General features: G+C 40.2%; 8 protein-coding genes and 1 long non-coding RNA gene across 13 annotated transcripts in view; 5 read left to right on the top strand and 4 right to left on the bottom strand.

The window, feature by feature from the left end:
• The window catches only part of LOC139759583 (transmembrane protein 151B-like), a 189,747-nt gene extending 128,154 nt beyond the window's left edge, over window positions 1-61,593 (top strand). For both annotated transcript variants that reach the window (XM_071681869.1, XM_071681870.1), the window contains 8 exons: window positions 13,650-15,017; window positions 36,663-36,785; window positions 38,510-38,668; window positions 39,974-40,132; window positions 40,745-40,866; window positions 42,178-42,253; window positions 49,277-49,486; window positions 51,774-61,593. In XM_071681869.1, the coding sequence (XP_071537970.1) occupies window positions 14,979-15,017; window positions 36,663-36,785; window positions 38,510-38,668; window positions 39,974-40,132; window positions 40,745-40,866; window positions 42,178-42,253; window positions 49,277-49,486; window positions 51,774-52,346 (1,461 nt within the window). In that variant the 5' untranslated portion in view covers window positions 13,650-14,978 and the 3' untranslated portion in view covers window positions 52,347-61,593. The remainder of the gene's footprint in view (window positions 1-13,649; window positions 15,018-36,662; window positions 36,786-38,509; window positions 38,669-39,973; window positions 40,133-40,744; window positions 40,867-42,177; window positions 42,254-49,276; window positions 49,487-51,773) is intronic.
• Window positions 61,594-62,240: 647 nt separating this feature from the next.
• On the bottom strand, window positions 62,241-66,982 carry LOC139759582 (heme-binding protein 2-like). The gene is made up of 7 exons (XM_071681868.1): window positions 66,932-66,982; window positions 65,089-65,155; window positions 64,853-64,906; window positions 64,050-64,182; window positions 63,300-63,474; window positions 62,973-63,086; window positions 62,241-62,714 (listed from the first exon to the last, which is right to left on the bottom strand). Exons 2-7 carry the CDS (start codon window positions 65,143-65,145, stop codon window positions 62,639-62,641), a joined length of 609 nt encoding a protein of 202 aa, XP_071537969.1. The 5' UTR covers window positions 65,146-65,155; window positions 66,932-66,982; the 3' UTR covers window positions 62,241-62,638.
• On the top strand, window positions 65,590-92,372 carry LOC139759581 (CLIP domain-containing serine protease HP8-like). The gene is made up of 9 exons (XM_071681867.1): window positions 65,590-65,699; window positions 81,729-81,824; window positions 83,356-83,513; window positions 84,443-84,689; window positions 85,422-85,533; window positions 86,926-87,125; window positions 88,831-89,027; window positions 90,423-90,521; window positions 91,552-92,372. The coding sequence occupies exons 2-9, from the start codon at window positions 81,737-81,739 to the stop codon at window positions 91,660-91,662; spliced, it is 1,212 nt and encodes a 403-aa protein (XP_071537968.1). The 5' UTR covers window positions 65,590-65,699; window positions 81,729-81,736; the 3' UTR covers window positions 91,663-92,372.
• A 5,829-nt stretch (window positions 92,373-98,201) lies between these two features.
• LOC139759579 (uncharacterized) lies at window positions 98,202-115,324 on the top strand. 2 transcript variants are annotated; one of them, XM_071681862.1, is made up of 12 exons: window positions 98,202-98,330; window positions 99,813-99,887; window positions 100,584-100,696; window positions 101,499-102,658; window positions 103,383-104,021; window positions 105,429-105,524; window positions 106,489-106,617; window positions 107,006-107,087; window positions 108,505-109,615; window positions 111,423-111,602; window positions 112,478-114,174; window positions 115,124-115,324. In XM_071681862.1, exons 2-12 carry the CDS (start codon window positions 99,843-99,845, stop codon window positions 115,176-115,178), a joined length of 5,307 nt encoding a protein of 1,768 aa, XP_071537963.1. In that variant the 5' UTR covers window positions 98,202-98,330; window positions 99,813-99,842; the 3' UTR covers window positions 115,179-115,324. The 2 variants fall into 2 exon arrangements, with proteins under 2 accessions (XP_071537963.1, XP_071537964.1); XM_071681863.1 differs by having other exon boundaries at window positions 112,478-115,324.
• A 2,492-nt stretch (window positions 115,325-117,816) lies between these two features.
• On the bottom strand, window positions 117,817-129,244 carry LOC139759580 (26S proteasome non-ATPase regulatory subunit 14). Of its 2 annotated transcripts, none has more exons than XM_071681864.1 (8): window positions 129,110-129,244; window positions 127,447-127,545; window positions 124,925-125,074; window positions 122,412-122,628; window positions 121,019-121,131; window positions 120,742-120,806; window positions 120,411-120,546; window positions 117,817-118,471 (listed from the first exon to the last, which is right to left on the bottom strand). In XM_071681864.1, the coding sequence occupies exons 2-8, from the start codon at window positions 127,537-127,539 to the stop codon at window positions 118,310-118,312; spliced, it is 936 nt and encodes a 311-aa protein (XP_071537965.1). In that variant the 5' UTR covers window positions 127,540-127,545; window positions 129,110-129,244; the 3' UTR covers window positions 117,817-118,309. The 2 variants fall into 2 exon arrangements, with proteins under 2 accessions (XP_071537965.1, XP_071537966.1); XM_071681865.1 differs by having other exon boundaries at window positions 129,039-129,213.
• A 697-nt stretch (window positions 129,245-129,941) lies between these two features.
• Window positions 129,942-193,798, top strand: l(3)80Fj (lethal (3) 80Fj). Its single transcript, XM_071681860.1, has 44 exons — window positions 129,942-130,077; window positions 130,175-130,277; window positions 132,802-132,997; window positions 136,835-137,069; window positions 137,758-137,913; window positions 138,816-139,017; window positions 140,047-140,225; window positions 140,464-140,661; window positions 142,151-142,306; window positions 143,755-143,920; window positions 147,482-147,720; window positions 148,614-148,779; window positions 149,618-149,754; window positions 151,077-151,243; window positions 152,563-152,760; window positions 154,519-154,727; window positions 155,292-155,427; window positions 157,797-158,035; window positions 158,182-158,348; window positions 160,768-160,920; window positions 162,264-162,428; window positions 162,878-163,111; window positions 165,463-165,657; window positions 166,629-166,847; window positions 168,104-168,368; window positions 168,587-168,766; window positions 169,407-169,570; window positions 170,173-170,298; window positions 172,114-172,263; window positions 173,036-173,221; window positions 173,485-173,633; window positions 174,258-174,369; window positions 175,382-175,597; window positions 176,714-176,916; window positions 177,775-177,994; window positions 178,682-178,914; window positions 179,606-179,786; window positions 180,663-180,777; window positions 183,441-183,670; window positions 187,174-187,367; window positions 189,345-189,556; window positions 190,092-190,345; window positions 190,972-191,202; window positions 192,111-193,798. The coding sequence occupies exons 1-44, from the start codon at window positions 130,063-130,065 to the stop codon at window positions 192,234-192,236; spliced, it is 7,977 nt and encodes a 2,658-aa protein (XP_071537961.1). The 5' UTR covers window positions 129,942-130,062; the 3' UTR covers window positions 192,237-193,798.
• A 9,305-nt stretch (window positions 193,799-203,103) lies between these two features.
• LOC139759576 (uncharacterized) lies at window positions 203,104-206,140 on the top strand. Its single transcript, XM_071681861.1, has 4 exons — window positions 203,104-203,454; window positions 203,717-203,809; window positions 204,621-204,835; window positions 205,739-206,140. The coding sequence occupies exons 1-4, from the start codon at window positions 203,218-203,220 to the stop codon at window positions 205,923-205,925; spliced, it is 732 nt and encodes a 243-aa protein (XP_071537962.1). The 5' UTR covers window positions 203,104-203,217; the 3' UTR covers window positions 205,926-206,140.
• A 9,872-nt stretch (window positions 206,141-216,012) lies between these two features.
• On the bottom strand, window positions 216,013-227,770 carry LOC139759577 (uncharacterized). Its single transcript, XR_011715103.1, has 3 exons — window positions 227,681-227,770; window positions 216,958-217,074; window positions 216,013-216,145 (listed from the first exon to the last, which is right to left on the bottom strand). It is a non-coding gene; the product is annotated as an uncharacterized lncRNA (long non-coding RNA).
• Window positions 227,771-270,398: 42,628 nt separating this feature from the next.
• LOC139759574 (peroxisomal sarcosine oxidase-like) lies at window positions 270,399-283,673 on the bottom strand. Of its 2 annotated transcripts, none has more exons than XM_071681859.1 (8): window positions 283,524-283,673; window positions 278,413-278,519; window positions 274,862-275,013; window positions 273,943-274,071; window positions 272,457-272,541; window positions 271,679-271,866; window positions 271,162-271,291; window positions 270,399-270,592 (listed from the first exon to the last, which is right to left on the bottom strand). In XM_071681859.1, the coding sequence occupies exons 1-8, from the start codon at window positions 283,531-283,533 to the stop codon at window positions 270,419-270,421; spliced, it is 975 nt and encodes a 324-aa protein (XP_071537960.1). In that variant the 5' UTR covers window positions 283,534-283,673; the 3' UTR covers window positions 270,399-270,418. The 2 variants fall into 2 exon arrangements, with proteins under 2 accessions (XP_071537960.1, XP_071537959.1); XM_071681858.1 differs by lacking the exon at window positions 283,524-283,673 and adding an exon at window positions 281,423-281,565 and having other exon boundaries at window positions 270,404-270,592.
• Between the last annotated feature and the right edge of the window lie 4,685 nt (window positions 283,674-288,358).

Genomic DNA, 288,358 nt, shown 5'->3' with positions numbered 1-288,358 from the left:
TCGTCGCAGGAGCTGTGTCGTTGTTTGAGATGTAGCTCTCTACCTGTGTGTATGCCAGAAGCGCTGTGGAGGAATGGAGTCAGGATGCCGACAGTGGACTGCTTGCGAGGGCTGCATACGCTGAGTGAGGATAGAGCTGATGACAGCACTGGTGTCACACCTGAGAACAACCTCGGATTGGTATTGGCTGACAACACTACGGTAGGGTGTCATGGGACTGTTGGCATTCAGGTGGCAGGAGTTTGCCTTCTTTACAGCACTGGTATAAACATTTTAGCCTCGAGATAACCCAAACATTCACAGAGGAAAATATCTTCTGCTTCAAGGAGAGGCTCAAGTCATACTCTGTAAAGTATGGAGACACATTAGGAATTTATGAATATATATGAAGAGGTCCCAAGAGGGTTTACGAGTGGAATTTTTCTTTATAAATTTCCCGACTTTACCGCCGCGAGCTTTTTTAGATGGTAATACGTTTTTGTGCAAAAGACTCGGAAACTAATGTATGGTGCGGTTGCCATCCTCTCTCCAGGAAACTTTGTACTAACAGTTATTCAGAAAGCAAGGACGGGATGTGCGCCTCCTCTCCCTCTCTGTTTCTTTGTCCTTTAGTCACATCTTAAACATGTATATACATATACACACACCCAGACACACCCAAATATACACAATAATGCTCTGAATTTACCTCAGTACAGACAACTCCTCTTATAAATATCTATTGAGCAAATGCGTAATCTCTCTTGATGATGAAGGTGTCTCTTATACTGAACACTTCTGGGGAACAGACCCATATCTTGAGGCAGGAAAGACATAAAGATGTAGATTTATTCATGGAAGGAGTCTGGAAATGTGTGTAAGATTGAAGATATCTAAATAACAGCTGAGAAATTCAATGTCACTGCACAGTGCCTGTTGCTTAAAACGCGGTGTTACTTAAGTATGCTAAAAGAGTTTAGCAATAACGAGGAGAGATATACCACTGGCTTTGAAAAGTCTTGAAAAAGAACGCAGTTTTGTCTGAGAAGTTTCCAACATATGACAGCGCTTAAAGATAATTATATTTTGTCTTTTGTCGCATTCTTTTTGTTTCAATGATTTACTACTGCCTCTACCACCACCACTATTACTTCTACTACTTCTACAACTACTGCTTTTACTCGCTCTACTACTACTACTACTACCACTACTGCTACTACTAATACTTTCATTGTTTTATCTAATTTTTCATCACTATCACGACTATATTCCATTTTATTACTTTTTTCTTTCCCTTTTTTTTCTTTTCCTCTCTCGACAAGAGTCATCCACAGTCATCCAGAATTTTTCCTCTGCCTTCTTTCCTTCTTTTACGGCCATTTACCCGGAAAGAAGTCCGCCATTACACAGCCTACTTAGCCTGTCGTCCCTCCGGTCCCATCTTGCCGCCTCCACCGCACTCTCCTCTTCCTCCAGGTTCATTATCCAGGCGTGAGATGGCGCCCTGCACTCTACTTGGTAGGTTCCCACTCTTTGTAATAAAGTCGTGAGATGGTTCTCTATCCGGCGTTAGATGGTACCCTGCACTCTACCTGCTAAGTTTTTGGTCTTGGTAGTGTATTTCGCAAGATGATTCACTATCCAGGCGTGAGATAGCTCCCTGTTCTGTACTGGGTAAGTCCCTACTCTTGGTATTGTAGGAAGGAGATGGCGCCTAGCACTCTACTTGGAAAGTTTCTGCTCTTAATAGTGTAGACATGAGATGGCCTACTGTCCAGCTGTTATGTGGCCACCCCTTTGCACTCTTCCCGGCATGATCCTGGCCTTGATGATGCTTTCTATAGATAGTTCGCTATCCAGTCGTTAGATGACACCTGCAATCTTCCAAGCGAGCTCTTGGTCTAGGGGATACCGTGGTAAGATGGTTCACTATCCTGGTGACAGATAGCACCCTGAATTACATCTAGCGAACTACCGGGTCTTCCACGTCGGTTGAATGGTTCACCAATCAGGCTCGGAATGGCGCAACACATTACCTTGGGCTATGCACGTGTAAGGCCGTCATGTCTCCTTCTGGTATGTTGCTGGTTATTGTAATTCTGCATGTTTATGCGGCGTCTTACACAAGACCCGAGAAGTTACTCGTCATGGTAATTTAAGTATCCTTGTAGCGTCTGATGAACTGTTGTGTAACAATGGAAGAATTGATCTCCTGGGTGGGTTGTAAAAGGAAACGTCATCCTCGCCACGAACGATGAATGGCCTCCAGTGGCCTCTGGACTGACTGAGTTGTGGACCAGCCCAGCTGATGCCTCAAACATGGCGAACTCCGATGCTATGGATAAGGAAGTAGATGACACCGTCTGGCGGAATATGGGAGCTGGACGCACTAAGGAGACACACTACCTCGCGGTGACCTCATGACAGTGATTTTCTAAGATACCGATCGCAGAGGCCTGTGATGCTTTCTGTTCTACCATGTACTTCTGAAGAACAATCCGGACGGTACGTGAAGAGTAAGGACAGTAAGATTGTTGAGAAGGTCTTAAGAGGTCATACTTGAGGTACTGTAAGCTAAGGTGCCTCACTTTACTAGTGAAGTTTACTTTCGTGAATGTAAACCGTAACATTCCATACAGCAGCACGGCTCAGTATTATGCTGCTCACTGTAGTAGAACCAGATGAATATTGTTGATGTTTCCAGCCTCTACAGAAGCCACTATGATTTTGACCGAGGCAACAAGACATAGTTAGGGCGGCGCTTGCAGCCGGAGACGGAGAATATGAGAATGTCTGTTTCAAAAGACATTTTGGTAGTGTAGAGCCCAGTCACTGGTTGTTATGCCTCACACTACAGCGGAATCTTTGAAGAAAAGGAACGATAACTTGTTTGTGTAATAACTCTTACGGAGATAATTATTTTGTATGATAACTAGAAGTTAATGTTGCATGCTCTCTCTCTCTCTCTCTCTCTCTCTCTCTCTCTCTCTCTCTCTCTCTCTCTCTCTCTCTCTCTCTCTCTCTCTCTCTCTCTCTCTGTAGTACGTGGTAGAGAACCACCAACCAGGGGAGTACTACCGTCTGGATATTGAAAAAGGTTAGTAGTGAATACCACGCAGTGACTCTCTCTCAACACAGGAGCCTTTCAGTGACTGTCAAGTTCTCCTCCTTGACCTAGGTTATTGTCTCCCCTCTCTGCCTCACCCTCACGTGGGATGCTGACATTCAGTTCACAATACACACACTCTCACTCCAGCTCACTCAGAAGACTCAGCAACATGTAGCTCACACCACACTTTATTCTTACCTTAAAATTTTTCTTGCGATGAACGCTACGCGTTAACCCCCCCCCCTTTTTTTTTTTGGCAGAATTTCGTGATAGGCGCTCGTAGATAGATTGCGAAGCCCATTATTTCTCTCTCTCTTTCTCTCTTTGTCTCTCTTTTTTCTGTCCGTTTTTCTCTCTTGATTCTCTGCTTTCTGTTTCTCACTGAAGATGATCTTGGCGGCATCTTGCAGGAGCCAGTGAAGGTCTCCAGCTACTCGAGTATATCCCCTTTAGCCCTGTACCCGGATAGTAAATATGGTCCTGCCTGTGTGTAGACTTGCATGTGTACGTCCTTTCTCACTGCGTATCTGTGTATGTGTGTGTGTGTGTGTGTGTGTGTGTGTGTGTGTGTGTGTGTGTGTGTGCATGCGAGTGTATGTGTTGATCACGTGTATGAATGTATATCTTTTTGATTTTTGGTTTTTGCTTACTTTTTCTTATTTGCGTATTACGGAGAAAGTTTAACGATCATGGCACCCCGTCTCTTATGTGCTGTCTTTATTCCTGTATGTGTATGAGCTCACACACACACACACACACACACACACACACACACACACACCACCCAAAGCCAGGTACCCGTGTATCGACCAATCTCGAGGGAGAATAAACACCTAGGATGGGTGTGGACCGACTGTCGCTCTCAGGATTCAAACCCACGCGGGCCCGACCCCGGGTGGGCCCGTGCTGACTCATGGTCACTAACGCTAACCACTTCACCATGGAAACCCATGTATGAGAGAGAGAGAGAGAGAGAGAGAGAGAGAGAGAGAGAGAGAGAGAGAGAGAGAGAGAGAGAGAGAGAGAGTGGCGGAAGGGGAGTGAACTAGGTCGATCAGGGTGGATCATATGACCTTCACCCCTGACATTTAATCCCCGGTTTCCGAGGTCAAGCATGACGCCTTTGATCAAGAGCTCACAATGGGTCACAGGTCATACTCGCTGGTGAGTAAGAATACTTCTCATTCACCATTCATAAGTAACTTACTCACGTTAGCTAATTTTACCTGGAAATACAAAATATAACCGTTGTTCTGCATACTAAAACTATCACTGTATGGTTTGTAACCCTGTGTTGTTAATATATGCCGATAAAAAAAAAATACTGGGTAAGGTAGCAGATCACAAGGAAACATAATATTTTTACGGTTGGTAGGAAAACAATTCAACATGAAATTGATTTAGCTAATATATTTTTTTGTCATTCTGGACACATGAAATTAATTGATTGGTATGTGTGTCATCCAGTACATTTTTGTTATTAATGTTTCGTTTTCTATTTACCCTCCTCTGTTAGTGCACTTTTATGCCTGAATTTTCGATGAGAGTTGCTCGAAACGCTAAAGAAAGAGTAAATCTGATTAATTCCTGAAACGCTATGAATCTTGAGGTGCGCACACAAAGGGCTTCATAAAACCCAGTGAAGTTAGAGTGTTGTGACTGTAAGAGAAAGTAAAGTGGATGATTGATGACAGATATACGTGAAATGCCTTAAGACAGAAGACAGAGTGAATGATACTAATTCTCTCTGTTTGCTTACTGTCTGACTGTCCATTTGGCGAGCTTTCTCGCCATAGGTTATGTACTGTCTCTCTCTCTCTTCTCTCCCTCCCACTCCTTATCTTAATCTGTTACACAACACTGAAGTATAAATTTTGTTCTCTTGTGATATCCCTCTTAGGTAATTTACCTTCACTGATATTTTGGGGAAAGAAAGGTACTACTACTTCAATCCTACATTTAGAACGAATATACCTTTCTTGTTTTCTCTTTCTCGTAGGATATTGCTGGAAGCAGGATGATAAAAAATGGGATCGTTCCCAGGAGGATCTTCTCACATGATGGTATCAGATCCTAGAGCGGCCAACTGACTTGATTCACACTTATCTTTATCGAGTATTAGGGATACAGGACCGGGTGCTACTGTAACTCTCGTATTGACGTTATCAGCATGTGTTGAAAAATAACACATTTCTAAGTGGCGTCACACCGGCAGTTCAACTGTTAATGTAGAGGAAAGATACCAGTCTATGTTCATCTGACGACGACACTTTTGTAAATCTTATCTCAAGGACGATGGAGGTGTCTGGTCCCAGGGAATGTTTACCTCGTAATCTTACACAGAAACTCACTTAGGCGTTGATGCCGCCCACGTATGGCTTTTTAACATATTTTTTAATGCATAGTTTGTAAATTGTGGAAACCCGTCGCCCTCACACACACACACACACACACACACACACACACACACACACACACACACACACACACACACACACACACACACACACTTTTCGTGAGGCAATGTAGCTGTCTTTTATTAAAAGCGTATTAACTGGTTATCACTTTTTTGTGTATGACTCGTGTCACCTGTATATTAACATTTTTCAGTAAATCGCAGCTACAAAGTTAATCGATATTAATGAGAGCCATATGAAGTATTATGTGTTTTAGTCTCAACATTTTACAGGCATCACGCCCCCAGCAAATCAATCTTCCCTCACTACCCACCATGTTCAGAGGCACAGCATCAGGAATATTATTTCCTGGACCCGGAAACGCGTTAATAGCTTTTGTGCTCACATCTATATTTAATTCATGCTCACAATATGGAGTGACGCTGTCGTCTTTGAACTGCCTGGTATCAAGAGGATGAGGAAATCGAAACGTTTTTTTTCCAGCTCCCATTTCACCAATGACTGCTGATGACGGGAGGAGGAGGAGGGGAAATTAAGCTTGCATTTCATTTGCCTTTAAAAAGATTACGCTGACTTTTTCGTCGGTTCGTATGTGTAGCTGTGAATTTCTGTGAAACTGCGTTGATGATTTTAATCCTAGTGTCTACCGTACAGGGTTCAGGAACAGGGAAGAAGAGGGAGAACATCAGGTCTACCTTAGTGGACGCTGATGGGGGAACATCAGTGGATATGCTCCTTTCGTATGAGTGATGAACACGCGGAGAAATCCCTGGGTCAGCAACTGGGCCGAGCTCTAGGATGCGCCATGTGGAGCTGACAGCCAGAGGGGAGGAATGATCTACGAGGGAGAATGACACTGGTGACCGCTGTCTTGACTAGTTGGTAAACTGGGAAGGAGAGGATCCAGATGGCTCTCCTTACACCAACTTTCGCCACCATCCTCTTGGATGGTTTTGGAACTGTGAATCAACACGACACTGCTAGGTACCACTGGACACCATCCTGGTTGGTTGTCTGGTATAGCATGGAGATGAGAACCCACACTGGTCTATCTGGCACCAATATCCACCATGCTGGATGGATGTATTGTGCAAACAGCCAACCTCTGCTCTTGCGTGCCAATATTTCTGTCAGCTAGCCTTTCCTTTACGATAGAATCCTAATGTCCTCTTTTTTCTTCTTCATGGTTTTCTGTTCTGAGCGGCAACTACCATCTGCTGAATACTGAGGCGAGAGGAGCATTAAGAGAGCGACTTCTCGTCTCGGAGAGTGAAGCGGGCGACTCCATGGGGAAATCAAACAAGGATGTGAGTCAGACGACGGCCCATGTTACTCCTGTGGGAGGGTGTTGTGCTGAGTCCCGTGTGAAGTTTCTTTCTCAAGGAATAGAGACACTCTCCTCAGGGAGGTACAGCAGGCTTAATGGTCAAGGTTGGCTAGGGAGATATAATTGGCTTAATGGTCGGCTGGTTAGGGAGATATTAGTAAGCTTAATGATCGGCTGGCTAGGGAGATATAGCAGTTATACTGGTCAGCTAGCCAGGATGCTCCAGTCAACGGATGTGCCTCTACCGTGGAATGGAAATTTGTTCAAATTGCAGGACGGCACGAGCGAGCACAGGTCTTCATCCTGTGGTAATACTGGGCTAATCTCAGCTCCATACGGATATCACTTCGTGGAAAAGACAATACTTGACGGACAAATAACGGAAATTAGACGGTTATGCCAGTGTTTTGTAACAGTGTTTGCTCATACTGCCTTTCAAGTTATTTTAAGTATAAAGGAACGATTTCTCTTGACGCCACGACCCTCGAGTGTTTGGATGACCTCACCCTCTAAGTGCTAGGACGACCTCACCCTCACTGCCTGGACGACTTCGCCCTCTGGGTGCCAGGACGACCTCTTGAGCAAAACGACATGAAGTTGCACTGAGCGTCTCCTCTAGAGGTCAGACACCCTCGTGAAACATGTATGACTCAGCCGACCCATCCCAGCACCGAGGACCGAACATAGGAGCTAGGGTAGTGACGCTCATCAGTGTCACCAATGTGGCTGTGCTACGAACCGCCATTATCTCTGGCTTATCTTTAATAACAGTATCCAACAGACAGTATAAGAATCTCCTGAGCCTCTTGAACACGAAGGTACTACCCTTGAATACGACGATGGGACCCTTAGGTAGTATTCCACGACCTTTGAGGGTCGTACCCTCGTGGGTGAGGGGATGCGGTGTACCAGCAGTGAAATTATTTACCAAACAACGACAATCACACAAAAAAAATACACAAACATTTCCTCTTCTCTCTCTCTCTCTCTCTCTCTCTCTCTCTCTCTCTCTCTCTCTCTCTCTCTCTCTCTCTCTCTCTCTCTCTCTCTCTTTTTACCAAGATTGAACATTTGGAAAATATAGCCAGACATGTTTGCTGGCAACTAAGTGAAGTCTTCTCGTATTTTCTTTTCCAGTCGAGGGCTTGGCAGTGTATTTATAGTGCCATTCAGACCCGGTGTGGAGGTCCTGCAGACTTTATTCTTGTTTTTCTTGGTGTTCTTAAGGACGGAGCTGAGGCTGTGGGAATGTTAGTACACGGAATAGGGCAAATCTTGGAATGTCGCTACCTACTGCGCTCTGACCTGGATTGAACTGTTCGTATGCTGGTATGACGGATGACGCCGATAATTGGGTGGTTTATGATTCTTGCAATGAGTCATCCATCCTATTTGTAATGGAGGATTTATAAGAAATATATACTTTTTGTTTCTGAAGTCTTGACATAAGTGATTCTAGTCGATACCAGTTGTCATTCATGGAATCTTTCGTCATCGAACAATACCTTTGCTGAACTTCTGTTTCTCGTATAGAAAAGTTAGCGTAATTCTGAGTCTGTCTTTACTACGGTGTTCAGGGAGAAATTTCTTCACTCCATGACTACGAGGTTTCGACCCGTGGATGTGATGGTTTGACCTTTGACCTAACCTGTAATGCCTTCGTGTTTCGTGGATTTGTATACAAATAATTCGCTTTGTCGGTTTGCTGGTACTGTGATTTGTTTCGTTGCTGCCCTGGCTTTATACGTTGTGTCGTAGTTGTACGTTCTGTTGCTCTGTACGTTGCAATACAATTAATCTCTCTCTCTCTCTCTCTCTCTCTCTCTCTCTCTCTCTCTCTCTCTCTCTCTCTCTCTCTCTCTCTCTCTCTCTCTCTCTCTCTCTCCAACACAACTCCTGTATCAGGAGTCTCCATCAATTTGCTTTACTCCCAACTTCTCTCCGGAACTTCAATTACGTTCTTGTGGCCAGGGACCTGAGACCTTAGACGCTGGTCGCTTTCTTTGACTCGCTCATTTATCGTCATGTACCTTAACTTTCGTATGTTTGATTCACTCATTTATCTTTATGCTCCTTTGCTGCCTCTTGCCTCTTCTGGGCTTCATCTTCTTTTTTATCTGTTGACCTTTTCGATCATTTGTCTTAGTTTCTGTAGTTAGGATTTTTCGCTTTTTCTTTTATTTTGAATGTTCCAAATTTGTTCCTGTATTTGTCATGCTTTGTTATCCCTTTACTCATTTCCCTTCCATACCTGGACAGAACCATCTGTATTGCTTGCATTATCGTCTGTATTTCCTGTATCAAAATTTCCCGAACATATTGCATTTCCAATTCCATACTGAAGTTTACTATACATTTTTCATTATCTTACTTCATATATCATGCTCTTTATTTTCTTTGTCTATCTTTTTGTGTATCTGTGTGTCTGTCTGTCTGTCTGACTCTGCAGAAAAAGCAAGGCACCCCCTCTTACCCATAGGCCCGCACCCTGACGATGAGGGCCATGTCATTGGAAATAGACACCCCTGGGAACACTCAAGCTGATAAACAAGTTGCCAGCTGGCTCGACCTGTCTCGCAGCTGTAATACTTTACGACAGCCCATGGTCGTACCCATTTATCGACTAACCAGAGGAAGGGTGAACAGCTGGGGGGAGCCGTGTGGCATCTCCTTTTTTCTTTTTTTCTCTCAAACCTTAGAAACCAACGCTCAAGATGTAAATGAAACTCTCCAGTCCATCAGTCATCATACAGTTGTTATCCTTTGGTCAAAACTGCGTAGCTTGACCAGCTCCTACACTGGCTATATCTCGTCGTGCCGAGGTCTTCTTGGACTTATATTTAACTAAGTTAGTTCTTGGCTAGACCGGTTCCTAGTCCTACTAGTTCCTAGTTAGACGGGTTTTCAGCCTCGTTAGGACAGTTCCTACCATGAACACCTCATGTTTAGACATATTCCTAGCCTGCCCAGTTCTAAGCTTGACCGGTCTTAGCTTCCGCAGTGTCCAGCTCTGTCTGCTTTAATTCAAGGTCACATTACAGTCGAGCAAACTGGTGAATTCCGGCCATATTGAGACTTGATATTCCGAACCCACCAGCATAAAAAGAATGAAAGTCTTTTATGAAATCTGATACATAATCTATTTTCATGGAACTGTGTCAGCTACAGAACCTATAAGCTTGACGCAGATATTGGGCTTTATTTTGACATTCGTGCATTTGAACAATGTACGTTATAGGTGTTTTTATAATTCATAGTTTCAAGAGGGAGTTAGGTATGCTAATGCAAATGAAACTGGATACCGTAACGAGAATGATTATAGCAGTAAATGCTTGTTAAAGAATTAGGTTTAATGTCGAACAACTTTGGGGAGAGGGGTTCTGACGACAAGACTGGAAGAATGATATAGACAAAATGCAATGACTGGAGAGTCACATAGAAATAGTATCAGTGACAAACAATCAAACAATGAAGATCAATAGTGAAAAAAGCGAGTAAATATGTGTCTGTTTACTGTGCCGGTTATTGTGTTTTGACATGAGGAGCAGAACACTGGAGGACCTGGTCTGCTGGGGTGGGATGCTGCTGCTCATGCTGGGGTGGAGATGTTGGGGCGCTAAGATAGTAAAGAAGAGTTGAGTTTGCTGTGGTGAGGATGCCTGTGCTGAATGGGTATGTTGATAGTTCTTGGGTTCACCGCTAGGATGTTGCTGCAGAGGTACTAGGATGAGATTAAAGTCAGTTTAATCCGCCGTTTCTGTGTCTTTAACCACCCGTCCTTGTTTATTCACCTCTAGAGCATGATGGTGTTTCGCCATGGGTGTGAGAACCCGAGACTTGATACCCAAGGATCGGACCATCGTGCTCAAGGATCTAGCCTTTCTCTTTAAGGGGTTAACTACCATTATTTGTCACTGGGTAGTAGTAGTTAATAAGTCTTCAGACAGCCAATTTTAGTGATATGACGATGATTGATTTCGTTATTAAGACCAAACAGTCTCGTGTGGTACGTCCAATACTCGGCAGTTTCACTTGAACCTACGCTCATTATTGTGCAAACAAACTACTTGGGAATATTAATCTTATAATAGCAGCAGCACACGTAATGATTTCTACAGATTACGTTGATCAAAGAAAATGTCTCACATAAAGTATTCATACCCAGATACCATTTGATTATCTTCATATATTATTCACAAATAACAATTACTTTTACATAAGTTTTCGTATATTAGAACGTTGTTTATTGATGGGAAATTATAACTACACAGCAATTTACGTAATGAATGACATTTACTGTCAGAATTTGTTTTTGTAAACTCTCCAGTAAATCTTAATCCTAAGAAACTCACTGTACACAGCTGTTTCTAAGTCCTTTGTGGGGTGTTTACACCCCACTGGGCTAAATTCTAATTTCCTCTGTAATTGAAATATACTGGAGTTAATGCAGTTACGACTGAAAGCGTAATTAATTTGAAATTAAACTCCTTCAGACCATCTCAATCCTGTCTCCTGTGTGATGTTCGTTGGAAATCTGTAACATATCAACCAATTGCATGACTTTCTTGGAGGCTTCCAATTTTCCACTCAAGGATGGATGTTCTGGATACTCGAGTCACATATGATGAAGATGGTTGACTGGTGGTGTGGTTGGCAGCGTGGATCCTGGCGTGATTGTTTACAATGACTAGTGAGATATGACTTATGCTTTAGTACCGGGTGTATATTGGTGTTAAGGATGACTCTGGTAAAATGGTTGATGGTGGTGGTTGACAGCATGGTTTTGGGTGTACTTGGTAGTGTTTTTATATAATGGGGTTAACAGTGAGGTTTGGTTGATGGTATGGTTGATGCTATGGTGAGTGATTATTTCATTGGGATGATATGGTTGATGATGTAATTCATGGTTTGTCAGTGACATGCTTAGTTTCGTGAATTGTTGTATGAGCTGGTTTTTGGTTGCGGTGGGAATGAATGCCTTCCGTCTTCAAAATCTGCTGTAAAACCAAATCATTCTTGTAAACTTTGCATCGTGATTTATAACACATTTCGTACAGCTGGTCTAGAAGTATCTTAAACACACAAATTATCACCCATTGGTCATTCAATAGTCCCCTATGTCTCCTCTAGTCTCATGTCAGACCAAAATGTTTATGTTGTATTTCAGCGGAATTGTTTCTCCAGTCACATTTTTCAATACACATCCGGCCGAAAAATTTTGGTATATAATTAGACCGAGTAATATTTGTCACCAGCAGCTGGAATCATAATATGAATTTTTAACACGATTCCAAAACTAATTTGTTTTGCCGAATTATATGTAGACCATTGCGTTACATTTTACTTGCAGTTTTTCAGGTCAAATATCCGTATAAATGTTGTGCACCTCTTACACACACACACACACACACACACACACACACACACACACACACACACACACACACACACAGAAGAACTACAGTTTGCCTTTACTAACATGAAGAGATTCATGATGAGAACAGTTACGTGTTTAGTTGAACATGCAACACACGAAGTGTTATTCATCATTTGACGCCGTGTTGATGAAAACTTTACACGGGTGAAATATCATTATTCACTGACCTCACTGTCAAAGTTAGCAAATATATTCTGGTCACGTCTCCCAGCCCTTCACGTCCAGGCCACCTCTCCACTACATGCTGCCAAAATTTACAGCACTTTGGTACAGAAATACACCGAGGTGTGTGTAGAATTACATTATATATATATATATATATATATATATATATATATATATATATATATATATATATATATATATATATATATTATAACGTAGATATCTCTGTATATGTTTGACGGCAATTGCATATTCTATACAATATGTATTCCCGTGGTTCCATATTTTAGCAGCCTCCGAGCACATTGTTGTATTAATGATATGATCGCGGTCTGTGAAGAGTTACGGCATCTGTTGCAAGTGGCAGCAGACACACTTGCGTTCTGTATGCACGACCTCTGTTATGTAAAGGCTACGGACACTACCCGTAACGTTTCAGTAGCTTGAACTCTACGGATCTGTCCCGTTATGTTTAACTTACATCCTACAGGCATGTTAAATTGTTCGACTCATATCCTTCAAGTATTTCCAAGTTGTTTCACTCACATTCTTCTGAAATATCAATTTGTTTTACTCTCATACTAAATGCATATTAGGTACATTTCTCAAGCATACAATATACAGATCCTGTCGAGTGTTGTGCTTACATTCTACAGACCTGTCAAATTATGTTTCCCTTACTTGATTATAGGAATGTGATTCGTAATTACTTATTTACAGAGCTGTGACAGAATATATATTGTGTTTAGTTACTAGATAATGGCTAGCTCAAAATGCATCTCTCATGTGTTTTAGATATTACTTGAATGTGGGAACATTAGTTTGAGAGGTCTCATCATCGATTTAAATGATATGCTGGCAGGAGGGTATACAGTTCTTCCATCCTCATGCCTATCTAACTTCCTCTTACAGCCGCATTTGTGTGCCGGTTTGCCTTCAGTAACACACCTTATATAGTAGATTATAACGTTTGATAAGATGATTTCTATGTATATCATTGTAACTGTACGGTATCTTACAGTTTATGACAGAACATTGCCTTTATAGTGAAAGTTGTTAATAGCGCTAATAGATAGACATCGCATTTATGAAAATGAAAGTTATCAGCAAAGATAGTTAATAGAATATCACATTTATATAATAATTGAAATTTGTCAGGAGTACTGACACATTTTCTTGGTAAATACTTAAACAATCACTTCTATATTCTTTCAGAGATGGTGTCTTGAGGAGCAGGGGAAACACGCAAAGATCACTTGTAGGCAGGCCTTAAGATGACCCACATGTGGCTGTGTTGGCTATAGTCAAGTCCAGGACGTGGTTGAAGATAGAAGTTCTCCAGACAATAAGTGAAGTTTCCCTGTAAGCTGTCGTACTCAAGAGAATCACTTCCTTCCACTGCAGAGATTAAGTAAATTTGTGACTCGAACTTTCCTGTTATTTTCCCCATCAAGGTATCAGAGAAGAACGTTTGTGAGTCGCAGCGTCCTTACGCAGCAAAATACATCTGACTCATGCTGTTACAGCTGGTTACATCCTCCGAATCAAGCTATTCAACTGAAACACTTCAGGTCCTTTATCATTTGATAGACTCCTAAAGAATAGATAAAAGAAAAGCCAAACTAAGACGAGGAATATTATGAAAATGTTTAGAAGAGATTATTAAGGCATTATGATACAGGAAATAATGTTATTCATAAAGTTCCTACTTAAAATGTGAAGAAGGAGCTTTTCCCCTGACTATCGTAGCGAAAAAAACAAACTGGTAAGGAGGGACCCCACACGTGTAATGAGATCATGTGCCAGGCATTAACTAAACTTGTTATCAACATGAGAATCTTCAAATAGCACACAGGAGACTTTTAACTCAGGAAGATCCTCTTATATGATATGGTAAAATTCAGGTGAAACTTTTATTCCAAATTATGAGGTGAAACAAATTTATGTGCTTTAATGATCCTTGTCTTTTCTAGGTATGAAAGATACCATCATCTCAAGAAACATGGAGTACCTTGTGTCTCTAAATGCATTATCTATTGATTCGAGGAGGCACAGGCTCCACAGATGCGTGAAACTCTGAAATTTGTATGTTTTTTTTTTTTATCTGTGAATTGTATAAGGGCCTCTGAAAAATAGCTGGAGTGAAGTGAATCTGAGAGTTTCACATGAAGGTACGGAAGGTCAAGAGGGATCGTGGCCCTACCGATGGTTGAACAAAGGAAAACACCAGTTCTGGAGAAGCGTATAGAAGTAGAGCCTAGTAGTGGTGAGAAATAGAAGGCCTCCTTTGTATCACGTTCCCGAAGAAGGCCCCTTACTTTTGTCGAAGTTTATTGGGTTTCTTTAAGCCTGGTAATGAGAGGCCCTTGGACTTGCTGAAGTATTGGAGGTCTTCTTCTACTGGTGAAGAGGGAGTCCTAGTCTTTGGTGAAGCTTTGGAGGTCCCTCTCAGCTGGTGAAGAGGGGGAGGTCCTGATCTTTGGTGAAGTTTGGAGGTCCTCGTCGACTGGTGAAGAGGGAGGCCCTAATGAGCGCCCCCCCAGGATGAGTCTCACTCCACTCGACGAGGACGCGTCGGAGGAGGTAAGTGGCCCTCTGCTCACGCATCCCCACACTCCATTATTATGTTGTGAGTAGTGTTCATTGTCACTCCAATTTTCTAGAGCGTATAATGACATTAATTCGACCACTCCGCTAATGATAGCGCAAGTATAATAGCGGTAATTCCGGCACTGTCCCATTTTTATCGATGAATAATTGCGTGAATTATAACTGTGACCTACTTGTATTCAGATATATGAAGAAATTCCCTAATTAAAGGTTTGTGCCTTCGTTATTGTGGTACATGTACATCGATTGTAATTAAAGGTGCGCTATCCAGCTATTCTTCAAAACTGTGTATACTGGCCTAAGTTAAAGACCTGCAACTGAGTTATTATGAGGCTGATATACTGTAGCAGCTTACAGGACTCTGGCTGGCATCAGCAAATTATATTTGTTGTTTTATGAACGAGATGAAATGATAATGAATGGAGGTCACGATTACTAGATGCTTATATATATATATATATATATATATATATATATATATATATATATATATATATATATATATATATATATATATATATCCCTGGGGACATGGGAGAAAGAATACTTCCCACGTATTCCCTGCGTGTCGTACAAGGCGACTAAAAGGGGAGAGAGCGGGGGGCTGGAAATCCTCCCCTCTCGGTTTTTTTTTTTTTTTTAATTTTCCAAAAGAAGGAACAGAGAACGAGGCCAGGTGAGGATATTCCCTCAGAAGCCCAGTAATCTGTTCTTAACGCTACCTTGCTAACGCGGGAAATGGCGAATAGTATGAAAGAAAAGAAAGATATATGTATGTATATATATGTAGGGTCTCAGACCAGCGGTGTGATTTAAAACAAAGCGTACAAAACATGCTTGTTAAATGATCTCTCACAGATGAATTATTTATGCGTATCCCTTGAAGCGTTCGGAGTAAACTATGGAAAGGTATGTTGGGTCTGGTTTGTGTACAGGGAGTAGTGGTTTCGGTGCGTTACACATGACAGTTAGAGAATGAGTGTGAGCTGATGTAGCCATTACTTCGTTTATTCCAGGTGCTACCTCGCTGACACAGAACACGGTTCAAATATGAAAAAAAAGAAAAGAAGCAGAAGAATATATATATATATATATATATATATATATATATATATATATATATATATATATATATATATATATATATATATATAGAGAGAGAGAGAGAGAGAGAGAGAGAGAGAGAGAGAGATTGAGAGATTAATTCATTAATTATTTATTAAACCAGCAGATGAAGAGTGTAAGGTAAACAATAAGTCTTGCTCTGCTGCTACGCTCGTTACAGAGAGAGAGAGAGAGAGAGAGAGAGAGAGAGAGAGAGAGAGAGAGAGAGAGAGAGAGAGAGAGAGAGAGAGCAGATGGCAGGTAAGACACGCCATGCATCACTCCAAAGTCATGGATCTGACGGCTTAAAATATAAAATTTATACTGCCATGAGGGAAGCTCGTAAACTGTGTATTTATTATTTTTCCCTACCGGGTAGAAAGGTCTGTATGAATATTAAGGCGCTAATGTGACGAGATGATAACCCGGGCAGGGAAAAGGTAACATGAATGTTCTGGTATAAACTGGAAGTGTAAGTTTTAGTTTACTGTATTATATCATCTATTCCTACACATTTTTTTTTCTTCTTCTTCTTCTTCTTCTTCTTCTTCTTCTTCTTCTTCTTCTTCTTCTTCTACTTCTTCTTCTTCTTCTTCTTCCTCTTCATTTTCTTCTTCATTTTCTTCTTCTTCTTCTTCTTCTTCTTCTTCTTCTTCTTCTTCTTCTTCTTCTTTTTCTTCTACAGCTGGTATCTGTCAAGCCCAGATGGTTTCAGAATTTCAGCAGGTTTGCGACCGCTGGAGTTCTTTCCTCCAAGACGGCACTCAGATTCCAGCCTCCTTCAAACCGCTCCAAGAATTGCAATACTGTAAATCTCCCACGGATCTAAAGTAAAGACAAAAATTTAGTTTTACTTACAGGCGTTTGTTGAGTAATTTCATCCCGTTCCGAGAGATATGCTCTTACCTACTTTTAATGAGATTTGGACTACCTAATATTGTTTCATGAGGATTACATGTTTTTAAGTATTATTTACGTTAGTAAGAGGATTTGATTCATTTGTTTTAGTGTTGATACAGATGGCACTGTCTGGGGTTTCCCAGGGTTGTATTAGGGTGGCTAAAATGTCTCGTTTAAAAATGGTGACTCATGTTTGATGCCATTTTTTTCACCTCTTTTCTTTCTTAACTTTTTTTTTTATATATACATGTATATTTTTCAAAGTTCTGTTGTTTCTCATGTTTGTGTCGGAGTAACAGACTGCTGCTTGTGCACAGAAATGTTTAGTTTCGTTTGTGTTTTTTTATTTTTTTAAACTCTTTCCACCTTTTCCATCTCTCGTAGTCTCTTCCTCTTTTCCTTCTCCGGTCCTCTCCTCCCGTTCCTCTCTCCCCTTCTCCTCTTTTTATCTCTTATATCTCTGTTCGATTTTCCACTCGCTCCCCGCCCCTCCCGCTAACCAATCCGGCCTTGTCAAAAGTTTAATTAAAAGCAAGTAATCAGAGCTATAACGGAATTTTTAAGAGGATTCGCCGGAGATTAGCAAAGATACGTGTTTTCCTCCCTCGGAACACGAGAGAAAAATACAGAAATGCATTAACTGACTCCTACACTTGTTGAAGAAGTGAGAGAGGAAAAGAGAATAAGTGGGAAAAGATAAGTAAGAAAATTGAACAAAAGAAGATGTAGAAAACACACAGGTTGCATATGACTATTTATATAATTGCCTTTCTCGCCTGAGCATTAGGAACAAACGACCATTGGTGTCATTTGCATCCATCCAATCTCTAGTTATCATGCACATTGTACTAGAACCAGAGGCTACCATCCACAACTAAGCCCAACATACCACAGCACATTTGACGTCGTTCGCTTCGTGTACTTTGGCTCAGCCCATGAACAGTACGTCACCCTCCCCCCACCTATATATACCACATTATTCTAACTCATTTTATTCAGTGAAGCCTTTTGCCCTTCTGAATGTTTAGTCCACGTTGCCCCAGAGCCCCTTTAACCCCATCTTTGCCATGGTCTTCCTTTCCCTCTTGACTCCACCATAACTGACAGATAGAGCCTCTATGTCAGTTTCGCTTCTTTCATCCCCTCCACTGCGTCGGGACATAAGGGCAAACATCGCTATGGAAACTAATTTCTTCCTAAATCCTGGTTAAGATTGAAGATTGTGATCATTAAAGTAAACGAGATCATTAACATGTTTCTGGTAATTATACCATAAAATTAGGAAAATGCGTAAATGCTGGTGATGGCTTTGTTAACTAGAACGATAAACTAGGAAGCTGTTGCCTTTTAAGTTGATCGTTCAACGTGGATTTTTATGTCCAGCGAAATATTCAAGTTTTCCATTATTAACCTCGACCGCTCTGACCACCAGCATGGTCACAAAAAGAAAATAAAAATCGGGGAAATTTTGATAATTTTACAGCAGTAATTTTGATGGAGTTGTCAATGTTCTGGTCGCCTTTGATGAGTCGGCCTCATGAGTTGGTTGTTGTGTATATATATATATATATATATATATATATATATATATATATATATATATATATATATATATATATACATGATTACATATGTGTGTGCATATGTATGTTTCTGCGTGCTTGTTTCAGTATTAATACTTCCTGTAAGTTTATAAATCACATGGTTCACTACATCAACTTCTTGTTTTCATTTGATAGCTGACGTAATTCATCAGTATGCAGGAATGCAGTCATGATTGCACCGATAATGTTGTTTAATGCAGAAATTCCACTGAAAGCCGGTTATTAGGAGACTTTTTATTCGGTTGGAAATTTCCCTCAACTTCGGAAGGATCTAAGGAATTCAATTTCCTAAACCAGAAGGAATGCAGGACAGGGAGGAAACAGAGCCCACATACTTGCACAGGATCCAAACTTAACTTCATTTACACATACTGGAAAGTGGATTGTCCTCTCTCTCTCTCTCTCTCTCTCTCTCTCTCTCTCTCTCTCTCTCTCTCTCTCTCTCTCTCTCTCTCTACACACACACACACACACACACATACATATATATATATATATATATATATATATATATATATGAATATAAAACCCAAGAAATTTGATAAAGGTTTTTGTGCCTGCGGTTTCGTAAGCTGTCTTAGTGAATTCAAAAAGAGGCACATCATCAAGATGATACTTACTGCTGTCCAGCCACTGTAGTGTACTATAAGCTTTTGTAATACGCTCTTATTCACCTTTACCTCCATATCTAATCTCACGCACAGGAAGATCCTTAAGTCTGAAACACTGCCAAGCACTTGCAAGTGAATGTGTCGTCTCTTTTTATACCTGAGAGTGTTAAGCGCAGCCTCCTGGCCCGTTTCTAATTATCTAATCCACAGGGAAAGATTTTTTTTTTAATTACTTTGAGTAAGATTATCTTAAACAGGAGGGCAGATTTAGAAGCTGTGTCTTGCCCTGTAATTTTCTTGTCGTAATGATCTGTTTGTATGTCATAGGCCGGGAGTTCTACACTCTTTTGCTCCCCCTCCTCCATCTCTTGAACAATCTCTGTTATCATACAACTTTGTCAAACTTTTTTTTTCATAAGATTTCTATATTTTCATTACAATTTAGTCATTCATCACTTTCGTGTTGTAATTTTTTTTTCACATCTTTTTCTTACAACGTTTTTACTTAATTTCATGTTATAGCTTCTGGTTGTTCTGGTCTTGCATTTTTCGATGAACTGGTTTCTGTTGACATCATCAAGCTTGCTTTAAATCTTAAAGGCTGTGATCAGATCAACCCTTACTCCTCTCTCTTCTTTGTTGAACAAATTTATGGTCGCTAATCTCTTACAATAGCTTAACCCTCTCAGGTGCGCGCGCGCGCGTGTGTGTGTGTGTCTGTGTGTGTGTGTGTGTGTGTGTGATAGGAAATACTTAGAAATATGATTTATAACTTAGAAGGATGAAATCTTCAGGGACCAAATCCTACTGAGTCTTAAGCTATCTATATTCAAACAGAAATGAACCAAAATCTAGAGTCTAGAACATGGAAACTTTGCCCGTCTTAGGACGTAGCTCAGAGCAAAATCCCACAGCCAGCAGCAAAGTTCCACAAGTGATTCCGGGCAAAAGTCCCAGAAATCGGAAATGACTCCAGGGAATGGGGGTCAGGTTTCCTGGTTTTACGGGTATCCACGTTCGATCCCGAGATCCGGGCGTAGAGGAAGATGAGGGGGGGAGAGAAAATACGTACAGACACTCATTAAGGAAGATATGACGTTAGCAGAGCTATATAGCGGTGTAACACAGTGATCAGCTTAAAGTAACTGCTGTGCGAGACGCAGCACTCTGAGAAGGAGCGAGCTGGCAACTCCGCTCCTGTTGTCTTGTCATCATCATCCGCTTGAGCACTACCCTAGGGTGTGATGGTCTGTCCTTTGGCCTAACCCTTGAGGGTAAGGGTAACCTTTACGACTCTATGATTCAGCGTCGTACCTGTCGTGCTCGAGAGGATGACGTGTAAAGGGTCTGGTCAGGTGCACCTGCGTCACGTTCTCATATCTGTGATCACACACCTCTGAGCAGACGATCATGCTGGAGCTGGTGCTACTTTTTGACGCATTTTTTTTGTGAGCGAGGGAAAGTGCTATCTGTCAGTCATGAATACACATGATATCTAAAATCACACTTTGATATGTAGCTTCAGGGATAAAAAATGGGACAAGACCTTTTTAACGCACAATGGCGGCGGTGGATTATATGAATGACCTTAAGCCCGAATGGCGGCGAAAGTGGCGTCGCGATCATTGTGCCAGGGACGTGCGATAGGGAAAGCTCATACCATTATCGCGAGAGATCGCATGACTATTTTTACAGATATTGCCTTAAAGTTTAACCGATTTGAACACCCCAATTCACACAGAGAGAGAGAGACGACTAACAAACAGGTCACCTTTAACGAACCCAGTTTGAGCCAGGTTGCGAAGCGTTGCACAAATATCCCCGGCTGTAAAGTTCACTAGAGTCGGAGACTGCGAGTGTTGAGACCAGAATATCGCCAACTGCTTCGTTTGAAGATCCCGTCTCTAATTAGCTCCAACTTTCCTCGTTAGCGGTCGGACCTACGGACATAGCCAGAACTTGATGCCAATGGCCTGACTCCCGAGTACCCACTACATTCAACACTGGGAACGAGAGAATACATTATTGAGCTGACGATGATATTGTTCTGTGACATGGGTGATATGCAAACTATAGTGGCACATCTATACAGACAAGTAATGTTGATACTAAAAGTTGTATTGACTGGAAGATTCACCAGTCATCACAATACCTTATGACTAAGTTCCTCTCATAATATTGTTTTCAGAACATTATATTGGCCTTAGTAAACTAAAATAAAGACCTCAGTAATTTCGACGGAGAATATATTGTGTCATAAAGTCAATACGTTCCTATAAATACAACGTTTTTTTTTCCGGACTGAATTGATATTTATATTTAGAAATAGACTTGACAGTGCAACTACCACAATATTCATACCACTCCAGCTAACTTCTTATTCCCTACGTCTCTCTCAAAAGCTCAAATATATTGAAGCAATCTTTCCAGAAGCAAGCAGTGTACGTAATAGACTGTTACTGGAACAGTACATGTGAACGGTACTTCTTCCCACATCTATTAGTATGTGTTCTACACATGAAGTTTGTATGCAACACATACAATATGTGTGTAAATACTACACTAGGAGTATGTGGATTTTGACTGCATAGCAAGAGATAATGTGGATCTTGAAATTTACTTGTGTGATTTTCAAGCCTTGATCTTCTCACTGCACGAACAGCGGGAAATAAGATTTTTCAGCGTCTGACAGAGGGGCGTGAAGTCTTATCAAACCATCAAACCACCGTTATATTTCTGCAGTACGTTCACAATAACCAGGATAAGTGAGAGCATGAGTGCTGGCTGTTTTGTAGACTGAATGGCACCTTACTTGACGAATACCACGAGCTGAAAAGCTTCAAAGTTTCCATCTGTTACGAAGAACTGGCAGTAATTCTTCTCAACTCCTTGAGCACGTATGGTATGACCCCCTGGGTATAATGACCACCTAGCCATTGACCTAACCGTTGAGGATCATGAAACCCAATAGTCGTACAGTCGTTCTCAAGGGGTTAAGATGAACATTCCTCTCGATTATTATGTTCAGTTCCGTTCACTGTAATTGGAAAAAAGATAGAGCATAGCATCTCCAAGCTACCAAGATGATTCCCGGCCTGAGAATCAAATCCTGTTAGAGCCGACTAAACGGCTTGAATCTATTTAGCATAGACAAGAGAGGATTTGAATTTAAGGTCATCCAGTACAAATATATAGGATCATCAAAGGCTTTGATTATTATCATTTTCGTCTAATAAGGTGCTTAAGACTTGATTCGTCTGATTTCCGATGTAGTAATGGATACAACTCGTGGGTAGACTTTACCTCGAATGAGGCGAATTGTTTTTCCTTCAACGTGATTGTTTACATAAGGAATAATTTTCCAGTTAGAGTAGATAAAAGCAGTGCTGTAGATGCTATTGAGAATAGACTTGATCAATCTTTCGCTTCAGGACCACGACTTTATATTGTTTGCGCCTCTTTAGTCATACTGTCAGTTTGTAGATCTGTCTCTCATAATCATATCTGTATGCCTTCCAACTCTTACCACACTTCCAACTCTAACCACACTTCCAACTCTTACCACACTTCTTACTCTCACCACACTGATCTATGACTCAGTGATGTCTACCACTATCACAAACAGCCTCGACGGCACTCAGTGGTCTGTTGCTTGGTGTATATCTTTGTATTCGTATCAGATGTAGCACCCTTTCTAACAGATAGCGAACCAGCATCACCTACCACCACAACCATCATCGTCTACCACCTCAACCAGCATCGTCTATCACCACAACCATCACCTACCACCACAACCAGCATCGCCTACCACCACAACCAGCATCGCCTATCACCACAACCTGCATCACTTACCACCACAACCAGCATCCACCTACCACCAACACAGTGTCCACCCCTTACCACCTACCACAGTCCATTACAGCAATGCCACGCTCCGCTATCTTCTGCCTAAACATCACCATCCTGTACCCATCCACAGCACACGTCCGTTCACCGTTCACCAGCGTCCTATCCACCTCCAACCGACCAGCCACACACACACACACACACACACACACACACACACACACACACACACACACACACACACACACACACACACACACACACACACACACACACACACACAAACAAACAAACATAAAGAAGATCCAGCTCAGTCCAGTGAGAGAACGACTCCCGGGTTTTGGCCAGGGGGAACCAAGGTTTGGGGGCTATTGACCCGGCCCGGCCTCAGCCTCGGGTTGGGCCAGCACCACGTTGGGTATGACTGCGTCTGGCTCTTACCCCACCACCACCACCACCACCACTCCAGCACACCCACACACCACACTGACTGTAGAGCTTTCATACGCTCGAACGCTAGGGGCGTGTCTGATGCTTGTGTGTGTGTGTGTGTGTGTGTGTGTGTGTGTGTGTGTGTGTGTGTGTGTGTGTGTGTGTGAGTCATTCTGTAGACTGGGTGGAAGGGTTTTGGTGGGCGTATGCGAGCGTTGGTCTATAAAACCGAAGGGTTGCTCTAGTAACGTGTGTTCGTCAAGGTTTATGGGTCTTTACGTGTGTTAGGTCTCGTCCATATTGCTGGTGGGTTGGTTTTTAGTTGAGCTGAAGAATCGCAGTATTATTCCCGTCTCTTCCTCTGTCCCTCGACTTTTCCTCTCTTTCAGAAAGGGAAAAACATGCGATGAGCACTACGAACTAGCTCTGTTGCATGTCAAAGTCTCGTTTATTTTGTCCTCGTATGTAAGCAGGTATTCTAATTCACATATTCTGTAATGTTTGCTAGAGGAAGATTTGATATCTGACTATTATTATTGAGACATAGAATTCCTGATCCAAAAATAAACGACTTTTGTACTATCCCATGAAAAATGGTACACACACACATTATATATATATATATATATATATATATATATATATATATATATATATATATATATATATATATATATATATATATATATATAATTTACGAGTCAGGAGAGAATAAAGCCATCTCATCAACATCTCTCTCTCTCTCTCTCTCTCTCTCTCTCTCTCTCTCTCTCTCTCTCTCTCTCTCTCTCTCTCTCTCTCTCTCTCTCTCTCTCTCTCTCTCTCTCTCTCTCTTTCTCTACCTTGCCGAATGATTCGCAACGCCTCAGTGATCTCCTGAGTTCGGCTCCTTAAGCCAAATATATGCTTGAAATCGCCTTCAATTCATAGTCATTATCATTCAGAACATGGCAAGTCACTGGGGCGTAGAATTAGAAGATAAGTTTTGGGTTCCAGTTATTGTCTCCCGCAGGGTTCCGAATTTATCTTTATGGTTTCCATGTTTTAGAATTCATGGTTTCTCACGTTTTAAAAATACTAATAAAAAAAGTGTTTTGGTAATTATAGAGATGTGAATCACGGTAGAGGGTTGGATGCTTTCTAGTAAGTGGATTTAGTTGACTTTGATGTAGAGATATTACACAGTGGTCAGTTCAGTACCTGCAGTGGACTAACTCATGAGTTTGACACAAGACTCGAACAGGGATCTGAGATCTGGACTGTTGAAAGCAGACGTCTTCCCTATTGAGATTCTCTTTCACTCAGTTAACTTTGTCGATTTGCTGTTTATTTTGTTTTTATTTATTTGTTAGATTCATAAGCCACATTATATTGCATCTCTCTCTCTCTCTCTCTCTCTCTCTCTCTCTCTCTCTCTCTCTCTCTCTCTCTCTCTCTCTCTCTCTCTCTCTCATGCGGTGGACGCTACACAGTTGCCCATCTGTCGAGCATAATCTCGTCGTGGATACCTCTCTCTTGTCTCCAGTGGAAATGATTTTCAAAAACTGTCATTTTGTGCAAAATCTACTGCGTTAGGATCCGCTGTGCCTGTGTGAAATAAAATTTCTTATCTAAAGGACATCTTCAATGCTCCATGCTCCCACACCCGTTCCCCTCACACACACACACACACACACACACACACACACACACACACACACACACACACAAAACAATAAAGATAAAGCGTGAGATATGTACATGGCCAAGAGGAACTCTCTAGACTCACATATAAACGAAGGGAAGTTCGCTGTGTCCCTTGGTTATAGATGAGAGAGGCGCCTGAGATGTATTGCATCACAGGCGGCAGACTGATACCAACTAATATATATATATATATATATATATATATATATATATATATATATATATATATATATATATATATATATATATATATATATATATATATATATATATATTAGTAGTTCTGAAAAGTACCATCTCACTAAAGGCAAGAATACCAAATGCGTTTCTTATACACAAACATTTTCATGGATCTGTAGATGTTTCTATATTCAAGATGGACATGAGTTTTACACAGTACTCTTCTGAGTAGAAAAATATCTTGCGCTTCTGCGACCCAGTGTGGTGGGAGCTTGATATATTTGCCTTTGTGATGGACAACAAATTGCTGTGTTCTTGTTAGGACGAGGCGCTGCATGGAACAACTGATGGGTCGAATAGCTACAGAAATAAATGAATTTACCGTGTTTTAAACTTAATCCGCTGGCGAGGCTTGTTGTGTTCTGGATTTAGAACACTGGACGGCTTTTCCGTTATAAATGTACAACTTTAAGAGGTTTACCTCGTCTAAATTTACTACATAGAGTCTCGTAAAGAAAACAGTGAGGGGATTTTGGTGTTTGTCAGGCTCATGACACTGCTAGGGTATGATATACTCTGAGCCTGTAACACGAAAGTGTTTTACTTCTTATGTATCTACAACCCTTAGAGAGTTTGCTCTATTATGAAATTACAACAGGGAAGGTGTTTAGCTATGAGGTAGATTTCTCTCGCTTATTGGTTTGTATTCTTGTAGACTTACAACCATGGGAAGGTTGTTCTCCTCTGTAAACAGAACGATGGAGAAGTTGACTGGGCAGTAGAGGAATATATTGTTTGAAACGTACTTGACTGGAAGAGTTACTGTACCCTTGACTAAAAGAGTTAGACAAATTGTCGGGCTCCAGTGCTCTTGAATGACCTCCGAGAATGAGTTAACATTGATACGAGTTTTCCCATGCAAAGTTTGCTTCTGTATCCCCAGCACTGTACGCTCCTCCGGTGAACGCTGCCTTTGTAGTAATAACGCTGTATATCTGATTCATGGCATTGGTTATTTGTCTACTGTCATACTCTTGCAATGGATGATGTGTTTGTCGTGCTCTTATCACAGTATTCGTATAAGTTTAAAAACGTGAACGGATATCGCTGTCCACCATACCAGATGGGGAAATGTCAACTTTGAACTATCGCCTCCCCAGCACATGGGAGGTCCTAGGACTGTCATAGTGTTCCCAGGTTTACGTCTTTGTACCTTTTGTACCTTTGCTCTTTAGCTGGTTCACAAGCCTGTGCTATAGCCCACCCAACTCCCTCGAGAGTTTTCAACCCTTACCTTGGTCCTAACCAGCCCCACCCCATTCCCTCCCACTTATTTCTTCAGGCGTATCTTAGCTTCCTCAGTCCGGGGAGTTTCTAGACTTGTACCATTGTACCACAGCTCTCTGGGTAGTTCTCAATGCCTGAACTAGTTCTCAGGCGTGTACCAATGTACCTCCACTTTCTGGAGGTTCTCAGGCCTGTACCAATGTACTACAGCTCTCTAGGGGTTCAGGCCTGTACCATTGTACCTCAGCTTTCTAAGCAGTTCTCGTGCCTGTACCACTGTACCCCCAGCTCTGGATGTCTTAGCCTTGCGCTGCACTGCTCCCAGCTCTCAGCTTCAGACAGTGCTATAAATCACCGGAATGGACCAGACTTTTGGGTTTTCCAATTTTCCAAGAACACAGCAGGAGTTGCCTCCCCGTCGGGAGATAAAGAGAGAGAGAGAGAGAGAGAGAGAGAGAGAGAGAGAGAGAGAGAGAGAGAGAGAGAGAGAGAGAGAGAGAGAGAGAGTTTCATTATCATGACATATGTCCATTAATAACCATAACACAGCTGCCTCCCTCATCCCCAATATTTCCACCTAAGTTCTCAGTCCAGCTCCTCCAGTTCCCCCTCACCGTATTCTTCGTACGCTTCATGTACCTCCATCTATATTCCTCTCATGTATTCCTATAAGCAAAAACTCGATACGTTTTATATTCATCGTTCGGATTTTCCGTTCCGAGTGAAGTATAGCCATACCTCCAGGAACCCTTCAGGTTGTATTAGAACTTATAACGATGATTGATCGTGGATTTTATGGATTTGTGATGTGTATATCCAGAGTAAGATGTGTGTGTCATCTCCCTGTTGAACTACATCATCCTCGTCTAACAGCACGATGTCAGTGTTGTATATATATATATATATATATATATATATATATATATATATATATATATATATATATATATATATATATATAGATATATATATATATGAGCACAGTACCTTGTCTTAGTCTGTACTGCAAAATTAAAAAATCTGTGCATCTTCCCCAACATGTAAGTTCGAAGCATCAGTTTCTGTTTACCTGTAATTAAAGTTATCCATCACAGGAGCTTCGCCGCCGCTTTGTAAGGCCGTTCTCGCCGTCTTGCCTGGATCTTCTCTGTTAACTTTGTAAATTTACCTTGGCTGCCGCTGACATCCTCGGCAGGAGGAAGGCTATTAGTACAATTAGGTAAACATTTACTATCTTGACTTTCCTGTGATATATGGCTTTAAGAGTCTCCTAACAAGATCTTTTGACAGGACTGTTGGATGAAGACTTATTTTACAATGTTCGAGGAAAACGAGGAAAAACTGACATGATTTACAAATGTTTCCCTGTCTCATTTTTTCATGATTATCTTGAAGTCCCTTGCCGAATCTCCTTCACTGTCATACAGTAATGTCTTACTGATTTTCTATAAGTTACTATACCTTTTTTTCGAGCATTTCTCATATTCTGTCATTTGTTAGTATCACGGCGTCTCCCGTTCCTCTTGACTCCCTCCAAGACGTGCTGCAGTTAGCTGGCTGGCTGGATGGCTGGACGCCTCAGTCTCCGAAAATACCAGAAGAAAAAAAAAAAAAGAAATCTTTACTCCGCCACTGACAGTGTAACCAAGTTTTCTTTTTTTTTTTTTTCCAGCGTTACTGGACACACTGATTCAGTCCTTCCTCATCTTCATCCTCATCATTACTACTTCATCGTCATCACTATACCATGATCGTTGCTACCCCATGATGTTCAGTGCATGTTTATATTCACAGTACTGGCCATGGCAGAACTCGGGTCTTACCCATGCACTGGATACTATATACCGTACGTCCTTTGCATTCATCAAATCTCTGCAGCTGTTGGGCTGTTAGTGCAGGCGTATCTCAGCGTTACAGCCCTGCGTAAAAATCTGTTTGAGTGTGTGTGGTGTGTTTGTGTGTGTGTGTGTGTGTGTGTGTTTAACGCAGAAAAATACTTGGCATGTAATAGCGTCATTAACAACAAGGAACAATAAATCCAATCAAGGGAACAGATATATCACATTGTAGAAGTAAAGTAACACATTCTATCATTAAACCTAAATACCATCCGAGTCTGCAGGATATGTTTCTATTCGTAAACGCCAAGGAAGAGATGTGGTTAGAACGTCGCCATAAACGCTGCAGTTGTAACTGTCATAGTCTGAATGTATGACCAAATGGGACAGGTTGATGACTGTGAACCTTGGGAAGTCATCCACTGGGGTCGTTCCCTTGGGAAATCTCCCGAATTCTAACAATGGAACTTCTCGTCTGGTGAGCTGTCGTCTTGAGAAGCCTCTCATTTTGTGATGGTCTCCCCTTCCCCCCCCTCCCCCACGTGTCGTGCACCTTAATGTTGAAGTCTGGGAGAGGATTCTCTACTAATATACCTAGCTATTATAGGGGTCTAGGCTATTTAGATTATATATATATATATATATATATATATATATATATATATATATATATATATACTATCTATGTGCGCTCTCTCTCTCTCTCTCTCTCTCTCTCTCTCTCTCTCTCTCTCTCTCTCTCTCTCTCTCTCTCTCTCTCTCTCTCTCTCTCTCTCTCTCTCTCTCATCACGAAATTCGTTTCTATAGCTCCATGGGTTGGAACAGGTTCAATACAGTTTCTCCACTCATTCATACACATCCTTTACCCACACTGATTTTAATCATTATTCTTTTTTCTTCTGCAAACCTAAACACATAAGAAATATCCCTTAGTGTTAAAGCTGTTCGTATTCAGGTTTACGGCTCGTAAATCAGTCCAGTATTGTAATACTTTGGGAGCGACGGAATGACCATTGAGAACGATGTTGAGGACGTGTGGTATAATGGACTGGACCTTTTCCGGGTCAGACAAAGACGAGTTTATCATATCCAAGGAACGTACTGTCGTGCTCATGGGGTTAGATAAAGACACCAAGCGTCTATAGAGATATCAAAATATCTACGTATGATTGCTGTCTAATATTTTTCTATATGAATATTAACGTTTTTAAGGAAGACAAATGGGAAAATGTCCCATAATTGTTCCGGACACATTTCCTTGATATAAAGCAGTTGTTTGATTACTACCTTGAACACATTAGTATAATTTGAGCTAAATTTCATGTTTATATGATTGAGAATCTCTCGAATGAATAGAGTTGCAAGAGAGAAAGTGAGGTGCAGAGGAGAGTTTGAGGGAAGAAAAGGACAAAATGTTGAGAGTAACGCAAGCGGAGAATTATGAGAGAGAGAGAGAGAGAGAGAGAGAGAGAGAGAGAGAGAGAGAGAGAGAGAGAGAGAGAGAGAGAGAGAGAGAGAGAGAGAGAGAAACTTGGGCTACGATGGAAGGCGGGTGCTGTGGTCGAGGGCTGAAGCCATCCAACATTTATCCTGCAGCCAGATATGTATCTCCTACCGTTAATGTTTAGTTTTATATATTTGTAAATATTTGTTGACGTGTATACTAAACTTGGCTATTATTGATTTTTAAATCTACCGGAACATATATATATATATATATATATATATATATATATATATATATATATATATATATATATATATATATATATATATATTCACATTATTGTAGTTTATACATTACTGGCAAACATAACATTAGTAGCAAGGTTCGTTGATGAAAGGTTGTTAAAGAAAATATATACCTAGTGTGTTAGGCCAAACCTTGATTAGGATTTATCACTTTTAAATCCTGTTTGATAAAAAAAAAGAGAAAAGACAAGTTGAAAAGAGCAAAAATGTGTGTTTAGAATGGTGGCCAAATTGGCTGGTCTGGGCTATGAAGAGAGGTTGAAATACAGCAATTATCTTCCCTCAAAAATTGGAGGGAAAGAGGGGATCCTATAATGACTAACAAGATCCTGAATAAACCAACTGATTTGGATAAGGGTAGATTCTTTTCCAAGCTGGGTTGGAGGGGACCAGGGAACATTAGTCGAAAATACAGAGGGAAGTAATGAAGAGTGATGTACGAATATAACTCTTTTTGAGTAACAGAATAACTGACAGTTGCAACTGAATCAGTGAAAATGTAATTTGTGCAAGGAATTTGATTATCTAAAAAAAGAATATGATTGGAACAGTATATGTTTGACGAACGGAGTAAATATGATTATTTTCTCACTATAGGAATAGCAGGTAATTACAAACGTACACAGATAGACAAAGACAAGCAAACACACACAAATACAGATAATTACAATATAACAATAACATATTACAGATAACTTTTCAGTTTTTAACTGTGTCGGATATGGTCCATTAATTGGCATGTACTATTATTTGGTGTATTTTTGATATCACATGATATTTGTCCCCACAGTGTAGAGAAAGATTTCCCTTCCTGATTTAGACAGGAAATTCCTCGAAGGGTTGTGGGGTTTCTGCCAAAGTTTGACCTTAGCAATATCCTTATTCCGGCGTTCTTGGCCAATTTGTGACCAGGTTAGTGTGTATGTGTGTGTGTGTGTGTGTGTGTGTGTGTGTGTGTGTGTGTGTGTGTGTGTGTGTGTGTGTGTGTCTGTGTGTCACAGCGTATAATATCGGACAATCAAGAGAGTTCTGATCCAAGTCCAGTAGAACTACGGATCCGTTTTTATGAAAAAGAGGCACCATTAATCTGACCGTAATGATATTTATTCATGTAACGTACCTTTTATTTACAGTGTCTTGCTCGATAGAGATTTTTTTCGGAAGACTTGAAAGTAATAACGAAATAAAGATAATTTTATTTTTCGTATATGTAAAGATGAGTGTGCCTTTTTCATGAAAAAAGTGGACTGTGGAACAATTAATAGGATTTCACGAATGAGGAGGTTGAAATAAGCCCTTTTCCATGATCAAATGCCAGGCAAATAGCCGTATGTATATGCTAGTGAAATATCTATTTGGGAATCATCAAATGGAAAATTAAAACCTAATTCAAGTCATGAATAGAAGAAGCCGTACTTCATCATCTTAGTGAGGCTCTAGACACTTGAGCCTCTCCCACATTATGTGGTTGACGGTTTTGACTCCAGTTTCTCCCACATCATGTGGGTAAAGGTCCTGAGTCCAGATCCTTCTCCTCCCACATCATGTGGGTGAAGGTTTGAGCCCAGGCTCCTCCCCTACATCATCCTCTCCTACGGAAGATGTCTCATTTCCTTGGGAAGGACGTTTAAGTCCAACTTTATATCAGTGTATCTATTTATTGTGTGTGTGTGTGTGTGTGTAAAGACTCGTTAGGTCCTCGCCTTGCACGGGCTGGCTCTTGTCATTGACAGCCCCTTCTCTGCTGCGTCATTACTGGCCTGGGTCGGGCGTGTGTCATAACCGGCAGAGGGCAGCCCATAACTGTTGTGTAGCGGACGCTTGGGCGGAGATGTGTGTGTGTGTGTGTGTGTGTGTGTATGTGTGTGTGTGTGTGTGTGTGTAAACTGTGAACGCTTTGCTGAACGTAATTTAGTCTTAATCCGATATTTCGTGATTTACACTTCCCTTTGTAACTACATGTTATATTGAAACCTTTTTACTCTCCATCATTACATGCAATGGACTTTTTTCAGTTTCTTATCGAAATTGTTTCCTCCTCAGAGACCTTTGTTGTGATGTGATCTTAATGCAGAGAACCTCTCCTCATGTTTCTGTTTTGATTTTTGTAAGTGCGAAGACAAAATATTTATTATGGTTTACGTATTTTAATTCATCATTGATGAGTTTAATCTTTTTTAAGCAGTACCATTTATTACTCCTATATTTTCTTAGACCTTATTTTATTAGTTGGTTCTTTTACAAGATACAGACGTCTTATTAGAACAAAAATATATCCAAAAAAAAGTTATACAGAAGAATACAGACAAGGTCTGTAGAATTGTGAGTCAAAACATAGCATCTACTCTTCGACACACGTAAAGTCCAGGAAAAGCAAGAGAGACGGAAGTGACGGAGAGGCAGAACAAAGAGACAAGAGGGAAGTAGGAGGCACAATGATACGAACTACTGGCTACGGTAGCGGAGGTCCTTAGTTGGGTCACCGGTTCAGCAATGGTCGTGGCTGAGGAGGCCACCAAACATTGATCCTACAGCCAGATATATCGCCTCCCCAGCCAACCCGAGCGATTAATACCTCTCTCCCTCCCTCCTTGCTATGCCTCGTACCTCTCTCCTCCCCCTGTGTCTCTCTTCCTCCCCATGTATCCGCTCGTTCATTCCCGAATCTCCTCAGCCGTTATTCCCTCCATTCCTTTAATTTTGTTTTTCATTTTCCTTACCTTTGGTCTTCAATCCTCTCAGGAATATGTAAAAGCTTTATCTAGGAGAGTCAGGTGTGTGTGTGTGTGTGTGTGTGTGTGTGTGTGTGTGTGTGTGTGTGTGTGTGTGTGTGTGTGTGTATGTGTGTGACTTTCATGATTATCACGTCAACACAAACATATGAGACAACACACACACACACACATACACACACACACACACACACACACACACACACACACACACACACACACACACACACACACACACACACACACATATATATATATATATATATATATATATATATATATATATATATATATATATATATATATATATATACACCGTAACCGTTGATAGAATGAAAAACGTAGCGTATATCAGTGTAACATGTCTTGATATGATTACATCGTGAGGTAAATGAGACAAGTGACGGATGCTGCTTCCCTCCTCGAGGGGACGTGATGCCGCAGGAGATAATTCCTCGCCAGGAAATGAACGTACGGTGAGCAGCGGCGGAGGTGGCTGTGGTGGCGTGACGCAGCATTGCTAAGTGGTGGTGATGGTGGTAGTGACTACGTGCGGATGTCAACCAAACGTCTGGGATTCATGGGTTCGTAGGAGGGTAGAGAGGGAGAGCGGTGTGTGACTCCCTTGGAAAAGCAAGTAATGGCGTTGGAGGGAGGCATTGTGATGCCCGCATGGTATTGACAGCGAGACGTAGCGAGGATTGAAACTATTAAGCACTGACGCTGAGAGAATATGTACATAGACATCTAAGAACGTGGGTGAGAGATATACCTGTCGAGATTAACAAAAGGACATATGATATTAGAGTTTCTGTTATAGAAAATAACACCTGGCAAGATGAAGCATTTCAAGGAAGATGTAGGAAGACATACTATGTTTTCGTTCCTCTGGAAAGTCCATCGAGTAACATACCATAAGTGTTTATGGCGTATAGTAATACCTTGCGAACTTGTCAGAGTTATATAGAATGGCGGTGATGACGGAAGACAGTGCTGGATGGGAAGAAGCGAAAAGGCAGTCGAGATAAGAATGATCTTTAGCAAGGGTCAGCTTGATTTCTTTTGGTCATGGTTACTACAGTGAAGGAGTGTCAAGGGTGTAGACTTGGAGGGTTTTGTTATCAGGCGTAAGAGGAAGAACAGATGAAGGTATTCAGGTTACCAAGACGTCGTGAAACTCCATCAAAAGATATCTGGAAGTGAACGGAGACGAAATCAGATGGAAAGAGGAATGAGAGACTGTGGTCAGAGGAGATATATGACGAGATGCAAGTGTCTCGTCTCGTTCTCACTGTGTGTGAGGAGGGTGCGTCTGCAGGTGTCGAGAAGAGTGGAGGCAGGAAACCAAGAACGGACCGATGCTACAGGGATCCTTCCCTAACAACAAGATTCAAACGGACGTAAAGCGTAGATTTCTGAACCAAAAGATGTGACCAGAAGTGTTTCACAAAACGGAAACCCAACCGAGCGACATGGGAAATTGATTAGCGAAAATAGATAAGAAAATGTTAGCATGGACGCCTGGTGTGTCGTCGTGAGCAGAGGGAAGGAATAACCTTGAATTCACTAGAATTTAAGGACACTGAGAAGTCAGGTGTGACCTAGATGAGATATAGTGTATATTTTCAGATATAGCGAATAGAAGTGATGAGGGGAGAGATAGATAGATAGATAGATAGATAGATAGAGAGAGAGAGAGAGAGAGAGAGAGAGAGAGAGAGAGAGAGAGAGAGAGAGAGAGAGAGAGAGAGAGAGAGAGAGAACTACGAAGGCAAGAGCTAAGTTACAGAATAACCAAAGCGAAGAATGTGAAGACTAAATTAAATAAATAAGAAGAATGGGACTTTCCTGGAGAGGTAATCTGCATGCATGGCTGATCCACGACACAGGAAGTAATATAGGAAAAAGAAAGGAATTCTTTGTCGCGACTACATTTATTCCCATATATAAAAAAGGAATTATATCAGTGAGAACACTTTCATCACTGCGACGAAAATGTTTTCCAGAATGCACACGATGTTGGGGGACGATTATTTCAGCATTTTCTCCAGCTGTGATGCCCGGGAGCGGTTATTTCCAGGTGTGAGGTGAAGCTTTGTCTGCTGGACCGTGCTGCTGCTCCTGAGTGCGATGATTACTTTGATGAAATCGTTGTTATCAGGAATCTAGGATACCGTAACTCGTGATTCCTTTGTACCTCACAAAGCGTTAAGTTAATTACAGTATTTTCAAAGGGGGAGTTTAGATGAAATGACATATTTATGGGTCATAGAAAATAATGGTTTTATATTTAGATCTGAAAGTAAATACGCAAGTCTTTGATGCGAGTGTAACGATGATATAATACAACAAATTGAGAGACTAACCCTCAGACCTCATCAGCCTAACGAAAGATTTTGTACTCAGGAAGTTCATTTCTCGTCGCCCTAATCGTTAAGTCGTTCGTACTCAAGGGGATAACTTGTTATGGTCAAAGTCGTTGTACTCAGTGGGTCAACATATGCCCAAAGGGTTGAGTCATCTTGCTCAAGGGGTTAACTTTATGTCATCGTGCTCAAAGGGTTAAAGTTGCTTTACCACCATCCGTCCTTCTCGGGAACTGGAATGATATGCATAAACAAGTCAAAAGAGAGAAAAAGGAATAATCTTTACAGAGATCAGTATCAAGCGTTACGTGTTAGATTAGATTCAATCAAACCCTTCGAATTTTAACCAAAAGAAGGCTTAATGGATTTTGGACTTTTAATCTGCGAGAATTTATAGCTTTTTGCATATTTACACAAACTTGCCTTTGATAATCACCCACCTGATTTCCAGACTTGTTTTTAGCACATATGTATTTCATGCTATGTGACGGTAGGAGATTGATACGACCCACGTATTTCCTGCGTGGTGTGAAAGGTGTTTAAGAGGGACGGGTGTGGGGCTGTAATTTCTCTCTCCTGCATCATTACTTTTGGGTATTGAAAAGACATGTCTGCTTTAGTGGTTATTGGATTTATACAATGCTTTGTTATGGATTTATTGGACAGATATTGCCATATATTGCCACAGTCTTGGTGTGATGAAATCCAAAGCATCAGTTGCTAATATCAAGAAAAGGCAATTAGTAAAGGAAGAATTTTGATATCAAAATATGCTCATTTGGTATCTAAAGACAAGTTTGAGGTATGTTGACCTGGTTGATGATGTAGGGTCAAAGTGTGTTGACCTTGTGTATAAGAAAAGGTTGGAGTATGTTGAACTGGTGCGTAAAACAGTGTCAAAGTACGTTGATATATGATATACAGTCGAATTATCTTAGGCTGTTATATATATTGCGATCGAGATATATTCTTAAGGTATACTTTCCTTGTGTTTAAGGCGCAGTAAGTGTATGTTGAGGAACTCTACTGATAAGTCTGATATACAACTAAAGCATGAGGGTGAAATATATATATATATATATATATATATATATATATATATATATATATATATATATATATATATATATACAAACACACACATTCTGGTTTTCCATAAGAAGGAACGAAATTTTCTGGATGACACGCTGCGTGCGCCATCATCGGAACACCAGAATTATTTCCAGCAGTACCTCCTGGAAGGTGTTCAGCTAACCCTTGTCCTGTCGTATGCCCACAGCAACAACCAGAACGCCAGACGATATGTGAGACACTTCGCCACGGAGCCAACTGGAAGTGCTTCATACTCACCTTACTCATTGTCTCATGCCTGGCTGCCATCACCTGGTGCAGACTCACGCAGGTACTGTACTCCCCTGTGAAGGTAGGGTAAGCACTAGCTAGAGCATATGGTAGATGGTGACAAGTGGGAGGTGTCGGATATGTTCGTCAGGGAAACATGTCGCTGACTGTAGACTGTCAGATGTTGTCGCCGTGAAGTTGTTCGTGTCAAAGGACGTGTTGTTACTGTATGAGTTGGATGTACGTCTTCTGTCTGAGGTTGATGATGTGTGCCAGGCTGCTCTAAAAGTGTATTACCTTGTGAATCGCTTACGAAATTGATTGTGTAGAATATTGTGCCAAAAGCAGGTGTAAAAGCAGGTGTGTGTGTGTGTGTGTGTGTGTGTGTGTGTGTATTCACCAAGGTTACATCGAACTGGAAAGTCATCTTTGGTGAGGTTGTATCGTCGTCAATTGACGATATAAAGAAATCGAGTATAATTCCGTCAAGGAAGATCTCACTGCAAAGGAATCCGTCATTTCCCTGTTACTGGAAGTAGCGTAGCCTTGCGCTGCAGGAAGCCTATGTATCATATGCACCCAGGAAACGCCAATCCCTTATCTCAGCAGAAAGTGTCCTGGGGCAATTATAGATGAATTATGAATAAGTATGCCAGTCCGGATCTGAGATGACCATGATTAGGGCATATAACTGCCAATACCATGTCGAACATCGTATAGAACAGGGACGCTGATATGGGCCAAGGGTCTGTACAGTATACATAGAAATATAGATATAAAGAGAATTGATCAGGAGAGAGAGAGAGAGAGAGAGAGAGAGAGAGAGAGAGAGAGAGAGAGAGAGAGAGAGAGAGAGAGAGAGAGAGAGAGAGAGAGAGTTCTGGGAGCTAAATCTGAACTGGGGTCATTTCCATTTGCAATATTTCCTCCATCCCTCGTGACATCGCTTCCTTGCTCGGTTAACCATGAAATCATGGTAGAATGAAGAGTTCCCATATCTTCCCCTCTCTCCTGACTCAATAACTGAGTCCTAACTCAGGGAGGGCAATGGCCAACAAATCACTTATTCATGTCATTATCACTACCTTCTCCTCCTCCTCCTCCTTCTGTTGATAAAAACCCGACTTTTACTTCAGGGGAAGGAAATGGATGGAAATTTTTGTAGCCCTTGTCTTTGGATGTGGGAGGATAATACATATATAGTGTGTAATGTATGACATGTAATATACACACGATGTATACATCTCTTTCAATATACTTTTCATAAGGTATATCTAACTCATACATAATGAAGGTTGTGCTGTGAGTAACTAAATATCATACACGATATATTATACTTGCCATGTATGATAAATGAATAATACTAACTTTCTATGATATAAAAGATATATGAACTAATATTCTCACGTCCTTGCGTGACCAACCAGAAGCAGCCTGTATTATGTATCATTTCCCCGCAACAAAGGCAACAGTGGAACATTTGTGTTGGCACATTGAAGATTATGAAGAATTTATAATACTTATGCTGGTGCAAAGGATATTTATGGAACATATGAAGCTTGCATTAGGCGTGAGAAACTACTATTCAACTCGTGTATATATATATATATATATATATATATATATATATATATATATATATATATATATATATATATATATATATATATATATAGATAGATAGATAGATAGATAGATAGATATATAGATAGATAGTGTGTATATGTCTGCATGGAATGTTTCCAATGTTGTAGTCTCTTTTAACGATGCTGGTAATCACTGCAGGTGACGAAGGTGATCGTGAACTTCGATACGTTCCCCATCACTATGACAAGGCACCTTAGCCCTTGTGAAGACGGCTACCTCTACATCCCCGTGGCCTTCTTGGCCATGTTGTACTTGGTCTACCTGGTGGAGTGCTTCCACTGTCCCACCAGGATCCAGGTAAGAGGCCGTCGGGTCGAAGCAGTGGTGAGAATCTGGTAGATTACTTATACGTACCTAGGTAGAGTTCATATGTTATTTCCTAACTACCAGATGGAGACGTCCCACACACTCTGTGATAAAGCTTTCAAAGGCCTGTTGCCAGTGAACTTCGTAAGCTGACTTCTTGCGAAGATGTGGTGTTATGGGATCTCTCTCATTTGATGCCTCACCGAGGATTAATGATAAGAGTCGTGAAGGCGATCTCACAGGACACCTACTAATGTGTCCCAGGTGTTGCTCGTTCGAGTGGAAGATCCTCAGTAGAGATGAGACCAGGGCATCTGGAGTCTGATCAAGTGGCTCTACCGATACAGAAGTACAGGGCTGAATGATTCCAGCTAACTGCTTCGTAGTCCTGGGTATCTAAGAAGACGCCACGTGATGTCTGGCTAATTATCATCAGTGCTTGGGTATTGCTGAAGTAGTTTGATAATACTTAATGCTCAATATTATGATGATCGGACGATTTACTTCATTTACTGCCTCCGACATCATACTGGAACGATGGTTTGATAAGTTCCATTACCGTACCTTCTTGACGTCAAACCCTTGGACTGTTTGGCTGTATGATAACCCTGAGGCGCCATTCGAGGGAATAGTCAGTGCTCTGCTTCTTACTGCCTACGTCTTAGGTGACAGAGCTGTTGTCGGCTGACGTCTTGATCATGGGTGTGGTTATTAGCTAAAATCTTCAACAAGTATCGACAAGATAACTAAGATAAGAAACACCCGTTATTCTACTGTAAGTTGACATTGGTATAATCCAACTGACAGATCAAACTGTTGGCTTTGTAGGATATTATCATCAGTGAATCAGGGAAACGAACGTGGTAGATATAGCTTCTTCCAAGGGGTCGAATTTCCTGCTTATTTACCTTGAAATAATTTTTGTCTTCCAGAATATCTTAATATACCTACCAACAGTTATTACTTTTCAGTATAGCTTGATAATTCCACTTAAACTTGACCGAGTTAGACCGTATTGCGTAGTTTTTTTTATATTTTCGTCCACATCTACTGACGTACATGAGAGAATTCCTGTACACATATATTTCGCTTTGTAACGACCCTTACCGCCTGACCGTGTACGTCACAGCACCTCTACCCTGCAGAGCAGCTGTTACCTGATATAGCATTATTGATTCGTCATCTTTCAGCGGTGATTAAGGAATCTCTCTCTCTCTCTCTCTCTCTCTCTCTCTCTCTCTCTCTCTCTCTCTCTCTCTCTCCCCGTCTCACGCTTACTCTCCCCTCTCCCTCCAGCTGACGCACACCACGCCCGCCTCCCACGTGGCGGCTATGGTGGAGTCCATGCGCTCGGCTCAGCCCGTCATCTGGTGGAAGGCTCTCTGCTACCACTACGTCCGCCGCTCGCGCCACATCACCAGGTACCGCAACGGCGACGCCTACACCAGCACGCAGGTACGTATGTGTTGAGGTCCTCCTCCTCGACCTTATACCGAGGCATCTCCGGTGAGGCACATACATCCCTCATCCATGATCACCCCTTCTCTCTAGGGAGGATATCTTGCCTCTCTCTGAGTTTTTTTTTTTTTATTTTTACCCCAGAGTGAGACACATTCTCATCACCCTTACATAGATTCATCCCCCCTTACATAGAACCATTATCCCTCACATAAATTTTTCACCTCTTACATAGGTACCCCAACTCCTCACATAGATACCTCACACCCTTATGGGTTCCTCACCCGTCAACGTACGCACCTCACCCCTCATACATATATATCTCATCCTTGCTAATGCGTTTTTAGCGCTTTAAGTGAAGACTTTACTCATCCTCACCTCATGTTTCTCCTCACGTCCAACCATTTTCATGACTCGCCCACTCTTTTTCACCTCTCACCTTATTACACATTATTTACTGTGTTTACTTTCTTGCATTGTTATTTTTACGTATGTGTGTGTGTGTGTGTGTGTGTGTGTGTGTGTGTGTGTGTGTGTGTGTGTGTGTGTGTCATACGAGCGTCTAGCTATTCCTGGAGGCACTCATCCCTGCCCTCTGCTTGTCCCCAGGTGTACTATGAGAGGGTCAACTCCCACGCGGCTGGTACCTGCTTCCTTTTCTCCAACTGCGGCGTCAAGGACATCTCCAAGAAGCTGGTCAACCTCTCCAGGTACTCCTGTACCAAGATCAGGTGCGTTTGACCCCCCCCCCTCTTTCTCTCTCTCCACACACACACACACACACACACACACACACACGCACACACGTTTGAACCCAGTGATAAATGTAAAACTCGACAATATTCCTGCCGCAACTTGAAACTAATCAAATCCTTGGATGCAGTAATGGAAAATATTTACATAATCAAGTTATGAATCAACTGGGTGACGACGGTGAATATCTAGTTAAGTCTTTGGTCATGTAGTGCATTTTTCTCTCGCCGTCTGAATCAGACTGAATCGCTACCGTAATATTCTCTGATATTTTGTTGTATAAGTTTCATTTTGTTTTTGGCAGGGAACATATTTGATTCTCTTTTATTTGTCGTACAGCGTTGGAAAGAAAACTCGTTTTTGCACACTTCAGCACAGTATATCTGATTATATATATTTCCAACAGTCAGTGAAGAACCCCCTTCTCATTTTTCCCCCCAGCATCGTTACCTAACTTCAAAAAACGGTTTACCATTAAGCAAAATTATTCTCAAGATTTTTAGATTTCATCACTGAATGTCATGTTTATATTGACTTGGTCGAAATGCTTTGAAGGCTCGAGACATGACCTTTTCATCTTTCAGACTCTACTTGTGTTCCTGTATAACACCTGTCTGTGTAGGTTATTTACTCTTAAATTTGACTTGCTGTTTTCTAGATTCTTAAAGTGTTCTTTGTCTTGTTTTTTATATGATTTTCTCTTCTCTTCTCTTCTCTTCTCTTCTCTTCTCTTCTCTTCTCTTCTCTTCTTTTCTCTTCTCTTCTCTTCTCTTCTCTTCTCTTCTCTTCTCTTCTCTTCTCTTCTCTTCTCTTCTCTTTTCTTTCCTCTCCTCTCCTCTTCTCTGTGTGTCTGTCTGTCTGTCTGTCTGTCTGTCTGTCTGTCTGTCTGTCTCTCTCTCTCTCTCTCTCTCTCTCTCTCTCTCTCTCTCTCTCTCTCTCTCTCTCTCTCTCTCTCTCTCTCTCTCTCTCTCTCTCACACACACACACACACACACACTCACACCAACAGTTTGTATATATTTGTCTCGCAGATTCGACAAAGGTTTGCATCAACAATTGTGTGTTTTCCAGATTCTTCACTGGTTTGAGCAAACACTCGCTTATCCTACAGTCTCCAAGCTTATAGATGAACATTTGCTTACTTTCCAGATTCTCTATAAAAGTTTGTGCAAACACTTGTTGATCTTCCAAGGCAGTATATCAAGTATTTATATCGATGGTTCTCTTGAGTACCTTTGCTTGCCGTTTCTTCAAAGATTTGTATATATAAAGATTTTTTTGTCTTCCAGAGTCTCCAAGGGCTTTGCCTTCGCCAACTTGGAGACAGCTAACGAGTTCGAGGAACAGAGAGCTCGGTTCTTTCAGGTTGGTTCTCTAAGATATGCAAATGTCCTGTGTCCTGTTTTGTGGTTCTGTCATCTTTATGCATATATGACTGACCTCGTCTCTTCTCATAGTGGCCTGTTTCCCTGATATTCAGAGCTAACATTTCGACACTGATGACTTTGTTTTCAAACAGTATATTACATATGTAAAAACGGGACAAATAAACATTGTTCCCGATTGTGCTTTGAAGTCAGGTGATGAATTTCGTCAATTTTAGCAGCATCCTGAAACCCTTCGAAGAGATTCAACCTCTTGAGTACGACTCGTCTTTATGCATGATGACATGACCTTTAGCCAGACCCTAAGGGTCACACCGTCGTGCTCAGTGTTCAAAGTTTTGATGAATATTGATGACTGCCGTCATGAAGCAAAATTTAGTGTGTATGTCTAGTGACCAGAGTAAAATCCTAGTTGTTATTGCTTACGAATTGAAGGTATCCATCACCAGGCATCCATACACAAGCAAGAAAAGTGATTCATTCCAATATCAAGTTCATTGGTGAAGTAATATGAGAATATCGCAAACAGACGGGGTCATGATCCGTACTAATTAATATTAATGAACCTTTAGGAAATTTTAAGTCTATTTACGTTGGCTTAATGAGCCCAGGTCAACCACACTCTGTCATTTTGTGATCACATACTATCCATTATATCACCATAAAAAAAGGCAGGCATGATTGAAATTATATGTATACCAAGGGTCGGATTCGAACCTTTGGAGTTGCGTCCGGTACCTCGGCCACAGGGACGTTGAAAGACAGACATAACCGTACGCTGCTCCCAGGGTTCGAATCCTATTAGTAGTGTATGTATATATGTTTGTCTTTCTACGGATATAAGATTGTGATCACTGAGCTAGGTTCCATCGTCGCAGTGGCGCTCAGACAGAATCACACATAAACTAAGGCTCAGATTTAGTCCATGGTGTCGTATGATTCACGAGTCTTCATTAACACACTGTTACGTAACGCAATACAGTCTTACACGCACTTCCGAGATGTTTTCGAAATCCACGCAAATAAGAAGCTTCTAATCGAGAGATTTGTACAACTGATTATATATCAAATCTGCTGGTATGATCCTTTCATTTTGTGAGGAAAGTTAATGTAGACTTTGTTAATACATGTATCAGTGATAACTGTGGCTCAGTAGTTAACAGGAATATGACGCGACCCCAGTTGACCACAGCAGTAATCAGGGTAGCTGGGTAGAACAAGAAATCATTTACAAGTATACATTAGACAACAGCAATAATTGAATTATTCTCCCAGACCTTCCAAGAAATTATTGACATACACATTTAAGATAAAGATTGATTGGCTGGTTTGGTTGTTTCTTCCTTAGGTCTGTTGACCTCCAGGGTCACTGATGGTCATCGACACCCGCGCTGTCATTGCACGTGTGATCAATGCTGTTGACGTACATAACAGGATCACAGTCAGCCACAGATGGAACTGACGAGCTGCTTGAGTGACCATCGAAAATTTACTGTCAGTCGAGACACAGTTTCATCAGGAAGGAGTGCGCATGCACTACAAGTCCCGAGGAATTAAGATACTAATTGACGCTCGCAAATTACTCCTACTTTATTGATACATGGTTTATCATGACGACTGATTATTAGAACTTCGACTTTTAATCCGTCATATTTTGATATTCTGATTACGAAAAAAAGTCCAGAACGCATTTTCCCCTCTCAAAACTAACGTAATGAAGAGATTAACTTCAATTTTAACCAGTTTCCTGATAAGAGAATATCAAGGATTAATATGATTTAAAAAAGAAATCAATCAACACATTATTCACCATTCCTATTTACTCCACGACTAAAGAAATTAATTTCAGTCTTTATACTTCAGATGCTTTATTCATAATGATGAAATTTCAAACAAAACCTTAGTTAAAAACAAACAAAAGAGAAAATAACAAAACAAAAAGTAAATCATGATATCCCATAGTTTGTTTTGGACCAAGAATCTGAAATGAAATTTCAGATTTGAAAAAAAAAGAGTTAACTTGGTGAAGAAGTTTTCCTCGTTTGGTTCTCTTAATATCATAGAATATGATACTCTGGATTAACAGTAAGTCACTAATTAATAAAGAAACTAATTCTTAATTACATGTCACAGTAGCTAGCTACAAGGGTTAATAACAGGACTATTAAGCAAACGTTCAACCTTAAAGCTGCAGATTTTCATTCAGCACGACGCCTGCCTGGTGCCAATCATGGAATTTTAAATGTAAATCAAAATGCCAAAATAAGATATTACATTGAATTTTCATCTTTTTCGGACCAAAAACTTTTTTCTCTTCAGATTTAGAAATTAACTGAGGAAGAGGTTATTACCTCTCCTCTTATCCCTATACCTTAAAAAAAAAAATTTGCTGCGCTTGATCACCAGGTCGCGACTAATTAAGAAATTAATTAAAACGTAATTTCCTGCTCTAAATCCTCCAGTGAATAAGAAGGGGAACTAAGACGGAAAAGAATATGGTGAAATAAAAGTGTCTGAGGACAAGAGGAAAGATAATAGAGGATAGATATATCTATCTAGTGTATGCAAGGTAAAGATACGGGTAATTTAATCTTCATGAGAGAGAAGGTGAGTTGTATACATATCGCTGTATTCTGAAGCGCACTACGCGATAGAGTCTATAGGGCAGCTGGCTATTAAATCCTACATCTTTCCCAAGTAGAATATCATCTTTCCCGGGGTTGAGTGAAAGTCATTTAAGTCTTTTTGCCTTCCCTTAGTCTGCTACATCCGGGAGGCTGTTGTTATACACTTCGCTGTTTTGTTGTTTCACCAAACTATGGCACGGTTGACTGCGTGGGAACATCACTGCCAAACGTGTGCCTCCCACGCGAGTTTATCTGACTACAAATGATTGATGAATAGCTTCATTAATTATCCTCTATTCTAACATTAACAACGAGTAGGAGGCATCAGTTATGGTTCATCTGGAACGACCAGTAAAAATGATTTCAGAGATGTATACGAATCACCAGTTTATAAGGAAAGTATTGTCATATTCTTGAGGAAGAAGCAGTGCTGGGTTAAGCCACTCACAGCGGTTTATGCTCGATAGAGGTCGTGAAACGTGTAGATTAATTTAGCAAAGTTATGTATGCTCGACTTGTAGATTAAGATCAGTCATCATACGCAGGCACATTATCATTGGTGTCCAGCCCGAATATTGTAAGCTTATCATTAAGACAATTTATTGGAGTACAATGTGACTTGGTATTTAAACAACGACAAATTACTTAAGATATTACAGTGTACAATGTAATCTATTGTCTTGAGAAGCATCTTAACCAGTTTATATAAATATATATATATATATATATATATATATATATATATATATATATATATATATATATATATATATATATATATATATATATATATATATATATGTATATATGTATACATATATATATATATATATTGCGAATTTAAATGTATCTATGAGTGTGTATGACTTTTTGTGTTTTGGGGAGAGAGAGAGAGAGAGAGAGAGAGAGAGAGAGAGAGAGAGAGAGAGAGAGAGAGAGAGAGAGAGAGAGAGAGAGAGAGAGAGAGAGGTGGGGAAGGAGAGAGAACTAGAAACCTGAAACTGGCTTAATTCCCGTGAGATCAATTTGCTGGTTTTCGGTGCATCAAATTTGGTCTCCCACTGCGGCTGTTCCTCCACCTCCCTTGCTCGTAACGAGGCCATGCAAGGCCACGAGACTCCGTTAATGAGCACTCACGGCTGTATTCCTCACCAACCACCTTGTTAGCGGCAGAACAAGTTTTACCACGTCATTCTGTGCTGCTGCTGTTGCAGCTAGTGATATATTGAAGGAAAGAGACCGTAAATGGAAGTGATGAAGTTCTTGTGTTGTGTACAATATTGTTCATCATCAGATATCTTGTGGTGATCAACCAGTTACCCAGCAGTTTTGTTTGAATGTTTGTCAATTATAGACTTTGCTGATGATGTGTTTTACTCTTGTAGTTTTCAGGGAATTTCATTTGTTGATACATTGTTTGTTCGGTTAGTTTTATAACAAAATTCTTCAGCATTTGTTCTTGTTGACAGAGATCATAATAAAGTCGTGGTGTTTCAACCTTGATCGTCCTAACCTTTTTGAGCACGACGACAAGATCATATAGGTGTGAGGGTCTGTTCTTTTCACCTAAAACTCCCGGGTCAGGTCAAAGGGTTATGCCATCGTATCTCTGGGTCGCACCTTCGTGTTGAAGGGGTTAAGCACTTTAAGACAACGTAGATGATTTCAAGGAACCGCTCGTGTAAAACCCATTCCAGGTAACTAAACGGAGAGTAAAGATGAAAAGAACAAACTCTGATAAAAGTCCAACTGAATGTCACCAGAGAGATACAATGAATAATTCATCTGTATTGTTAACTGCTACACCCAGCCGTGTTGGCGTGACTGGCTCTCGCAACTGACACGATGATATAGTGTAATCAACCCTCTGAGCACAGGGGAACGACCTTTGAGCACGACGGTAGGAACCCTCGGTGTATGATGGGGGAACCTTTAACCTTACGCTTAAGGGTCAGGTTCAACGGCCTTGGCCATCATACTCACCAGAGAGTTTTTTATGTTCAACATAGATTTATGATAAATATTCATTTATGATAAAAAGTCCCTGTATATTTTAATATGAATAGCAAGCGGCGTTTAGTAGATTACTCTCTCTCTCTCTCTCTCTCTCTCTCTCTCTCTCTCTCTCTCTCTCTCTCTCTCTCTCTCTCTCTCTCTCTCTCTCTCTCTCCCCCCTATCCTTCGTAGCCGCTAGGATCCCCCACCCTCTGCCCCCCTTCTCCTCAGCCGGCCTTTATTTATCCCTAGAGTAGGTCCCTCTGAGCACACTCCACCTCTTTACTATCAATAGTGAGAGTGCAGGTAAAAGACAGAAGATCCTGCGTCTATATCCTCTGAACCTGACGAGAGGAGCCGCCGAGAGAGCACTCCGGACCATAGCAACGACAGACATTGTCAGAAGATCCTCCTTATATCGCTTTTGAACCCACAAGAGCAAACCTGAGAGGGCACTCCAGCCTAGAGCGAATGAAGAGAGAGTGAATACAGAAGATCCCCTTCAAGCTGCCACCACACACATTCCTCATCACACGTCTGTCGACAGCCTCTTGCAAGATGCCTTCCTCATCTTATTAGAAATCTTCGTGTGTCTCCTTTTGGTCACTGCGTTCTTGCAGATAAGTTCTGCGCAGATCTTATCATCTTTCATAGTTTCCCCGCTACTTTTTCCAGTGATCAGGTGCGCTAAAGTTTCTTCGAATTTGACTTAGAAATATATATCTATAGATCCTCTCTATCTAGATGAACAAGATCCACCTCTATCTAGATGAACAAGGGTGTTATGCTTCTATGACCTGTATCTGCCCAGTGTTAAAGTGTTGGAACATAGACAACCATTGTTTCTATCGAACGAAGATTATAATCCTCAGACCCAAAATGCATTAGATTTCTTTTGAACAAATTGATATTTAGCAGCTTTTGAAGTCAGTCATATCACATTCACGTCATTGGTCGGTGGTAAGTGTTTCAACGTGATTGGTAGACTCTCTCTCTCTCTCTCTCTCTCTCTCTCTCTCTCTCTCTCTCTCTCTCTCTCTCTCTCTCTCTCTCTCTCTCTCTCTCTCTCTCTCTCCTGTTCATGTGTTTTTAGGGTGTGATACAGTCCTGCTGTATTTTCTTTGCCAATTTTCGTCAAACAAATCAAGATGGTTTGGTATGAATTTAGTAATTCTTTATTGACTTTTTTTTCTTATATATATTTATATATATATATATATATATATATATATATATATATATATATATATATATATATATATATATATATATATATATATATATATGTATATATATATATATACATATATATAGACAGATGCTGAGAAAAGTAACATCATATATAGAGAAGGTTGGTCATAGCAACAGCTGGAGTGTCGTGTAGAAATGTCTAATTACATAACTCCTTTGTGGAATTCCGTGGAGAGTAATTATGCAAATGTAATTACAGGCGAGGAGAATAAACTGTACTTGTCTCCGTAAGTGACTTAGAGCCAAGACATGACATAAATACCAAAACGAAAGGGTAAATGCGCTTGCATTCCACATTATCGTCTAAGGAACATTTGTATTATTTACACAAAACCTACAAATTAAAGCCCAAAATACATTTACAAAAAATTTTGTATGTAATTCTTAAGTCTGATTTCCTCAATCTATTTGGGTTTCACTTTTATCATTTAAATCGATTGATTGCACACACAAGAAGAAAGTATAAGTGTAAAAATTTCACCTATGTATCGCACATATTTAAAAGGAGTAATGGATTCTCACTAACGTGTGGATCTCTGAGGGAACCAGAGAGGGATTTGATTATATCAAAGTTCAATAAGCAAACTCATTTATGAGTTTCCAGGTTGATGAACCTGTCCGCTATTTTCCTCATATTTCCTCGCCACTCGCCGAGAGCGTGCACGATGCTGAACACTTCCTCGCGTCTCCTAAGATGTTCTTCCATCTAGTAGTAGTGGTGACAACCTCTGCCTATCAGAAGGAATATTGATTTTACCTCACGAGCCCTCCTCTTCATCTTGTCTCACGAGCCCTCCTCTTCATCTTGCCTCACGAGCCCTCCTCTTCATCTTGCCTCACGAGCCCTCCTCTTCATCTTGCCTCAGAGCCCTCCTCTTCATCTTGCCTCACGAGCCCTCCTCTTCATCTTGCCTCACGAGCCCTCCTCTTCATCTTGCCTCAGAGCCCTCCTCTTCATCTTGCCTCACGAGCCCTCTTCTTCATCTTCCCTCACGAGCTCTCCCCACTTTGTATCATGAGCTCTCTTCCTCACAGTGTCTCACGAGCTGTCCTCCTCCCCTTGGCACATGAGCTATCCTCCTCACTTTGCATCACGTGTCATCTTCACCTTGCCTCCCTCGCCCCACCAGGAGAACGAGCGGCGGGATGACTACATGGAGATGCGTGAGGGACTCGACCTCACGAATGTTAACTTTAAGGAGTTTGTGATCGCAAGACGGGACACGAAACGTCCGCCTTGGTACAGTCGGCACGGTGTCTTCTGGGCCGCTTCCCTCCTGCTGTTATCCTGGCCCCTACGCCTTGTCATAGAGTACAACACTGCCTACGTACATTACCAGGTACGGCCTACGTTTACCAGGTACGTTCACTAATCGTGTATGTAGCGTATTGAACGTTCTCTCCCAGGATCGTACAGTCACATACACAAGATCTGCCCCCCTAGATCAACAACGTATACAGACCTCCCTATAGGTTTTCCACCTTCACCCTTGAAGTAATATCCACTAACAGCGAATTATTTCTCCCCACCGCCACGTAGATCCACTCTACGTGAGACATCCATTGCTATATACATCCAACCACATCTACTGGTCATCCACCATCAGGGATACTTACATTTTGCGCCTCCAACAGTCGGTAGTGTACCGAGTCACACAGATTTATCCAGTCACATAACCCATTTGCACACGAAGGTATGACCCTTGGATTTGGTAACTTGGCCTTTGCTCTGACCCTTAAGGGTCAGGTCATACGGGTCAAGCCTTCGCGCCACAGGGATTGATGCACTCACACACGCTCAGCAACAGAGAGTTCTCAAAGACACACTTATCTATCGTAAAGACACACTTATCCATCGTGAAGACACACTTATCTATCGTAAAGAAGTAAATAACGTGTATAAAGCGAGTGAAGCTGCTTATTACGCAGCCATGCAAACACGCGACATTAAAAATTTATTCAGCAACAAACAAATGGAAAAAAGAAAAAAAAAGGCAAAATAGTCTTGACATAGAGAGAAAGAAACAAACATCATCGTTCTGCAGGGAAAAGGTATGTAGATGGACAAAAACAAACACAAACGAAGACAAGGACAAACGGAGACAAACAGAGACACAAAGGATGACAAAAACGAGCAAAAACAGACAGAAGGAAAGTGTTTGAGGAAAACAGAAGCCCAAACAAAGTCAGACAGACAGGCAGACAATTAGACAGACAAACATTAATAGTCAACGAAAGATATTAAATGAAGAAAACAAGCACAGATAGGTACACACAGGGGACGTATTTGTCAAACGAGAGACGACCAGATGACCCGATCGAGGAGACGTACACAGACGCATGGAAAGAGGCAGACAAAGACAGGCGTATCGAGGGTCAGAGAGACAGACAGACAGACAGACAGAGCAACACCTGCAGGGCGCCAGTGAGCCTGGGCTGGGAGTGAAGATCGATGGTACACTACCCTGGTAGCCCCTCACTCTCCCTCGCTCTCTTACAAGGTCACACTCACTCTCTCTCACTCTCTCACTAGGTCACACACAGTCTCCTTCACTCTCTCACTGTCACTCTCTCCCTCACTCTCTCACTAGGTCACACTCTCCCTCCTCTGTCACTAGTTCACACTCTTCCTCGCTCTCTCATTAGGTCACACTCTCCCTCCTCTCTCAGTAGGTCACACTCTCTCTCGCTCTCTCATTAGGTCACACTCACTCTCCCTCTCTTTCTCATCAGGTCACACTCACTCACTCTCACTTTTTCATTAGGTCACATTCTCCGTCACTCTCTCACAAGGTCACACTCTCCCTCCCTCTCTCACTAGGTCACATTCTCTCTCTCTCTCTCTCTCTCTCTCTCTCTCTCTCTCTCTCTCTCTCTCTCTCTCTCTCTCTCTCTCTCTCTCTCTCTCTCTCTCTCTCTCACAGGGTCTGTTCCTTGCCCTCCCTCATCCTTCCTTTGTTCTCTCCTCCTGACTCTGGACACAAGACATATTTTGGTTAAAGTAAACTTAAAATGACGAAAGTTCTTCACATATAAAACCACAGGTTTACAGCATATAAAGTTGCAGGGACATGACGCATGTGGCTACAAGACCGTTAAACAAATAAGATTCCCAATACATCAAGTCTCAAAATCACCAGACGCGACATATATAGGTACCTACTAGTCGACAGTACGTGGAACAACACGTCTCCTACATATACAAGTAGAAGTCTGTAAAACACTAGGTATAAGCTCACTAGGTTTAAATCCACCTTATATATCGTGGACACCTTCAGTTATGTTATTTAAACATTTTGATATTGCAAAAAAAGAAATACAGAAATGTCGTACACGGGGAGGATCTAGTGAGCGTCAGGAATACCTCTACTACTTGACCGTTCGTGGCCACTCGACCGTCTTTGGCCACTCGACCGTCCTTGGCTACTCGCCCGTCCTTAGCAATTCAACCCAGAAACGTCTGAAGGTCGAAGAAGACTCGTAAACCTAAGGTTCCGGGCCACAGCCTTGTTTTGCGTAAGAGAGAGAGAGAGAGAGAGAGAGAGAGAGAGAGAGAGAGAGAGAGAGAGAGAGAGAGAGAGAGAGAGAGAGAGAGAGAGAGAGACTGATTCACTTTTGTGTTGGCAGGTGACCAAGCTGTTCGGGGTTAACTACACGACGCCAGTCAGCGGAGGTCGGGCGTCGCGAGGCTCGGCCACCACCGACAGCCACGACCTCGAACTGACCATCGCCAACAACTGCACCCTCATCCCCTCGTACAGCGAGGCCCTTCTTATGGAAGTCGGAGCCACGCCCGCCGCTATCCTTACGCCATCCGTCGACGCCAACGGCAACATTCAGAACGGAGGAGGAGGTCTCCCGGCGACGGCGTCTTCGGCCAGCGTCGGGTCGGAACTTGCGCCGGGATCGTCTAGCGGAGCAGCGGCATCAAGGACGTCCCTACACAATGGTTACGTCCTGTACCATCCTTCGCCACTAGTACCCTGCGTCCCCGCCGACCCATTCCAGGGGCGGCTAAGGACTACTCCGACAGAGGCTCCCCCAACTTACGACGATGCCCTTAGGGTTTCCGCCCCTCTCCTGGGGATGATGTCGCCCTCACCGATGAGGAGATCCCACACGGAGAGGGATATCCCCTCCACCCCACGCCTGGCACTGCCTCGACACTCTTGTCACTATGACATGGAGACACAGCTATGACCGCCGCTTGCTGCTGCTGCTGCTGCGGAGCCTCTGTGTTGTCCGCTGTGGTCGTTTAAAGTCGAGTCCTCTGCCTGCACACATGTTCATACTCACACACACTCGTACATGTGCTTACAGACGCAAAGTCGTTTTGAAAGTTGAGTAGTTTAACAGATGCTCAGACACACGCTGATATCCAATTCGTCAGTTTCCTAACACATGAAACTCCTATGCGTACATACATACACATAAACACATGGGTGTATTTTCACACCCTAAAAGAGTACATCAGGAGCTTACACGAGACTTAAGAGGTAACGTGGTCTATCTTTGCGTCGCCATTGTAGGGGTAAAGCTATCCAGAAGAGAGCAGTCATTGACCTTACAAATGTTTGTCGTCCCATCACTAGTCTTTTCTCTAATTAGAAGTCACTCTTTCGCCGCCGCTGTCAGGAAGGACCCCATTAGATTCATCCGGAAGTTGATGTAAGAGCCAGCAGTGTTGGAGCTCAGGAAGTATATGAACACCAGATCCAGGTTTCAGGAGGACTCTAAAGGCGAAACAGGTAACATCATCAGGGTGGTTTCTACCGCCGTCATAAAGTGAGAATTAATTCTCAGTTCCACTTGAGGCTGTTTTAGAATCTTGCATCAGTGTGTGGTATAATTTACTTGTTATATTAATATGAATTCTCTCTCTCTCCCTCTTTCTGTGATTTGTTTTTAGAACAACACCAACCAGAACGAACGATTTGTTGCAACCCCCTGAAAAAGTAAACATCTATTGGTTTATGTACACACATTATGTACCCTATGAAATTTAGACGTGGAATCAACGTTTAACGAAACAATAAGGACAATAATTGTACAGTATCATTGGAAAATACTGATGTACGATCATGCCACGCAAAATAATGGTCTTTCTGGTTACTGGTCGGCCATTTGGTCTCCCTCTTGGGGCGACCCGGGCCATGACGTGTGGGGCTTCCGGTGCTTTCTACGATCTTTCTCTTGGTACTTCCCATTTACAGATTTAAAATCGCAGAATCAAAATCCGCGCGGTCGAAACCACACTGACCCATGGCCAAGTGCACGTTTATGGAGTTCCTTGTGTTTCAGGGGAACTGAAAACTGATGTGAAGACTTTGATGTGTACATTTCTGTCCTGCTGTGAATATTTTAACCTCCCTTGGATCAACCATTGCCGTCCAGAAAGAAATCAAAGTGTGACGGACGGTGAGATAGGTGGAGAGGCAAAGCGGATTTTATAGATTATATGGTTAGCTCGTTCACAGCCTCTGGGTGTCGCTTAGGTCCTCCCTCCTCCCTCCCTAGGTGAGTGGCCACCTTTGGCGCCACGTTTTCTGCCTGTGGTCAGGTCTTGTACTGCGTCACTTGGCTGTGAACAGCGACGCGGAACTTCTTTAACGGGTCTGGCTTCCGCGTAACAACCACTCACGACTGAACACATGGACCAGCGTTTTATGAAATCACGAAGCACTCAGCCCAGGGCAGTCTCAAGCCACTGTTCAGGAGAGTCTTAAACCATCGCGAGAAATCTCGACCATATTGTAAAGAAATGCCTAAAAGCTACTGTCAAGTGAACCTTTGGACTTGCCGTCAAACACTTACAATCAAACATTGGAACACTGGGCGATTGATTTCCTGCTGGATGCACGCGATTTGGATTCGGTTGTTTCCCGGGACAAAAGTGATAGGAAGACATTCATGGGAGTTTCTTGGGGTCAGCAAAACTGAAGCCTGAAAGGAAGTCTCTGATGCACAAAGTTCCAATATGCTCGCTCCGATGGTATTATCCTCCCCAAGGAAACAAGAGAGCTAAAGATGAAGAGTTCGATGCACGCTTCCAATGTGTTTTAGAAAATTTCAGCTCCTCAGGTCAAGCTGCTTGGGGTTCAAAATGAAGTAAAGCGCTTCAATATGGTTTAAAGAACGAGACGAAATTGATAAGTATAGATTTAAGGATGTTCACCATTTTTATTTTCCGCAAGGCCAACACCTCGTAGCACCTCAGTCTCCCGTTTGTAATGCTATGCCTAAATAAGCATCGGAAAATGTTGACGGCGTCCTGAGTCAGTGAATGATCTTTATCGGATCCTAAAATTGAAGTCGGAGATCATAGTATAGTGGGTTGGTACCCGTCTCGCCCAGACGCCGCCGCCAGAAGGACATTTCTCTCCTATGGGCTATGAGAAGTCGATAAACTGACAGCTACAGTAGCCTGTGTTTATGATCATGACATCATCCAGCCATACAAGTGAATACCATCGTTCATAATCCAGGAAGTTTGACAGACTACAGCAAGCTCCGACCCCAAAGATGGTCCAGTAAACCAATGACCACAAGTCTTTCTAAAGGATATAAAAAAACCTTGTATAAACAAGATTCATTTACTATACACGCATGAACACTCGTGTCACATGTGCTGTTTACTTGCATAAACAGTCACATATATACATCAGGTGTACGTGCACAGCTATGTACACCTGATAGCTCAACATGAATGTATTTTCATGGGGTCGTCTGCTGTGCGCCGTCATCCACCAACGAATCTAATCCTGAAGACTGTTTGTCTCACCCCTTGAGCACAACTCTACGATACTTGAGCACGATGCTACGATCCTTAAGCACAACTCTGCCATCCCTGAGCACAACTGCAGGATACTTAAGCACGACTATACGATCCTTGAGTACGACCCTACGATCCTTGAGCACGACTATGATCCTGGAGCACGACAGTACAACCTTTGAGCATGACAGATCGATTTTTGAACACTCCGGTACGACTCATTATTGTGATAGAATGCCCGCGGGCCATCGTACCCAAGAATCGTACCGTCATGCCGAAGGATCGCACCGTCGTGCTCAAAAGCCGCACAGTCGTGCTCAAAAGTCGTACTATCGTGCTCAAAGGACACTGAAGTAACAACTTACTAAAAAGAAGAAAAAAAAAACTTAAAGGAAACAAATTTCAGTAAAACGTTTTCACGGAGAGAGGATTCAAAGCGACTCAAGTTTACGTGAGTTATGGAATCCTGCTTCAGATTTACGTCTTTCGAAAAAGAAAAAAAGGAATGGAGTAAAAAGATTCTAAAAAGATTCGATGTATTGAAAGAAATTGATTTACATGTTGAAGCGACATCCTGAATACGGAGAGGAAAGGGGGGAAGAGAGAGTATTTATTACGAAAAAAAAAAAGTAATTTGAAAAAAAACCGGGAAAAATTTATATTTGTGACAGACGCCATCAAAATATTGAGTGGAGAAAAATAAAGACAAATATACATTCCCTGGAAACACTGGTTTATCGGCATGGCTTCGCCCTGTAAATATTCAAATGAAATACAGAAGCGTCCTGTTGCTCTGGCTGAGAGAGTTGCGAAGAGGCCGTGGAGTTGGGAGTTGCGACGGGGGCCGTGGAGCTGGGAGTTGCTACGGGGGCCATGGAGCTGGGAGTTGCTGCGGGGGCCGTGGAGGGAGGCGATATACGGTGAATGATGATGACTTGGGGAACCAGTGAAGCCGACCGACACAAACTGTATAAGATTATATAAATCTCACTGTCCGGAAGTCGCTGAACAGCATCGTATTTTTTTTTTCTTTTTTTTATTCTAACATTTGGGTTATGCTCAGGGAGGCCCTACGAGCGGATGCCGTCGGGAGCCAAGTGCGTCTTCGAACCCAAGTACCGAGGTTTAGGTGCAGAGTTGCCCTCTGCCCCGGCTTTACGTCTATCATTGGAGTCATGAAGGGTGCCAGTAGTCTCCTCCCCTGGCCAGAGGTACTGTCCTAAATTTTGCAGTTAAACTCGGTAAAAATGGATCATATAATTACCTTCATGAGTCGCGTATCATATATATTACCTTCAAGAGTTGCTGTGTGTGATAAACGTAGCGTTGCTGTCATTAGTGTAATGACAGCTGTACTTATGTTTATATAGACGACCTTTTGTCAATGAATAACGTAATGATTCATAAATCACGAAAGCAGTGTATTATCTTTATGTTTATTTATACATTGTATTTATCCGTTTGTGTGTCCGTTTGTGATGCTTCTAAGCCCTTTAAGAAATGATATTCACATATTGCTGTGAGACTATGATTCAATTAAGTAAATAAGTATACTTTGTTTAGAATGAATATATATATATATATATATATATATATATATATATATATATATATATATATATATATATATATATATATATATATATATATATATATATAATCACACGTGCCATGTTTGTATGTGCGTATGTACGTTCAAGTTAGGGAAGTAGGTCACCTCCAGATTACTTAATGTAAAAAAAAAAACATTTTTGAAAGCTATTCAGAGACGGAAGAATTTGAGACCGCCTCAGAAAACTGTCTCAGCTTACATCTTGTGAAGTGTCTCGGCTTCAACCACCGTCTGGTTGGTAAAAAAAAAAAGCTTAAGCTTTTACCAGCTTTTACTTCTAATTATTCTCAGCCTCGTAAACACGATTCCAAGGTCCTTGAACACGACATGGCCACCCTCAGGCACAGCCCGTGAGTATGACGACACTAAGGTATGAGAGCGTGACCTTTGACTTGGCCCTTGCAAGGGTCAAGTTAAACGTCACGGCATCACTGGGGTCATACTGCTGAGGGTATAGTAATTGACCTGACAATATAATTACTGACGTGGGAGGTACAGTTACAGCTCGAAGAGGTATAATTAGTTACTGTGAGACAAAATTACTTGCCTGCTAGTTATAATTACTTTTTTGGAGGGATATTCACTTGCCTGGAGGTATATTTACTTAACCTAAAGTAATTACTTACGTATGAATAGAGATAATTTTTGGTAATAGTAATTACATGGATATAGTTGCTTACCTGAAAGTATGATTACTTAATTGGAACTCATGTTTACGTACAATGATATATGATAAAAGTCTAATTACTTGCTAGGTAAATGTGATTATATACTAGGAAATATGATTAATCTGTAAGAAGAGAATCTGAACATTTCTTTATGATAGGTCCTGCGATGAGTAAAATCAAACTTTGTTCCTTTAGACTAAACTGAAATATTGAACTGTGCAGGAGTGAAGCTGAAATTTGAATGTAAATCAAATATAAGACTGGGAGACTTGCGCGTCATACTCACAATTTCTAAATCTAAATCTATTGCAGCTTTATGGATAGAAATAGATTACAGTGCGTTCAGTTCAAGACATTTCAGTTAAAGTGTTATGATAAGTATTTTCTTCAAATTTTCAAAGACATTGTTAACAGTAAGTCTGACGGGAGACCGTGGTTGGAGGAGGCAAGAGCTGTATAAAGGAAAAACCTTTTTCACTGTGTGTAGGAATTTCCCAACCCGTTTTTGAAACACTGAAAAAGGATTAAATGCTTTAGGCTTAAGGGGCGCAGGTGTGGAGCCCTTCTATATATATATATATATATATTACTTTCCTAAAAGCAAAAATCAGTCCTGATTATTGTCGAAACCGTTGTGTACCACCATCTTCCATAGCATATGGTGAGAGGGTTCAGAAGAAACGTGAATAGACTCACAGACGAATAAGGAAACATAAAGAACATAATCTGAATTGATATAATTTCTTAGATGACGAAGAATTATGCGCACCATATCGGTATAAAAGATTCAACCTTTGCCGAGTGCTGAATTAAACCTTTTTCATAATAAGATTACTCTAAAATATATAAACGTACCAAGACTATGATATTGAAATGTAAAAAGTGAAGTTTATAACGACGTTTCCAACTCACCACTTTGCCCGTGTGTGAATCCTTGTTAGTATCAATAAATAATGGTTCAGAACATAAGCTTTATGACTCGTTGAGCGCAGTGCATGGCGTCATGCAGTCAGCCAACCTCGATATAGGTCACAGCTAGGGCATTAACTGCTAGTCCATTCATATAGGGTAGGTGGCCTTACTCAGGTTAACCTAGGAGAGACCCTTTTTCGGTGACCTTACCAAGGCTGACTGTGTCTCTCAGTGACCTTACCCTGGTCTGACCTCGACTCGTAGCCACACCTGTCTTGGCTTACAATAATCAAAAGCGACTTTGCTCATACAGACTATTGCTAAGTCACACCCGCTCAACTTTCTGACCATGACCCAAATGTTAGATATATTGCTGTGTTAATGATTCATATATATATATATATATATATATATATATATATATATATATATATATATATATATATATATATATATATATATATATACAAATCTTTTCAAAAAACAAACGGTGATCTCATTATATGTGTAACTTTGGAAACAGAAACACAATCCCCTGCCACTCTATTCCCGTCAGAGAAATGTAACCCACGTGAATTCCTGAACAGGATTTTATTTGCAGTTTATGCGCCCATTACGACTACGTCATCCGTGTGAATCGACAGAAACACAATACCTATAGAACCAACAAGCAATCGACCTCTTTGTAAGGTTATATTCCAAGTTTCGTGATGAACAGTGTCATCCATGTTTTCCTGACCGATGCAGCAATTATGTACTAGTGATATGATGGAACGTGGTCATTTGAACCTCGAGGTCATGTCTCTGCAAGGAACACTTGTTAGAAAAAGATCCTCTCCCATGTGAAAATTGAGAGATATTCGCACACAGATACGAAATTCACTCCTCGTCAGCGGAATACATTTGCGTATAAGAAACTAAAACTCTATATCATAAAGAATTCTAACCCAAAGAACATAAAACACGCACGGTAATGCTAAATCAGTAAAAGCTACGGAGTACTTTGGCTTCTGCACACGCTTATTTTGCACAAACAAACATAACCCATTATTTTTTTCCTACAGTCACAAAACAAGAGTTCAGCTCAAGACTCAACACTTTGTTATGTACAGTCGCGTCAGTAACCTGTCATACGGCAAAGATTTTTTTTTCAGACAGTCTCCGTCGAGGATCTGTTTGTAGCATTAAATTTTCTTTGTTAGAAAGCATAGTTCCTCATTGTATATGGTGCTGTGTGAGGCGCTTCACGTTGGTGCTGCGGACACACGAGTGACGCTTCCTGCCTCCTATAGTGTCACCAGTTACATAGGGCGAGTTTCGCCTCTTGGTTCATCGTGCTGTTTTGTATGTTGTTGACTTGTGGTGTTTTCTAGAAGAAGTTAGTCTCGGCAATCTATTTACGTTTTACACAGACTTGTTACATTTTTATTATGTTTGCCTACAAATTATAGAGTTGAAAAAGGTGTGTGCGTCTGTAGAATAGGCCAGTCAGGAAGTCTAGACGACAGAGGATGGACTGATCCTTGATGTCGATGGAATGAGCTATAGAGACGAGAAGTTTGTTCCCCCAAGTCAGCCCCAGAATGCGACAAACTTTGTGGGATTACTTTAATGAACTACAATGACCTCGTCGACAGAAACTTGGGAGATGGCAACTGTGTGACCTTTCTAATTCAGGAAGGCATTGTCTTTGTAACGATATATTCGTCATATCTATGTGAGTTACACTGTGAGACTTTGTGATGTTGTCAGGGCTACTTTGTAAGTTCTTTTCTTGTGAGTATTAACCCTCAGGTTATGTGAATTTGGAATTGTTACATGTAAAGGAATATGGAACGTGTGTATTTGATGTTAAGTGATATAAGAAAATGGTGGACTATGAATAGTTATATTTAGAATATGGTAAATTGTGCGGGAAGGCACAGAAGTCAAATTAGTTGTGAGAATAGGAGGTGAAAACTTGCGAGGTTTTGAGTTTCAACGGCTCAGAAATTGATAAACTAACGCAACGAAACCAAGAGAGAAGGATTTTGAGCAAAAAAGAGTTAGTTTGATTACTGCAGCTGTGAACATGTTATATGCCTGACAAAGGACGCCAACACGACACTAATAAGAGTAATCGAATTTTGGAAAAGTGATTTAGAAAGGAGCTCAGAATCCTATGAGTGCCCTGTAAGGGAGGTAAAAGCCCGTTGCTCACCGAGTCTACCTCAAGCAGACGACTGCGACACGAGCTCTCCACAACACACGAATATAGAAGGAAGAACTCTTGCTGAAACCACCACTTCATATATGTATATATATGAGAAGAAATCGTCAATTATATCCGTATATGTGTGAACGGTTTCCCAGCTCCAGGAGTTACTCCAAGATAGTTTGTATCAAAACCTTCCAAACGCACAATGTTTTCTCAATATTTGCCATTGTTTGTTCTGGCCAGTCAGTTGGACCTGTAGCCGAATCCCCCTGAGGAACCTTGAATTTTTCAGACGGGCCCCATGGTAATAGAGGGAAACTAGGGGTGTTAGAAGGCATTAAGAGTATCTGAAGGTACCTAAGTATACCTAAAGGTACTTTGAAAACTCCCAAGGGTTTCTAAGGGTACCCGGACGTAATTAGACATCCCATGAGATGCGAAGGAATTTTTCCGAGGAGAGATATGGCGGGGAAGGTCCACCTGACTACCAGAGACGTGCATACCGCCATGTCCCAGTCTGAGAGTCCCGCTAGCCCAGACAACGCTCACCTACACCTGCCTGGAGATTCGCATTTGTACACCTGCTAGGGCCGATCATCTATACGCGTTAGAGGAATCTTACCTACACTTGCTAGGAGACTGTTAACCACTTCATCCAGAAGATTATCAGCTTCTTCCGCTTAGAGAGTCATTTACGAGCTGAGTAAAGGAATGACATTCTATGTTTCCACGGGACTGTTACTTTAACTTTTTAAGGGTACGTTTAGCTCCACCTACCTGGAAAGTATTGTCATACTTTGCCACGGAACTTAGCCTCCTAAATTTTGCGGCACCAGAGGAGTTTGCTGTGTTGTGAAGTCACCGGACTATACTAAGGTGATGTGAGTTCAAACAAGTAGAGCTACTTACCTTCATTTGTCATGAACTGAGAGTACTGTACTGGGTTCTGAAGATCGTAACTCGCGACGGTAAAGGTTGTCTAAACCTAATTTGCTGTGCCGTGATTTCGCAAGACTAGTGAGGTTTCTACATTTAAATTGCTGTGTTGAGAGCCCAAGAGTACTGCATGAGTTTCTAAGTCTATTTTTTACATTGTTGTCAGCTCATGTATTGTGAGAACGTGGCTGTGGAACGGCTTCCTGGATTAGTCTTGTTAGTATAAAAAGGAAGGCAATGAGTTCCTCTGGCGTGTCTCCAGGGGAGGAGAGGGTAGTCTTGGCCGGCTCTCAGGCGCTGACGGCAGCAACAAAGTTGATCTGTGATTAGAAAGAGATCTAATGCACTGAGATCTTGTTTTATTCTCCCTTCTGCATCATGCCATTGCTTTTATGAATGGATTTTCTTCTTTTTTATGCTTATCAACGTAACATTTTCTTCCAGGTTTAAGTTTTCGTCAGACACACAACTACCCAGGTGAGTCTTTGGTTTCTGATGTGATTTAAAGTAGAAATATAAGTAATGAGAGAAGTGCCATTCCTTAACTCTTGAGCATAACGGTATGACCGTCAGGTGCGTGACGGTACGATCATCGAGTCCATAATTAAACGGCCATTGGGTGCTTAACGGTGCAACCATTGCGTGTGTGACTTGTACAACCACTTGGTGCACCAGTTTGACCTATGATCTGCCACGTACCGATGTCCTCAAAGGGTAAAGGAACGTCGATGTGGTACATTATAATAGTACTCGAACAGACTCGGAGGTATTCCTTCCTGTTCATCGATCTGCTTTACTAACATCTCCTCACTAAGCTTAGTGTTTACCATCTACGTCGTTAACGCAAACAGCTTTCAAGGAACTCAGCGATTCCTTGATGTTTGTTATTCCTTCGTCAGTAATTGTGATACATATATCTTTCTCGTGTCAGCAGTCGTGACATGTATAGCAGGTAGATATAAGATTAAGGAATGAAAATGAGGTCAGTGCTCTCAAAGGCTCTAATGCTTTATTGATTAGGAGTCATAACATAGCTATAAGAAATAGATCAACATAGAGGAAACAGAGTGTTCTTGCAGGCTTTGTCAGCAATTTTACCACAGCTTTAACAAACTCTCAAACTGTTATATATATATATATATATATATATATATATATATATATATATATATATATATATATATACAGTAGCTATGTCAGCGGGAGCAGCAGTGACTGCACTACCATCAGTAACAGTAACAACGGGAGTGCCAACAACTGGATAACCATCTTCAGTAACGAAAACATCCATCATTACAGCAGCAGCAGCAGGAAGTGGAGGAGGAGGAGGAGGTCTTATGGAGTCGTCGTTGCCAGTGATCATGTAGTACGTATGACGGCCTCTGCCGATTACCCTTAACGTCCGTCTTTCATCATGAACCACACCTCATTACGTCGGTTTTCGAACTTCATCGGGGAATTGTACCCGGCACTGGTGAGGGAAGGGGAGAACCTTAATTGTAAGGAAACACTTGAACGATGTTCTGACTTACTTATAAATAGATAAATGCAAGATATTCCCACAGATATGATGGGATAATAGATATTCAAGCAAGTGTGATCAGGACCCTTGACGTTTCTTTTTGAATCGTGAGATATACAAGCTTATCTAAAAGACAAGATATGATCACGTATACGGGTGATAAAGAAGTCATATCACTGTACCAGTAGTGGTAACGACCAGCCTCACCTGTAGAAGGAGGAGAAGTCGACGTTGGCTTCGCCAGCTTTCAAAAGGACGTTCTGAAGTTGCTTCGCCTCGTTCTCCCAGACGCTTTTACGCCTGGCAAACCCTCCGAAGGTTCTGACAAAAGTTTGGAAAGCTAAAAGTTTTTCTTCTTCTACAAAGGAATTAAACTATAAAATGAAAAAAAGTAAATGTATTTTTCATACTACATCGAAATGGCTGTGATTCGTGTTCGAATCAACAAGCAACAACAACAGAAAATGTGAAGACTAACATAAATAGAGAGTAAGTGAGAGCATTGGTCTGCCCACCATGGTATTCAGCACCCACCTGGTGAAGACGGTCATGGAAGGCCGATCTTCTATGTAGACTTCAGCGTTGGTGGGTAACGGGGGTGAAACCTGATGGGCCTCCGGCAGATAGAAGCACATCTGGAAACGTTTCATGCCGGAGGATTCCTTCTTCAACAACATAGTCACTGGGGCCGTCATGGGGATCTCAAGATCTGAACCAGCAAAAAAAAAAAAAAAAAGGAAAAAGAAAATACTGCTTTATCAGTAACTACATAACTTATGAAGTTCATGAGTACTGTAGTTGAGAATTCGAAGACAGTGCAAAAATAACTTCCGAACTTTGTCTACGTTTCCTTTCACAACTAAAGGAACGTGTCAATGTTTAATCCCAAAAGGATGTTCCGTCAAGATGGTTTAGTTCATCCTGAAGTTAAAACACACGCTTCACATATGAGGCAAAGTTTTCGAAACTGTTCATTCAACAGTTTCGATCATTTGAAGCTTTTACCATACCTACACATCCCGCACGTAATTTCTACGCATTTATTTATGCTATCTGATCATCTTTGAAATTATGTTGTTTGATGATAAAGTAGGATATCTCTCTTTGGTATCTCATCCCTTGAGAATTAGCGTATGTGAGAATCAGAAAAATATATAGAGTCCTCACCACTTCATACGTCTCATGATAACATACCCCAAAATATAAATAGAAATATCCTAAAATCCTACGAGGGAGGAGGTGGGGTCATGTTCCAGGTAAATATGGAAATTCCATGACACGTACCTTGCTCGTTGCTGCCGGTGATGTACCTGAAGAGAGCGAAGAAGGACTTCTTCTGTTTCCTGGGACTAAAATTGGCTTGGTCGTAGTGGTGACAAACCCACTTTGTTTGTGGGTACATCCTCACCTCATACCCCTGTTAGGCAGAGGCAAGGGAGCTCGTCTTAGCAACAGCACAGAAGTTAAGAATACAATTTGTAATTTTTTTCCTCCCTTGTTATGAGTGACGACAATAGCGGAATGAAACGCTTTCATTTCAGAAGAGCTAATTAAATTCCTAGTTATAAGGGGTAGGTTCAAGACTTGGCTATGGGTACTCATACACATGAAAAGATAAACTGAAATTCTATTCCGTGAAGTGCATACAAGTAAACAGTCTTGCTATGAAAGGATTCTGTTGAAACACGAGGGCATCTCTGAGTAGCTTACGGTGCAAGTATCTTAAATGCTTTAGTATGGTACATTTGAAAGATTGGTACAAATAATTGAAGAAATGAAGTATCCAGTTTAGATAACAAACAGTATATACAGGATGGATACAAATGTACAAGCAAATTCAAAAGCGATTAGAAATTGGTACTTTTCATCTTCCTTTAAACTATCAGGATAAAGTTAAGTCTTAATCTTAAATACATGTGTAATGCTATCATCTACAAGCAGTACAAGTCACAGGAAAGTGTGTGTGTGTATGTGTGTGTGTGTGTGTGTGTGTGTGTGTGTGTGTGTGTGTGTGTGTGTGTGTGTGTGAAAACTCTGTGGGAATAAAAATGAAAATAAGATAGATTGTAAAATTGAGGAATACTTACATCACCAGTTCTGATGGATTCATAGGGAGCTAACTCGTCCGGTTCTTCCTCGTACTGTCGAGTCAATAGTAGTAAAATTAGTGTAGGCATCAAAACATGACATTCAAAACCTCGTTAAATAGAAAAAAAATAATGTACTGATCAGCAATGGAAACCAAACTGTCATGTATACATTAGAGTAACATATTTAACTTACCTGTAAATCTAAATTAAAGAACTATTTATTCAGGCCTTACCTGCGCAGTGGCAAGCTGCGCTAGCAGAAGTGAGCAAACGACAACGACCACCTTCATTGTTCACAACCTGGAGGAGTAGAACACAGGAGCCACATATCAGACACCGTCAAATATATTTCTTATATGTTTCTTGTTAGGTTAATTCCTAAGAGGAGAATGATAACATTACTCACATCAGGAATGGTAAAAGTTATAAGTCATACAGACCCCGTGGATGTTTAGGATGACAGACGCTAATACTGTAACGCGGTTCGATGCAAGATGGTTCGATGTTGCTGTTTCGTTAGACGAATTTATGTGATATTTACACGCTCTATTATAAGTGTTTCTCTTAAGTTCTGTTAATGAAGATTCTCGCTTACATTATATGATCGTTAAGTGAATGCTTATGGGCTAGTCCATAAGCACTTTCGCATTCTCAGCGACTTATTTAGCGATATTTGGGAAATGAATCTGCTTACATTGACAAATATAAGTTGGCAACAAAGTCTTGTTTGGGCCGCTCAACTGACCTGAGGCAGTCTCCTGATGGCCGTGGTTAAGTGTAGTGTTCGTTATCACACGTATAGGTCTTCGTGGATTCGTGTCATCGTGCGCAGCTAGACGTATGTGTAAGTATATAAGCATAACATATAGGGGTAGATCATGGTCCACTCTTTCTAGAATATTGTCTTTGCTGCTTTGTATGAAACCCTCAACTTTCACTTACACCTCCCGTTTGCGGGATCTTCCAATTTGGTACATCTTCGTCAGACAGAGCTGTAGGAAGGAAGTGACTAAAGCGTTTTCCTGTTTTACATACACTGGTATTCATGGCATCACACGGGGCTTCATTCCCGGCAAAATATGATCATAATTTCGCTCGGTTTTTCTTCCTGTAAATCTAGTCCCTCTCTCAGCCGTGCTTTTTGGCAAAATCTCGTCGTAAAATTGCTCGTAAACTCTCCCCCTCTCTCTTTCTCTCTCTCGGGAGCAGACGGCAGGCAACCATCGACCAGAGAGGTACTACCGCCTGGGTTATCGGGAGGGTTGGTAACGGCGGAACGCTGACACGGCACTGCGGTGGCTGTTAAATTTCTCTCCTTGGCTCAGGTTACTTTTTTTTTTTCCCTCACCTCACGCACACACGGGTTACTGGCATTATTCCATAAACGCACACTTTCTTCGCCTCACTTAAACACTTGACAACACGAAACTCACACTATTATTTTTAATGCTGCATGTGAGCTCTTTCATACTAATCTATACATTTTGGCAAATTAGCATCACAGATACATAAGTTGTCTCACTTGACCTCACCTTGACTGGGTAAGTCTAGCATTGTTCACCTGTAGCTCTCAACGTGACACAAGACAGATTTATGGTTGTATTAGAGCCAGTGTAATATTTTGACACTAAACTCCGAGATGTATGTATCAAAGAAAACCTCTGCTTCACAACAGGGATCAGATTCCATGCACTAAAATCTTTAAATTGTTCTTCTAATGTACATACATATGTGCGCATAGGAAAAGATCTCGTAACGTAACTAAAGTATTTCATAAACTTCACAATGAAAAAGAAAAATCGTCGAGATTCAAAATAAACTTTTCGTTTTGCGTTTAGAAAGACTTTACAGTTACACAATACATTCTTAATCATTACAGTTCTCCACACTATTGCCGTCTCAAGAATAATTGCTAATATGCTTACACACAGCTCGCCATATAACAACACTAATTTTACCTATTATAATTTCACATTCTATGTAATATCCTCAGCTTGTTTAAAGTCCCATTTCATCTAGGCACAAGTAACCTCTCCCTAATCTAGCGAACAACCTGAGGTAGACTTAGACACGTACCTTTTTTTAGGGTGATCTCACGAATGATGGTCAATGAAGCTCCAGCCGACTTTATATATGGTCCTGCGGTTCCCCGTGCATCCCTGCTTGTATAACGTCTGGTTTTCATGTTACCTCACCATGAGCCAGCACTTTTCTGTGATTATTTCTTTTTATAACTCTTCACACGCGTAAAGGATTAGACTCAGCCTCATTTTTCATTCATAGAGACGGGACATAAAGATATGTGCTTGTATCTTTTTGCCTTAGAAGTAACAAATACGCGCATTTACTATACGTTTCCAGCGGTTTCCAGCAACGAATCGAGCGGTTTACGTAAAGAAAAATCCGTTGACCCACTTGATGGCAACAGTGCAGGAAACTGAGCATGTCTCCGGTCATAACACAGCTGTCAGCCTCCCCAGCGATCCTTGCGGTTTCTTCCCTAAGATGATCTATAGGTAATACCATCTGCCACTTAAAGGTAGCGGAATGGTTAACCCCAACTTAAAACCCTTAAGGTCAAGACCAAACCATCATACCTAGGGGTCATTCCGTCGTGCTTAAGAAGGTCGTACTTTCGTCGAAGCTAAGGTGTATGGAATTAGGCTATTAAAGGTTAAAACATAAGACACAGTGGATATACAAGGCTATAATTCTCATTAACTGGCATCTTGTGTGTCTGATAAGTCAGGCTTATTTGTATGTCTGGCACGATCTAGACACATGGGCTGTCACAGCTCTTGTTAGTCCTAGGATAAATCATTCATTCATCATTGTCTGTGAAGGTCACTGAGGTTAGTCAGGTCTGCCTGCTTCTACTCCCATTCGTCCCATTTTGTCTCTCTGCATAGGAAAGGAGTGTTATTGTTTGATTTGTTTTTCCTTATGCTCTTTGATTTTCTCTTTCCAACAATCTGTACAACACAACGCCATATCTTCCTTTTTGAGCCAATTCGATTGAAGCTTTGTGATCATACACCTTTGTTCAATATCCCCAGACACTTGTCCTGATATTTAACGTCAAAGGGAAGAAAAAAATTGTTGAACGTTATTAGTTCATATTTCAACCAGAGTACAGGATGCTTAGCACAAAGATGTCTGTCCACCTTTCCCACATAATACTGATGACAAATTTGCGATGACCATATATATATATATATATATATATATATATATATATATATATATATATATGTATATATATATGTATATATATATGTATATATATATGTATATATATATATATATATATATATATATATATATATATATATATATATATATATATATATGGACATAAAGGGAGAATGAGTAAGGAGAGATTGACAGAGGTTACATGAATCAGAAGTAGAGGGGACAATAAGAAGGGGAGACTAAATTGAAGATGAAAGGAAGGAGTGAAAAAATATTTGAAGTGGGTAGGGCCTGAACATGCAGTACAGTGAATATTGTGCTCAGGATAAAGTGAATCGGAGCTATGTGTTATACAGGGGTCAACGTATTGTCAAAGGGCTGAACCAGAATAAGTGAAGCGTTCGGAGTAAACCATGGAAGGGTCTGTGGGGTTTGGATGTGGATAGGGAGATGTGGTTTCGGTGCATTACACATGACAGCTAGAGAATGGATGTGAGTGGATGTAACCTTTTTGAGATAGCATGTTCTAGTCTAAGTTTATTGAAGCTGCGTCAGTACGAAATGCAGATCAAGTGATAGAAGAGGGAGCAAAATTGAAGGATGTAGATGAATGCAGTGTTGAGTCGTCAGCGTATGAGTGCATTGGATTATTTGTGGAGGACAGGAAGTCGTTGAAAAAAAGGATAATGAAAAGTGTAGGGGACAGCAAAACCTTGAGGAACACCGCTGTTGATGGAGAAAAGGGGAAGGCTGATCTATCAATAATCACAGAGATAGATCGGCCGGAGAGGAGCAAAGTTAGGGAGGGAAGCCAAAAGAGGGGAGCTTAGAGATGAGACCCCGCTGCCACACCCTGTCAATAGCCTTAGATCTGTCAAGGGCAACTACACATGACTCCCCAAAATCTCTCAAGGATAATGACCTGACATTAGTAAGATAGGAAATGTTAGACGTCAGAGCAATATGACGATAGTTAGAGGGGTCAGAACGGTCACCCTTGTTAGGAATGGGATGTATCAATACATGCTTCTACGGAGAAGAAAAAAGTTTTGGTTGTTAAACAAACGGAACAGACGAGCAAGCACAGGTGCAAATTCAGATGCCATTAGGACCATAAGCCTTGCTTGTGCCCAGAGAAAGAAGCGCTTTTCGGATAGTCCGAAAAGGGATTACGGGATCGGGTATAGGCTTGGTAAGAGAAGCATCAGGGGTGAAGGATTGTTAGAGTCATCCAAGGTGGAGTTAGAGGAGAAACGGGAACCAAAGGGAGTTGCTTTGTCTCCGGGATAGACAGCTATAGAACGGAAAAGTTGAAGGGAAAGTAGAATAACAGGTGTTAGAGATGCCCTTATCTAAAGACCAGAAAGGCATATCATTGGATGACGAGAAGAGGTTATCGCACTTCCTTTGGGTAAAGGAACGCTTAGTCTGACGGATAACGTGCTTGCAGTGATTACGGGCAGTGATAAAAGCTGAATGGGAGCCAGAGGAAGGAGAGTTTTTCAAGCCCGATATTCCTGTTCCCTTGCCTGAATGGCCTCAGAACAAGAACGGTTGAACCATGGATTGGATGAAGAGGTCGTCTTGGAGGAAGAGGGGATAAATGCTTCCTTTCCCGCAAAAATAACCTCTGCTATGCGTTTGGCGGAGACAGAAGCATCCCTACATTATGATCACTAGTTCCAGTAATCCTAAATTAGTTACTGAATTCTTTATACTGTTTTCTTTTCTTTTGTGAAATGATAAAAGATAATTGGAGGTTTCAATGATGCACGAAATGATGCAGTAAAGTTTTCATTACTGTTTTATTCTCAAACTTGGATCTTGTATTCATGTTTCAGAGACTGAACTCAAGCCAAAATGTTTGCTTAATAGATTTGATTACCCTAAAACTGCGAGAGAAAACGGAGTGACTAAGAGAATATGAAGGCTGTTATTTTAAGGGAGACCAATTCAAATATGTCAACCCACCCCCTCCCCCCCCTCCCCCCGAGAAGAATAGTCTATTACGTTTGCATATATCCATGAAAAGAAAGTAGCTTTGGCATTTACAGCAGGGACTTGATTAAATTGAAATTAGCTAACTTCTATTTGAGTGATAGCTATTGCTAACTCAAACAAATATTTTTATCACTTAAACCTGTTCTTGAGAAGCTCAGTAAATTCTGATCGGTTTCATAGTTACCAGTTTCTTTGACTGACATCTAGCAGTTGTGAAATCATTGCAGACAACCAACGATATATAAGCTTAAGAGAACTTTAGTACAAACTGATTGCGTCTATAGCTTAAACAACCATCGACAAATACGTCCAGGCCGGACCTCCTCCTTGCAACTTCTTGGTTACCCCTCGTGATGGACTTAACTTACTTCCTCAGCACTCAGAAAGTCAGCCACGTCCACCGGGTGAGACCATAGGTCATAAAATGTATTGATGTCGCGTGTGTATTTTCCTGTGCAGAGTGTGGGGGGCTTTGTCTACTCTTCGCTTATGAGTATTAGTCTGAAGTAAAGTCATTAAACCTTTATTACTGTTATCACCGTTGTAGAAAACCCCTCTTCACTCCAGTAGCTACGGTGAAGAGCTAGGTAACTGTAGAAAGGATACATTGAAGTTACAGTGGTTACAGTGCTTCGAGGGTCGTACCGTCGTGCTTCGAGGGGTTAAGATGTAGTGATGGTAGTATGAACAACTACGGGACCCGGGATGTAACAGGTAGAAGGAGGTCGTTGTACCCACGAGATGGTACCAGCTTAGAAGTTGTAAACAACACTTGGAACGGAAACGGAAATAGGTCTCTCTCTCTCTCTCTCTCTCTCTCTCTCTCTCTCTCTCTCTCTCTCTCTCTCTCTCTCTCTCTCTCTCTCTCTCTCTCTCTCTCTCAGCGACGAGCCTTACGGAGCTAGAACTGCCTCATGGCAAAACCCCGTCTTAGGTGCTTGTAAATAGGTACTTTCTTCCTTTTATACTCTCTCGAAGCAAAGACCCTGGACAGAGGAACTTTCAGTGTGTAGCACAGTGTCTGATACGTTAGGATTTTCCGACAGAAAACGAGATCCTGAAAAGACTTTAGAAAAGACTAAATACAGACAGACAAACAGACAGACGTACTGTCGAGTCATGGGGAAGTGTACATGAGCTTCTCCTTGAGGAGACAATAGAGGATGTCAAGTGGAACACGCCCAAAGTAGTGCAAGAATTATATGAGGGTTGAAGTACGCGATGAAAAGTGAAGACCTGGATCCATCCACGCCTGAGGAAATTAGAGTATGGGAAGACATGATGATCACCTTTGAAATCCACGGGCGTCATGATGATGTCAGCACAAACCATTTCATTCAATTCGAAAGGAAATGTGAATCAGAGGTGACACTGGGAAACTACTGAGCCATAAACAATGTCTCAGGAAGGATGAACGGAAACATTTCTTAACCAAAATATTTATGAACATCTGGAACAAAGTAAGAAAAGAGGAAGTACTTGCTAATGGCGATAGGAAATTCAAAGTCTACACGGCAGAAATGTGAGATTAAGACATGGGGCCCTACGGATGTGCAATTCCTTCCACATATAGCCAAATAGGCTATATCAGTTAGTTAATCACACACGCACGGTGTACTAACACATTTGGTATGCCAAAGGTTATGAATAATGGCTGTCTCACGTTTGTATAGTAATTTCGAAACCCATAAGACTACAGAAAAGAAAACATGTTCATTTATTGTTGCATGACGAGGAACACCAGGAGATGGCGTCGTAGTTTGAACTTCAGGAGGTGTGACAGTCATCTTTTCGTGTTATGGAGGAACGTTACTCTAGCACAATAGGGATCTCGTCACGCGTGGACAAACACTTCATGAAGATATACTTGAGAGCTTGAAAGTATACGAGTAAAATATCAAGAGAGGTAAACCTGCTGGACAAGATGTAGATGAAGTATGTCCCACACCAGCTTGCTGTAAACAGCATGGACCCGATCAGGGGGAAGAAATGATATCAGTATCCTCGGGACGCAACCCACCTGCTGGGATTACGTTTGGGGTCCGACAGTGGTTGTTGGCGGTTGACGCGGAATCGCGAGATCTCAAGGTTTTATTCAGTTTCCGAACTTCCGATCAGTCTCCTAACCACTACTTTCCTTCCTTCCCTTCCTCATGGCTTCCCCTGAACCGTTTACCTCCCCTCCCGCCCCGCCCAAGCGTCAGGCTATCAGACCGTGATGGAGGCCTGACAGGGGAGGCGGTCACACCGAGGACATACCCATCCAACCTAAAATAATGTCGCCAGATCTCGCCACCTCCCGAGATACTTGGCTGGATATTGGCGGAAGGGACTGGGGAGAGTGGGTGCTGAGCACGCTTGCGGAGCGAACTGGCAGCAAGCCACCTCCGCAAGACGATCGAAGGTGTGGTTTTCACCATACGGTGACGAGGCCCTGAACTTTACCTCGCGTGTAAGTCTCCAGCGAGGATTCTACACTAACGTGTGATAACAGCAGTGTGATGATCATGGGGGAAAAAATGACTGAGTCATTAACATCACGAGACAGAAGACCGCTCACAGAACCCCCTTACTCTGATAGAGCCATCTAACTTCCGTGACGCCAGTTCACTTTCATATCCCAAATACACATTGCTCACCAATGCGAAAGTTGGTAAACCTTGAGAGCATCGATTTCCTTCTCAAAGCAAGTTGTTTCCGACGTTCAGAGGAATACAGACATATCTGTGGGGCCAGGCCTTTGAAGAGAGATTTTAAGAAAATCGTTTTGAGGTTCAATCTCACACTGCCAGCGCGAGGAAGGCCGCCTCATTCATGTCAACAGTACCTCCGAGGCTCCTCGATATCAATCACACATCACATCTACCGTGTTCGTCTCAGACACTGTCATATACGTCACTTAAGTAGGAAGTACACTGAGGATTTACGTGTGATATGATGTGTGTCGAACCGTAAGACCCTGTTTGTGATTCCCGTTATGACTTGGTTCTTGTCATTTCGCGATCTTATCAGATACACTCGGACAAGGCCGCTGTGTGGGTCTCATTCAGTCTTAGACGCTATCAGCACTGCCCATACTATGGCTACATAGCATAACTCTTAGCTGCACTGACCTCTGGTGACTCTTAGATGTTCACACACACACACACACACACACACACACACACACACACACACACACACACACACACCGTAGGATATTCTTGCAGCGGCACGATCAACTTCCATTACTGCTGACATGGTTATGATTTTGTGACAGAGATTCGAGCGAAATGTCGAAATGATAGAAGGTCGAACGTGGAGACATTTGGCGCGAAAAAGTCTCTCTCTAAAACCAGTATGATAAAATTGTATCGTCGTCAGCTTTTCGCTGTTTGGTATACATGACTGTAGATGATGCAGTCAAAAGTTATCACAAAAGATATATATATATATATATATATATATATATATATATATATATATATATATATATATATATATATATATATATATATATATATATATTGGCTTATTAGTATGATTTCATGTTTCCCTTCGTGAACAAAGGTAAAATTTCTTGTGTGCATTTGCATAATTTATGTGTGTATGTGTATGTATGTATGTGTGTGTGTGTGTGTGTGTGTGTGTGTGTGTGTGTGTATGTGTATGTGTGTGTGTGTGTGTGTGTGTGTGTAATGACAATGATAGAAGTGTTTAATTACAATTGAAAATCCTACACCACCATTTTTTTTCATCGATACGTCAATGAGCATAGTGACGCCACTTCAGGCAGACCTGAAACGCCTGCCTTGGTAAACCTCCGAAACTTCCCATAAATCTAGGAAAAAGTAGAAACCTTTAAGGAGCCGCTACGAGATTCATAATGACTCATGCGAGTGTTGGAAGTGGGTTTATATAACAGTATTTATGGACGATCGCTTATGATCGTATACATATTATGCTTACTGACGAATTTGCATTATACTAGCACATTTGTTAGCACTTATATAGAAACTGTTATGATAGTATGATAAAGTTTGCCTCTCTTGAGTTAACACTTCACTACGTCTCGGGGGATTCAACTTTTTGAGATACCTGAGACGCCTCGAGAAATAGTGCCTCAAGAATTCTAGTACCGAGTCATTTCCAGGGTCAAGAGGCAGCAGATCGTCATGAAAAACCCTCACTCATATGCTGCCTGAAAATCTAAAGTCTAGTCATACAGGAAATTATTTAGGGTATGATTAATGAACTTGCTCATGAGGGTTCAGTTCATTCGTTAGGCTCGAAGAAAGTGAAGGGACCAAAATGGTGCTCTTGCTGAAATTGCGACCTTTAGAAGTCCCTTTTTATGGGCTTAGAAGGTTGAGGACACTGTAGACAATGACTCAGGTCTGTGAACAAACCCATATCAGTACGTAATATCCTGCGTAGCCAGAGTTGGGTTGGGCCTCTTCCTCGCCTGGGTGTGTATGGGTCCAGACTTTGTCCAAGTGATAGAATCGTAGTACTGGTTCAGTGACTCAGTGGAAGGCCACAGTTAAAGCCCTGAGAGGAGGGAAACCCCGGCTAGTGGCCTTAAATAGATCCACATACAAATAGGAAATAACACACATACACACACACACACACACACACACACACACACACACACACACACACACACACACACACACACACACACACACACACACACACACACACACACACATCTAAAGTACAACGGAGTTGCATCCTGGCGACTCCCACTGTCACTGTTTACTCGGAAAGTGTTAATTACACACGAGCCACATCCGATGTTCCTCCAATAAAGTCATTCAAAGCGAGCAGGAAGCTGGGGATACGAGGTGTCATTACGACAAGGTGAAGTATGGCAATGGGGTAGTGAAGTGTACCAAGTTTCCTGTAGAGCAGTGGAGTGTTGGAGTGTACCTACGCCACCTACGTGTTATAATAACCTCCCGAAGAACAACTATGATATAAAAAAGTGAAGGAAATGGTTGGTTATCAGGACGCTGGGTACATCCTGAAACCCGTGACCTTCACTCATCTTTGTCCCTGAGGAGGTATTGCTTGTCCTCTGTACACTTGAGGGAGTTGATAGATAATAGGAAGTTGATAGACGTTCGCGGGATTGCCCACCTTACTTAATGCACAGGAGACTTGCATCCTGGATTATAGCACATCTATATCTTTGTCTTTCTATCTATCCTGACCCTGTTGACGTCACGCTGGACAAGCACGTGTGCCATATGGGTCATAAACCATGAAGCATTTTACTTTGGTTGTTCTTGGCCTGTTGGACAGGCTAGCTGGCTGGGTGGGGAGGCCCTTGGCCCGGGGCTCAGGTTCAGGGTCAGGAGAGTCGTCTTCAGAACTCCTAAATATGCTAACATAGCACCTCCTCGTCCTTACCCCCTCCCACCCACCTACCAATAACATAGCACAGTCCTAGTGTGTGCCTCCTCCCTCCTTTTCCCTCTACCAATATAATATCTCTAGTTTCTTCCAACAAACCTATAACAAAGCTCCCCAACATTTCCCTTCCCACCCCAGCCACCCCCAACATAACACCCCGCTCTCAACATAGCACCCCATCACCGCCCTGCCTCCACCCACAGCATAGGAACTACAAGCCTCTTCTCCACTACCCCAAGTCGTCCCCCACCATCCACAACAACGCAGTCCCTCCTTCCCCACCCATGATACACACGCGACACTCCTGCCTCCTCCACTCCTTTCCACTCCCATTTTCTCTCCCCCCCACACCACTCTTTTCTCCCACACTCCCCCCCCCCCCCCACCACCCCACTTTCCCGCTCTGCTTCACCTTCATTTGCATTCTACTGCATCCTTCATAGGCCCCTTCTCTTTTGTCTTCCATTCAGCAGAAACCCCTCACAGGCCACGTCTCCCTCTGCACCACCTCAACCATTCGTAAAGATGGAATCATCTACTCCATCTCACCTCCCTTCCCCTTCTCGAATCATCATCTTTGCCTCGGGTTCGCCGACCTGCTCCTCCCCAGTACTGATGCTCACTGTAATTCATCATATATTCACTTTAGTTTCACTTTCATTGGATTCCCCGCATATCCACGTACTCCAGGAAACAACATATCATTTTCTTGTCGTAAAATCGTGAGCGTTCAGGGATGGTGTGTGTGTAATGATTGGAACGTGTAGAATAGGCAGTGTGGAATAGGCAGGAAGAACAAGACAAGAAAGTAACAGAATGGAGAATGTAAAGAGCTATTGAGGCGAGTGACCTCAACTAACTGGCAAAAACAGCAAGATAGAATGCTACAGAAATTATAAGAGAGAGTTTATCAACTGAGGGAGAGCCTTGTCTGAGCTAGTCTGGCCTGCTGTACACGACCAGTAAATAACAACCATGCGCTCAGCAAGGTCGATCTTCCACTTGATCTTTTTTTGTTTGTTTGCAGTAAGTCTTTCTAAGCTCTAGGGAAGATCTTGTATTTCACGGACGAGTATAAGCAATTGCTTCGTCTGTAGGGTGGGGATGAAATAAGGGCGTGTGCCTGGTCACGGTTGGTAAAATGCATACAGTCACCGCTGCACTAGATGGTGTTTGGGCAGCAGTGAACATAGAGAGAGAGAGAGAGAGAGAGAGAGAGAGAGAGAGAGAGAGAGAGAGAGAGAGAGAGAGAGAGAGAGAGAGAGAGTATAGCTAGTAATGAACGGACAGAGAGGGAGTGGTGTATGGCCAGCAGTGAAGAAACAGACGAAGAATAAAGGAAATGATAAAAAGAGACATAGTCACGTTGCCATTACCGTGAGATATACTGAAAAAAGACTGACAGAGTCTTATAAAGGGTAAGCAGTGTGTAGACCATGGCTAGATGGGTCGAAGATTCATAGGTCAGAGTTTTGTTGTATTCGGAAGAACCTTCAGAGGTAATCATGGACTGAGAGCTTAAGCATCATTGCTGAAAGGTGAGAGGCATGTTGCCGGGGCTCTGAGGCTAGTCATGAAAAGATGAACAAAAATGTTTCAGATTTCTTCCTCCTTGACGTTTTAGTGTCACTCCCTCTCTTAGATCTGACCTCAGTCATTACGCAGTTGGGAAGTTTTAATCCTGCCTCGTCAAATGAGGAGAATCTCAAGCGCTAACTATTTCTCTCAAGCATTGGATTTTCAGAAAAAAGCGACTTTAACTTTTCGTAGCGACTCCTCTCCATTCCATCTTTTTAATCACATCAGCGCCATCGGGGCAACCGTAACCCTGATCTAATCTGGAAATAACATAACTTGAAGTTGATTTACAAGCCTCTTGGAAAGCGACTTTAACTTTTGTAGCGACTCCTCTCTTAATTCTCTCGCTTACCATAATTGTCGAAGACAAAGTTATTCATATACATGGTAAATTGTTGCTGCATTTGGAGAGGAGCTTGCATCAGAACCCTCACAGTTCCCTCTTGATAGAATATAGTTCAAGGTTAGTGACCGTCTTATCAGTGTACCAGATCTCACTTTCAGCCTCCCCCTTCTTCATCAACATTTTCCTGCCTCCTTATTTTACTTGTTTTATCCCTTCTCTCATGCTTAGGGATCTGATGGGATGTAGTCCATTTATACGAATTTTGTAAACCCATACGCATTACTCACACGTGTAAAACCAAAAGCATTTCTCACTCATGGACATCTAAAACGTACTACTCACACAAATGAACCCAAATACAGGTGTTGTACACCCGAAGCCAGTACCCACTCATTGTCCCAACTCACGTTACAGGTTTACCGGCCGTACCGCACTATCTGGGAGTCATCTTCTGGCCATCTTATCTTCTATTCATCGCAGCTCCCACCCACCTGTGGCATTTCCTGGCGGAATGTTTTGTGTCCTTTGTCAGTTTGTTTTACATCTTGACAGGCAAAGAATTTGCAGACAGGTATTGTTCTAGATCCAATGCAGTACAGGGCGATCTTCACTCCTACATAAACTGCAAGGTCAGTGCGAGAATCTGAATGCCTTGCCTTAGTCATTCGTATTTTCCCCATCAACTCTGTGGCAGAAATAATGGCAGAGATTGATCGACGATAATGATAATAATCTCACTCGAAAGACAGGAGAGGTGTGAGGCTTGGGTTCTAAGGTGTGGGGAAACCCGTCGCGATAATGTAAACACAGTCGTAAGGAGCCATGAGTAGGGTATGAAGGGGACGCGGCTGAGCATGGAGATGAGGGCGGACCAGTCAGTCGGCCAGGGTTCAAGGGTGGTCCGAGGTGACTTGAGGTTATCATATATCTGGATGACACCCACTGGAGCGTAGAGACCTCCAGCTTCAGGCTGGCAATAGTCGTTTCCAGGCACTAGATGCCTTTCTTTCTTTGTTTATGTGTGTGTGTGTGTGTGTGTGTGTGTGTGTGTGTGTGTGTGTGTGTGTGTGTGTGTGTGTGTGTGTGTAAGATGGCTGTTGCTGAGTCCTGGAACTTTCAAAAGTTGCAGGTGTGCCGAAGAATTCTCCCAGGCGCATGGCAAGATCTTATACATGCTGCCATCAGAATGTACCGAAGGCGTCCGGTCACACAGGTGTTTGGTAGGTTCCTGTCGCTCGGGTTCTCCAGGCGTTGCGACAGCCGAGGCTGCTGACATCCTTACGCTACATAGGCCGTGGAAATACCAGCAACTGCTTCTCCCCGTAATGTCTTCATAAACTTTCCCAACTGTGATGATTCTACACAGATCGCACCTTCATGAAATGTCTTTTTTGATCTTTTATGGATTTTCCTGTGGTGAAACCTGAGAACAATGTGACGGAAACACTCACAAAAATAAATCTGTATATAGTAACGTGCGCTTCAGAAGGTGTCAAAGTGATGTACACTTGCTTGCAAGAACTTACAATATTTTAGCGAAAACTTGCGTTATCTAGCGAACAGAGCGTCGGTAGCCTGACAACACTTCCTTTCAGTAACGTCCCGGAGAAACCACCAAAATCTTTTCAATGTTAGCATTATTGTTAACATCACCGGAATCAAATATTAACCAAGTGAGAACTAAACGCTGGTATGGTTTCTTAAATCTACTTTTCGTATGGAGGTTACGCGTAATCGGAAGTGCTTTATGAAAAAAGAATCAACAGCATTATAGTCTCAGTTTCTTGCAGTACCTGGAAACTCTTTACGAGCTCTTGACTCGCGTATATAAAGCGAGCCACAAGGTTCTGATGTTCATTTACACTTTAGTAAACATCAGGTAACGTTTTCTCGTGCTTTCAGACCAAAGTGTAGAGTGTTGGTGTGTGTATGGGGAGCTGCAGAAGTGTTAGCAAGTGACCGTGAGGACATAGTAAAGCTGGCAAGTTGTACCTGGAAGAAGCTGGCGAGTAAAAGGTTTAAGGTGTGGTGCAGGTGTGCTACTGCGTGGGGCTGGGAGACTAGAGGTAGCCGGCTGTGCCGACGGTGTAGTGGGCAGTCCGAACTATATACACCCCTGAACAAGGGTCAGTGTATGCTCATGAGAGTGCTGGGGGGTGTGTGGCTACACAGGGGAAGCGAAGGTGCCGAGGGGATCAAGTGTGTGCTCGTGGGGGTATGATGTGTTTATGGAGGTATATAAGGCCGAGTGAAACGCCCGCTCGCTCGGGATGATGAGGATGCCAGGTACTGCGGGCAAGAGCAAGGTACCCAGCAGCCTGCGTGCATGGCGAGAATGACTACGAGAAACCAGAGGGTTTACGGGGGTCTCATGACGATGCACACTCTTCCATATTTATATTTTTACAAGTTTATGGCCACAAATCTGAACCCAGCAAACAGAGACTTGTCCTTCTGTTACATGGATTTGTTATGATAATTTGCTGACGTCTAAGTATAATGTACAAAGTCCATGTGGAAGATCTTCAACTGCATAGAGGTTTGAGTGCTTTTTTGTTCCCATTGTTATTCGTTCATGGCTGCCACATGACATTCAGCCAAGGAGGAGGACATGAGTGTTGCCACAGTGGTCAAACTGGAAAATCAACGTGAAACTTTCTACATATTAATCTCAACCACGTTCATATGAATACCACATTTTTGTGATATTAGATAAAGAGATGATGTGTCAACGTAGACGACTTATAGCAATGGTGGTCGAGGTCAGAGCCTGAAATGATGTTACTAATAGTGTGTTGATCAGTGCGGTCAAGCGAGTCCACAGCGCTCAAGGATAACCAGGTGAAAATACAATTGACTGATGTATCGTTTTTACTGACGTAAGATTCATATGGTGAGGAAGAACGTATCTTCGGATTTACATATGACTGTGATTTGCAATTCAAAACAGACAAGTGATGTGCTATAAGAGACTCTGTAGAGGGAAAAGGAATCCTTCGGGTGTAAGTCGCTTTTTCTTGCTGATTTCATTTTATATCTTTATGTCTTTAAAGTTGTCTGATGAAGTCATGTGCAAAGCGTGCGTTTCAGTACCTTTCTCAGATAAGACCACGTGCACATTCCCTGGCCTGCTGCACCTATACACTTTATTACACTCTCTGATTCAGGTATCAGTAGTGGGGAATGCGTAACTACGATTAGTAGCAGAGTGTTAGACATAGTACAGGATGAGCTTTCGATGGACTTTGGCTCATAAAAAATATGAACTTCTTTGGAAAATCATTACGTTTTGGTCTTCAACTGGAAGACCACCGGGTCGTCCACTATTGTCGTCAGCCAGGCAGGTTTTGCTCAGCGTCTTGAACACGGCGATACGACCCTTCGACGCAGGGTACGACCCATATCTATTGCGGCTTGGTCTTTGACGGCCAGTCCATCATATCCAAAGGTCGTACCGTCGTGTTCAAAGGTCGTACCGTCATGTACAAAGGTCGTACTGTCATGTTCAAAGGTCGTACTGTCATGTTCAAAGGTCGTAACGTCATGTTCAAAGCCGTACCGTCATGTTCAAAGGTCGTACCGTCCTGTTCAAAGGTCGTGCGGTCATGTTCAAGGTCGTCCCGTCGTGTTCGACACGTTAATGATTCCAGTGTCAGCAGTCAAAGATACAGCGACTTTAGTAACATTATCAGAGAGAGAGAGAGAGAGAGAGAGAGAGAGAGAGAGAGAGAGAGAGAGAGAGAGAGAGAGAGAGAGTTGCTCATCTTAACCTCTCTTATTCTCTCTCTCTCTCTCTCTCTCTCTCTCTCTCTCTCTCTCTCTCTCTCTCTCTCTCTCTCTCTCTCTCGCGGATTGCCACAAATTTGTTTGCTCTACCTGGCTAAGGAAGTTCTAAGCCCTTTTTGATGTAGGGAATACATATGGGCATCTATTGCATCAACGTGAATAGGGTATGTGTGAATGAATGCATGTATATGTACGTATATATATATATATATATATATATATATATATATATATATATATATATATATATATATATATATATATATATATATATATATATATATATATGTCTGTCTGTGTATTTGATATTTATCCTTGTACGTTTACTAAGTACATATGGACACGTGAGTGTTGATATATATTTGTATGTATTTGTCTTCATTTTTTGTGATCTCTTGCAATATATATATATATATATATATATATATATATATATATATATATATATATATATATATATATATATATATATATATATATATATATATTCTGAAATCTGCAGAATGCATGTAACCTGCTCACGGCGCCTGAGAATGGAAATTTTAAAGGAAAAACCCATCTTTTTCGTAGGTTGAGCCATGCAGTTGGGAGGGAGATGTGTGGTGCTTTTGGCCATAGTGGTGGTGACTGGATGTCAAGACCAGAGCCACAGACACGTCAGACAACGTAAGTATAAAGACAGGATTCTCTCTGTACATTGTTGTATCCTGAATATCTAATGTCTTTTAGATAGATTTGTCCTGAAGGATTTCATCTTCACATTTCATCCAACCGTTGGTCTCTGACGGTTTACCCCTGATTCTGATTTTGTTTTTCTTTTGTCTGTTCACGTACCTTATACAATAGAACCCGACTCAGCAATCCCCGTTATCTCAGAGGAAACGTTATTATATTACAGTCTATTTCATTAACTTTTTTGTTTTCTCTCGTCCAGATCTTTATGATCTTCGTACAATCACTCTTTAACGAGATATTCAAAGGATATGACTTATCAGTAATTATGGTTTATCATTTATTAAAACAAGCGACTTTGGCACAATACATCACAATAGAACAAGCATGCCTGGTACTATGATACGGTGCGTCACATTCAAACAAGTGGGCCTGGAACCTTGTACAGTGCGTCACATAGATACGAGTGGGCCTGGTACTATCGTCCAGTGCGTCACATTAATACGAGCGGGCCTGGTACTGTTGTGCAGTGCGTCACATTTATACAAGCGGGCCTGAAACCTTATACAGCGTGTCACATTAAAACAAACGGGCCGGTCATAATGGGGGCTACGAACCGTAAACATCCCGTTCTTTGAACCTAAGGTGCGTCCTACGGCCCGGGGAACCCCCCCGGATCCTACTTGACCACTGGTTCTGAGTGTCTTCTCGCTCCACGTTCGCTTCTGTCTCTGTCTCTCTGGACCCCACGTTCCATATCCTGGCTTTTCCTGCAGCAATTAAGTTGCTTGACATCAAAAGGAGTTGACATTCCATCATAGTTGACGTGAGATATGTTAATTCAGCCGCCCAATCAGTCTCTTGGGGTATTGGTTCGTCTGATGCTTCTTGACGTCTCTCTGTCTCTGTCTGTCTATCTCTCTGTCTCTGTTTGTCTGTCTGTCTGTCTCTGTTTGTCTGTCTCTCTGTCTCTCTGTCACACACACACACACACACACACACACACACACACCAAAGGTACACATGGGAAGCGAATTTGGATGAAAAATACTTCAGCATACTTAAAGTCAATAATGTGTTCTGAAAACAGATTATTGTGAGCTCTTTCTCTCTGACACACACACACACACACACGCGAGTATTTCTTTGTTTCAAATCGGGGACTACTTGTTATGATCCAAATTAAAGACTGAAGTATATATATATATATATATATATATATATATATATATATATATATATATATATATATATATATATATATATATATATATATATATATACGTGTGTGTGTGTGTGTGTGTGTGTGTGTGTGTGTGTGTGTGTGTGTGTGTGTGTGTGTGTGTGTGTGTTTGTTGTGTATTAGTAGGAATCACAAACCTTTGAACACCAAACTATACTGCCATGATGCCGCCAGAACTTACCCTCATATCAAACACTCCACGTTTCTCTAAACCTAAACTTCATGGAGCATTATTTTGTTGTTACTTGCAAAAGCACTAGAACATTAAGACTCTTCTTTCAGTGTTCCCAGGGAGTTCACCCAGCTGTGAGAGCAACGAGAGTTGCATCAGCATACACTCTTGCTCAAGTCTCTCTGAACTCCTGGATCACCCGACAGCGGAAGACTTGAAAATCCTACAGCAAGCCATGTGTGGCTTCGAAGGGAAGAGGAATCCAAAGGTTAGTACCTGAAGGAGCCATCTTGTTCCAATATAATCACCAGTTGCCAGGGGTCATGAGTTCCATCAGATTCAACCGTCGGCTCATAAGAACTAAAGATACGCTCTACATTGTGTAATGTTTATACTCTCTTGGTAGGTATATTTCATGTTTTGTTCTATGAATCAGGAATGCAGTATGTGGATAACATTCTCTTGTAGATTATGATGTATAAACAGAGCTATTCAGAAATAACAGAAGCCATAAGTCATAAATTATATCCTGGAAACATTGATATAGATGAAAAAGATAAGATAAAAGAATGAAAAAAAGACAATTATGACGACAAGATCGTGGTTGGGAAGTTCCTTTCACTGAAGAACTGGAAGCAAAAAATTGCCCACAGTAGCGAGGAACAATTTTCAGTGGGAGGTTTTGAATTAGTCAGGTCTTGTAAGGACCTTCATTGCTAGAAGTTGCTCTCTGGAACATACACGACGATGGTCTTTCCTTAGACATCCATCGCTTCCATCAATCAGCTATGGAAGTTGACCCCTTGAGGTTAAGGACCTTCGATCTGACGTTTGATACATTTCTTGGCGACAGGAATTGTTAAGATGTGTACTACCGCACTCGGAATTAGTGTTCCTGTTGTAGTTTAGACTTGTAGATTAACTTTATTATGAAGGCATAGGTCTGCTTTGTAATTTAACGTCTTAAGAAATAAAGATCATAGTTGGCAGGACAAGCAACCCATTAAAAGAAATTGAGGGCATTGAACCTGGAGTAGACTGTCGCTTGGTGTACAGCTCCTCCCGCCATCAGGAGCGGCGAGGCGTTCTTGTAGGAATCATTTCTTAAAAGAATGTTGATCATTTTTGAAGAAAACGCATTCGGAGATCCTTCAGAATTTTTTGTGCGCTAACGCGACCAGTGTCTGTGTGTTGCAGGTGTGTTGTCCGCTCGAGCCAACAACGACCGTTCCACCCACGACCCAACCCATTACAGAACCCACGGTCCCTACCCAGCCCACTCCAGAACCCACCGAGCCTACCACACAACCCACGCCTGCTGGGGACGGTGAGGCCCTTCTGCCACAGGTGTGTGGGATACCTGGTAATGCCAACACCCGCATATTCTTCGGCGAGGACGCTCCTCTCGGCGCCTACCCATGGATGGCTCTTCTCGGCTTCACCTGTGAGTTACCTGCATTTCTGCCAGATCTGTAGCAATTCGTACACAACTAGTGAACATTTCATCTACCAGACTTGTTACATTTTTTGTCTATTGTGTTCATCCCCGAAGACGTGAACACAAGTTTCACTGTAGACAGCAAAAGGTCTCAAGCTCCTGGAAGACCAAAGTGACTTTGTGGATAAAATAAGGAATGATTTACTGATGACTTAGTTGTCCACAGACAAAAATCCAACTCTAAGAGTTGGTCTGCAGCTGGACTCAGGAATGACAGTTGTATAAAAGATCTCTCAAAATGACAGTGTTTTAGGATAGATTTGTAGTGAGAAATATAATGACTTACAGCAAATTATGTGCGACATGCAATCATTATAGCCATGATTTACAACAAGACTTTATATTCCTTTTAGGTAATCTTTGTAGATATAAATTCTCGAAATCCTTTATAGTAAGATGGAAGACTAAAACATTATGATTTAATGAAGACTTGCCTGTGATTCGCACTTTGTGGCACACAGTTCTCAGGGAACCCGTGTTGGACCATAATTCCGTCATGGAAGTTTTGTGTTATCTGCTTTGCATTTCGGAATGATTTTAGACATTTTAAGTAGACTCCTGTTGCCAGAGAATATAAAATGATTTAATCTTCATATGGCTCGAAAGGCCACGATCATTAGCATATGTTCCGTCACGAATTCTGGAGTAAGATCTGAACCTCGAACTTCTGTGTTGCAGCCAGATTCCAGGAGGAGGTGGTGTGGGGATGCGGAGGCTCCCTCATCACAGAGCGTTATGTCTTGACCGCAGCTCACTGCACCGACGACGAGTTCACCTTCAACCGTGACCTGTGAGTATCACCTCCTCCTCCTCCTCCTCCTCCTCCTCTCCCTCCTCCTCCTCCTGCAGCAGGAAGGTGGCGTTAAAAGTGTTTGTGGTTCATACCCGGTCATGTATAGTAATGCACTAGTTGACTCACTGTCCATGTGTACCGACACTAGCATTATTACCAGCAGTATACATAAATCGCTCCGTATACTGATTGCTGAACTACACCTTACACAACAGTGCGGTCACCAGCATACAGTATGTACGATTGATTCTTCACTGACTCATCCTCTCTCATTACTTTTTCTATGGTAGCTGAATGCCTCGATCATGGCCACCTCATTTGCGATACTCACATGTAGAATCCAGCCTTAGCCAAGGATCTGTTGTAACCTCAGGGTCTCGAGAAAAAGATGAATAACTTAGCTGGCTGCGGGCCAGCTTCTTAGTCAAGGATTCAAACCTGGGCGGACTCGTGCGTGGTTGATTGATTAATGTACCAGTGTGCAATACTTCGGCATTCCACCGTAGCTCTACATTATACCATAACATTAATGGTTGGGTAGACCTGGAGACCTCTCCACTCACCCTGTGTCTCGCAGGACCTGAGGGTAACACATAGTTCCCAGAGCAGGCCTGCAGGACACGTAATAAGGATGACTCAGCGCTGAAATACATTATTAACCTTGAGGAATTTTACCTGTGACTTCTCGTCTTGCTAGTTTTTGTCTTGGGAGGCAACAAGCAGTGGAACTCATGTCTCCCTGCTCCTGTAGGAGTTTGCTTGTACTGTCTTTGCCTTGAACTATTTCCTATACTTTTACCATATGATCACTAGATGGCAGGTGTAAGGGCAGCATTCTTTTCCGTTTTTTTTTTTTTTTCTGTGCACTTTTATTTTCATATATTTTTCATTCTTTAACTCTTGACGCTAGCTAAGCGTTTCGAGGCATAGTTTGAGGACTATAGTCATCGACCTGTGCAGTTCTGCCCAAAATGTTATGAAAGAAAAAGAGGAAGTTACGTTTGTTCCATCCATTCCTCATCCTAGCCCCACGGGGCTGACACGAACATAGTTCGGTTCAAGAACACTCGACCATAATGCCTCAGTTATCTAGCTAGAGTCATGCGTGATACAATGTTTTTCAAACGTTTATACATGCTCTTTCACGGGCCGCAATAAGACTTACCTTCACTGCACTGTTCAGAATACGCTGCATACTATAACCTTTAGTGTTATTTGTGCATATGATAGAACACTGCTCATACTTTGGCTTGTAACCTTTAGTTTGATATACGCAGTTGCTAGTGCGCTCCTCAGGATATGCAATATACCGTAACTTTCAGCATTGTCTCAGAACCTAATACACCTCTCTCTCTCTTTCTCTCTCCCCGACACCTCCCGCCCCCTTAGGACTGTGGTGAGGCTGGGCGAGCATAATATATCGACCGAGTTGGACTGCACGATGTCCGACGAAGGTGTGAAGAGGTGTTCACCCAGACATGAAGACTTCACACCCGTGGACATCATCCCCCACCCGACGTTCAATTCCCGAGGATCCGTCAGTGACGACATCGCTCTCATTCGACTCGACAGAGCTGCTCACATCACAAGTAAGGGCACCCACCTACCGCTCCTCAGGGGCTGGCTTGGTTGGCCTGCAGGCTTACCAACTGCCAGAGGCATTAAGGCCGTCAACGCCATAAATCCACCAATCGAAACAATCTTTAACACATGTGTCAGGTTTTAAGGATAATTCTCAAACCACATACACTCTCTCACTATGTATGTGGTTCCTCATATCCAGTGTGTCAGCTTTATTTATACTAACGTGAAGAAATGTATGAGTTTGGCGATGTTGTGTCACGGGAAATAGCTGCTTGAAATGAGAAGAGTCAATGCATTACAGGCCTTAGGGTCTTTGATTATATGATTACCAGAACATATGTAACTTATGCATGTTAGGAGGTATTGGGGGTTATCTCCCCCAAGACGTTCGACATAGGATTAAACTTTCAATAAAATGAACTATTTCCAGGTGTTACCACCATCAGTATCTGTGTATTCCGTCTATCTGTCACTCATTATCACCCACATTCCAAATTTACTAGGGAGTATCAGGTACGAACAGCCATAGCAACATCACCCACACACATTCTAAACCCATACCTATTGGGTTGAAGCGAAACATGGACTTCCACACTTTTTATAGAAGTGCTTCATTTCAGCAGGACTTCCACATTTATAAAAGGGCTTTATGATGTCTCTCTTCATGAGCTATTCTGTTTGTCATTTGTGATCTGTGTATCCATTCATACCAACAACGCATCAAACTCTCGAGGGGTGCAAGTTTACGTCACACCTCTTACACACACACACACACACACACACACACACACCAATGAAGAGATTGTTAATCTATAATCCACAGTCTTGGAGAGTTTGATGTGTGTAAACATGCAAGAGGGTGTGTTACCAATTTGTATCCCTGGATGGTTTGTTTTCTCATTAAATAACAACACAGGAGTGTTCATTGTGTTGCAACAGGAGGACCAACAACATCGTGAACAGACTGCTCTTAACAAGCCTGTTTGGTCTGGTGTAAACTGCCAGGAAGGAAGGACAGCTTTTATGTACATTTAGTCGCGCTGTTAGATACGCCAGGTCTCTTATCAGGTAGGGGGCTGCAGGAAATGACGGCCGGGTTTATAGAATTTCTCGAGGCCGTAGTCTAGGGTGTCTTGCTGGGGCAGGGAGGCCATGGCCTGCGGGAGGGATGTGGTAAACCAAAGCACAAAATCACCCATGAGACGTATACTTACGGAACCAAGGAAGATCACAATCAGATTGGGATGTATTGAGGGGATTTACTGCAGGTATTCCATCCTTCATGACACTATTATTATCAGTATTTTGACGATATTACCATTATTTTCATTATTATCATTATTATTATTATTATTATTATTATTATTATTATTATTATTATTATTATTAATATTATTAGTATTAGTATTAGTATTATTAGTATAAGTACTACTACTACTAGTAACAGTAGTAATAGCATTGGTATTTTTGCGCACTTGCTCGCCAAATGACGTTTATTCGTCTCATCTTACCATAACAGTGATGCTCTCTCTCTCTCTCTCTCTCTCTCTCTCTCTCTCTCTCTCTCTCTCTCTCTCTCTCTCTCTCTCTCTCTCTCTCTCTCTCCAGTAGTGAGTCATTCTTCGCGATATCCTCCGCCGCAATCCTTCGTATAAATCATATCATTCCCATCATCCCTGAGACGCTCCAACCCAACGTTGCACCCAACAGATTTCGTGATGCCGGTCTGTCTTCCTCCTCCTGACCTGGACATGGGCGAGTTCCTCCGTGGACGGCAGGCGCAGGTGGCCGGCTGGGGCGTCACCGAGCAAGGGCCGGACACACAGGTCCTACAGACTGTCCAGATTCCTTTCGTCAGCCGAGATGAGTGCAACCCTCACTATAACAATGGACTCCTAGAGGAACAGGTAAGCGATCCAAACTAAGTCTCTTGAAAACTGATTCCATTCCTCGTCACTTACTCTATTGTTAGTGTGTGTGCGAGCGAATCACCGCAGCGTATGGGTTAATATAGTTTAAAATGATGTTGACCCAACCCACTGCATCTTATCGTCAACAGCAAGAGAAACGAGCCAATGCACCATTGTACACTCGGCAACAAAAGTATCTGAGCACATTATGTATGAAACATTATGACACACGGTCCAACGAATACTGATAAATTTGGGTCTGACCTGCTACCCGTTGGTACCCCTGACGTCAGGATGGTGCCATATAGACCACTAGTGACATATCCTGTTAATTAATTAGGGAACGTTATATGTTCATGTGAATGATATATAATGTTATATACGCATTGAGCCTGTCGTCTGTAGCATCTTTTTCCGGCATTTCGCCGAATCCACACCTTGCTGCTGCTGCTGCTGTGTCAGTGAACACCAAACTGCCAGGCAATACGACAAACGCCTTACCCCTCAACACTGGAGGGCTACAGTATCTCTGCGTGTGTTGCCTGTGAGGTTTCCATTGTGACCGCCATGACAACAGCGGCCGGCAATGATTATATTAGCCTGAAATGCCACAGTGTGGCATGTTCCGTGAGTCGAATAATGAAACCGTGAACCTTATCTCAAGTTCCGCAATTGCCGTGTGGTTCATATCTGAGGGACCAGCTACAGCCAGACATACCAACCCTCCCACAAAGTTAGTAGCTGGTCGAACCATTACGGAAAGCATCGGACCCATTGTGCACGGATACTTTTTTTACCCAATGTACCAACACCGTTTTAAGGAAGTGACGGAAGCTAAGGATGAGACAGGTACTGATTTATCATCACTATCATCATTTCAACCCCGTAACTGTATATTTATTAATACATACACCACGAAATTCTTCAGCAGGAAATAATTTGGTTTGGTTACAGATTACGGTAAATGTATTACGCGAGTCTGGCCAACACTCCTGCATGTCTGCCACAAATAAAACTTTAAGTTAAAACACATCTTATGTGACCGCTGTTCAATGCAACTTGTATCAAGTTCCATCTGATGTAGTTTATGTTCATTAGCCTGTTAAAGAATTAGCCTGAACGAAAGTCATGGATGAAACTGCATCAGTAGATATGGTTGGAGAACATCAGTAAAATCAGGAAGAAAACACTGCACACAAACACAACGGAGTTGAACTGCTTCGAAGTGGTAAGTCGTCAAGACAACCACTAAAGCCTAGTGCAGCACACACACCTGTGTTGTCGTGTGCTACGACGTTCATGATGATCACCAGTGGCACAAGCAATCTCCACTATTAAAGACGAGAATTGGATAGGAATTACGTTATTCTAGGAAGAGTTTCATCCTTGCAGGTTTGCTTTGGTGGTGACGGCCGTCGCGATTCTTGCTTCGGTGACTCTGGCGGACCTGTCGTCGCCACCACGCCTCCCATCGGTCGTTTCTTCACTCTGGTAAGCCTCCAATGTCTCCTCCTCCATTGATATTCGTCTTCATTTACTGTCACCGCAGTCATTTTTTTTATGTCTTTCAATGGTTTCATTTTGTGTCATTATTTTCTCCATGTGTTATATTTTTAGCTTGTCATTTTGGTTTTTAATTCTGCCGTGTCATGTCTCCTGCTCCAGCAATGTTTCATTATGTTTTGTTGCACCACAGTTGCTCCCTTATCAGTCTCAATCACTTGCAACACAGGTCTACTTTGATGACAGTTTTGGATGTATTTTAAGGTTATTTTGGATCAGAATTTACAGATGACGTGATCGTATGCCACATTTGTTCAGTTTAGCTGATGGTTGCTGGGCGATCTGCCTCTGGCCGTAAAGTCTCCCTCATTATGGACTAGAGGGGTTTCCCCCAAGGTCTGGGCCGTATGTTGTCATTGTTCAAGGAAACGATTCCCCATTTCACTGCCATCATGGTTCGCTGATTGTCTGTATTCTGTGATCCTTAACTCTTCATACGCATAAACAGACTTCAGAATCACAAGTTTCTCTGACCACCGACACAGTAGATCATTCAGAACCTCTGAAATTATGAACCACCTCAGCATTGATCGAAACAGTGTCGTCTGACCACAAGCCATATACTCTTCGCCTTATTAGTGAAAGTTATTTATAAGAGTGACATCATCTCTGACGATGTTTGTTACTTAGAATTCTGAAAAAAAAAGTTTTGCCTCAGTCAGACTTGGCTTCTTTAAGAAGCGAGTCAATTGGAATCAAATCTTATTTTCCTTGGCAGTGGGTATTTTCGTGTTGTTAAAAGAAGTGAAGGAGCAGTGTGGTGCTGCACATATTCTTACAAGCATTTCCTAAACTAACGTAAGTGTTGAAATAATGTCTTTTTACATTTGTGTTGAGAAACATGTATGAACACTAAAGTCCGGAGTTCTTGTATATGATCCAACTCATTCTCGTTCCTTTATGCTAAGCCATACGTGCTCTCCTTGACCGCGCCCTCTCCTCTTTATCTCTCCCACAGCTTGCGACGGTGTCCTTTGGGCAGCCGTCCTGTGGGGTACCAGGCGTTCCCGCCGTGTACACCAACGTGATCAGCTACAGGCAATGGATCTTGGACAACCTTAAACCGTAGACCTACCTCGAAAATGCCCACCACTTTTAATATATCTGTTTATGATAATGTTATTGTTAATGTTACTGACAATGATAGCATATATAACCTTATATATATATATATATATATATATATATATATATATATATATATATATATATATATATATATATATATATATATATATATATATATATATATATATATGAAATGTTTGATGTACGAGTGACGACGCTCACTACCGTTTTCTAAACCAATGGCCAAGCAATAAAGGTCCAGTGAAGCTTGATTCAGGGTTGTGACAACAAATGAATGATGAAGATACCTTAGACGATGATATAACTGAGTGGATGTGGATGCCTCAGATACCAATGGGTGCCTCAGATACCAATGGACGCCTCAGATACCAATGGATGCCTCTGGTTCCAGTGGATGCCTCAGATACGTATGGGTGCCTTAGGTACCAGTGGATGCCTCAGGTACTGGTGGATGCTCCAGATACCAATGGATGCTTTAGGTACCGGTGGGTGCCTCTGGTGCTAGTGGATGCCTCAGATACCAGTGGATGCCTCAGGTACCGGCGGATGCCTCAGATACCAATGGATGCCTTAGGTACCGGTGGATGCCACACTGGTGGCCACGTAACGAGTGGCATGATTGTTGTATCTCTCCTGATAATCATGACTGTGATGATTTGATCCCTAATAAATATGTATTATCTGTTTTCGTATTAGTAGTCTCCTTAACCCTTAATGTGAACAACAGATGGCATAAGCACCATCTACTACTGTCCTAGACGTTGCGATTAATGAAGTAAAATGATTGATAATATGCGTCACTCCCAGGGGAGCTGTACCTATGGCGGAGATTGGTACAGCCAGCCCAGGGTCTCTGGATAATACAGATGACCAGTCAAGCGCGTACAATAGCAATAAACCCTCCCGCAACTCTGGCATTGTGAAGGAATGAGAAAATTAATGACTGAAAAAATACACGTATATGCACATAAATACATACACATTATATATATATATATATATATATATATATATATATATATATATATATATATATATATATATATATATATATATATATATATATATAGCGATAAAGCTTTCGTTAGATAAAGATTAGTGGATGCGCGAACTGACTATAACTCCTGATTCGTAAAATATTCAGAACACAAAGGAACGTAATCTAACTGCTCGTCAAATCTTTCCTACTTGAAGCTCAGTAACGCCAGGTAGGCTGCACTATGATCTCCTCCTTTCTCACACTGTTTTGAGAATATCGGTGATCACAAACCAATGATTTTTTTGACATTTATTTTCTTCATCGTGAGAGATCCCTTGGATGAATCAACCTTTCCGATAGCTATTCTTTCAGCTGACAGTTTCATGCATTGATAAACAAAAAGAATCTCGAGTGTAAGACGAAGTTAACGCATCATATGAGTCACAAGGAAGTAGTTTCAGCTCGGCTCTCTGATGTGCAGTATGTCTTCCCGGTCTTCCTCAGACTCCACAAAAAGAAACAAAGAAACTCGACTGAAATTACTGATTTCCCGTGTGACGCCAAGGTTGTTTTGGGTATGATGACGCTGCTTCCACCAGACCGTAAAATAAATGTTAAAGGTAACTGAGTCCTGGAGGTTAGCCTTTGTTATGGTGCACAGTTTTCAAAGATGTTTAAGATACGTATGTTCAATACAAACTATAACAGGACTTCGTGGTTGCAACAGATGAAAGGAGAAATGCTGCCACTGAACCATTCCTTGCACAGTCATACTGGACTTTTCACTCGTTAGAATCTCTCATTGAATATACGCTCTCATCATCATGTCGAAAAATGGTCCGGGCAAGCATCTAGATGGTCTTACCAGAAACGTATCTGAAATCTTTTTTGTCACTTTTATATCCGCAAGACAGGAAGTCACCCAGATGTAACAACATTCAGTAACAAACTTCCTGGCTACATAGGTGAAGTTCCTGGTTGTGTCAACATACTTCCTGGTCTCGTAGCTGTTCCCGGTTATGTCCTCGTAGAAAAGTAATCTAAGTCCTATTGGTAAAGTGCGACGTCGCAGCCAGGCCAACCCTCAACAAGGGGTTTTCAGGATTGAGTTAGCTGAACGTAATGAACTAATGCTTTAGATTTTCTACCCTATATGCTGTACAGCTCTTCATGAAAACTCATCATATTACGTTTCCACTTGTATATCTATGAAATAATTCTTAATCTAAATACATGAAACGTTCCCCAACGTAATGGCTGGGTTCTAATATTAGATATGCTAGTCATATCGTGTGAGGTTCCACTTTAGTGTGTCAAGACTATATCAAGATTCCACGAAAGTGAAGTGAAAAATCCTCAAACGGGAGGAGTAATCCTCGACCTGCAAACTTCATTTTGGAAATTATGAATTGTTGCAAACAGTAATTTTCTAAATTAATCAACAAATTAGTTTTGATATCTCACTTGTAAAAAAAAATGTAGGGATTACAAGCATTTTACTAGTGTAGCAAATGTTAAGACCATTGTTTGATGAATCATAGACACTTAAGTTTACATTCATTGCCAAAGGTAAACACCTATAGATGTATAAGAAACAACTGAAGGCTTCACGTTCATATCCTTTGGGATGGAATGAACAAGTGAAACCTAAACACAAGGATAGAGAGGTATTAGAAAATGATCCCCCTCCATAACCGACACTCTAGATCTTACTACACCTATTCCGTACTTGGTCAAGAATTCATCTACCCAACCGTGTGGGCTGGAAGGACAGCAAGAGTCCCCTAAATGACCTCCTCGACCAGGGAGAAAGTCGCCATTTCCATGGGAGTCGACGCTGGCAATTTGCCGGTTTTGTTACCAGGGAATCAGTGGAGGGCGATCGCTGCGCGAACTGCCGTAATGACACTGTATGGAGGTCATCCATCAACCAGTTGATGGGTATAGAATGGCTATGACACCGTCACATCAATTGTCATGGTCACATTCCATTGTTACCAGTTTGCGCTTTGTTTGCCATGGTATACTGCCATTTCAATGTCATTTCTTTACACTATATATATATATATATATATATATATATATATATATATATATATATATATATATATATATATATATATATATTGAACAAATCTGGAAATGTTTAGTTGTTTGCGAGAGAAATTCCGTTTCACTTGTCTTTCTGTGATTCTGACCCTAGACAGATTTGATCTCATAAACAAAGTGACTCTAAATCCCTTGTAACAGCTCTATTCACTGGATTTTAACAGGAGTTCAGGTCGGGTTGGAATGATTCATTTGATTCAAAACACTGAGTCAGAGTTTGTGACGGGGTTCTCCAAGACCTCTTAGAGGCCTTATAAACAAGATTCCTTCCAGGATACATAAAAACGGAGCTGATCTTGGCTCGAACTGGTTTTTGAGCTGCCAGTTCGTTGATAACCATCCCATTTTTGCTGTTGCAAGCAATGTCCAGCTGGGATTTCCAAGGTCTCTTCCGGTCGCTGTCACCTGCCGCTTGGTGTCCACACCACTAGAACGGTGACACAACCTGCATACATGAGAGTGTGTTGTCAGTCGCGGTCTTTCATATTGTTCCACAAGTACAGGAAGATCAAAAACTGCTGAATCGAGCGAAAAATGGCAACAGATAGTGTCTGAAAGACAAGAGAAATATAATTTTCGACCTGCAGTCCTTTTTGCTCATTTATTTTTCATAGAACCAGATATTACAGCATACTGTGGTGCATCTGATGATGTTTTCCATCGTCAACTCTACATAATCATTAAGTATCGTCTGTACCTAACGGATTAAGGTGATAATGACAACAATTCGGTTATAGCGAAGAAATTGCATTCGTGTTATATTTGTTAATGTTTCGATGGCATGAATGAATAGCTGACAGATTTTCTTATGCCTGACACTTTTTCTTTCAGTCTCGAAATATTCATAGATTTCACAGTCCTTGCGTATCAAAAACTCTGATGTGGCGAAGTCACTGAGTTCCAATGGGCCATTACAGCTTAAGGCAACGTTTTTTTATCCTTCAAATCACGTTGGAAAGGTCACCTGCAGAACTCCTTTAAGCGAAACCATCTCCAAGATCATACATTCATGATAAGAAATCCCTGCCTCAAATAATCAACAACAATGCACATTACGTATTTGTATAACAACAGTTACAACAACTGTTCATGATAACTCGAAAATGATACGGCGAGGCCATGATACAGTGACTAGTGGTTTAACACGCTGATACAGACCCAAGTTTGAGTCCCGGACGAGGTGGGTTTTGTCGAAGTAAATAGTTTTAAGATGCATTATTCGTACGTATGGCTAAGCAAGAGGCGGGCGTAAATGAATGTAAAACTTTCTCCTCGGTATACTTAGTCATTTGATAATCATACACATGCATTTGCTATGGAAACAGTCAAGTCTGACTTCCAAAACAAAGACACATCACATCTGTCCTAAGGAATCGGATAAAAGACACAGTCATGCCTCAGGTTACACGTGAAGAAAGCTCTGTAGCCCGTGCAACCGAGACAGGAGACAAGCTGGTAACACTTGAGGCCATCGTTTCACTTACTGCTTCCGCTCTGTAATAATCTATTCCTCTATGACTATCTTTCATATATAAAGTTCACCAGTTACTGCTGTTGCTCAGTAAAACTTCTACATCCAGGGCTGTTGACTGTTAGAATTCTCTTCGCCTCTTTTTTTTTTTTTTTTCTGTCAACAGTTACTGTCGCTCATTGGAAATATCTTCATCTAATATTCTTCAACAAATCTTCTGTCTACTGCAGTCGCTCAGGAAAATCTTCGTCTGCCTTTATATCCCATCCAATGATGTTGCTCAGTAAATCCATAGTGGCTGTCATTGCTCAAGTAAAAACTTCACTCAGCTGAGGTTCAGCACCCAGCTCGTCCTTGAGGAAGGTGAAGCTGTATATAAGCTTCTACGTTCAACATTGGGCACCAAAACAAATTCTATTTCGTTAACCCGTTTAGATTCTAACTTTGTTTAACTGCATTGGATCATTATAGTACACTTAATCCAAGGAAGTGCATATGGAAGTATGTGAGGCTAGTTTGGGGACTATCATCAAGGCGATCTTTTCATTCAGATTTTATCTTAATTCACTGCAGACGAATGATAGTATTGGATAAATGATTATCAGATATCTGAGTTATGATGTATGTTATTAGCCTCACTATAAAGTAAAAGGGTGTTTCTAATAGATCTTCCGACGATTGATCGAATACTAGATGACAGTTGACAGATTGCTTCATAACAGAGGGAAGCCAGACAAAGAATGGTTAATGTAAGGGTCATTTCCCGTTGTTCATAGCGAGAAGCAGTTCCATGGAAGTTAAGTGAGACTCACAATAATAAGAAGGATGTTTACGATTGGCTGCACTGGCACAATTCCCTTACGGCTTTTTACCGACTCTTTCACACCATATAACCCCACGTTTTCGATTTTAATTTCATCCATCATCCTAATTCTAAGCTGTTAGTGCAATTTATAATGGCTGCAGTAGGCAATGAAGCTAGCTAGCTCTATCTCCGGATATATATATATATATATATATATATATATATATATATATATATATATATATATATATATATATATATATATATATATATATGGGAACGGGGAGCTGGAAATCCTCCCCTCCAATTTTCACTTTGAACAGAGAAGGGGGCCAAGTGAGGATTTTTCCCTCTTAGGCTCAGTCCTCTGTTCTTAGCGCTACCTCGCTAAGCTGGAAATGGCGAATATATATATATATATATATATATATATATATATATATATATATATATATATATATATATATATATATTCTGTTTTTTTTTTTCATACTATTCGCCATTTCACGCGTTAGCGAGATAGCGTTAAGAGGACTGAGCCTTTGAGGGAATATCCCCACTTGGCCCCCTTCTCTGTTCCTTCTTTTAGAAAATTAAAAACGCGAGGGGAGAATTTCCGGCGCCCCGCTCCCTCACCTTTCAGTCGCCTTTTACGACATGCAGGGAATACGTGGGAAGTATTCATTCTTCCCTATCCCAGAGATAATATATATATATATATATATATATATATATATATATATATATATATATATATATATATATATATATATATATATATATACCTTCGTGTTCAAGGAACCCCTTCTGTCTTTTGACATGTATAGATTTTTTTTTCTGCTTTGAGACTATTATCACTATAAGCTAGACTTAAATGAAACTAATTTAATAAGTTAAGTGCTTTTAAATCTGAGGGAAATCAGATCAAGCCAATAATTCATATGGAGTGTCCTTGGCGTTCTTGGAAAAGAATGAACTTGTCTTATAATTTATTGTCCAGCGAAATTAGCTAAAATACATTGATAATGGAATTATAGAATAGGATATCTTAGAATTAATCTGAGTATTTTTTCTTCAGATTTAAAGGTCATAAGATATGTCCCTGGTAATTCCGAAAAAAAAAAGAAATCTTATTTTTCTGCATGACAGCTGGTGTTGGAGTCATCTACCGGCGACAGGCTGAACCAAAGATGTAAACATAGGTCACTACCGCGCAGGGTTTGAACGCGACGCAGGATGAGCTATCCATTATATATTGGAGTTGATTCCTCACGGTATTTCCCCGTAAGTACTCAGATAATTACGATATATTACATAGTAAGAGATTTGCCAAGTCATGGAGAGTGCTGGTGAAGGCAGGTGTTTGGTTTGGCCTCATGTCCCTGATGGATTAACGATGCTAGGGGAAACGGGTGTGGCGATTTTCACATCTGTTGGGATTAGTCTAATAGATCATCCTTTTTGTCAAGGGCTTTTCTATTATGGCTCTATCACTGATGATAAGGTGATTAGTGACATTGGACATTGAGAATGAGAATAACTGTAGGTAATTTTGAAATGTATCCTCATTTGAAAACCAAGTTAACTAAGGTAAGCACTTTGTTTACATATTATAGCCTGTTAGTGAGAATGGTTAAGGTTGGACCTGAAGCGTTGTTTAAGGGTAAATGTATAAGATTTTCAGTGATTGTAGTTGTTATTAAGTGGATTGATTGCATTGCACACTTCACATTCTTAGATAGCTGTCTTGAGAATCATGAATGAGTTACAAAGGATTACAAAGGACAGCAGGGCTTGGAAGATCAGAGAATATGTAGGGTTCAGTAGCCGAAAATGACCAAAAAAATAAGTTACTCTAGGTGTGGGTTTCGGTTGATAATTTTGAGTACAGTACAATTTAGCTTAACCAAACTAAACCCAAGTTTTGTTTAGGAAACAAATTTGATTTTTTGATTGAACAGTACTGTGCTTTCTCAAAGTTGTGGTTTCTTAGGTTAGATTGGACAGATAGCAGTTTTACTTTATTGATAGGGATACAGACCATTGATAATCTCTTAAGTATGAGACATATTTCATATTTAAGTGGGAGCGTGCCAGTATTTTGTTACAAGATGTCATCCTATGTTCCATGTGTACCTGTAATGTTTTGTGAGTGTGCTGCTGTCATTATCAAGAAAGTTATCAGTATTCATTAACACAGCAAGCTTATATTTACTACTACCTTCAATGTTTGATAAACATTTCCTTTTCTTATGTACTATTCTTTGATAATTTGTTGTATAAACACTGTATTAGAATTATATTAAAGCCTTTGCATATGTTGAAGCTCCTGCTAAGTTAGACTATCTGAGGCTTTCTCAAGTACTGCTACACTGAACATCTGAAATTAGTCTGAATATTTATTCTTGGAAATTAAATGGTATAAGATCCAAAACTCTGTTTTGAATTTTTCCAGAATTATGCTATCAATAAAAAGGTTTTACCTGTAAATTAACTTAATGATTTGAAGAACATTAAACCTTTGACAAAAAACTTATGCAGTTGTTTCCTAGTATTTAAAGGAACACAGGAAAGTGCTAAGTGAAGATTTGTCCTCTAACACTTGATTTATACGTATCACCTCTGCATTGGTAGAGGCAGTCAGGTAAGAAAGAAAATAGAACTTTATATATAGGCTTTTCATGTTTATAAGTGAAAAATCTAGAAATAAGGGACTCTTTATATTTCATAATGAATATTTACTTGCAATAAACTTTTTCGTGACAGATTTCATAGCAGTAAAGAATTTCACTGACTATGGGGGACCGAAGCCTTCCTCCACAGGTGGATGGCCATCCACAGGTGTGTATCCTCTTAATGAACTTCCTGTAGTTGAAAGTTTACTTAACTGTATTTTTTGAAGTGTAATAGTTCTGTTGCAAAGACTTTGCTTTGCCTAGGGTTTCATGAATAACCATGATTTGCATCAGGTCTGTCACAGTTATAGTCAAAACTGCATTACTATGCTCCATTTTTTACTTCATTGAGCAATTAGGGATGATGTGTTTGCATGATATTCTTAATAATGGTATAGCGTATGACTGAAGTAGGTATCTTGGAATAGATGAAATGTGTTAGGCTGTGAAGTATGTTTATTGTAGCCTTACTAATCATACTGAATATTTTGTTGGGGAAATTTCTACTTAAAATTTGTTTGGGAGGATTTTTCAAAATGGTATAGACATACAGGACACATGGTAAATCAGAGATTGGCACGGGAACAAGAAATTGTTTTATTATGGTCAAATAACAATTCTTTTATCGTTTTTCAAAAAACTTTAATGATGCCTAGAACATTTAGATGTCGCCAAATGGATAATTTAGTATATCCCACAAGTAAATGCTTTATTCAAGAAACTTACCCAAAAATTAAAGGGGGAAGTTTAGTGTATTTTTTATTGAGTTATCTCTGCAGAATGAATACTGATTATTCAAAAGAGTATCATCTTTACATCTTTTTGTTTTGATAGTACAGTATTTGAAAAAAGATTCTTACAGGGTCGCCTTGATGTCATATTTGGGCGTCCTGCTGTATTCCCACCTCCCAAGGCTACGCAGTCATTTATCTTCACATTCCGTTGGTGGGGTGACACCCGACCTTGTATTTTACGGTATAGTACTCATTAAACTTATGTTATTCTTTATTTGCTGTTAGATATTTTATAGGATGTTGGAGAAGCTGGTCAGAAATATGTTAGTCTTGAAAAGAAGATGAAACTACTGAAGTATATGTTGTCTAATTTGGAAGCAGCTATAAAAGTTCGAACTTTAGGAAACAGGATTTGATGAAAGTGGAAATGGCGGGAAGTGGGGATCTGTTGGGTGTATTTGTGAATGACTCAGGAATACCTTTAGTACAGTGAGTATATATACAGTCCCAACAATATTATATGGAAGTGAGGATGGGCTATAGATAAGACTGTGAAGAGGAGAGTCGGTGTTTTGTAAATTACATGTTTGAGGATCATTGTTAACTGGATAGTTAGTAGAATTCAAGGGGATGAAGCCATTTATGTTCCATGTATTTCACTTTTCAATGCCAAAGCTATTACCTAAGAGAATATAAATGTTGAATAAAAGATATGAAAATGAGGGAAAAGCTACATCTCTGTAAGGTTGCAAAAGTGTTTTTCATAGTTTTATTCATATTGATTTATGATGTGAAAGTAATTTTTCTGCATTTATCACCCTCCTGTATAGCAGAAAAAATGCAGGTAACATATAGGTAACTTTATGCTTTGCAGCTTTTGAAGCTTAAACTAGCTGCTGGTTTCATATTTTTTTATTTCAAACATGCATTTATGAAACCGTAGCATGATTCTTGTCTTACTTGATTAGTAATGTTGTTTATCATCTTTTAAAGTCCTGTTGTCTGTTGGATTAGATTTTTTGATACTTTTCTGTATATTACAGGCTACCGCCAGAGAAAAGTGAAGCAAGAATCACATACGTTGTCACTTGTGGTCCACAGTCTTTTCGACAGTATCTCTGTGACACAAAAAACTTGCATGTGAGTGTCAAGATAGGTGGTGGAGAAAATGTGGAAATAACAGAAAATGAGAAGGCCATTTTGGGGCATCATGGACAAAGCCCTAGGAGAATGGAAGGTGAAACACCTCGACAAAAATTATTCAGACGGCAACTAAGACTTAAGAAAGGTTGGCAAGATGGCGATGTAATAGGGAGTTTTATACTTTCAGATTTAAGACTGAATGCACGAGGTGACTATGTTCATGAAGGTAGAATAATAGATTCTTCTGCAGATATAATTGGTACAGTAGTTGTTACAATGGTCTTCATGGAAGGATCTCTTGAAGATTTTCAGCAGATAAAGATCCAAAGTGAAGAAGAAACTTCTTTAAAAGAAGAAAATACCCAGGAAAAAACAGATGACATCAAATCCAGACCTCGTGCTTCTGGTATTCCAATTTTGGAATCTTATGGTAGTAAGACCTTGAAAACTCCTTCACAAGAAAGTTATAGACCTAGGAGCCGGAGTGGTAGCTTTAGAGAGTCTCTTAAAAAGAAGTATGATAAGCTAAAATCTCCCAAGAAACAGCAACAGGATACATTTGATTTTATGGTTCAGGAGAAGGAAAACCAGGTGCCACAGAGGAAGAGAGCTGCCAGTTTCACTCATGTGGGAAGAGAAGGAGCATCACAGCAGGATAAACAAAGGATTAAAAAACATGATAGTCTATATCTTCACCATCAAGGTAATATGCAAGTTAAACAAGATAATTCACAAGTGAGGCAGCAAGATGAAGCACAACAAGGATTTAAAGAAAGTTTGCAGGTGGGCCAGCAAAGAAGTTCACAATTGAAACAGCAAGAGAGTCCACAAGTGGGACATCAGAAAGGTTTACAAGTGGAACAGCATGAGGCCCCTCAGGTTGTACGCCGTGCAATACCACAGTTAGTACGTCAAGAAAATTCTAGGATGCCTGGCCAAGGTAGCCCACAGGTGGTGCGGCGTGAAAGAAGACCCCAAGATGGTAGCTTTGCCAGAGAACGACCTGCAAGTTGGGGTCTGTATCCGCTCTTGAATGGGGCAGATCCACATTCTTTAGTTGGTACGTCCATGTTTGTTTTCATTTGTTTACATTTTTAAACAGCTTAATAGTTCATAGTTTATTTTCATTGCTTTTGTTCTTTCACATGGTAACCAAATTTGTTGTGCTGTATGTTAATTCATGTTAACTGGTAATGCGAAAGACAGTTAGGGGGAAATACTGACTGTTTGAATAGGATCTTCATTTAATATACAGTTTTTACATAAGTATGGTAAATTTACAACAGATGTTGGTGGTAGTCATTGTATTTGATATTTCTAGGACTGTATTTCAAATCTTGATGATATAGATCCATGAAGTGTATGTGTTACTTTTTTCATTGGTTTTAGGTACTGGTGTATATTACAACTAGATCTGAATAATTTATTGTTTCTGTAGATACAGAGGAAGTTTTTGTCTCAGAGTTGTAGCAAATGATTAAGATTTTCGTATTGGTATCTCCAATTGTATGAAGTACTGTACATGCTTTTGTATGATTCAAATAATATGCACTGTGAATTAACAGATTTCAAATTGCCAAATGTTATCCATGTATATTGTGGATTACTGTTTTGTAGCAGTTCATATTGAATCAAAAACAATGGTTATATCCTTTGTTTTTTATTCAAATACTTTTGAAATGTAATACAGTAGCGAGTATCATTTATATTATGGCTGAGATTGATATCAAATATCTTTTTTCACATGACATGAGAACTGATTTGTATCTTTTATGATGTATCAGATTCAGGTGCAGTTAAAGCTGGTGACCTTCCAATTCTTCTGGAAGTTTTAGAGGGAAGATCACCTAACCTTGATCTCTCCAACTTAGACCCAGAGACCCAGAAGCTTCTTGATGGTCTTGATCTCTCCATGAGCTTTTCTGGTATCAGTACTGACTCTTCTATTAGTACTGACTCTTCAAGAAAAAAAGTCTCTCATATTCAGGGATCTAGCACTGAAAGTGTTACAGAAAAAACAAAAAGCCATATGTATAGTGTATTTAAGGATAGTCAAAAAGATACTGTTGATGTCTCATGTTTGTCTATGCCTTCGGGAGTATGGCCACTAGATGAACGAAAAGAAGGTTCACAGAAAAGTAAAAATTTAACTGCTGCGCCATCCATGGATAAAATTCTCGCTCACGATAGCCCAAAGTTTGGATCTCCACAAAGATTTCAGCAAGGAGTAAATGTACGAACAAAAATTCCCACTTCACAGATTAATAGAACAGCAGTAAAGGCTTGTCGGACACTCATATCACGGACAGTCCCAGATAAGAAGCGTCCATCACCATCTCAGGATTTATCTTCAAGTCCAAAAGAAAGTGAGGAATTGTGTTCTAAGAATGAAAAGACAGTGCCAAGCAAATATGGATCAGAAGGTTTGTTAAGATTACATCCTTTACTACTTTCCATTGTGTTTACCCAACACCACATTTGTTTCTCCCTTTTACTAAAGTACACAGTTTAGTCATGTTTATCAAGAAAATTCTGTTGAAAGCTTTCCTTTCATCATATTTTGAACTACACATCACTATTTGCTAAATACTTATAGTTCTGCCTTTCAGTAGTTCTTTGTCTAAGTAACCTCAAATTAATTGACTTCTTCATTTGCACAAGGTTTCCACCAACCCTTTATGTACGGTACTTTTCCTTTGCTTTACTTCTCTCAGTCAGACGATGCATATTTCACTCTTCTTTGACCCCTGTTATGTGGATTATGCTGTCTGATAATTCCTTCATCATAGACTTTATGGAAGCTCATATGTGACTGTTTCCAACTCTTTTGGAAAATAACATGCTATTCTGGAAGGAGGTAGAGAGGTGCTAGAGGAAGGTTTGTTTGAAAGGTGAGGGTGCAGTTTGAGTGCAGTTGTTTCCTTCTTCAGAAACTGTATCCTTACTTTATGCAGCTGTAAATGGAAACATAGTCCATGAAGCAGAATCACAGTAGAATGTAATGTCAGTCTCATTATTTTTGAACCATTAGCTACAAAACTGCAGTTCTTTAACTCTTCCTGCTTCATACCAAATACTGCTAATGGAATTAGAAAAAATATTAAATAATATATGAAGCAATAATCTTTGTGCCGCTTTAACTCTGTTTCTTGTACTTGGCTAGTGATGTTAGTCCTTTATTTTCTGCTCTATATCACTATTGTTCAGCAAGACTTCAAATAATATGTTTTCTTGTTCGTATTCTAATTATTTTCCCTTTATTATGGGTAAGTTTGTGTTGGTATGGTTAATTCATTATTACTTCTTTCAATTATAACATTAATGCAAGAAAAATCAAACATTCACAGTATGCTGAATAAAATGAACTTTTTTCTTTGATATGTTTTATTATGTTTATTTTCAGATTTTGATGCTGTAATTTGCAAATGTTAGTATTTAACATTAATTTTGATAAATTTTTCTGGAACTTTTGCTGTTTCATAGTAAAACAAGGGAAAAGATTTCAAGAAATGGTTAGTTAAAAAACAATGCTGAAATTCATTTTAGGGAGTACCAGAGTTCTAGCCACATGGACCGTCAGATCTCATGGTACTGAATAGCAGGGAATTCACTTTCCTTGGTCCAGATTGGTTCTATCTCCATTTATTATGAAAAATGATGGATTGCATTGTAAGTTGCACATTAAAGATTGCATTTTAAGTTGCACATTAATTGTTTAATTTTCATTAATGAATTCTGTCATTCTACTTCATATTTATCATCTGATCTATACATTTTTTTATTATCACTGCACCTTTGGTGTATAATCATTTGATTTAATCATCACTCAGATGAGGGTTCAGTGCTGGTGGTAGACGTTGGAACACTTACACTAGCACCTCCGTTACTTCCTCCAAAACCATCAGATAAGACAGAAAAGATTTCTGGTAAGTAGGATAGGGAATTAGAATATGTTGAAATATGTACATAATTATGTAAAAAAAAAAGAATAATGGTAAATATATAAGGTATTGAAATCTAGATGGAATATGTACAATTATTCCAGCACATTCCATTCTGTTCTTTCTTTTACACAAAGGGCTTATCTTTGTATCCATGCAACCCTGTGAGAACTACTATACCATCAAACATACCCATCTTTGCTCACACAGACAGTGACCTCTCTCCATACACTCCTCATTGTATCCAAGACCTCAACCCTCTTTCCCACACTATGGCTCATATCAGCTCTCTTGGTTTCATTCTCTGCCAGGTTTGCTCTGAGATATTTAGAACACTCTACTTCCTCCATGTTCTGTTCATTCAAACTCACTCCAGCTAATGTGGTATCTACTGCTAACCCAATAACCTTACTTTTATTCATATTTACTTTAAAATTTCTCCTTTCACACTCTCTCCCCAACTCAGAAACCAGCTTTTGCAGTTCCCCAGTTCAGTATGCCACCAATGCCCCATCATTAGCAAACAGTAACTGTCTGACTTCCCAGGACCCAACAACTCCTCACAGACTGCAGACCTGCTCCTCTTTCCAAAACCATTAAATTTACCTTTCTCACCACCATATCCATAAGCAGATTAAACAACCATAGTGACATCACACATCCCTGCTGCTAGTCACTATAAATGATGTACTGAAATGATAGGCATATATTTATCATTTATATTCACTTGCATGTATGATTTTTATGTTGTATGTTTTAGATTTTCCATGTTTTTTTTCAGGTAATGTCTATAATACAGTGTGTCCATATGTAATTGTTTTAGTTAGCTTTTCATATGAAAATTGAAAATATGTTAAGACCTTTATGTTATCATATATGTGGTTATATTGCTGCCTATTATTGCATGTTATGATTGTTACACATCTTTACATGATGTATAATTCATTAGGTGTCCGTGTGATGCATCGCAGCCGTGTATGTTACCTAACAATTCTGGATGTAGATGTTCCTGGATTGGATGTCCCTCCTGACTGGGAAATGTCTCAGACATGTGCTTCACGACAGCTTACTGACCATGGTATGTCTGAACAGAGAAATTTTATATTCTTAAGATTGATCACTTTTAAGGAGGCAATTCAGGTGATGCATAGGCATAAGGCAATTCTCATGTGCCCCTTCAATTTTTGAACTATGAATACCTGTACTTTTTGATTCATTATGAGTGTTTTGAGGCTACTAGATGTTGTGTACATAGATATTATTGGGAAAAGCAGAATTTATTCCTTTATAATGTCTGTGAAAGGTGAGTTTGTTGTGTTTTGTAATTAATGAATCATAAGTCTGTCCTTTATACAAAAACGGTAATAATATTCAAGATGGTGGATATGAGCTTATTAAATTTTTGTATACTGCCTTAGTTAATTTAAGTGAATTTTATATGTAAGAAATTATATTTCTTATTCCAGATGTTCACTACAATGTACGTGAGGTATTGAGGTTACCACCAGCATCAGCTGTGGAGATTCTGAGGGGTCAGCTTTTAGTTAGGTGAGGCTTACTGTATAGAGATTAAAGTGTTTTAGGAGACATCATTAGAACACTTACATGTAGCTCTCTAAACTGATTAATAAAATGTCTCATAATTCAAATGGATTTGGAAATCTTTGTTTTTGTTATGGTAAATTTTTAAAAATTACCCTCTTCCCAATATAGTTGCCTCTTCATCTGATAATGCTTCGATTTAAAAAACTTAAGTGATAATCTTTCATTTATTCTTCCTGAGCATCATTAGTATTCTTGGCATATAATACTAAAAAGGCAGGAAATAATGGGTAAAGTGCAAGCAAACTGTGGCAAGAGCACATGTTGGCAGAAGCATAAATTTACCTTCAAGCTTATTGCTAGTGGATGAGATGTGAATTGCAAAGTATTTTGCCATGTTATGAAGTACATACATGAATAAGGAAACAATGGTTTGGACATTGAAGGCCGCAAGTATGAATATGTACCTGTGTATATATGTATGAAGGTATATATCTGTGTATGTATATGTATGTATATGTTGAAATGTATAGGTATGTATGTGTGCATGTGTGGGCATGTATGTATATACATGAGTATGTGAGTGGGTTGGGCCATTCTTTCGTCTGTTTCCTTGCGCTACCTCACTAACGCGGGAGACAGCGACAAAGTATGATAAAATATAGATATTATATTATTATCATACTTTGTAAAATATAAATATAAATGTATAAATATATAGGAGGGTGAAAGGCGTGCAAGGAATAGAGTGAATTGGAACGATGTGGTATACTGGGGTCGACATTCTGTCAGTGGATTGAACCAGGCCATGTGAAGTTTCTGCGATAAACCATGGAAAGTTTTGTGGGGCCTGGATGTAGAAAGGGAGATGTGGTTTCAGTGCATTACACATGACAGCTAGAAACTGAGTGTGACGAATGTGGCCTTTGTTGTCTTTTCCTTGTGCTTCCTCACGCGCGCACAAGGAGAGGGGGTGCCATTTCATGTGTGGTGGGAATGGATGAAGGCAGCAAGTATGAATATGTACATGTGTATATATGTATATATCTATGTATGTATATGTATGTATACGTTGAAATGTATAGGTATGTACATGTGCGTGTGTGGGCGTCTATGTATATACATGTATATGTGAGTGGGTTGTGCCATTCTTTCGTCTTCTTCCTTGCGCTACCTCGCTAATGTGGGAGACAGTGACTAAGTATAATGATATATGAAATATATAAAGCAGATTTAGTGTAATTATGATGTGTCGTTGGATGTATTACAATTTTGTACCCTAATTCTAAAATGTTGAAATAATGTTCTGTGCGATGCCTTTGTATGAGGAAATGCTAGTATTGTTATTCAGTGTCTGTTTATTGACTTTTTGTCATAACCAGCATAGATTATCAATTAGATTAATGTAATGATTGTTTCTTAGGTGTGTTTGTCGTCGTTTAGGTGAGCGAGAGAGTGAGGAAGTGGGCAGTGCTAGCATCAGCCTGATGGACTTATGGCAGCTTAATGGCTCTCAGGTTCAAGTGCCACTCTTCAGGTCACATATCCAGGATGACAAAGATTCTCTATCTAGAAAACAAGGGAAGAAGGCCAGGAAAAGAGAAGAAGAGCAAAAGGAACAGTCTCTTGCATGGCTGACTTTCACAGCTCGGTTGGGATTGGCAGTTAGTCAGAAAACACATTATGTAGATGGGGATGGAAAGAGCTGGAATGTGCCAATGAAAGCAGAGTTATTAGAAACAGCTGAACATGTACCTAATAATTCAAATGAAAAAATGTCACTGGCTTCAAGGCCATCAGGGGAAAGTTTTTATTCGGAAAAATTTGTTGAGAGAGAAAGTGTACACAAATCTCAGGGTCTGTCATCTTACTCTCACCTAACTGAAGGCAAATATTCTGCTACAGACCTCAGAGAACCAGTTTATCATGTAAAGCCCAGAAAGGCTGTACCTGAAGGTTGTGAACATTCAGGATCAGCTGCTTTTAACTCTATATATGTCCCAACACACATGAAAAGTCCAAGTGAGAAGGTTTTTAAGGGTGATTGGCAGTATCCTGTGAGCCAAGGCAAAATTGATATTGTTGAAAGTCTGCTAAAAGCACCACAGGACACTGATGTTACTAGTTCCAGTGATTCAGGATTTCTTGGTTATCATGAGTCATTCCTTGCTGGTATTAATGGGTATGAGAGCTCCAATAAGAAACCTATTGAGAGTGGTGGTGAGTCCCCATGTATAAGAACTGCCTCAGAATTTATTGCTGATTTTATAAATTATGATAAATTAAACTGGAGACCTGGCATTGAGTTAAGAAGAGAAGAACGTGGAGGAGCATGTAGAGTGCACCTAGAAATTCTTAAAGGACGAAATATGCCATGGCTTGAAGGACCAGATGGAACACCAAGACCCCCAAACTGTTATGTTAAAACCACCGTGGGATCTCATAATATTCTCACCAATGTTTGTCATGAATGTGACAATCCTGTGTGGAGTTTTGCAACTGATGTACTTCTCCCATATTCTCAACTAACTCAAGTGAGTATTAGTATGTGTATTACCTAAGCGTTTGTAAAAGTACTAGTTTTCTGTACAGTTTATATCACTGACATTTCATCATATTCATTTTTATACTTTTTAACTTTATCACCAGGGATAGGGGAGAAAGAATACTTCCCACATATTCCCTGCGTGTCATAGAAGGTGATTAGAATGGGTGGGAGTGGGTTGCTAGAAATCCTCCCCTCCAGTTTTTGCTTTTCCAAAAGAAAAAACATAGAATGAGGCCAAGGGAGGATTTTCCTAAGGCTCAGTCCTCTGTTCTTGATGCTACCTTGCTAACATGGAAAATGGCAAATGTGTATGAAAAAAATTTGTAACTCAGCAGCTTAAGAAGAAATTGTAGAAAATGGGTTGAGCATTCATGCATATTTTGATTAGTATTAGGAAACTTCATTTAGTTTCTATATGACATTCATGGAGTAAATGTAGATCCTGATTCAGATTTTCGTTCTGAATGGAACATTGATGCTTGTGAGATTTCAGGTACTTTGAACTTGAGAGCGAGGGTGACTGCTTGGTTTGTGTGTGTATGCGATGATGACATCAGAATTATTGATTAGTTTGCATTATTCATCATGTGTGTAGTTGTGGTCTTTACTGTTTTAAATACACTCAGAGTATTGGTGGTATTTGGCATATGTAGAAGCTTCATTTGTGTATCTCAGGATATTGTTGCTCCATGTCTTTCTTCACAGATTTCTATGAAGAAACAACTAGACTCTTATTTGTGGAAAGTTCTGTTGTAACAGTAGACATCAGAGTATCTTTTCGTGATATGCAGTATCTTGTATTCAACATAAAAGGCTTTTACAAATTCTCTTCTAGTTGTACAGTAGAGTGGTCATCACCTATCTCCTTATATTACTTGTTATTTGTTCACCTGCAGCACACTTATTAGTTCAGTCCCTTCATATTCATTTGATCACCTGTAGCACACTTATTAGTTCAGTTCCTCCACATTTTTAGATTCTTTATTCTTGTATTGTTTATTCATATCAGTGAAACAGTCTTCACTTAAGATTTTCTATCTTTCTACTTCAAACACTGTTCCATTCAGCACACAGTCCCTTACATAATGATTTTGGTCTTTTTTAACTATCATTCTTTCCTTTGTCAATTTTTTTCAATTTGCATGTGTGACAAGCATGTCCTCTTATTACAAATGCTCCTTGCTGTAGTACCCTTCCCACTCACATATGCTTTATCCTTCCCCTTGCTCTTAATCCCCTTCCTCAACTTTCTGTCACTTGAATTATTTGTTGTACACCTTTCTAGCCCTGCTTTCCAATTGTCCATTTCACCTTAAACTACAGCATTTACTCCTAGAACCACTCCTTCATTTGTTCCTTATCTCCCTTTAGCATTCTTACATTTATCTCTATTTTTTTTCATGTCATAAATGTTATCATATTGTTCTCTCTAGCCCTGCTTTCCAGTCATCCATTTCACCTTAAACTGTAACATTGTATAACCAAGTAGCACATTCTTTTCCCTACAAATGATATTAGTGCAGACCTGAAGCTGCATGAGATTTGTAAAAGGTATCCTGGGGTTATATGGCTTTTGAAAAAAGAAAAAAGAAAACTCATGTAAAGAATAGGCATACCTATGCTTACAATCTAAATCTAGACATGTAAAATCTTTTTCCTACCCTTCTGTTAAGATTTTATCTTTGAATGTTTTCTTCCATATGTTCATGTTTATATGCATTTAGTATAACATAAGTCATAGTGTCAGTGTATGATTACTGTAATTCATCATAAGTTCTTACTCTGATTACCAGACTGATGGGAATTTGATCCTGAAAGTTCATCATACACCAGTGGATCAGAGGACATCTATTGACGATCCTCTTCTGGGATTTGTATGTGTAGATGCCACATCCATATGGAGTGGCCATGTCTCTCTCTGTGGATGGTATCCTCTGCTGGATCTCCGTGGTGCTGTTAGAGGCCATGTAAAGGTTGGTATCATTATTCGTAATGCCACCTTGCTAATGCAGGAAATGGGTATGTTTGAAGGAATAGTAGTTCCAACAATGTTATATGGTTGTGAGGCATGAGCTATAGATAGGTTTGTACGGAGGAGGGTGAATGCGTTGGAAATGAAACATTTGAGGGCAATATGTGGTGTGAGGTGGTTTGATCAAGTAAGTAATGAAAGGGTAAAAGAGATGTGCGGTAATAAAAGTAGTTGAGAGAGCAAAAGAGGTTGTGTTGAAATGGTTTGGACGTATGGAGAGAATGAGTGAGGAAAGACTGACAAAGAGGATATATGTGTCAAAGGTGAAGGGAACAAGGAGAAATGGGAGACCAAATTAGAGGTGGAAGGATGGAATGAAAAAGATTTTGAGCGATTGGGGCCAGAACATACAGGAGGGTGAGAGGCGTGCAAGGAATATAGTGAATTGGAACGATGTGGTATACTGTGGTCGACATGCTGTCAATGGACTGAACCAGGGCATGTTTAATGTCTGGGGTAAACTATAGAAAGGTCTGTGGGGCCTGGATGTGGATAGGGAGCTGTGGTTTAGGTGCATTACACTTGACAGCTAGAGACAGGGTGAGTGAATGTGGCCTTTTTTGGTCTGTTTTCCTGGCACTACCTCGCTGAAATGGGGGGTAGTGATGCTATTTCCTGTGTGGCTGGGGTAGCACCAGGAATGAATGAAGGCAAGCAAGTATGAATATGCAAATGTGTATATATGTATATGTCTGTATATGTGTATGTACATCTTGATATGTAGTATATATATGTGCGTGTATGGGCATTTATGTATATATATGTATATATGAGTGGATGGGCCATTCGGTAATAATGTTTTATCTCTCTTTTCAGGTTTCACTTACTCCACATGAGCCTCCTCAGACTTTAACTCCAAGTCATTGGCATTCAGTAAGTCTAGAAGAACAGACCAGTAACTACCCACCATCAGGTTTTTGCCAGTCAAGGCATTCTTACCCACAGTATACTGCTCATGCAGGAGACTTATATTCAGAAACAGAACATACATATGCAAAAAGTGACATTGGAAGCTCTTCCCTTGGATCTTTGGCAAGATCCACAAATGCAATGCCACAGCTTTCACCTAGGTCTCATAGAAAAAACTGCAATCGAGATGGACAAGGTGTGCAACAATACACTACTGCAACTAAAGGAATCTATAGCTCTATAAACCAGACACATGAATCTTCCCCATATTATGTTTGTCCATCTGTGATAGACTCAAGACCAGTTGTTGATAAGCATGTAGTTGATAATTCCTCTGAGTCTAGTTGTGAAGCTTCACAGTTGTATACAGGGGTTACAGCTGAAAACCAGATCCACAGTTTGGGTAGAAAAGGATCCAGCATTCCAATCTTCTCTCGTAATAGGAGTTCTCCTAAATCTCCAAACCATAATACTGATAAACCTCAGTCTAACAGTATCTTGACGGAGGTGGTGCATAAAGAACAAGAAAATCTTTGTCCAGATACATCAGTTAGTAGTCAGGGGTATTTTAAGCACAAAGGGTCAATAATTGTTAAAGGTTCAACTGCAGAATCAAATAAGTTGTCCCACCAGATGGAAACAACTTTAAAAGATTCTAGTAATCTCACTATTTACAAGCATCCATCTGATAAGGAAAATGAAAAGGGCACTTCATTACTCAGAGACTCTATGATTGTTTCTGATTTCCAAATGCAGAAAGACAATGAACAGAGTAAGGAAGGTAGAGGTAAAGAGGAAATGGTCACAAGTAACATTAGTCCAACAAACAGCAAATATGGGTCAGATAAAAAAACATTTGTCTCAAGTGCAGGTAGAGACTCTCCATCATGTGAAACCCAGTCCCAAGTTACAGACTCAAAAGTGACTTCAGCTGATAATAAGCCAAGTTCTTGTTTGAAGGTTCCTGGTAGTCCATCACTGAGAACAAAGCATGTAACGTTTGCACATAAATTAGTACAACACCAGAGGAATGAAGCAGCAACTGCTGTTCATTCTTCCCAAGATAAGGTTAACAGGAAGTACCAGTTGCAGTCACAGCCGTCCAGAATACCCCACACTTGTCATCAAGAAATGTTTTTAGATTCTAATATTCAGAGTAGCATGGAACAAGAACTTAGAAAGATAGTGATATCAAGGGATAAAATACCTTCCCAGCCCATGATGTTAGAGGGATCAGATTTGCAGGTTGTGCCATGTAGAGAAGTAGACACACAAGCTGTAACAGCAACTGTAAGTGTTCAGAGCAACAAAACCCTGAATGCAGTGGCTGGTTATGGAAATAATGCATCACAAGACAAGAACAAAGCAGATTTAATCATGGCCTTTTCGTGGATGAATCAGACATCAGGTTGTGATACTCCTTGTGTTTCTTACATTGAATCAAAGCAAACTATGCAGAGCAATCATGAATCTAATGGCAATTGTACTTCCAGTGATAATTCATCAATTGAAATGAGAAAGGCAGCTATAGATTCCAACAGCATCAGTTTACAAAAGAAATCAAGAAAATTTAGAAGTAGACTAGCGGCAAATTTTAACATCAAGTAGGTTCTTCTTTTACTTTTCTTCATTGCATCCTTTTATTCAGAATCGTTGATGTAAGAGAAATAGTACAAAGTTATTTTCCATTTTCTCATTTTAATGTTATTTAATCCAAAAGCATTTAATGAACTGTAATGCATATAGTTGAATAGTTAAAATAGCAATGGAACCAAAACACTTAGTATGTGGGTTATTAATCAGTATTACTCAAAAAGTAAACAAAGCATGTTTTGGTCCATTTTCAGTTTCATACATTCAAGAGAAAACATGGTTTTTATTCACGTATTTCCTTGTCATAATTTTAACCAAAACTCATGATAATTGCATTGTTCAGCCATTGAATCAAGCTCTTGTTTTCCTTGGATGCCTTATGTCTTGAGCTTATCGTAGACATATAAAGAAACCGTTTAGATGCCTGAACTGTTCTATATTTGATTATTGATCTCAATCTACATTTGTCACAAACTTTTGGTGTATTTTTATGATGAATACTTGTGTGATAATGGTGCTCCTTCTATGTGCTCCTTGCATTGATATATTTAAGTCTGTGTTTAAAGAATATATAATTTTTTTTTTTTGGCTATTATACTGTTTTATCATCCAAGCCGCTCATTGCTCATAATGATGTATTTTATTTTGAGTACATAATTGCCTTTTTTGCCTTTGAAAAGATGTGTAAAGCTCAGATAAACAATGATCTCTCAAGTGCACAAATCCAGTCTCCAACTGTCAGGGTGAAATATGTCTCAATCTAATTTTCCCCTGCTATTTTCCCTTTGTTCACACACCAACAAAACTTTGGTATGTATCACTCATATTTTTTTTTGTTTATTACACTGTTTTAAGACAATCTCCCTCTTTGCCTCCAACCATTACTTGAAAAGGATACGTCTTCCTCTACTGTGTCTCAAGCTACTACTGTTTGCACTTAGTGTTTTTATCTTATTACAGGTCCATTTCAAGAAATCAAGAAAAATTGTTTGTTGGCTTTAACTCATTTCACTAACATTCCAAAAGAGGTATAAAAATCTGTCTTATCCATACATCATTATTAGATGGAACTTGTCTACAGTGCCTGAAAGTAAATAAAAGTATAATGAAGTATTACAAAAAGTAATGACACAAAATGGATGTATATAAATAAAGCTTTAAAGAAGACTAAAACCATTCATGTCCTAAGCTTATGGTAAGTGAAACAAGTGGACTTGGGACCTTCATATATTGTTCTTTTATATGCATTTAGTTTTTTCACTTTGGGAATAGGTTTGATTAATAAATGAGGAGTCCTTAACCACATATATTCAGAATTCATCTCCCTATAATGTCATTTGCTGGTATATGAAAACCAAATTCACCTTTACTCAGAATTTATGCATATGCAAGTTTAACCTCTCTTCATCGTACCTTTTAGCCCTTTGAATGTAATGCACGTCAGTAGAAGAGAGCACAGATGATTGCAGTGAACATCAGTAGAGGTATTAATTTTCTTGTCATTACTAAAATGGTCTTTCAATAGGGAGCTCCTATGGGATATTCAGGTCATGCTGCTGCCCTTAGCTTGAGAAATATGCATTTCACTCTCATGTACCATTAAAGAGAATATACATATGTCACTTTTAAAACAAAAGAATTTCTGTTGTATTAATGTTTGTGTTTTTTATTAGGACTTGAATGTATGTTCATTTATTCATTCAAAAATAAAGTTCTGCCTGTTTAAAATATTTGTAATATGTACTATATATAAAAATGTGCATATGTTAAAAATACTTAAATGACATGTATGTGTACTGTGAAATCAGGCCTGGAAAAACCATAAAATGTACGTGATTAGGAGTATGTAGAATGAAATGATGCCTGAAAAAATGACTATTACATACTTGCATAAATCAGGAATATCCTTATTGCCATCCCAGACCTTCCCATGTTTGCTCAGCACCCATCCATACTATAAGGAGGATAGTTTACTTACTTTTTGGGTATTTTCATTAATAATGTATGATACAGAAGTATCCGGTAAAAATTAGCACATAAGAGGTTGGTGAAGATATAAGAAGGTAATGAAACTGAAGAAGCTGGCGAATGAGTTTGGAAGAGTATGAAAAAAGGAGAAAGTTAAGAGTGAATGTGAACAAAAGCAAAGTTCAGCAAGGTTAACGGACAGGTCAGTTGGGATGCGAGTTTGAATGGATAAAAATTGGAGGAAGTTAAGTGTTTACCTGGGAATGGACGTGACAGCGTATGGATTCCATGGTTGCGGAAGTGAGTCATAGGGTGGGGGAGGAAGTGAAAGTTCTAGGAGTGCTGAAGAATGTGTGGAAAGAAAGTTATCTGGAAGTGCAAAAATAGTTATGTTTGAAGGAATAGTAGTCCTAACATTAAATAGATGTGAAGCATGGGCTATAGATAAGACCATGCAGAGGAAGGTGAATGTGTAGGAAATGAAATGTTTGAGAATGAGTGAGGAAAGGTTGAAAAAGAAGATATATGCATCACAAACAAGAAAAACCGGGAAATCAATTTGGAGATAGAAGGAATGAGTGAAAAAGATTTTGAGCAATTGGAGCCTGAATATGTAGGAGGGTGAAAGGCATGCATGGGATAGAGTGAAGTCAAATGATGCGGTATACTGGGGTCGAGGTGTTGTCACTGGGTTGAACCATGGCATGTGAAGCATTTGGAGTAAACCATTGAAAGCTCTGTATGGCCTGATGAGGATAGGGAGCTGTGGTTTTGGTTCATTACACACGACAGCTAGAGAATGGATACAAGCAGATGTGGCCATTCTTTGTTTGACCCTGGCACTACCTCACTGACATGTGAAACAGCTATCAAGTAAGTACATAAAAAGTTAACATTAAAAGAGGTACGGTGCAAAAGAGATGAACATAGCAAATAAGTGAACTGCTCAGAGCTGAAAGTATTTTAGAAGGGGATGTCCCAGAAAGTACTTTTGGTTATGTGCCATGGAATCTATTTGTGTATGAATGTGGTGACTGAAGTTAACTTTGCTCAGTAAATAAACTTAAAGTGTAAAATCAGGAAGTGTTTATATTAGCTCATCATTCATTTTGGTATACTGGAAATATGGTCGAGAATGTTTGATCCATTACCATTACTGGAAAAAGTGAAAATAATAGAAAAGATGAGCTCTGCACATCATCAGTGTTCTAGATCAGAAGTTAGCAATGGCACTAATATAGTAAATATATTTTTTTTTTTTTTGCATATATCATGAACACAAAATAACATCATTTCCCCACAGTCACTCTCCAGTTGTCTTGTTCAAAGTACAGAACTAGAGCCTGCCATCCACAGTCAAACCCCCTACAAACTACACCATGGTTTACTTTAATCACTTCATATGCTCTGGTTCAGCACACCCTGTCATCATACTCCATATACCACATCAGTCCAGTTATTCTAAACCATGTATGCCTTTTGCCTAGGTTTTGGTGGTTGGTTGTTTGGGTTTTAGGCCTATCAACTGCCAGGGTCATTAAGGCTGTCCATGTAAGTTACATCCAGCAACCGAAAAATCTTTGAACACCTTTTTTGGGTGTTAAAGATAATTCCAAGACCACTTACACTCTCACTATGCAAGTAGCCCATTACCACAGGTTTTTAATGAAATGAAACCAGAGCTATAAAAGTATAATAATGTTCAAAAACCATTATATCACAAATTACTGAAAGTTATGTATGATAATGAGAGAAATTTCTCCATATTTTATTTTCTTGAGCTTACATAAGAAAAATGAATTTACTGTGCTATCTGTATGATATCTAACAAAATTGCCAAAAATATATCTAAATGAATAAGAAAAATGAACAAGGTTCACATTACAAATATAATTTGAAAAGTACTGACTTCTATAAAGGGACAATCATTTGTATTATACCATGTGGAGAGAATATTGTTAGAAAGGCTTATAAATTTGCTCAAGTATAATAGTTAATCATTCTAAAGCTTGTAAAACAGGAGCAAACTAGATCAAGACTAACAATTAAAAGATTATGGTACTTTACCCATATTTTTGTTTGGCAAAGATTTTACATATAACTATTGGTTAACCATTGTGGATTTTTGCCTTTCATCAGTTTCTTGTATATCCTTTGTTCTTTTAAAATAAATACTGCTTATTTGAAAATTACGGTGTCAAGCATAGCACCAAGACACTGTACAATATTAGAGGTCATGAGAACTTCCACCTTATCCTCCAGATGTCGCTTTGGGTCCAGCTTTCCAACATTCTTGATTGCAAGTTGCTCTGGGGTCATTTTCTCTTCTTCCTCCAAACTCTGAAACACAAATCTCACTAAGAAATATCCATCAGACTTGCCTGGGAATATTCTAAGAGTAATGACAAATGGACTTTAAATTTTTCATGTCTAAAACTTGTTTTTCACTCATGATTGTAACACCCAAGAAAAAATCGTTTAACATGAAGGGTTCCTATAAATTCACAAACACTTTATGAATCATACTCTTATTTCTACATAAAGAAGTGGCTACCAAACAAGGCAATTAAAAGCCTTATCCACTTAAGGTGTAAATGAAAGTCATACTAAACCTAGAAAATTCATCAAAATTATAGGCAACCAAATGACTGTGACAGTTTGGGCCCAAATCAACACCAGTTTTCCCTTTTAGAAGCATACAACGGCTCCCAATCTGTCTTCCTACATGTTGTAATAAACTCCAAACACTTGAAAACTGGTGATTTGTGGAATTATTTTTCTTTTATTCTTTGGAACATCATAACATTTTTCATTTATGTGATTCCAGTCATTACTGAAAAGTACAAAATCTTATGTTTGCTCCTACAATCTTACATGGGGAAAGTTATGGAAAAATCTTTGGGTTATCCTCTAATTCCTTATCCCTGGGGATAGGGGGGAAGGAATACTTCCCACGTATTCCCTGCGTGTCGTAGAAGGCGACTAAAAGGGAAGGGAGCGGGGGGCTGGAAATCCTCCCCTCTCTTTTTTTTTTTTTTCCAAAGGAAGGAACAGAGAAGGGGGCTGGATGAGGATGTTTCCTCAGAGGCCCAGTCCTCTGTTCTTAACGCTACCTCGCTGACGCGGGAAATGGCGAATAGTATGAAAGAAAGAAAGAAATAAAATTTTTATTTTGTAAGATCAAGCACCTCAGCAAAAGTAAGTACCTCAGTAGAATACTGGCTAGATAAAAGTGCAATCCAAGCTAGCATTAGAGCATGAATGATAAATTCATAACATGCTACATGCACATAAATTTATATTTCATAGTATACTTGATAAATGATATGAAAGTATCCTAATTGAAGTGATTTTTAAAGGTAATTGTCATAATATTTAGAGGTAATTAAGACAAACTGAAAGATCTGTATCTATTTACATTAATATTAAAGTTGGTAGTGCACTGTCAAGTTTCAGATTGTGCCTATAGGTTGCAGGTTGCATGTAGTCCAATCAGTTTTCTTGGATGTTTTCTACTCAGGAACTGCTTTAATTCCAGCAAATCTGATGCAGTTAAATTTAGGTCTACCAGAGTCCAAACAAAAGAAACCTGAAGTCTACAATTTACCTTAGGTATTGGGCATTCAAGACAATTAATCCTTGATAACACACCTCAGTTCAATGGCTCCTTTGCTATATTGACTTGGAGAAGTTACATGAAATATAAATTCAAAGTACAATCAAATTTTGGACTAAAATGAGAAAATCAAGATGAGAAATGGTTACATTGTAAACCTTACTGGGTGGCATATCATAATTCAAGACAAAATGCCATACAACCACTAGCTTCTGAACTAATCTCAAGCAAAGAACAAAAGAATGAGGAATAATGGGAAGAATTAAAAGTAACTACAAATCATTCAGGCCCCATAACCAGTTACGGTATGGAAATACATACCTATTTTGTCAACATCAATGTCATTATCATTTGCAAATTTAATTTTCTACATGAGAAAAAGCTACATCTAGACAAAGGATTTCAGGAAAATCTTAGTAAGATAAGATCTATACAGGGAGCTTGTACAGTTGGAGGATAGCCCTCTGCTCATGATTATTTATGCTCTTAACATGTTCTGGATCTGTCTAACCATTATTTTACCACTTTAAGTGTATCCCAAATTACCCCAGCTCTGCTTCATTAGACTTGTGTTTAGTGGAAAAATATAGCTTTACTTACATAATTAAAAGGAAAAAATATAACTAGAAGTAACATAACTATTCTAGGATACCAGCTACTTACCTTATTATAAGCTGTGGCTAGATTAAGGATCTCCTTAACAGTGTCCTCATTTAGGCTGCTGTGCTCATTGTAATTCTGTAATGTCAGGCCTTCCATCCATGACTTCTTATGAAGATTTAAGAGCATTTGCTGTTCTCTGGTGAGTAAGCAAAACAAAACAGATAAACCTGTTAATGATTAATCTTTGGCTAAGTAACTTTTTTGAAAGGTAAATAATTGGACACATTTTGGTAAAATTTGTAACAAAAGAAAGAGGAAGATGCTATGAAAGCAAGGCTTCACTATTAAACAATAAACACTGACCATATCTTGATCATTACTCTCACCTTACCTTTCATTCATTCGGTATTTAATTGGAATAGAGTAATAGTGTCGGTTAAGTCCATGAATCAACGCCTGGAAGAGATAAAAGTATCCAATGAACCTTTTTATGAATAGGACACATTCACATACTTAAAACCAGTCTTAGCATGTAAAAACCTGGTTCATTAGCTTTCTCATACTGCATTTGTTGTGTCCCACAGTTAAACTAACAATCAATCAAACTTTTATGAACAAACTATAGCAACAAAAATCACAGGTATTCATATGGCAAAAAATTTCTTTACCTGGATGGAGGGTTTCTGTAGGTGACCAAGGTTAGAGGTAGTTTGTCTTGGCTCTTGTCCTAATACCATCATGTTAGGGTTGATTAATCGAAAAGCATCAATCACCACTTTACCTTATGGAAGAAAGGATAAAGCATGATTTCTAATGCTATACCCCATTAATCGTAACACAGCTCCCTACTAGAGGAAATGATTTTCAAAATGACTTAAAACTCAGATCATAATCAAGTTTCTCAGCCTACAGCTAATGCTAACAAGCATTTTTTTCTCACAAACTCAAAATTTCCTCCTTTTGTAGATCAGTCAATATACAATTTCAATGCACAGATCCAACTTATAAAGCCATAAAATTCCATTATTCCCAATTTGCAAACAGCACCTGAATAGCTTTAACCTGCTTACTGACTTCTTTAGTCATCATATACCTGCTATCTATCCATCTGTATTTCTGATGCCTGTTCCAACTGGAATCCCTCAAGGGGGCGGCCATGGCAATAGTCTCTATAGCCAGTGGACTCCAGTGCTGCTTCTTAGCCTTTAGTGCCTCACCTCTAACAGGCCAATGGCAGAAGGCAACTCTAGTGCAGTGTTTGCAGAGGCTCCTACCTAATATTCCTCCTGACTACTACCACCTCATGCACCTGCCTACTACTTCTACCTAATGCAACTACCTAAATGTTTTGACCTACTTCTGCTATCTACTGCTCTTATCATTTTGCTAAAAGGCAGGGCTAGCACACAATGCTCACAGCAGGAAAATCTAGAGTTAAAAAGAATGAGCTGAGTGAATTAAGTGTTATGTGTGTCAAGGAGAGATTGTCTGTTTGTACACAAAAAGCCAGCAGTCCATGTTTGGGTGAGGCAGAAAGACAGCTACTTGAGTCAGAGGAGTGCAACTTGACAACCACTGAAGTACTGGCTCACTACACAACTGTCAATAACCTCCTGATATCCAGGTGGGTATACCTCCCAGGTTGTTGGCTGCCGACCAACAACTACCTACCAGCAAGATATATTATGAGAACTGTCTCATCAATTTTCCACAATTTTCATTTTAACTGTAAGGTATTGCATCACCAATTCAGTCCTCTGGCATCCTATCTTTCATCTGCACCATTAAAGATATGCATGAAAGCATATTTTTACAATCTTCCAATTTTCCTTCAACTTCTCTAATAAACATCATGATCCACGATTATGGGGAAGAAGAAACAAGGGGAACTTAACACTGACAAAAGGTCATGACAACAAGCATCAAAAAAAGAATGCATTTTAAGGCTAAGGATATGAAACATATGATTACAATTCTAAACAAAACAATGCATGCAGAAGATGAGAGGGATTGAGACTGATATCAGCATAATCCCTTCATAAATAAATATTTAATGCCTACCTTTAACAGACTGGATGGGATCAACTACCACAGCCACAGCACGCTCTGACAGGGCCTCGAAACTTTGCTGTGTGTTTATATCAACGCCTGAGAGCCAACAGCCAAAACCAGGATGTGAATGGTACCACCCAACTACCATCTCTGGGCGACCAACTTGTTTCAACATGTCTAACATTTTTGCTTGGAAGACTGGATCCACTGCTTCAACAGACACTCCCTAAAATAAACAGATGAAGAAATACATGCATAAAATCATAACCAATTTTCCTTATACAAGATATCTATCATGATGATGGGTGGTTTACCAAAAGATCATACTCGGTGCTACATAATGTTTTCATGTGTGTCAAAACCTTTAAAAGGCCTTTATTTTATCTGACTAAACTTTACCAAATGTATATTAGCTATTGGTCAGATCTTGATTACCAACTACTTTTGATGTGTCCAAGCATTCTCAACTCTTCATACTACCCCATAACTCTTCATGTAATGATATCACAGTGCTTATAGTTTAAAGCCATTCCAGTTATCTTAAATCTTGTATTTTATTAAAAAGCACCTATGGTTTACCTTTTCTCAGAGCATATAGTAGAAATGAATTGTTTACTCAGTGAAATAACTAATGGGATGCATGAGTGGCAAAATGTTTCAACAGGAAATTCATTCTCAGTCCTTACGGAAATTGTAAAAGAAAAAAAGTTTCAAACTGATAATTGGTTCTTTATATCTACGTTTACCCATCAAAGGAAAATAATTTGTATGCATACATCTATATATACGTGTCAGAGGTGGAGGGAACAAGGAGAAGTGGGAGACCAAATTGGAAGTGGAAGGATGGAGTGAAAAAGATCTGAGCGATCAGGGCCTGAATATACTGGAAGGTGAAAGGCGTGCAAGGAATAGAGTGAACTGGAACGATGTGGTATACTGGGGTTGACATGCTGTCAATGGACTGAGCCAAGACATGTGAAGCATCTGGGGTAGACCATGGAAAGGTCTGTGGAGCCTGGATGTGGAAATGGAGCTGTGGTTTCGGTGCATTACACATGACAGCTAGAGAATGAGTGTGAATGAATGTGGTGCTTTTTGTCTGTTTTCCTGAAGCTTCCTCGATGAAGCAGGGAACCATGATGCTGTTTCTTGTGGGGAGGGATAGCCCTACGAAGGGTTGAAAGCAAGCAAGTATGAATATGTACATGTGTATATATCGCATACAAACCTCCAACAGCCAGGATCGAACCTGGGACCCCTGTGCGACAGGCAGGAATGCTACCGCTAGGCTATGGGCCTGGCTAATAGGAAATAACTATTAGAATACTATGTACTCGAATACCCTTCGTCTCACATTGGTGAGCAACGAAGTCTACACTGGTTATTTCCTATTAGCCATGCCCATAGCCTAGCGGTAGCATTCCCGCCTCTCGCATAAGGGTCCCGGGTTCGATCCTGGCTGTTGGAGGTTTGTATGCGTACTTCTATGAAGGTGCGCGTTCCTACGCACTTTGTTCGTATGTGTATATATGTATATGTCTCTTTATGTATATGCATGTATTTGTTGATATGTAGATATATGTATATGTTCTAAAATAGGCAGTTATGTACATATATGTGTATATGAGTGGATGGGTCATAGTTCATCTGTTTCCTGGTACTACCTCACTGACGCAGGAAAAGGTAATCAAGTACAACAATGAATAAATGGCAAAAGATGAGAGCAAATGATGAGGGGAGTGGGTGAAGAGAGGGATGCATCCAGGGAAGCAGTGAAGGGATGTGCAAAAGATACATGTGCCATGAGAAAGGAGGGAGGTAGGCAGATTAGAAAAGGGTAGCGAGTGGTGGCATGAAGAAGTAACGTTGTTAGTGAAAGAGAAAAGATAGCCGTTTGGATTATACTTACAAGGAAGGAGTGCAAATGACTTGGAGATGTATAAAAGAAAGCAGCAGAAGGTCAAGAGGAAGGTGCCACATGCATCTTTTGCACAAGCCATCACTGATAAATTTTTTTCCAATAGTTTTCTCTTCTACACCCAGTCTTCCTCATTTACCTCTTGGCATTTTTGTTTTATGCAAAAGTAAGTTTAGTTTTTGCTCTCATTCATGAAATAGGTATTATCATAATTCATCTAACATGGCCATATATGATTACTTATATTTTTTTCTTGTACAGATGAACTTTCAAAATACAGTAAAATATAACAGGACTACAGAACCAGCTACAAAGACATGACACTACAGTGTAATTTTCTAACTGAGTACATAACCTATCCACACCAAACATAAAAGTCATGAAATGGCACAGACGAAAGATGATTAGAATTAATCATATTACCTGAAAGATAGCACTATATCACTCTGAGTACAATAAAACATATTGTAATGTCATTTACCAAAGTACAAAGCACAGTTTATGAACTTTCTTACCTATACCCTCTGCATCATTGCCTACTAAACACGTGGCACATCATGCAATTTCCTCAGAATAACATGGTTGTTACAGATACAGTACTTACTGTTCCACTCTGAGGCATGGCAAAGACATCAATCACTCGGACAGTATAGTCATCAACAAACTCCCCCAGCATTAGACCCATCACCTCCATTGGCACTCCAGCTCGTCCATGCTTCAACATCTTAAGCAGAGCAAGAGATGAAATGTAAACCTGACAAAAGATAATTTTGTATTTTAAAACAAAAGCCATCAACTTGCATTCATCAGCTATTGCTGTATCTACAAATTCTCCTTCCTAGCCACGTACAAACAATTCTAAACAAAGTAGAGTACCTTTCCTAACATTTTCACACTTTGTACTATAAAGAATTATGCAATCAGAAATCCTTGATACTCTTAACGATATTCTAACAAAAAATTCAGTAAAACTTGATTCAGCAAGCTAAAAATATATTTCTGTAATAACAATAAAACTATTATAAAAAATACAAGAATTTGGGTTTTAGTAATTTAGATATCAACATTACTAAAGCACTCTTATGCTGGAAGCTAAATAAAAAGCTTAAAAATTAACTTAACACATATGTTGAAGTACCTCCTGAAATAACATTATGCTGTACTTTAAGTTATCTATCACATTGATATTACCATGAAATACATTCAGAGATTACTTTTAACAGCAAAAATTCTATGGCATCACATAAACAGATCACACAATAACTGTGGAGGAGAATACATATACACAGTTAAACTTGACATGTCTATCAGCTAACAGAATATCAAACTAAGCTATCTATACATTCATAAACATACTGATTAAAGATGAAAATATTAGTCAGTGTGATTTACTTGTCATAATCAACATGACCTGTGATGATTATCATCATGTTCTAGCTACAACATTTTGACTTAACTATGACATACTAAAATGGGTGCTGATGTCAGTTTCCAACTTCTTAACAATCTCAAACCTCAGGGTTCCATCTTGTGGAAAGTGTATGGCTTATGGAGATACTAATTTTTCTTAAGTTCCTCAATTAAGTCTGTACACACTATAAATGAAATCCACAAAAAAAGGTAAAATATGAGTGGGTGATATAGGAGAGTGACATAGCAAACAAAAATATGGTTCTACAAGTTAGTAGGGTGAATGAAACAAGGAATGAATGACCAAAGAGCCCAATGCCAATCATAGAGCAATTTTCTAAATCTCCTTAATTTTGTTTTGTAAAATTTTATCACATTTGGGATGTATTATACTGGAATACCAATGTAACAAAAACAGTGTAACATATGAAGCAAGATTCTGTCTTCTAAGAGAAACCCAAAGTGCCACAACATGCAAAATCTTTGTATACCTTAATCACCATAAAGGGCCATCAAATTACCTACGATAAGATGTGGTAATACTGTACACTCTCAATACAGTTTTATCCAATGGCTAATATTTCCCTTTTAATTCACAGCTCTGTGAAGCTTTAAACATTTAAAGACCTGTAAGGATTTTTATGGGAATATACTTTTATATCCCTGGGGATAGGGGAGAAAGAATACTTCCCAAGCATTCCTCACGTGTCGCAGAAGGCGACTAAAGGGGATGGGAGCAGGGGGGCTGGAAACCCTACCCTCCTTGTATTTTAACTTTCTAAAAGGGGAAACAGAAGAAGGAGTCACATGGGGAGTGCTCATCCTCTTCGAAGGCTCAGTCACTACCTCACTAATGCGGGAGACAGCGACAAAGCAAAATAATAATAATAATAATGATATTTTTTCCTACATATCTATCATTGGGAAATGTTTCTTGCATCATAAGGCTTGTGAGCTGTTCAAGACCCTTTACTGTACAGTAGCCTCATTTCTTAATCATTATTCCAATTTCCAGTTTCATAGTCTTATGTGACTCCTAATGTATTTCATTATCCCTTTAACTTTTATGTGCTTTTACAAAGCACTTTGTAATAAAATATGCTTCATGATTTCATGCCAATGAAGCGTATCAAAAGCCATCATATCAACAGAAAAGTGTCAGTAGCAAAATGACAACAGAACATTATTCTACCATATAAATGAGGGGTAGTAATTGCAATATACTACTTTTCATAATTTTTTTTGTTTAGTTTCCATCTGAACTGGCTGTAAAGTGGGATCATATTCACTGCATATTTGCATCAATGGTCAATTAAATCCAAACATCTTTATGGTCACCCTCAAGGGCATTGAAGCAAAATAATAACAGAACATTAGCTTAAAAATGAGAAGTATTCGTAATACACCACTTTGCAAAATTTTCTTTTTCTTTTGTTTTCAGCTGAACTGGCTATGAGTAGGATGAGATTTATTGCATACTTGTATCAATGGTCAGTTAAATTAAAAAATATTTAAGGTTACCCTCAAGGTTGATTAGGGCCTTTCAAGTGAAATTTCATCTCAAGTGCACATCCTCACTGATACAGCCTGACAAAATTATAGCATCCTTACAATTACCTGTTCACCTTTTCTGTAACGTGTATATGACTCTCAGAGTTATAAATGCAATAAAATCTGATTCAGATTACATAAAAGTACAAACAGTGTCTACTTAACCTGTTCAGCAGTATCAGGAACTGGGGCATCATTGGGAGGGGGTCCTTGACCAAGTGCTGGTAGAGCACTTCCTAAGCGCAGTAAGCGATCCATGTTTTACTGAAAATAATACACCATTATTTGTTATGTACACCAAACATATCTACAAACAAATAAAGTGAAGAGCCATCAGAGATGACAAATGAAATCTTGTTATTTGTTAGATATACTTGGCAAGGTGATTTCTGACAACTATATGAGTATGTTTTTTGATGTTGCAAAAATTGAGGCCAAAGCAGAATTAAATAGAGAACTTCAAAATGTATAAAACCTTAAATATCATTTTCATAAGCAAAAGTTGCAATACAGTTTATTCATCATAGACACACTCAAGTTGGTGCAGTTCTCTGGTATAATCTGATTACTCAGACTCCTGAGACCTGAACATTTTGAGCATGATCCTAATAATTGTCTAGACTCAAAGGAATGGACGCATTGGTGCCAAACCTTTACTAATTTCCTCGGTACAATCTCTCTTTATAAAACAGAAAAGTTGAATGTACTCACTAACAATGTTGGACCTAGTATCTATGATTATAGTAAGGTGCATAAGGAGGCTACAGATACTAAAACATCACTGTATTTTGAGCCTAAGAAGGAATTATTTGTGCCAACTATTACTCGGCCAGCAACAGCAAAGAGGAGACATTCTGGAAGTATTTCTTCAATCTCTGGAGGAGCTGACTACTAGGAATGTTAGGTAAGGCTTTTGTAAGCTCTTCTGATTTCTACAAGAGTTTTACCTACTTTCATATTAATAATGCCACTTCTTTTCCTTAATGCACAACTATTGCATTATCTAATTTAATGAAATATAATGCTAAACACTAAACTAACATTGCAGAACCAAATCACTTTCAGCCAAAGCTAACAAAAATACAAAGACATTTATTAAACAACACATAAAGAGACATTAATGAGTCTAGATTTATCAATGCTCGGAATATCAAAGGCTACAAGAGGATACAATTAAGATATACAAGATTTAACTGGAATAGATGAACTAGAAGTATCCGACTTCATTAACAAAAGGAGACATCAATGTAGCTTACACAGAACACAGAAGACTAAGCATGACGTAATATTTTAAAGTGTATAAATCATTGAACCACTGCAACACTCCCTAAGCAGGAAGTGAGGGCAGCAGGAGTGAAAGCTTTCAAGAGAAGGCTGGACAAACTTGGGTTAATAAACTTACAAAATATATCTATTAATACTGAAATACAACAGCTATCACCGAAAGTCTTATGTGCAAAACCGAACTCAATGATCATGATAATCTTATACACGGAGCCATGTAGACTACAATCAACAGAAGAATGTTAAGCACCTTCCAGGACAATAACAAAATCCTGTTTACGTAGACCCAGTGGACTCTTATCAAACCTATCCACACGTAACAACACTGCAACTAGAACAAAGTATAGCAGATTTTGTTTTTCTAATTACTTTCCATTATCTTTTAACACCAGAACTAATGAAACTAATAATCTCGCTATGATTCATATCGAAATTCAGTCTCAAGTATGCTACACCAATCCCTGAAATCTTACCCTCATCTGCAAACTTTTTAGGTGTACAAACCCCACAGAGTTCGTAATCTTCACCACAACGATTACCTTACCCTTTATTTCTATCGCTTACTCTTCCTTTTTAATTAAAAAGTTCACGAGGAGACTTCTTCGTGCCACATCCAACCAGTGAGACAAGTTTAGGGCTTTACTCCAAAATCTGTCAACATTAGCGAAAGTTCGACTTGAGTAAAAATCATCTTTAAAGAATCTGATGCATACTTTTTGAGGTTTATTTATCTTATTTTATATAACTGAATATGATATATACAAAAATGATTAAATATCTCTACATTTATTAATATTTTTATTTTTTAAGTCGATGAAATGTTTTTGAAATAATTGAGATGAACTAATTACTTGGATACAAGTTAAAACATTTTTTTGATTACATGAAAAATTATTTGGATATATTTATGAAGGGAATAAAACATTTTATCTGCAGTTTTAATCATATATATGATGTGTCTGTCAGGTGGCTTGTAGTCTATCTACAACTAATCGCTAACTTTGATTCACTATTCTTGGACTTTGCTGTAATACATTTTAAATGAACGTAGGGTATATACATATCTATAAATTTTCTCAAGATTTGAATCTTCTTCCAATTTACTTATATATGTTCTATTGAAATTGAAATGATATCAAAGTAATATATGTCTACTCAGAGAATTGTCGAATGAAAATTTCTTTTCTCATCTTCAAGATAATTATATAATTTGCTGCTTACTAGTTTTGTCAACTATAGCATGTGCAAGTTGATATATAGGATGTATAGAAGATTACTATGAATGAGATAATAATTACAACAGAATTTTGGAAGTTAAAACACATGTAATTTGTTGTATTAACTTTTGGTAATCTCTCATCTTTTAAATATGGTTGATATCTGCGTACATCTCGCCATCAGTCTGTATACTGCATATTATGGAAGTCAGTGAGTGACGGTGGAGTCAGCAAAGAGTGAACGGCTGAGGTATACGGACGGCTGTGGTCCAGTGACAACATGGGCGATACTGAGGTGAGGAATATGTCATAATTGCTACACGTTTTGCCTCATGCTCTTGACGTTTGATTGATAAGTTTACCTTGGATTCATGGGCTGTGTCTCTCCTCAGGTGATTGAGAAGCTGAAGGGGGTGCCACATCTCTTGGCAGCCACAAAGAGGGCCAGCAGAACAGCCGGCATTAACACAACTCTGGAAGTTGTCAATAGAGAAGGTTAGATATAAATACAGTGCAAGTGATATGCGAGTTGTACTACTGTCCAGATATTGAGACTGCTATAACTGTGCCAGCCCTCAGTCTAGCAGAGTTAGTAAATCCTGCTAGTTCAGAAATTTAGGATCAGGATCTACTATGAATCAACAGATGAAATGGTATCATATATACTTATAAATTCTTTGCTATTGAGGTAATAACTGAGTAGGACACTCAAGCATCATCATGGTTATCAAATGAAAAATGTAGTAGAGACTCAGATAGATTAGTTTCTCTCATTTCGTTGGTGGACATCAAATCCAGTATTTACTAGCATGTAGCCAAGCAGCTTCCTGCGTAAATATTCAGAATTCAAGAAATTGTGAATAGGAAGTGTCAGTAGTTTTGCGATTATATTAGGGTAATATTTCGAGTTTCTCAATCATAAAAGATGATTTGAATACCTGTGGTCATCAGTTCAGAAAATACCAAACACAAATAAGACTGCATTTCAGAATGGTAGCTTATTAGTGTAGCTTCTCATCAAAACTAGCTTTTGAAAATGGATTCTGATATTCAAGGCACTTTACATGGTTTGTTGTGATAACAGAAATAGCTGCGGAGCATGATTTGGGGCGTTATGCTTTACTGATTGGTGTCAAATATCATATTCTATGGACAATAGTAATGGTCTTGTACTTTGTAAATGTGTTTTAGACAGGATCATGAATTGGAGGATGTGTTTTTACTTGTGGAAAGTAATAGAAGAGCTGTAATGTTCAGTTAATGTAATAGAAGAGCCTTAATGTTCAGTTAAAATGTAAGGTAAAAATCGCATTTATAATGAGTATCATTGTGTCGTCTATACAACATCTGAGATGCAGGTTCTATTAAACCCAAATAGTTAAAGAGAATTTTTTTCATAATGCTGGAAAAAGTGAATGTTGAGGTATTGTTATGTATAAGGATTAACACAGAGAACATTTTGAAAAGCTTTATACATTACTGATGACCAGGTAAGTAGATTATTGGGTGGAAAGTTATAGTTATGGACCCTGTTAACCAAGTGCATTTAGAACTCTGATGAATGAATGAGAAGAAAATAGGTTCTAAGTCTACAGTATGCTCATTTAGTGGCATGCTCTACCAGCTGTATATATATATTATTTTTTTTCATACTTATTCGCCATTTCCCGCATTGGAGAGGCACCGTTAATAACAGAGGACTGGGCCTGAGGGAAAATCCTCACTTGGCCCCTTCTCTCTTCCTATAGCAAAAGAGGGTGTATTGAAATGGCTTGGTCACATGGAGAGAATGGTTGAGGAAAGATTGACAAAGAGGATACATGTGTCAGAGGTGGAGGGAATGAGGAGAGACCGAATTGGAGGTGGAAGGATGAAGTGAAAAAGATTTTGAGTGATTGGGGCCTGAACATACAGGAGGGTGAAAGGCATGCAAGGGATAGAGTGAACTGGAACAATGTGATATACTGGAGGGTGAAAGGAATGCCAGGAATAGACTGAATTTGAACGATGTGATATACCGGGGTCGACATGTTGTCAGTGGATTGAACCAGGGCATGTGAAGCATCTGGGGTAAACCATGGAAAGGTCTGTAGGGCCTGGATGTGGAAAGGGAGCTGTGGTTTTGGTGCATTACACACATGTATGTATCTATAGTGTTTGGCGGGGTGGTGACGGGAATGGATGAAGGCAGCAAGTATGAGTATGTACATGTGTATATATGTATATGTCTGTGTATGTATATGCTGAAATGTATAGGTGTGTATATGTGCATGTGTGGGCATTTATGTACATACATGTGTATGTGGGTGGGTTAGGCCATTTTTTCCTCTCTTTCCTTGCACTACCTCCCTAATGTGGGAAACAGTGACATTATAATAAAGTGTGAAATAGAAATATGTATGAATTTGAAGCTACAATTTTATAGGTGTAAATAGCGAAAAGGATTTTGTTAGTAGAGTAGGATAATCTTAATGGTATAGTTTGTTGAAAAAGATTGCGAAAATGTAATTAGAAGAAATTAGGAGAAAAGTGGATGAAAACTTGTTTAGATGCTATAACTATGTTGGATGCATAGACTGATAATAGGTTGTTGAAAGATATTTGTGACAGTATGGGTGAATATGAAAGGAAAAGGTAGACTGAGATAGAGTTGGCCAGACATTGATGTCTAAAGGTATTTGAGATGATGGTAGATGAATGAATGAATGCTGATTATGTGCAGTTGAGGAACTAGTGGAGGTTTGAATAGGAATATAGCCTTGCCTGAAGAATGAATTGAGTGTGTCTGATTTAATGGGATTAACCGTTGAAAGGGTTAAATTCTGGGTGATGGAGCAAAAGAATAGAGAACATTGAATAGATGTATGCTGTGCTTGCAAACTGAGTTTAGAATAATGTCTTGTAATGGAAATGTTTAAAGACATATAGATTACTCGTACCTAAGCAAGATACAATACTGGGAAATCCATCATTACAACTTAAAGAATGCAGCTTAATTATATAGTGGCTTCCTTTCTAGAACTACCAGACGCAGTGGTGAAAGGTGTGTCCCGGCTAGTAGTTCAAGTTGTTCAGAGTTATACTGATGGTCCATCACGTAGTAAACTGCGGGAGTTAATCTGCACTTTGGCCAAAAAGCATTCAACGGCCATCCCAGCTTTGGCATTCTCATTAAATAATCAGGCTCACCAATATGCTAATGCTCCTCATTCTTCGTAAGTGGTGTTCTTTTTACTCTGCATAAGACACTTTAGTAAGCAGAGGATAGTAAAGTTTTTCATGAATTTTTGATAAATGTTTCACGGTATTGTTTGCATTATATATGTTGATAAAATCTTATTCTGTCTTTGCTGTTGGTTGAGTGCTACTTTATTAGTACTTGGCAGAATATAGAATTACATGCCTTCATATGGTGAGTAGATTGAATTTTGGTATTACATTAATCTTGTGGGCACTTACTTCATACAATTTGAATTGCTTAAAACATATATTTTGTTGTTTGTAGAGGCATTGGTCTTAACAAAAATTCTCCCATGCAAAAATTCTCCTATGTTGAATAAAAGTTTAAAATTTTTTTCATCAGCTTTAGCATTATATACACTTGAAAGATTGTAAATCAGGTACCAGAATGGCAGTGACTGACTAAACCTAAGAAATCTAATGCACTTTGCAGATATGCTGACTAGAATTTGAAATTTCAGGTGAAGAATAGGGAGGTGAGATCTGGCTTGTTATGGTTTGATACTCTTCGTTTTTGCCTATTACCTTTCCTCCTTTTGTAAGGTAATCTCAAGAACAAATGAGTAATGACCTTATTTGCACACATCTGACATCTAGCAGTCACAAGATAATAGAAGAGTATTATGCTGTACTGTTATTGTATACACATTCTTGTGTTTTTCGTACGAGGCTTTTTACTAAGCTTTCATTTTTTTTTGCTTCATTATGTGAAGTTTCAGATGTATCTCCTTTAAAGCTGTCAGATTTTAATTTATGGTTAAATTTCTACTCCGGAACCTGTTGCTTTAATCACATCTACACATAATTGAAACTGACCAGTCAGAGCAAACCCTTGCCCTCCATTGAAGATGCATTTTTTCTGGCTAACAATTTTCAGTCAGGTTGATATAGATACTGGCATTTTGGGTACTTTACTATATTAATCCCTGACTATGCTAAACATTTATCACATGCATCTAGATAGAAATTTAGTTTTGTCATGTTAGATCAGTGGCTTTCAACCGTGATGGAGATTAGACTAAACTAGCATATATCTCAGCACTTCTATCTTATATATATCTTGTTTCACAGCAGCTTATCTGACAGTCTGTTCCTTAAACTTAATGTGTAATTTGTGTACTTGGCATTTTTTTTTTGTTCGGAGTTGAGAACTGTTATTCAGTATGTTATAAAAAAATTCGGGGATTTTATGATGTATAATTTATTTTCATATTATGATTTAAATAAAAACTTCTGCTGTGCTCATAGGAGATGTGTTTAAGACCCAGGTTAGGAATCAGTACTAAGGAGTATGAAGGACTTCAAGTGGGAGCAGACCATTAGATCCTTTCATGGCTGTTTGTGATAGTGAAAGATATCAGAAATATACAGATTAGTTTGGTAATAGTCAGAATGTATACAAATAATTTAAAGAGAACATCCTGCATTTTCTCAGTGTGGCTCAGGAAGTGCGTTTAATGTAAGTCATGGACATGAAGTGAAATATTTTTCAAGTTTTTTGTTAAATGTATCTATAGTGCTGGTTTCAACCACTCTAATTGGCAAATCATTCCATATGTTAACAGTCCTGTTGAAAAAAAGTACAGGTTGTACCTCTTTAATCTGACAACCTTGGGACCTGTCCATTGCCAGACCACAGGAAATGTTGGAAAACAGAAATTGACCCTAAGTCATATACAGTTAACGATCCAATCTCAGTACTCACACAAAGTCTTTATGGAAGTTATAGAAGTTCCTTTATCTTATTTTTTTCAGTAATCCCCTTTTCAAACATAAATGATGATTTTACGCTTATACCTCGTAGAACTGACACCATCTTCTGCACCTCTTTGTCTCATGGATGACATCCTGATGGGCAAAAATACTGCTGAATATAAGAAATTAACAGGACTGTTATTTAGCTCGCCTGCAGTGTAAACAGATTTTGACACAGCGCTGCTAACAGCTCCCCCTGGTGGCAGATCCACAAACTAATAACAAATGGCTGCAGATTCAAAACATGCCAGACCAAAGAGAGCCTTATGAGAGAGGTGCAACCTTTACATCACCTCATTTGAACAAAATTGTTTGCCCATGAGTTTTTATCCATTACTACGAGTGAATTCAGACAGATCAAGTCTTAAGTAACTTGACAGATCAAAATAGTCTAAGCCTTTGATAATTTTGAGAATTTGTATTAAATCACCTCTTGACCTTCTCCATTCTAATCTAAATAGATTCAAGTAATTTATTCTGCTCTTGTAGGATTTGTTTCTCAACTGGGGTAGCTTAATGCTGCGCTCTCTCCATTCTGTCGGTCTTTTTTTTTAGGTGGGGTGACTAAAATTAAGCACAGCATTGAAGATGGGGATAAACTAGTGAATTGTAAGATGAACCAGTGAATTTTAAAGGTTAAGGATGATACCCCTGGACTTACATTTGAAGGCCCTACCTGTGAATCCTAGCATTTCTCTTTGCCTCAATGCATTGCAGTGTTAGGTCACCAGAGATTACTGCTCCCAGGTCTTTTCCCACTTTTACCTTTTACAGTTTCATCAGAATTTTTATTGTCGCTTGCCCTTTCATTTTTGCTACCAGTAGGTAAAACATTGCACTTAAGAATACTGAAATTCATTTGCAACATATTTGCAACATATGAAATATTTCATTAGTGTCTATGGCAGTTTGAAGCTTTAGATGTTCAATTTCATTTGTATATTTATTTCTCAACTTTGTATCATCATCTAATTTTGATATCGTACAGTGCAGCTCATTATCAATATCATTAACTTATATAAGTAGGAAAACCAGTCCCAAGACTGATGTTTGTGGCACTTTACTTGATATGTCAAACATTTAATCACAATTCTTTGTTTACTTTTGGTCAACCAATTTCCTATCTGCTGAAGTACAACCCCATCAGTGCCATGTGACTTAATTTTTGCTCATATCCTATGATGTGGAACCCTATCAAATGCTTCTCTGAAAGTATTCTTGACTTATTCTAGGCATTGGGTAATCTAATGTTAGTCAGTGCATTGTCATATTCATGAACGTATAGCATTTCCTGCACTTTGGGTTTGTGAAGAGTGAACATCTGCCATGCAGTATTACTTTCTTTTTAGAATTGGGTAGTGAAAATAATGTTAAACTCAGTTGACAATATTTTAGGGTGACACTTCAAATGATGCTTAATTTTGCTCTGGTTACTTGATAACCTCATATATTTTTCCCAGACTTTTACCATCAGTTTCCTTTAAGGAAGAGAGCTGTCACTCCAAAATATTGGTGACACTTGTTCTATTCCCAGCTGGTCCCACTCTGATATGGACACTTGAACTCTTCCCCCCCCCCCCTCTTTTTTTTTTTTTTGAATGAGAGAGTGATGGTTGTGGTAGGGAACCTGGTGGTAGCACTTGAGTTGCCTAATGGAAAAAATCTTGCATCTGTACAGTTCAGAGGTATGTGATGGAGACTTGAACTGCCATCAAAATTTCAACGATACAGGATTGTGGAGATAAAGCTTTATTAGTTGCATTAAAGGTAGGATAAGGGGATTAGTATGACTTCTTCTTGTGGTGCATCTATGTTGTGATTGGCTTTCAGTACTGTAGCTTGTTGTTGGTTAGGCTTATTAAGAAAAGTTTTTGCCATATTTAGAAGATGGTCACCTAAGGAAATTTTGTCATTTTTATGAAGAGTTTTGGTTGAAAATGGCAGTTGTGAAAATTTGACCCTGCAGATGATCTGTGTTTCAATATGCATAGATTACTTACTGTTTTATCACAGAAAATTTTAATCCATCTACTGAAGTTGAATTTTAACTACTTCAGCCGTGCTCTTGCCCGCATCCACACATACCCGATGGAAGTTGCAGCCAGAGTGTGGTGCATAACAGCCAGTGCAAAACATCCTCTTAGCCCCAAGGAAGCCACAGCACTAACAGAGGCCTTGGCTATTGACTTTGCATTGACAGTTGCAGCAGATGATAAGACCATGACCCGAAGAGCTAACAAGGTGGTTGGATCATTTGTGAAGGATGAGACACTGTTGAAGGCTGTTTGCCAGGTGTGTAGTTCACAGATAACTTTTTCTTATTTTGCATGTGAAGGCAGGGGTAATACACAATATTTGTACCTTAAAGCTTCAGAAACAAAGGATTGTGTTTTGTTAGCTGTAATCCAGCTGAATCATTATGTTAACTATGTTTAGCGGAACAGGTTTTTGTGACACATATCATTGCTTATCTTTATATTTGTTCCTTTCCATTGAATTCTCTGTTTGATATTGTTTCTGTAGTGGTAGTTTCCTTGTATATTGTGGAAAATATGAATATTCAAAATTGATGTAAATATCCATTAACTTAAAGGACTAGGTTTTTGTTGAAAATATTTATGCTTGTCTTTTTATTTATTGTAAGACAGTAGTACATTTGCATCTAGCTAATTCTCTTCTCACCAATTCATGATTTTCATACTTGTTCAGTGTTTCCCTCATTGATGAGGTAGCACCAAGAACAAATAAACAAATGGCCTCTTTGCTCAAATCCATTCTTTATCAGATGTAATGCACAAAAACCACAGCCTCTTATCCATGACCAGAACCCACAGACCTGTCAGTTATTCCTCCCCCCAACTTCATATGCCCTAGTTCAGTCCTTTGACAGCACATTACTCCCTGTATACCACATTGCCTTTTATCATTTGTCTTACCTAATTTTTGAACTTTTTGATAGAATGTTCTTCTTTGTGCTTAGGCTATGATCAGTGGCGAGGTTACCATCCATCGAGTGATATTGGGTGGCCATCTACTCCAAGTAATGACTGAGGCCAAATTAACACCTCCTGTTGATAACTTCAAGCAAGTGCTAACAGAAGCATATGTCAAACATGTTCTCCAGTCTAAAAATAAAGTAAGGACTGGACATAGGTATTAATAAGTTTCTTATAAATTTCTTCTTTGAAAAGTTTGTCAATACCATATATGTATGTGCAGGTATATGTAACTGTACAAATACAGAATTCTTTGTATCCTAACTATAGGGAATGTTCAAAGTTGTTCTATCAATCTGTCTTCGTCTCTGATGCCAGTTCCCTTTAGAAACTCCCTCATAAGGTTGATGATAGCAAAAAATGCCATCGTTAGTTTTCTCCTCTGTGACCAACAGTCCTTTAGAAGTGATTCTCTAGAGGTATCAGTCATGGACATTTTCAAAGTAATTTGCTCTCCGTGCTGTGTTCATAATGAAAATATGCTATCTTTATTACATGCCAGTAATTTACCCACATCTTAAAACAAATTTAGATATCTTCATACTTAGTTTTTAAAGCGTGTCACACTTATCCATTGATTCTAGATTTGATATAATATGTCTTCAGTAATTGAGTAAACTATGCAACTTTTAACAGAACATTAATACTGCTTGGAGTTACCTGTGAGGGGAAAAGATTTTCACTCAAGTATGAGGTGTTGTGCTGACTATCATGTGCTGAATGACACACACACACACACACACACACACACACACACACACACACACACACTCTCAAAGTTTTATGTATATTTAAGAAATTGTTCACTTTAGTGATATGTTAGATATGTGGGAGATAAGGTAGATGTTAGATATGTGGGAGATAAGGTAGATGTGTTTTGGAATATTGTGTAAGAAGCTTAGTTTCTCTGTAATTATTTGTAATTTTTGTATTTTTCTAGTATGTCTTCTGTCCTTAAGCACTGTGGTCGATATTTATATGTTATTAAAATCTCATTTTAGTATTTAACTCCCAAACAGATAAAGCAGCATTTTTTTTTCAGCCTTGGCCATTTGTACTGGAACAAACTCGTCCACTTTTACGTCAACTGAACCACCAGGAATTTTCAAGTGTAGTTCTCCCTGCAGCAAAAAAGTCACTCTTACGTAACCCTGAAGTAATTCTCCAGTCTGTGGCTTACCTGTGCTCTGGGCTTAATCTGGACCTTAGTACATATGTGGCTGATTTGACCAAGACACTGGCTAGTAAGTTTAATTATTTTACTATATTTTGATTAGGATTTTGATTTTAGGATGATATATTTTAGTGTGTCCATGAGCATTTCAACAGTTTTAATGCAAGGAATCAGGTATTAGTGATGGGTGGTTTGAATGCAAAAGTGGGTATTATGGCAGTTGAGGGTATGATAGGGGGTGACCAGTTTTGTGAAAGCAAATGATGAACAGCTTGTATAGTTGTTTGATGAAAAAGGACTGGTGGGTGATTGGATATACCTTGTTTAAAAAGAGGGATATACAGAAATGTATATGGTTAAATAGGGATATGTAAAGTGGGCATCATTGGATATTTACTAATTGATAGGCATGAAAAGGGAAGACACTTGTGTGTGAATATGCTGAAATAGGCAGCTGGTGGGATCTTTGGTCATTACAAGGCAGAGGTGAGAGTGAAGGTTTGTGGATACCTTAGGAAGAGTGGAAATGATCTATGCGGGTGGGGGGATGAAAGTGAGTGAGCTTGAAAAGTAGGCTTGTGTGAAGAGATGCCTTAAGAGAATGAGTTTAGAATGGCAAAAGCTGAGTAAATGTAATCAGGGGACTGGGTGAAGAATGGGAGGTATTGAGGGAAGTACTGTTTACAAGTGTTAGTGTTTGTTATGTGGAAGATGAGAGATGGACACATAAGAAAGGGTAGTGAGGGATGAGTAATTTAAGTTGCTAATGAAATAGGTGTATGGGCATTGTTTGCAGGAAAGGAGTGAAAGTAATTTGAAGATGTACAAGAGAAAGTAGGAGGAGGTCAAGAGGTAGGTGCAGGGGTTAAAAAAAGGGCAACTAAGAGTTGGGGTGAGTGAGTGTCAGCAGACTTCACTGAGAATAAGTTAATATTTTGGCAGGGGGTTAATATTGCACTCTTCTCAGTATGTTTTTTTTTTTTTTATATAGTCTTGTTGAGGGTAATACCTCTTTCTTGGGCCATCATTCCTTATGTGATCAACCATTTCCACACCTTATTTCATCCTAAGACATTTCATTTACATATTACATTCTCAGGCCCACTTCATGCCAAGGAAGACCAAATTCGAGATGATACAGTTGAAGTTTGTCGTCAACTAGCAAAGCAGTGTAGTGATGCCTCTGCTGTTGAAGCTTTTGTAAAGCTTTTGTTTGATATTTTCTTTGGCTCTGATGGGAAGTTGACAGTTACAACACACAAGGTGTCAGTTTTACAAGTAAGTTACTTGTTTTGTTTTGGCTTTTGTAACTTGAAAGAGATTATCACAGATATTTATTAAAATGAAATTATCACATTTATTCATTTTGGTCTTCTGATGTAATTAGTTGTAATGGAGTCAAAAGTATGTGAACTCATGTTGTTGGTACTAATTTGATGGCATTATTGTTGCAGTTATATTTTATGCACTTGGGTTGAGTTTGTTTGTTTTGAATGAAAAATTATATTATTTCCAGGCTGTTGAAGCTGTAAGTGAACACAGTGTTACAGGTAACAGTGCCTATGCATTATCAGTGACAGTTTTTGAAAAGATGATAAAGGTTTTGGAGACTGAGAGCCATGAAGGAACGCTTGTCCAAGCTCTTGCAGCTCTTACTGCCTGGTCAGCCAAATTCACAACAGACATTCCTCAGAAACTCATAGACTTTTTACCAGTAAGTAGATTATTAGTACACTTGCTACAATGTACTCTTACCCAAATATATTTTGTATTTGATAATGGTTGGCGTTATCATTAGAATTGTAAGGTTTGCAGTTGTTTGATAATTAAATGGATTTTATAACAAGTGCACAATAATACGCACTGTATGGAAAATATTTTAGACCTCCATCAATGGGGGTCAAACCACTGTCTGCTAAGTGCCAGGTAGGGATGCTATTAGCCAGGCTGCTTGGCTGTGAGGAACCAGCTGTTCGATTAATCACACATCTGTTTGTCCAAGATTGTGAATTTCATGGGACAATTCCCCATTTACTGCTAACTATCATAAGCTTTTTACTGAGATACTAGTAGTGCCCCTGCCTGGCACAAAGTCAAGTTTGAGCCTTGCTGTTTCCCGCATCAGCGAGGCAGTGCCAGGAAACAGACGAAGAATGGCTCATCCATTTGCTGATATAGTCTTGCTGAGGGTAATACCTCCCTCTTGGGCCATCATTCCTTATGTGATCAACCACACCCACACTTCATATCATCCTAAGGCATTTCATTTACATATTGCATTCTCAGGCCCACTTCATGCATTTGTTTAAGATATTTGATACAAGTATCAAACTTTTGCAAACCTTACAACTCTGTCAGATGCAAATACTGATGGCGGTATAAAATGCATGGATATGTGTACATGTAAAACTAGGGAGTTTGTATGTAAAAAGTGGGTGTAAGTATGTAAAGTGGATTATACAAGAAATGGATGCATGAATCTTTCAGGATTGAGGAGGTCTAGAGGAGATATGAAGAGTATTAGATACATGGCAGAGAGTGAATAAAATGTTTAAGAGTTACAGATATTCAAAAAATGAGCTCATATATTCAAAGCAACACTTCATAGAAATGCTTAACTGATACAAACATTCCTTAGTAGTTATGGTTTTTGATTCATGGATAGTAGTGGTTGGTGCCAGGTAGGCAGCCAATGACCAGGGAGGTATATTACCAGTACTACACACCTGGGTATCAGTGCTATGTAAGACAAAAGAAATAATGATCACCGAAGATGAAATAGGAAATAATGATCAGTGAAGGTGAAATAGGAAATAATGATTAGTGAAGGTGAATTGTTTCTTCATTGTGATTGGCCATCTGGGCAAAATCACCAAACAAGTTATGAACTTATCTATGCTACTTGTCGTGGGATATCAAAGAAAAACTAATATTTCTTTGTTGTTGCTGCTGAAAATAATGACAGCTTCTACTTTGCCTATTTTAAGATATCTGAAAGAATTTCTTGTAGAGGGAATGATGGTATGTCTCTGAGGGGTTTAACTTTAGATAATTCACCATAAGTATGCACTGAATGGTTTATGTGAAGAACATTAAAGTGTTAACCAGCCAATTCTCTTTAATGGATTAGGGGCTGATTGGATATAGGTAAGAGAAGTTTCATTTTATTCCTAATCACATAATGCTGAATGGTTATCTCACAGAAAGGGATGACGTTAAAATCTACCACAACAAGTGTACGCGCTGCCTATTTGCGGTGTATGCTGGGATGTGTGACATCATCAAATGCTCATAAAGTTGCATGTATTATTCCTCACTTGTTGACCAGTGTTGAAAAGGCCCTGAATCAGTTTACACAGGTGAGAAATTTTGTATTTTACATTCTGTATATTATATGTTTTTATGAAGAGGGCAAATGAGATTGGATGACATATATTAAGTTACTTCAAAGAAAGCAAGAAAATGTTTTGGAAAGAGATGAACTGTGTGAGAAGAAGAGGGAGGACAAATGGGAGTGATGGTGAGGTGAGCAGATGGGTATGTGAAAATTGGGAAAGAAGAGGTGAGGAAGAGTTGGAGTGAGTATTTTGAAGGACTAATAAATGTTTTAGATTACTGGGTGGTGGATGTGATGTGTTTAGGATGAGTTTACATGTGGTGAGATAGTTCTGGAGAATGAAATGGTGAAAGCAGAGATGGTAGTGAAAGCCTTGCATAAGGTGAAGTTTGGCAGTATGGCTGGATGGGATTGCAGATGAGATTCTCAAGAAAGGAGGTGACATTGTTATTGATTGGTTACTTATGCTGTTCAGTATTTGTGTGGCGAAGGTGTGGTGCCTGAGAACTGGCTGAATGTATGCATAGTACCCTCATACTTGTATAAAGGCAAAGGGAACATAATTAAATGCTTGAATTACAGAGCTGTAAATCTGAACAGTGTTCCTGGAAAGATTTATGGGAGATTGGTGATGTAAAGGTTGGTGATATGCAAAGAATATCTGACTAGGGAGGAGCGATGTGGCTGCAAAAGAGGTAGAGGATATGAGAAATATTTGGAGAAAGAGAGTGAATGGTATTTGGTATATATGGATGTAGAGAGTTGACTAGTTATAGAGACTTTACTGCCGGGGCCACCCCCATGAGGTAGTTCCACTTGAGGACAGGTGTCAGAGATATAGATAGATAGGATAGATAGGTTTGACAGAGAGGCTTGTGGAAGGTGCTATGAATATTTGGGGTAGGTGGAAAGCTACTGAATACATTGATGAGAATTTACCTATAGAGTAAGGGATGTGTGTGACAAGAAAGGGAGGAGGATGAGTGATTTATGGTGAAGGTAAGTCTTTGTCTAGGATTTGTGAATTGAAAGTCTGGTATGCTAAAGGTGAGGGAGCATGGGAGGTGCATCATTTGTTGTTTATAGGTGACCTAGCTTTGGTAGACTGTAGAGGGAAACTTCAGAAGCTGGAAAGAGACTTTTGGAGAGCATGTGAAAAGAGAAATTTCAGAGTAAGTGTGAACAGAAGTAAGTTAATGAGGTGCAGCAGGGAGATGAGACAGGATGACTTAAGTTTGAATAGGGAGGACCTGGATGGAATGGAGTCTTTAGGTAACTGTGAGTAGGCACATCAGTAGATGGGATTTTGGGGTCTATTCTTTTCTGAAATATCTCTTGCACATGAAATGTCTATTGACCAAAGCATCAACAGATTTTGCTTGTGATACTATAGCTTAATTATCAGAAAATGTTGTAAAGAAATTTATACACATCGTATTACCTTCTTGATTTTTTTTCTATGTGTATCAGGTTCTGATGTTAGCTGAAGCCTTAACTTGCTGTGTACTACTGTTGAAACTGAGTGCTGCTGATATTAGCTTAGAAGAGAAGGTTGCTCCAGTTTGGAATACTGCCCTTGATCTACAGAAAAGATACTTTACTGGTGAAAAATTCTTTATGCAGTCTTCAGAGGATGGTGAGTTGGAAACCCTCTTATTTTTTGAACTCCACCACTATTTCACAAATACCCTCTTGAGGTGGGGTTAGGGCATTTTACTGAAATAAGTTTAATGATGAAGACTATCAAAATCACAGATTGTTAATCATTCTTGTTAGATTTCAAAAGTTGCTATTCACTGTTTTGATTCTGTTCATAAAGCATGTTTTATAAAAGATATAGAAAAATGTAGGTAATCTTTGGGGTAGAGTTTATATATGCTGACAAAGTCATGCTAGTATTGATTGCCTTAGTCAGACATTTTGTTTATTGTTATTATATGCATAAAGGCTAGTTTCAGCTTTGCTGCACAGATATGAAACCATATGGTGTTTCTGGGTCAGGATGAGAAAAATAGAGCAATGTAAATGGTTGACTTGCATTTGGATTAGAAGAGTTTAGGATTAAAAATGAGGAAGAGATGTGGAAAAATCATTAGAAAGATGCATGGATTAAAGTTTATTTAGATGGTGTAGTGTTGTTGAATTTAGGATGGTATGGCACTGTAAAACATGGACGAATCTCTTGAGTTTGTTTGTAGATGGTGGGCTGTAGTTTTCTGTACACCGTGGAAAAAGCAGTTTGGCATAAGAGTAAATAGCATTGTAGAACACATAGGCGATGTTTGGTTGGTTAGGCTGTTATATGGTAGTATAAATGGAGGTAGGTGTGTAAGGCATGTGTACAAGTGGAAAGAGAGGAGAGCGAATGTTTCCAAGTGAAGGTTGGTCTGTGGTAGGGGTGTGCAATGTCACTGTGGTATAATTTTTTTGATAGATAGGATGGTGAGGGGGGTAAATGCTGGAGTCTTGGACAGAGGGGTGAGTGTGCAGTCTTTGAGTGATTTGAGGGTTAGCGAAGTAAGTCACTTTTAATTTGCGGATGATACAGCACTGTTAGCAGATTCAAGTGAGAAACTGCAGAAGTTGGTGACGGAGTAAATAAGAGCAAGGTTATTAGGTTTAGCAGTGTTTGAGGGATAGGTTATTTGGAGTGTGATATTGAATGGAGAAAAATTGGAGGAAGTGAAGGGTTTCAGATACATGGGAGTGAATATGGCAGCAAATGGAACCATGGAAGTGGAATTGAGTCATAGTGTGGGTGAGGGGGTGAAGGTTCTAGGAGCTCTGAAGAATGTGTGGAAAGTGAGATTGTTATTTAGGAGGGCAAAGATGGGTATGTTTGAAGGTACAGTAGTTCCAACAATATTGTATGGATGCAAGGCATGGGCTGTGTGGAAGAGGGTGGATTTGTTGGAAGTTAAATGTTCGAGGACAATATTTGGTGTGGAGGTTTGATCAGGTAAGTGATAGAAGGGTAAGAGAGATGCATGATAATAAAAAGAGTGTGGTTGAGAGTGATGAAGAAGGTTTGCTGAAATACATATGGAGAGAATGAGTGAGGAAAGGTTGACAAAGAGGATATATGTGTCAGAAGCGAAGGGAAGAAGGAGAATGGGGAGGCCAATTTGGAAATGGAAGGTTAGAGTGAAAATGATAGTGAGTGATTGGGGCCTGAACATGCAGGAGAGTGAAAGGCATGCGTAAGTTAGAGTAAATTAGAATAATGTGGTTTACATGGGTCGACATGCTGTCATTGGACTGACCAAGGGCGTGCGAAGCGCTTGGGGTAAACCATGGAAAGTTCACTGGGGCCTGGTTGTGGACAGGGAGCTGTGGTTTCTGTGCATTATGCATGACTGCTAGAGAGTGATTGTGATTGGATGCAGCCTTTCTTTATCTATTCTTGTTGCTATTTTGCTAACACAGGAAATGGTGGTCAAGGTGGATAAACAAGAAACAAGTGGAGGTAGAAGGAGAAGGGATTTGTAGATACAGTGAGTGAATTGATTTTAGCAAGAGGTAATTTAGATGAGAGTGCCAGAGGAGAGATTTTTGGTTATGTGTTTTGGGGTTGTTTTGTACAAAAATATAAGTTTGAATGTAGATTTTAGTTTCACTTGATCACTGAGCTTAGTGTGGAAAGTGTTAAAAAGAAGTAATTACATTAGCAAGGAAGCTCATGTTTTAAGATTGTGGACATAGATAGAGGACAGTGAAAAGAGAGGTTTACATTTGATCCATCCCATATAAAAGGTAGTGGATTTGAAGATGGTTGATATTTTATGCAGACTTCTTAATACAGATGTTTTGAATAGATATGAAGCTTTGTGTATATTAAGCCTACTAAGTTCAGATGATCTTCCTATGTTGTAACTTGTTATTTTTTTGTGGCTTATGAGTTTGTGAACTTGCTTCCTCAAAAGTTTTTGAATTTTCATTTTGGGGAATACCCTGTATCATATTCAGTTGTTACTTACTTTTGATGATTTTCAATGTCTGATGTTTAGTGATTTTGTTTTATGGATTGTGTACAGGACATTGGATTTAGTGGTGAAATTTTATTCTTTTTCAAACAAATACCAGAATGTTTGACTTGTGCAGCAATCATTTTATTGCAGAAAACATACTGTTCAAGAATACTTAAAGTGTGTCCTAAATATAGATATTTGTGATTTTTTTCATTATAAAGGCTACTGATGGTTATTGAGCCTTTACCCTAGTAAATCATGTAGTTATTTGAGAAATCCCAAGCTAGGTTGAAAATTTTTGAGGAAAAGATAAAATTGTTTTCTCATGGATTCCAAGTAGTTTCTGTTATTATATAATCATATTTTAAAAATGTTTTAAATAATCATTGATGCTGGGAATGTTCTGTTGCTGTACTGGAAAGGAAAATTCTTGAACTTTGTCATGGCCCAGTTTAAATGAATTCTTGCCAGATTTTTTTTCATATAAGTCCTTGTAGCAGTAACCTTATGTTAAGCTGGCATAGTTAGAAATTTCCAGTTTCTTGGCCTATAGCATCTAGTTTCAACATAGCAGGATTTGCATGTGACTGCCTTTGTTCCCTAGTCCAGTGGACGAAATACCAGCATACTCAAATGTGAACTATAGAGCTATTTTCTAGAATTGGCATGACCAGAACATGAGCACAAAACTGCAAACTTGGCAGTCAAGCACTCAAAACCACTCTTGCACACCTAACATTCATTTACATCAAACAGAAATTAAGATGTTTTGTCAGAATTTTTTGATATGCATATCATTACAATTGAACTTTACTGAAAGTTGCTCTTATGAGTTTTTAAGGCATTTGCTTTTTATATAATTTTATTCATGTATAGTAACTCATTTAAATGTAGTGCAGGTTGTACATATTTTCAATTTTAATTCCCAACTACACACATGAACAGTAATCTTGACAGCTCATGGGTGGATTTTGCTTTTAAGGCCATTGCTTGTGTTTTCTTGGCATGACCTTGATATACTGGGAGAGGCAGTTAGTTATGACTGAATCCAAAATTGGTTTTTAGAGTGTTATAACAGTTTGTTCCTTCTGGTAATTCTGGCTTCACTTCTGGTTAGGTAAATAGTATTTTTCTTGTAGATGCAGCTTCTTAAAAATCAGAGGAATAGATTATGCATTTGTATTTCCTGTTAACGAACTGTTCATTTTTTTTGTTGATTTTCATTTTAGGTTTGCTTCAGTTGGTGGCATGGTGTGAGCTACTTTTGTCTCAGCATAGTGGTCGCCTTGGTAGTGAAAGTCAAGCTGTTCATCTGGCTCTTGTTTGGTGTCTGGTATGCCCTCACTCGAAAGTCCGAATAGCTGCTCAGAACTCTACAAAGAAACTTGTGTCTTCCTTGGGAGGAGCACATTTAGCTGTAGATCTTCTGAAGACCCTGTCATCCATGACTGTAACTTTCAAGATCCAGGTGAGTGATTGAGGTTGTATCGAATATTTGTTGAGATGGCAGGTGTGGTGAAAAGTTTATGTAAATAAAAAAAACATCCTAAGGTTTGAAAATTTGAATAATTAGATATTGGTTAGCTTTGGGTTATGCATGTGATAACATTAAGTTACAGTGTTTTCAGCATTATTAAGTAAATACAGTTAAAAAAGAAGCTTTAGTTGGAGATATAAATAGAATTATGAGTGAAATTCAGACCATCATGATTACTTATGTATTAGATTGCTTTTACACTATACCACCTATTTTGATTAGATTATTAATAGCATTTTTGGGGACAAAAGAAATCACAAATGATTTTGAGTTTATATGGTTTTGGTAAAGGTCACTGTCATGAATATTAGATGAATTGTTTGATTACAGTAAATTGAGTTGATGAATTACTGATTATGATCAAAAAGATTATTTAGTAATATGTTGTAGAAGAATGGTGAAGAAAGATTATTTAGTAATATGTTGTAGAAGAATGGTGAAGAATGTTGAACTGTAAGGTCAATAGGCTATGATTTTTTGTTTTTTGCACAAACTTACCCAGGTAGGTAGAACTATGAATTCAAAATGCAGGATTGAAAGTTTTCAGTCGGAGTCTCAAAGGGTTCATTTAAGATTTTCATGACTCTTTGTTGCTCGTTTTGACTTTTAGAGTTTGCATCATAGCTTTCAAAAGGTCCTTTACTGCATTCAGTTCAAATGATTTGTAGATTTGCACAGATTGTTTTTAATTTCAACTTTTGCAATGTTCTCATACATTTTTAATATTGTGTAATATCACCTTCCTCTTTGTGGGAGATGATACTGCAGTCATTACATGTTAGAAGTGTCCAAAGAAAGAATTAAGACGGAAATGTTTTTGGCAGAAAGTAGAAGAGCAAGATGCTGGGGGTGGAAGTGGGGGAGGAGAGCTGAGCCCTGCTGGGGTAGCTCAGGCTCTCACCACCATTTGTTCTCCCAGCATTAATGACAAACAGCAGAAGGAACACCTAGCTGTCTTAGCTCTCCAATCGGCTTTTCATATGACCCTTGGTAAGCTTTTATATGACAATTCCATGGTTTGCAATTTGATTTTATTAGAGTGGATTTGAATATCTCTTAATTTAAATTTGTGTGCATCTAGTTCTAATGTCAGAAATGATTGTGATCAGTATTTTAGAAGTAAAGTTTCTCCATGGGAACTGTAATGTCAAATTTTCAGCACTACTTTATTTGAAACACACTGTATTGGAATATGTAGATTGTATGTAGGGAAACAGATTAGGCTTTTTCCTATTTGAAGCATTGCTTTGGCCAGGAAAATAAGGAGATTTTAGAAATGCAGATATTACTCCCCAAGCAATCTTTTTCTCATTGATGACTCTATGGCCATGTTTGCTTATAGTGATGCATAGCACATTTACAGATCTCATCACTGCCTTCTAAAGATTGTGATTTCCATTGTTCAACAATATACTATGCTTCATTTTCATTTCCTCTTAGATGATGTGTAGCAACCCAATCTTTTCCAGCTTTTCTGGTTTAACTGTTCATCTTGTGATTTCTTGTTGACTGAGGGTTTGGGTTAACCCGTGTGATTGTTATTATTTATGTATTTCTTCTGTTTGATTGCTTCACATATGTGATAATCTTATTGACTTTCAGAAGACTTTGAAAAGTAATTTGAAATTTTTATTTTTTTGATCAGTGTCCAAAATGTGTAGAGAAATTTGAGCTACTTGGCTGTGAATACAGACAGGTGCTCTTTTTTGTAAAAGTATATGAATATTAAACTCCACATAAAAGAAACTTTCCTTAAAATGATATTATCTGTACCATTCAAATATTTTTTTAACTCTTCTGATTATATGCATTTTCTTCTCTTCAACAGTCCGCGAAAATCCAAATCTGTGGGAACAAGTGTGTCGCTCTCAAGGCTTAAGAGCAGAAGATGTTGTAGCTAGCCAAAAGGACATACTTGTACAGCAGTTTACAGTTGACTACATTCCATCACCAATTAATGAACAGGTAACTTTGATAACAGAATTTCACTCGATAAAGTTGGTACATTCTATTAGAATTTCATTATTCTCAATTTGGTTTAATGATTATTTACTTTCAGTGCTATATTTTTTTATTGTTTTCTCACAACATACTTATGAAATCTTATAAAATCTCTTCTGACATTGCCATAATAGCCATGCTAGTGTACTGTGATTACTCCATATTTCACTAGACTTGTAGATTTGGGCCATCTGGGCCCTTATTCTCTCACTCCTGTAGAGGGCTGTGATGCAGCTGACCAGCTTGCCATTGGCTTTTGGAATTGGACTTACACTGAGCAGACACTCTGAAGACTATAAACCCTTGTTTTGTTTCATTAGAGAATGGCAGAATGGCATTGTTTGGTGGTACAATCACTCTCCACTGCCATTTATCTTATTTATGCAGAAGAGGGTGTTTTGAAATGGTTTGGGCACATGGAGAGAATGAGTGAGGAAAGATTGGCCTAGAGGATATATGTGTCGGAGGTGGAGGGAACGAGGAGAAGTGGGAGATCAAATTGGAGGTGGAAAGATGGAGTGAAAAAGATTTTGAGTGATCGGGGCCTGAACATGCAGGAGGGTGAAAGGCGGGCAAGGAATAGAGTGAATTGGATCGATGTGGTGTACCGGGGTTGACGTGCTGTCAGTGGATTGAATCAGGGCATGTGAAGCGTCTGGGGTAAACCATGGAAAGTTGTGTGGGGCCTGGATGTGGAAAGGGAGCTGTGGTTTTGGGCATTATTGCATGACAGCTAGAGACTGAGTGTGAACGAATGGGGCCTTTATTGTCTTTTCCTAGTGCTACCTCACACACATGAGGGGTGAGGCGGATGGTATTCCATGTGTGGCGAGGTGGCGATTGGAATGAATAAAGGCAGATAGTGTGAATTGTGTGCATGGGTATATATGTATGTGTCTGTGTGTGTATATATATGTGTACATTGAGATGTATAGGTAGGTATATTTGTGTGTGTGGATGTGTATGTATATACATGTGTATGGGGGTGGGTTAGGCCATTTCTTTCGTCTGTTTCCTTGCGCTACCTCGCAAACGCGGGAGACAGCAACAAAGCAAAATAAATAATGAATAGTAATGTAGCTACAAAATTGTTTGATGTAACAGAGCTTCTCCATTTAATAAAAAAATTTCTTTTTTTTTGTAATTGATGAATAGATTAATGAGTGTTTTTAGAATATTGATAATTGCAAATTAGCTAACTTTTATGCCATATCTTATTCATTTAGAAGGGATCTCTAAAAGGAAATGAATGAACTTAGTAATGATTTAGTTGTTTTCTCTTTCAGATATTTTCTGGCCTTTGTCGTCTTGCTGGTCGAGTCATTTTGCCTCCAGTTATGGATTTTGTTTTTAGTCGATTAAATAATCCCAAACTGGTGGAGGTGACGGATGAGGACTATGCTATATATTTAACTCCAGAGGGAACATTATACAATCAAACAGTTGTTGAGAAGTGGGTAAATTTTTACTTTCTGTTGAGTGGACAAAAGATTGCAACATTAGATAAAAGGAATACAGTACTTGATTCATGGAGGGTTACAGTAGTTTTATGTTGTAAATAAGTTTATTTATCCTGATTGGATGATGTTTGCGTGTTACTCTTTAATATATGTGTATGCATTTTTCAGCTTTCAGAGCAATGTGAGACAAAGGGAATCTGCATTTGACCTATCAGATGTTGGATCATAGGTTTTTGACTCCTTCAAGGGTTAAAAAACTACTGAAAATATGCAAAAGTATTCAGCATTTTAAATTGATTCTGACAGTATTATGAAAGTATTATGAAAGTCATAGTAAGAAAGAGTGGCAAAGAATTTGAGTTGCATGTGGAAATATTCATTAGGGAAGAATAAAGTTAGGATAGAAAGTGAAAGTGAAATAGAAATAATATGAAGCATTCTTGGCCCAGTATGCTTTGTGCTGGATACAACAAGCAGATGAGCAAAAGTGAACAAGTGATTTAATGGATCAGGGTTTAGTAGAAGGGATCTAGGACTTCATTCCAGCCAAAATGACCTTTGCTGTGCAGTTGTTGCAGTTAAGCATACTGGCAGGCAAACCATTACTGTTTTGAAGTAAATTCAGAATAAAAGCTATGAAAGGAAGATCATTGAGCCCTTTCAGAGTGCCAGAGTTGATGTTTTGATGAAGGGGTAGAGGAGCCCCCTCGAAAATTATAGAAATAAGATTTTTATCTGAATACCCAGAGGGGGAAGAATTAGTGCATATATGGTCAGAGGAGTCCTTTTATTATTTAGGAGTTATGACCTGTGTATTCTTGGGAGGAAGATCTGCAAGATGGTCTCTGCTCCCATTTTTAGTGTCTCTGATGTAATGCATTTCTTCACTTCCTGATTGTTTAGTCTTTGGAAGACCATGTGAGGTTCCATACATAATTATTTTTCATGTAATTTCATGGTAATTTTTTGACTCAAATTTTGAGTTTTATTTTATCTTATGTAGGACCATCCTTTTAAGATATTCCCATTGTATTTTCCTTTCATATAATTTTTACTTTTTGTTATTAGTGTTAAGTTTCCTAGGATACTCCTTTAATTTTTATTCCTTTTTTAGATATTCTGGCAGTATGGTTACTATGTGTGTTAGTTAAGCTGTTAAGTTGTCAGTTAGCTTGTGTTTAGTTGGAGGAATCTCTTTCCTCTAGATTTTTTCAGTGTGACTCCCATATGTGCTTAGTGTTATTTGAATTTTCCTGGCATTTTTAACTTTATTTACTTTTTACCCTTAGAAACATAAGAGTTTTTTTTTCAGAGCTTTTGAAGATCACCTAAACATTAAGAATGTGAAGAAGTCTAACAAAGTGTACAGCCACAAAGAACAGATCATGATGCTTGAAGAACGCAAAAAAGAACTGGAGAAGAAACGAAAAGAGGGAAAATTAGATCTGACACCTAAGCAGAAGGAAGTTCTGAAGGCTCAAACAGAGAAAGAAAATGCTGTACGAAAGAGGTGAGAAGTTATGCTTTATATTATACGGAATAGACTGTGGTGTATGTTTTTGTTTATAAATGAATGTTAGGAAGAGTTTTTAGTTTATACATGAAATAATAATGATAGTGCAGAATTAGAGCATCATCAAAGGTGACGAGTTAATTTGATCTGGGTTGTGTAGAATCGGTAAGTTTTTGGCTGTGTCACATATGATGAGTTAATTTGATCAAGGTTGTGTAGAATCAGAAAGTGTTTGGCTGTGTCACATATACCTAATAATGTCTCTTAACCTTGCCTTGCCCAGCCAACCTCACTGCAGATATAGATCCAGTCCCATGCCAGACATGGTTGGTAGGCATAATCTACTGTATGTATTCTGAGTTGTTCATTTAACCACTCACTAATCCAGTGTACATCAGTCTCTGTCACCTGGAAGGCTACACCAAGTGAAGTAGGAAGCATCATAAATTATTATTTTTTACTCATTTTAGCTATCCCATTAGTATCCCATTGTTATTATTCAGATTCCTGGCTTTAGTGTGATCATTACAAGCCATTTTTGCACATGGAAAGCTATATATACAAAAAATTTGATAAGATGGCATTTTGAGATAGCAGAAGACAGATATGTCATTTTTTTTCTTACTAAATAGCTGCTCTTGATGATCAAAAAATAGTCCCATTCCTCTTGAACATCAGGAGTCATGGACATAGAAGTTAGCCATTATTTGTTTAAGCACAGTTACTCCCAGCAGTTCAATATACTTAGGTTCTTGGAGCTAGAACATGACCAGAATTTGTTTACAAGTGGATGAAGAAGCATTTTTAGAAATGGACATTACTTTCTTCATTTGATCACTCTTCCTGCATAGGTATTTCTCATTTGGATCTTGCACATCCATTAATTTTTTGTGGACTTGAAGTGCTTTGTTGTAACATCCACCCCAAACATGCCAAACATTTCTCTCTGTTGCTGGTCCAGTTAAATGTATTATCATTAAAGCATCTTGGAAGTCTTTATTCCTGTTATACTTAGCTTTCAGTGATTCTCCTGTTTGTCCAATGGATTTCACCTACCTTGGAATTAGACCCTTGGAAATGAAGTACTTGAGAAAGAGAAAGGTGTGGGATGGATCAGTCATGTCATCAGGTATTTAGAGAGCATGGGAGAAGAAAGGCTGGCTAAGAGGATATATATGTCAGAAGTGGGAGAGAGACTGACTAAGGATATATTTACAAGAAGTGAAGGGAACAATGGGAAGGGGAAGACTGAAAACAAGTTAGAGGGTTGGAGTGAAGGAGGCTGAGGACATTAGGGCCTGAACATTCATGAGACTGAAAGGCGAGCATTGGAATAGAATGAATTAGATTGGTATGGTATCTTAATGTGGGAAGGGTAGTGGGATGGTGATTTGCTGTCACTGGGCTGAACTGGGTGAAAAGACAGGATTTTCACTTCCTCCAAAATTCATAAATATTTTCCCATTTCTCCTCTTTTTCCCCTTCATTTATCTCTATATTTCAATTAAGGCCAGGCTTGATGTGGACTTTTGTCCATGACTGGAGCCTCCATCTTTTAAAAAGAATATAAAGCTGTGAAGATTTACTAAGGAGTGGTCTGTGTGGCTTAGGTATAGGTGATGGGCCCTGATTTTGGTACTTCTCACATAATAGCAAAATACTGGAAGTGTCTGACTATGGCTGTTCAGTTCATTCTGATGCTGCCTCACTAGGTGGGAATGGGAGTTAGGTGTAAGAAAAAGCTTTCTTTTTCAGGATCAGAGAATTGTTGGAGAGTATATCAAGCTCAGTTTCACTCCTAGAGGCAGCTGTAGTTGGTAATGTGGAGGACCTTTCACTACACTTCACTAAATTGGTCCCTCTTCTTACCTGGATTCTTCGTAGTCCCCTAGTAGCTCCGCAAATGTGCAACATCTTTGTTAGTTTACGCAGAGCAGTCTTTGATGCAGAGGATGAAGTTTATGGTAAGTTGTCATTTTATCTATTTTATAACTTCTATTATTTCTCAAACACAGAAATGGTAGGATGCCTGTTTGAAATGAATAAAGAAGTTTATTGAAACAGATTAGTTTTATATTCCAATGTGCATATGTTTACATGACCACTCTGTTTAAGTAGTTTGGCCTGGTTATTCATGTTCCCAGATTAAGATTCATAATTTGTTAACAAATGGATTATGCATTGTTGTTTTGGGTGTTGCTGGACTCCACTTGCTTGTAGTTATACCGCAGGTGAAAGTCACCTTCATTGAGGCTGTATCATATCAGTATGTGAAAATGAGTACAGTTTCATCAAAGAATTTCTTGTTGCAAAACATTACAGGTATGAGGTCAGCAACTGGTGATTAGGAAAGTTTTTGCATGTACCATCACAATGTGGTTGTTGGAATATGTAGTTGACAAATTTACATTACAAGGGAATTTATGATAGAGGGTTTTTATATGTTGACTTAGTACATATAGAAATGTCGAATAAGATGCTGCTAAATTGTCACTTGAGAAAATATTGATAGATTTGTCCTCTTGCAGCGCATACCTTAGCCCGTACTACAGTCCGAGTTTGTGAGCCAGCAATGAAACTACCAGAGGACTGGCTAGGTGAGCCACTCGAAGCTGCAGCCCTCAGAACATTAAATATGATTCACACTGCTACTGTACCAAAAAAGTAGGTGCATAACTTGAGAAAGCAAATTTGATGTCATTTACTCTTACATCTTATAATGTCTTTATTGTAGGAGATATATTTTCATGGGAAAATTCATCCCAGTTTGCAGGAAATGGATGAAATAGTATGATGCATTTTTTTGGTTTATAGATTTATTCATTGTCTGTTAGGGCAAAGAAGGGTATATTTGAAGGTATATTTTACATCACAGTATTGTATGCATGAGAGTGTTATGCCTTGTACACAAGAATTGAAGAGGATGGAACTTTTGGAAATGAAATATTGGTGTGATTTGAAGTTCATTGATCATGCAAGGAATGACAGTGAAGAGAAAAGTATGGTTTAAATGCAGCCTGAGTAAGAGAGCTGACCATGTGCTGAAATGGTTTGGAGTGAAGAAAGCCTGACTAAGAAAATCTGTGTCAAAAGTGGAGGGAGCAAGGGGAATGGGGAAATTGAGAAAGAGATGGAAAGATAGAGTGAAGGACGCTCTGTGGTTTTAGGGCTTAATCATTCAAGAGGGTAAGAGGCATGCGTGTGGTAAAATTAATTGGATTAGTATGGCATGAGGGAGGCACTGTTCTGTCATTTGGATGTCTCAGGGCATATGAAGTGGTCAGGGTAAACCATAGATTAGTCTGTTAGATTTGATTGTGGATGGAAGGTGCTGGTTTTGTTACTTCTTGTGGAATAGCTTGAGAGTAGATGTCTTCTAATAAGGCCATTAGTCAGTTGTTCTTGATGCTGCATAACTAAGGCAAGAAATACATTTAGTTATGGAAAAATTTCTTTTAAGGAAGTTTGCTTCATTATATAATAGCCCTTTTTGCTAATAGCTGAACACTGTAGAAGATGCAAGAATTTTTTTGAAAGAATCCACATTTTGATTTGAACAAGTAAGAATTAATATAGCTTTTATGGTGATGGTTGTAGAAAACATTTACCTGAAGAGTGTCAGTTTGCAAATGAAGAAGTAAAAAAGAAGAGGCTCTTGAAAGCTGGAAGACTATTAGGCAGTGATCCTCAAGCATGAGATACATTTCATAGAAATATACTGCTTAGGACTCTGTCCAGTTTTTTACTCACAGAAGAGGCAGCAGCCTACATTCACCCTTTGTGAACAACTCATTTGTATTCCTGGCTGGCTAGTCAGCATCAGCCACCAGGCTGTTGCTGATCTGCTTCATACATTTTATAGGATGAGGTTGCCAACCTAAGGTAGTCACTGAAGGTAGGAGATATCTTTTGAAAAAGGTGAGGAAAGGTTGGGCCGAGTGACAAAATCAGGAAAAAATTTTTGTGCGACTGCCTTGGAGAGAGAAGTTTCTTCAGCTTTCAAAACCCATGTTTCTCTTCACTGAATTCTGTCCCATAGGCAAGAAATTGAATGTACATGAAAGAAGATCGTTGGAGAAAAATTTCAAGTAAGAAACCTCCAGACAAACACCTTTGAATGGACCCAGTGGCCTGTTGCTTTATGAATTTCATGATACTCTTTTGTGTATCTTTGATATATAGATATTATGATCATCTCTTTGCACATTTATAGAGTGTCAGTTTGCAAATGAAGAAGTAAAAAAGAAGAGGCTCTTGAAAGCTGGAAGACTATTAGGCAGTGATCCTCAAGCATGAGATACATTTCATAGAAATATACTGCTTAGGACTTTGTCCAGTTTTTTACTCACAGAAGAGGCAGCAGCCTACATTCACCCTTTGTGAACAACTCATTTGTATTCCTGGCTGGCTAGTCAGCATCAGCCACCAGGCTGTTGCTGATCTGCTTCATACATTTTATAGGATGAGGTTGCCAACCTAAGGTAGGAGATATCCTTTGAAAAAGGTGAGGAAAGGTTGGGCCGAGTGACAAAATCAGGAAAAAATTTTTGTGCGACTGCTTTCAAAACCCATGTTTCTCTTCACTGAATTCTGTCCCATAGGCAAGAAATTGAATGTACATGAAAGAAGATCGTTGGAGAAAAATTTCAAATAAGAAACCTCCAGACAAACACCTTTGAATGGACCCAGTGGCCTGTTGCTTTATGAATTTCATGATACTCTTTTGTGTATCTTTGATATATAGATATTATGATCATCTCTTTGCACATTTATAAAAGTTGATTGACACTACATTGTTAAGTGTTGTTTATGAATCATTTAGCCATGTGTGGTGGACATTTGACAGGTTGTGATTGTTATGATCCATTAGGAAAATAGAGGAGTTCAAGAGACATGCAGGAGTGAAAGTAGGTATAATTATTGTTAAGGATGAGGGTTAAAATGATTCTCAGAAAATTGCTGAAACAGGCTGAGGTAATTTTCCTAGATATATGTCCCACATTTGCATTGATGCTTATTTTTGCCTTTTCTAGGTCAGCACATGATGATGAGAAGTACTACTGTGCACCAGGCTTTGTATACTGCTTCCCATTTTTGGATTGGGTGTTGAGGAGCCATCTAGGAGGTGAAGACAAGTTTGAGACTGTGGCTGGTCTTGCACTGCAGGTGATCAGTGAGCATATGGTCATGAGAGGAGCAGATGAAAATGACCTTTTTCATCCTCGTTTTCTACCAATCAAACAGCTTTTATCCCTCATCATTTATGTTATTAGTAAGTCCATCTTTTATGGTCTGAACAAGAACATTATGAATATGGATTTTTTTGTTTAGATAATATATAGTAGATATGTCATCCCTGCCTCTTGCTGGTCATAATTTGTAAAGATGAAACTTTTTCATGAATGTGTTTTTCAATAGGTAATAGTTCGGGCCGTACACAACAGACTGCTTGTGCTGTACTGCAAGAGGTGTGCCGTTGTGGCTCTGGTGAGCTTGGTTGTGATACTGCCACATCTGAGGAGATTGATATCCTTCTTGACACACTTCAAGCCCCAGCACAGTCTGTTAGGGATGCTGCTCTTAGGGTAAGAATTATTTAATTTCTTTTTTTACTTGACTGCTGTTTTGCAAGTTAGCTAGTTAGTGCCAGGAAGAGACAAAAAAAGGCCACATCCGCTCGCATCCATTCTGTAGCTATCATATGTAATGCACCGAAACCGCAGCTCCCTCTGCACAAACAGGCTCCACAGACCTTTCCATGGTTTACTCTTGATGCTTCATATACCCTGGTTTAGTCCATTAACACCACATCTTTCCAGTTCACTCTATCCTGTGCACGTCTTTCATCCTCCTGCATGCTCAGGCCCTGATTGCTCAAAATCTGTTTCACTCCATCCTTCCATTTCCAATTTGGTCTCCCCATTTTTCTTGTTCCCTCCATTTCTGATACATATATCCTCTTTGGCAACCTTTCCTCAGTCGTTCTCTTCGTATGTCCAAATCATTTCAGCACACTCGTATGCTTTCTGAACTACACTCATTTTATTACTACACCCTTTCATGACTTTCTCGATCAAACTACCTCATGCCACATATTTTTCTAAAATATTTTATGAAGAATTTTTTTCATGCTATGACCATTACTGCATAATGAGGTAGCACCAGAAATAGACAGAATGGCCTCAGTTGCTCACATCCACTCTCCAGCTGTGATACTGCAGTGAAACCACAGCCCCCTATCCTAAGCCAAGCCCCACAAACTTTTCTTTGGTTTTCTCAGGCTGCTTCATAATCCCTGGTTCCACCCTCTGACAGCACTTCACCCCTTGTCTACCACATTGCTCCAGTTCACTCAGTCCCATGCATACCTCACAACCTCTTGCATGTTCTGACCCTGAGTCCTCAAATCATCTTTCACTCCATCCTTCTACCATCTCCTTGGTTTCCTTCTTCTCCATGTTTCCCTCACTTTCAATGTGCTACTCTCTTAGATGTCATGTTACCACTCATCCTTTCCATGTTCAGACCAATTCAGCATACCTTCTACAGCTCAGTCATACAGGCTCTTCTTATTTTTGTTTTTTTATGTTGAAGGCTCCTGTCACAGACAAAAGTCCACATCAAGGCCAGGCCTTAATTGAAATATAGAGTAATGAAAGGGAAAAAGAAACCCTCCTCAAGCCACATACTGTTCTCAGGCATATAATTTCCAACACATCCATCTGCCTCTGTACTTTATCATTTATGACCTATTCCTTGCAACCATGCCAAACCATTAGAACTACTTTACCATCGGACAGTGACTTCTCTCTGCATCCGCTCTCCAATTGTTGGAAACACACACTGTAAGAAACTATGTAAACCTACCTTAGATTTTCATTTATTGATAGGTACACAAACAATTTCTTGGTTTCAGTCATTCGGGGAAGTAGATTAACTATTTGATAAGATATATAGACACAAAGTAATCTTGTGAACATACACACTGTAAGAAACTATGTAAATCTACCTTAGATTTTCATTTATTGATAGGTACACAAACAATTTCTTGGTTTGAATCATTCGGGGAAGTAGATTAACTATTTAATAAGATATATAGACACAAAGTAATCTTGTGAACACATACACTGTAAGAAACTATGTAAACCTACCTTAGATTTTCATTTGTTGATAGATACACAAACAGTTACCTGGTTTGAATCATTCAGGGAAGTAGATTAACTATTTGATAAGATATATAGACACAAAGTAATCTTATGAACATTGTAGGAAAAAATTTATGAACATTTCTGTCCATGTGCTGTATGAGCTTTTCTGGTTCTTTGTGGCCTGTTCATAGGTAAGGGACTGTACACACTTGTCTTAACACATGCAGGTGGTTGCCATCTTCTCCAAGAAGGTTAGAATGAAGGCCCAGTGGTACCCTGGGCCCATGTTGTCATATTGTAGCTTTGTTTACCTGCTTGCAGGAAAATCGTTGAAAAGGAAACAAATACTATGTGTGTGTGCTAGAATGCATTGTCACTTTTATCTTCATTGATTAGGTGGAAAGACTAAGTACTCTCAAAAGACAATTTTATTTATCTTTGTGCTGTTATATGCAATTTTTTGTGGAATGTAATAAATCAAATGGAATCATGAATTTAAAAAAAAAAAATCTTAATGTTTTTTCACTGATACCTGCATTAGCACTTTTTCATGTACTAATTCATTCATGTTTTCTGTGTACTTCATCATTGTTCCCTTCCCAAAATGTACTTCCATTTTCTTTAATTATTATTATGACATTTAATTAATATTGTGACAGATTCTTTGCTCTTGTTCTTAATTTTCTTTTCTGCTGTTAAGTCATTCTTTTTTACGTATTGACTACCTTGCTGTTGGGATTCACGTTCAGCCTTTTCTTTTGCAATGCCTGTGTATTGCCCTTTTTGTTATGGTTCAACCACTCAAAGTTATTGATAGTTTTGACGTAAGTTGTTTGATTTATTTCTGTTTCAACAGGGATTATCTGTACTGGTGAATTCACTTCCCAAACTTGAGACTGATGTTGATGGGTGGCTTCGTGTTGCTCATAGGCTGTGGGTTGCAAAATTTGATGTTGCCGAAGATGTTGCTACCCTTGCAACAGAGTTGTGGACCACGGCCAGTTTAGAGGTATTATGATTAATTATGAACACTTTTAGTGTACGTTGATGAATTGTTGTCTTGATAATTCATTATCTTTCCATCTGTGTGAACTATTATTAATTTGTAATGCAGCTGTTTAGACTTCAAAACTGTTAATCACATGAACTTGTAATGTGGTGTGAGTGTATCTTGTTGTGCCATAGTCTGTAATACTGAAGTTATTCCATGGGATTCTGATTGCACGTTATTCTCTTTCTAAAGAACACTCACTCATGGATTACATTAGGGTCTGCAAGTTTCTTGTGTTAAGTCCATTTTGTTTTTCTTAAGCATTTTTGATAAAAAGGATGTCAGGAGGAATGATTTGAGTTTGGATGGAATAGATGTGTTTTATTCATGGGGTTTGTGTGAACATAGATTATGGTTCTCATGTGACAAATAAAGGGAATGTACGAATGTACAGAGTGAATTAGTAACTTTTATGAATGATTGAAGAGGCTCTGTGTACTGGTCCACCTACCTTGTAATTAGGAATGAAGTTAATGTTGATGTAAAGATAGAAAATAAGAGGCTGCCAACTAGTCACCTGTCTTATCACAGGTTAGCTCTATTTTTCTGCGAAAAGTTGCCTGGGCAAACACTTAGTGTTATTCAAAGCACTAGGTGGGCTAAAGCCATCTGTTGGGAAGATTATGCAAATTAGTGGAGCTTTGTGTACAGTGTTACAAGAGTTTAACACTGACATAGGTTGTTAGTAGCCCTGAGGCCACTGTAATTAGTGGTATAGAAGAGTTTGCACATGATCTCTTATAAAACTGAATCCTGGACTGGGCCTGAGGATCACAATCTTTTAAGCAAGAGAACTTTTATAGCATTGTTGAAAGAGTTATTGGAAAAGATTTGCATATGATAACAAACTGGTTTACATTCAAGGCAAGTAATTTTTTCCTTTTTCAAGCTAGATCTAGTTTTATGATTAGGGATATGAAGTAGTGGCTTTTTCTCTAACATGATTATGATTACTCTACTGTTTATTGCAATTGTTAATGACAACTTCACTTTGAACATACAGGATGGCTTACAGAGATTATAAAGTTATTCCTTGTAAGTTTGAACTTGGGTTGCTGTTATCCATTACTGGGTTTTAGTGTGCAAATGATCAAGATGGTTTGTGGTTTATCATTAAATTTAAAGTATGTGAGGGAAGAGTAATCAGGAGAGACAACATAGTTTTAAGGAAGTGGTTAGGCACAGTACTGAATGTGAAGTAATGTAGAAAAATTATAACAAAAATCATGTTAATTAGATGCTTGCTTATCTGTTCCATTTTTGCTGGATTCTGATAAATCCATATGTTTTTCAAATTCCAGGCAGATGGGGCACTGAGTGAGGGTGTATTAGGAGATGTAGTTCATCCTGTTAGCGCTGTGCGAGCAGCTGGTGCAGCTGCTCTTGCAGCATTAGCTGAAGATAATCCAGACCTGGTAGCTCCAGTCACTCTCCAGCTGATTGAAATTTTCAAGGAGAAGACTGAGGTATAAAATTGTTTAAGTGGGCAGGTTTTTGGATTTGGGATTTATTTTTACATACAGTTGCTTTTCCTGCCTCAATGTAAATACAATGAATGCAATGCAAAAGTCTCTGGACTTCTTTGAAAGATAGCTATGCAGTGTTGCTTTACAACTGAGTTTTATCAGTGTAGAAATATGGAAATTCAAATACCTTCATAAAGTCAATTAATTCAGTAAAGTAAGCTGTTGTACAGGTACTACATTTAAATGTAACCCATATATTTTTTATGACTTGTGAAGTATTTTTAAAAAAAATATTCATTATGAAATTGGTACTTGTTAAAGCTAGGTAGTGTAGAGGCATGTTGTTTATAATGTAACTGAAGGTATTTACAGTTTTTAAAGTTAAGTAACTTTTTAATGATATCATGAGTAGGATGATTAACGTACCTCATTGATTTACTTATGTTCAGATGACACCTGCTGTTCGGGACAAATATGACCGCATTATATTAGATGCAGTGGATCTCTGGGAAGGTCGGGCTGGGGTGGCAATGGCTCTGAAACAGCTTGCACCTCTCCTGAAAGCTGATACTGTAGTTACGCTTGCTAACTTCTTTGTGCCAGATGCCCTTGGTGATCGAAATGCTGAAGTTCGAAACAGGATGCTTGAAGCTGCCATGGCTGTTATCAGTTCTCATGGAAAGGTGAGAGTATAGCAAGAATCATGTATATGTTGCATTTTGTTTGTGATATATATTTTACAGTTTATTGAGAAGAAATTCTCACCATGGAATTAAAAAGCTTTAGAAAAATCAGTTGAATTGGGATGTACATTTATTTATTATAGGGTTGATTTTACTGTGAATATCAACTGCTTTGTTTTAACATGAATTAGGACACATAATCACATCTTGATTGTGGAATATGTGTTTTGATATTCAGTGTAGGTATGGATCATGGTGAAGTGCCTGAGAATTGGTGGAATGAATGTATGTTGCCATTATACAAAGGCAAAGGGGATGAAGGTGAGTGTTCAAACCACAGAGGCATATGTTTGTTGAGTATTCCTGGATAATTGTATGGGAGGAGATTTATTGAGAGGATGAAGGCATGCACGGAGCATCGGACTGGAGAGGAGCTGTGGGGTTTTAGAAATGGTGGAGGATGTGTGGATCAGTTGTTTACTTTGAAAAATATATGTGAGAAATACTTAGAAAAACTTATGGATTTGTATGTAGCATTTATGGATCTGTATGTAGCCATTATGGATCTGGAGAAGGCATACAATAGGGTTGATAGAGATGCTTTGTGGAAGGTATTAAGAATATATGTTGTGAGAGGTAAGCTGTTAGAAGCAGTAAGAAGATTTTTATCACGGGTGTAGGCTTGTGTGAGTAGGAAGAGAGGAGAGTGATTGGTTCGTAGTGAAGGTTGGTGTGTAGTAGGGGTGTGTGATGTCCCCATGGTTATTTGATTTGCTTATGGATGGGGTGGTTAGGGAGGTAAACGCAAGAGGTTTAGAGAGAGGGGCGAGCATGCAGTCTGTTGGGAATGAGAGGGCTTGGGAAGTAAGTCAATTGTCATTTGCCGATAATACAGCACTGGTGGCTTATTCAAGTGAGAGACTGCAGAAGTTGGTGACTGAGTTTGGAAAAGTGTGTGAAAGGAGAAAGTTGAGAGTAAATGTGAATAAAAGCAAGGTAATTAGGTTCAGCAGGGTTGAGGGACAAATTAGTTGGGATGTAAGTTTAAATGGAGAAAAACTGGAGGAAGTGAAGTATTTAGATATCTGGGAGTGGACTTTGCATTGAATGGAACCATGGAAACAGAAGTGATTCACAGGGTTGGGAGGTGGTTGAAGGTTCTGGGAGCGTTGAAGAATGTGTGGAAAGAGAGAATGCTATCTATATTACATGGTTGCAAGGCATGGGCTACAGATAGGGTTGTATGGAGGAGATTGGATTTGTTGGAAATGAAATGTTTGAGGACAATATGTGATGTGAGGTGGTTTGACTGTGTAAGTAATGAAAGGGTAAGAGAGATGTGTGGTAATGAAAAGTGTGGTTGAGAGAGCAGAAAAGGATATTTTGAAATGGTTTGGACATATGAATTGAATGAATGAGGAAAAGTTGAGAAAAAGTATTTGTGTGAGAGATGGAGGAACAAGGGAAAGCAGGACACCAAATTAGAGGTGGAAGGATGGGGTGAAAAAGATTTTGAGAGATCGGGGACTGAACATGTAGGAGGGTGAAAGGCTTGCATGGAATAGAGTGAATTGGAACAGTGTGGTATACTGGGGTCACTGTGCTGTCAGTGGACTGAACCAGGGCATGTGAAACATCTGGGGTAAACCATGGAAAGGTCTGTGGGGCCTGGATATGTGTGTGTGTGTGTGTGTATAGAAATGGATAGGTCTTTCTTTGTCTGTTTCCTGGCGCTAACTTGCTGATGCGGGAAACGGCGATCAAGTATGATAATGATGGTAATAGTAATGATAATAGTGATAATCTTTACGTATATATCATTTCACACACACACATACACACACACACACACACACACACACACACACACACACACACACACACCACACACACACACACACACACACACACACACACACACACACAGGCCTCTTGTGTTGTTTTGGTTAGTGTTACTGAGCATTAGTCAACATGGGCTCCCCTTCAAAGGAGTCCAGCCTGACCGTATTACTGAGCATAGTACAGCCTTGGAGCTGCTGTCTAAAGTTGTCATGTGTAACACCAGTACCCTTGAAGGAAAGGGTCTTTGGGTAATTGTAAATGAAAATAGAAATCTTTTTCTTGTGTATCTGTTGTTTTCCTAATGAATAAGGTGGAATCAGGACATGATTAAAATTTAGTGGAAAAAATCACATAACTATTTGTGATTGCTGTTTGTGCATGTGTACATGAACCTACATATATTTACTTGTTTACATTTACATATGTATTTACTCTTAAGAATTGCTTCTATAGAGTGGTAGTCTGAAATATGCATTTATTGTGACATGTATGTTTATTTCTCTTTGAAGGAAACTGTGAACAGCATTCTTCCTGTATTTGAAAAGTTTCTCAACACTGCTCCAAATCATGCAATTTATGATGCAGTCCGACAAAGTGTCATCATCCTCATGGGCTCTCTGGCCAAACATCTGGAGCACAGTGACCCTAAAATTAAACCCATTGTTGCAAGGCTGGTTGAAGCTTTGCATACACCCTCACAACAGGTACCTTTCTTCTTTCTGTTTATGAATTGCTGTACTACAGTATATATTAGATTGAAGGTGGAAAGGTATTGATTTACTCATTATGTCTCTTCAGTTTTTTTATCCTTATCTTTTTTTTATCTCCACTTGTCCTTTGCTTGTGCAACACTAATGATATGATCTATTTTCTTATTTCTGCTATATTCTATAGATTTTTTGTTGACATTATATGGTCAGTTCAGTTTTGATTATTTATGCTTTATACTATATATATGCCTGATGAGGCAGTCATAATTTTTCTCCCATATCTGTAAGGGCAAAGATGGGTATGTCTGATGTTATAGAATCCCTGAGAGTGTTTTTTGGATGCAAGGCATAACCTTTATTTAAAATGTACAGAAGGGGATGGATGTTTTGGAAATTTATTATTTGAGAACAATGTGCGATGAGGAGGATTTATTGAATAAAGATTGATAGGATAATGAGAAGTGTGTAGCATGAGCATGTATGAGAGAGCTATAGAGGGTGTGCTGAACTGGCCTGAACATGCACTAGACTTTGAGGCATGCATAGTTTAGAGTGAATTGGAGCTTTTTGGTATGTGGAGATGACTTGCTGTCATTGGATTGAACCAGGTTATATGAAATGGTCAGGGGAAACTACAGAAAGGTCTGTGGGGCCTGGTTGTGGATAGGGGGCTCTGATTTTGATGCATCATACATGACTGTTCTTTTTGCATTCAGGGTCCAAGACTCATAATTTGTACAAGCTGTCAAGATTACCTATTTTCAGATATACCTATTTTTACCTTACCAAGTACTGACTACATTTTATTACAGATGTTATTGTTATGTTAGTTCAACTATTATTACTTATTATTCTTAGAAGTACACATTCTGATAGTGTCATCAAATTTTATTGCAAACATATTAAAAAGACAAGTACTTAGGATATGTATTTTGTTTTCTTGTCTTGATTTTTTGAACTTTCAGGTTCAAGAGGCAGTGGCTAATTGTCTTCATCCCCTGGTGCCAGCAATTCGTGATGAGTGTCCTAAGTTGGTTTCAAAGCTAATGACTGTGTTGCTTCAGTCTGAAAATTATGGAGAACGGAAGGGTGCAGCATATGGGTTGGCCTCTTTGGTGAAGGGTATGGGTATCTTGGCCCTTAAACAATTGGATATAATGAATCAACTTACAAAAGCCATACAAGTAAGAGAACAGATTTTGAAACTAAGCAGGATACTTTTATCTTCAGTATTATTTCACTCTAAAATTGTACCTGACTTAATTTCCTTTTGTTCAGCATCTCTTCTCTGTTGGTATATTTAGCATTCTGCCAGTAAAGTAGCCAAGCACTCTTCAGTAATGAACCATGATTCTGTTCTGGTCTTATTTATGTTTTTCCTCAGCAGCTACACAGGCAGTACAGAGGGTTGATTCACTTCTGTATGGAATACTACTTACAACACACATCTTTAGAATGTTTTCTCCACCATTTTCATGAGTAGAGATCATTGAAAAGCACTTTGCCTTATCAGTTTGCCCTGCCTCACTTTACAACTTCAACCATATCTCTTTGCTATCCCTTTTTTAGGATATTGCTTCAGCTTCTGCTCAAGAGTTGTCATCATGTTTACCAGCCCCAGTGAGTATGTTCCACAGCTTCCATTAGGTCATGTCTCAGATATTATGTACTCAAGAGTTGTCTAATTTAATGTCATATTTATCCATCAACAGCTAAACTGTGGAACTGTCTCTCTTCATAGTAATAAGTAAAAAAAAAAAAAGATTGAGCTTGAATTTCTTTCTCCGGAAATAGTTTAAACTGTGTATCCTCAGAATTCTGCATCATCTGTTGATGCAGTTTTCAAATAATTTCACAGTATTTTCAACCTCACTGTACCAAGTCATTAATTCCCTTCTGCTTTGTTAGATAACTTCTCTCGGAAATTCAGTACTTTGCTCTCATTCCTCAAGTTTTCACCCTTTCTTGCCTACTGTTTCACATTTTAGTCCTGGGTACAATTGTTTTTTCACTATGATTAACCATTTATATTTACTCCAAATGGATCAGATGCATTCACCTCTTTTGGGAAATAAGCAAAACCACTTCTTTAATCATCTGTTGATTATCTTCCATTTTACTATTTATCAGCTAAAACAGCTTTTATACCACATTAGGGCGATAGTATCTAGAGTGTCTGCTACCAAAAGGCAGTTCTCATATTGATCTTGTTACTGTTAATGGTTCTTGGTAGTGGAGTCAGTCTTGAAGCCATAGTTTGGAAAACTAATGTAATGCTTTCCGTGGCTCTTATTTAGTACCTCTGGTTTTCTTTTTATTTCTTATATTTTAGATTCCTCAAAGAACCAGATAGCTCAAATATGGTATTACTAAGGCACTGGTATCAAGTGAAGATAGCTAATCCAAAATGATATTTTACATTTGATTTCTTTTTCCTCAGGACAAGAAAAACTACAGACATCGAGAAGGGTCTTTGTTTGCCTTGGAACAGCTATGCAATATGCTTGGAAAGCTCTTTGAACCTTATATTGTGCATATTCTACCCCACTTACTTCTCTGCTTTGGTGACACAAACCAGTATGTGAGGGAAGCCACGGATGACACAGCCAAAGCAGTCATGAGCAAATTGTCTGCTCATGGTGTCAAACTTGTTTTACCATCTCTTCTGGCTGCCCTTGAAGAGGATTCATGGAGAACTAAAACAGGTCTGAATTATTGCTTGTTAATACTGATGGAATAGAAATAATCATATTTGCTGTTAGGAAAAAGTATGAATGAAAATTACAATAGATTGATGTAATTTTCTTTTTAGATTATGAGCATTTGTATGCCTGTTGAAAAAATGCTAGTGCTTGCAGCACTGGATATGTTTATTTGAAATATGGCAATTTACAGTCTATTTGAAATGTTTGAAATATTTCAGGATCAGTGGAATTACTTGGAAACATGGCATTCTGTGCCCCAAAGCAGCTTTCATCGTGCCTTCCTTCCATTGTGCCTAGGTTGATTGAGGTCTTAAGTGATTCTCACATGAAGGTTCAGAGAGCAGGTAGTCAAGCTCTTCGGTTGATTGGTTCTGTTATCAGGAACCCAGAAATCCAAGGTAATGACACATACTCATTTTGCTATTTTCCTTACTATAGGTAGTTTTCCTTTTATTTGATAAATGATTAGTTATTGATTATTAACCTATAAGATATGAATATTACAAATAGTTGTAGTTATATGATTTTTTTTGTTCACATCCATTATTTTGCAGTCATATAAAATGTACTGAAACCAGAGTCCATCATCAACAGACAAACCACACAGACTATTCCATAGTGTCCCCTGACTGCTTCATATACCCCTGGTACAGACCAATGACAGTAGTTGTTTCCCTTTTATGGTAGTTAGTATGATTTCTTAATATTATGAATGTATTATCTTTTGTTTTAGAAGAATCTTCAGTCACATAGGACCTGAAGATATAGGCATATTTTTAACTACATAAGAATGGTAGAATTTAAGAAAAAAGAATTTAAGTAGTACCGTGTTACAGCATTTGAAGTGATGTTTGTTCTCAAACTTTTTTTTCATTATTTCCTCTCACCATTCTACTTTCCATTTATTATTAGTGAAACATGCCTAAGACATGAGGTTTCATGTATTGCATGTTCCACTGTACTTTTACAGTAGGATTAGAGATTTTTCTAGTGTAGAGGTTGCATATTAGCAATTTTATATTTCTGTTTTGATTACAGCTATTGTGCCAGTACTATTAGCAGCTCTTCAGGACCCAACCAAAAACACATCAGTGTGCTTGCAGACTTTGCTGGAGACAAAATTTGTTCATTTTATTGATGCTCCATCCCTGGCCCTCATCATGCCTGTAGTACAAAGAGCATTCCAGGACCGCTCAACTGAGGTAGGTGTTAATTATGTGGGGTAAGAAATCACAAACGCTAACACAAAGATAGTCATCCAGCTTCTGCAGTGAACTGTTGGTCAAATCTTGCTCTTCTGATTTCACTAAATGGATAGAAAAGGTTGTAGGTCCTACAAGAGCAATAATGATTTTTTTAATATCCATATCGGCCATCTCTGCCCAAGTAAGTCAGTGCTATGAGCAGATTACTGAATATATAAAGAAATGTATTTGCTTAACTTTTTGTGTTTCCAGACTCCTGCTTTTGCCCCACATAGTTGCCTTCTGTGACATGCAGGAGAAATGTAGATGATCATCCTCCCCTTTCCCCAGGAATAGTGATGTTATTTTATACCTATGGTAATTACTATATTAATGATGATATCCCTCTATACTTAACTGCCTTTCTTGCTTTTGTGAGGTAGCAGTAGGAATTAATGAACAATGGCCTCATTTGTACATATACAGTCTCCATCTCTCATGCATAATGTTTGTAAATCAGAGATGTGTGTATGCATTTTGTACACCCCATGTTATTGGGGCTGGTGTTTAAGGATATAGATAGGTATATTTGTATATGATAAGAATTTTATGTGTTATAGGTGCGTAAGATGGCAGCCCAAATTATTGGTAACATGTACTCATTGACGGACCAAAAGGATCTTCAGCCCTACCTGCCTGGTATCATCCCAGGTCTAAAGGCTTCTCTGCTTGATCCTGTGCCAAAGGTAAGTGAATTGATTAACCCTTTCAGTGTAGGTCAAGGGTGAAAATGTTTCTTCCTCAGTAAGGGAACATTTGTTCCCTTACTGTGTGACTTTTCAATCTAAAAGCAAGGAAAATCATAGCTTCTAGAAAAACCATGATGTACGAAAATTCCCTTGTCTTCCTAAGCATTATATTGAGATTGCAAAAGCCAAGGGAAATTGCCTGCCATGAAAGCAACTTTAAATCAATCTGTAATTGTCTGAGGGGTTGCAGACCTCTTCCTTGTTTGCTTATCTCCAAATCCTTCAAGAGGCTGTCTTCCTCCCCTTGGAAAAATATGAGTTTTTTAAACCATTTAGTCTGAAAGGGGCCCCTAAAAGTTCAGTACTGAACTTTAGAAATTATGTATTTGAATGCTTTGTTGATTTAAAGATTTTCTTTTCTAAAGAAAGGATTTATAAGAGAGGAAAGAGAAAAATATTCCTTTAACATATTGCTGGATGAACTTCAGATAATGAAAAAGAGAGTTAATATAAGTATTATGTGTTCAGTTGACACAACAGACTTCAAATTCTTGGCTAGAGGCCACTTGTCTTACAGCATTAGTGAACATTACTCCAAGCTGCTTAATTTGTAATTATGTGGAAGATAATGTCCAATGGCCTGGAACATGATATCTGTAAATGTTCCTCACTAATTGTCCATCCTCTTCATTGGCATGTCATAATGAGGTAAAGAAGAAATTACTTTCTTCTTCCTTTATTTCAGAACAGGAGGAAAGAATTGTTAATGTTTTTAACCTCCTCTAAAAGTTTATTTTTCTTGTAGAAGAAGGCACTTTTAACCAGTTTATTGTTTTTCTTTATCAAAAAGATATTCAAAATTCCAGACCTTTAGTTAAAATTCTTTTGGATAGTATAATGAATTCATTTTCATTTTTAGTTGGTAGTTTCTATAAATCTAAAGGGTGCTTTGCATACTTGTTTTAAATGGAGATTTGTGCATTTGTCAGAGTTCTGTTAGGCTCATAGCATTGTTTTACATGAGTGACATCATTTTGTAATCTCATCTCGATTGCTTTTCAACCTACAAGGAAACAGGAATTCTCTAGCAGTGTCATGATTTTGCTTGAAGTAAAGGTAGAAGGGTCTGGCTTTCTTATTTAATAAGAAAGGAATTTTGAAGTACCATTTGATGAATGATAGCTAATTAGATACACTTGCTGACAGAACTTTATAAAGTTATTTGTAACTCCAAAAGGCCAAAGAACTTTTTTTTTTTTTTACTCTCCAATAACTGTGGCATCTTGAATTGTCGTTCAAAATCAGAACCTGTTCTATCAGGTTTTTTGCCTTTTTTGAAGTACCTATACTTACAGCTTGCCTAATGTTTGGATTTGTCCTTGAGTAAGAACAATATTGGTAACACTCAATGTGGAATTCACAATTCACAAAGAATATAATGTACTTAAGATTTTTTCAGAATAAAAAAACCAGGACTGAGGGCTAGAATCTTTACTGCTCTTATTTATGCAGCAAAACAAATCCTGGAAAAACAGAGTTCAGGATAACTACAGTAATGTGAAAAACCACCATTCTAATAAACTAGGATAAGTGTAGAGTTAAATGATAAATGTATGAAAGTGATATCACTAGAGAGGATGTATGATTGTCTAAAGGGATTATGCATGCACCACCTTGCTAGGTATAATTAAAAGACTTACCAGATGTAGGTACATAATTTTTCCATATTGAGTATGGTTATTGGCTATATCTTGTTATATCTTGGACAGCATTTAATGAATTTTGAAATTTGATTGAAAACTCTTCCTTTAGGTTCGATCTGTGTCATCTCGTGCATTAGGAGCCATGGTAAAAGGTATGGGAGAGTCCAGTTTTGATGATCTCCTCCCTTGGCTGATGCAGACACTGACTTCTGAGTCATCCAGTGTTGATCGTTCGGGTGCTGCTCAGGGACTAGCTGAGGTAAGATAGTCTTGAAGCTATTGCACATTCTTTATTGATTTTCCGAGTTTGATTTTTTTTTTGTTGCACACCTGTTCCAAGATGGGTTGAATTATAAGACTTAATATTAAGAAATGTAGTGCTTTGCTAATTGATTGACAATTAGACTCGATGGAGAATTAAATATGCGTTTGTTTCTCATAGTATTTGTAGGTGATCATGAGCATGTGTAAAGTCTTGTAAACATTATACTACAAATCAAGCAGTTCTTCAGAAACATAGTTGTATACTATGCATATGTATAGATATATATATAGATATATATGCATTAAACATGACAGCTAGAGACTGAGTGTGGACGAATGTGGCCTTTTATTTCGTGTGGAGTGGTGTTGACAGGAATGGATGAAGGCAAGCAAGTATGAATTTGTACATGTGTATATATGTATATGTCTGTGTATGTGTATGTCTGTGTTGATATGTATATGTATATTTGTGTATATGTGCATGTATGGGTGTTTATATGTATATATGTGTATATGAGTGGATGAGCCATTCTTCGTCTGTTTCCTGGTACTGCCATGTTGATGCAGAAAACAGTGATCAAGTATGATAAGATAAATTTGAAGATGCCCACCTTAAATCCTGAATGAATAGGCAGTTTGAAAATGAAAATGATAGTGTAGCTATTTGGGTTCTCTTCATACTCCATTTACCTGCACAGTTTAATGGGGATTGACTTCTTTATTGTCTATACATTATAAATAATATTGAGATGATTGTTACTTCCCAGGTGGTAGGAGGCTTGGGTCCTGAGAAACTCCATCGACTCATGCCAGATATCATAGCTACAGCAGAGCGCTCAGACATTGCACCTCATGTAAAAGATGGATACATTATGATGTTCATCTTCCTTCCTACAGTGTTCCAGGATGAGTTCACTCCATATATTGGTCAGATTATCCCACCAATCCTTAAGGTCAGTCATCATTCCTAGAATTCCTGTTTGAAGAAACAAGTAGTTTCATAAGGTTTTTCATGAAATTTCAATACAGAGCAGTTTAGTGTAACAGCATAAGGTACTGTTTCTGGTAATGTGTTTTTGGTGATCTGGAAACTTAATTTTTAACTTTTTTATGCTTTGAAAATATTAGATGTGTTAGATACAATTAATTCTATACTGCCTTTATCTTGTTTAGCTCAACCAAGGAGTGTGATCCAAGTAGATATACACTGTTGCAGGCTCTTGCAGATGAGAATGAATTTGTTCGAGAGACTGCTCTGAAAGCTGGTCAAAGAATAGTCAATACATATGCAGAGTCAGCTATTACCTTGCTGTTACCAGAACTGGAGGCTGGCCTTTTCCATGATAACTGGCGAATTAGATACAGGTGAGGAAGATTACTAATAGAATCATTGTTTGTTTGTTAGAGGAATAAAAGGCTCCAATGCTTAATAGTTTGGATCCAAATATGATTTCATGGTTTAAGTATTTGTGTTTTTCACGACCAGATTGCACAAGATTTAGAACCACTTCATATGAAGACAGATTAAATTAATAGCTAAATGGGGTTACCAGACTTTGCCTTCATGTGGTTACACTGCAAGTGAAAAGACACGTACTGGAAGGTTGTATCAATGAGAGTACAGTCATATCAAAGAGCTTCTCATTCTAAAGGAGTCCATCATACCCTTCTGCTGGAAGTAGTACAGCCTAGGAGCTGCAGGAGCTTCTGGAAAAGGGATCTTTTAGTAACTTCAGGACCTCTTTTCAAGAAAGTGTTCCAGAAACAATTATGAATGAGTAGATAAATAAATGCCCAGTTTTTCATAATGGAGGCAGATAGTTATGGTACTATGGTGGAGATTTTTCAAGCTTAAACCTTGAAATACATCATTAAGTCTTCTCAGCCCTCCAAGGTAATTGATTGATGTAATGAGATACTTTGTGTCTTCCTAACTTCATAACTTTAGTATTTTTTGAGACGAGCAATTATGTGATTGTGCTATTCCAGTTCTGTACAGTTGCTGGGTGATCTGCTCTTTAAGGTGTCAGGTGTTTCGGGCAAAATGACAACTGACACTGCCCATGAGGATGACAACTTTGGGACTGAACATTCACAGAAGGCTAGTAATAATTACTCTTTTATTCTTATCTCTTATAGCACTTTCCTTTTCAGGATAGATTATGTAAAATGACTGTACAGCATATCTTAATAACTTCATCTTTGCTTTCATTGAAGTACTATATTATCATGACTAGAATATTATGCTTGAAAAATATTACTTGACTCTCAGATGCAATTTGTTTTTGTAGCCTTTCAGGTCATTGATTTTTGTTTTGTCAATAGTATTTGAAGAAAGTCTTTTATCTTTGTAATATGTGTTGCATCTCTATATATTAGAAAGTAAATACTGTCACTGGCTTTAAGTTCTAAGAAGATTAGAATGAAAGGATAGTGCTAAGAAAGGTCAAGGAGTGTTATCCACCCACTTTGACCCATTTGTATGCATCAGAGCACTCTAGTGATCATCTCATGAATCGGTACTTGATTTTCTGCTAGTTTATCTACCTGTTTTTATTATTTAGCTTACTGACTTAGAAATGTTTTCTGATCAATCTTGTCACGAGCTTTCTTCCTTATTATCATTTATCAAATTACAGTCTGTTGTAAATACTGTTTTGAATAAATTTAATTTCAAGTCACACAAAACAGTACTTATATAACCATTTCATTATTCTTAATACATTGGAGATACTTGGCTGCACCTTTTCCCCCATAATCTTTGCTCCTTACATGTAATTCTGACAAATCATCATCTCTGTTTATCTCCATTCCTCCTTTACTTTTGCATTTACTTTCGCTCAGTTCAGCCTTTTCTTTTCTGCCGTTCGGGAGAATGACACCATTAATTTTTGGCTGCATATATACAGTAATTATTCAGAGATGTAAGACTTGATTTGGTTTGGATTGTATACAGTAACTATTCAGAAATGTAAGAATTAATTTGGTTTGGATTTTTGTTATAAACTTAAAATGTGAGATATTAGATGGTATACAACCATCATTAGATATAGTTTGCTAGAATTATGTAAATATAGAATTATGTAAATATTTAAAAAAGATTTTACCTTCAGGCTATCATAGATGTCCTTGGTGAAGAGCGGCGTAACCGTGTATTGGCTGGGCTTTACATGGGACGTTCAGATGTTGCAGTTTTAGTTAGACAGGCTGCACTTCATGTATGGAAAGTTGTTGTCACCAACACACCCAAGACTTTACGAGAGATACTACCCACATTGTTCTCTCTTCTGTTGGGGCACTTGGCTTCCACAAGCAATGACAAGAGGCAGGTAAGGTGAAGGTATACAGTTTGTCATTGATTCTTGATGATTTTTCTCTTTTGTATAATTTGGTATTCCATATGTTTATGTATTGTGTCAGGTCATAGAAGTACATTTTATATTTTGGATAAGTTTGTGAATGATAACTAAGAATTTAGTTAAGATGAAAAATTTTTGAAACAGACTACATATAATCAACAAAATATTGTGATATGGTGTAGAGAGAGGCAGCTAATTTGCTATCATAACAGAGATCCTAAGTTAAAGTGCATTGTTGTTGCTGCTGTTGTATTGATATGTATTCTACTTAGCCCACTTAGTAATCTTAGACTAATATATCTATAGATAGTAGGTTAGTAGAATATTTAATGCCATTTTAATGTCGTAATTTGAGATTAATGACTTTGTTTCAATTCAGATGTATCATCTTGTTTTGTTTTATTCATTTCTTTGCTATCAGTTATCCAGTAGGAGTGCAAGTGTAGAATCTTCTCTTTGCCTTCCTTATGCTTATATAGCTTTTTGTGTCTCCTGGTGCCTACCCAGCTGTTTAGAGTGCATGCAAATATTTCTTTTACCCTCATACGATCTCATGCTTTTGCAGATTACTTTACATTCCTGCTTACCCTCTCCTGTTGTCTTACCTAGTTTGACCCAACTGACACTTTCCCTTCCCTTCACCTCATATGCATTCATTTTATTTTCCTTTCGTTTTATGCCCATATTAACTCAGACTTGATCTTTCCTTTTTTTTTTCCACTGCTGTTTTATATACACCTGGCTTCTAGACCTCTATATCTGTGTCCATTTTTTTTATACTCATTGATCCTACACATTGTACTCTTCCTGTTATTATCTCATTTTCGTAACACTTTAATTGTACCAGCATTTACCTTTAGGTCCCTCTGATTTGCTTTTGAGATTCCTGTGCAGAGCATTTTAGATTTGTATAAGCAAAGTATCATTCATGTGTATCAGTGTCTTTATGCTTCACCTCCTTCCACCATTTTCATCTTGTGTTTCTCATAATTGAAACTCTTCAGTGCAGTGTTGTAACGTTAAATGTGAATAAATGGATGCCGTGTTGTATTTCAAGAAAACTGCGACTTTTTTTGTATCCTAAAGGTGGCTGCCCGCACTCTTGGAGATTTGGTACGGAAACTGGGGGAACGAGTATTACCGGAGATCATTCCAATTTTAGAAGCTGGCTTAGGGTCGCCAGAAGCTGACCACCGGCAAGGTGTATGTATTGGTTTATCTGAGATTATGGCCTCGACTAGCAAGGATATGGTTCTTTGCTTTGCTGACAACCTTGTTCCTACTGTAAGGTAAGATATGGAATAATCTTTAGCTTGGAATATGAGGCATGGTGTAAAGAAATAGATTATTGATGAATATATCTTGCTATATTAGCATTTCTTGTTATATGTATATATCTATTTGTGAGCCTAGAGTAACAAGCTGGACATAAAATGAAAACATCTGTCGATTATTTCATATTGTCATTTTTTTTTTCTTTACATTTCATATTAGCTGATCAAAATGTATGCATGCACTATTTGTAGAAATAAATTTTGCTGAGCTGATATTGTCTGCCCCAACCCCACAGGCTGGCAGGGGTTGGAATGGTTACTTCCCAAGGTAGAGTCATTATCCTGATACAACAAACAGGAAGAGATGATTTATATGTTCATTTCAAATATGCTTACTGTTGTTGAGTAAAGATTTAGAAAAGTATGTTTAAATGTATACGTCACTTTGTATGGCAGAGTTGTAATATGGAACTTTGCAGAGATAATAAGTGGCATAATGAAATATAAGCAAAGAATGAATGATGATAGATCTAAGAAAGGTTTGGTTATACTGTCTTGTACTAGAATCAGTTCAGCTTGCCCATTAATTGTACTTACTTTGAATTATTATGCATAATTCAAATGCTTTTTTTTTTCAGTTGCAGTGGTATAAGAATCAGGTGGTTTGGCATTTGTTTTCATGGTTGTGCTTGTAAATGATTGGTGAAGTAAAAAGTTGGAAATTTATTTTGAGTGGTTTGGCTTTGTGATGAATGAAATATTTTCTGTGATAGACAGGATTATAGAGCTAGCAGCCTTTAAACTGTCAAGGTACCAAAATCATTCTCAGTAAACAAAAAAAAAGAAAGAAATTGTATCCTCATTTTTTCTCAGACGGGCTTTGTGTGATCCCTTATCATCTGTGCGTCAAGCAGCTGCTCAGACCTTTGATTCCCTGCATGGAACTGTTGGCCATAGAGCCCTGGAAGATATATTACCACACCTCTTAGCGGAGTTGAAAAATGAAGATGAAACTCGAGAATATGCACTGGATGGACTAAAGCAAGTCATGGCCATTAGAAGTAGAGTTGTCTTACCCTATCTAGTTCCTCAGGTAAAATATTTCAGTTTTGTTTTGTAGTGGCAATGAAAAATGATGGAATGAAAATGTCTTTATGCTTTGATGAAATTGTATTGTGATGGATGTTGACATTTAGAGTATATGATGAATGGTGGGTTAGTCAGAACTTAGGTGGGAGTGGTGGAGATGCTCCATGTGAAAAATTGGCAGATTCAGTGATTAAATTCTAGTTACTGCCAGAGGAATGACTGTTAATCTTGTATTGTGAAGATAATAAAAGCAGTAATGACAATAAGAACAGTATGGACATTTATTATCTAATGCAGCTTAATTAGGGATTAATAAACTAATGTCTCTTAGATTTTATTTTTTTTGTGTTTTTCTGGTCTTGAAAACTGTTCTCTGCCTTTAGAAACAGCCTGTGCATTCAAAAGCCTTTGCCACTTTTTAAATCACAATATTTGTGATCTCTGCATATATTGTAAATACTTGAATTTATATCAGTTGGAAGATTATATTGATGAATCACAGGTTTGCAATTGATGAATCACAGGTTTGCATAGTGGGAGAACAATACTTAGAAAATTATAGTTCTCATTTCAGCTTTATATTTTGTTATTATTATGTCACTTAGCATAATTAGATGTGATAGTTTTAAAGATAACATCTGACTGTAACTTTATACCAAGTATTATACAGAAACATTACTTTCCTCAACAGCTGACTGCATCACCAGTTAACACCCAGGCTCTTTGCATCCTTGCATCAGTTGCTGGTGACACACTGACACGCCATCTAAGCAAAATCCTGATGGCATTGCTTGGGGCTTTAAGTGATACTGCTGGTACTCCAGAATATGATGAGGCACTTAATCACTGCCAAGGTGTTGTTCTAGCAGTTACTGATGAAGCTGGAGTTAACACCATAGTGGATGAACTTCTGTCCCATTCAAAGTAGGTCATCTTTCTTTGAAGTATCTCACATAGATAGGTAAGCTTGGCTTGATTATCAATTTAATGAGAGAGTTAAAGCATAATGTAGTAGTAGATAGAAACATTTAGACTTTAGACAGGATTATTAGGTAGAAGTAGTAGTTATGAGCATTAGATAGAAGTTGTCATTAGGAACATTTGGTAGGAGCCTCTGCAGACACTGCACAGACTTGCCCTCTGCCAATGACTTGTTAAGAATGAAGTGCTGAAGGCTGAGAAGCGATACTGGAGTTCTTTATTTATGGAGGTTCCATTGCTGTGGCCACCCCTTAGAGGGAGTTCCAATTGATGGATATACAATGTGCTCAAAGGAAACTGTGAATTTGGTCCCACCTTTTAAGCTGTATTGAGGCCATACTTTTATTTAAACACTGTTGAAAAGATTAAGCTCCCTGATTTGTATATTTATTGATACAAATACTTAAAGAAGGGCTGTTGAAGGACCTGAAATATTCTCTGCTTTTGGTTATGGATTTCATGTTATCTTGTTATTGTTTGTATTTTTCAGAAAATTTACTTAAGCTGTCCCTCAGTTAAGTGCTAAATGTTCGGTTTCTTCTGTGCTTAATGTTGTCCATTAAAGATATTGACAGTTACCTTGATTCATATGTGCTATTAGTTATTCAGAGGGAATTTTCTTTTTCCTCATCAGGGGAAGTAACATGGGTGTAGCTCAAGCAGCTGTGGCTCTCTTGCTAGCCTTCTGTTCCAATACTCGTGCTGACTACAGTGATTATGTACCTCAGCTCCTGCGTGGTTTAATTCACCTTTTCACACATAAAGACCAGGAAATATTAAAAACTTCTTGGCATGCATTAAATGCAGTTACTAAGGTATGTTCAAGATGCAACATATATTACATTGTTTACATCAGTTTTTTATCTTTATTGATATGTACATTACCTTGATAATAATAATAATAATTAATAATAATAAGATGATAATAATAATGATAATAATGATATTACCTTATGTTGAAGGAAAGAGGAAGTTTCATTTTACATTTAATCTAATTTCAGGAATCATTTGTTGCTCTCCTTTATACAGCATAAATGACTGTCATTAATTTTGTTTTAAACAATCATACTCTTGAGGGGATCTTTAATTGAAAATATTTAACTGTATCAGACACCATGTAACAAGCCTTGGGGCTTACCCAGCAGATTCAGATGAATTAGTTTCTGATATTGGTTTAGTTCAGGAAAGTGATTGCTTTATGGTGACTGATCTAAAGGTAGATATTGGTGATCTTTAAGCACTTCTTGAAAATACATATTTGTTGAGAGAATGTGAAAATTTTAATTACCTTGTATGATATGCATTGCAAGTATGAGAATAATATATGTGATAAAGTCTGAATGCAGAGAAAAGTAATTTGCCAAGAGTCAGTATTTGCTTCTCTTGTAGTGTCTGTTTATGCATGTGGTTCTCGGTGATAAATGATGCAGTTATTCTCTGTTTCCCTTGTATACCACAGAGGACAATATTATATATGATTGGTTCTGTTTTTCAATACATTATACAGTAGTTAGAGAGTGGATGTGTGCAAATGAGGTAATTTTTGTTTTGATCTTGATGCTATCTCACCAAGACATGAGAGGCAGTTGTATACATAGAAAAAGGAGTAATAGCTCATTACCAGAATTAGTCTTTTTACTTGAAAAATATGGATAAGGTTGATATTAAGTATAAATTTTGACATTTGGCAGAGTTTAGATGCGGCAGACCAACGTTCACTGGTAGCTGATGTTCGTCAAGCAGTCAAATTTGCTGCATCCGACTTAAAGGGTGAAGAATTAATGCCTGGCTTTTGTTTACCTAAAGGTAATTCATTTTGGCTATGTTGATAATTCTTTTTACAAGTACTGTAACCTCCTCACTACATTTATTGAAAGAATCATAAGTTATATGAAAGAGCATTTATGAAACAAGGATGTGTCCTAGAAGAGTATTCTAGTAATTGTGATGAACTTAATATCTGTAAACTCAGTCTTGAGTGTATGTGTACTCATAACGGGTTGAAATATTTATCTATTTTTATGTATTTATTGTACTCGATTGCTGTTTCCCACATCAGCGAGGTAGTGCCACGAAACAGATGAAGAATGGTCCATCATTTCATATACACATATATATACATAAACACCTATACATGCACATATACATGCATATATATATCAACGTATACATATGTATATATGCACATACACAGACATATACGTATATGCACATGTACATATTCATACTGGCTTGCCTTCATCCATTTCTGGCACCACTGCCCCACAGGAAACAGCATTGCTACCCCCTGCTTCAGTGAGGTAGCGCCAGAAAAACAGACAAATAAAATCACATTTGCTCACACTCAGTCTCCAGCTATCATGTGTAATGAAATATATATAATTTAGCGAGGTAGCATTAAGAACAGAGGAAATATCCTCACTTGTCCCCCTTCTCTGTTCCTTCTTTTGGAAAATTAAAAATGGGAGGGGAGGATTTCCAGCCCCATGCTACCTCCCCTTTTAGTCACTTTCTATGACACACAGGGAATACATGGGAAGTATTCTTTTTCCCCTATCTTAGTGTTTTAGAATTGTGGTAATTTTTTCTGTTATACTCTTTTCTACTGTATATTGCAATTCATTTTCTCCTTTACATAATCATATCACATTTTTATCAGTCATACGCCACTGCCAAATCATAGGAAATCTGTAGCTTACACTCTCCAAGTAATATTGTTTATACACATTTTATTCTCACACATCAAGAAAGGGTGGATTGTTTCTTTTAATGAGCAGTTTAGATCATCTTTGCATTTTCCAGTGTTCTTCAGAGTGCTAGATACTTCTCAGCTCTCAAATTAGCATCCTTTCCATCACTTTTATTAACATCTCACATTTATTTCATTCCTATCTCTTATTATTTAAGAGCATCTCAGTCATACCCAATGATTTCTTAGTCAGTCATTCCTCCTTACACCACATATGTCTTTAAATACTTCATTTCCACATATTCACCTTCATCCATACTTTTCTCATTTAAAGCCCACTCCTTACATCCATGCAACTCTGTCAGGACTTCTATACCCTCCCAGATAATGATCTCTTTCTACACATTCCTCAGTGCTTGATTCAGTACCTTTTCTCCCCTTCACCCATCTTATGAGTCACTCTAGCTCCCACGGTTCCATTCACTGCCAGGTGCACTCCAAGGTAGGTATCTTATCACTCATCTCTTCACTTCCTCCAAGTTTCTTCCATTTAGACTCGCTTTCCAGTTAGCCTGTCTTTCTCCATCCATAAACCTGAAAAACAATGCTTTCATTCATGTTTTCTGTCAGCTTTCTCCTCATCCACACTCCGTAAGTTAAAAACCAACTTCTTCATTTTCTCACTTGTCATCAGCAGATAACAACTGACTCACCTCCTAGTTGTCCCCAATCCCAAAAGATTGCATACCTGCTCTTGTTTCCAAGGCCGCTGTATTCAACCTCCTCACCACTCCATCCATCAAGAAATTAAGTGACCACACACCCCTGCCACAGGTCCACCTTCACCTGGAATCACTCATCCTCTTTTCCTATTTGCACACTTGCCCTAGTCTTTTGATAAATACTTCTCACTGCTTCTGATAGCTTTCCTCTTACTCACCATAGATTCATAAAACCATCCACAAAGCATTGCTCTTAACTGTATCAAATGCTTTCTCCAGATCATAATTGCACCATTCAAATCTTTTTGATTCTTTAAGTATTTTTTGCACTCATTCTTCAAGGAACACCCCTGATCCACATATCTTATACCACTTCTGAAACCAGTGGTCTGATGCTCTGTGCATGTCATCATCCATACAGTAATGACCCTTCCATACAATTTACTGGGCACAGTTGATTAACATATACCTCTTACTTTCCCATGCCTTTATGCAGTGGCACTATACATGCATTCCAACAATCTTCAGACATCTAACCATGATCCGCACAGGTATTGAAAATCCGAACTTTTTCGCCATTTCACATGTTAGCGAGGCAGTGCCAGGAGCAAATGATGAAATGGCCTCTTGCTCACATTCATTCTAGACACCAGGTACCCATATATCAACCAGACCTGAAGAGAGGATGAATAGCAAGGTTGGTTGTGAGCTGACAACAGCATCCAGAATTTGATCTGGTAGTGTTAACCACTACAGTGCGGAAGCTCATTTACCGTCACCATTTGGGTACACTTCATGTTTAATCCATGTACTCTTGATGGAATTTATTTTTTCAGCTGTTGATATGCTCAGAGAAATTCTTTTGCATTTTTTCTCCCAGTTGATGTGCAAATTGAAGATCAAACTCATGTTTATATAAAAGTATTTTTAGTTTTAATTGGTAGATAAAAAGGTTAAAGAATTAAACAATGTCTACAAAGTAAAACTTTGGTTTTATTTCTGGGTCTTATTATGTGTATTTATTGCCATGGCTTATTTTGTGTGTATTTTATTGCCAGGCATCCAGCCAATTTTGCCCATCTTTCGTGAGGCTGTGCTGAATGGTGAGCCAGAGCTTAAGGAGGCAGCGTCAAATGGCCTTACAGAAGTCATTCGTCTTACCAGTTCTGAAGCCCTCAAACCCTCTGTTGTCCATGTCACTGGTCCTCTTATCCGTATTCTAGGCGACAGATTTGCCTGGAATGTCAAGGTCGCTGTTCTAGATACTTTGGCTCTTCTGCTAGCTAAGGTTAGTAGAATATTATGTTTTTGTTGATTATAAGGGAAGTGCTGGAACGTACGCATTCAGTGTCATGACGCAAGTGCTTCTGTAGACATAACAAACGAATAAAATTTGTTTCTGTGTCATTACATTGGTGACATAATTTTGCAAAATAGGGTCAAAGAAATATGGTTAAATTCAGTTTTGCAGAGTTCACTTCAGTGTGAAGTAATTTTCAGTATAAATATAGGGATAGGGAGTGGAACTTGCACATAAAACACTGAAGGTTGCTTTTGAAATTTGGTCCTTGGATGACTTTGGGAATGTGCTCTTGGAAATCTTAATGTAATAAAAACAGTGAGTAGTGGAGTAATTTTTACCATAGGATTTAGTGGGATAATGGGGGGGTTACATTGGGGAAATTTCTTAACCGAACATGCTCGCAAAGATTTTAAATGCTCAAAATAGACAGTATATCATGCAGATACATTGTAAATTTAAGTATCTAAAGAAAACATTATTGTTTGAAATAGTGTATAGTAGTAAAATAATACTCTAAATAACACTTTACTTGTAGTTCTTCTGGATTTGGTACACTAGGTGGAAGGTTTGGTCATATCAAGACCTCATAGCTCAGCATTAATATGCCACGATATGTCTAACTTTACCTCTACTTCTGATGCTCTTTTTCCTCTTCTTCCCAGAAGCACAGGGCTCATTGATTGCTTTCCTTCAAGGCATTATAACTCAATATATGATGTAAACATTCCAGGTTGTGTAACCGTTACCTTAACACGTGAGGCTGCTGCAGGGATTCAGTCATTAGCAACGAACAGTTACTTGTCTGGGTGATTACTTGCTGTTGCCATGAACTGTATCATTTCCAAAGGAACTTACATTTTAATTATGATATTTTAGGTACTTATTTATTTCTTCATGGGTAATGCACACTATATTGCATATGTCTTGGTGGCAGTGCCAGTTGCCAGCAAATGTTGTATTAGTGAATGATTTCTTTTGCCACTGTTATCAGCACAGTTTTTGAAACCAATTTTTTTTCTATGTCTGTGTCATTTGACATTTTCTTGAGCACCTTATATGTGAAGCACTTAATATTTGTACTCTTAGAAGTGGGAACCAGATGTTGTACTAAATGCTTATGTTTTGTACATAGGGGATAGGGGAGAAAGAATACTTCCCATATATTTCCAGCCTGTTGCAGAAGGTGACAAAAAGGGGAGGGAGCGGGGGGCTGGAAATCCTCCCCTCCCGTTTTTAATTCTCCAAAAGAAGGAACAGTGAAGGGGGCCAAGTGAGAATATTCTTTCTAAGGCTCAGTCCTCTGCTCTTAATGCTACCTTGCTAATGCGGGAAGTGGTGAATATGTATGGATGAAGGCAGCAAGTATGAATATGTACATGTTTATATATGTATATATGTATATTCATGTGAGAAACTGCAGAAGCTGGTGACTGAGTTTGGTAAAGTGTGTGGAAGAAGAAAGTTAAGAGTAAATGTGAATAAGAGCAAGGTTATTAGGTACAGTAGGGTTGAGGGTCAAGTCAATTGGGAGGTGAGTTTGAATGGAGAAAAACTGGAGGAAGTGAAGTGTTTTAGATATCTAGGAGTGGATCTGTCAGCGGATGGAACCATGGAAGCGGAAGTGGATCATAGGGTGGGGGAGGGGGCGAAAATTTTGGGAGCCTTGAAAAATGTGTGGAAGTCGAGAACATTATCTCGGAAAGCAAAAATGGGTATGTTTGAAGGAATAGTGGTTCCAACAATGTTGTATGGTTGCGAGGCGTGGGCTATGGATAGAGTTGTGCGCAGGAGGATGGATGTGCTGGAAATGAGATGTTTGAGGACAATGTGTGGTGTGAGGTGGTTTGATCGAGTAAGTAACGTAAGGGTAAGAGAGATGTGTGGAAATAAAAAGAGCGTGGTTGAGAGAGCAGAAGAGGGTGTTTTGAAATGGTTTGGGCACATGGAGAGAATGAGTGAGGAAAGATTGACCAAGAGGATATATGTGTCGGAGGTGGAGGGAACGAGGAGAAGAGGGAGACCAAATTGGAGGTGGAAAGATGGAGTGAAAAAGATTTTGTGTGATCGGGGCCTGAACATGCAGGAGGGTTTAAGGAGGGCAAGGAATAGAGTGAATTGGAGCGATGTGGTATACAGGGGTTGACGTGCTGTCAGTGGAGTGAATCAAGGCATGTGAGGCGTCTGGGGTGGACCATGGAAAGCTGTGTAGGTATGTATATTTGCGTGTGTGGACATGTGTATGTACATGTGTATGGGGGGGGGGTTGGGCCATTTCTTTCGTCTGTTTCCTTGCGCTACCTCGCAGACGCGGGAGACCGACAAAGTATAAAAAAAAAAAAAAAAAAAAAAAAAAAAAAAAAAATTGTGTATGTATGTATACATTGAAATGTATATGTATATGTGCGTGTTTGGGTGTTTATGTATATATATGTGTATGTGGGTGGGTTGGGCCATTCTTTCGTCTGTTTCCTTGTATATATGAGCATTTTTTTTTAATATATTGGTTTGAAAAGAGAAAGTAAAGTTTTCTGTTATCTGAGTAAAAAAAGAAGAGTAAACTCAAGCCTTTGTCATCAGAGTTCTCATTAAATACAGTATTATTGATTATCATCTGATTTACCTAAAAAAAGGCAGCAGTTTTTAAAGCAAATAGATTAGTCTGAATTACATCATGCTTGAGTGTGGTACAGTATGCTGATGGTAATCTACATTGTTCCAGTTATAGTCTGTACATAAGAGTTAGATTGGAATGTGATGCCCATTATACGGTACCATGGGCCATGGCCTCCATGTCTCCTTTCTCAGCTGAGGCATTGTCAAGCAGCCAGATTTCAGCTCTCTCACTATCATTTAGAGTTTCCCTTTGGAGTCTGCTACTAAAGCTATGTCGTCAGCAAAAAGCAATTGACTTGTCTCTCATATCTCCCCACCTCCAGCATACTGCAGACCTGTTCCTTGCACTAAGACCCTCTTGTTTACCTCCCCATCCATAAATGGATTAAACAACTTTGTTGACATCACACATTCTTGATGCAGACGCACCTTCATTAGGAATAATTATTAGCAGGTTATACCAACTTGCCAAGTTCTTTGGTACTTGTAATGATTCATATAGGTTTGGTTACTGGCTGAAGTGTTCCGAGCAGACTGATTTAAGTCACCTTTAATATTCAAATAGGGGGAATGGCATTTACAGTTAGGATGACAATGGTATCAATATGCCCTGAAAATTCTTTTGTTTAATCCCATGAAAACACTAAACATAACTTAGTTTTGTATTATCCAAGCATTGGTTTTATTGTTCTTTTTCTCACCTTCTGTTTCTTCCATACTTATTTGCATTGCTCGCATTAGGAACAGAAAGAGAAATGGCCTCATTCATGCACATCCACTCTCTAGTTGTCATTTATGATGTGCCAAAGCCATTTTCTAATTCATTCCATTATTGCCTTACCAGTTGAATACTGGCTCATTTTATCTTCTCACAGACTGGTGTTATGTTGAAGCCATTCCTGCCTCAGCTGCAAACAACTTTTGTGAAAGCAGTTCATGACCCTCACCGGGGTGTGAGATTACGAGCTGGTGCTGCTTTGGCTCATCTAATCACCATCCATACCAAACCAGACCCATTGTTTACTGAACTTCATAATGCTGTCAAGGTTGCTGATGACACAGCCATCAGGTGAAAATTTATTTTAAGGAAAAGGTGTATTACTCTGTATTTCACGGATTAATGTTGGATAGATAGATAGCATTTCTATACTTACAAAATTTCGTATTTTACCCCTGAAGACTTGTTCTTAAGGTAAATGTACTGATTTATACCTGCCTGAGATGTTGGAGCTGACAAAAATGTAGATTTTTTCATTTATTCAGTTATTGTTTTGTCCAGTGCACTTAGGATAAGTGAGAAGTCTCACTTATGGAGAGATGGTAAATTTCCATTAACTCAATTTCCATTAACTCTTACAGTTTGACAATTAATGTTGAGCCACTTGAGAATAAAAGAGAAAATTTTTCCAGACCTAAATGTTAGGGAAGAAGAGGTAGGTGTATGGATAGGAAGGAGTGTAAGTGACTGGGATGATTGCAAGAGAAAGTGGCAGGATGTTGAGAGAGAGGTTAGAGAGCTGAAAAAGAGAGAAAAATGAGAATAGGAGGGCAGTAGGGAAAGTGACGATGATGAAAGGTAAAGGAGAGATGTAGTGAATATTTTGTAGGACTTCAAATATTTAAGAGATGGGTTGGTAGATATGGAGTGTTTGGGATGAGTTGGCATGGGAAATGACATGTTAAAAAGAAAGGAGGTAGTGAAAGCCTTGTGGAAGATGAAGTGTGGCAAAGTGGCAGTAGTGGATGGGTTTGCTATTGAGTTTTTCAAGGAAGCTGGTGACATTGTTGTTGATTAGTTAGTAAGACTATTCATTATATGTATGGACCAAGGAAAGGTGCCAGAGGACTTGCAGAATACATGTATAGTGCTCATAAAGGCAAGGGGGACTAAAGTGAATGCTTGAATTATGAAGGTATTGACTTTGTAAGTATACCTATAATAAGATGTTTAGGAGAGTATGGAGATTGATGAGGTTATGACGTGCAAAGAGTATGTGATGAGTGAGCAGTTTTGTGGTTTCAAGAGAGGTAGAGAATGAATGGCCTTGAGAAAGGTGCTACAAATATGACAGGTAAATTAAAAGTTATTAAATACATTGAGGAGATGCAGGTGAAACAGGGGGATGAGAACAGAGTAAATTGAAAGTATGAATGGGGAGGGCTTAGAGGAAGCAGAATGCTTTATATACTAGGGAGTGGACTTGGCAGTGGATGGAACCATGGTGGCTAAAATGTTTTGGGGTGGGAGAAAGGGTTGAAGCCTTGGGTGTATTGAAGAGTGTGAGGAGGGTGAGGTTTATATGGGCGAAGATGGGGATGTTTGAAGGTATATTATTACTAACAGTGTTGTATGGCCTTGGGGCCTGAATTTAAAAGAAGGAAAGAGAGTGGACTTGTTTGGAAATAATTAGCAAAGAAAAAAAAATCCTAATATTTCTGTTGCTCCATTCAGCAAAATGGAGTTGTATACCTGACCCAGTTAGAACCCTTTGTGTATTTGTATAGGTTGCCTTTTCCCATGTTCATGTTAATTGGATGGTGTACTTTTTGGTATATAGACATCCCTTATGTTACGAGCAGTTTCAGTTAACACCGAGAAAGAATCCTAGAGGGTTAGTTATCAGCATAACAGAATGGGGAAAGGTATTACTTGGCAGGCATGCCAAAGTCGAATGTCTCATCAGCAACAAATATTGTTGATTTACTAGATCATTTTGTTTTTCTTTTTTCTTGATATTTGTAATTAATTGATGATAAAAGATATTTTTTTGAATAAATGATAAAATTCAATCATAGGAACCCTTCTGCATTTTAAGAGCTTGTCCTGTAAGGAGTAAAATGCATATATGATGTTCTTTGTTATGCATATCGACTCTAAACTAGTAATTTTCTGTTACTCAGATATCAAAAAGTCTTTATAGTTAATAGTTAACCATTGTGGTATCTTGCCTGCAGCATGAATTTTTCATTGGACTAGATCTTATCTGTGAAGGGTTATCCTTTGGTACTGTGTAATGGTGGTACTAAACACTTTTTTGTTGCCTAGGGACACAATGATTCAGGCTCTGAGATGTGTAGTGCAACCTGCTGGAAACAAAATGAGTGATGGTGTCCGGCGAGGATTAGTTACAACGCTTGGGACTCTTCTTACTCACGATGATGACTCAACTCGCTTATGTGCTGCTGGGGCTATGGGAGTTCTCTTACCATGGTTATCACCAGAGGAACTACGTTCTGTTCTTACTCAGCATGTTTTAGGTGAGGAAAATGATTTTGCAGCAGTGCTTTTATAATTGTTCAGCTTAAGATTCCTGTTAAAACTAATTGAAATTTTAATGATTAATAACAGTTTATGTGATATGTTGAACCTTCTCCCCGATGCGTTTGTCACTTGGTCTTCATGTTCCCTTAATTTGTAATACTTTGCTTTGTTCATGTAGGGACTAAAGTATTTATTAGTTTTTTATGGTAAACCTGTGGGAACTTTTCCTCAATTTTTCTCATATTCTGCAGAATGAAGGTTGAATATACTGCATTTTATGCTCTTACTAAACACTTCTACATGTTCAGCAAATCTTTCACACTTGCCACCTCACTGGGGGCTGCATTATGAATTTGGCCAAAGAAAAGGACTAACTGTAGGATTGAAGGCTAAACTACACATATGTGTTTTGGCAGATATTTTACTGTCTCGGGGTAATTCTTTGATAGACAACATCTGCTTGTATCTGTTATGCTAGTTAAATGCCTCTTTAAGTTCTTATACATTTTCAAATTATTGTTTTTTTCACAGAGGATAATTCAAACGTAGATTGGACCATTCGTCATGGGAGATCAGCCGCATTGTTCTCAGCTCTCAAATCTGCACCTACAAAGGTGTTTGATGTGGCAACTACAGATCAGATTTCTGCGACATTACTCTCCTATCTCTCTTCTGATCGTTTAGCCTTAGTGGAGAATGCCATGTCTGGTGTTTCCTTCTTTATGAGTCATCAACTCAGTTTGGGTAATACTGTGCCTGCACCTCTTCTTCAAACATTTGCAAAGGTAGGTTCTTGAACGTTTGGTGGTTTTTGGCTAATTATAAGTTTTTTTACTAGTTTAGTCATAATATGTATTTGGTGATCCACTGTAGGCTTTGAATGAATCCAGGTCCTCTTAAGAAGTGGAATAATAGATGGTAACGTGTATACACATTACTAGGCATTCCTTTCTTTTCTGTTGCACACAGAGATCACCTTTTACAGTTCATATCCATCTTGCACTGGATAAACATGGCTAGTTAATAGGCATGTGACCAACAAGATATGGACAAAACCTGTCTCTGTCAATGGCCATCTGAAGTGAAAGAAATGAAATAAAAGAAAAAGAATGTAGAAATTAACCAGGGCTCCACAGATGTTTGTAGACTTGACACATGAAGGTAGAATGGTTTAAACTGAAGGTTTTCTATCATCTTTAGTAATGAAAATAATGAAGAAAAAGTTATATAAATGGATTGTTTAGAAATACCTATATAAATGCATATCATTTTTAAAAGGAAAAAAATATATAGAATATCAGTGACACAGGTATCTCAATATTGTCAATATTATTCATAAATTTTTGAAAGTTTAAAAAACTGAGTGTCTAGTTTTAGCTGAATAAAGTAATTGATTACTTTCCTTCCACAGCTTATAAACCACAGTAGTAATGAGGTGAAACAGGGTATGTGTCGAGCCTGTCAGTATGCATCTGAGTCTCTAGCAGCTACCAATGGCTCCCAGATTCCTGTTGAAGTAGCTAGACCTCTTATACCAATGTTAGTCAATGGCACAAAGGAGAAGAACCAGGTAGTAAGATCTTGTGCAGAAATGGCCTTAATTGCCTTGCTTCATATGAAACAAGGGGACCAAGGAACACAGGTAATGTTGGGGTACTCTTTGTTTATAGTTTGATATTTTTTAACTTGTACACTTCTCAAACTGGTACTACACTTCATCCTTATGATATTTTTTAAACTTGTGCACTTCTCAAACTGGTACTACACTTCATTAATCCTTATAGCACAGTCAGGCATTGTTTTTCCATACTCTTTGCCAGCTGTGCAACAGAGACTTGATCCTTTATAATTCTTTGTATTAAGTCTCATTGAGGCTTGATCCTCTATAATTCTTTATATTAACTCTCATTCTGCATTCCTCAGTAATTTTAAACTTTCACTCTGCTAACCTCCATAATTCTTCATAATTTTTTTCTTTTCTTTATGCTGTGGAACAGTTATGCCCTCAGGTACCTGACTTTTCCATTCCTCCATACAGATTTTCGTTTGACCACACAACAGTACCAACTCCAATCTTTGCCATCTGGCTCCCCTATTCAAGTATACTCAACTTTTCTATTCCATGTTTACCATACCTAATGTCACCCTCCTGCCATGCACACATGGCAGATACTTTAAGGCTTGGTTCTTGACTTGCATAGAAAGATATTTGTTGCTTGAGTAACATACTAAGTAGTGTATAAATTCAGTCCATTGAAGAGCTGAGGTGCTTTATGAATATTAGAGAAAATCATTAATGTCTGGAGACCAACACTTCTTCAGATTACTCCCAGATTAAAATTGGAAAGTCTTCTGCAGTTTTGGGATAGAGCTGGCTTAATAATGAGTTAGAATTATTGGTGGTTCTTTGCAGTTGTGAATTTTTTGATGATATAAATCCATAATATATCTCTACAGCCAGTGTGCTCTCTCTATATGACATGAATAACATTTATGTGCCCCAAGTCGTTTTTGCATGGCATTAACAACATTTACTTTTGTGAAACCCAGGTAATGCTGAATGCATTAGAAGGAGGTGGGCGAGACTCGTTAAATGAAGTGATCAACAAATCCCTTCGCCGTGCCACATATTTGCTAGTGACTCCATCAGAAATTGATCCAACTCTTCTTACTTGATTCAGCAGCTCCTCTTATCATGGAGAAGTTCCTGCTGGTGCTTACAACAACTTTAACAATAGCAGGCAGCTGTATTTAGGAGATGCATTCATGTCAGTTAACCCAGTGGATGCACTTATCCTCAATGGTGCTCTCACTATTGGTGTTGGAATTACACTAATATTCCAAGTCATATTTGTTGCCATTCGTCCATTTAAATTTTTTTTCTTGTAAAGCGAGGTATTGGTATGTTGAATTTAGAAATGCTGTAAAGCAAGAGAAGTACAGCTAACCACACCTTACCAATTTTACAGGAGCAAAGATCTTTTATAAGCATAGTGTTAGCCTGAAGCAGAAAAAAGTCTAAGACATTGACATGAATGCTTTAAGATGCCCTAGTTTTACTATGGTCTTTATCATTACCTGAAAATTAAGATAATACAGCCAAAACGTTTATTCTGCTCTACTTTGAGAAAGTAAGGAAATCTAGTAATAAGTATATTAAGAACTTGTTTTTATCATAATTTTTTTGTAAATTTGATATAAAGCTGCCCACTCAATAAATTTGAGTGGGTTGTTGGCTAGCACTGTGTTGGTGAGCATAAGTTGTGGTGGTGCTTCCTTAATGTTTTGATTGACATGGTTGTGTTCTGCATATGACTTACAGACTGCTTTCAGCAATATTTGCTGGGGAAATTAATTTTATTTGTCACCTTTACAACATATTACCACTGATTTACCCAGACAGATGCTCTGTGTCTGTGTGCCAAGAAATAGTGTTGGAAATTGAACTCCAGTTGTATCCACCTTTTTTTATCTTATGAAATTAATTTATGGGCACATATCTGTGAATGTCGCTTTATGAAGCACACACTGTTATATTTATTTACTTTGAAACCCCTGTCATTTATTGTTAAGTGTACTTTGTAAAAGTGATAATTATCCATTACTCATTATATTAATCAAATTAAGTGAAGCCTAATCTTTGTTTATATGCACAATAAAATATTGACTGTTATAATTGTGGTACTTTTGCAACAGAACTGGTTGTTGTTAAATTGGATTTCTAAATGCTGTATGTTTCGGGTATTGAAAAAAGCTGGTAACTTCTCTGTTTGGGAATACTACCTTAGTAATCTTAGCACTGAATGACTCTGCCTGTATACTTGTCATACCAAAATGTATTGTTGCATAACTGCAGCTGAATATTTGTATTACTCGTTAACAAAACATTACATCAAAATTCTAGGTATTCCACATTATTGTTGAAAGGATTTTATTTCTATTTTCCTTTGTAAATAAAAATATATTCAGGCATCACATTCATCAAAATAATCATTTTGAGTTATTTGGTGTGGGGATATCTGTAAATTTACACTGGCTGAACATTTGTAAGATCTAAACTTTTTAGTTAAAAGTTTAGAACCTCATAGTAATAATATTCTGAGTATGAGACAAGCAAAATATACAGGGTCCCCCTCTCAGTGAGGGTGCAGATAAAGAATATTAATGAATACTTTCCATTTTGTTTTATATCAGGTCAGAGTATGTTTCTTAGGAAAAGTAAAAAAAAGAACTCTGAAGTTGTTTTCATTATCCTGCGTGCCATTTAGCTGGATTTGGAAAATTGGCTATTCAACATAGAGGCTTAATCTTACTTTGCATGATGTACAGACTTTATGAAAATAAGAATGTCAGTAAATCATGTTAACCGTGAACAGCTATCCTACAGGATAGGTTTCAAGCTACTCTGTAAGTGACAAAATTTTAGTAGCCATGATTGGGTGAATAATAGTCTTGTACATAAATGGAGATTTTGATGAAATGACCGTGTGCAAAGTGAATAAGAAGCACTAAAATAGATAATACATAACCATGGGGTTTGGGGAAAAAAAGAATGAAGAAATGCATTTTGGAATTAATTTAACACTTTACTGTTTTGAGGCAGGGCATCAAGTCATTTTTATTTATAGTTGATATTACCCCTGCCTCTGAACCACCAAAGTATATGTTCTTACAATATCATAAACTGTAATAATCACCAAAGAGCATTACTTTTGTTTGATGCTGCAGTACAAAGTACACAACTCCAACCTTCACTAGCAAATCCTACTACCCTAAAGAAACCCATTCATACATTAATTATTCTACAACTTCACCAATGGCATCAAAATGTGTCACACTTAGAAGTACCCATCCTACTCAAAGAATGCGACATAGGTGTAGCCCTTACTCATGGAATCATTCATCCAGGTCCATACTCCCTACTTTGTATTGCTACGTAAATCTGATGAGGGATTAGAACTTTTAACATTTATGCACTACAACAATCCATTTACAGACACCACAAAAGTTATTGCAAACAATGATGGCTTTGAAATGCAGTCCATAAAAGTGAAATTACACAACTTTTATTAACCAACATAATGTCAGTCCTCACCCCCTGGCTTCCCCAGATATGCCATCCACCTATAGAAACCTGCTGACATACCCAGTACCTAACTATGTGAAGATTTCAAAATCCATCATTCTGCTTAGCTCAGCACTTGCATCCAAGATCCCCAAAGAAAAATACATAAACCAACTATATTCCTTCAAAATTCTCAGCCTTCACAACCAGCCAACCAGATTCCTAACCTACCACTTTCTGCAACCAACTTTCTTAGACTAGCTTTTGAATGCTATTGTTGCACACAAAAATTACCTGTAACACTATGTATAAATTGACTACTTCTCCATTCTGATAGCATTTTACCTATCCTCGTATAGCCAGCAAAAGAAAATTTTTTTTATTATTTTTTTTATTTTGCTTTGTCGCTGTCTCCTGCGTTTGCGAGGTAGCGCAAGGAAACAGACAAAAGAAATGGCCCAACCCACCCCCATACACATGTACATACATACATGTCCCCACACGCAAATATACATACCCATACATCTCAATGTACACATATATATACACACACAGACATATACATATATACACATGCACACAATTCACACTGTCTGCCTTTATTCATTCCCATCGCCACCTTGCCACACATGGAATAACATCCCCCTCCCCCCTCATGTGTGCGAGGTAGCGCTAGGAAAAGACAACAAAGGCTCCATTCGTTCACACTCAGTCTCTAGCTGTCATGCAATAATGCCCGAAACCACAGCTCCCTTTCCACATCCAGGCTCCACAGAACTTTCCATGGTTTACCCCAGACGCTTCACATGCCCTGATCCAATCCATTGACAGCACGTTGACCCCGGTATACCACATCGATCCAATTCACTCTATTCCTTGCCCGCCTTTCACCTTCCTGCATGTTCAGGCCCCGATCACTCCAAATCTTTTTCACTCTATCTTTCCACCTCCAATTTGGTCTCCCACTTCTCCTCATTCCCTCCACCTCTGACACACATATCCTCTTGGACAATCTTTCCTCACTCATTCTCTCCATGTGCCCAAACCATTTCAAAACACCCTCTTCTGCTCTCTCAACCACACTCTTTATATTACCACACATCTCTCTTACCCTTTCATTATTTACTCGATCAAACCATCTCACACCACATATTGTCCTCAAACATCTCATTTCCAACACATCTACCCTCCTCCACACAACTCTATAGCCCACGCCTCGCAACCATATAACATTGTTGGAACCACTATTCCTTCAAACATGCTCATTTTTGCTTTCTGAGATAATGCTTTCGCCTTCCACACATTTTTCAATGCTCCCAGAACTTTCGCCCCCTTCCCCACCATGTGACTCACTTCCGCTTCCATGGTTCCATCCACTGCCAAATCCATTCCCAGATATCTAAAACACTTCACTTCCTCCAGTTTTTCTCCATTCAAACTTGCCTCCCAATTGACTTGTCCCTCAACCCTACTGTACCTAATAACCTTGCTCTTATTCACATTTACTCTCAGCTTTCTTCTTTCACACACTTTACCAAACTCAGTCACCAGCTTCTGCAGTTTCTCACCCGAATCTGCCACCAGCGCTGTATCATCAGCAAACAACAACTGACTCACTTCACAAGCTCTCATCCCCAACAGACCGCATACTTGTCCCTCTCTCCAAAACTCTTGCATTCACGTCCCTAACAACCCCATCCATAAACAAATTAAACAACCATGGAGACATCACGCACCCTGGCCGCAAACCGACATTCACTGAGAACCAATCACTTACCTCTCTCTCTGCTCGTACACATGCCTTACATCCTCGATAAAAACTTTTCACTGCTTCTAGCGACTTGCCTCCCACACCATATGTTCTTAATATCTTCCACAGAGCATCTCCATCAACTCTATCATACGCCTTCTCCAGATCCATAAATGCTACATACAAATCCATTTGCTTTTCTAAGTATTTCTCAAATACATTCTTCAAAGCAAACACCTGAACGACACATCCTCTACCACTTTTGAAACCACACTGCTCTCCCCCGATCTGATACTCTGTACATGCTTTCACTCTCTCAATCAACACTCTTCCATATCATTTCCCAGGAACCCTCAACAAACTTATATCTCTGTAATTTGAGCACTCCTTAGCCTTTGTATAATGGCACTATGCATGCATTCCGCCAATCCTCAGGCACCTCACCATGAGTCATGCATACAGTATATATCCTTGCCAACCAGTCAACAACACAGTCACCCCCTTTTTTAATAAATTCCATTGCAATACCATCCAAACTCGCTGCCTTGCCGGCTTTCATCCTCCGCAAAGCTTTTATTACATCTTCTCTGTTTACCAAATCATTCTCCCTAACCCTTTCACTTCGCATACCACCTCGAACAAAACACCCTATATGTGCCTCTCTATCATCTGACACATTCAACAAACCTTCAAAATACTCACTCCATCTTCTAACATCACCACTACTTGTCATCACCTACCCATTAGCCCCCTTCACCGATGTTCCCATTTGTTCTCTTGTCTTGCGCACTTTATTTACCTCCTCCCAAAACATCTTTTTATTCTCCCTAAAACTTAATGATACTCTCTCACCCCAACTCTCATTTGCCCTCTTTTTCTCCTCTTACACCTTTCTCTTGACCTCCTGCCTCTTTCTTTTATACATCTCCCAGTCATTTGCACTATTTCTCTGCAAAAATCGTCCGAATGCCTCTCTCTTCTCTTTCACTAATAATCTTACTTATTATTACCACAGATACAATTTCTAAGAAAGAGTCCTGGTGTTTCCCAGGACCATTCTATTGACTCCTGCAGCCTAAGGCTGCTTCAACCTAAAGATATCACTTAAATAAACTATTTCCAAGCACCATTAGCTGTAAATTAAACCAATATTGAGACAACCTCTTCTCTTACTACATAATTTCCCATCATGACTAAGTACATCTAGGGTCTTATAGGATATTCCTAGAATAACAGAAGAAACAATAATAAGTTGGTTATAAACAGATAGTGTATAGTGCTTAAGGGAATGCGTTAAATACTTAACTCCAAGATAGAGTTGCACAATATCAGAAAATCACTAAATTCAGATACCTGGGTTTTGTGATACGTGTAACTGTTGATAGAGATGCTCTTGAAAATATGCCATGGTTATTCCTAGACCTCAACATCGCATACGGAACTTTTCATATTGACTGTTCAGTCTAAAATTAAGCTTTAAAATGTACTCTACAGATGATCTAGTCCCGAGATGAATAATTCACACTTCGGTAAATAAATACAAAAGTCCACCACACAAATTATACAAGATCGAAAAAAAATATAAGTATGGTAGGATTTCAACAAACGAAAAATTCTTAGTTAAATACAAAACTGATAAGAAAATGACCTGCTCTTGTTGGACAACTTTAGTCTTTATACATTTCATGTGTTAAAAGAATTGGCATATATATATATATATATATATATATATATATATATATATATATATATATATATATATATATATATATACATATATATATATATATATATATATATATACATATATATATATATATATATATATATATATATATATATATATATATATATATATATATATATATATGATAGAGTTGATAGAGATGCTCTGTGGAAGGTATGAAGAATATATGGTGTGGGAGGAAAGTTGTTAGAAGCAGTGAAAAGTTTTTATCGAGGATGTAAGGCATGTGTACGTGTAGGAAGAGAGGAAAGTGATTGGTTCTCAGTGAATGTAGGTTTGCGGCAGGGGTGTGTGATGTCTCCATGGTTGTTTAATTTGTTTATGGATGGGGTTGTTAGGGAGGTAAATGCAAGAGTTTTGGAAAGAGGGGCAAGTATGAAGTCTGTTGGGGATGAGAGAGCTTGGGAAGTGAGTCAGTTGTTGTTCGCTGATGATACAGCGCTGGTGGCTGATTCATGTGAGAAACTGCAGAAGCTGGTGACTGAGTCTGGTAAAGTGTGTGGAAGAAGAAAGTTAAGAGTAAATGTGAATAAGAGCAAGGTTATTAGGTACAGTAGGGTTGAGGGTCAAGTAAATTGGGAGGTGAGTTTGAATGGAGAAAAACTGGAGGAAGTGAAGTGTTTTAGATATCTGGGAGTGGATCTGGCAGCGGATGGAACCATGGAAGCGGAAGTGGATCATAGGGTGGGGGAGGGGGCGAAAATTCTTGGGGCCTTGAAGAATGTGTGGAAGTCGAGAACATTATCTCGGAAAGCAAAAATGGGTATGTTTGAAGGAATAGTGGTTCCAACAATGTTGTATGGTTGTGAGGCGTGGGCTATGGATAGAGTTGTGCGCAGGAGGATGGATGTGCTGGAAATGAGATGTTTGAGGACAATGTGTGGTGTGAGGTGGTTTGATCGAGTGAGTAACGTAAGGGTAAGAGAGATGTGTGGAAATAAAAAGAGCGTGGTTGAGAGAGCAGAAGAGGGTGTTTTGAAGTGGTTTGGGCACATGGAGAGAATGAGTGAGGAAAGATTGACCAAGAGGATATATGTGTCGGAGGTGGAGGGAACGAGGAGAAGAGGGAGACCAAATTGGAGGTGGAAAGATGGAGTGAAAAAGATTTTGTGTGATCGGGGCCTGAACATGCAGGAGGGTGAAAGGAGGGCAAGGAATAGAGTGAATTGGAGCGATGTGGTATACCGGGGTTGACGTGCTGTCAGTGGATTGAATCAAGGCATGTGAAGCGTCTGGGGTAAACCATGGAAAGCTGTGTAGGTATGTATATTTGCGTGTGTGGACGTATGTATATACATGTTTATGGGGGGGGTTGGGCCATTTCTTTCGTCTGTTTCCTTGCGCTACCTCGCAAACGCGGGAGACAGCGACAAAGTATAATAAATAAAATATATAAAAAATATATATATATATATATATATATATATATATATATATATATATATATATATATATATATATATTCTGTACATTTCGACCGCAGACGACGCAAGGCAGAGGTTGTGACCTGACCTCTTCCGGGTGTTGTTGTGAAGATCAGCAGCACCTAAGGCGACCCACCCACCGTAAGGCGTTATAGGTTGGGGTGGGTGGTGGCCTGTTTACTGGGGAGGGAGGAGGATTAGGTGGGTCTTGGGAGATAACTCTCACGCTTCCTGGTTTTGCTTTTGCGAATACTGATCAACGTTTTACTCAATTACAATCGTGTGGGTGAAAGTTTGCACAACACTCGCTATACTTAACAAAATGGTTTATTCCTGACACAAACACGCCTGATTTTAGGTGTTTATAAACGTCGAAAAGACATCAAGGGAGTGTTGACTGTCTCGCCCCATCTGACCTGGGTTGACCTGAGACGTAACGAGGTCATAGGTGAAAGTAGAGGCGGCAGCGGAGGATATAAGGACCTCCAAATGACACTTTCGTGTCAGAGGTCACAGGGCATCCTTCAGGTAAGGTGTATAGGTTAAGAGGAAGGGATGTTGCTGAAACTTATACCTGGTAATTGATAGATAGGGTCGTACCATCGTGCTCAAAGAACGTACCATCGTGCTCAAGGGTCGTGCCATCGTGCTCAAGGATCATACCATCGTGCTCAGGGTCGTGCCATCGTGCTCAGGGGTCATACCATCGTGCTCAAGGGTTAAGGGACATACCATTGTGTATAGGGGGTCATACCATTGTGTTTATAGGTTTAAGCAGGTTGTGATTTTCCTCAGCGTGAGACAAGACGGCTGCTAAAGGCTGGTGAGAGATAACTGTATTCGTTTTTCCATTAACCTTTAAAACTTTATGAGGTAATTACTTGGAAATATACTCCCAACTTTAGAGGTTTTCATTTCCGGCTCCGTTTCCAGTTTCCAGTTCCTGGATATGGCTTTAGAACCAGCTTGGTTTGCATGTTTGTTTCAGTCTGTATATCATATGTATGAATGTAGACATGGACTATCTCCGTGTCTAATAGAGAATCATCTTCCTTATTCACTACACTGAATTATGGATATGTTTCATTCTTTTTTTTTTCTTTCTAAAACTTTATCTTTTTCCCCGCCAGAGTTATGCAGGGTAGGCATACGAAATGCTTGAGAAACAGTCTTTACGAGCTCTGAACACAGAACCCAGAACGAGTGTATTCTACTTTTATTGCCTTGCCTCCCTTGCAAGCAGTATCGGTCCTCCCTTCATCCTCTCTTTCCGTCTGACTATTCCAATAGAAACAAGAACCAATTATAAGACCATAAACTGCCGTTAGGTCAGAACTGATCACTGAGATTAATAGGGTAATTGAAAACTGGGATAAACTGCCTAGCTAACATTATGCTTGTCAAGATAATTAGACTCCCTCAGGAGACTCAATCATTTCCAGATAATTGGAAATTTAGTTCAATTCATTGTCAAACATTAATTTTCAAGAGAAAAAGGACACTATCCACAAATAGGTAAGGTGTCTGAATTCCAGTATTATACTAGATTCTCCTAACTTCACGCATCTAAGCATCACGTAACAATTTCATGTTTACAATATTTCGAAAATACAACATCCTCGTTAATCCGTTCTATTAGTCTAATAGCATTATCTATCACACCTTCATTATACGCAAATAGGTCTTGTTACCTATCTATTTTCTATACTCATGTGCCGTTAAATGTACAATGATAATGTACTTCAAACCTTATTGGGTGAAGTGACACGTCTGATGAAGAGGATCACATCTTAATATTCCTGATGTTGACTCGTGTGTGGCTGTGATCACCAGATATATCTATCTTTCTGCAAGTTATCCCGCTCCACCGATAAACCATTTTCTCCCGAGGTAAAGCACAAGTTATCTGCTCCTAATTTAACTGCTCGATTCTCCAAGATAATCTCCCAAGTTATTACCCTAAGAAATTGTTATATGGCAGTTCACTCATACAAATCGGTAAGGATACGAAGATTTCTGAAAAGAGATATAAGAACGAAGATTGTTGACCATTGGCAACTGAGACTGTGAAGTGAAAACGACTAAAAGTTTCTGTAAACATGATATATATATATATATATATATATATATATATATATATATATATATATATATATATATATATATATATATATATATATATATATATATAACTGTGGACGACGCTACCTGACCCGATACTGATTATCTGACCCCAACCTGACCGGACAAAGCCTTCAGGCTTCCCTTGTTCATTCTCGCTAGTGTTTCCTTTATGATTATAGGCGATACGGGTGAGCAGGGATGGATGGAGAGAGAGAGAGAGAGAGAGAGAGAGAGAGAGAGAGAGAGAGAGAGAGAGAGAGAGAGAGAGAGAGAGAGAGAGAGAGAGAGAGAGAGGTGGAAACAAGACGAAAAGTTGCAAGTCGAAGAGGAAAAGAAGTTACCAAAGAAAAGGCTGAAAGAGGAAAATCGGAGTTGGAGCTGGAAAAAGGAGGGATGGAAGGATGAGGAAAAGAGATTAAGGAAAGAGGAAACTACAATAATGAGAAGAAAATGTAAGGCGGTGAAGAATACGTAAGGCAGGATGAGGCTCATGAGACTAGGGGCTAATCCCTGGTACCATGGCAAGTAAACGTGGTCATTATATTTACATTAGTGTTCATAGAGATTCGAATCTCCGTGGTCGAATGGTTCCTTTTAGGTTCCGGGCAGAGGGTTCGATACCTATTAGGATATGTCGTCCAATAAGGAACTGGTTGGCAGCCACACCGTAGCAATTAACGTGTTGTCATTTATTCTTTTAATTCCATAGATTAGATTCTTTCTTCGCTACTGAAGAACCGACGAAGATAGTGACTTGGTAATATCTGGGATCTGGAAACTGAAAACGGAGCTGGAAATGAAGACCTCTAAAGCTGGAAGTATATTTCCAAGTAATTACCTCATAAAGCATTAAAGGTTAAAGGAAAAACGAATACAGTTATCTCTTCACCAGCCAGCGGCAGTCGAACTTGCTCTAACACTCCCTCACTGGCAAAACGATAGTACAAACGTCATCGTGAGAGAAAGTAATCGTTTGCTGCCGGAAGTAAGTTTGATACAAATTTCCAAGAACTGTTTTCCAGAGAACGTTCTTTACTTTTGGCACAGGGGATTCGTCAGTCAAAGGAACTCTGCTTTCGAAATCCACAGAGTCTTTCAAGATTTATTTCCTGTGGTATCATCGCTGTCATCACAATCCTGGCTTCACTTCCAAAAAAAAAAAACAAAAAAAAACCAAATCAGTCTGTCTTCCAGAATAACGTGAAGTTTGGTTGCGGCTTCGGAGAAGAGATACGAGACTGTGATAATAAATCGTCTTTGTTAACTTTAGAAAATTATGGCGTTTGAGGCTTCGCATGACCGACAATCAGGAGTGGAAATGAACAGTGTTTGGAGACAGATTTCTTTCCTTCAAATCTTTATCTGGAAGTTTGTTTGTAAGAGTCAAGTCTGGGAAACAAAACTCCTCTCATAACGAATCAGATTCTGAGTTCGCCCGTCAGGGGGCACAGGCTTAAGACAGTTCGACAAGTCTGTAGGGAGTGGCGGACAGAGTCTGTAAATCCTAAAACTTATGTGACTCTTCTCCCCTGCCTCTCTCTTTCAGGATGTCTCCACTGCTGGTGTTGTTGCTGCTGGGATGTGCGGGCGGGGCTGTGGGCGTTTCTGCTGAAGGGCGGCAGCTGGCTCCGTCCTTCGTTCTGGTACAGCAGGTGGAGGGGAAGGCTCGGTTAGGGTACGGATGCCTCCCTAGGACTCATTATGTGACACTGACATCAACCAGGGTTGTTCCCTCCACCGTGTACGCCACCTCGATCCACCACATTCCCACCCAACTCGTCCAGGTACCTCATCTCTGTACCATCTGCTTGTGCTACATACATGCTTCCATAACCATATAGTATATGCCAAGGTACACACATACCCTGACTTCCAGACGTTCATAAACACAAATATATACGCTAGCGTGATCTCACACTGCACTGATATATATCCTGATCTTACATCCTCTTAGGCAACACGAGTGTAAAGCTCTCTACTCTTAACACACAAACAGGTTTGCCAGTAGTGTAAGCAGGACGACTGAGGTTATCTGATGTCTTGCAGAACGTGACGGAGTGGCAGCTGCAGACGTCGACGGTAGTGGTGACGCACACCCTTACCTCCTACCCTCACCCGCGGGTCATCACCACCACACAGGTTCCTTCCTCCTTGTCTTAGCACCTCCTTCTCCCTGCTGCACTACAGTTATGTCTCCATCTATCTTCTCTTCTGTGGTTCTCTCCCTCAGAACCTCTCTACTTGTTATCTTCCCCTTCGTTTGTCCTCTGTCTCTTCCTCTTTCCTTTTCTCATGAGTTATCAACCGTTTTTTTTATCTGCATTAATTCTCTTTCTCTCTCTCGTGTAGGCTGTGCTCCTCCCCTCCATATATTCTACATCCCTTTCCCTGGTTCTCTGATAGGTTCTTGCCGTAGTGTTTCTCTCCCATTGTGGCTCCCTGCTTCTCTACCTCACTGGTTTATTCCCTAATTCCTTTATACGCCTACTGGTTCATTATCTCTCAATCTCCTTCACTAGTTATCTCCCTCTGTGCTCTGCTCTCTCGCTGGGTCTCTCTCAAGCTCTCTCACTGGCTACCACATTGAGACGGTCCTTCCTTGTAAACAGGAAAGGCTATTTGCAGATCTCCTCATTTGCTCAGATAATTGGATGGCCACAGTTCTCATGTCGTTCGTTCGCGCAGAAAATATCTGGCAATATCCAGAATCCATTCGCATACCCGATCTTGTGGATTTCCTCTTTCTACGACTTTCAATTCGTAAATTTTTCTTTTTTTCTCAACACGAGAGAGAGATTTCAGTAAATAGTTATTACATTTTAACTTAAAACTGTTCAGTATCATATATCCAACATCAATTTGATGAGTTATTTTGCTTTGTATCTGATGATTCACACAATATCTTAAAACGCATTAGTCTATTGCTGACTGAGGCTTTTCTTCCCTTAAGGCGTTGACAGCCACGAGGTACGTAACACAAGTACAGTACCTAACGGAGACTGAGTATGTGACCAGCACGGAGTCATGGCCGATCACGGACACGGTGGTGGCCACGAAACGCGTCACCAAGACTCGCCCCGTCGTCACCTACGACACCCACACCATCACGACCACCTCCACCCACCACCAGCGGGACACCAGGGTCGTCACCACTTCACTCTACCAGTGAGTCCCTCTAGCCTCCCCTCCTTACTTCCCCTGACGCGTTGGTTTCATCCCCCAGTTTAGCTCTCCTCCAGTTGTGCTGCAACCTACTCTCTTCTCAGGCTACCGAGGTAGACTTTGTCCTTGAAGGACATTATGAATGATGATATGAGAGTTGTATCGGTCATCAGTCTGTTGAAATTAGGTATGGAGAGGGGAGAATAGATATATTATAAAAAAGGTAGAAAATCGATAATGCAAGTGGAATACTCAGGAGCAGAAGTGGTTGGGTTTGTGAGTGAGTGAGTGAATGCAGAAGAACGGAGGAGTGGGTCTGGCGAGTGTGTGCATTGAGTCGGGTCGTTGATCTGCGGCTGTTGTCATGACATTTCGTGAAGGATAATTGGATGAAAACTGAGAGTAAGATATGCTTTTAGTGTTCCTTTACATAATTAGAGATAATAATCTCAATATCATACCGTCGTGCCACAGGGCTTTATGTTGTTATGGATGAGACAATATGCGAGATGAGAGTGAAATGTCGTGATTATAAAACGTAGCTAAGCCAGGAAGGAGCATTTAAAGCCTGCACATCCATCATTCGCTCATGATCCTTCTTTTGATCTAAATTAGAATAGCCTTGGCGGGAGGAGCAAGCGTTATAACATGAGTAAAAGAAGGAGGATGAAAACAAATGCGAGGAAAGCTCAAAGTTAACCTAAAATCATAATTCTTATAAAAAAATTGTAGAGCACACTGAATGGTTCAACGAAGTAGTAGTTTTTATGTGGCCAACTTAATGTAAACACGACCCCAGTGTCAACAAGCAAAATCTTCCGTTTACTATCGATCTTGAAAGACGATATACAGTTTCCTCTGCAGGCTCAGTGAACTCACGTGAGTCTGGCTGTTTCCCCACTACAGGTATGTGACCGTGACCAAGCAAGTACCAATTTACGTGACCCGGACGCACACTTCCTACTACAAGGTTTACGACACTAAAACCGTCACCGTCACGGAGGATGAGTACGTCACCAACACCTCCCTTCTCATCCAGACTCGCACTTTCACCCGCTGCTCATCCACACCCACTATGACCTACCTGGGGTAACCAACGACACTAGCTGAGCATGGACCAGCAATCACCAAGAACGTCAATCAGTTCTTATTAGCTGGTCTTACCTAAACTTACTAACCTTGGCTATGAGAGCCACACAGTAACTGACAAAGCAAGGGTGTTTTTCCTGCAGGTTCAACGATTTTTTTCTTCAAATAATAATTAGTTATTATTTATTCTTATTAATTTGCATTAAAGTTCTTCTGAGATACCGTGTAAAATATTTACCTTAGTTTGTATGAATTATCCGTAAGTATTATTTAATATAAATGCCGCCACTGTGTGTAGATATAAGTATACCCAGTTTTACTTGTATGGTAGTGTAGATGAGTAGGTTTACATGTTGCACAGTTCTACATTAAATCTATAAGTACAGGGAGTTTTTCCATACCTTCATCATTTATAAAAGATGGTGAAATAAAAGATACTGTGCGCATTTGCGAGAGAAACTGAAGACGGAGAGAGGGAAGGTTTCAAGGTATTAGTGCTTGGAGACCTGACACTGAGGATGCTGTCCATGCCGGGAATGAGAATGTATTGGGGAAACGAGGAGATGGAGGGTACACAGCAGACACCGGGAGTGGAGATAGCATCACAGCGAACAACATTGCTTCAAGAAAAGGGGGAAACAATAACAATACAGTGAGACTCTTGGGTGTAATTGTGCTTAAACAACTACGGAGTCTAGGGAATCCGAATACCATTTTCTTTTCAGTACATGGAAACTACCAATTACTTTATAATAGAAGGAAGTTTGTGGTGAGTGAAGCTGGTACAGGACAACTCAGAACCAGGGAAGCAGGATGGTATACTATACAAGACTCGGCATTACAGGGAGTAAACTCGTTAAGCAGGGCAATACGACCCTTCGGCATGATGAGCTGGCCCTTGACCTGATCCTTAAGGGGAATGTCAAAAAAACCAGGCTCTCATAACCAACGGTTCATGGCGTTGTTTTGAAGGGCTGTAGCGTCGTGCTCAAGGGTCGTACCGTCTTGCTTATGTGGTTAGTTTGTGGTGAAGGAGAGTCGAGAAGACAGGAAAAAGGGAAATGTGACGTGGGAGGAAAACGTCAAGTGGGTAGTGAAGAGAGATATACCAGATGAAAGTGTGGAGGGTTGGAGCAGCACATGACGCTCAGGGGAATATAAGAAGCTTTATGGAGAAAAAAAAAAAAAACACACAAGAGGGGAAACGCAAGGCGTGAGGACAGGAAGAACACAAGGGTTGTGGAGAAAAGAAACATTATGAAATAATAATGAGATATTCCAGAGTATGATCATTACGTGGGCAAGCAGAAATAATCATGAGAAAATATAGTACGATAGCACTACATGGAGGTGAACGTACTATATCAATTAGTAACATACCATAAGATAAATAAAAAAGACTTGTACCTCTTGAAGTGTGGGATAAAAGTAAAATCAGACAGAGACCAAGTTAATTGGTCTGGGAAACGCTATGAATATTGATAACTACTACAACGACACCTAGTGTGGATGACTTACCTCGCAAGAAGCAGAGACGGGAGTGATATGTGGCGTGTACGTGCTTCTCAGAGAAGAACCCTTGGAACCCTGGTCAAGGGTTACGAATCATCGCTCTGTTGGATCCTTTGCTAGGTGATGTTATGATCTGGAAAGATCAACGAGGAGGATATTAACAAAAGGATATGATAAAAGTGACCAATATTCCAATACTGTGTCTGATGCAGAGGAAGTGATATGTCTACACCTCCTAACATGGTCAAAAGACAACTCTTCTTATGTCTCTCTCTCTCTCTCTCTCAATAAGCCGCTTTGAGCCGCTCCACAAAAGAAGTTCAGATTCAGTTATTTCTAAATTACTACATCTTCTCGGGATTTTAATGTTCTGTCATTATCTCAGATAACATTTCAAACGCTAAAATCTTTATAGTGTATATCTATTCCCTTTTTGCACACAATAGACGATCTTTGTTTTTTTTTCTGTGATGTGGTGGTTAGCATTGCTGACCATGGTCTCGCACTGACCCACCCGGGGTTTGAATCCTGAACACGACAGTCGGCCCGCACCCAACCAATGTGTTCATCCTCCCCTTAGGGCTGCTCTTGGAGTGGGTACTTGCTTGGGTCTAGAACACACACACACACACACACACACACACACACACACACACAAATATATATCATCTATTCATTTATTATACTTTGACGCTGTCTCCTGCGTTTGTGAGGTAGCGCAAGGAAACAGATGAAAGAGTGGCCCAACCCCCCACATACACATGTATATACATAAACGTCCACACACGCACATATACCTACCTATACATTTCAACGTATACATATTTATATATATATATATATATATATATATATATATATATATATATATATATATATATATATATATATATATATATATATATACACACAGACATATGCATATATACAAATCTACATAATTCATACTTGCTACCTTTATTCATTCCCGTCCCCACCCCGTCACACATGAAATGACAAACCCCTCCCCCCGCACGCACGCATGTATAATGCACCGAAACCACAGCTCCCTTTCCACATCCAGGCCCCACAAAACTTTCCATGGTTTACCCCAGACGCTTCACATACCATGGTTCAATTCATTGACAGCACGTCGACCCCGATTTACCACATCGTTCCAATTCACTTTATTCCTTGCACGCCTTTCACCTCCTGTATGTTCAGGCCCCGATCGCTCAAAATCTTTTTCACTACATCCTTCCACCTCCAATTTGGTCTCCCACTTCTCCTCGCTCCTTCCACCTCTGACACATATAACCTCTTTGTCAATCTTTCCTCACTCATTCTCTCCATGTGACCAAACCATTTCAATACACCCTCTTCTGCTCTCTCAACCACACACTTTTTATTACCACACATCTCTCTTACCCTTTCATTACTTACTCGATCAAACCACCTCACAACATATATTGTCCTCAGAAATCTCATTTCCAACACATCCATCCTCCTCCGCACAACCCTATCTATAGCCCACGCTATATATATATATATATATATATATATGGCATTCAGCTACTATACAAAATTGCTTATACTGGTTTATATTTATGCACATTACGTAGAAAATAAGGATATATTCCATATATGAACATTTATAATTCTAATGTTCCATTTATCAAAGAAAGATGTAAAGTCATTTTAAGTATTTTTGGCGTGTTATAAATTTTAGGCCGCAGTCGCTCCGAGACGTAAACAAATAAACTCCTCTGAGTTTATCTCCGTTTCCTGGAGCGGTACACCTCGGCCTGGACGCGATGGACTTTGCTGAAGCTCTTTCGACTTTTACTAATTCCACTCGATCAAAACCTAGAATTACCAAAGAGTAAATGCTTGGAGGCAGAGGATGTAATATGACTGTAAACAAAGCAATTAGCATTGTTTTCTAAAGAAAGAGAAAAGAATGCTTTACAAATATAAACATAGTTTTGTATTTTAGATATTGTTTTTAGCATTTTATCACGCCGATGAAAACAAGGTATTACTCCAACAATGTTTTGACAAATGTTTTAATATCACACAAAACAGCATTTAACCTACAAGCAATAATCATTCTTCATTATAAATATTGTCATCCTGCAAACGGTAAGTCGTGATCTTCAAACATATATATCTAAATATGTATAAATTTATACATTTCACCAGTAATGCCTGCTTATCTGTGGGCAGTAGTAAAACCACCCCAGCAAACAACGAATATTTGAAAATGTACATACACAATACGTCTTTTAACATTCAGAGATAATACCGTGCCGTACAATCTACAAACAGAAATAAGCATAATGTGTAGCACAGTAAGTCTTTTAACAGGAAAACGATTCGAAAAAAACACGTACCGTCTAGCTGATACGGCAGAGCCCTGGTCGTGGAGGCTTTATTCTTGCAGCGGCCCTTCCCAAGCAGACTTTAATATTGCCGTACGTTGAAATCGCGTTTATACTCTTATTGTCTTGCTTCTTCTTATTTTCCAGAAATATGACAATACCAGCTAAGCTCTGTGTTCACCCAGCTATCAGATCTGAGTGAACAGGGTATAGGTTACTATGAATGAAGAATATACCGTATATACTTGTCTATGACAAGTCTATCGCTTGTATAGGTCGATCCTTGATTTTTGGCCAAGAAATCATTAATTTATGATATGCCTCGAGTACAGGTCTTCTCAAGTTTTTGAGGGTAATTAAACGATAGATTAGGGTAAAAAGGACCATATCTTATGGCATACAAAACTAATTTAAGAAAATCCTCACTGGAGCACGCTATGTCCTATAAACTGAGGTTAGGTGAGCCTGAATCACCGAGCGCCAAAGGTAAATTGTTCACCATTCATTATTACGGCACTTTACACGGAAACGCGGGTAGTTTCTACGAAAATATTGTCTATTTTCATCCAAGTATTTATTTACGTTAATTAAGATAAAAAAATATGGTAATACAACAGTTTTTTTTAACTGAAAATCACTCGAAAAGCGATTGCGGTAACATCTTTTAAACAGCGAAAGCGAAAGTCTATTGTTTTAGTCGTGATTTTATCCCACTTCCTACTGTAATACGTACGTCATTTCATCATAAATATTAAAATTCCGTGAATGTATTTCTATCAAGCAGATATGAATAGAATATCATTATAATATAGCAATATTTCAACAGGAAAATATCAAAAAACGAGAAACATCTCTTGAACAATGGAAAGTGAGGTAAAGTCTTCTGGTTTCATCACGCATTTAAACCTATTATACATTGAAATACATCACGTTTCACCAAACTACTATTCATTTCTGAGATTTTATTTATTCAGACACAGTTAAGGTAAAATATACTTGAGATAGAAAAGTTTTTTTTAACAAAGGTAATCAAGATATGTCAAGGTTACTATTAACTTGGTAAATGAGAAATATCTTACTAGTTTCCAATGAAAGCAAAGTTACCAGAAAAGTTGAAGTGTTCTTGATGTACTTGATTGCTTCAAACTTGGCTCGTATTTTACTTATAGATTTATAAAGATCTAAACGGCATTCTGCTTGAAGAAAATATCTAGGCTCAGTAAAATGTTAAGAGGACAAAAGCTTCTCTAAGGCCAAGGAGAAACAAAGTTTTCTCTTTGAAATACCAACTAACTTATGGTTTTACCCAAGGGTTTGATCAACGAACTGCTCTCTGTTCTTATTTAAAACACGGTAGCGTTGCCTTCACTCTTATATCTATTACTTCCATTTACATTACAGTGAGTGGATCAAGTACATACAGACGCATGTGTTTGGAATGAATTAATTTTGTATGACTGAAGTCTCCAACCCTGCAGGCTGGCAGACTAAAGATACTCACTTCTAATGAGATAGACTGGTTGTCTGCTACCCCATAATTTTAATACTTAACAGGGAAGCCTTTAATACCGACAGACATTACGGAAAAACATTTTCAAAATGCTGTAGCTCTTCAGATCATTGCGAAATCTTTTATCAAAAATTAGTATCATCTTTGTCCATCTTTATCACAATATCACAACGATTCTTACGACGTAGACATTATAGTTTTTCTTTCCGGAGTGATTATGATACATGGTTAATCATTTCTAACATGCAGCCAAAAAAAGAGATTAAAGAAAGCAAATAATGACAAATGCGGTTAGACACATTGAATAAACGTGTTCTATTGCATACGTATCAACAGCAACAGACTCTCAGAGATATCCAATATTTGCCCTTGTGTGTTGGGTGCTCCTCTGTTCTGAAGGGGACTTAACGTGCCGTCCGTCAGACGCCCTGGGGATAATAAAAATGTCGCTAGCTTTGTTTGCAATAAACATGATGAAATTGGAAGGTGACGTAAGTGCATGAGAGACGAATCACACGAGTTGTTCCAAGATCGGTAACTATGGCGACGCCGCCCACGGAATCACGAGCGATCCTTCTGATGTCATCCACCTCCTCCTTATCGTGGCGGTTGAGGACGAGGATTTTGCGCCGTGTCACCCGCACAATATATCGCCAGTGGTCGCGCTAATATCCGGCCGATCTTTCGTCCTCAACTAATAATACATTCTTATGGCTTCACGTATATTGCCCATCCCAGGAGACGCCTCTCCTCCAACACACCTGGTTTTCAGAGCGTTGAGTTTCAGGCATGGTCCAAGCTCTCACAGGTCACGTCTACATGGATATCTTTCATCTAAAAGCAGGTCGTCGAGGGCATTCTCCCTCGGCGGTCAAGTCACCCATAATTATTTTCGGCAGAGGTCGTGTACAAGCCACCTACGCTACCGCCAACGGGGGTCATGTAGACACCATGTGACCCCATCAGGGTCAAAGCTGCCATCATTAAAGTCGTGCGCACGTTTCTTCCCAACACTAGCATCCTGTGCAACCACTAGCACTACGTCTGGAAGAGTAGATAGATAGGGAACAGACGTAGGCCTTAAAACTCTCTACTTATGTGACGAATGTGTCGGAGTTGGAATATTTTATTCCTGGAAATTGAGAATTCCGTAGAACCTCTCGACTTGTAAAGTGTTATGGGAGGCCTGGGGCGTTCTGCATAAAAAAATAGGAGGTCGAAGTACCATGGTGAAAAGAAATACAAAAAGTTTTCTCCTCAGACAAGAATGGTAGCTTCATAGTTTTCGTTTTACATAAAACTGAACTTTGTGAAGACTCTTTAAGTTATGAGGAGATCGTAAAAGTAATGCAGAATATAGTGAAGGCTTTTGAAAGGTTGAGAGTAGAGATGGATGGGTATAAGTGGAAGCCATACACAAAGAATGGATGGGGACGACATCAAAGTTTACTTTTTTAGGGAGTAAATTTAGAAGAGGTGGCAAGATGGAGCCACAGATGTGTTAGCGTTGTACGCTGGGGACACCCTCCTTACTGGTGATCTCGGAAGAGTAATGGAAGGAAATATGTCTTCAACCGTGGTAAGAACAGAAGACTATGTGCACAGCTAAGTACCTATCTGGGAACGTAAAACCAGCTTATGCTAGAGTGATGGTAAACAGAGTACAGGCGGCTCGGGTGGAGTTCTCGGTGGCTTTGGCGTCGGGAGATAGGACAGAGTGAAATTTGAAGGCGGGTGTGGGACCGGAGGAGTGGATAGAATGATGCAGGAGGTAGCTGTGAAGTAAGCATCTTCAAATGTCGAGAGGGTATGTGGGAAGCTGTGGAGCAAGACTGATTGAGGCTGGCAAGGGCAGAAGTCAGTTGAAGGGAGAGAAGGGAAGATCGAGGATGTGGTGAATGGCGAATGAATTTAAAGAGGCGTTGCTGTGGAGGTGAGCGTGGAGGAAAGAGGTCCTGCACTGGCAGAGGATTTAAAGGCAGGTCTTGTTGTGGAGATACACGATGAAAACAATGACTGAAGGAAATTCTACTGGGGGTCGCTCTCTTTGAAATGGGAAACAGCACTATGGCTACAGAAGAAAAGCCAGAGAAAAAACAGATGTGAAAAAAAAAGGAAAATTGGAAGATCAAGAATGGAAACATTATTAAGAATTTAAGTGAAAGTAAGAATAAGAAGAACGTTGGGAAATAGAGGAAAGTGATAATGTTAATAATCGGAAGGAGGGTTACAAGGACGAAAAGTGGTTTGAGAATATGAAGAAAAGATGAAAAAAAGTTATAAGCTCTTGAAAAACGTCAGTGAAGCATACAAATATCTCAGGGTTATCATCCTTGTCTGATCCTGAAGTTTCATAAACTTCTGGGAAATTCTGAACTACTACTACGAGAGACTTACAGGGCTCCCACAAGACTTCCATTTAGCCCCCTAATTACGGCCGAGATGTGATAACGTGAGCAGGTGTGTGAGGGAGCAGCAGGTCTCGAGATAACACGACCCCGCTGAGACCAATATGTTACCTCTCATTACAGAACTTTGTTTACATAACGGTCGTCATATTTTCTACGTGTGACAACCCATGGGTGAGGCCTTTGTTTACTTAAGAACATACTCGTCTCATCATTCATATGGAAATGTTGGGATACTTAGCACAGCAGAAGTGAAAATTGAGCTATCTTTCTCATCCACATGCAAAGTTTCTCCAGCACCTGCACTCATGGGTTCTCAGGCACAAGAGGGCTTGTCCCTCTGCCCTGAAGTGCTGGCCAAGGCGGATGAGCCTCTTGGTATTCGCTTTAAATCTGAATTTACACTTGCATTACCTGGCTCTCTTTATAGGTGCACGTACCTAGTACGTCATCATATGCAAGAACAATCTGACTGTTCTATTAGTGTCTATCTGTTTAACAGTTCACGACACTCTGTTCCACGTGCGCTTGCTCCTCACCCATACAGTGTTACCAGCTCAGTTGATATAAACATACTAGGTATGTGCTCGCGAACTCCAGCTATGAATTATGGGGAAGCAAAAGGTGTAAATGTCAATATCTAGAAACAAATGCATAACAAAGATGAACCGAGCCGAGGATTGGCCTTTAGCTGTTAATAAGTGATGGAATTGGGACATCGGATGCTACCTAAGTCTCTGTATTTATGAACACGATCGATTTAACCTTTGATGAGGCTAACGCACAGCACTGCTGGCACTGACTCCTCCAACGTGCTTCCATAACTCTAGGCTGATGACTACAACCATATTTAATGCAAGTTTAATCACGCGATAAATTGGGACTGATCTCATAACCTGCATCCACCCCTCTCTCTCTCTCTCTCCCCCTCTCTCTCTCTCTCTCTCTCTCTCTCTCTCTCTCTCTCTCTCTCTCTGTATTCTGTACGTTGTACATCCACATCATTCCAACCGGTGTAACTCACTACAGTCACATCATATCATGCCAGTGCATCCATCTCACACCATCCTCCTCACAAAGCACGCCACAACGCCCACACAACACACCCGCGCCGCACTAGTCATCCTCTCGTCCACACAATACACCCGCGCCACACCAGCCACCTTCACACCCTCACTATCCGGCCGCGTACCACTGCCTCCTCTCCAGCACAAATCTCCACGTCCGGAATACCATCCAGGCTGGCGTCATGTATCGCCAAGTGTGTATACCATTCTGGTCCTATACGTCTTATTGTGAGCTCCCGTCACACGCTAGCTAGACGCTCGTCCGGAATTTTATTTGGCGTCGTATTCAGTAACACCCACACACATACGCAGACACGTCTCTGAAAACTTTTCCCCTCCTGCGTCTTTCTTGCCTCTCCCATGTCATGCTGTCCTCTCACGCGTCCTACTTTCTTCTTCTGCGTCCTACTTTCCCCTCCAGCATCCTGCTGTCCTCTCCCGCGTCCTACTTTCCTCTCCCACGTCTTACTTTCCTCTCCCGCGTCATACTTTCCTCTCCCGCGTCTACTTTCCCCTTCCGCGTCCTACTTTCCTCTCCCGTGTCCTACAGTCCTCCCCACGTCCTCTTGTCCTCTCCCGCGTCATGCTGTCCTCTCCCGCGTCCCCTACAGGTTATTTTCTATTCTTACGGTTTAGTTGAATTTCTTTTTTTTTTCAGTTATTGTCGTCTGTTTTCTTAAGTCACAGTCAAACATTCGTGTTCGGTAACCCTGGAAACAAAAGATTACATCTTTCTCCGTTTCTCAAAAAAACTTTTCCTCCCAGTCATACGTGGACGGAATGTATAACAATCGATATTCATATTCGTGTGAAAAGAGTGAATCTGGGCGTTACGTTGTCGATCTCTGAGTTACACAAGTTTACGCCACAGGGAACATGTGTACTAACGAATTACCCAATATCGAATAAAAGATCTTATAATTAGGGTGGTTAAGGTGCATGAAGAAAAAAAAGAAACCCCAAATTACTCCTTTACGAACTCGGTAAAAATCTTGTGTAGAATGCTTTTGAACATAGTATGTCATAGAAGTTAATCATATATTACGTAAGCCAAATAAATGAATAAAATAACAAGAGGGTAAGTAATGGTACATGCGGCACTTACCCTATAGCGAGGTTGGGCTGGTGCGTGAAGGTGGATGGTCGTGGTGGGTCCGGCTTAGAATTTTTCAATTGATTTCATCCTCACATTCTATATCAGGGTAAAGTTTGTTGCCGGCACTTTCACTAGTTCATGGCTGGTTTTCAGTCACACGTTCAGGCACTGTTCTTCCTTATGACCTATATCTGAGGGTAATGTTCTCCGTGACAACAGCAGTACCGACGACGTCAGATGCCCACATCAACAATAACAATCCGTTGAGATTCTAATACAGAACGGAAACTGCCGTATTATGATCATAAATAGAATAATGACAAAATGGTAAAACGTTAGTGGTCAGATCATATGATTATGTATAACTAATATTTTAGGATTTTGTTTGATATTCACATAACATCTAATCAAAATACTGTACAAATTATCAATACGGCGGCAGATGTTAGGTGGTGGAAGGACGGCGCTGAGCACTTCTAAAGTAAAATAGGAAAGTGATGGCTCTCTTTTGTTATATTACTATCTGGCAACTATACTTTCTCTCTCTCTCTCTCTCTCCTCAACAGATAGCGCTAGCGCTGTCGAGTAGACGTCGCCTGTTTGTATACAAACTAGACATTTGACAACGCGCAGTGCAGACAGCTCAAATGTAAACTGCTTCATTCGTGCATCCTTCGTATTCCATTGCTTACCAAAAACTTAGAGGAACAGTTCAGTTTCTTCGTAAATTTAATAGAATGTAATTGAATGGAAGAGCTGAAGATTTTATGTTGGAGAACTACCGAGACAGAAGGCCAAGTTTGTGTATTAAGTCTGTGACCCAGTTGTCATTTTGGGGCCTTTGTTCCTCCCGGAGATGTAACTATGATTAAATGTTAGATAGATAGTTAGATAGATAGGTAGATAGACAGATAGATACCACTGTTTGTGTTCGATATTAGCTCTATATTTCTGTTGACAAAATGTTTGTTTACCCCCCACAGGAAACATCTTTCTTTACAAAGGCTTGTCCTGGTGAGACTTATTTTCGTTCACGAAGTTACCAAGAAAAATTAAACTCTGAACCTAAAGTGAAAATAATACCTGTAGCTATTATAACATGAAGACTTGTGGCACTAAAGCTGTGGTGATGAAGCTTCGCAGCACTAAAGCTTTTGTTGTGAAAGCTTTGTGGTAGTGAAGCTCTCTGGTAGCGATTCTCTGTAAAAATGAAGAAAACGGACTGCTATTAACTTGAGGTATTTTCGGGCAGACTATCATTATCGTTTACTTTACGTAACCAAACAACAGAAAATGTAAAACACATTTCTAACGTACAACCGTATATACACTGTATATATCCGTGTAGTATGTATGCATGCTCACATAGGTGTATGTTCTTGGTACGTATCTGATAATTTACTTGTGTGAACATTAGATACAAATTTACTGTCAAAATGTGTCAAGGCTCAGAGTTGTATGGGTAGAAATGAGATGCCGGATGAACACAATGATAGACATGTAAATAGCCATAGAGGGGAGAATAGGCAATAAGTTAGACGTAATTGAATTACATCTAATAACAGTAATCAACAAACAGTGGCAAAATCATATGAGTCTCCCATGACCACACACTCACTCTGCTTAATTAACAATGCCTTGATAGCTTCATATAGCAATTAAACGTCAACTCCGCCTAAGGGGAGGGTGAGGTAATAAGTCTTGTTCGTGTTTGTGTTATTCGGTAATGAGTATAGCCGCAGTGTACAACTTGTGGCTCACCATCACTAACTCCGGGAACTGTGCCTGTATTGAAGCCGCCTAATTAGTGAGGAGTTCACGTAATTCTGATACTAAGTGCAGGGACCTTGTCGGTGCTGGTGGCTTGTCCTTCCCTCCCTTCATCACGGGACTTTCACTCCTGCATCACTGGCCTTCCCCTCCTCCAACACGAACCTTACCACTCACTGTCATGGGTCATACCACCCACTATCATGGGCCTTCCCACCTTCCATCTTGGGACTTTCTGCTCAGCGAAATGCATGGACCACTTTATTTACTATGTTTTCATGAGATGAACGTCTATTGGGTTCTCTCTCTCTCTCTCTCTCTCTCTCTCTCTCTCTCTCTCTCTCTCTCTCTCTCTCTCTCTCTCTCTCTCTCTCTCTCTCTCTCCGGGCACAGCCAAGCAAAGAACACGGAGACCTAGATTGGCTGCGAGTATCAACAAGCAAGTAGCTGATATATGTACCAGCTTTCAGATAACCAGTCGCTGCAGAATGTGCGCCTCTCTGGGATTTTCTGGAGAGGAGTCGTATATATTGCGATGGTAAATTGATCTGATATTATGACCCAGACGCCAAAACCCAATTGTTGATACAGCCTATGAGTGATAGGTTCTTTATCTTCGCTCTGTAGTGTACTACGAAACATCATTCGTGGCATTTGTTACACAGACTTTCATGCTGTTCTGCTTCAACGCGAGAGTAAATGGATGACCTCTCAACGCTATGTGACATGCATAGGTCAGTTACTGAACCCAAAGAGGACCTGTCATGACCTAGGTGTTGGCGGGGGTTACCCCATGAAGACCCACCTCTAGGTCACCACCTTTCATCCGTCGGTTAGTGTTTGCTACGGGTGCTGCAGTCTGGCCCTCAAAGGATTCACACGTGGAGAGAGAGAGAGAGAGAGAGAGAGAGAGAGAGAGAGAGAGAGAGAGAGAGAGAGAGAGAGAGAGAGAGAGAGAGAGAGAGAGAGAGAGAGAGAGAGAGAGAGAGAGAGAGAGAGAGAAACGTCTCTAAATTCTACAGAAAACATGGATGAGGTCTTGAGAGGGGGAAATGCTTTTGGTAAAGAGGGCACAGGCGAAGAACAAGCTGTCCTGGAGTAACAAGATTGCAACCTGAGGGGGAAGAAAGGCTGCTAGGAACTCAGAAGTACCATCAGGGAGACACATCTTGTTTGGGAGGAAGGAGAGGCAGGTCTCGTGTGGGCCTCATGACCACGACTTATACGATGTGTGAGTCTTGGACGAGTACCTGTGCTTCTTGTCCTTCGCTGTACACCTTCCCTTCACTTCTTTATTCCAAATACAGTGAACAAGTTCGCAGATCTGATATCACCTGAGTTGTAGTGAAAGATTCACTAGTGATCTTGATCTTATGCATGGTTTGTAATGACTTTTGTCAGGTGTGTTATGATCTGACGTCTGGAGATGAATCATTAGTGTGGTCAAAGTACTGCCAGCATACATGGGCGTGTATATATACATATCAATACATAGATGTGTATGTCTGCCTGTGTGGATTTTGTTTGTTTGCACGTGTTGATATGTTTGTCTATGTTTGAATGTTGACGTGAGTGTGTTTTACATAACAACCAATTTGGAACAGGATGATATTGGCCATCTCGAATGAAAGAAAAACAGAGTTCGACAAAAGAGAGGGAAGAGATTAACTCTAATTCCTTGGATGTGTGTAGAGCTGACTCTAAGGTGGACAGTAGGTTGCAGGAAGGGGAAAAAACAGGAGATGGTGGACAGTTCCACAGTTTCGTTGTTCGAGGGAAGAAGGAGGTATCATAACGGTCAGTCTCGGAGCAGCTGGCGTGTATGCTAGTGTACAATGTATGGGTATGTTTACGTAAGGGTTTGTATGTATGCATATACCTGTTTGTGTGTGCTTGCATATTTCTATTAGTTGCGTGCTGAAAGAAATTAACTTGCTACTCAGGATCACCATATTCTCTTCTTATCCATCGCAACGATGAAAAAAAGAATCTGTGTTTTGAACATTAACCAAAGAGACGCTGATTATTACTGAGGTCTCAACATTACCACAGACTAATTTCTTTAAAAAGAGAAATTTACATTTCTCGGTCCATCCATGGTAAAGAGACCAGTCTAGATAAAGTAGATAGATAATGATCATCAGGGAGGCCTGGGCGGAACACCTTAAAGAAGACAGACCCGACAGGAGCTCCCTCGAGGGGCGACATGCCTCTCCGCTGTGGCTGAGGAACATTCGTGAAAAAGAAGGCTATGTTCTCGTGGCGGTCAGAGGAGTGGGAGGAGGAGGGAGAGGAAAGAGAAGTGAAGTGGACAAGGTTAAGACGACTGAAGGAGAGGTGCACGAGGGATCATCCTAACGTGACTTACTGGACACTTCTCTTTGGTCTTCCTACCCCTGTTGGTATTGCTTCTGCTACTTACTCCGCTATTACTGCTGCTACTACTACTACTACTACTACTACTACTACTACTAAATCTACTACAACCATCGCCATTACAACACTACTCCTATCCCATCTACTACTATTACTACTAATGCTACTACCACTACTACTACTAGTTCTACCACTACTACTACAGTCATTACTATCACTATCACTACTAATTCTACTACTGCCAACACTATCACTACTATCATTACGACCGTTATCATCAACACTTCTGGTACAAATATTACTTCTATTCGCCACAAACATCGTGTACATCACCCCTGTTTCACTTCAGGTTCGCCTTAAAACTGTCCTGTATTTCAACAGTCAAGCAGACTCGCTATTAGAGCCAGACTTATCAACCCTGACATTCACTTAGAGACATCTTCCTTCCTCAGACAACCATCCTGTGCTTTGACGGTTAACATATCACCTTGCGATCTCTCCCATCACGGGCGTCGAATCCCTACCAAGACTGGCAACCCCACCGTGGACACAATAGATCGCCAAAGTTCCACCACAGTTGTGCCAGATTAGCTTTAATATCAACAGAATCTCTTGCAGGATCTCAACATTCACTCTTCATGACTGCCAAATTGAGCCACAACCCTCTAAAAATTTGCTCGAGGGCTCGATTTATAACTCAAGTTTCAGGTTTCCATCCCTGAAAGATTACTGAATTTGTCAGTACAGAGACAACTGTACATCACCAAACTTCTGGATTTTATTTCCCACTAAGCAATCTTCTTTGATACCAAAATACGTCTTCCCTCCGAGGAACGGATTTTTATTGTGAAAGAAATGGACGTAATGATATTCTTACCATCTGGAAACAAAGACGAACAGACTGAATAGATTAGGTCGTACGTCACGATTCATGTTTATTAAATAGCATCACACACTAAAAGTGAAACTGGCACTAAAGCTACGCTACCGAACTGAAGTTACCAAACTTTCTTTCGTGTTTATCAGATATGTTTTGAAGTCCAATGAGTCCTTCCTGAAGACCGAGGGATTCGGTTCTGTCTGTACCCAGCCGCTCAGGTCGCCAGCAAGAACATACGATGCTTATAAGGTACGGCCAGATACGTCTCTAGTTCCCATAGTGGTCGACAGACCGAACAAAACTTTGCTATGGCTTCATTTTACAACTCAGCGTTTATCAAAGTGTAAATGATACTATATGCACTAGTCTGAACGTGAGCACAGATCTGGACGTAGGGAAGGACCCGAGAACAGCTTTGGAGCTGAGCAAAGACCTGGACCTGAGCACAAGGATGAGTGAATTATATATACAGTGTCAATTCATTACTCCCAGTAGCCGACGAAGCCGGAATATTCGTGTTGCCATAATGATTTAACGTTCTTAAGATACCTCTCATACTGAGGCAAAGTTATTCACATGAACATACCTGAAACATTTGGGCATAACGAAACGTTTGGACATAATGAATCGTTTGGACATAATGAAACGTTTGGACATAAGGAAACGTTTGGACATAAGGAAACGTTTGGACATACTGTGGCATTTGGAAATAATGAAAAGCTTGGACAAACTGAGACATGTGGATATACTAACGTTTGCACACGCTGAAACGTTTGCTCAGAACTGAAGGAAGCAAAACCGGTCAGTATTTATAGGTATTGGGCGTACTCGCACGGGTGTATTTCCTCACATTGTTAGCACCAAACTATAATTCCGGAAACACTATTTACATAATTTTGAAATTTCTGAATTAGTTTGTTCGGTGGAAATGAGTCTCTCCGTCTGGCACCAGCTCGGGCGGAAATTATCTATTGAAAACATTTAGCACTTGGCTGGGTCTCGATAGACGTGGCCTCGCTCTCTTCTAATAATATTTTATCTTTGATATCTTGATACTAACGAGGACGTTGGCGGCACGACCACGACGCAATTTCTTAACTCCTTTATTTCTTTCTCCGTGAGGTTCCAAAGTCTTCCCTTTTCTTTCGTTCCTCAATCTTCCCCATCTCCCTGTCTCCATCTATATGATAGGTTTCTAGGTTACTGTATCTGCCTCTAGCAAATCAGCTCGTCACAGAACAAGTCTTTCTACATCTGGCTTTCCCACGTATTCTGTTATAGCTTCATAGAGATAGCCCATCACCAGTGATGTGTCACATCTTGTGACGCACTTTGGAGCAGCGTGTAACAGTACCCTCGACCTCAAGCAAATAACAAACGTAGCTGATACTGACATAGCCGCCACTGTGTGTGTGTGTGTGTATGTGTGTGTGTGTGTGTGAGAGAGAGAGAGAGAGAGAGAGAGAGAGAGAGAGAGAGAGAGAGAGAGAGAGAGAGAGAGAGAGAGAGAGAGAGAGAGTATAACCAGATGCGCAACCACATGCAAAATGTACAGAGAGGTTGACATTACCTCTGCAATACAGTAATCTCGTCTTTCATTGAAACACTGGAGCATCAAAGCTAAACCTATGTTGTGGCTGATGTTCCAGAGGTGTGTGGCAGAAGGCTACACACCACACACTTTTACGTAGTGAGGAAACATGTGCATTATGATTAAACAACACAGCAAAAGCATAATGAATCATCGATCAAACATGATCAGTTGGCGTCCTGGAATGAAAAATTCTGAAGTGGAGGAGAAAAAACTCTCGTGATTTTTTCTCTTAATGAAGATAGCCGGTAAAAATGAAGTAAATTTGTAAAGCAAATCGAGCTGCAATGAGTTTACTTCTTTACTTTACATTGACATAGGTAATGTGAAGAAACCGAGTGCTGAAAGAACGCAGAGAACCCTTGCAGGTTAACATATCAAGGCAAAAAATGTGTGATGAAGGGGAAGAAATATGTATATATATGTATATATATATATATATATATATATATATATATATATATATATATATATATATATATATTTTTTTTTTTTTTTTTTATACTTTGTCGCTGTCTCCCGCGTTTGCGAGGTAGCGCGAGGAAACAGACGAAAGAAATGGCCCAACCCCCATACACACGTACATACACACGTCCACACACGCAAATATACATACCTACACAGCTTTCCATGGTTTACCCCAGACGCTTCACATGCCTTGATTCAATCCACTGACAGCACGTCAACCCCTGTATACCACATCGCTCCAATTCACTCTATTCCTTGCCCTCCTTTCACCCTCCTGCATGTTCAGGCCCCGATCACACAAAATCTTTTTCACTCCATCTTTCCACCTCCAATTTGGTCTCCCTCTTCTCCTCGTTCCCTCCACCTCCGACACATATATCCTCTTGGTCAATCTTTCCTCACTCATTCTCTCCATGTGCCCAAACCATTTCAAAACACCCTCTTCTGCTCTCTCAACCACGCTCTTTTTATTTCCACACATCTCTCTTACCCTTACGTTACTTACTCGATCAAACCACCTCACACCACACATTGTCCTCAAACATCTCATTTCCAGCACATCCATCCTCCTGCGCACAACTCTATCGATAGCCCACGCCTCGCAACCATACAACATTGTTGGAACCACTATTCCTTCAAACATACCCATTTTTGCTTTCCGAGATAATGTTCTCGACTTCCACACATTTTTCAAGGCTCCCAAAATTTTCGCCCCCTCCCCCACCCTATGATCCACTTCCGCTTCCATGGTTCCATCCGCTGACAGATCCACTCCCAGATATCTAAAACACTTCACTTCCTCCAGTTTTTCTCCATTCAAACTCACCTCCCAATTGACTTGACCCTCAACCCTACTGTACCTAATAACCTTGCTCTTATTCACATTTACTCTTAACTTTCTTCTTCCACACACTTTACCAAACTCAGTCACCAGCTTCTGCAGTTTCTCACATGAATCAGCCACCAGCGCTGTATCATCAGCGAACAACAACTGACTCACTTCCCAAGCTCTCTCATCCCCAACAGACTTCATACTTGCCCCTCTTTCCAGGACTCTTGCATTTACCTCCCTAACAACCCCATCCATAAACAAATTAAACAACCATGGAGACATCACACACCCCTGCCGCAAACCTACATTCACTGAGAACCAATCACTTTCCTCTCTTCCTACACGTACACATGCCTTACATCCTCGATAAAAACTTTTCACTGCTTCTAACAACTTGCCTCCCACACCATATATTCTTAATACCTTCCACAGAGCATCTCTATCAACTCTATCATATGCCTTCTCCAGATCCATAAATGCTACATACAAATCCATTTGCTTTTCTAAGTATTTCTCACATACATTCTTCAATGCAAACACCTGATCCACACATCCTCTACCACTTCTGAAACCGCACTGCTCTTCCCCAATCTGATGCTCTGTACATGCCTTCACCCTCTCAATCAATACCCTCCCATATAGTTTACCAGGAATACTCAACAAACTTATACCTCTGTAATTTGAGCACTCACTCTTATCCCCTTTGCCTTTGTATATATATATATATATACATGCAACAACGGAATATTTAGGAATGTTTTCTCCACACACAAAGCTAAATTCTAGACACCTTAAAGTGATAGCATATCACTACGCATCTTTAGTGAGAATCGAAAGGTTTCGGCCACCAAACGGACGGACTATTGCCATTCGATTGTCCCCCTCTTGAGTAGAGAATCATTGCACTACCCGTCACATCATGACCATTACTGATGTGCAAATACGGCAAAGGGTTTTATATACGGAAGACTTATGACGGTGGAAGTCGTGCCCAAGAGTCAGTCAGTTCGGCAATTCTAAAGAGAATCGTGACCCCCAAGCTGTTCCCGTGTCAGCACACCACAGAGAGATTACTCGTTCATCAGGGGGTCCTGTTCGTCACCAGTACCTCTCGTCAAACCTCGACACACTTTTTTTTCCACAGGTGTTCACCGTCTGTTTGTGCATGTACCCCAAAGATGAACGAGCTGCAGTGTGGGTCATCCGTTGTATTTCTCTTTTCAAATGCTTCTATGTGTCACACAGCCAAACAATATAAGAAAGATTACAAACAGCAGGAACCCACTGGGTCCTTTCCAGGTGTTTTTTATGACAGATATCAGTATATAGATATTAGAGTGGTAAATGTCGAACAGCAAAAGCATGAATTTTGATCAACATATGTACAAATGATTGCAACATAAACTTCAGCCTAAACATTCATCGTTATGTATCATATATACTCATATCTGTGACGCTGGCTGTCATGTGTGTGTGCACATGTATATAAAACTGTTTCTTACGCATAATTCTGGGTTTTACTGACTGGTTAGTACGCTATAAAAGGCCGTGTGCCACCTATGTAATTCCATGTGATAAAGATGGCTTCTTTTTTGTCAAATACATTATTCCGAGTGAAAGAGATTCAAACGTGTCACATAAGCTATAGCCTGTCGTATGACGATCTTTTTTTGCCACAAATATTTTTCTATATGTCAAAAATACTGCTTGACATAAATGACTGTGTCACACGCACTGCCGTATGTGCAACAGGCTATTGAATGTGTTATACCTAGACAGCCATATCACTTCAAATTTTATCACGTGAGCTGTTGTACACATCACGTAAACTGTTTTCCATAAGACAGGCTAAAACCAAGGGCACAACAATTGCTCTAAACCACAGTAAGAGACGCGAGTGTAACAGGGACAAGCGAAGGAACACCATTGAGGGAACGAGTCTACCAAATCTACCCCCCTTTTTTTCCCCTCCGTTACACAGAGGCATTTAATCCTATGAGAGACACGTTACTCCAGCCAGCATAACCTGGCCTTGTAATTATACGTAGTGGTGTCTTAATTACAGAGCAGAGGCAGGTATTAGTCCCCATTATTTTTTGCCTATCGAGGGGGGTTTTGGACATGAGAAGTTTTAAGATTCGCTGAATATTTCCTGATTTCACGATTCTGAAGTTGTAATTCACACTCATCGTTTCTAGAATGCTGTGCAGGTATGACTGAGGTCAGTGGGATAATGAGCGCATGTTTCTGGACGTGTCAGTCAGATTGTGAGGTGAGGGAAATGTGGCTTTGCTTCCAGATGTATGTACGCCTACAACATAAGCTCAAACACACATATTTGTATATATATATATATATATATATATATATATATATATATATATATATATATATATATATATATATATATATATTCATTCATTTTTACGTTTCTCCAGGGCCTCACTTCCAGGATTCTTAATATGAAAGTCTAGACCAATGCAGCTGTGATTAACATCTGTTCTTCCTTCTTGACATCCTTCATCCTCCTACATCACTCAACACGCCGCTTGTCGAAGCTGGCTTTGTTCCAACCTTCAGTGGGCAGCAGATATTATACAACTTTATTGGAAACGTTTCTAATAAACCTTGTGCAGTGTCTGTAGCTTATTGAGGATGGAACAAAGCCAGTTTCGAAACGTCGTGTGCTGGAGAATTGAAGAATGCTTTGTCTGGGGAATATCGCATCTTAATTGGAGATGAATTGACCTTGACCTTCACACACACACTCACGCACGCACACACACACACACACACACACACACACACACACACACACACACACACACACACACACAAGCATACGCACACACGACCCCTTAAACAAGGTTCAGATCGTAACACAGATTTTCTGGATATCTGTTACATCAAGGGCAACATACACGGGACTGCACCCAGATTACAGTATTAGTGGGTAGATCAATAGAACCAACTATCATGGGTTGAAAACATGAACCGTGATAGTAAGTTGATTTAGCTGGGGTAAAATTCGTGGAACATTCATGGTTTAATCAGCGGGGGGTTGCGCTACATTAGGCAAAGCTGTTAGGTAATTTCTTTGCATTCATTTAACTCCAAAAGTGAGGTAATTCAATCTAAGGCAATTCAGTCTACTAAGGTGATCTAATCTAATCTCGCCTAGAATAAAAACCTCGGAAATTTGCTTGAATTCTACTGCACCCAAACCAGTGATTCCTGAAGCTACATTCGCAATTCTTGCAAAACGAAATCAATTCTGAAACAAACTTCTATTTATGGCGATACATCAACTAGCGAACTTCATTTATGGCGATACATCAGCTAGCGAACTTCATTAATGGCGATACATCAGCTAGAGAACTTCATTAATGGCGATACATCAGCTAGAGAACTTCATTTATGGCGATACATCAGCTAGCTAACTTCATTAAAAAAAGTACGTACCAGATTAAAAGGGCATTTTAGGGGTGCCTTTATCGATGGATTTATATTGATGAAATCATATCAAACTATTTGTTTCACAACTTGGATTCATTCTGAAAGACGTAAATTAATTCGGAGTACTTTTGTACCAAGGGTAAATTAGATCTGGTTTGATTAGGTTTAGATTATTTTTGATTAGGCTCATTTGTATCGTTATCTGTCATCTGATCCCATCTAACGTAACTCATCCTAAGGAGAAATAGACTCAAACAAAAAGTCTGTAATATGTTCGTGAACTATGTTTGTGAGGGCGCCCCAGCAGAATGCACTTTTGCGGACAAGTACAAAAAAAAGGTAGACGGATATAAAATCATAGCGACAATAATCATAAAATCTAAACCAAATTCTACACAGTTATTAGTAATACATAAAACATAAGAGATCTTACTTAGAACAGTAGAGCAGATCGTCATACGGGTACGATGTAGAGGCGCTCTGTACACTGACACTTTGCCACACACACTGTGGCCAGGACTGCGTTTGACCTATAACTGGCCATAACCGTTGCCCGGGTACTAGGTCTGTAGCGGTCGCCTCCCAGCGTCCTGTTCGTAACTGGCGGGTAGCGTCGTTATGTTGTTGAATGGACAAGTTCGTGTACGGTATCTTTGAGTGTTCGTTCGTGTTTCCTGTCTAAGGCCACAATTTCTAAATATGCTAATCTATACCATACTGGGATCATACGTATATTCATAAACTGTTGTGAGACGTAAATAACCAAGTAATAACTTCCTCAAAAATTTGTAAATAGTTTCCCCTTGTTTCTTCTTGTTTCGTTCAATAATTCTCTCTATATTTCAATTAGGGGGCCCGGCCTTGATGTGGGCTTTTGTCCGTGACTGGGGCCTTGAAATAACAATAAATGAAAAAAAGGAATGTGTTCGGAATTGAAAATTGCCAGAAGTGCGCTGTGCAAGTAAATTCACGATGCAATTTGCGAATTCTGTTGCGCAGTGAAGCGTTCTCCTGGTCAGCGAATGTTAGTGGAACATATAACGAGTGTTTAGTCTTTAGGGCCTGCATATGATTGGTCCGAAACGTCACCAATATTATATAAATATATCTATATATATATATATATATATATATATATATATATATATATATATATATATATATATACATATATATATATATATATATATATATATATATAACTGGGTCACTCCACATCATGGGTCTCAAGTCACACGTCTAAGGTCATCCTACACTGTAGGTATCACCCTACACCCTGGGGATCGCAGGTCACACCCCAAGGCCACCCCACACTCTAGGGGTCATCTCACACCCTAGGGATCACAGATCACACCGCTAACGTCACCCTCGTCCTCGGGAACCTGGGGTCACGCCAGTACCAGCGGTATAAAGTGACATCTACTTGAAAACATTGAACCATTTGACAGTGGGATGAGCTGTGTCTGTTGATATTCATGGAGGTAGTTTTGTGTTGTGTTGGGACACGACACCTTGTCGGGAATAATGAAAATGGCTGCCAGGGCTGCAGTGTGTTGTTTTTATGTAAGTGTCTATATTAACAGGGTACGTACCAAGCTATGTCTGTCCATTTATCTGGCTACCTATCTCGTTAATATATATATATATATATATATATATATATATATATATATATATATATATATATATATATATATATATATATATATATATATATATATAAAGTGTGCGTTTATATGCTGGGGAAGAAGGTATCATATGCTGCAAACTTTTTTAAAAAAAAGTAAGTCACAAAACTCTGTTGGATTTTAAGGTGGTGAAGTTATATATCTAATCTCCTGAGATTCACCTGTTTGGTGTCTTCTCCATCCGGAACGATTCTGGATTAGATTTCCTTTTTTTCTCCTTGTTCATATTTTTGTGTTTGTTTTTTTTTGTCACCCAGCAACCACGTGGTGGGGACGTCCGATCCTAGAGGAAGGGTACATGATCGACCATGATACGTAGTGAAGCAATACCAACCCATGGTTCTCCCACAATTCCGCACGCATTAAGACAACTAGCGGGACATTCCTGACGTATATTCAAAGGAGAATGTTGAAGGGGAATGACAGTTATTAACCATTTCTGGTAATGGTCTCAGATATGGCTGGTGAATGGCATCACAGTGTATAGGGAACACGGAATCTAGGCCTCCACGGGCCTACCTCTCACCTTCCTGTCTTGTGTTGTGCCCAGTGTACGCTCCATGCTTGCCTTCGCTTCCCCCTGCTATGGAGTCTCCAATCAAACTGCCTCTGAGACAATGTATAATGAGACAGTGAAAGCCTTAATACGTAGAAAAGAAAATGGTACAAAAAGGAAAATAGTAACAGATTAATAAAGACTAATTCTTTCCCACAATATTTTTCTTCTTTCTCTCTTTTTTGAACATTCGCTCGGTCTCTCTTCTTTGTTGATTGGCCTATCTGTTTCTTCTCTCTCTCTCTCTCTCTCTCTCTCTCTCTCTCTCTCTCTCTCTCTCTCTCTCTCTCTCTCAGTAGGTCAACCTGACCCATGACCTCATTGTTTTTCTACCCATCGAGCTCTAAACAACGAAACCACTATAGAAACACCGGTAGAAACCCAGCGAGCACCTCGGAGAACCATAAACACGAGGAGCTGATGAAAAGTCCACACAGGGGGTAATAGCTTGTCGTGTTAGGAGATGGAAGGGGGGGTCCAGCGAGTGACCAGGGAACATGAGGACCAACATCACAGTGGGTCCAGGAACGTACGAATCAGGCCTTATCATCTGGTTACACAGCCTGTAGCGAGGCTCAGGTCTCGTCCGGATTAAAGAAAAACACAATAAGATACGAGGGATCTGAGTGTAAACATTTCTAGAATTTATGAACACCTCATGATAATCGACACTCGTAACTGGTGCTTGAAACCAATGAAATACTACCTTTTTTTTCCTGTAGTATGTCAAACCCTACGTGGGCACATACTCGCAAAACTACAAGTCATAAACGTGTATATATATCTTTTTCATACACGCTCGCCATTTCCCGCATAAGCGAGAGAGCGTCTACAACAGATGACTGAGCCTTAGAGAGAAAGTTCCTTCCTTGGTTCCTTGCCTTGACCCCTTGTTTTGGAAAGGAATAAAGGAAGGGAAGATTTTCAGGCACTCGATCCCACCCCTTTTGGTCGCCTTCAACGACACGCTGGGAATACATGATCAGTGTTCATTCTCTCTTAACCCCAGGGATAAAACATACATTTCTTCATGCAAAATTTACACACACACACACACACACACACACACACACACACACACACACGGACAGACTGACATAGAAAAGGGCATGGTGATACGTTTTGAAGCACACAGACAACTTCGAGATATACATCCATACACAAGAAGAAAACAGACAGACAAACACGTTTGTAAATACATACACAAACTCATGCTCACATGCACAAAGCCACAAATTCATAAACGGGGCCCTGCAAGCGTAGAATTCCCTCCCCATCCTGTACAAATGGGCAATCATGCAAGCGCATGCACACACGCTCGTTAGTTGTTTTAAGCTTTAGGTCTGTAACTACCAGGGTTTAAAAGGCCAACAACCTCAGGCTACGTCCACCAACTGAAAAGTCTTTCACACCTCCTTCAGGTTATGGACATGATTGGAAGACCACTTACGCTCTCACTATGCCAGTGGTTCATAACATGAGTGAAAGTTGTTGGTTGCTGTGTACCTATGATCACCACGCATAGTTCCTGAACGTCTGAGATAACAACTCGTCTTCATAGTTCACTTCTGAAATCTCAAAGAAAACGAATGGTTTTCTCTCCATTCTTCCCCCCCCCCCCCCCTATATTTCTTAACTAGTATACATGTAAACATACACATATTACTGTGAACTTCAGACAGATTTTCGAAGGTCTATTTGCCCAAGGTAATGGTGGAGATGCAGGCTATCTTGTACTGGTCAATGGCAAAGCAAAGTCTTCAGGGAATCACTGAATAACTTTAGTGTTTCTTTCACTAGAAATATTTGCGTCATTCGAAATGCAACTTAGGTAGTAATGTACAAAAAGATCATGATATTGTCTGTCGATCTATCTATAGAAAGGAGTAATAATAAAAAAAAGATATCTATAGTTTACACAGAAACGTTTTACGTTAGAAATCGAGAGCTGGATATGGAAACAAGCCGGGTATATAAATAAATGGCTATGGTTGTATCAGCGAAGGTAATCTATAGTCGCCATAAACTACTGATGGTGATACAATGGAAATGAAATGTCAGAAGAATAGCAATGTAGGTTAAGTGAATTCAGGTCAACGCTTATCCCTCTACATCACTCGCTATTGATTTGGAATTTTGCCACAAAAAAGCGGCGAAGTTATTGTGCACTCCAACCCATCCTGTGGCTGAGGGTTTACTGGAAGATACAGAATGGAATAAAAGATACAAGACGATTTAATTATACCACAAGCGACAATGAACGAAGTGAATTCAAGATACTTCTCAGGTATCTGGACCAAAGCATATTTATGAATAAAATGCTTCCAAATATCATGAAATGGCTGGTAGATATGATTTCTAGATTCACTGATTTTACATCACTTGTAAGTGAGTAGGTCTCGTGAAGATCAAACACGATTGTTTTCCAAATAGTAATGAACATATTCCTTTTAAGTTCAAACTGATTTACTGATCACCTTCCCACTCCGTCCACCAGTTCATTGAACATCTTGCGCCGAAACAAGTTTTACAGGAGAGGTAACTCTGGCTTGAGTTCAACTGCGACAGCGGAAGGTTTCTGTTGTTTGAAAACTGTGTGAGAGTTTACCTCCTGTGGGGGGAAGACGAGTTGCAACTTTCAGTGATTACGGCTGAAGTCTGACCACATCAAATGTAACTCTGTCTTTAAGATCTGGTCGCGTCTCTTACAGTTAAAGCCATATTTCAGGATGCTGGCTTTGGCTGATATATTCCTGGAGAGGAAGATAAGAAAAGAATGACAAACGGTATCGTTCTAATCGGGTTTGTTTGGGGAACATTTTCTCCCGAGGTGGACGAAGCTGTCGACATTTTTCTGTTAGTTCTGTACCCTCGCCATTCTGTGGCAGGGAAGACTTGTTATCATGTCCAGTACTTTTATAACGTTTCCCATGCATAGCAAATGCAGTCTGCCTCTGTTTTTTCTCTCTGCAGCTGCGTATCACCATCAGCCATCCATACCGCAGCTCTTTTGATGTAGGTTTTCAAACTTCCTGTTGTAAATTGTGCTCACGAGTTTGGTGAAACATAAACAATCGGTTTGAAACACTCCTGGATTCTTGATTCTGTTCCACTACAAGAGATGAACTGCAGAAAACACGGTTTCACATCGTATAAACGAAGATGCGATGAATATAAGATATATCATATAGAAATGAACTTAAAATGGAGAGACTATTTTCTTTCATAATGCATAAACGATGTAGTTGATGCAGTCTTCCACTGTAACGAAAAGTTTAAGAACGCTTCTTCCGCAGGAGGATCCAGAGACAAGGAACCACGGGTATGTATATATTCATGGCCCAGGTTTTCCCCAGGGGAACCAAGGTTTCCATAACACAGGTAGTGATGAGAGAGGCCGCGTTCGCCAGGTATTTTGGGATGGCCCTAGGACGCACGCAATCTCGCATGATGAAAACAACTTCCTTTTCAGCATTATATTCTTAACGTTGCGTCCCGATTATAATGTATGGAATCACTATCATTCTCATGGAGTCTGGTATTCTTGTGACCTCCTGAGGTACAGGTCGTCCTCGGAACATTATGCTGTTTGTGGAGTTTACGCCGGATCGGGAGCGAGTTTACGGAGCGCTGGGTAGTTTCAAGATCCCCCAGGAGGGAAAAACAGACAGGGAAATAGAATCGGGAAACGACGGAACTCGCAAGTGCTGCGAGTCCTTGAATCTCTGGGAGATCTGAGGGACTTCTCAGCAAATTGTCAGAGCTTAGGATGTCGAGGAGAGTCGGTGGCGCTGTGGGAGAGGCTCACTAGCCTTGCGTTGGCGGTGGAGTGGTCAAATGGGCGAGAGGGAAACCTTCAGGTGTCTTTGATAACTGGGTCATGATGACTGAAGGAGGAAGAAAGCAGCGTTGACTGTAGCATGAGAGAGAGAGAGAGAGAGAGAGAGAGAGAGAGAGAGAGAGAGAGAGAGAGAGAGAGAGAGAGAGAGAGAGAGAGAGAGAGAGAGAGAGAGAGAGAGAGAGAGAGATCGGAAACAAAACTTTCCAACAATTTTAAATTGAAAAATCATTCCACTGCCAAAAAACTGATTTTTCTCCCCACGGCACTCAGGCTCGGGACAAAACTTTATATTCCCCCTTATTATTTTGAATATAACAAAGCATCGGTAAGTTAGTATGTAGCTATGGTAGAACGCGTTTCCACTACTATGGTGGCACGTAGTTATACACTTACGGTGGGAGACGCACTTAACACTGTGGTATAGTAGAACGCACTAAACACGGTGGCATGGTAGAACGCACTTAACACTGTGATATGGTAGAACGCACTTACACTGTGAGTGTAGGATATCTGGTAATGTGTTCCCTTCGAGCGACATCCTCTCACACAGGACAGACCTTCTCTGACAAAGATTGTTTGATCCACGAATTACAGAACGAGAAGACGCAAGCGCTTGTGTAGTTGTGTAAAAGCAACAATACAGCGTTGGTGCTGTAGTCACGTATCGGTGCAGTAGCTAATCAAAAAACATTGCTACAATAAACATTAGGTTTTCTCTTTAAGTGTTAGTGACACGAACTGCTGCACTGAGACCAGTCACCAATCGCCAGTCACCTTCAGGTTACTCAATTCATCTACTTCACTTCTGCTCTAGAAAATACATAAGTCGTTTCATTGGCTCAGGAAAGAATTTCTATCCAATCCAGTTTAAAGCGGCGACACAGGAACGCTCACTTCGCCACACCCTCCATGTGAAGACTTTTGGTCTAGGCTGAGTTATATCTAGGAAGGGGTGATGTCAAAGGTTTTTGGGCCGGGGAAAGGATTTAATCCATCTTGGTAGGTTCTGGTAGTTTTCTTTCTTTCACGTTTGCCTTCGACTCCATCTACGGTCATGTTCTGCAACCGCAGGTCCTTCACTCATTCATCTGACAGAATTTAAATAAGGATGTTTCAGTATCAACCATGATTTGGTTAAAGAAAGTACGACACCAGAAATGTACAGTTGCACAAATCAAGATTTCTCTCTAATTCACCAACACACTTCGGCGCTTCTCCATCACTCGCTCCCTCCCCCTCCAACACACTACAGTCCTCTACACCCTCGCTCACCCCGGGTGTTCAATCTCTGTACAAGCGACTGATTGGTCCTTTCAACCCCAACTCCAGCCACGCCTTGACGAATGTGCCTCACTTTTGCGACAGTAGGTTACCGGGTAACCCGCAATGACTTTAAAGGGATGAAATTCTGTTCTCATCTGTCATACGGTACCCTTCTAACACACCAGGATGAAGGTGGTTCAATCACCACTTCCATTTATTGTATATCTGTCTCTCACTGTCCTCATTTTCTACCTCTTTCTTCCCTCCCTTTCTCTACTACCTACTCTTTTGGTCTTGTTCCCTCTTATCCTTTTGTATTTATCGTAGCTTCTCTTCCCGAACGTCTTCAAAAAGTACATTTATTCACGCTGCAATCATTCCATCACCTTATCTTATTGGCTCACTCGGTCTATCATCAAGTATCGCATCATCTACCAGAAATGTGCCCCCTATTACCAAACAAAAAAACTATTTCATATAAGAGTTCCACGAACAGATAAGTAGAACTAGGAATGCTACTAGACGGTAACATGATCTGTATTTTGTCATCGATCTCTCAGACGGTTATATGATCTGTATTTTGTCATCGACCTCTCAGACCGATATGACCACACACACAAGCCACTGGTGAGATAACACAACCCGATCTACGCTGGATCTAGCTCTCACCAAGACAGACCTCCTATTCTGACGCACATATGGATTTCCTCAGACTCATCTGCTTGTGGTGTAGAAGTGCGAATCATAGTTTTTGACTTTTGACGGACATCTCACTTGGAAAAGCTCAAAATGTTTCTTTGATAGTGCTAAATATACGTATGTATACATGTATGCCTATATCAATGTATGTACGTATGTATGCCTATATCTATGTATGTATGTACGTATACGCGTGTGTACGCCAACACAAAGTTACACCATGAGTGGAAGGTCACCTTCAGCGAGGTTGTATCATCGTCAATGCACGAAGGAGAGAGCAGTCTCGTCGAGGAACTTGGTATTTCATCATTTCCCTGCTAACGATTGTAATGCAGCCTTGAAGCTGTGGGAGGCCCCAGAAAAGGGGTCTCGGAATTATATGATTAATTAAGTAAATCATATGCACAATTCTTTTTGTAAAAGAATTAGTGAACTGTAAAGTCTGAGACTGACTTCTTGCAGCCTTGAATGAACGACGCTGGTGGAACTCAAGATATGAGGAGCTGGAGTCATTAGTCAGCAACACAAGCCTGGGATGGAAGAAGGCACCTTGGCCAATACCTTGCAGCAACACAAGTCTGAGACAGCAAACCTTGATCAGTACATGAAGCAACACATGCACGGGATGGCAAACCTTGGTCAGTACCTTGCAGCAACACAGGCCAGGGATAGCAAACCTCGGTCAATACCTTGTAGCAACGCAAGCCAGAGCTAGCAAACCTTGGTCAGTACCTTGCAGCAACACAAACCTCGGGTGGCAAACCTTGGGCAGTCGCCTTACATTTCATAAAGCATTATTCTACCCTGCCAGGTACAGGCTGAAATCCTTTATATTCTAACCAGGATCTAGGCCGAAAGGTCACACTCTCACCTTTAGTTACACCATGGCAGGTATATACCCACGGCTGTCTTATTGTTATGCTCAATGGTTGTACCATCGTGCTCGAGGGTCGTAACGTAGCGCTCAGTAGTCGTACCATCGTGCTCGAGGGTCGTAATGTAGCGCTCAGTGGTCGTAGCATCGTGCTCGAGGGTCGTAACGCTGTGCTCAATGGTTGTACCATCGTGCTCGAGGGTCGTAACGTAGCGCTCAGTGGTCGTACCATCGTGCTCGAGGGTCGTAATGTAGCGCTCAGTGGTCGTTCCATCGTGCTCGAGGGTCGTAACGCTGTGCTCAATGGCGTAGCATCGTACTCGAGGGTCGTAACGTAATGCTCAGTGGTCGTACCATCGTGTTGAAGGGTAAAGCAGGGTCTTACCTGTGAAGGTTTATGTTCCTTCCACTGTGTTGAGAGTAGCATCTCTAACATCCATTAGTGGTAACGTAACTCGGTACGTGCCACTCCCTCCTCTGCTTGGCTTCTCTCTCCATTATACCTCCCATTTATGTCTCGGTCCGTTCGCTCTTATCTAACTATCTGCTTAATATGCTAGATATGTTGGATTTCAGTCACCACGAGGGTTAACCTCAGGATCGAACTTCATCATTCTCATCCTTTTAGTTTTCTTTTCCCTTTCTTTCATACTCGTTCGCTGTTTCCCGTGTTGGCGAGGTAGAGCCAGTTAGACGAGCCGGTACAGACGACGAAAGGCCGCATCCCCTCACATTCATTCTCCAGCTGTCGTGTGTAATGCACCGAAACCACAGCCCCCGATTCACAGTCAGGCCCCACAGACCTTTTAATACATCTTGTTTAAAATCTTACTCTCTGTTTACTCTGTTTTCTTATCCTTCTCTCTTGTCGGAAAAGGTTCTTGCAGACACTCCTTGTTTCATGCTGCGCATGATCTAATAATCCTTCACTGAGCCATCTTGTTCTGTAACTATTTCAAGGATGATATTCCCACACTCCTGGCGATGGTAAGACAGTTACACAAGTGGCCTCTCCCGGCCACCCACGAGGAAGAGAATGCTTTAGGAGGTATTTGGAGTCCCTCGTAAAACACCTACTGTTACGGCTGCTGCTTCAGACCCATCTGAATAACAAATCTGAGCAGAATATTTCCTAGAAATAGCCTATGATTTTAAATCTACATGTACGTGCTTCTTTATACTAAGTTTTTTTTTCTCTAACCATAACTACCACAAACTCAACGTGATCACTTATCGTTTGGCAAAATTCTTAAGTATTTGTCTATTTTCGTTCATGGGGGAAACTACGTTATTTTTCATTAGTTAGTTATCTATGACTCTTAGTCATTTACGATATCTTACCTTCACTTCTCTGACTTGTTTCATATGATTCACTTCAGGAGACTCAAATGTTTATCATACTTCTCATACAGAGGTTAGTCTGCATCACCGTTTATGATAGTCATCATACTCTTTCCAGATGTCCCAACGTGCATACACAAAAGCATGTACATTCGGAAAGTTAAGCACAAGTATATACTCACACTAAGAGATACACGAACAGGTACGACACTCATGCTTACACTTACAAAACACATGATTACACATGCACGTACCCATACATACCTATGAAAACAAACATGCATACTATATCACTACAAAGCTAGAGTATGGTTGTTAAATCATGTCTAAGGCATTAAAGACCATTAGATAGGATCCAGAGGAGAGCAACAAAGATGGTATCAGACTTATTAGGGCTGAATCACTTTGATGACTTAGTCTGTAAGGTGAAAGGAAGACTTGTTCACAATCTTGGAATATCTAGACCATTTTAGTGATGTCCGCAGTGAACAATTCTTCGTACGATGAAAATATAAAGTAATCGGAAGTGATAATAAGAAACCAACTGAGGTACGTGATAGACGACATGGAAAGAAGTACTTATTTTTGTAATTTAAGAGCAGGAACAAACCACCTAATGAAACTGAGAATGTTGACAGTATATAAAAGTTCAAAAAATTTTACGATGGTAAAGAAAATACAAGAACTGGAACCCCACGAGGGTAGAACTCCCTCCTCGTACTGTACAAATAAGTAATTACATACATATACAGCCAGCATACACACACACACGCACACACACACACACGCACACACACACACACACACACACACACACACACACACACACACACACACAAACAAACAAACAAACGCACACGTACATACATCCACAAGCAAACACTCAGATACACACAAACACTTTCTTATCCAGACTTATAATGAAGCAACGTCTGGTGACAAATTACTCCCTCATTACCGCGGGAAACAGAGGCTTTCAAGGGGGACTTAGGATTCCCACCTCCCAAGTTTCGCTTGTATTATCATTATTCACATGTTAGCAATTCCTCTGCGATTCAGGAAAATCATTTATTAGATATATTTTGTTTTTGTTCTCGAAGATGTGTTTTCACGTTTCTGTCGTCATTCGTGATCAACACTTCTGCATCTTTACCTTTTCCGAGAACGAATGTTTCCAATGTAGACCTTCGGCTCTGACAGTGTCCAGACCACAAGGTGTGAAAGGTGGTACCGTTGTGTTCAAGCTTTGTACCGTCCTGGTCACGGGTCGTACCGTCGTGTTCAAGGGCTATACTGTTGTACTTATGGGCTGTACCCTCGCGCCTTAGGGCCGTACCGTCGTGTTCGAGGGTGGTACAGTCGTGTCCAAGGGCTGTATCTTCTCGCTTAAGGCCCGTACCGCCGTGTTTGAGGGTGGTACCGTCATGCCCCAGAGATCAGACTGTGTAGAGTCATTAAACATCGTTCATCATCAGGCAGATGGAATGGCTCAGCAGTATCTCCGGCAGCCAGCCAACACAAGAGCCTCCTCACTCACATCGTCGTGTGCATAACACAAACATGGACTGGCAGGAAGTGTGGCGACAGACACCCACACACTGGGGATGAAGACGCCTCTCCCAATAAAATATTTGCCTCAACAATAAAATCTATGGCCACAGTGTTTACGGTGCTGGCAAAGGAACGTAACAGGGGTGATAGTCTGCCGCCCTTGCCAGGCTTAACAAGTGCCACAGATAAGATAGGGAGATGAGCGTTGTGGGTTGTCTGTCTCAAACCTAATAGAATGTCTTGGTTTATGGTTTGATGTGGAGGCGGTGAGGCACCAAGTCGTGATGCAGTCCCTTATAATTCTCACTATAGTAACATGAGACACTGGCTGATGAGATGGGACAGTGCTGACTATCCTAAATCTCCCAGACAGAGTCATTTGGTTCATTTACCGTCTCACAAGGGGAGTGTGATATAGCTTAAGAGAGTTGCAAGAGTTCTTTATAAAGCAGACACATTAGCAATCCTGATTATCTGAAGCTTCTAGTTGACAACGAAGTTTTGAGAAATAACTAACTATAACTAAAGGAATATACTAAGAATAGCTCACAACAGCAGAGCTGAGGTCACTACGTTTCACCTTCCTCCACAAGAAGAGATCTCCCTTCAAACTTTCCTCAAGCTATTCTTGGCGGAATTTTATTTTCAGGTTATTTCTGTTCGTCCTGGGAACGGTGGAGACCTGCCGGTGCATGACGTAAGGAGTTGTGTGTATCTGGGGTGTACAAACAGAGTTCAGAAACTGATGAAAAAAATTTCTCAGGATTTTCGTGTCAACATGAAGGTGTAAAGTTAAGGACTAACTTCTTTTGCAGTAAAAGCGGACTGAGCCTTTGAGGGAATATCCTCACTTGGCCCCCTTCTCAGTTCCTTTTTTTGGAAAAGTAAAAATGGGAGGGGAGGATTGCCAGACCCCCGCTCCCTCCCCTTTTAGTTACTTTCTACGACAAGCAGGGAATACGTAGAAAGTATTCTTTCTCCCTTATCTCAGGGAATATATATATATATATATATATATATATATATATATATATATATATATATATATATATATATATATATATATATATATATATATATCTTTTTTACACTTTTTCGCCGTTTCTCGTGACTAGCGAGGTAGCGCCAAGAAGAGACTAAGAAAGGCCGCATCCGCTCACATCCATTCTCCTGCTGTCATGTTTAATGCACCGAGACCATAGACCCCTATTCACAACCAGGTCCCACATACCTTTCCATGGCTTCCCCTAGGATCGGAGAAAGAATTTTACCTCCGTATATCCTGCGTGTCGTAGAAGGCGAATAAGAGGGGAAGGGGCGGCGGGGGGCCTACGCAGGCTTAAGTCTAACCCCTAAAGTATATATTGCATATGTGGGTACATATCTTTGTGTGTGTGTGTGTGTGTGTGTGTGTGTGTGTGTGTGTGTGTGTGTGTGTGTGTGTGTGTGTGCAAACCAGTACTGATTCCTCAGCAATGGATAATACTTCATATGGATATTGATATGATTGCTGGTATTTGTATCTCAGTCCCTTCAGTGTACTTTTGGTCTTGATGGAGGAACCGTCTATAGCAAGATGTCATCATCTTAGGTGAATTACTTAGATACTCTCAAGACCCAAGTCTGTGGCGGAACCCACAATGACGTCTATCAAGTGACAGGAGTAATCATCCACCCGACCGAACGTAAAATGAACGCAAGCGAGCCATAAGACATAGATATGTTGCCAACAAACGCGTGATGTGGATTAGGGCGGGAGGGTGGGTCCCTCTCTCTCGCTCCTCTGCATTACGGGAGAGGAGCAAGAATCTGAGGAATTAAGGCACCAGAGCTGGGGATATATAGAGCTCACTTCCTGTCTGGGACCATAACCCTCCCAGGCAGCGAGGGGGGTTTCACTACCCACGTTAAATGCTGACGCATCGTTAAGGGGAATAAATGTGTGTTGGGATGTGTGTTCGTGTGGGTATGTGTCTTCGTAAATGTGGATGCGAGTGTTATTACCCTCTCTATGTGTCACTTTGTGTGTGTGGCTGTATATATATATATATATATATATATATATATATATATATATATATATATATATATATATATATATATATATAAATGCTGTATCAGAGAGAGAGAGAGAGAGAGAGAGAGAGAGAGAGAGAGAGAGAGAGAGAGAGAGAGAGAGAGAGAGAGAGAGAGAGAGAGAGAGAGAATCGTTTTGCAACAGCCAACTATGACATTTACTTCGTTTTACTTGTTCTGTTCTATAGGAAGCAGCAAACAGCATATTAGGCAGTTGATAAAACTGAAATGATAGAACTTAACAAAATATCACGACTGCGCTGCAACAATAAACGGTTACGAATGCGTCATGCCATTTGGACTTACGAATGCATCAGATAAATAAACTAACAATGTGTCACGTCAATATAGTGTTACGAGAGCATCGTGCCACCAAAGCAGTGTTTGACAGCAGGAGGTTAAAAACTCATAGGAATATATATATATATATATATATATATATATATATATATATATATATATATATATATATATATATATATATATATATATATATTGCAATTCCTAAGTTATCATCGTGTCGTATAGCGTAAATCCCTAATTATGCATAAATAAAACGTGATAATTTCAGTTTTGAATATTACATGTGGATTAAACAAATGAGCATTTTTAACAGATCAAGTATTATACTTAAGTATTTATCTAATAATCAATTATTCCTCGGTTATTTGAAATTTGTATATGACGTAATGGCATATGATGGTGTATTAACAACCTCAGTGCATTAGTTATGAAGCAAACTATGTCAACATTTTTAAATACTCCAACAACTAAATGTGAAATTCATGGTTTTCATTTGACGTCTGTTGGGGAAGAGAACCACATTAGCTACGTCCCAACAATTGTGGCTACTTGTCAATAAAGCTTGAGTCTCCCTGTTGCAACACTGACATTTAATTCAGGCTGGAGAACTTGATGATATGGGGAAAATGACACCATTCATTTGGCCGTCTCGTTTCAGACGCTTTGAAAAAAAGAGAGAGAAACGTCGAATCACATGGGTGATTCGGGGTCCAATCCACACTCATGGTGCGAATCTAATAGGAAACCTAATCAGCAATGAAAACGTTAATTGGATGGCATATTCTTTTCAAGCACTGATGCTTTTCTCAACAATATAACTCTTAAAGGCCTCCGGGATAATGGGTTTTCGCCAAGCTTGCATAAAAAGGGTTAAGATCGAACTCCAAAAGTCGGCAGACGAGGCGAGCAGAGATACCTGACTAGGCTGACGCCACTAAGAAGAATGGGTAGACACATTGGTTCAGAAAATGAGGTTATTGAAGTATATAGATCGAGGCCTCCTGGCAGTCATCCGCGCTAGGGAAAAAATGTCTCAGTTTTGGTCATAATCAGAGAATGTTGAATGCAAGCATAACTATATATTTTTCGTGGACCGAAGTAATCTTAAAAATTCTATACACAGTCTCAGATATCTGGGCATTTTAGGTTTCACTTTACCAGCTTTACCCAGACGACATCTCTGGGTCTGAATGGGATCCATAAGAGACGTTCCCCCCACACCCCACCACTACCCACAACAATGTGTGGGTCACGTTACGAGACTAGCTAGCTGAAGCTCTGTGAATAAACTTCTGTATTAGAGATGATGTCGTGAGTGTTAACAGAGCTTCTTGGATGTGAATACTATATGTTTTAAGTGAGAAGTTAAAAAAAGAGTATTTTCTAGCATGGGATGCCATAAAATATCAATACTACAGTAATTGGGTTATCAATACTACAATAACTGGGTTATCAATACTACAATAACTGGGTAACTCAGCCACTTCACAGATGGCTATAGCACATCATCCGCGTCTGAGGCCACATGCACCTCTTGCGCTGATATATATGTGTAGGGTTGAGTTCCTCAGACCTCAGGCTAAGGCAATGACACTCATTTTCCCCATTTCAATACATATGTTGCCTATGAAATTCCTGTGCATGGAGAGTACTGAGCGCTGGCGAATGCCTTTTCAACTTCGACAGTTCTTGAGCAAGAGTAAATGATGGTATGAGGAGGTTTTGCTTCAGTGGTGAGATAAAAGCACCATAGTTGTTTAATGTCGCGAGGAGACTAGTGCAGGAAATGTGTGTGACACGGCGGGTAGTAGAGACTGGGAGCTACATCTGTTGCTGTATACAAACGGTGCTTTTCTCTTGAAGGAATGAGAGAAGTCAGGTGTAATGTCAGGTTGCTGTGGTTACGTTGGAAGGAGATACATGTGGATAGAGAGAGAGAGACAATTGAAAAGGAGGTCTGCAGAGTCAGCTGGTAGGTATGCGAGACAACTGGGAGCTGGAAGAGATAGCTGACAAGCGGTTAAGACAATAAAGATAGGTGAGAGACAGGAGGAACGTGAGGGGACTGGAGCCACTAACTTACTTAGGACAAACTTAAACGTAATATTCCCTAACTTTTCTCCATTTCTGGCTATTTCGTATAAGAAGTAGCTCTTCACTATTCTACTGTTCCTTACTTCTTAAAGACGGCGTGTGTATACATATCTGTATGATGTACAGGATGTGTGTCTGTACGTCTACGGGCGCTGTGTCTACATGTCTGTATATATTCATTTTTGGTAGGTGGTATGTCTGTATATCAGTATGTTCTTCAGTTGATAGGTCTCAAAGTCTGTAGATGATATGTCTATGTGTGTCTGTTCGAAAGGTGTTGTGTCTTTCATTACATATATGTATATATATATATATATATATATATATATATATATATATATATATATACATATATATATATATATATATATATATATATATATATATTTATATATATATATATATATATATATATATATATATATATGTATATATATATATATATATATATATATATATATATATATATATATATATATATATATATATTTGCTGTAGACCGCCAGACATGTAAATCAGCTGATAGCTGAAAAACCTTTCTATGCAAATCCTCACCTTCCTGTTTGTATTAGCTGACGGGGTATAAAAACATTACACATGTAATTTGTATTAATGTCATGAAATAAATAACGGATACAGTAATTTTCTAACATGGGGAACTTCCCACACAGTTCTAGTGTCAAAATAATTTCACCGCACTGTGTGTGTGCTTTTCTATTAATTAATTAGTAATTTTATAATCAGGATAAAAAAAGACACATTTGCTTGTTAAAGGTAAGCATTTCCTCTCTTTTGAGTCTAGTAATATGTGGGATTATCAGACAAGGTGGTTATTGTGTGGCATGTTATGTGTAGTGTGACGTGTAGTGTGGGGCTGCTATGTGATGTATAGCGTCACTGTGGGGTGCATGATGTAGTGTGCCGGTGTAGGCTGATGTGTAGTGTGTGGATGTAACATAATGTGTGGTGTGTGGGATGTAGTCTGCAGTGTATGAATCATATGAGAGTGATATCACGAACAATTTAGTTCCCCAGGTATGATCCCTTACTCTTATCTCTAATCTCAGGATAATACTGGGAGTTATCGTGTTAGGTATCCTTTAAGACTGTCATCAATGTGATCAGTTACTGCAATCTGCCGATACTGTTTGAGTGAAGTAATCTCACCCGTACCAGGCAATAAGCTGTTAATGATCGTCACTGTATGACTCTGATTTTACATCTGTTTGCGTTTTCTAAATGGATGTTTCCAAGGCTCTAGAGCAACGCTTGTGATGGGTCAGGAAGTGGTGGTCAAGTGTCTCCTCAACAGGTGAGGTGACCTCATGACCATGACATTACAGAGGCTGCTTCTCTCACTCATTTTTTATGATGATTTTGAACTTGGGTTATTATCTTTCGCCTCCTCATTTTTCTTGACGGATGGTTTCTTTGATTTTCGTTCGTACAATATTTAATGACTATTCAGCTGGGGATCTCCTGCACCGTAATTCGGTATTCTCGTCTTCATGTAGTTAGCATCTGTAGTTTGGGGACTAAATGTCATCTGGCATCTACCCTCTGGTTTAGTTTGCAGGACCCGCACAGGCACCTCCTCAGTCCATCGCTTTTCCAGAATAGTTTACCTTCAGCTTGGAGTTCCATTATCCCATCTGCTCTGACGTCTTTCGAGGACTAAGTTGGCCTCTCCTTCAGTAGTCAGGATTCATGCTTCATGGCTGCCCTTTTCACCCTTGCTGCTGCAGGATGCCTCTCCTGCTTTGCTCTCTGGCTGGTTGGTTGGCTCTTTGGGCTTATGAAAGCCACCATCGTCTATTTTGTTTTACTAAAGTTTTTTTCAACTTCTAGGATCATTGAGGCCGTCATTGCCAAGCCACTTCCACAAACCGAAAATAATTACCACCTTCGTCAGGTGTCTGGGATAATTTTAGACCCACATACACTCTCACTAGCCCATAATTCTTGGGGACTCGGGGCACAAAACGCAGTTCATGGTTCTCTTTGCTGTCCTTGCATGCGGGGGAACTCATGTGCACATTGCATACAGAATACCAGAGCAGCGGACGTGGTGGCTGTGTACTGTTGCTTATGAGAGTGTGGTATGTCAGGTGAGCGAGGTTTATGAGGTAACGTGTGCTGCGCGTGGCTTTTATAATGTGGTGTCGAGTCATGTTTGCAAGACTGTGAAGACCACTATGAGAAGTGTGGCAGGGGATGTTGGGTGTGAGGTTTGTGTGGTGTGTGTGACTTGAAATATGGACTGTAAAGTTAGTGGAAATCGAGGGAGGCAAAGTTTGTGATGTGGGTTTATAAGGATAAGGGCAAGAAAGAAGAGAAGTCTCTCTGAAATGCAGAATTCTTAACAACATTGAGAGACGGATGCGGTAAGTACGTAGAACAAACACACATTGCAGATTCCAACCACTTCAAACCACTTTACAAGAAAATATCCAAATACTGACTGGATATTCCCGGCCAAAATATGTTTACCAGCCTTCGGGGAAATGTGGAAATGCGGCGAGAAAAATATTATGGAATTAACTTTGCTGTGCACCTGCCGTAAACATAGTGTAAAGCTTCCATTACAAAATGTGCCAGTCACCTATGGGGTCAATGGGCTCGCCAACTCATCTCTGAGGGTCAGGGCACAGCTACCAGACTCTGGAGGTCAGGGGGTCACACCCGCTTGACTTTGGGGGTCAGGAGACAACACACCACACTTTAGGGGCCAGAGGGCCACACCTACCTGACTCTGGGGGATGAGTATGCTAAACCAACTTATCTGCGAGGATCAAGGGACCACGCCCTCTCGACACTCAAAGGAAAACAGGAGACAACGCCCACTTCTCTCAGAAAATAAAGAACCAGCGAACTACCACAGCTGACGACGCTCACACTTAGCCTTAGGAAATAAGGGAGCCACACGTAACACGTACCTCACCCTAGGAGACCAGCACGACCCTTCGCCCTCCTAGCATCGTAGGCTCCAGAGGTCAAGCCTACTGGACACCAGGTCATTAGAACGTCGTCACGCCCAATCTAACGCCAGGAAATCAGGCGTCCTCTCCTACCCAAACCTGGAAGTTACAGTGACAACTTGACCAACGACGTTGTACGGCTGTTAACAAAGTCTTCACGGATGAACGTCGTTCGTCTGACAGTGGCAACCTGAAAAAGAAATGTCTTACGTCTGGCACATTGGTGAAAAGAGAACGGTTATATAGACATCGAGAGCGTAAATGATCGTAGAATGATTATAAACAACCGCAGAAGGTGATCAAGAATGTTCGACTTGTGGTTATAACTTGGCGGCCGATATTGGCTTGAAGCCCGAATAGCCAATCAACCATAAACCATTCACGCTCAACGTCCATTAAAGTAAAGTGTGGCAACGTGAGTCACGCTCGCAATCCTCTAATTTAGTTGATAATTAGTGCTTCTGGTCCAGCCCTCCCCTCCCCTGGGCCGACCAAAGGCAAGCACCACCTCGGTGGGAATCGGAAATGATATCAGCTTTAGCATTCGCCCTCATGTCACAGTAAAAAAAAAAAAAACCATGTATACAGCAGTAAGGATGAATGTAGTAAACTGGATACCTCATTAAGCTTTCAGGAAGTGTAGTGAGTGAATATAAAAGTACTGTGTCCTGAATTAAGTTTGAAGTGCATAAAGTGAATTCCTAAATTGGGTTCAACTGAGGCGTTACGTCGGGTCATTGCGATTATAAACGAAGTCGATCAAACATTCACACCATTACGTCATGATCACTTTGTGGCCGCTGGCAACTCAGGGGTTGGCTGGAGTAGTGTTTCCTTCCCTACGCCGCAGTGCTTTGGTAGTCTTTCCCAAGCTAATCTGAACACTTTCGACCCGATACTTTTGAAAACGAAGGATTTACAATTCCCAAAGCAATTCTTAGATTCCTCTTCTCATTGCTTCTCTATATCTTCCCACTTCATCTCTAAGGCTTGGCCCGGATCAGGACTTCTGCCCGTCATTGGATGCTTAGACACAAGATTTAAGAAAAAGAAATGATAATTAAAGTGACACAAAGCTTGGAACTTGTCCATTTGGGAAAAAACTAAAAGTGGAGATACTGAATATGGGTTAAACAGATGCAAACAAGAGTCGAATCGGCTTAATCTAATATGCTACTATAAACAGAGAATGTTTATATATACATAACCAAGGAGCTAGTTGGGTACAGCCCAAGCAGCAGTGTGAGGCCCGTCCTGATGTGTGTAGTTTGGCTGGTAGAATCCAGCTCGACCATCTGTTTCACCATCAATATTATATGACGCAGGTGGAAGCTCGAGAGGGGTTCCGATCTCGAGCTGTGTACAGACTGAATACATAACGAAAATATCGAATCATAACGGGAGAAAAAATGGAGAGGTTGGGAGGAGGAAATTAGTTTCTGCCCAAGGGTAAAACTGAGGATCTATATGGTTTTTTCCTGTTATGGGTGAAAAGGGAGGTTATAGTGTTGAGAAAATAGTGACTATCAACGAATGTGTGAATGTGAAGAGATGTCATATGGTGAAGTGATTGTCAAGTGGATGAGAAGGGCTCTTGACCTTTGTTTCTCACACAACAACAAAACGAAACTGAAACTGTCAGGCGAACCAGAGTCACGTCTTGCTCTAATAACTAGACTCAAGATACTCATAGAGTTGACTCACGAATCCTTCAGTCAGACGACCTCCTGGTAGTTTCTGGTATCTCTGAAAAGAGTTTATCTCAAATTGTAAATTGTGTGTGTATATATATATATATATATATATATATATATATATATATATATATATATATATATATATATATATATATATATATATATATATTCTTCACACATCATAGTTCCTTTTAATATCAACTTTATTAACATTCTTTTAGGAGACACTTTATCTCCCCCAACTCGTTCCTTACTCTCACATCTCCCGACTCATCACCTCCCCAGTGTGCCACTTCATCACGAGAGATCTGACTTATTCTCCCCTCTGAGCTCTCACTCAGCGCTCCCAGAATCCTCGATCAACCACAGACGCGACAGTTCTTGTATCACCGACGATATTCCTTTTGTATAGAGAAGGTAGAGTGATAGTCGCCAGCCTCTTCCTCCTCCAAGACACAGATGCCTCTCTTGTCTTCTATATATAGTACACTGACGCGTAAGTATCGCCTAAATACCTTTCCGCTTTGTTTCCCCCGGCACACAGCTGCCTCCCCAGTGCTACACGTATGATACCCTGGCAAGTAAACATCTCATCAACACCTTCCACCTACTTCAAAGGCTCTCATGTAAGGCTAATGAGTCTACGCTCGGGCTGTCAGTGGTCCTTATTCATTCCTCGCTCATCATTAATTACCAGGACACACAAACACACACACACACACGCTCTCTCTCTCTCTCTCTCTCTCTCTCTCTCTCTCTCTCTCTCTCTCTCTCTCTCTCCTGAAGAGTGGATACAGGTTGCCGTCATTCATATCGTTTACATCAAGATGATTCTCAAGAGTGTTACATGTTACGTTCATGTTCTTTACACTAATGCCTTCAGACTACACGTCGTATGTGGTCCATATGGTAAGGGAGTCTAATTAAAGGACTTTTGTTTATGGAACTTTCAAGCTGCAAATAATTTTCCCTCTTTCAATATTGTTGATATTATCTCATAATGTTTCTATGTCTTACTATGTAAATTTGTTACACAGTTTCCCCTCGACACTGTGAGGATTCTTGTGACAGACAGTCGTCTTTGCGTCTCGCATTTGCTCCATTTTCATTTGTCATTAATAATTCATTAGTGTCCTCATTTCCTCAATTCATCCTTACTAGCTTCTACTATTTACCTTCCATTCCATCGTCTGTTTTTAGTCTATCTTTCTCATGACTTATGTGTGACCCTTTTTCTTACATTCTTTCGTTTATCTAGCAACTTAATCTATAGTATTTATGTTCCTTCCCTTCCACAACTTCGTCTTCTGTATTCCTTTATTCTTGTACTTTATCTTCTGGTTTTCATCCTCTCGTTTCAACTTCACTGTTTCACTACAACACCCTAACATCTATCATTTAAAAGTAACGATTGATCCTGTAAATAAATGCCTGTCTTTCATTCTATATATCTAGCTATATCTGTATAGCTATCCATCTATTTCTGTATCCATCCGTCTGCAAACAAAATGACTGCAAATCTGAGTGTTTCAGTAAACCTAAGAACACGAATTAGTATGTTATTGATGGTGAACAGTTTGGTATACACGCCAGTCTTTAGTACATGTTACCCGAGCACGACCAGATATCTGTTGTTGATTCTCTCGACGGCCTGTAGGCGTGTCGTGAGAGGTTTGCTGTGAGAGGCACGGGAGGCGGGTAGTGAGTGGGAGGTGAGGAAGGCATGCCGCGCGAGGCGCGTCGCTGGTTGCCTGGACTGGGTGTATGAAGCATGTAGTTTATGAGACGCTGTTGCTCTACCATCGCCCAACGCTGGCTGAGTGACAGCCTTACCACGAGACCTGTGCGTGTGTGTGAGTGTGTGTGCCATTGCTGCCGCTTGCTGCTGCAGCTCTTCTCTCTCTCTCTCTCTCTCTCTCTCTCTCTCTCTCTCTCTCTCTCTCTCTCTCTCTCTCTCTCTCCCTGTCGCACTTTCTGTGTGTTTGTTTTTTTTTATATGTTTTTGTTTGTATGTGTGTGTGTGTGTGCGTGTGTGTGTGTGTGTGTGTGTGTGTGTGTCACTCCACTACACACACACACTCACACACACACGATGGATGTTGTCACAATCTATCGACCCTGTGTCACACACGCACACACACACACACACACACACACTACATACCACAAAACCATCCTGTTCCCTCCCTCCCTCCCTACCAATTGATAACGCCACCACAGTAGCACCACAACACTGCAGCCCCACCACCACACCACAATACTAACAACAACTGCTCTACCATCGCTCTAACACAACCTAACACCACACCACCACCAAATTACCAATACTACTCGACCACACTGGACTCGCACTACCAATTTATCAAGTACTACAGCACCACCACTTCGGCATCAATACGTTGCCACCACCACACTCTTCTACAACCACCAGCATTTTTTGCCATTACTCTACCCGTCTTCTACCACCTTCTTATTACCTCACCATGAATCGGGCCCTCACCTTTCCATCACCCTGGCACCCTCTGACCACGACCTTCCACCGTGCCACCAATTTTCCAACATCTATAGTCCTCCTGCGAAGTATTACAACATGGAAACATTCAAGCATCTTTTTGAGTCGGCTCTTAGATGATCTGTGTTCCTCAGTCATTCGCTTCCTTTCCCTCCTTTCTTCCTCCTGATCGCTCTTCCTTGCCTCTTTTTTCTTCCTTCGCTCTCACCTACTCCTCTCTCTCTCTCTCTCTCTCTCTCTCTCTCTCTCTCTCTCTCTCTCTCTCTCTCTCTCTCTCCCAGCTCCTCCATAATCACTTAATTATCACGGATTTTATGAATAAAATCATCTGAAAGTTTTATTAAATTTTCCATTCACCAGAGAATTTAATTAGCTCTACTTAAGATGGCTCAAACGACTCGTTAAGATATTAAAGATATTAGAAATAATTTCCTTGAAATCTGGTAAGAAGTTGGCGGAAAAGAACAGCAGAACAGAGTCATGGTGTTTACACGAAGTCGTGCAATGACACAGGAGGTCAGCTCACGAGGCTGCTGACCTTTGATGTTGAGTCATTTTCTGGGACGAGCAAATACAAAGGACCGCTGTAGTGAGCGAGGTCGCTGCGTCTGAACTAGTGACATACACCGCCTGGGTATATTCCACAGTTTGCCTCTCTCTTTCATCATGTCTCGCCTCCCTCCCTTCCTCAGCAGCAGCAGCAATGAGTCTCGACACAACAGACCCCGACACTTCATCAGGTGAATCCCATCAAAGAAGTAGGTACGTACATAGAGGAACACACGTACCGTTAAAGTAAGAAGAGACCAACAATTTACTACTCACAAGGGAAGAGGAAACGTATCTTCTTTAACCATTTGAATAAAGATGACTAATGATTATTGTAAGATACAAAGTAATGAAGATGACTGCTGAAGCAAAGTTCTGAATGTTTCTTGTAAGAAAAGGTCCGTGGGGTTCGTAAAAGGCGAAATGACTCTGAAAGCGAAGATCCCAATTGAAGTACATTTACAGTTTATCTCTGCACGTCAAAGGAATGATTTGAAAAATCGGAGTGGAAATGAAAAAGGATAAAAAACAAGACATCTCTTCCTCTTAAAGTCCATCTCTAAATCTTTCCGTTTAACAAATCGTTTTCCTCAAGGACTTCCACGCCACATATATCCTTAGTATATAATATGGAAGCTGTGACATTTAATCATCTCACGAAATGGAAAAGTGTCACTTGCACGTCCTCACCCAGATTCTGATTTCTCCCAGGGTGGTCTGAGCTCCTCAAGCGACGCCCTTGCCTCTATCATGTACCGACGTTGGTAGCACTGAATCCACCTCCCACTGACTTCCTCTATCATTGTTAACACTGACATGCATGTGGGCCTCTGCATTGTTTGTGTGTGTGTGTGTGTGTGTGTGTGTGTGTGTGTGTGTGTATGTATCTAAGCGTGGAAATTACTTCCCATAAATATATATATATATATATATATATATATATATATATATATATATATATATATATATATATATATATATATGTATAGAATAATAATGATGATAATAATAATTATGATAATAATAATGATAATAATAATAATACCCTGCAACAGTCTGTATTCGAACCCAGGACCCTATGCGTGGTAGGCGGGAGCGCTACCGCTTGGCCACTCATAAAGTCCTGGGTTCGAATCCTGGCTGTTGGGTTCTATGAAAGTGCGCGTTCAAATGCACTATATTCGTATATATATATATGTATTACTCCTTGGTCCTTTTATCTAAAACCAGTCAAGCAAAATACAAGTTTTCATCCCATGATTCTCAGCCAGCATGATCAACCGTCCCTCTAATAATACTCTGAACCTACAAATTATTGATCTATGTCTTTTCAGGATACAAATTTTAGTTGATTTTTCGAACGGAAAGTAAGGTGATGAAGGCCTTTATTACCCACTAGAAAATCTAAATTTTTCAATAATTCGCGACTTGTTGCATTTTGATGCATATTATAGAACACTCTGCCAAACAGTGAGGGTAATAAAGGCCTTCATTAATTTTTTTTCCATATTTGAGGAAGAAATTTTTTTGCTCCAAGCAATTAGTTTGGTTTCCATCTCTCTCTCTCTCTCTCTCTCTCTCTCTCTCTCTCTCTCTCTCTCTCTTCTCTCTCGTCCTTCAGGACATAGGTCTTACCGAAAATGTCATAGGTTCCATCTGATATGGTAAAAACAGGGACATAACGTCTAAGAGCCATACTCAAAACTAAGCAGCTAATTTATCGTAAGACGTCCTACGTAGTGACAGATGTGGTTTGCTAGTATCCTAAAAAAAAGAAGAAAAATCACAGCGTTAACTAAGCTGTGTTTAAGTTGACAAGCAATACATTCTGGTGAATTTCCACGGGATTTTGTAAGACGCAAACCAGCCATCAGGTTACAAAAAACAAACAAACAAAAAAGCAACCTTTCAACAGAATGGAGTTGAGGTAGCTCTTCCATGATGAGGAAGATTCTCTCTCGTCCTTATGAACTGACATGGAAGGTAGACATATGTTTGAGTTTGTGTCTAGAGTTTTCAAAGCAGGAAGCCTCAAAGGTGCGTGGTCTCAGTTATCATACGTAAGGGGAAACTGTGACGTGTGACCTACATAGAAGTTAGCCAGTCACGTAAATTCACACCAAAGCTTCTTAATGAGTAATGGTTATGAAGGCTTCCCGGCGCTCGCTTTAATAAAGGCAAACTCTGGGAGGTAAAAGGTGGAAGGAAGCGGGAACATGGGCAATGGAGGCAAAGGAGCGAGAAATGTGAAGGATCTGAGGCACAGCAAATGCTGTGACGATTGCTGGGATTGGCAGGGCCTTACAAACGTCCGAACACGACTGCAAGACGGTGAGCAGAAAGTGAATTGTCAGCAAGAGGAAGAAGAATGTTACACGAGAGTATCTTTCGTTTTCCCAGCCACGTCCTCACGGGACCTGCTAGCCACCAGTCACTCCGGCTACTTACCTCCTACTTGATGTGGCTGCAGAACTGGCCTTACTTTATGACAGTAGGATATTGTCCTGCGACGATCAGGCAGCGACTTATCCTCGGCTCGAGAAGAAAAGGAAAAAAGAAGGAGAGTTAAGGAAACGGAAAATATATGGACGGGAAGGAGGAGAGTTTTGCTAGAGTGGGTGACCGGCAGGGTATGTGAGAGGAGGAGGCGGGAGAGAGAGAGAGAGAGAGAGAGAGAGAGAGAGAGAGAGAGAGAGAGAGAGAGAGAGAGAGAGAGAGAGAGTAGCAACGGCATCCAAAATGCAAGAAGGGGTAAGGAAACAGGGCGATGGACAAAAATTGGAGTAAAGAACCATCGGTCTTTTCGACTCTTGGTATCATCGTTGAGTTAAAAGTAAGATCAGTAAGAGTGTTGTCCGTCCTGTTGGCTCATGTGAGGGTTGCGAGAGGGGACTTGTCTTCCTGCCGTTTGTGTGGATGGGTCACTGTAGTGGGATGGTTTGTGGCTCCCACGTCCTCAGGAGACTCTCTCATGACGCTATTTCAGTCTCTGAGTCCGCCCAGTTTCCTGCAGTTGCTGCAGTTGTCGCAAAGTCTTTGGCGCTCGTCTGGGAGCAAGACTGCAGTTAGGCGTCATAACCTACCCAGGCGAGAGAAGAGAAGAGGAAGTCGAAGGTTATATATCTGTCTTGTGGGGCAGGAGGAAAATATCTGGATCTTTGTTTCCACAAGTGGGTGTTGATCGGCGGTAAAGCTGTCACAAGCAGCCCAAGTGGAGGACCCACGTTAATGCTAAGTTATGCAGGAAAGTGCATGGCAGTGGCCCAGTGGTATAAGGAAGTGGGAAGTAGTGGCTGTGTGGCCAAGACATTAGCCAGTGGTGCAGGGGAGTGGCCAAAAGAAGCTGCGTGGCCACGACATTTACCAATAATGCAGGGAATGGCCAAAAGGACCTGTGTGGCCGCGACACTAACTAGTGATGCAAGGAAGTGGCCAGCAGTGGCTATATGCTCCTGAGGAGGGACCCAACGCTGGGCACAAGCAAGGCGAGGGTTGAGGATTGAAAAATATGTGGTAACCACGAGGGACAAAGTGGATCAAAAACTAGACAGGGCTAGTGTGAGGGGAACTCTGAAGTAAAGAAAATGGATACACTAAATGCTAGGAATTGGAGAGAGAGAGAGAGAGAGAGAGAGAGAGAGAGAGAGAGAGAGAGAGAGAGAGAGAGAGAGAGAGAGAGAGAGAGGAGAATATAGGCAAATAAAAAGGAAAAATCAATGAAGAGGAAGAGAATGGTAAAGACAAATTGAAACAAATGGCGTGCGGGTAAAAGGATTAGAAAATTACAGAACGCGACAAGTGGAGACATATGATGGGAAACAGAATGGGAACACTATTGTAGACAGAGAGAGAGAGAGAGAGAGAGAGAGAGAGAGAGAGAGAGAGAGAGAGAGAGAGAGAGAGAGAGAGAGAGAGAGAGAGAGAGAGAGAGAGAGACGTTGGGTCTACAGGCAAAGAAATAAATGGCGTTTTGGAAGGGATCACAAAGCAGAAGAGGCAGGCTGAATGACGCCAGAGAGAGAGAGAGAGAGAGAGAGAGAGAGAGAGAGAGAGAGGCATAGAAGTGACAAAAAAAAAAAACCTAGAGAGAATCACAAATAGGGGGAGAGAGAAAGGGTGAGGCGGGCAGACCTTAGACCGGAGGCGACAAAAATATAGCTGGATGGAATTCCAGACAGGAACGAAGGAAAGGAAAGCCAGGAATAACCGCATGGGGGGAGGAAAGAAAGGATAATGTTAGAATAGGAGAGGATCCCAATCTGGTTGAAAGGGAGGGATGAAATAAACCACAGAAAGGCTGGGGAGGAGGGAGAACGAAGAGGAACTCAAAACAAGGAGATAGAAATCGAAAACTGGGAGGTATGTAGCACAGGGAGGGGGCGGGGAAACGACAACTAAGGAGAAACCACGGGTAGAGAGGAAAAAGAAGAGAGAGAGAGAGAGAGAGAGAGAGAGAGAGAGAGAGAGAGAGAGAGAGAGAGAGAGAGAGAGAGAGAGAGAGAGAGGAGAATGATATCTATACTTAACCAGTTACACCTGCGCTAGTTGAATACTCTGCGTACCATAAATTTTTTCCGCTTCTTGCCAGAAAACACGAGAGCATTTCTTAAGGGATGTAATATGAACTGGATCATATCTCTTTGTGAAGAGTGCCACATTAACAAGAACCTCTGCTGATCCAGAGTGAAGCCTGTGGATTATGAATATTAATCTTGTGAAGATTCGAATAAAGCCTTTAGAATACAACTATCAATCCTCTGGAGATTTTCAATAAAGCCTTTAGATTACAACTGTTGCTACTCCAATACAGTTGTTAATCCTCTGAGGATTTCGAATATAACCTTGAGAATAAATCCGTTAATTCATAAGACAAATCCTATAATATCACAGCCCCTCCCTGGGCCTCCCTCGTTTTCCTCACTGGTGTAGTTTTCGCTAACAAGGAACGTATCTTTACAAAGCACACCGAGAACGACACAATCCTATAATTTCCAACCTTATGGGATTTCGGGTGAATACAAGCGCAAGACGGCCTCAGGAGAGCTTGTCTAGGAGGGCACTATCTTACCCCCAACAGCTGCATACGTTTCCTGGATGGCATCCGGCTGTAACTGCAGTACGGATGGTATACTCACACAAACTCGGCCCTGAGGACTAGAGGGAGTGATAGCTTAAAGTTCCTTTATGTGCGAGCTGTGGCGAACTTCTACATTACCTAATGACTTGAGTGGCTATGTGTATACAACAACAGCAAGGGAAGGATTGCCACCATTTGAAGGACTGCCTCATACTATATCACCCTTTTAAGATGAAGACCTCTACTGTATCACCATGTTAGAAACTGATTCCTACTGTATCTCCCTTTTAAGGTGAAGCCCCCTACTGTATCACCCTTTTAAGGTGAAGCCCTCTACTGTATTACCATGTCAGAAGCTGCCTTCTATTGTATCACAGTATCAGACGAACCCTCCCACTGCATTACAGTGTGAAATGAGTGAATTCTCTCATCATATATATGGGTTATGGAGAGAGAGAGAGAGAGAGAGAGAGAGAGAGAGAGAGAGAGAGAGAGAGAGAGAGAGAGAGAGAGAGAGAGAGAGAGAGAGTTTCATGGACACAAATATAAATACAGATCATACACACCCTAGGTCCAAGCGAGGTGGTCTGGCCTTATCGTAACTTAAAAAATGATAGTCCTGAAAAACAGTGGAGGAAAAAGGATAGCAAGGCAAAGACTCTTTCCCCCACTCTCCACTCCCTCTGGAAACACGACAGACGGAGAACTAATATAAGAAAAATACCTTGCAGGATTAATAGTCTTGAAGAAAATGTTCTGCAGGAAAGTCAGAATTAACGCAAATATATCACATCCCATTACCAACGACATGCATCCTTTCACTTTTTGCTATAAAAACAGTTCAAGGATAAACTTTGAGTTCCAGGCTCGCCACTTCCCATACACACACACACACACACACACACACACACACACACACACACACACATACACACACACACACAACACACACACATACACACACACACACACACACACACACACACACACACACACACACACACACACACAGACAGACATCTCTCTCTCTCTCTCTCTCTCTCTCTCTCTCTCTCTCTCTCTCTCTCTCTCTCTATTTATATATATATATATATATATATATATATATATATATATATATATATATATATATTACTCCTTATGTGGTAAAACATAAGGAATAAAACAGGAATGTAAGGAAAAGTAGAGAACGCATGAAATTATAGTAAACGATGAATGAAGAACCTCTTATTGTAAGATCGTGTGGGTCCAGCAGCTGAGGAACGAAGTATTACAACTGGAAGCTTAGGGGAATTTGTAGTCATGAGAAGCAACGTCGCTCTGGATTGCTCTGAAGCTATGCACATACGTGACCTGCTGTGTCCAGTCCTGTCCAGGGTCGGGGCGTTCCACGGGGAGGGTAGGGAGGCGGGAGGGTGATGGGCTGTGGGAGCGTGAGGGCTGCTGGAAGGGTCATTGGTGGTCCTTACGTTGGGTAGTGTTGCGGAGGATTTAGGTGGCCTGCAGCAGGTCTGAGGTTGACCGTAGGAGGTGCTGGCGTGGACTGAAGGAGAACTGGGTAGGCTTTAGGATGGCTATTATAAGACGGTCGAAGACAAATTTGGACGACAGACTAGTAACAGAGGGACGACCAACATCGATTTACCCCGAGGCTGGAAACTATCCGTCTTGGTGGTGTAGCTCTTGTATCTGTGGCTTGTCTCCCTGCGAGATGTCCTTCTGGAGATATTCTTATGTGACGTGCGTATAACAGCGAGATGCTTGACAGCCGGGCAATATGGTTATGGGCACACATTTCGTCAGATCATTGGCAGAACTAGTACCTAGTACTAAGGAATCAGACGTGATAAGAAGATGAATACAGCACTTCCCGTGAACCTCACGACAGTGTAGACTCAACCAAACGCTGACCAAGCTTCCAGACGCTGGAGTCTGCGCTGCAGAAGGAATAATAAAGCACGCAGAGGACTTGGTGATACATATCATTACAGTGACAGTCCTGGCATAAATACCTTCATGATTAATCATGAGGGACCAATTTTGTTACTCAGAGTCACAGGAAGGTCAGATCTCTGAGAAGACTTCTCTACAGTTGCTAGTGAACATGAGCCGTCTCCCTCATGTTTGCCTACATCTTGCTCGTGGGAGAGAACCTGGACGCGGAGAACGCTGAGAAATCGTGGCGGGGTTGCTTCCCAAGCGTCATGCGACAGATAGCCTCCCCCACCGTTGGGGCGTACTTGAAGCCCGAGCCTGCAGAGGGTGGGAATACATGAGAGAGAGAGAGAGAGAGAGAGAGAGAGAGAGAGAGAGAGAGAGAGAGAGAGAGAGAGAGAGAGGAGAGAGAGAGAGAGAGAGAGAGAGAGAGAGAGAGAGAGAGAGAGAGAGAGAGAGAGAGAGAGAGAGAGAGAGAGAGAGAGAGAGAGAGCATGATCTCATTTTTAGCGAGAAATGAGCAGCAGTTGATGTTCACGGGAGCATCACCAGTTTACGAGTTGCTTAAGGAAGATTTGAGGATGACCTCCAGGAGTCCCAGGATGGAGACGGTAGATAAGGAGGATCATGAAGACTGGCCGGGATGACAGAAGAGATGTGGCTACGAGGAAGATCATGGGGAGTGAACGGGAGGGGAGGTGGGGTGGGCACACACAAGCATCTGGTGTCGGTAAAGCGTTTGGGAACAAGGCAAGCGAACTGCACCTGGGCCTCCCCTCTGCCCAGGAGGAGGCAGTTGAATAGACTCTCTAGTTGAGGACGAAAGGGAGAGGAGGCGTTAGCAAGAGCAAGAGATGGGAGGGAGACGAGAAAGATGAGAATGGGAGAAAGATTGTAGAAATATGAGAAAAACGGGTGAGTGAGTGAGCTATCCTGCAGCTGTGGAGAGAGGGACCCCTGTCAATATTCTGGGAATTTTAACGATTCGCTTTTGTCTTCGGGGAAAAATAAACAAGGAAACGTGAGTCTGTCTGACCAACGGGAGGTCAATGATCGAGATTAAACTCATATCAAGAAGAATCAGTCGAAATAAAACAATGATAAATCACAGTTTAGAAATGGATCAGAAGTACATGAAGAAACTTTCATGATTCCTTATATTTGATTTTTAAGTGATAGATCATCAAAGACTTCTATTTCCTTTTCCAAAGTAGATAAGTCTACTAACTTCGACTATACTCCATTGGAAAATTTGAACTACGTGTATAAGCTTTTCTCTTTAAGATGACACATTCCGAGGTTTTCTACACTTCACAGGAATATGATAAAAAAATAAGGAAAAAAAGAGTGAGAGGATTACGTCAACTATTTTTATCAAAAAGCTTAATACTCGAAATTCAATATATACTTGAAAACGAAAAGGGTTTTGTACATAATCCCCAGCTGGGTTCTCTTCCCCGAATACTTTTATTCAAATCAAAGCTTTTTAGATATACGCTAAAGCTGACTGGTAAGTCCTCTCATTATGAAGGGGCTCGAACCCGTGGGTTACATCATAGGGCGACCTCTATGCAAGCGCAGGAACATCTTGAATATTGTATGAACTAATTAAGGGAGGCAGATGACTCCTGCTGCAGGGAAGCAACACCAGAGTGTGTATGTGTGTGTGTGTGTGTGTGTGTGTGTAGATGGGGTGTGAGCAGGTGCTGGGGACGATGATCAGATAAGCAGGCAGAGAGGCAGGCCGGGAAGCAGTACTGCTATGAAGCAAGTAGGAAGGCAGGTAGGTTAGTATTCAGGCACGATGAAAGGCATGAAAGAAAGAAGACAAGCAAACAGGAAGACAAACAGGCCAAGGAAATAGGCAAGCAGACAAGCGGGTACGTAGGTAAACAGTGGTAATAGCTAAGAATCAGAGACCAAGATGAGACTCCTGTGTTGATGCTGGAGACTCAGGCTAACAGTCACAGCACGGTGACGCTAACAGACATAGCACAGTGAGGCCAATAGACACAGTACAGTGAGGCCAACAGATTCAGTACAATGAGGCCAACACATACAGCACAGTGAGGCCAACAGACTCAGCACAGTGAGGCCAACAGACTCAGCACGGTGAGGCCAACAGACACAGCACGGTGACGCTAACAGACATAGCACAGTTAGGCCAATGCCAACAGACACAGCACAGTGAGGCCAACAGACACAGCACGGTGACGCTAACAGACATAGCACAGTGAGGATAATAGACACAGCACAGTGAGGCCAACAGACACAGCACAGAGGCCAACAGACTCAGCAAGGTAAGGCCAACAGACACAGCGTAGCGAATCCAACAGACACAACACAGCGAGGCCAACAGACACAGTACAGTGAGGCCAACAGACACAGCACAGTCAGGCCAACAGACACAACACAGTGAGGCCAACAGACTCAGAAAAGTAAAGCTAACAGAATTAGCAAAAGAGAATGTTCCACAAACTGGTTACATTTTTCAAGGCAACAGAAGAGTGCACTCTGAAGAATTATCCAAGTTATAAGTACAGTACGCAATGCTGAAAAGTTTAAAAGTGTATTGAAAGCTAAGGAGACTATTGCTCACGGTCCAGAGAGAAAGAGCTCAGTCTTGCTTGTAAGAAACAAGCACGATTGATGATATATGCAAATGTGCAGAGTAGTATGAAACATGTCGTTTGTGATGTCTTAGGACGGCTGTCAGAGTGAAAGATGAGACAACTGGAGTCATGTGAAAAAATCACACACACACACACACACACACACATATATATATATATATATATATATATATATATATATATATATATATATATATTATATATATATATATATATATATATATATATATATATATATATATATATATATATATATATTTCTTACATACTCGCCATTTCCCGCATTGGCGAGGTGGCGTTAAGAACAGAGGACTGAGCCTTAGAGAGAAAATCCTCACTTGCCCCCTTCTCTGTTCCCTCTTTTGGAAAAGTAAAAAAAAAAGTATATATATATATATATATATATATATATATATATATATATATATATATATATATATATATATATATATATATATTGCTTGTGTGTTAAGGGACTGTGCCTCCTCGAGGTTACATCACGAACGTAAAGACACCTTTGGCGAAGCTGTATCACTGGGAGTAATGTCTTTTGAGATTGGAAAAAAAAAAAAATTGTGTGATCGTGGCCTACACGTGCAGGAGGGTGAAGGGCGTGCATGGGATAGAGTTAACTGTAACAATGGGGTGTGCAGGGGTCGAAGTGCTGTCAAAGGACTTGGTAAAAGCGTGTGAAGTGGGTGGGGATGTACAAAGTGTCGTATGTAAGTTTGATGTTGGTTTTATTACCTGTAAATGACTTTCATATGCGTTACTCATACCCGTGGTGACTGGACCTCTCATCATACACCTGGCACATTTATGCGACTTTGTCTCAGTCCACCTAGAGCCTTACCCCTTATGGATGTAGCCTGTGTGTCTGTGTTTGTGCAACTATTCATATGTTTCTAGCATCATTACCTCAGTGATACATTGTCAAAACTGTTTACGTGCCATTGAATATAAGAACAGTTGCTGATGACCCTAACACATCTACATCAGATGAACAAACACCGAAAAAGAAGTGTACACCTTCATTTGTGACGTCGTGAAGGCTGCAAGTATATCTCACGAGAGGTAGCGAATAGAGGCTGCAAGTGCCAAAAATTATAGCGCTATCCATTTGGATAAACCCTCCGCTGATATGGTGAGGATGTTGGGTGATATTGATCTGACATGCATTTCTTCGTTGAAATTATTAGCCGAGTGACTGAAAAATACCACAAATCTTCAGCGAATGGAGTTGTTACCGCATTGTTTGTCCTCATATCGTTATTCGTGCTCTTTCATGGCATTGACAGACAATATAACTGCAGAGTTATGCTACTATAAATGGCGCCGGAATTATAATCTTTCACATCTGCACATTCTAAATGTTATATTTGGCAACATGAGTTCAAGTTTAAATATTCTTTTTTAAGATTTATTACAATAAAATCTTGGTGAATTTTTTCATGATAATTTTAGTAAAAGAATGGCATTTTTCTTTCAATAAACACGAATTTTATCGAAAAAATGTTGGTATGTTTGACGCTTGCGTGGAGTACCCCATTGACCTTGATGCTATGGCAGAGTCGCCTGGTTCGATACCCCGAGTGTTAAAGACGAGAACACATCCAGCATTAGCAGGTTCCCCTGATGTTTGCTTAGGACTTCTGGTTGCTTTGATTTCATTGTAGGAAGCCGAAAATGAACTCAGTTCAGTTTAGTTGAAAAGTTAAAAACAATAAACAGATAAAGTCGAATCTCAATATTTCGGGAACATTATCTAATCTATTGGCGAAAAAATGTCAGCGTCTTATCCTCTGGAAATCTGGAGTCTCCATCACAGCAATTGGATAATGTGTAAAGAAAAGGGTGAGTTTCTTATACTTTAAGGCGGACGGAAAATAGTGAGCCCGGGAAACAGAGTCATCCTGTTGGCTGACGCAATTCTGGGTATCAAAAGTGAAAACAAAAACGGTGTCGTCCCTCTCTTACCACAATTACTTGATAAGTAAAATGATTTTCTTCTTTCTATTGCAGTGTGTTGACAGAACAAACACCAGAGAGGATGCCAGATGTCTTTCACCAACAGTGGGCTACTGTGTGAGACGACTAGGCCACGTTGGTGAAAAGTTCGAGGCAATACGAACGAGTGAAAGAACCGAAAATGGAATTAGAGTGAAAAATCGAGATTGACTCCCAGAGCGGCGGGCAGCACGGTGAGGCCGGGACTTTCCGTGCACCTCCATGACTCTCTGAGACATAGTGCAGTGTATTGGGTACTGATTCGTGGTTTCGTGGGGCAGTATGTACGGTACTGTCACATGATACACGTTGCAAAATGTGCATGGTACCCAGTGCGTTTGGTATTGTCGCGCTTTTGGTGAGGAATCGTGGGCTGGGCTGCCGCGGGTGACCATGACTAAGGCGTGGGTCTACCAGCCACAGAAGATGCTTGGGTGAGGTTGCCGAGGCGGCCTGAACTCTGTTGTAAATGGATTTCCTGTGGAGGCGGCGAGGGGTCAGGGCGCCTGATGGAGCGAGGAATTGCGTGCTTAGAAAGACTGACAGAAGGGAGAGAGAAGTGAGGCGAGGATCACGGCGCCAAGGGTGACGTCTTTTGGAGGTCAGGGAGGTCAGAGGGAGTGGATAGGAGGAGGGAGAGATAGTGAGAGGAAGGATAGCAGCAACAGTTTAAAGTGGAACGGTAAGGAGTAGGGGGAAGCGTAGATATCCCGTGATCTGAGATCTGACGGCTGCTTGATGACCTCCTTCCCGTGATCTGAGATCTGACGGCTGCTTGATGACCTCCTTCCCGTGATCTGAGATCTGACGGCTGCTTGATGACCTCCTTCCCGTGATCTGAGATCTGACGGCTGCTTGATGACCTCCTTCCCGTGATCTGAGATCTGACGGCTGCTTGATGACCTCCTTCCCGTGATCTGAGATCTGACGGCTGCTTGATGACCTCCTTCCCGTGATCTGAGATCTGACGGCTGCTTGATGACCTCCTTCCCGTGATCTGAGATCTGACGGCTGCTTGATGACCTCCTTCCCGTGATCTGAGATCTGACGGCTGCTTGATGACCTCCTTCCCGTGATCTGAGATCTGACGGCTGCTTGATGACCTCCTTCCCGTGATCTGAGATCTGACGGCTGCTTGATGACCTCCTTCCCGTGATCTGAGATCTGACGGCTGCTTGATGACCTCCTTCCCGTGATCTGAGATCTGACGGCTGCTTGATGACCTCCTTCCCGTGATCTGAGATCTGACGGCTGCTTGATGACCTCCTTCCCGTGATCTGAGATCTGACGGCTGCTTGATGACCTCCTTCCCGTGATCTGAGATCTGACGGCTGCTTGATGACCTCCTTCCCGTGATCTGAGATCTGACGGCTGCTTGATGACCTCCTTCCCGTGATCTGAGATCTGACGGCTGCTTGATGACCTCCTTCCCGTGATCTGAGATCTGACGGCTGCTTGATGACCTCCTTCCCGTGATCTGAGATCTGACGGCTGCTTGATGACCTCCTTCCCGTGATCTGAGATCTGACGGCTGCTTGATGACCTCCTTCCCGTGATCTGAGATCTGACGGCTGCTTGATGACCTCCTTCCCGTGATCTGAGATCTGACGGCTGCTTGATGACCTCCTTCCCGTGATCTGAGATCTGACGGCTGCTTGATGACCTCCTTCCCGTGATCTGAGATCTGACGGCTGCTTGATGACCTCCTTCCCGTGATCTGAGATCTGACGGCTGCTTGATGACCTCCTTCCCGTGATCTGAGATCTGACGGCTGCTTGATGACCTCCTTCCCGTGATCTGAGATCTGACGGCTGCTTGATGACCTCCTTCCCGTGATCTGAGATCTGACGGCTGCTTGATGACCTCCTTCCCGTGATCTGAGATCTGACGGCTGCTTGATGACCTCCTTCCCGTGATCTGAGATCTGACGGCTGCTTGATGACCTCCTTCCCGTGATCTGAGATCTGACGGCTGCTTGATGACCTCCTTCCCGTGATCTGAGATCTGACGGCTGCTTGATGACCTCCTTCCCGTGATCTGAGATCTGACGGCTGCTTGATGACCTCCTTCCCGTGATCTGAGATCTGACGGCTGCTTGATGACCTCCTTCCCGTGATCTGAGATCTGACGGCTGCTTGATGACCTCCTTCCCGTGATCTGAGATCTGACGGCTGCTTGATGACCTCCTTCCCGTGATCTGAGATCTGACGGCTGCTTGATGACCTCCTTCCCGTGATCTGAGATCTGACGGCTGCTTGATGACCTCCTTCCCGTGATCTGAGATCTGACGGCTGCTTGATGACCTCCTTCCCGTGATCTGAGATCTGACGGCTGCTTGATGACCTCCTTCCCGTGATCTGAGATCTGACGGCTGCTTGATGACCTCCTTCCCGTGATCTGAGATCTGACGGCTGCTTGATGACCTCCTTCCCGTGATCTGAGATCTGACGGCTGCTTGATGACCTCCTTCCCGTGATCTGAGATCTGACGGCTGCTTGATGACCTCCTTCCCGTGATCTGAGATCTGACGGCTGCTTGATGACCTCCTTCCCGTGATCTGAGATCTGACGGCTGCTTGATGACCTCCTTCCCGTGATCTGAGATCTGACGGCTGCTTGATGACCTCCTTCCCGTGATCTGAGATCTGACGGCTGCTTGATGACCTCCTTCCCGTGATCTGAGATCTGACGGCTGCTTGATGACCTCCTTCCCGTGATCTGAGATCTGACGGCTGCTTGATGACCTCCTTCCCGTGATCTGAGATCTGACGGCTGCTTGATGACCTCCTTCCCGTGATCTGAGATCTGACGGCTGCTTGATGACCTCCTTCCCGTGATCTGAGATCTGACGGCTGCTTGATGACCTCCTTCCCGTGATCTGAGATCTGACGGCTGCTTGATGACCTCCTTCCCGTGATCTGAGATCTGACGGCTGCTTGATGACCTCCTTCCCGTGATCTGAGATCTGACGGCTGCTTGATGACCTCCTTCCCGTGATCTGAGATCTGACGGCTGCTTGATGACCTCCTTCCCGTGATCTGAGATCTGACGGCTGCTTGATGACCTCCTTCCCGTGATCTGAGATCTGACGGCTGCTTGATGACCTCCTTCCCGTGATCTGAGATCTGACGGCTGCTTGATGACCTCCTTCCCGTGATCTGAGATCTGACGGCTGCTTGATGACCTCCTTCCCGTGATCTGAGATCTGACGGCTGCTTGATGACCTCCTTCCCGTGATCTGAGATCTGACGGCTGCTTGATGACCTCCTTCCCGTGATCTGAGATCTGACGGCTGCTTGATGACCTCCTTCCCGTGATCTGAGATCTGACGGCTGCTTGATGACCTCCTTCCCGTGATCTGAGATCTGACGGCTGCTTGATGACCTCCTTCCCGTGATCTGAGATCTGACGGCTGCTTGATGACCTCCTTCCCGTGATCTGAGATCTGACGGCTGCTTGATGACCTCCTTCCCGTGATCTGAGATCTGACGGCTGCTTGATGACCTCCTTCCCGTGATCTGAGATCTGACGGCTGCTTGATGACCTCCTTCCCGTGATCTGAGATCTGACGGCTGCTTGATGACCTCCTTCCCGTGATCTGAGATCTGACGGCTGCTTGATGACCTCCTTCCCGTGATCTGAGATCTGACGGCTGCTTGATGACCTCCTTCCCGTGATCTGAGATCTGACGGCTGCTTGATGACCTCCTTCCCGTGATCTGAGATCTGACGGCTGCTTGATGACCTCCTTCCCGTGATCTGAGATCTGACGGCTGCTTGATGACCTCCTTCCCGTGATCTGAGATCTGACGGCTGCTTGATGACCTCCTTCCCGTGATCTGAGATCTGACGGCTGCTTGATGACCTCCTTCCCGTGATCTGAGATCTGACGGCTGCTTGATGACCTCCTTCCCGTGATCTGAGATCTGACGGCTGCTTGATGACCTCCTTCCCGTGATCTGAGATCTGACGGCTGCTTGATGACCTCCTTCCCGTGATCTGAGATCTGACGGCTGCTTGATGACCTCCTTCCCGTGATCTGAGATCTGACGGCTGCTTGATGACCTCCTTCCCGTGATCTGAGATCTGACGGCTGCTTGATGACCTCCTTCCCGTGATCTGAGATCTGACGGCTGCTTGATGACCTCCTTCCCGTGATCTGAGATCTGACGGCTGCTTGATGACCTCCTTCCCGTGATCTGAGATCTGACGGCTGCTTGATGACCTCCTTCCCGTGATCTGAGATCTGACGGCTGCTTGATGACCTCCTTCCCGTGATCTGAGATCTGACGGCTGCTTGATGACCTCCTTCCCGTGATCTGAGATCTGACGGCTGCTTGATGACCTCCTTCCCGTGATCTGAGATCTGACGGCTGCTTGATGACCTCCTTCCCGTGATCTGAGATCTGACGGCTGCTTGATGACCTCCTTCCCGTGATCTGAGATCTGACGGCTGCTTGATGACCTCCTTCCCGTGATCTGAGATCTGACGGCTGCTTGATGACCTCCTTCCCGTGATCTGAGATCTGACGGCTGCTTGATGACCTCCTTCCCGTGATCTGAGATCTGACGGCTGCTTGATGACCTCCTTCCCGTGATCTGAGATCTGACGGCTGCTTGATGACCTCCTTCCCGTGATCTGAGATCTGACGGCTGCTTGATGACCTCCTTCCCGTGATCTGAGATCTGACGGCTGCTTGATGACCTCCTTCCCGTGATCTGAGATCTGACGGCTGCTTGATGACCTCCTTCCCGTGATCTGAGATCTGACGGCTGCTTGATGACCTCCTTCCCGTGATCTGAGATCTGACGGCTGCTTGATGACCTCCTTCCCGTGATCTGAGATCTGACGGCTGCTTGATGACCTCCTTCCCGTGATCTGAGATCTGACGGCTGCTTGATGACCTCCTTCCCGTGATCTGAGATCTGACGGCTGCTTGATGACCTCCTTCCCGTGATCTGAGATCTGACGGCTGCTTGATGACCTCCTTCCCGTGATCTGAGATCTGACGGCTGCTTGATGACCTCCTTCCCGTGATCTGAGATCTGACGGCTGCTTGATGACCTCCTTCCCGTGATCTGAGATCTGACGGCTGCTTGATGACCTCCTTCCCGTGATCTGAGATCTGACGGCTGCTTGATGACCTCCTTCCCCTGATCTGAGGTCTGACGAGTGCTTGATGACCCCCATTTCCTGAGATCTGAGGTCTAGTGGCTGCTTGGTGACCCCACTCCCCAAGATTTGAGATATGGCGGCTGCTTGATGACCTCCTTCCCGTGATCTGAGATCTGACGGCTGCTTGATGACCTCCTTCCCGTGATCTGAGATCTGACGGCTGCTTGATGACCTCCTTCCCGTGATCTGAGGTCTGACGAGTGCTTGATAACTCCTATATCCTGGGATCTAAGGTCTGGCGTCTGCTTAATGAGGTGTGGCGGGAGCTTGCTTACCCCCCTACCTCCTTACGATAAGATACCACCCAGGGGCAAGGGACAAGAATTATGTGACACTATTGGTGACTCGGTACGTTGGACAGAACGAGCGTCCATAGTTACGAGTGTTTACGATGATAGAGAGAAAAGATACCAAAGCATATGTAATGCATAGACTTTTATTTCTTATGTAGGAACAGTTCTAAACTAAAGGGGGTTAACAACCCTCTGGCCAAGTGAAGGAAACTAAACTGACCAAAATCTTATCTAAGGCCGAGTTGTCAATATTGTTTTACAAACATATAAATAACATAACGCGAATAATTCCTCGTATGTTATTCGGTCATGACGTTCCTCAAGAATCATCAGTACCATTTACAGTAAACTGATATGACGCATGTAAGGAACACAACCAAAAAATGTAAGATAATAGACGAGGAGGTCAGTTTCTCTTGGCGCTAACAATTCATATACAGTGATTATCATGAACCAAACGATTATGCAGCAGTTTCCAAGTTCGATACATCAAAACTTGTGAAGTTCTGACACAGTGCGGCTCCAGCTAAATTCAGTCCAGAGCAGAGACCACAGATCTTGAACCCCATCCCTGGTCATCCTCCTCTGCCAAGATTAAACACCCTAAATTGGATCATTATACTCCAAGCCTTGCAATCGCGGTCACCCATTAGTACGACAGTATGGCGGAGAAATGGGAAACGTCACTCAGACACATTCCACCATTACCATCACACCACCATCACCAGCACTAACCTCCGGGTACAAGCCTCACTGATAAACTATAACTTACCCGGCTGTTATGGCTCTCGTTCTCATCTTACGGGGCAATTTAGCTGAATTACGATTTTTCTTTATTAATATTTCGGTTAAGTGTGTCTCTTGTAGTACACCCCGAATTATCTTTCTGTTATCAAACGACATAATTTCCAGGCTAGTTATGCGGCATAAGCAAGAGTGTTAAGTCAGTTATGAACAATTATCGAGCATTTATATCAGTTTTTTTTTCTCCATCGTACTCTTGACTGATGGGTTTAATGAGATATGTTCGTTTATCTTCATCTATGGCAGATTCGTTCGTCCTTTCCAACTTAAAAACTTCAATACCGGGTAAAGAAAAGAGATTAAGTAAACTATTTGACAAGCTACAATGACTGCACTATAATTTAAGTGAGTATGACTGCGTTTCTGTCTTAAATGATGTATTAGCGATGTGGATATGAAGTTCACAAGCTCACAAGTCAGACAGGACACGCTACCGTGCAGGGAAGCCTTGAGCGCAAGCCGCACCTGCCGAACTAGAGACAGCAGAAGGGGAGGTGTGCCAGCTATAGTCGGTAGGCAAGCGACCGGACGCTGGAAATTATGGAAAAAGTTTATTATCGAATATTTCAGCCTGGAGGCTGCTGCATCTCTTGACAAGATTGTACAGAAGTGAAGATACAGCCTGAAGGCTGTATCACTACAAGATGCCACAGAGAGGCTGTCCACATTGCTCTGAGATTATCTATTTTAAGCACTTTAATAGCTATTACAGTGCTAACTACATGTAAAATTTACGTTACTTTTGGCTTGGCAGTGGTTTAGGTGATTTGTGATATAAATGTTTTAAGATTTCTATTTTCTCATAGTATAAGGCACCACGTCAGTGTAATTACCTAATTGTAATCACCTATTTGTACAATATTTGTACAATAATCACCTATTTGTACACTGGATGGGAACAGTCTTTTGACTATTCCCTGTTATCATAAAACCTAACTCTATTGTTTGCACCACTCATGTCCTCAAACATTCTACGCTATTCGTCCACCGGTCTTATACTATAAAAGAACATCTTTTTATCTTTTATTTAACAACTTTCGTGCTTAAGTTCATGTTACGTTCTCTGTTTGCCCTATCCCTACGCTTCTCGAAGAACTGTCCACATTTCATGTCATCAATCAGTTTTAGAAACTTGAAGGTTGTGATCAGGTTACCCCTTACTCTTGTCTCTTGAATGCTGGGTAAATTCTAAAGCCTCTACCCTTACTTTGTGTCAGCTTTTAATTCTAAGTGCATTTGTGTCTGCTCACCGTGTACATGCAGGTTTCCTCGATTGTCGGCTGAGGATGAAGGCCGGGGTGCCTCTCTTTCACGTATTGACTGACAAACTGACGCAGATCCTCTGTGTTGCCCTGGTCCCTCTCCTCCGGCTCGATCTCAGGTCCACTGTGGAACACCACCTGAGGGGGAGAGTTATCGAGGTGTTAGTGAGATGTCAGTGAGGTGGCTATAATAGTGGCCATAAGAGTGATGTTGTTAATGTTGGAAGCAGTGATTGGTGTGGTGGCTGTGGAGATTGGTAGTTGTTGTGGTAGTAATGTCAAGAATGATCTTGGTGAAGGTGACAGTGGATGTGGTGATGATTGTATTGGAAACCGGTTGTGGGAGGAGGAGGCTCCATTGTGGTTGTCGTTTTTTGGTCGGAGTAATTGTGGTGGCAGTGTTGATGTTTGTGAGAGCGGCGGTGATGTTAGTGCTGATGGTGATGGACTTGATGAAGGAGATATTTTGTGACAATCGTATGAGGGAGACAGAAGGAGTTTGGTGAGAAGTGAAGAAGCGGGTGATACTTGGGTCCACTGACGAACTTTTGCTGTTAATGAAAGACGCCAAAGACAATTTGCTGTTGGCACAATAATCAGTTTTTTTCCTCAGAGAGAAAGATAGACATATAGATAGATAAATTAATAGAGAGAGAGAGAGAGGGGATACGGTAAGGTCGTTGACCTTCAAAGGTGAGGATACTAACCTTCACAAGACCAGGGTATTCGAGCTCCTTCAAGCCGTAGAAATGTCCCGTGTGGTGTAGGTCTATGAAGGTGGTCGTGGGTGTGGAAGGGTCCTTGCTCCTCCAGTAGAGGACGGCGATCCTCTCCACCCTGCCAGATGTGAACCATCATGGTTGATCCCTTGATAATGACATTAGCATATGAATACAAATACACAAGTTATTATAGTCAAGCCGCTAAGCCAACACACTAGAGGAGTTACCACGTTGTAGCCGTTATAATTCCATGGTCAAAGGTGTAAGTCATTATGCTGACGCTATTGAACCATCTTAAGTTACGGTAGTCAAACTATAATGCCGTTGTTAAACCTTAAGCGTACTAATAAGGGGTTAAAACCTTATACTCAGGTGGTTCAGAACCAACGTCTGGTTGAATTAGAAGGAGAGACACTTCATCTGTTACCACCAATGAGAAGAAGTCCTCGAGGTCATGAGAGCTTGTGTCGTCTGGGGGTTACTTAAGATCATGAGGATTCACCTGAGTGGGAGGTGAACCCCGAGCTTAGCAAGAACAGGCTTCGCCCATGGCCCAGGGCACAGCACCACTGATTCCGCTCGTATTGTGCCTCGAAGACCTATGACCCGAGCTGACCCGTTGGCGGCCACCTCCACGTCGTCAACCGGCCAGCTGTCCAACAGTCGCCCGCCAGCGTCGCGGAACAGCCGCTGTTGTCGAAGTACACAAGACCTGAGATGAGCTTAGCATGATCGAAGTTCCTGGTCACACATTGCAGTTGTGTAGCAAATGCTTAATCATACAAACCTTAGGACCCATTTTATGGGGATCCTGTAGTTTCAAGGCTGAGCTCTGATCAGGAGAAAGCTAGGAAGAGAGAGGCGGTAGAAGCCCCACATCTACCCGCTGTGAAAGAAGGAAAGGACACAGGGGAGACATGATTACTATACATATATTCCTAAGATGCATTAACGACCTTAACACACAATAGTTCCTTAAAGTCAGAAGATAATCCAGAACAAAGCGACATAAATGGAAGTCATGGAATGGAAACGTACAGAGGGAGGTGAGGAAACAATTTTTCGGCAATGGAAGTGTGAACCCACGCAGCAACAAGCTTAGCCAAGGAGAGCGTAAATGATATAGGAAATCCAAAACCTTTTAAGACGATGATATAAGAATGCAAGTTTAGGCCCTATGAATGTAAAGTTTCTTTCTCACATGTATAATATGTATCAGCCTTCAGACACTCAGATAAACTGACAGACAGACAAAGAAACAGAGAGATAGACAGACTGACCTGCAGAGCAGCCACACACTTGTCTGCCAGAAGAATACCTGCGCTGGGGTCGATGACTACAAGGCTGTCGGCCGGAAAGTTCATCCTGAGGTGGATGGAAAAAGGTACGGGTCACTCGTCATATTCAGAGGTGAAGCAACAGTGTCTAGAAAGGTCGGGGGCCAGGTCCGAAAGTGGGGCAAGGGTGAAGGGGTCAGTACCGGAAGTGAGGCACGGATCATGGGGACGTTCCGAGAAGTGGAGTTACGACTTAAAGGTCATGCTCGGAGGTGAGGTGCGGGTCAAAGGTCATACTAGGAGGTGATATATCAAGAGAGTGAGTGGTGTTAGGGGTACCTTCAGAGGTGAGTGTTGAGCCATTATCCTAGATTATGTCAAGGCAGGACCAGCGAGGAGGTGGGAGGGCCAGGAGACAGGCCGCTTCTGGCTCTTCAACACCACAGCATAACTGGCAACATTACGTTCTTAGACACTTCCAATGATATCTGTCTATCTATATATCTATATCTATCTATCTATCTATCTATCTATCTATCTATCTATCTATCTATCTATATATATATATATATATATATATATATATATATATATATATATATATATATATATATATACAAAATACATATTGATCACACTTGTCGTAAACATCATATGAAGGCGAAATCGCACTTTAGTAGGAGTTCATACAATTTTATGCAACACGTAATTTTTTTATGAATGTGGCACGACATGTTTCGTGGAGACAATCCACCTCGTCAGGTGCCAGTATGAAATATAAAATGGATTGATCATCACACTGTTTATATCTATCTGTCTGTTCATCTGTATCCATACACCACTCTCTCTCTCTCTCTCTCTCTCTCTCTCTCTCTCTCTCTCTCTCTCTCTCTCTCTCTCTCCACAGGGACACCAAATATACGAAGTGTCAAGTAATTCCATCGTTAAAACTGAACACAGAATACGGAATGATCCAGGTGAGACTCCCGAGTGTTTTTATATCCACTGGATAATGAGCCTTACGCGAATTGTGTGCGACTTATATATGTTTCTATCTTTTTTTTTCCTTCAAGTGGAATTCACTTTAGGCCAACGGAACCTTATGTCGTCAGGCTTGAGATTCACATCCTCAGAACCAAAAAAGTTAGGTAAGCCTTTTTCGGTCTGATGCGAATATAGTGGAGAATGGCTATGGGTCACCCTTGATCTCTAGGGATTAATGTTATGTGTCACCCTTGACGTCTATAGAGATTACTGTTATGTGTCACCCTTGACCTATAGAGATGATTGTTGTGTCACCCTCGACCTCTATAGATATTACTGTTATGTGTCACCCTTGACTTCTAGGGATAGTACTAGCAATGCGTCACCCGTGGCCTCCATGAATTATGGTTGTGTCACTTGTCATACCATGTATCATCAGTGACTACCAGGAGGAGAAGCAACTGCACATCTTCCTTTCTCTCCCTCATCCCTCATCCCGACTGACCCGAATGTGTGGTTGGTGCGCTGGCCTGTAGACCACTGCGGCGTGTGGCCTCCCATCTTCACCGAGCGGGCGATCTCTTCCAGGAGCGCCCTCTGGTCTTGCGACCCTATCACCAACATGGGGCTCGGCCTGTGCCCCAACAGGAGGAACAAACAACATCGTCAAGTCCAGAGCATCTTGTCGCTGTTTGAATCTGTTAAAGGCATTTGTTTTTCATCTAAATTCAATCACCACAAACAATAATACCGAGAAATGTTTCGAGTTTATGAATTCACCTCTCGTCCTGAAAACAATAAGAAATAATCTAAACAATATAGCTTTAGTATCCTGGAAAAGGAAGGAAAAAAACTACGTTTAAGAATTTATTAGTTATTAAATGAATATGAGACATGGCCCCTCCAGCAGTCAGACATGGTCCTTCCAATATAATGGTACACTCCTTTTTATATATCTAAGCTTGCCAGTTATGGCAGGACAGATAAGAGGCCAGTTGTGATCTCCTTGTGACTTTGAGAGTATTGTTACTTAAATATTTGGAATGATTTGGTGGTTTTCTGAAACTGAATGAAGATAAGTGTATAGTGTTGCAGATGTAGGTATGAGCACAAAATGTCTGTTTCTCGTGAAAATTTGATGAACAAATCAAACACCGAGACAGATTACACCAGTAATCACTACAGACATTTGTTGCACCGCACCTGCACCCCAGGAGAGGGTGGGAGGGGTTATACTGAATACATTTTGTTATCCTCTTCCTCTTGGAACCATGTCTGTTGTAACACATGTAAAGTTTACTGCTGGCACTAGTAATTATGACATCGGGCACAGGAAAAGGTTAGATGGTTAACTAAGGCTTAAGCCTATCAAAATCTAAGAATAGTATGAAGTTACTGTGATCATAAACACGAATCTATCACACCTCATGAGGGTCTCCCCAGCCTGTTTTTGGATCTGCTGCCACTGCTTGAAGCCGTCGGCCATGATGGGTGTGAGGGCGGGAGTGCCGTAGTTGGCCTGGCGGATGATGCGAGTCTGCCCGTGGCTGCTTCCCCGGGAGTGTGGTGCTGGAAACTGGGGGCACGAGGCAGTGAACTAGGAGTATGACAGTCAGATGGAGGTTACGACAAAGTTAAGTGTTAATATGACAGTTGATTGGAGTTATGACACAGTTAAGTAGGATATGACCAAGTGAACTGGGGGAGGGGGGGGGGGGATGACACAGTTGATTGGTGGTATAACACAGTCAAATGGTGGTATGATACAGGTAACTGGGAATATGACATAGTTGACGGTCATAACATCGTAAGATGGGGAATGACACAGTTTACTAGGCACAACTATTGGTGTAGCTGTTGCCTTGTTGACAACAGGGGCAGTATACATGTTATCTTGCTGACATTACGGGACAATACTTGGGTTACCTTGCTGAGAGCAAGGATCGAACAGTACATGGGCATCCTCTGCTTGTAACAAAAGGGTAATGCAAGGATTACCTTTTTGACAAGAGGATATCAGTATTCAGGGCCCCCTGTTGATAACAAGGCTGCTAAGTCTACCCTGCTAATTGGAGGGCCTTCTACGAGTTTTCTTTTCTGTTGAATCTTTTGCATAAGATCATTTTAAGACTATAATTCCACATGCTAATAACAACTCCTATTGAAAAGAATACATTCTGGCACCAGAACTCCACTAGAAGTACCTGCATTTTATTAGAAAAATTACTCGCAAAGCTACCTGAATGGCAAATATCTAAACATTTTACAACAGGCAATTTTCCTTACCAATTACAGTGATGGAGAGGGAATAGAAAAGAATGAACTTTGAAGAATGCTCAGACCTGGTTGCGATATTACCCATAAAGCCTTGGGGAACCCACGGAAAATGACTGTGTTAAAGGGGTACTCAGACTCGAGAATGTAGCTTGGAAAGTGGGAGTAACATATCTATGGCGAATATAACTTAGTATCTGTTTATGTATGTATGTCTGTATAACTTCTTTGACGAGACTGTACTCTCAGTGAGACAGCTTTACCAAAGGTGGCTCTTCAGTCCAAAGGAGTCCATCCTTTCTCTGCTGATGATTGTATCGCGGCCTTGAAGCTGCAGGAGCCCCGTAAAAGTTCTTGGTTTCCAGAATTAAATCTAAATGATATTCTTTCATACAACCCCAGGACCCCTTTAGTCAGGCCCCTGCAGCTTCAGGGCTGCACGTGTATGCATGGATTTACTCTCGCTCTGTGCCATACATGACACCTTAATGCCTTTGCAATCTTTATTTAGAAAAATCCTATATACTTCTGGATATCACTGGGACTATTGAGTAAAGTCCTTCATATATATATGGATTCGAGCGTCAGACTGATCGTTACTTGTTTGCATGTGATCCAGGAGCACAATAGAGTATCAAAAGGACAGTGTTGTTCTGTATGCCGCAGTGTTACATGGAGAGTGGTATTCTGTATGCTGCAGTGATACAGGGACAATGATTCTCTGTATCCTGCAGTGTAACAGGGAGAGTGGTGTTCTGTATGCTGCAGTGTTACATGGAGAGTGGTGTTCTATATGCTGCACTGTAACAGGGAAAGTGGTGCTCTGTATGCTGCAGTGTTACATGGAAAGTGGTGTTCTGTATGCTGCAGTGTAACAGGGAGAGTGGTGCTCTGTATGCTGCAGTGTTACAGAGAGAGTGGTGTTCTGTATGCAGCAGTGTTACAGAGAGAGTGGTGCTCTGTATGCTGCAGTGTTATAGGGACAAAGGTGCTTTGTATGCTGCTGCCTCACACAACAACAATAGACGTCTTGTCATATGAACTCGACCATCGACCACACGGACTAAAGCCATCGGCTTGTGTCATATGTTTGAAGTCGAACTGACACAGTGGCCAGACCACACACCATCAGCAAGCTTATTTCTTTTCCTCACACTCGTATACCCTCCAAACAGACCGTCTCATTCTATCATTCCTCCACCATATATATATATATATATATATATATATATATATATATATATATATATATATATATATATGTATATATATATATATATATATATATAATATCGATTTACGTACGGGATGGAAGGGGTTAAATTCCATTTTGCAATTTGGATTACGTGAAAGTAAGCAACAGATTAAATGCTCACGATATCCCACATAAAAGACACCTTTATACTCCGGTTAGGGTCGGAATTTGACACTCCAGCTTCCTTCCAACTTTTTTTTTCGAAGGTCAACCTCTCTCAGTTACAAGGGCAATAATTCCTCCGAGCCACAAGAGCGACCAGTTCCTCCCAGTCACAAGAAGGACAAACAACCACAATTCTAACTTCAATTCAGTTCCTAAGGTTGACGTTTTCAGATGAAATCAATTATGCACATACATTGGCAGGTCTTTTTCTTCACTGTATGTTTACGATGGTTGTTTGTTCCTGGGAAATTCAACTTATTAATGTATAGCCAGCAAAGAGGTTGTTGGTAACTTTCTATTGAATCTCTTCTATCTTACAAAGCATATAACCTTTTAATTACATTTTTGGGGGTATATTTCATGCTGGATTTTATTTTTCATCAGGAAAATAAATGACATGAGTATGTTTCTGATCATCTGCTAACCAAATGGTAGAGACTCACTGCAAGATAAAACGTAGGTGGGAGAATTATGTAACGTAGGATCCAAAATACTAATGAAGGTGGAAACCTAATTTTTCCAATGAAAATATGAATGATTGATGACGTCGAATGATAAATGATTTACATGGCTGTTGGGTTGGAGACCAGTTCTAGTGTCAAACAGTGAGGCCAGTCCCTCCCGCTGGAGTAAAACAAATGCCAGTGTGTTTGTACATGACTTTAGTGAAATACTGCACTCCCATTGGGTGTTGTTATACCTGTGTGTGTGTGTGTGTGTGTGTGTGTGTGTGTGTGTGTGTGTGTGTGTATAGCCGTAAAATTAAAAGTAGTACACGAATTAAAAATTGCTTATTACACGTCATGTGCAACAATTTCAGGTCAGAGTTGTGAAATGATTTGCAAACCGAGATTAACACTTTTTTCAACATAGTAATTTGTTTACTCACCACTGACCATGGCCAAGACCAGGGCATCACATGTTCTATGATGACTCCAAAGCTTGCTTGATACCTTTATCTGTTGTATGAACAACAGTAGTGTATCATTTCTCTGTTATGTTACCGTATTTTTAGCAACTTTTTAGTGCTATATGAACAACTGTAATGTTACCGTATTCTAAATAACACTCTGAAGGGACGGTCTAATAGTGTTCTTGGAGGAGGATAATGATGTACCTGATCTATGCTTCAAGCTACTGTACCTGATAACTACAGAAGAGGTAACTGTACTGGTGACTAATGGCGAGTAATGCACCAGACTCATTGTGGGTGGGTAGTGTATATGGCTAGCCTCTGGGTTCCAGTATATGGTCATAGGAATGGTGAGGACAGCACCCTACCTGCTCCAGCAAGATGGTTCTGCGACCAGCCCGCGCCAAGAAGAGGGCAGCACTGGACCCGTACACCCCAGCGCCTACCACCACCACGTCCGCTTCCAACACTGCCGCTGTTGTGGGATAAATGTGGTGGGATGGTTAGTTGGAACAGGCTACGTAAGGAGACGACAAATGCCGGCAGTTCACGTTCATTAAAAAGACTGTTTGACGAATTCTTAAAGGTTCCCACCAGTGTAAGAACTCTCATAGTACTGTTCAATGAGATAAATACGAACATAGGAACTGGGTCACTTCCAGCAACGAACATAGGAACTGGGTCACTTTCAGCAACATACATAGGAGCTGTGTCACTTCCAGCAACAAACATAGGAACTGGATCACTTTCAGCAACAAACATAGGAACTGGGTCACTTCCACCAGTAAGCATAGAAATGAGTAATTTACAGCAATAGGCAGGGCAGCCGAGTCACTTTCAATGACAAATAGTGGAGCTATCCTTGGCTGAGGAGATTTACTTGTTTTCTTTTGGCTCTCATGTGAGGAGAGCAGTCACTGCTTGCTCGATCTATGAATTATGAATGTGTGAAAAGCACTGAGGTCTGGCTTAGATGGTGTGTAAGACAGAACCAGGAAAGATGATGATAATAAGTAGTGAAAAATAAGATCAGTGGAAAATAATTGAAGACATATAAGAGGAAAACTATAGACCTGGAAAATATATAACAAATGGAGAATACATGAATTTGTCTTCGCGAGAACTGTTTGCATTCATGAATATAGATATTACCTGAAGGACAACATGTTATTTCTTACTAAGTCAGATAACTGTCCTAATACGAACCGATGGCTCCATCATCGAACGTGAAAATGTTAAAGCGGCAGCGAGTTCAAGGACTGATATTGATAGTATAACTCTGCTACAGTTTAGTCTAACTTTATATTATTCACTGTTACTGGCCATACAGCTCACTAGCACTGGCCGTGTAGGTCACTGGTACTGGCCACGTACCTTACTAGTAATGACCGTGCGTCTTTTCGACTCATAAAGGTCAGGTCATAAATCACCCAATAATACCTAAGGGTCATTGCAGTCCAGAGTTTACCTATGACCCTTTTGTGAGCCAAGCTTATCCCTTCCCTAATGGGATGAATACATTCCAGCCAGATTAACTGAAGACAGAACAGACTACATTAATGCTGGCAGTGGCGTAACCACTGGCTGGCATTGGCATCATCATTGGCTACATCTAACTAACACTTCTGTCTATATTCAAGTATTACCACTGGCTATACTGAAGGAATACTACTGGCTAGATCTATAGATAACCACTGGCTATGTCTAAGTTATTCTAAATCATACCACAGCTGTATTCAAGCGTTACTGCAGGCTACAACGATTTAATACAAATGTCTTTTTTTAAGTAATGCCACCGGAGACAAGATAGCAGAATCGTAAATATTAGGACATTTACTCCTCACATGATCCAGGCAAAACAAAGACACTGGTAAAGACGAATTCAAAGTACGCAAAAATTAATTTTTCTTTGATACTCGTTTCTGATCAATTCTTGTAGATTTTGGTTTGCCTGAATTTAGTTTTCGTGCGTACATTGAATAGACAAAAGTCCTGGGAGGTGCTAGATTGGAGCAATACCGATGAGTCCTTTGTTTCAACAAGCAAACACAGAAGCCTTGTTACGGCGTCGACCAGGTACGCACTAGGATTTCAGGCGTGTACCGTGACATAGGCGATAATGGGACTTCAGTTACGTAACTGGACTTCAGACCTTCAAGTCTATGAGGGCAAGGAAGGAGAGAAGAGAGAGGGAAGGAGAGATGAGGGGGTTCAGTCCCTGTTGTTCGTGATCAGAATATATGACCCAAGTTGTAGCGCACCAAGTGGATTCAAGGTGTCGCACAGAATGTGTTGTCCACTCTAGAGTGCAGTAATGGCGGGGGGAAGGATATATAACGGGTACATTATGGACTTCCATCAAATCCATGCGCATGACGTTGCGAAACGACCTCTGACTATGACAACACGGCCCTTGAATACGATGATCTGGCCTTTGTGATGACCTTCTTCGGTTAGGTCAAAGGCCACGCCATTCAACACAAGGATCATACTGTCGTACTTTAAAAGTCGTACCGCCGTACTTCAGGACCACATCGCCTCACTCAAGGGTCTGATAATTGTTCTCAAGATATCAAAAGATGAAAGGATAAACTGTGTATTCAGCAACTGAGTGAGTGAAGCATGGGGGACAATAAAGAAAGAGGCATATGCTGTGGATATATGATCAAGGAGGCTGTCACCTACCACCTCTCGTTTCCAAGTTGTTGTTGGAGGTTTGACCTTCCGTTCTCACCATTCCAAACAATAGTAGGAACCCCTATGACATCATAACACTCATCGTTGGGTTATGGCGTCGCTCGAAGCGTCACATCACCTGTGACATCATAATGTTATGCTGTAGGTCACGGCGTCACTCAGACCGTCACAGGTGATGATATTGCTAAAACTGACTGTACAGTAGAGATGTTGAAGAGATGGGACCCCACGAGTATAAAACGCCCTCCCCATGCCGTACAAATAGGTATATCAAATGAATACTTACACATACATTCAAAATACTGATGTATATGTGAACTTCTAAGAATCCTATATCTATCATAAGTAGCCATAATATACACAGCTGCCTCCGCTGGTGTACCACCCCAGGCTGCCTTCTGACTCGAAAAAAAACCCATCATCATACCTCTAATCCTCCCTGTTGACCGAACATCTATGCCCTTATTAAACGCTGATCCTCGTTATTAGTAGCCATTACTGGGGTGTAAATGGATTCGCCATTATCAAGGAGTGTTAAAGAAATGTTGATGGATTTGGTCATAGCTCGCAGAGGGCCAATGTGGACGGGCTCGACCAATAAAGGACATAAGGGAAGGTTACAGAATCACCCTCACAACCTGTTGTGTGTTCAATATGTGGGCACAGGAGCACCCTCACTACCTGTTGTATGTTTAACATGAGGGCATAGCAACTCCATCGCCTATTGACTGTTGGACCCGACTGCATGGCAACACTCAACGCCCATCACCTATTATTGTATTTTTAACGCAACTCGATTAATTCATCCCGTCCTTCATCAGTCTTGCATTAGGAATCTGTGTAGATACGGCGCTGGTTTGTTCAGTGTTGCTACAAAATCCAGGTTAATGATGTGCAAAACAAGGGTCAGCTCAGCAGAGGTTTAAAATCCTCTCTCAATTGTTTTGGAACAGCCGGGTCAGGATCATGTGAAGCAATATGCTCCCAGTAGCGTATGTGAACCACCAAGCGTGTGTGAAGCACCGAGCTCTCTGTAGCGTGTGTAAAGCACCGAGCTCTCGGTAGCGTGTGTGAAGCAACGTATTCCCAGTAACGTATGTGAAGCACTGGACTCCCGGTAATGTATGCGATGCACCGCTCTCCCGGTAATGTATGTGACGCATCATGCAGCCGGTTGGGTTTGTGACGCATCGTGCTCCCGGCAGGGTATGTGACGCATCGCGTTCCCGGTAGGTTATGTGACGCACCATGCTGCCGGCTGGGTATGTGACACATTGTGTTCCCGGTAGGTTATGTGACACACCGTGCTCTCGGTTGGGTATGTGATGCCCCGTGCTCCCGGTAGGGAATATGACACATCGTGTTCCCGGTACGTTATGTGATGCACTGTACTCTCGGTAACGGATCTTCTCCGTTGGTTCCAGATAAACAACATTTGTGAGAATAAAAATAAACTAAACCATAAACCTGATACAACGACTCTCGTATTTATGTCTTGAAAACGTTTTCAAAATAGTTTTCTTTGAACACGATGGTACAACCCATGAGCATAACTACGTAGGGCAGTGGGGTTTTAATGATCTGACCTGTGATGACCTGACTCATGGTTGAGGTAACAGATCGACCATCATACTACCCAAGTGTCGTTGCGCTGCTTTTGAAGGCCGCACCGTCCTGCTCAGGTCGTTAAAGAAAACGTCAATGGATAACCATGATGATGTGCTATCATCTGACTCGTCGATATTAATTGATTACTACCTAATTAGTCGATAATGGAGCAAAAAACTGAATGGAGAGTGACACATGAACATGTGTGAAATGAAAAATGAACGATATTACTACACATTTCATGTTCATTGGTGCGTTTGATCGCATTCCGTATCAAAATATGAATAGAAAAGATACAAACTTTTTTTAATGACGCTTACATAAAGATGGCGGTGAGATTAATTCCAGCAACAAAGTTTTTTTTGACTTTACTAATGAAATTTCACGAATTCTGATTGACCACAAAGCCTATAATTCTCCACAGCCCAACCACACAAGGGCAACATCTTCTTCGGCTTCCCTTCAGGGAAAGTAATAGCAAACATCGTACAATTTGTACGGGAACAGAAATTTCTCAATTCTGAGAGAGAAATAATAAAAACACAAGCACATACATACCCAGAGACTAGCATTGCCAACCGTCTTGCATGCACGGGCCGCCTGGGATCACACCTGCGTAGTTTCGAATCATGGTCGCGGCAGCCGGTCCACAGTCGACCCAATTGTCCATTCCCACGTGGCGCTAGCCGATAGAATGGGTACCTGGCGTAGGTCAGGGTGTGTGCGCGCGCATACAGAGGAGTAAATAACTTGGTACATACACACAAAGTGAAGCAAGACAAACGAGTGTAAAACTCTCTCCCCATAACACATAAGTAACAATCATAAATACCTTCAGGAACACACACACACACACACACACACACACACACACACACACACAATACATATGTATATATATATATATATATATATATATATATATATATATATATATATATATATATATATATCCCTAATCACACACTAATCAACATAGTAGAAATTGGACATGTGAATGGCATATACACTACAAACAACCGGAGATTCACCTATCACTTCCTCAAGGTTGCGGAACACGTACCTGGACTTATGATAAGACGCAACAGTAATGTGAAGACCCATGTGTATATCAGGCAATAACAAGTGGTAACCGAGTGAGCTGAGAAAGGCTTATTCCACACCACTTCCTTACCTTCCGACATGATGAGTTGCCTGGTAGTTATGAGTGGGAGCACTGTTGTCACAGTTAGCCTCGTAGACCTCTGTCAGAGAACTGTGAACCGCATCACGTACAGAGTGTGCATACACACCTGCCAAGAGTGTCGCCGTCAGATGTAAACACAATTTCTTTCTCGTTCGTGTTTATGTCGAACTAGATTCAAATTGCTTCAGAATATCATGAATATTCAGATTTTTCCGACGCCTTTAGAACAATGATAGTATAGGGAGAATAAGTACGAAAGTAAGGCAGGATAAATATGGTTTCATTATGTTTAGTTGAGGTGTGTGTAATCTCTGCCTGAAAAAGGGAGAATTGTTTCAAATGAAAGTCTTTCGTGTAAACAGAGTATTATGACATATCTGTTGTTCATGCTGAAATATCTGTAATGAACTTAAGGCTAACCCTCTTTAAGTCCTAACTGCAATATAATAATACTGATATCCCTAACAATATTATAGAGATTTTTTGATGGATACTTTAGAACTTAACCTTGAAGCCGAATGAAGCAATAAGTACAGACAGGATTGTCAAAACACATCGTTCTTTCCCATAGTGTGTCAAATGATCATTATGACGAAACCCCACGCCAAAGACCAAAACAGTGTAATGACTCAGCTTTATATAAATATATATTTCTTATGTTAGCTGAGACGGCATGAGCAGCTGAGGCCCGAATGGAGAATGTGTGGAAGGAGAGAACGTTATCTTGGAGAGCAAAAATGGGTATATTTGAAGGAATAGTAGTTCCAACAATATCATAAGGTTGCGAGGCATGGGCTATATATACGGTTGTACGGAGGAAGGTGGATGTGTTGGAAATGAAATGTTTGATGACAACATGTGGTGTAAGGTAGTTTGATCGAGTAAGTGATGAAAGGGTAAGAGAGATGTGTTGAAATAAAAAGAGTGTGATTGAGAGAGCAAAAGGGGGCGTTGAAATGTTTTGGACATATGGAGAGAATGAGTGATGAAAGATTGACAACAAGGGTATACGTGTCAGAGGTGGAGGGAACAAGGAGAAACGGGAGACCAAAGTGGAGGTGGAAAGATGGGGTGAAAAAGATTTTGAGCGATTGGGTTCCTGAACATACAGGAAAGTGAGAGGCATGCAAGGAATAGAGTGAATTGGAACGATGTGGTATACCGGAGTCGACATGCTGTCAATGGACTGAATCAGGGCATGTGAAGCGTCTGGGGTAAACCATGGAAAAGTTTGTGGGGCCTGGATTTGGATAGGGAGCTGTGGTTTCGGAGCATTACACATGACATTGATCCTACAAGCACTATCTAAACCTATAGGGATAATAGATAAATAGGCAAATAAAGATAAAGGTAAGGAAAAGATATAGCTATTGAAATCGAAAGTTGGTAAGTAAGGGGGTACTGTGTCAACGTAGCAACAACACGACTCAGTTGGGCATAACATCCACCGGTGCAGCTGCCAAGGGTTGGCAGAAGACAGATTAGAGAAAGGCCTTCACCTTGGCATACAATACATTAGTACAAAGTACTTGGTAAGGCAATTTTGATGCCTCATATTTCTGTTTTTGGCAGTTTTCGACACAAGTCTGCAGATATGAAATAATACATAAAAATCTAATGAGAAATATGCTTGTCAAGTGATTTACAAGAAAGAATATCAACGGTAAGTGAAACTATATTTTATATAATCAACAGCACAAGGGTAGCATCGATACTAAAAAATAATGGAGCCTCATAGCAAAAAGTATGAGCCATATGGATTTTTTTCCTTCTGACTCGCAGAACTTTGCCAAGTTTGCTGTTCTGTAACAAAGTGGAACATTGTTGTGGTGTAAAAGCTGTTATGGTCCATCAATGTCACAACACGAAACGTGACACGTATTTTGCTGAGACATGTCAGGCAAAATATATATATATATATATATATATATATATATATATATATATATATATATATATATATATATATATATATATATATATATATATATATATATATATATATATATATATAATGTGTGTGTGTGTGTGTGTGTGTGTGTGTGTGTGTGTGTGTGTGTGTGTGTGTGTGTGTGCGCGCGTGTGTGTGTGTGTGTGTGTGTGTGTGTGTGTGTGTGTGTGTGTGTGGTAGAGTGATATTCTGTAGCATCAGAGGAAGCAAACAGCGCAGAGAACTTCACTATAAAGAGCGACATTAATTCAGGAGAGGGACCAGCACCTGGTGAGGATTACCTCGGAGCTCCGTGTAATTCTAAGTCTATGCGTCTTAGCAATACTTCCCCTCAACATTTGTATATCCATTAATGTCGCTGGGATAGATACTGACTGCAGAGATGAGAAGGAATATAATAGATCAATTATCTTCATAAAGGAGAACATGAAGAACGGTGTGCAGTGATACACGGTGAACAAATACAACAGGTCATGCTTATGTTGCAGTTGAACGTGGGGGTCGGCTGGAAGCTTATCTGATACAACAATAGCAAGAGTCAGGCTGGTGTTGCAGTCAAAATGTTCAAGGATCCGGGGAAGGACTGTCAGTCATGGTGAATGTGTGTGTGTGTGTGTGTGTGTCGTTCTTCAGAAAGTGCATACAAATTCGGTCAGTCAATATCATCTGTGGATAATCTTTACTTAATGTGTACCAGATGTCAGACTGTAAATTGACTGCGATGAAATTTGGGTTAATCGTTGAAATATGTACTGTACCAACCGCTTTGGGCTTGAGATTTCAAAAAGTAGTCTATTGTCAGCACGAACCTTGGACTATTATGATAATCAATATATATATATATATATATATATATATATATATATATATATATATATATATATATATATATATATATAATGCAAAAATATATATATATATATATATATATATATATAATCCTAAGACAAACGCTTCAAATATAAAATGCCAGTGACTTACAAATTTTGACCCGAAGCTCTTCTTGTTTTTGTCAATAATGTCATGAGAAACGTCATATAGCTTTCATTTTCTTGTGAAAATTGTCTTTTTAAATGAAGAAGATGACGAAAAGCCAGTTTCGTCTCGAAAATATATTTCTAGAGAAAAGAATGACAAGAAATAGTGATATTCTTAATTTCACTCAGATGACTCTCCCAGATTTGATGGAAATAGATGATCTTTGTGGTTTAAAGAAACATTACGTTTGTCTGTGGCAAAATGATTGTCTCGTGATGTCGCTGAGACTTAGATCCGAGACGTACAATATGTTCTCAGGGGAAGCTGATATCCAGCCAGGGGATCATGGCAACGTTAACAACCTATGACGTTTGTTCTCAGAAGGATCAGTATGGGTCAAGTGTATCATTACTGACTTGCTCAGAGCTGTGATTGCTCCAGGTCACGAGGGATTTAACTCTGCTCCATCATTAACAATTTTGTGTTTCTTTTTTTGGCATCTGATGTTGTGGTTGTGTGATGACTGATGCCACGAAGCCTCCTGCTGCAGGATATGAGTCGAGGACAGGGAGGATGACCTTACTGCTGGTGGTATTGTTCATGATCCTGGTGTCTGGGACAAGAACATGGACAATAACTTTTGCTACTACTACCGCTACTACTTCTACTACTACTGTTGCTACTGCTACTATTACTTCTACTATTATGTTATTGTTATCATTACTTGCTATTATTACTACTACATACTACTATTGCAATTACATCAGAAACTACCATCCCTCAAATGATTATTACTACGATTGTTACTACTGTCATTATGGCTACTTTAATTGGCACTGCTATTCCCACAAGGGCAACTATTCTTCCTTGGTCTTAATATAAAGTCCGTTGAACAAATAATGCTTCTGCCAGAAAACTGACCGGGAAAACGTAGATCATCACCAGAAATGCCAATTCTTTTCAGTCAGTTGCTACGGTGCATAACTAGGGTCAAGGGATGCTAGATCACCACGATGGTACTACTCTTGGATTATATTGGTCTGGTCTTCAAGCCGACACTTAATGATCAGGTCAAAAGCTAAGCCGTCATTCCCAAGGGCAGCACCGTCCTCTGTTCTTAACGCTACCTCTCTATTTGTCGACTCATCTATTATCCCTATAGGTTTAGATAGTGCTTGTAGGATCAATATCATGTGTAATGCACCGAAACTACAGTTCCCTATCCAAATCCAGGCCCCGCAGACCTTTCCATGGTTTACCCTAGACGTTTCACATGCCCTGGTTAAGTCCATTGACAACATGTCGACCCTGGTATACCACATCGTTCCAATTCGCTCTATTCCTTGCACGCCTTTCACCATCCTGTATGTTTAGGCCCCGATCGCTCAAAATCTTTTTCACTCCATCCTTCCACCTCCAATTTGGTCGTCCGCTTCTTATTCCCTCCACCTCAGACACATATATCCTTGTCAATATTTCTTCACTCATTCTCTTCACATGTCCAAAACATTTCAACGCACCCTCTTTTGCTCTCTCAACCACATTCTATTTCCTCACATCTCTCTTACCCTTTCATTACTTGCTTCGTCAAACCATCTTACACCACATATTATCCTCAAACATTTCATTTCCAACATATCCACTCTCTTCCATACAACCCTATCTATAGCTTATGCCTCACAACCTTATGATATTATTTGAACTACTGTTCCTTTTAACATACCTATTTTAGCTCTCCAAGATAACGTTCTCTCCTTCCACACATTCTTCATCGCTTCCAAAACCTTGATTCGGGCCTCAGCTGCCCATGCCGTCTCAGCTAACATAAGAAATGAATATCTATATAAACTAAAGCTGAGCCATTACACTGTTTTGGTCTTTGGCGTGGGGTTTC

This window comes from Panulirus ornatus, chromosome 33, assembly GCF_036320965.1.
Source record: "Panulirus ornatus isolate Po-2019 chromosome 33, ASM3632096v1, whole genome shotgun sequence".
In the NCBI taxonomy this organism is placed as follows: Eukaryota; Metazoa; Arthropoda; class Malacostraca; order Decapoda; family Palinuridae; genus Panulirus; species Panulirus ornatus.
Note: the sequence above shows the minus strand (reverse complement) of the source record. Positions and strands in the feature narration are given on the sequence as shown.

Bases quoted from the DNA above. Each gene is read 5' to 3' on its own strand.
- LOC139759579 (XM_071681862.1), top strand. From the start codon at position 99,843: ATGGGGGACCGAAGCCTTCCTCCACAGGTGGATGGCCATCCACAG. The intron at 104,022-105,428 runs GTTTGTTAAGAT...ATCATCACTCAG, and splicing joins AAGCAAATATGGATCAGAAG to ATGAGGGTTCAGTGCTGGTG. The intron at 109,616-111,422 runs GTGAGTATTAGT...TCTGATTACCAG, and splicing joins CATATTCTCAACTAACTCAA to ACTGATGGGAATTTGATCCT.
- LOC139759581 (XM_071681867.1), top strand. From the start codon at position 81,737: ATGCAGTTGGGAGGGAGATGTGTGGTGCTTTTGGCCATAGTGGTGGTG. The intron at 83,514-84,442 runs GTTAGTACCTGA...TGTGTGTTGCAG, and splicing joins AAGGGAAGAGGAATCCAAAG to GTGTGTTGTCCGCTCGAGCC. The intron at 84,690-85,421 runs GTGAGTTACCTG...TCTGTGTTGCAG, and splicing joins GGCTCTTCTCGGCTTCACCT to CCAGATTCCAGGAGGAGGTG.
- LOC139759582 (XM_071681868.1), bottom strand. From the start codon at position 65,145: ATGAAGGTGGTCGTTGTCGTTTGCTCACTTCTGCTAGCGCAGCTTGCC. The intron at 64,907-65,088 runs GTAAGGCCTGAA...TTGACTCGACAG, and splicing joins CGCAGCTTGCCACTGCGCAG to TACGAGGAAGAACCGGACGA. The intron at 64,183-64,852 runs GTAAGTATTCCT...TCTGCCTAACAG, and splicing joins AATCCATCAGAACTGGTGAT to GGGTATGAGGTGAGGATGTA.
- LOC139759580 (XM_071681864.1), bottom strand. From the start codon at position 127,539: ATGGATCGCTTACTGCGCTTAGGAAGTGCTCTACCAGCACTTGGTCAA. The intron at 121,132-122,411 runs GTAGGCATTAAA...TTCTTCCATAAG, and splicing joins TCCCATCCAGTCTGTTAAAG to GTAAAGTGGTGATTGATGCT. The intron at 118,472-120,410 runs GTAAGTAGCTGG...TTTGTGTTTCAG, and splicing joins TAGCCACAGCTTATAATAAG to AGTTTGGAGGAAGAAGAGAA.
- LOC139759574 (XM_071681858.1), bottom strand. From the start codon at position 281,459: ATGGAGTTGCTATGCCCTCATGTTAAACATACAACAG. The intron at 274,072-274,861 runs GTGTGATAGATT...GTTGGGGCACAG, and splicing joins GCTGGGGAGACCCTCATGAG to GCCGAGCCCCATGTTGGTGA. The intron at 272,542-273,942 runs GTCAGTCGGGAT...CATCCACCTCAG, and splicing joins CGCACCAACCACACATTCGG to GATGAACTTTCCGGCCGACA.
- LOC139759576 (XM_071681861.1), top strand. From the start codon at position 203,218: ATGTCTCCACTGCTGGTGTTGTTGCTGCTGGGATGTGCGGGCGGGGCT. The intron at 203,455-203,716 runs GTACCTCATCTC...GATGTCTTGCAG, and splicing joins TTCCCACCCAACTCGTCCAG to AACGTGACGGAGTGGCAGCT. The intron at 204,836-205,738 runs GTGAGTCCCTCT...TCCCCACTACAG, and splicing joins GTCACCACTTCACTCTACCA to GTATGTGACCGTGACCAAGC.